The sequence below is a fragment of the Watersipora subatra genome, chromosome 1 (assembly GCF_963576615.1).
Source record: "Watersipora subatra chromosome 1, tzWatSuba1.1, whole genome shotgun sequence".
NCBI lineage: Eukaryota > Metazoa > Bryozoa > Gymnolaemata > Cheilostomatida > Watersiporidae > Watersipora > Watersipora subatra.
In genome coordinates this window covers 41,835,662-42,122,709 of record NC_088708.1, presented here as the reverse complement: position 1 = coordinate 42,122,709, position 287,048 = coordinate 41,835,662, and the positions used below count along the sequence as shown (strand labels likewise).

General features: G+C 36.3%; 17 protein-coding genes and 1 long non-coding RNA gene across 24 annotated transcripts; 8 read left to right on the top strand and 10 right to left on the bottom strand.

Annotated features, from left to right (window-relative positions):
* Positions 1-15,409: 15,409 nt before the first annotated feature.
* Positions 15,410-23,928, top strand: LOC137404900 (thiamine pyrophosphokinase 1-like). 3 transcript variants are annotated; one of them, XM_068091141.1, is made up of 7 exons: positions 15,410-15,516; positions 16,542-16,648; positions 16,814-16,953; positions 18,339-18,440; positions 18,694-18,834; positions 22,581-22,689; positions 23,111-23,928. In XM_068091141.1, the coding sequence occupies exons 2-7, from the start codon at positions 16,618-16,620 to the stop codon at positions 23,221-23,223; spliced, it is 636 nt and encodes a 211-aa protein (XP_067947242.1). In that variant the 5' UTR covers positions 15,410-15,516; positions 16,542-16,617; the 3' UTR covers positions 23,224-23,928. The 3 variants fall into 3 exon arrangements, with proteins under 3 accessions (XP_067947242.1, XP_067947229.1, XP_067947236.1); XM_068091128.1 differs by having other exon boundaries at positions 15,416-15,516; positions 16,571-16,648; XM_068091135.1 differs by lacking the exon at positions 16,542-16,648 and having other exon boundaries at positions 15,416-15,516.
* Positions 23,929-24,462: 534 nt separating this feature from the next.
* On the bottom strand, positions 24,463-47,858 carry LOC137385588 (V-type proton ATPase 116 kDa subunit a 1-like). The gene is made up of 18 exons (XM_068072078.1): positions 47,712-47,858; positions 47,419-47,595; positions 47,206-47,334; positions 46,938-47,035; positions 46,432-46,558; positions 45,080-45,256; positions 41,425-41,637; positions 39,934-40,084; positions 39,696-39,835; positions 38,577-38,876; positions 31,649-31,767; positions 30,330-30,499; positions 29,760-29,881; positions 28,268-28,366; positions 27,664-27,774; positions 27,427-27,544; positions 25,064-25,244; positions 24,463-24,846 (listed from the first exon to the last, which is right to left on the bottom strand). The coding sequence occupies exons 1-18, from the start codon at positions 47,826-47,828 to the stop codon at positions 24,750-24,752; spliced, it is 2,646 nt and encodes an 881-aa protein (XP_067928179.1). The 5' UTR covers positions 47,829-47,858; the 3' UTR covers positions 24,463-24,749.
* LOC137385314 (uncharacterized) lies at positions 25,891-27,198 on the bottom strand. The gene has a single exon (XM_068071753.1). It carries the CDS (start codon positions 27,196-27,198, stop codon positions 25,891-25,893), a length of 1,308 nt encoding a protein of 435 aa, XP_067927854.1.
* Positions 47,859-53,965: 6,107 nt separating the features above from the next.
* Positions 53,966-55,084, top strand: LOC137387749 (uncharacterized PPE family protein PPE62-like). Its single transcript, XM_068074254.1, has one exon. It carries the CDS (start codon positions 53,966-53,968, stop codon positions 55,082-55,084), a length of 1,119 nt encoding a protein of 372 aa, XP_067930355.1.
* Positions 55,085-56,629: 1,545 nt separating this feature from the next.
* LOC137385587 (V-type proton ATPase 116 kDa subunit a 1-like) lies at positions 56,630-83,196 on the bottom strand. 3 transcript variants are annotated; one of them, XM_068072076.1, is made up of 19 exons: positions 83,114-83,196; positions 82,672-82,803; positions 82,213-82,389; positions 80,738-80,866; positions 80,117-80,199; positions 77,744-77,870; positions 75,189-75,365; positions 73,416-73,628; positions 72,768-72,918; positions 72,543-72,682; positions 69,693-69,992; positions 68,163-68,281; positions 66,790-66,959; positions 64,816-64,934; positions 63,950-64,048; positions 60,954-61,067; positions 58,577-58,694; positions 57,947-58,136; positions 56,630-57,017 (listed from the first exon to the last, which is right to left on the bottom strand). In XM_068072076.1, the coding sequence occupies exons 2-19, from the start codon at positions 82,786-82,788 to the stop codon at positions 56,921-56,923; spliced, it is 2,640 nt and encodes an 879-aa protein (XP_067928177.1). In that variant the 5' UTR covers positions 82,789-82,803; positions 83,114-83,196; the 3' UTR covers positions 56,630-56,920. The 3 variants fall into 3 exon arrangements, with proteins under 3 accessions (XP_067928177.1, XP_067928178.1, XP_067928176.1); XM_068072077.1 differs by having other exon boundaries at positions 60,954-61,064; XM_068072075.1 differs by lacking the exon at positions 60,954-61,067 and adding an exon at positions 60,660-60,806.
* A 7,540-nt stretch (positions 83,197-90,736) lies between these two features.
* Positions 90,737-95,215, top strand: LOC137405687 (ATP synthase subunit s, mitochondrial-like). The gene is made up of 4 exons (XM_068092035.1): positions 90,737-90,852; positions 92,031-92,239; positions 92,859-93,021; positions 94,602-95,215. The coding sequence occupies exons 1-4, from the start codon at positions 90,749-90,751 to the stop codon at positions 94,747-94,749; spliced, it is 624 nt and encodes a 207-aa protein (XP_067948136.1). The 5' UTR covers positions 90,737-90,748; the 3' UTR covers positions 94,750-95,215.
* Positions 95,216-96,122: 907 nt separating this feature from the next.
* On the bottom strand, positions 96,123-113,823 carry LOC137385449 (cytohesin-1-like). Its single transcript, XM_068071911.1, has 12 exons — positions 113,779-113,823; positions 110,890-110,959; positions 110,682-110,755; positions 110,523-110,587; positions 109,844-109,910; positions 109,009-109,124; positions 108,112-108,305; positions 104,511-104,659; positions 101,793-101,904; positions 101,118-101,194; positions 99,817-100,043; positions 96,123-96,866 (listed from the first exon to the last, which is right to left on the bottom strand). The coding sequence occupies exons 2-12, from the start codon at positions 110,918-110,920 to the stop codon at positions 96,791-96,793; spliced, it is 1,188 nt and encodes a 395-aa protein (XP_067928012.1). The 5' UTR covers positions 110,921-110,959; positions 113,779-113,823; the 3' UTR covers positions 96,123-96,790.
* Positions 113,824-114,081: 258 nt separating this feature from the next.
* LOC137385525 (ubiquitin carboxyl-terminal hydrolase 36-like) lies at positions 114,082-141,020 on the top strand. Of its 2 annotated transcripts, XM_068072001.1 has the most exons (15): positions 114,082-114,123; positions 117,745-117,940; positions 119,317-119,565; positions 123,567-123,674; positions 123,820-123,922; positions 125,692-125,830; positions 126,985-127,067; positions 127,432-127,603; positions 127,756-127,881; positions 128,921-129,035; positions 133,704-133,999; positions 134,116-134,274; positions 136,529-138,239; positions 138,906-138,997; positions 140,866-141,016. In XM_068072001.1, exons 2-15 carry the CDS (start codon positions 117,811-117,813, stop codon positions 140,890-140,892), a joined length of 3,510 nt encoding a protein of 1,169 aa, XP_067928102.1. In that variant the 5' UTR covers positions 114,082-114,123; positions 117,745-117,810; the 3' UTR covers positions 140,893-141,016. The 2 variants fall into 2 exon arrangements, with proteins under 2 accessions (XP_067928102.1, XP_067928101.1); XM_068072000.1 differs by lacking the exon at positions 138,906-138,997 and having other exon boundaries at positions 140,866-141,020.
* A 64-nt stretch (positions 141,021-141,084) lies between these two features.
* On the bottom strand, positions 141,085-143,917 carry LOC137396968 (RNA demethylase ALKBH5-like). Its single transcript, XM_068083253.1, has 4 exons — positions 142,718-143,917; positions 142,334-142,414; positions 142,109-142,236; positions 141,085-141,362 (listed from the first exon to the last, which is right to left on the bottom strand). The coding sequence occupies exons 1-4, from the start codon at positions 143,815-143,817 to the stop codon at positions 141,202-141,204; spliced, it is 1,470 nt and encodes a 489-aa protein (XP_067939354.1). The 5' UTR covers positions 143,818-143,917; the 3' UTR covers positions 141,085-141,201.
* A 175-nt stretch (positions 143,918-144,092) lies between these two features.
* On the top strand, positions 144,093-154,388 carry LOC137407462 (uncharacterized). The gene is made up of 3 exons (XM_068094073.1): positions 144,093-144,410; positions 144,799-144,957; positions 153,866-154,388. The coding sequence occupies exons 1-3, from the start codon at positions 144,128-144,130 to the stop codon at positions 154,141-154,143; spliced, it is 720 nt and encodes a 239-aa protein (XP_067950174.1). The 5' UTR covers positions 144,093-144,127; the 3' UTR covers positions 154,144-154,388.
* Positions 154,389-155,953: 1,565 nt separating this feature from the next.
* Positions 155,954-173,309, top strand: LOC137398902 (28 kDa heat- and acid-stable phosphoprotein-like). Its single transcript, XM_068085072.1, has 7 exons — positions 155,954-155,984; positions 166,143-166,232; positions 166,327-166,418; positions 168,398-168,535; positions 168,625-168,740; positions 172,249-172,400; positions 173,153-173,309. The coding sequence occupies exons 1-7, from the start codon at positions 155,969-155,971 to the stop codon at positions 173,215-173,217; spliced, it is 669 nt and encodes a 222-aa protein (XP_067941173.1). The 5' UTR covers positions 155,954-155,968; the 3' UTR covers positions 173,218-173,309.
* Positions 173,310-173,440: 131 nt separating this feature from the next.
* On the bottom strand, positions 173,441-203,567 carry LOC137387737 (uncharacterized). Its single transcript, XM_068074244.1, has 21 exons — positions 203,528-203,567; positions 203,174-203,416; positions 202,016-202,257; positions 200,739-200,831; positions 198,305-198,524; positions 197,694-197,782; positions 197,308-197,477; positions 197,031-197,133; positions 194,398-194,635; positions 193,301-193,450; positions 188,196-188,347; positions 187,491-187,645; positions 187,034-187,206; positions 186,450-186,652; positions 184,423-184,575; positions 184,024-184,155; positions 183,653-183,829; positions 178,441-178,570; positions 178,060-178,157; positions 177,177-177,284; positions 173,441-173,674 (listed from the first exon to the last, which is right to left on the bottom strand). Exons 1-21 carry the CDS (start codon positions 203,565-203,567, stop codon positions 173,495-173,497), a joined length of 3,249 nt encoding a protein of 1,082 aa, XP_067930345.1. The 3' UTR covers positions 173,441-173,494.
* A 2,505-nt stretch (positions 203,568-206,072) lies between these two features.
* On the bottom strand, positions 206,073-223,400 carry LOC137387729 (fidgetin-like protein 1). Its single transcript, XM_068074232.1, has 11 exons — positions 223,361-223,400; positions 222,517-222,666; positions 221,817-221,971; positions 219,705-219,838; positions 219,336-219,468; positions 215,728-215,828; positions 214,830-214,980; positions 211,860-212,021; positions 210,396-210,451; positions 209,585-209,748; positions 206,073-206,480 (listed from the first exon to the last, which is right to left on the bottom strand). Exons 1-11 carry the CDS (start codon positions 223,398-223,400, stop codon positions 206,245-206,247), a joined length of 1,482 nt encoding a protein of 493 aa, XP_067930333.1. The 3' UTR covers positions 206,073-206,244.
* Positions 223,401-224,488: 1,088 nt separating this feature from the next.
* On the bottom strand, positions 224,489-225,012 carry LOC137385660 (uncharacterized). The gene is made up of 3 exons (XR_010977790.1): positions 224,917-225,012; positions 224,653-224,792; positions 224,489-224,557 (listed from the first exon to the last, which is right to left on the bottom strand). It is a non-coding gene; the product is annotated as an uncharacterized lncRNA (long non-coding RNA).
* Positions 225,013-230,442: 5,430 nt separating this feature from the next.
* LOC137399240 (bax inhibitor 1-like) lies at positions 230,443-260,277 on the bottom strand. 2 transcript variants are annotated; one of them, XM_068085269.1, is made up of 8 exons: positions 260,229-260,277; positions 248,259-248,321; positions 247,648-247,756; positions 247,427-247,550; positions 245,473-245,619; positions 243,136-243,215; positions 232,585-232,685; positions 230,443-230,860 (listed from the first exon to the last, which is right to left on the bottom strand). In XM_068085269.1, the coding sequence occupies exons 2-8, from the start codon at positions 248,309-248,311 to the stop codon at positions 230,761-230,763; spliced, it is 714 nt and encodes a 237-aa protein (XP_067941370.1). In that variant the 5' UTR covers positions 248,312-248,321; positions 260,229-260,277; the 3' UTR covers positions 230,443-230,760. The 2 variants fall into 2 exon arrangements, with proteins under 2 accessions (XP_067941370.1, XP_067941362.1); XM_068085261.1 differs by lacking the exon at positions 260,229-260,277 and adding an exon at positions 254,169-254,297.
* LOC137387718 (piggyBac transposable element-derived protein 4-like) lies at positions 249,904-252,811 on the top strand. Its single transcript, XM_068074221.1, has 4 exons — positions 249,904-250,015; positions 250,454-250,763; positions 250,971-251,162; positions 251,677-252,811. The coding sequence occupies exons 1-4, from the start codon at positions 249,904-249,906 to the stop codon at positions 252,809-252,811; spliced, it is 1,749 nt and encodes a 582-aa protein (XP_067930322.1).
* Positions 260,278-260,771: 494 nt separating the features above from the next.
* On the top strand, positions 260,772-272,695 carry LOC137409237 (elongation factor 2-like). The gene is made up of 13 exons (XM_068095549.1): positions 260,772-260,855; positions 261,190-261,404; positions 262,431-262,615; positions 267,167-267,375; positions 267,910-268,143; positions 268,233-268,443; positions 269,580-269,817; positions 270,199-270,337; positions 270,448-270,819; positions 270,912-271,106; positions 271,334-271,531; positions 271,706-271,838; positions 272,327-272,695. Exons 1-13 carry the CDS (start codon positions 260,853-260,855, stop codon positions 272,518-272,520), a joined length of 2,526 nt encoding a protein of 841 aa, XP_067951650.1. The 5' UTR covers positions 260,772-260,852; the 3' UTR covers positions 272,521-272,695.
* A 2,672-nt stretch (positions 272,696-275,367) lies between these two features.
* On the bottom strand, positions 275,368-286,764 carry LOC137395994 (transmembrane emp24 domain-containing protein eca-like). Its single transcript, XM_068082272.1, has 5 exons — positions 286,568-286,764; positions 284,307-284,422; positions 282,481-282,585; positions 282,251-282,397; positions 275,368-275,617 (listed from the first exon to the last, which is right to left on the bottom strand). Exons 1-5 carry the CDS (start codon positions 286,722-286,724, stop codon positions 275,468-275,470), a joined length of 675 nt encoding a protein of 224 aa, XP_067938373.1. The 5' UTR covers positions 286,725-286,764; the 3' UTR covers positions 275,368-275,467.
* Positions 286,765-287,048: the final 284 nt, after the last annotated feature.

Here is a 287,048-nt window from a genome sequence, read left to right as displayed (position 1 = left end):
GGGGGAAAAGACCGGTGGTATTGACTGTCCTGGGGAAAAAGAGTTTAGTAAGAACAAGTGGGATAAAATGAGAAAAAAGTATGAATATTTAGCTTGCAAAAAACTTGAGCTAAAGTTTACTAAATTGAATACATTAAAATTAATTAAGTTATAAAACAAATTTATAACCTTATTTCCAGTAATAGTATGCATATATGGTAACATATATAATGTACAATATATATACACGATTAAACATTAATTTTCAAATTACAGGTAGATATCGAAAGACACATGCAATATTGAACTAACTCAGATAAAAAATATAATTTAAGAAAATGATAATTGAAGCCAAGCGTATGATTACACAAATAGTATTCTATAGTCTCTCTCTTTTGCACTCTCTCTTGCTTTGCAATTCTTGCAGATCACACCAATTGTTTTTTGTTTCATTTTTTGAAAAAATGCCCAAATGATATTCATTGGCCTGCCTTGTACTGACATAGCTATAGCTGACAATACTCTGCTGACTCAATACTCAGCTATATTTAATAGGGTGAAAGTTGAGCTGCAACTGAGAAAGTTTTACCAGTGTTATAGGAGCTCAGTGACAGTAACTGAGTAAAGATTTCATTATATCTAAAATTACTTTGATCTATTGTGATGAGTAGACTAGCCTTTCTAGCTAGCTAAACTTAGAATTTCTCATCTTATTTGGCCCTAGATAAATGATATTTCATCTTCTCACAAATTAAGCTGGCCTATTGACTGAAACATATCAGTATTTCGAACTGGACAAAGACGATTATTACATTGTCTTTGAAATAGCTACATGTATTGAGCCGAGCTGCAATAGGTATGTTTGCAAATTAATAAGTCTCAGCCCAAGAAGAACTCAAAGTCTGGTTCAATCTATCTAACTTCTTAATAATCCACTCAGAATTTCGCTTAAAAACTTTTTCCAGGCAAGTATTTTTCAGCAACATCTCATTCCTGGCAGTGTCAAGGGAGAACTTTTATATTAGTAATTTTTTAATGTATGTAATAATATGAAATAATATACTTAACAATTTAATTTTTGTAATATTAAGATAAAATGTATTGTTTTTGTGCTTCCTTTTGAGTGAAATATTACAATGGTTCTATATATAATGGTTAGCCTCTGAACTTTGAATTCAATTTCTCCCAAGACAAATTTTGACCGTAGACAAAGTGGCACTTCTGCCCCAAAATTTGACAGTTGCTATACAGCAAAATGGAGCCAAAAAATCAATCAATGGAGATGGGCGCTAGTATAGGTTTTCTTGAAATTGTGTTTTGACAGTATCGTACTGTTGCAATAATGAGCCCAAGTATCAATGTTTACAACAAGTAGTATTAAGATTGCGAGACCTACAACTGTCTGAAGGTAATTATCCCATAATCAACAATAACACGCTAGTGGTTTGTTTCCAAGTGCCTGTGAACTCTATTTTTTTTAAAGTCAAAATAACAATTATTCTGTCAATACATTACCTACTAGTTCAAGCAGAAATAACAATATGCTTGTATACTTAGCCCTATTAGTTATGGCCTTTTTTGGTTTAATGAGTACGTGTCTATTAGGCGTGTAGTGATGGCTCTTTCTGTTGGCAGGGGGGCTGAATAACTCTCTTCTTTCAGGGCTTAATGGCTTCCTGGTTTGCCACCTCTTTGGATAAACTGTGTTTGCTGTGTGTTTCCTTCTAGATGAGTTGATCCTCTGCAGGATGTTTGCTGCAGGCTCCTTTGGCTATCTTCGGATTATATTAGCCTATCTCTATCTTGGCTCCCTCTTTCTGCGCCCATCATTGCTGTCTAGCTTGCTGCCAGTTTTTCCTCTCTGGTTCGCTGTCAGTTTCTCGCTGCTTGGCTTGCTGCCTGCTTCTTTTATATACTCATTCTCGGATTATTGCCCAGTATCATTGGTGGCCCGAGTTCATTCCTGTGATTCTTACAACATTGTTGTAATGCCTATTTTTTTAGTGTCGTTGATGTTAGCCAGCATTCTTTTCTGACATCTGATATCTGACGTCTGATGAGATTCCATGATGATGCTATGTGCATTAATTAAACTATGTCAATAATCTGTACGAGATTGGCCATCAATAGCTTATTGGTAAAATGAAGTTTGCCATAATCCTCATCCTGAGATAGTTCTAATTATCTTTCTTACATAAGGTAAAAGAGATATTCATATTTTATGCTATGCATTCTATAGCCATTACATAAATTTTTGTTTGTTTCTTAAAACATTATCAAAATTCATGAATAATTATCATATGATTTCACAAAGTCATATTACCTATAATGAATGATGTTATAGGCTATATCTAAAATAAGCTTAGAGGTAAGTTAGCAGATTTATTGCACCCAAAAGCTTTAATATCGCTACACCGGAAAAAGGGGGCCAAATATAGGCGACATTCGGTTCGCCCAGGTTATCTTTCCAAAATTCTGATGAGCCATTTGAAAAATACAATGCCAGCCTCTATTTGAACGTCACCTCCAGTTGACCGCCACTACAGACAAAGGGTTGAAAAATAGAGGACCGTGGCGTTCAATTAGAGGTTTTACGGTATTCCTGGATTTTCCTGCTGACCTGAAAAAGTGTTTTTCCCATACACATGCCAACATGCTTTCAAGCAGTTAACAACTGCTGGTGATACAAAGAAAATCAATGAATGAAAAAAGTACCACGATACAACAACCCACTTTTATGAATTAAAATAAGGAGTATCGACATGAGTGTAATTTTGCAGGCTGTTAAATATTCATCTACATGCATATCCACCAAAAGTAAGCTGCTTATAAGCTGATTAAAAATCAGCTTATAAAAATGGGAAGTAATGAGAGTTGCCTGCTACTTGCTATTAGCCTGGCACATTGCCAATGTATAATTTGAGTAAGCTTACTAATAAGAGCTACCCCTCTCTGTGAAGTTACGCCATCACTGCGTCAAGACCGAAAGCGGTAGTGTATAGCGACATATATCGCCTAGCAAATCTATCAAGCTCGTGTGGCTGAATTGGTAAGGCAGACAAACTGGTGAATGGAAGGGTCTGGGATCAAATTTTCTGCGGTACAGATCTTTTATTCCAAAATTTCAATAGTTATAGCTGAGCATATACAACGACAACAAACTTTGAGAAATATATATATATAGATTGCAACGTTTCTTGCACCACCTGAGGTCGCATATATGTTTTATTTTAATTTTAATATTATTAACATGTATGAATTAAATTCTGAATTTTAAAATGGTCCATTCTTATTTTTACACAAATATAATTATTATACAAATATATGTAAATAAATGAATATATATCCGGTTGCATGTCTAGAAGAAAGGCCTCAGAGATACAGAATCTTGAAAATTGACTATGAATTGTGAATTACATAAATTTTCTTGTAGTATAATAATTCCATCCTATAGAGGTGGAACGAGACACGAGACGTCTCGAGTATCGACCTGTCTCGTCTCGGTCTCGTCTCGACTTAACTATTGCCAAACTCGAGACAGGAAATAGAACTAAAGCGCCTGCGCATGGTTGTTAAAACATGGCTTCTTGCGGTAGCAACAACTCCATATATTGTAATGGATTGCGGGCAACTGCCTTTAAAGTTGTACCCGGTCCGTTACTACCTGTTGCTATTGATTATGTTGGCCACTGAGTCTAATCATGTAGTCCGAACAACGGCCCTGTTATATTTTAGTTCGGTTCTGTGTCCTTAAAACAGATACTGGGTCGTATCTAATTACTCTTCGGATGATCCAATTTAATAAATAACACTTTTGCGGGTAAAAAGTCTGTATTTTATTGTATCGTGTCTAAACACCAACTGCCCTTCACAAAAATCGGGCCTCTTTTACGTATATACTACCAATCGCGGGTAAAACTTGTCCGGACACGGAGAAACGAACGAAAGGCCGTGTCGACCATAGTCCGTGTTCGGTTAACAACGACGTTTTGTTAGCTCAATATAAGAATATACATGTGCATGTATACAGTAATTAATATAATTTCATGAGTACAATTTAAATATAATTCACATACTACAGTTAATACACAAACGAAACGATGAAACACAATGAAACGATAAGAATGAAAGTGTTATTGTGTGTTCTTTTAGTTGCGGTTTTTCTTTGTAGAGCGACGGCTATCGGTTTCATTACACATTACATTAAAAAGTAAGAACTATTCAATAGATGGTAAAAATATACATGTACAAAGCAATATGTTTATAATAATTATGATCAATCAAGCTCAAAATACTTAGAATATATAACTTCGGTATTTTAGAGCTGTTTGTGTCACTTTTGTTTACAAAAACTACATGCATATCACTATTAAAATGTTGTATTTAACTCCTTTACACCAGGTGAAAATTCAATTTAAAAATAGTTTTATTAGTTTTATATATACCAAGTAGCTAGTACTTGTGCAGTGAAATCATCACCAAATGCTCATTATTTTACTGTCTCGTGTCTCGAATTTTTACAAGACAGTGTCTCGAGTCTCGTCTCGAACTTAAAAAACCTGTCTCGTTCCACCTCTAGCTCTACCATCCTATTCAAAATAAATGCACTTAATCCCACACCCGTTGCTTGAACATATGTACAATAGTAACAAGACTCAATGTGCAAACAGACACTGTTGTAAATTCACCTATTGAATGAAATGCTAAATTCTTTTATGGCTTATGAGCAACAAATGAACTTATAATTAAAACTCTATAACTAAAACTTGAGACCATTGTTTTCAGGTCTGGCTGCTAAATTGTATTTGCAATTGAATAAAATGAGCATATTGTCGGCAGAAGAAAGAAATCACTGCTATAGCCTCTATAGATAATTGACAGTTACTGATTACTTCTTACACAACACGGTCATGTTTTACAGAACAGATTTGTTGGTAATGTACATGTATACTATTGCTATTTAAATAGGTTAGATTTAGCTCAACTTATGAATTAGACCAGTTGTCAAATTAATTTTCAAAACAATTGCATCAATAATTCAATTAACAAATTAATTCATATTTAAATCAAATTATGCCTTAAAATAATAAAATAATTTGTAAAATATTGCATCAATAGTTAATTTAATGAATTAAATAATGATTAAATTAAATTGTGCATTGAAAAAAAACAAATTTAGTTTGTAAAATAAGTGCATTAATTAAAATAGCGAATTGAGTTTTTAAAAGCCGAACTAACTAGTAAATTATCAAATAAGCATTTAAAAAATTGCACAAATAATTAAATTAATAAATTTGCAGACAAAACTGCATTAATCATTCAATTTCTAATTAACATACCTAAGACTTTTGCACTAAATTGAATAGCTAATTAATGATTTGAAGAGTAACTTGATGCATTTATTAATGCGCATTATCAACTGACCACAACCCCAGCCATATCTGCAAACAAAAATACTTTTATAATACAAAAATACAATTTTGCAACATTGTTGTATGGAAATACTGCGAAAACAAGATACCAACAGGGAATGTAGCCAGACCACAGGATAAGCATATAATTCGTACAAGCAGCAAGACACTCAAAGACATTAAAATATTCAATAATTAGAAAATGTCAAAAGCGAATTAGAAACTTCAAAATTGGAAGAAATCAATCATAGAAACTGCCACCAGAGAAACATTAAAGACGAGTCAAATGAGTCACATACAGATCTGCCACTCCTGTCAAACATGACCTAGATACCAGGAGTAAGTCACGAGCTCCACCCTACATGTCAACATCACGTGCACCAGCTGAAGACTTACGCAAACAAGATATCTTCACACGCCTGACAGAAAGCATCGAACCTTGACACTCAACCTACACCCACAGGCTAACCATCCCACATGCCAGACATCTATAAAAGAGAACAGCTTCAATGACTCAGCACCTCCATCCCCATCTCTATCTCCGGCTCTAGCTTGAGCTCTGGCTTTCTCTCTCTCTCTCTCTCTCTCTCTCTTCCCGAGGGCCTCCTTGGACGCTTTCCCATCTGCCTGCTGAGGAGCCTCTCTCTCTTCTCTACCAATGGAGCCTCCTTCTCCTCCACCAGCTGAGCCTCCTCTACCACTACCTCCGCCACTATCTCAACTGCCGACACTCTCTACCTATGACCTCTCACGACTCTCGTTTGACTATCGAAATCGCATGAACCAAGCCAAGCAAACGCAGACGACCGTTGGAGTAAGGATGTAACTTTCATTAGCTATTCTAATTGTTTTGTCATTAATATTATTGTTTTAGAATTTCGTTAGTTGTGTATTTTAATTGTTTGACTTATAGAATAAAGAAGTAACTTTTACTGGTAAATATCAGCATTGCTTACAATAGCTTAACACCTTCGCTATACCTGAACCAGTAATAATTAAATTAGTTCCCACGAGCTAAGTAAAAGTGCACAAACTAAACATAGTCAAAATAGAATAATATGACAAGCAAATCCAACACTGATGCTATGTGTGGATTTGGATTGGTGATGCATAATATAATTTCTCCACAACCACACATAACAACACTAAATATATATATTGTACTGCTACATTATTACACTATGTATTTTTGTCCCTATTTGGACTAAATAAGAATTTTGTGTTAGATATCGAAACTAGTGCTCAGTACAAGACAGGCAGGTGATCAACATTCTAAATCAGCATGGCCTGATGTTGGACATGAGCGCTGGGTCCGGATGTCATTCCAATAAAACCCATTCAGTTATAGCTTTCTTACGCCAGTAATTTTTGCTGCAGATTCCGAGCAACCATTTTTAGTGTAAAATCATGAGTACTACATGAGTTGCAACCGGTGTGGTGGAGTGATGCGTGCAAAATATACAGCGAGAACGTGAGGTTTTTTTTATTGATATTTTAACGTTTACGTAAACATTTGCAAATACACAGTATATACAGTTTGTATTTATATTGAGCTGAATGTCTAGGTTTATAAACAATGCTAGAGTAGCTTGGTTTTAACACATAAGTTGAGGATATAGATGATATCAGCAGAAATAACGGCTAACCTGTCGGCGTGGTGTATAAATCTCTACAACTTTGCAGTAAAACGTACCGCTATTTATACTCTATGGTCGGCTCATGAGTTAGCCTAGTTTTGCACTCACCAACCCCTCCCCCCCCCCCCCCCCACACACACACATATACACAAACCACACAAACAACGTTGTTGCGCGTTTTGGGGTGGTTGGTGTGGCGGAAATCATTGAGACTAGACTAGCCCGTGATCCAAACGGCTAAATACTTCCCACATTGAACTTAAAACCCCTTTTTTAGTTCAATGACTTCCCAGGCCTGCCAACCCAAGAGTGGGAAGTTTTGGTTTTGGGGCAATTGATGTATCAATAATAGTACCGTACCGTATATATAAAATTGGGGAAATTGGGGCAAAGATCTCACACATTTCTAACTCATTTTAATTTTTTCTTGAGTGTGATTGTGTGAGTCTCACGCCCAATGCGTGAGAGTTGGCAGGCCTGGTCCTTCCGGAGTTTTGTACTTCTCATACACGGCACTGAACAATTTTGTGTAAAACAAAATGCGTATTTATCAATAACTGCTCCTTCAGCTGTATGTGCAAACACCGGGTTTTATATGAATAGTTTTTTACCTAGAACATCGCGCAACTTGCGCGGCTTACCATAATTTTATGTTTTATTGACTATTTTTAAATAAAGTTCTCAACGGCCTTCTTTTGCCCGATTTCGGGATTTACGGGTTCTTAAAACACCTAGACCTAGACCTAAATAACTTGTAGCAGTATTTAAATCATATGATGCTACGGTTGATTTATTGATTTATAGTCAAATGCTTAACAAGAGAACTTGTAGCATATTACTGCAATATAAACCTTTTATGAAAACATTTTCCTCTTTTTAAAAACTATTTATTTCTTAACATTCATATTCTTTTTAGAGTTAAATGTATATGATATAATAAATTCGCTCTGAGCACGTTGAAATTTTTCAATTGTTAAATTTATCTATAATTGTTATTAGAATGACAAAATTCAGGTGGTCTTGATCTCGGCTAGTTTTGGTTTATTGATATCAAATAGTCTTCATTTTAGCAACAAACTTTTCATCCAGATTTTTGTTGCAAGGAATTCCTCAGCAAATTTTGGTATCTTTTGTTTACTATATGACGTCAGTTTTCAAAGATGTGCAGCATTAGAGTAAAACTTTAGAATGACAAATCAGATGTTATTGTTTAAGTCTTTAGCACAAAAGGTTGCAGTTATGTTGCACTTAATGCGGTTATCTATCAAGAGTATTCTATTTCATTTTAGGCTGATTGTTATGCCGTACCAATGATACTATGATCAAAGTCATGAAACCACTCTTCACTCGTGTTATAAGTTGTTGTTTAGTTTATCAATTGCGATTCTGTTTTCTGGCACGGTATTGTTAAGCAATTTTTACTTGTTCTGCTACACTCCAGAATACTACATCATGTAGAATGTCAATCACTCAGTGAACGACGAATTACCACACCTTTAGTATAATTTCACCATTGCAATGCCTTCTGTTTCATAAAAGTACATATTATTACACCAGAAGCCATTGTATCAACATTGTAGTAGACTAATTTACAAAACCGAGCAAACTGCATAATCTAAAATAAATGCTATACATGCAAATATATATTAAATGCATTCTAAATATCACAACACCAACCTTCTCAGTATTTATGTCTCTTCACATAGGTGTTTTATACAAAAAGTAATGTTGCTAATATGAGAGGTTATTCTAAAAATTAATTTGACAGCCGGAATTCTGACAGTTTGGACTAAATTTGAATTTGGCATAGGAGGGTATCCATTGAATATATTTATGCACTATGTCTCTGGATGCTGTACACCAGTTTAAAACTTTTAGACATCTAACACCAACATCTGTTACTATCATTCTTTCATTAAAGAGTTGCCATCTAGAAATTGAACATACTTGAGAGTAATCATGAAGTAAACAGAAACGGATATTGTAAAATAACATTAATTGTAAAATAACATTATAGTAATGTAATGTACATGTTATATCCACAAGTCAAGCTATTTAGGGAGTTTGCTGGCTGCTTCTGATTTAGTTCAATACGACAGCAGCTAACAGGAAGCTTGTATCATGGAAGGACAAGTAATCTGCGATAGCAGAGCATTGAAGGTTTTTGCTGTCAAAACAGCTAGCTGTCCCCAAGACTTTTTTGAATCAGTTGATTTAGTATGATCTTTTTACAATGTCATGAATGGTAATGTAGCAAGTGTCAACTGGTTGATTTTGTTTGTTATTATTTTCAGCAGGTTCTTTCTAAAATTATAGACTTAAGCTCGTTTGCAACATAAGATGATGTCATCCTTGTTGAAGTGTTTTAGGAATACTATCCATTTTGGCATATATTGTGCGAACAAAGTTGCATTAAGCCTCAATGATACATTTACTGCAGTTTACATACTTCCCTAACCCTGGAACAGTTGTGGATATTTTGCTATCCAAAAATTTGAGCTCAATCCATCTGTAAATTCTATCCATTGAAGCCTAGCTACCGCTGGCTTACCCAGAGGTGGTGTCAAAGACAAACACTTTCATCAACAACCTTACTTTTAAATAACATGGTCAGCTTTGCTATTTATCTTCAGCATTTGATTTTTGACTCATTAAAGTTTTTTCACTGCCTGGACTAACTGCACTTCTAGCTGTCACAGGAAGCCCTGTTACAGCTGTGTGTGTCTATTTTGAATTTCACGTCATCTAATTCACAATAATGTCACATAACTAAGCATAATCTGTCTCAGTGATGCTATTTATGTATTGCTCAGGCTGATCATGTGGATCAGAAATATGCAAAATGACTCAGATTCTTGGAACAGGCTTTCAGCAAACTACTTCAGGCTGCAAATTGAAAGCTTCCTACTCATTTCTGTTTTGCCCTTTTTTTGGATATTGCTCTCATATTGCTGATCTAGATCCACATATATCTTCACATGTTTTATATGATGATAACTTAGATGATCCCTTACTCAATGATGAAATGTCCTACCACTAGTTGGTTCCTGGTATGTCTGTCTTTTGTTGTGATCTTTCTAATGCCTACCTGAATGGAGACTCAAAGTTGTTAGAAAAAATCAGTGAATCTTCAAACATGGAGTTTGTTGATAGTTAGCAACCCTCGGTTAAGATTTTTTAACGCATTTATTCAAATGTAAATTGTCTATGAAGTATTCACAGAGCTTTGAATTCATTACACCCACAACAATTTATGTATGTAAATCTCGGTGTTTGTCATTTGTGTGTCCAGTTATAACGATTAAAATCTAAGAATGTTCAATTTGCTTTACACTGGTTTGAACTCAAAACCTCCAGGTTAGCAGATTGGCATGCCAAACCACTACACTACGTTGTCCTTGTCATACGATGTGTGGTAAGGATTGTGCACATACCTATGCATCGTTTGCCAAGATACTATTGACCAGTTTAACATGACGCGTAACATCATTACGCATAACATCAAGCTGGCTTTACGACTCTTATTATAGTAAAAACTAGATGAATGCCTGGCGTTGCCCGGGTGATATGTCTTTGCACAGAAAATGTATTTTTATTTAACATATAACAACAGTTACCATGCTAATTTTCAAACTTCATATCACGAGAAAAGTGTTTTATGCAGTTTAAATAAATTAATAAAAAATAAAACAGCCGTAAAGGTTTTCAAACATCGTTAAATAACTGTAACTAACTTTCAAGCTTCATATCATGAGGAAAATGTTTTGTGCAGGTCAAATAAATTAAGAAACAAAATAAAACATTTATAAAAGTGTTTAAATGTAATTGTGAAATAATTAGCAAGTAATAGCTAAATCAAGTCTATTTTGCTATACTACGTTTACAATCAAAGATGATTTGGTAATGATACAATACTAACTGAGAAAACAAAATAAAAATCCTTAATATGTTGAATTACTAATAACAATTCGTGCTTGGAAATGTGTGTATATAAAAAAGGTTACTGTTCCAGCAAAAGCTATCCATCAAAACTTTGAATACGACAATACTTGTGCTTCTCGATGCTGGTACAAATGTAAAAATGGCATATCGAACCGTCTTTGTCTGACCGAACGGAGAGAGAATGCGGAGGCTATTCCTACTCGAGATAATACAATCGTCCGTGTGAAAAGTATTGGCTTTCACCGATTTAGCAATTGAACCTTACGAAAAACCGGAAATAGAAGTTTACGAAAAAGCATCGTGTTTCCTAGAGTTAATAGTGTTTCAATTAATATGTCGTCTAGCGTGTGAAATAGGGAAAAGAGTGTATAAAGTATATAGTAAGAGCTATAAATCGTAAGAGCCCTCGTAGACTCGTATTTAGACAATTGGATTACAAACCTGCGCTGTTAATCTTCATGAGTTCAAACCCAGCACGATGCGAGACTTTAATTCTAATATTTTAATAGCTATAGCTGGATACACCGAAGGACATACTGAAGTACACACAGACAAACTGAGTATATACAGTGGAACCTCGGTTCTCGACCAACTCGGTTTTCAACCAGAAAATTTGAGATTTGTTCATCTCGAACATAAATTCGGTTCTCGACCAAACCAGCGCCTGCGCATTGGAATTAAATATGTAGTGCTGGGCACGGGTAATAAAACTCGTACTCGCAGGTTTATCTTCTCTTGAGTATCGGGTAATAAAGATTTTGTGCATTTTGGTCTTGTCGGTTCGGGTTTTGACTTGAGAGTTCGGGTTTCGTGGCACGGATACCTCGAGTAGGGTGGACAAAAACTCAGTCTATTGCGCCCTGCTCTCTAAACACTGTGTAATAACCCGCCTGTTAACCCTTTGAACACTGGCCTTGTTTGTCATTGTGTGACAGTAACCCTGGGCAATCTGTCCAACATCCGAATTTTTTAAACTTTTATATATATATCTCAATGTGCTCATAGTACAATGATATTTGGTAAAACACTAGTAAAAAGTCGGGCAACCCACAGCAAATGTCATCAAACAGAAAAAAAACAGTACTTTATCCTTATTCGGGTTAAAACTACAAAAAATTTGTAAAATTTCAAAAACCTGTAAAAACAGTTACAATAGCATCATATTCATTGAGCACATGTTTATCATCATTTTATGACTCAAAATATACTGGAAAATTGTAATTAGTATTATAAAGTTCTTTATTTGCATCACAATCTTTCATGACCTACCAACAAATGAGTTGTGTCAATTTTTTCGCGATATTGTTCAAATAAAGTTTGTTATTAAAACGAAGGAAATAGGTAAAGATATTTCAGAACTGTTACAAATGGGCGTAAAATTTCTGGTCTGATTTCTTGTGCAAAAATTAATTTGATTGATTTATGCTGTTACTTAGAAACGGCTTTTGTAAACAAAGCCATGTGAATGCCAGAATTCTGGCCGATTGAGATTCTGACACACCCTACATTGTGCCTGAAAACTGACAGTTGGGGTTCAAACTTCCAAGGATTGAGGCTGCGAGCATGAATATTGGTCATTAGAAAATATTGAAAACCAATAAATAAATTGAATAGTATTATAATTGCATTGTAAATTTTAGAATATGTCTGATGTTTGGAAATTTTAGACATAAAACCCGTATCAACAAACCCGATACTCGAAAAACTCGTTGGCCAAGGACTCGTGTCAAGCCCTACCATCTACCCGATACTCGAAAAGCTTGTTGGCCAAGGACTCGTGTCAAGCATTACCATCTACCCGATACTCGAAAAACTTGAAAAGAAGGGGCCAGAGTCTAAATTCGTTGGCCAAGAAGTACTCGTGCCCAACACTAGAATTAAACGTTTGGAACAGCTCCGGAAACAGCATGTTTATCTGTTTAATGATGTTGCTATGAGCCACTTTCGGAAGGTTCTCAAACAAAGGGAGAAGCAAGTTATGCTTCTTAAATTTTTTGCAAAAACGAAGGAACCATCTGGGATGACGTCTCCTTTACCGAAGAGATTTGCTAGGGAGACAACTCTTCCAGTTGAGTTACCCTAAATTGTTTTGGAAGAGGATTCTCCTTCAAAGAGTGCCATGGCTGTATATATTTTCTTTTTCACGCGATTTTTGGTGTAACTGATCTGTTGCATTTTTTGCTGTTTCTTTAGCAATTTTTGCAATTTTTAGTATTGTAACTTAACCTTTAATGCTTTAACAGCAAAACATACGAAATGTTTATTTTTTGTTTTCTTTTTCTATCATCATAGATAAAAAAATTTTTAATAAAAATAAACACGGTCTATATCTACCCGTTTTTATTCATAGTATACAGTACAGTTTAGGGTGTAAAATGTTAACAAAAATACTTTGCCGCTGTTGTTTTCTCGACTTGAAACGGATTAAAATTTACATACATTAGTTTTAATGGGAAAAAATTGTTTTGGATCTCGAACAACTCGGTTTTCAAACAACTTTCTGGAACGAATTATGTTCGAGAACCGAGGTTCCACTGTATATAAATCAGAGCATAAATAAGATAACTTTTCACTGTTTTGTAGTCAAGCTGATCTGTTTGGTTTTGAAGGTCCACATTATGCTAATGGACGGTAGTCTTTCCTGATTTCATCATATATTAAATTTTGCTCACTTACTGTTTTTCATTTTAACATGGCTCAAAATAATTGTCAAGCATATGGTTGGTGCCTTTTAAAGTTTTTTCCTATCCTTTCACCACTGCATCAAAATTGAGTTAATTGTAAAGTCTCAGCTCCCATTCGTTCAGCGTGTTAATTATTGTTGTACTTCAGACGCTATACTATAACTGTGTCTAGTCATGAGATTTTGAAATGCATTTAAATGTTATCCATTGAGTAGAGCCAAACTACTGTCGAAGAAGTCAATGAATGAAGAATCTTGAATGAACATATCATCCTTTAAGTTAGTTTGAGCTATGTCGGACATCTTGATAGGCGCTGTTAAAGTTCAGTACATCTACTAACCTTAAATGTTCAGCTAATTATTAAGAGTTTTCTTTTCTATGACATTTGCAAGCCACATTCGCTACTGTCATACTATTACTTCAGGAATAGATATTAGTATACAGATTCTGGCACCATGTGATAGCTCTGCTCAAATTCATGGAAAAACTCTTATATCTAGTTATAAGTTGTTGTCTAGTTCTTCGTCTGCTGTTCTACTCCCTTTTCGCTTTGCACAATGTTTTAAGCACCGCCCTCTTTAGTTGCACTCCAGGATTCTATGTTATTACACTGAAACCACAGTACCACTGAAACCAGTATTTTATCATTACAATGGCTTAAAAATGTAAAATGAAGTACTCATATATGATGATATTATTTTTACAACATACTGCATTGATTGTTGTAATATTGAAGATATTTTTTTAATAAAAACAGTATTTAAGGGTTTGCTTGCAACAAACTTCATATTCCAGTTATTTGGTATCAAAAGATTCACCATGTCTTACTCTGCTGTGTTGTGGTTGCAAAATATGTGGAAATGTGATTACAAGCTCTTAAAAGCTCAAAAACGAACAGTTAATCGCCGCCATCACAAAACCGCCGCTGATTGGAATCAGTTTATTTCTCTGACGTAGTTAATCCAATTGGTTAATATGTTGTCACGTGATGTTCTCACGTGAATTGAAATGCCAATAAAAGGTTCAATATAAAACTTATCGTAGCACTAGTTTATGACAAAGACTTCAGGTTTTACCGAAGAGCCTGTATCAAATATAGATGTTTGCTACTTTACAGTTCTGTTGCGGCTTGGTCTATCGTCTAATCATAATCCAATCATGTGACCCATACTTCCTACCAAACAACGCGAATATTTTCTGCAGCCTTTTTCGATTATTACAAGTGACCAACAGGCTCGTCATGTTTATCAGAGAATGATATGTACTCCTTCGAGCTAAGGTTAAACAATTAAACGATTTTTCACAGTAAGTTATAAGATATCAGTGCTGAAAGTGACAGCATTACAATGATGATGGAATAGACAAAATGACCATAGGCATGGTTTTATTGAATGCGTGAAGTATATTTGTGAAAATATTTCGACGAATGAGGTTGCATGAAAGTGTAAACGGAAGCCATCTCGTTAAATTTCGACCCATTTGAGCCGTTTTGGTAAGAGATTCTAATCTACGGCAGTTTCGTGAGGGCTGCGATGTACTGTTCGTTTTTGAGCTTTTAAGAGCTCGTAATCACATTTCCACATATTTTGCACCTACAACACAGCAGAATAAGAAATGGTGAATTTTTTGACACCAAATAACTGTAATGTGTATTTTGTTGCAAGTCAACCTTTAAGTTTTACCAGTTTTACCCACAAATGCTTTAGTTAAATTACATTAGTCGCCGCTTACTAGTGAAGCCTAGACATTTTTTCGCAGGTAGAGGAGCTTCTATACGGTGAAGAGAAATGGTCTGTCATTGGTATCCAAGGCTGTTTCGCCATGGTGGTCATACCACCAGTTTTCAAGACTTGACCAGCTCGGGTCAGTTTTCTTCCATTCTAAATATTAAAATTATTTGTTTGTGTTCTTTTTAGTTTCTTTTCTTGAGTTACCTGCTAATAATGTGCATTCTGTTCAACAACTCACTAACTTCTGGCATTGCTGCTTGTTTATTCTGCAAGCTATCTCTTCTACTAAAGTACCAGCTGTATATTTTGAGTTGTAAAAGAAAACTATATAATAAACAAACAGCATTATATTTTTGAGGAAATCCACTATGAAATTTTAATTATAAGTGTTATTTTGCATGTACATTGTTTCACACACTCACTTAATCTGATAGTCAACCCTTTCTTTTTTATTCCAAAATTTTACAAAAATGCAGACATTTGGCATAAGTTGTAATATTGCAACAAATATTTGGCTCTTGACACAAAATAATTTTTTAGTATATAACAATCAAATTTTTTCAAAACATGGCAGTTTCATTTGTAAAAGTCAAAATGAAAATGACCAAAAAATACAACCATATGAATTTAGTTCAAACTTCACCTAGTCTATTTTAAACTAGGTAACGATACGGTTACTATACGCATCCCTATTGCCACTTTTTCAGAACCTGTGCTTCATTGAGGTTACACTTCTGTTCATCTCTCTAAGTTTAAGCATTAATAAAGCCATTTTTATTGAACATTTTATTGATTAACTTCTCTTTCATAATTTAATTATTTACATTTAGTTTGTGCCATAGTTTTATATAATACATTTAACATTTTGTGAAGCTTTCGGTAATATTTATTATGGCGTTATCATAAGTTTGAGTACTGGGACGATTTCAATTGAACGTTTTGTGAATTGTTACATGAATGTATGCTGCAGCATAAGATGGTTTTAACATATGAAGTAGGTCCTAGAATGAACGAGCATTGTATGTCAAAGTATTTATTTAGAGCTTTGTTTAGATTACTCAGATAGCTACTATATAGTGTCATGTACAACAATAATACCATGTGATGAGGTAAGTTCAGCTGCCTTGGAGAGTCGTAGTTATCTTCTCTTTATTTTAGCTACACCTAAAAGATACTCTTTGCTTTAGAAGAAGGTGAGGCAATTATTTTGCTAAATGGCACGCACAATGACAACATGGAAACTTTTAAAACTCGCTGGTCTCAAGGTAAAGTCTTCTTTACGTTTAACGCTTCTACTTAGTGGTAGACGCTCGGTTTTTAATTATTAACATGGTAACAATAAACTATTTGATGGGTCTCATAATATTTTCATAGAGTAGAGATGACATGCAATAGATGGTAAATAAAGGCGTATGTGGAAAATCTTTTAGCCACACTCAAGGCTGCTGTGGATGGAGGTCTGAATTTTCTTTTTGACATGGTTGGTACTGAGGAATGCTATTGGCCAGATGTAATTACTGGAGATTTTGACTCGGCTCGTCCCGAGGTACTTGACTTCTACAGAAGAAAGGTAAATAAGACATTTAGAACTTCTCTCTTGATACAAGCAATCTCGTCAGAATGAGTAGTTTTCAAACTATACTTTGAGCATGTGGTTAAAAACCCATGAGTTAGTTGTTGGCAAATACTATGTTTTAGTACGGTTTAGTTATCACACAGATCTATGATCTGGCTACATGTTCTGTCATCCCATCAATATTTTCAAAATGAATAAACATTTAGCCTGTCGAGACATATTATTAAAGCGTTTCTTTGCTGCTAAACACTCGTTCTCATTATTTGAACGTGTTCAAGTGCTATAACGTATACCTCCTATAACGTATACCTCTTATAACGTATACCTCCTATAACGTATACCTCCTATAACGTATACTTCCTATAACGTATACCTCCTATAACGTATACCTCCTATAACGTATACCTCCTATAACGTATACCTCCTATAACGTATACCTCCTAAAACGTATACCTCCTATAACGTATACCTCCCATAACGTATACCTCCTATAACGTATACCTCCTATAACATATACCTCCTATTATGTAAATTCCAGATAACTTAAAGAATTTATCTGAAGTTTTTGCTTTGTACTACGTAAGGATTTCCATATAACGTAAAGTACCAAGTCGGTCTAAATTCTCAAATTTGATTTCGATAATGCGAATCTCGTGGATGGCTTTAAAAATATCGCTTTTCCTCTTGCCACACTTGAGAGAGAGAAAAAACGAGGTATAGGGATGGTTATTATACATACTGGTATCCTGTTAACTTAGTCCGCCAAAACAGATCGTCAGTTGTGTCCGCCATTACAGATCGTCAGGTGTGTCCACCATTACAGATCGTCAGGTGTGTCAACAAGGCACAGAAAATAAGTACCCATGCAATAATTAAGAAATACTTGAAGGTGATCTATTGGCGCAGGTGTTGGAGTGTCAACATACCAAGCTGGGTGTCGAAAGCTATATTTTATCCTAACCTCGCACCCTGGCAGCAAATAGACGGATGGTCAGACTGACGGGGCTCTTAATATGTATAGTAAAAATATATTTTGGTTTCACTTTATTTTAGATATAAAATGTTGTTACTATTTTTCTTTTTGATAGAAATAAATAAAAATTGCTGTTTAGAAGAAAAACGGTAAAAAATCGATGAAAAGTGTGCGCCTCCCCTTCACTTATTGTAATTTTACCGTAATAGTTATAATACTATAAAAGTACAAACCAAGGAAAAGTGATAAAAAAAATGAAATCAAAATTTTTTAAACCAAACAAAGTTGCCAATACCAACCGGTAACACTAAAGCTACTGTACTTTCATTAAATAAAAACATTATGTTTAGTTTTCTTTTTTGAAGGACCAAAAGGGTGAGTTGTCAGCAGATTGTATTGTTTACAGGGCGTATCCATTCGCGAGACAAAAGATCAAGATTATACAGACTTTTCCAAGTGTCTGACAATCGTGTCCAGCATGTGCTCGGAGAGCCCTAAGAATATTTTGGTATGTCCTATTGTTTTTTTTTTGTTTTCTTAGTCCAGGGTTTTTTCTTTTTGTGACTATGCAAGCCATTTCTGTCTTATCTGTATTCTGATCAACTGGTGATTATATTTGTATATAACGTGTGACTACTATATAGTAAGTAAAATGTTCTGTAACTTTTGTTTTTCCTAACATTGAAACTGAAACATGAATGAAACAAATGAAACTTTCCAATAATTAATTTTCAAGTGTTGATTTAAACTGCTCTTTTTAGAGGATTGTCGTATTTGGAGCCTACGGCAGCCGACTAGATCATCAGCTCTCTAACATCAGCTCATTAGTGAGAGCGCATGAATTTACCAATCTTCCTATTTGTCTTCTCGATGCCAATCAACTGGCATTTCTGCTGAGAGAGGTGAGTCAACTAAACAGATTGTATAACAAAAACAACAGCAAACCCGGTGATGCCTAATATTTTTAACACTCTCAATCAGGTAGCCTGCAGATGTGTCTTTAAGAGGTTGGTACTCAGGAACCGGGAAAAATTTTTAAACCAAATTTTTGTAGTGACCGGTCGAAGGCATTAATCATATGCGTTCGAAATTACGATGAAATCGGCCAAAAAATGTGAAAATGCGCAGTGTTTATGCAGGCTAATAGACACACGCGTAAAGACAAAGTCGAATTTATTAATATGGATAACAATATACCTGATACAATATATAACTTTATAACAAATGATATTAACAAGTGACATCCATAAATAGGTTAATTGATGAACTTACTGAGAGACAATTAATTGATAAAATTTACAGAGTGGCTACTAGTTGATGAACAAATACAGAGTAGCTACTAGTTGATGAACACTCACAGAGTAGTTACTAGTTGATGAACACTTACAGAGTGGCTACTAGTTGATGAACACTTACAGGGTAGCTACTAGTTGATGAACACTTACAGAGTGGCTACTAGTTGATGAACACTTACAGGGTAGCTACTAGTTGATGAACACTTACAGAGTGGCTACTAGTTGATGAACACTTACAGAGTAGCTACTAGTTGATGAACACTTACAAAGTGGCTACTAGTTGATGAACACTCACAGAGTGGCTACTAGTTGATGAACACTTACAGAGTGGCTATTAGTTGATGAACACTTACAGAGTAGCTACTAGTTGATGAACACTTACAGAGTAGTTACTAGTTGATGAACACTTACAGAGTAGCTACTAGTTGATGAACACTTACAGAGTACTTACTACCCTAGGACACTTATGTATTCGCGGCATCTAACTTTCGCGTTTTCGCGGTGTCATCCTCTTGCGAAAATTTAATGAGCGAAACTAAACTATCATAACGAACGAGCGAAACGCGAAGTTAAATAGCTTTGTTCATTGATATCCACAATAAAATCGTCATATTAGAAATGCAGGCAATTTTCGTCTGTGGTTGGGATCAATGGGAAATTTCTGGTAAACTCATTATAGCTAATACACCAACTGATCGAGCAGCATGGCAAAGCAAATTAAGATTATATCAGTTTGGTCACCGAATTTGTAACTGATGAGGATGAAAGTCTGGTAGGTGAAGTCATAAAATTGAAGAATAATTATTGTAGTGATGAATTTTATTACCAACCAAAAACAATATCAACCCTCATCAGGTCTAACCACATTATCTCTTCCACTGCCAACCATGTACAAATTAGCTACCGGCCTAGTGCCAGCCATTTTACCGAAATTGCCGATATTGCTTCATGATATGTATACAGTATTTTTTCAAGTTCTACTTTAATTATCTGTATAATCACAAAAATCTAAATTGGCTATTATGTCATCAACAACTAATTACCTGTTTTATGACTCGCGCGGGGTAGTTAATGAACTCACAGAAAAATGTTCGTTTTTAGATTAGCAATTCTCAAACAAAAGTTTAAAATTGCTTCGTTGTTTTAGGCTGATTTTATAGAGAAATCTTCGGACAACACAGTCAATTTCATAAAACACTTAAAGACCGTGGGTTATGTGGTCAACAAATAATAAAATCAGGTTACCAGACAATTGCTGAGAAAGTCCAAAAATGCGTTTATGGCAGTGGCCCCTAGAAAATGCATAAATGCGTTTATGGCAGCGTAAGGGTTATACAGTTTTGGTTGTGAAGTTGGTTGCTACCTATCTATTTTCTTTTTCTTGGGACTCGAGTGTGAAAGTCACAGCGGGAGGAACCTAGACGTCATTGATAGTCTAAAAAACAAATGGCAGCAAGTGATCAAATTGAATTGCCGATCTCACCCACACATTTCAACCTGTGGTTTACAAATACGAACTAGTCTCAAATTGAATTTTTTTCTTATTAGCAAACTGGACCTGAGGAATGTAATCTGTTTTTTCCACTGCATTTATTTTCACATCACTATATTTTCGCACTCATCAGAGCCGCGAAATTAAGTTGCAGCGAAATTTTATTCTGTGTGCTACTCACGAAACTAAATATTAGCGAAATATAAGTCTCCTAGGGTAGTTGATGAATACTTACAGAGTAATTACTAGTTGATGGACACTCACAGAGTAGCTACTAGTTGATGAACACTTACAGAGTAGCTACTAGTTGATGAACACTTACAGAGTAGCTACTAGTTGATGAACACATACAGAGTAGCTACTAGTTGATGAACACTCACAGAATAGCTACTAGTTGATGAACACTCACAGAGTAGCTGCTAGTTGATGAACACTCACAGAGTAGCTACTAGTTGATGAACACTTACACAGTAGTTACTAGTTGATGAACACTCACAGAGTAGCTACTAGTTGATGAACACATACAGAGTAGCTACTAGTTGATGAACACTCACAGAATAGCTACTAGTTGATGAACACTCACAGAGTAGCTGCTAGTTGATGAACACTCACAGAGTAGCTACTAGTTGATGAACACTTACACAGTAGTTACTAGTTGATGAACACTTACGGAGTAGTTACTAGTTGATGAACACTTACAGAGTAGCTACTAGTTGATGAACACTTACAGAGTAGTTACTAGTTGATGAACACATACATAGTAGCTACTAGTTGATGAACACTCACAGAGTAGTTACTAGTTGATGAACACTTACAGAGTAGTTACTAGTTGTTGAGCACTTACAGAGTGGCTACTAGTTGTTGAACACTCACGACAATCAGAGCGATTCTTGCTGCAGTGTAGCTGCATGGCAGCTGAACTTCAGCTTCCATTATTGAAAGCTTCAGTTGGGACAAGTAGCTCAAGTAGCTAAGTAGCCAAGGTGTTCAAGTTTGCACCTAAACGTGTTTGGCATGGTCAATTCAGATTAAACAAACTTATTAGTTGTGAACTTGTGAATGCAATATTCTCCTCACTTTGTGGTCCAATTCATTTAGGAAATATCTAAATCGTCGTAATTTTTCTGTGTTTGATCAAACCTTTGTGGCTGCTTCTTACAAGCATCATTTGCTTCGTTTGGGATAAACATACTTCTGGTGCTTCAATTCAGTTGTCGTATGGCCAATCTTCAGGAGATAAATGAATGCAACCAAGTCCTGACCTAGGATTGCATGATTCCCTGGTTTGGGTGGTTCACACAATATCGCCATATATCGCCGTTGATGCCACAATCCTTCGGTGATTGTCGATGATACCGATGTTCACACTATCACAAACCTATCTCGTTTGTATTAGGAAATATTCCGTGACGTTGTGTTCCCAGTTCTCTTTTTAAGTTTTCTAGAAGTCTTTTTGTTTTCGCATGCTGGAATTAAATACTAGTCATGCAGCGATGATCATAAACGAATATGAATAAATCACGCTGTCCGTGACCTCAAACTACTATCGCCAAAACTGTTCACATTTGAAAGGTAGTCGTCGATGCTCAACGCAATATTGAAAAAGTTTGCCAGCTGCAAACTTTCCTGATATTTCGTAATTTAATATTTCCCGACATGTCCGTGATGCTTCGTCAATGCCATCAGTTCACGGTTCACATAATCGACAATGAACGCCGAAAGGAAAACGCTGACAAACGGTGATATAGTGTGAACCAGCCTTAAGACTATCAAAGAGATATTTCTTGTGTAATCAGAGAAGTTTTTGGTCATGTTTATATATATTATTTATAAGATTAATCTCACGTTATTCTTTTGTCAGGGCGAGCATGAAATTCATGTGGACGACATTGATGAGGTTGAGTGGTGTGGCCTCGTGCCAGTCGTACAGCCAGTTCTTACCTCGACAAATGGTCTCAAGTGGAATCTTGGTAACTATTCGTTAGCTTTTGTGGACTCGAGCAATTTCATGCGTTTTCTGCAGCTGCCCTCCATCTACGGCTCTACACCTACTGGCAGCGCTACTCTAGACACTATTCCATTCAGACTATTCAATGTTGCATAATTGTTTCGTTTTTATTTTGTCTTAAGAAGGGGCAACATGGACATTTGGCTGCATATGTGCTGCCCACATAAACAAGTTTGGCCAAAACGTGAAGATCAAACAGTTATTTATCGTCAAGGAGTGAGGACCAGACGTGTTTTATTTAGCTTCAAAGTTCTCTGTTTGCCTACCAATACTGACAGCTCAATTCATATGCCTGCATTGTGCCTGCCATTCGTAGAGTAATGTATCAAGCTGGGATTCCAGGATTCATACGTTTTGCAATATATATTGTTACTTTATTGCAGACAATCACACTATGGCGTGTGATGGACTCATCAGCACATCTAATCAAATATCTGATCAACAGGTGAAGGTCAAATGTAATGGATGTCTTCTGTGGATGATGGGCTTTCTCTAGAAACTGACTGATTGCATCGCAGATAGTTTCTTGCATCTATATCTTACATTTTATTTTGGCATTTGCTGCTACTCAATTTTATATGCATAGTGACTGTGCTGTTTTTTATTAATGATTAATATTTTGGTGATAATGCATGAACACAGGTTTTACGTGATCAACTATTCTAATCTGTTTTTAAGTTTTGTAGAATGTATTCATTCTCTGTACAATACATTTGCATAGTATATTGCTTATGAATGGTAGGTGATATTTTGATGCTGAAGGTATTGTGGTGAATATTGTATGCGATGTGAATATTGTAGGCGATGTGAATATTGTACGCAATGTGAAAATTGTATACAACATGTATATATTGCACGCAATAGGTTTATCTTGACGGAGTGCATTTATGTCGTATGCAATATACATGTATGTACAAGTACAATATATGCATCATTTTTCCTTACCGACAACACAGGTTTGGTTCATATACCTTTTGCATGTTATATGCATATTTTTATCTTATCACCATTGTTTTACTTTTCTGTTGAGTTTGGCTGGGAGATATTTGGTGATTTCATTTGGGTATTATTCGACCTACGTTTGGTCTGTATAACAATTAATGTTACCATTCTCTTATATTTGTTCATGTTCATTACCTGTTAGCAGTCACTTGCTAAATATTTGATATATGAAGTATTGCTAAGTGAAGGTGCGAGCTTTCAAGACCATAAACTATCATAATAATAGCACCAGATGATGAAGTAGCGACAATGCGAGCTGATTGATATCTGTAGTTCAATATCACCTCCCCAAAGCTAACAAGTTTTTTTAGAGAAATCTTAGGATTCTATGTAAAAGGTCTGTTAATTACACAGGTGTCCTTTAGTGAGATATTGCCGAGCCGTAGGCTACACACATAAAAAAAACAAAGATCATGTTAAAATATTCCAAGTTTCAAGTCATGTTTTGTACAACTTACCTTATGGTTTCACAAAACTTGTCTCTAAGTCCCTATTAATAAGATTTCAGTAACTATCGGGGAAATGTTCGGGAGCACTCAGCGATGCCCCGATAGTTACTGAGGTGTTGAAGCAGGACGCTAGGCTAGGAGCGACCATTTAGAAAACAGCAATCAGACAGTCTTAAATCAATAGGGACTTAGAGACAAGTTTCGAGAATAATTTAGTTTTCGGTTAATTAGAGTGTTATTTAGTAGGAGTTTAAGTCAAAACTGAGTAGACATAGACATGCAATAGAAGTTAGCTTTATTATTAAATATCTTTCTGCCTCCCGGAGGCCGTGTGTTAGGGGGTGTAATATAAGACCAAGTCATGACAGCATGGATTAACATAAGATCCATATAGTATTTGCGTTGAGAATTTATAGTGGCAGTTGAATGTGGCGAAAGCTAACTTGGTGAAAGAGTTAAATACGATTTGACGGGACATACATGTATATAGCTGTCTAAACAAAGCTAGAGAAATGATGGAGTGCTGTCTAGGGAATGCTTCCATCTACATGTACAGTGTAAGACACTTGTCTTACTCTGCATCAGCCATATCATCGAGGAGATGGTCAAATGTGAACGGATCAAATCCATAGCCTTCTCCTTTATAGAACTTGCTGTTAAATTCAACCCTAACAACAAAAAGAGATCAGCTCTTTGAAATAAGAGTCGCAATCATGATTTGCCTGTCAAACATCATGTGGCTTCTTTTATCACTGCATATAAATAGTAAAATGAGTAGTAGTGCAGCTTATCACCCGCACTCCTTCATGAATGGTTTGTCATGAAAGATCTTTAAAAATTTCCAGCTACCGAACGCATTTAGTGCAGAAGAGACCAGGCACTTACCAGTGCAGACGGAGTGTATGCAAGAAAGCTGACAGACCTTCCATGGCCAGGAGAATGACTAAGGTTAGACACGCCCATGCCGGAAAGACCAGGACAATTAAAACTGAGCCGCCATAGCTGTGGTTTGAATTCGTCTGCAACCCAATTCTTAACACCATCTCCCAGAGCACCTCTGACAGCTCTATAATCATACATAAACAAAATGAATTTGCAATGCTCAATACCAACTTATTGTTCCGACTAGCATCATTCTAGGCCTTTTACATGTTATGAAGGTGAACTCAAGGTAATTAATAATGGCTATAAAAAAGCGGTGCAAAAGCCTTTTGCTGTGTGAAAGACTGCCCCGAAAACCTCTATTTTAATAGCAGAATTCACTAATACCTGTAAGTGATAAAATATCTCATTCCAGCTCTTGTCCTAAATGCTAATTGTTAATAGCTGAGAATGGCAATCAACAAATCCAAAACAGAAACCACAGAGAACAGTTCTTGATATCTAGTTAATAATTAGCTCTGACACAGATCAGCTCTATCTAATCTATTAACATATTATGACTAACAAGGTGTACTAAATACTCTCCTAAGTTACTTGAGTAACTAATGATACCCTTTACCATGGTTGGCTGCGATTTTTAAGTATTAATAATAGTTACTGCTGATCCTAGTTACTACTACCATGTAGTAACTATTACTGGTCACTATTACTAGTTACCACTACCATGCATTGCTACTAGTTGGTATTACTAGTTACTATTACCAACTACTACCACTATGTACTATATATTAATGAGTATTGTTATCGGCTACTGCTGATAAATACTACCACTAGTTCCTGCTACTAGATACATCCTTCCTGCTACTAGATACATCCTTCCTGCTACTAGATACATCCTTCCTGCTACTAGATACATCCTTTTTGCTACTAGATACATCCTTTCTGCTACTAGATACATCCTTCCTGCTACTAGATACATCCTTCCTGCTACTAGATACATCCTTCCTGCTACTAGATACATCCTTCCTGCTACTAAATACATCCTTCCCACTACTAAATACATCCTTCCTGCTCCTAAATACATCTTTCCTGCTACAAAATACATCCTTCCTGCTACTAGATACATCCTTCCTGCTACTAGATACATCCTTCCTGCTACTAAATACATCCTTCCTGCTACTAGATACATCTTTCCTGCTACTAAATACATCCTTCCTGCTTCTAGATACATCCTTCCTGCTACTAAATACATCCTTTCTGCTACTAGATACATCCTTCCTGCTTCTAGATACATCCTTCCTGCTACTAAATACATCCTTTCTGCTACTAGATACATCCTTCCTGCTACTAGATACATCCTTCCTGCTACTAGATACATCCTTTTTGCTACTAGATACATCCTTTCTGCTACTAGATACATCCTTCCTGCTACTAGATACATCCTTCCTGCTACTAGATACATCCTTCCTGCTTCTAGATACATCCTTCCTGCTACTAAATACATCCTTTCTGCTACTAGATACATCCTTCCTGCTTCTAGATACATCCTTCCTGCTACTAAATACATCCTTCCCACTACTAAATACATCCTTCCTGCTCCTAAATACATCTTTCCTGCTACTAAATACATCCTTCCTGCTACTAGATACATCTTTCCTGCTACTAAATACATCCTTCCTGCTTCTAGATACATCCTTCCTGCTACTAAATACATCCTTTCTGCTACTAGATACATCCTTCCTGCTTCTAGATACATCCTTCCTGCTACTAAATACATCCTTTCTGCTACTAGATACATCCTTCCTGCTTCTAGATACATCCTTCCTGCTACTAAATACATCCTTCCCACTACTAAATACATCCTTCCTGCTCCTAAATACATCTTTCCTGCTACAAAATACATCCTTCCTGCTACTAGATACATCCTTCCTGCTACTAGATACATCCTTCCTGCTACTAAATACATCCTTCCTGCTACTAGATACATCTTTCCTGCTACTAAATACATCCTTCCTGCTTCTAGATACATCCTTCCTGCTACTAAATACATCCTTACTGCTACTAGATACATCCTTACTGCTACTAGATACATCCTTCCTGCTTCTAGATACATCCTTCCTGCTACTAAATACATCCATCCTGCTACTAGATACAACCAAAAAACTTGCTGCTAAAATTTATCATCTTTCGTTTAAATCTGACTTATGTCACATGAACAGTCAAATATAACAGTGTCACAGCTAATGAGCACTACTTTAAATAACTTACTGTACGTACATGTAAACCTAGCTCAAGATACCTTTGATCTATTGAACTGATCAGGAACTATTTAACTATAACACAGAGAAGGCGGTAAGACTACTCACGGCCATGAGCCAAGCTAAGAGCCCAAAGTCGGAGATAAGACGCAGTGTGGGAGACACAACCTAAGCAGAACTCAATGGTATGAATGGCTTGGTGAACGACAATATCACCCATCGATTCCTGAAACATAAATAATGTGAATTTGAAAAAAAAATAAAGGAGCGGTACTTGCGGTAAAGCAGCACTATGATCACTATTTCGCATAAACACTATTCAAAAGGCAATGTCCTTGACCATACTTCCTCATCCTTGGAGTCGTCCTCTCCAGTATCTATGAGCAACTGATCATGGTAAACTACCTCCTCCTCATTATCACCCATGCCAAGCTGCATATACCTTTTGGATGGTCTCTATGAACATTAAACAGAGCATTAATGTCCCATTTGAGGCTAGGAGCACACGCTTGCACAACAATTATTCGCATGATGCGTGTAAATACCTTAGTGAATAGAAATAGTTATCAAGAGTGGAAGTCAAAAAGGGATAGGAATAAGCAAATTCCACAGATCAGCCACAAGAAGCATATGTTGGTGTTTGCTAATAAATTGTAGCTACGTCTTTAAATAATTTTTTAAAAGGATTTGAGCAATGTAAGGCACTAACTGACATATAAGTTAAAGATTTATTCAACTTAAATTGACACTAAAACTGAGTAAAGAGGAGAATGAATTAGAGATCCATGCTATTTTATCACTGATTCTGTGTTTTCAAAAAGGAAACTCACTTCAGCAAAAATAAAACTGCAGCAATAATGCATTTGTAAAACATACAGGAATTACTTGAGTTGTGACTTCTGCGTGAACTATTATCAGAATAAGATAAATCATGTGAAAATTGCCTTACCTTTTCCTGTCTTTTTTTCCACAGGAACACTGGCTTAGGCACAAGCAGCCATGGAATGCACACAACGACCACAGCCAACAAAATTTTCTGAAACGTTTCCTAAAAAAGTGAATACAATGTAAATAGCTAAAAGAATATGCACAATTAGTAACCAAAGTTTGCATGAGTTCTTTTCAGCAAACTCAATAACTAGTAACTTAGGCTAATATTTCAGCTACCTATCATATGCAGGCATGAACAGCTTCCTAAAAAGCTGTTGTACGAGTTGCTTTGTGAACAATTTCAAATTTGCAAACCACAATTAAATTTTCACGAAGAAGCGCTAAGCCCGAATTGTACCAATTGCTTGACATCGATCACGCATACTCCATCAGTTTCACTATATGATCGTTTTTAATCATAGGCAAGTGAGATGGACTATAACACATTTTTAACAAAAAATGGATAAAGAGTCTATTAAACCTTTATTGTCATAGGGCATAGACTGTCCTGCATTAAATTTCATTGATCAAGGCCAACAGTAGACAGAGGACTCATTACTAACAACAGTAGACAGAGGACTCATTACTAACAACAGTAGACAGAGGACTCATTACTAACAACAGTAGACAGAGGACTCATTACTAACAACAGTAGACAGAGGACTCATTACTAACAACAGTAGACAGAGGACTCATTACTAACAACAGTAGACAGAGGACTCATTACTAACAACAGTAGACAGAGGACTCATTACTAACAACAGTAGACAGAGGACTCATTACTAACAACAGTAGACAGAGGACTCATTACTAACAACAGTAGACAGAGGACTCATTACTAACAACAGTAGACAGAGGACTCATTACTAACAACAGTAGACAGAGGACTCATTACTAACAACAGTAGACAGAGGACTCATTACTAACAACAGTAGACAGAGGACTCATTACTAACAACAGTAGACAGAGGACTCATTACTAACAACAGTAGACAGAGGACTCATTACTAACAACAGTAGACAGAGGACTCATTATTAACAACAGTAGACAGAGGACTCATTACTAACAACAGTAGACAGAGGACTCATTACTAACAACAGTAGACAGAGGACTCATTACTAACAACAGTAGACAGAGGACTCATTACTAACAACAGTAGACAGAGGACTCATTACTAACAACAGTAGACAGAGGACTCATTACTAACAACAGTAGACAGAGGACTCATTACTAACAACAGTAGACAGAGGACTCATTACTAACAACAGTAGACAGAGGACTCATTACTAACAACTAGTGTAAACTTACATAAATCACATGCTAACATTCATTGTGACATTCTCACTAGACTTGCCTAGAGACCGCCTAGTCTCAAAGGAAGTGGGATAAACAAGAGGGACGTGAGAGTGACACGAGAGAAATGGATGACAAGAAGTTGAAAAAAACAGGAAAAGCGAAGGAAGATGAAAAACGAATGAGAGGGAAGTGGAAGAGATAACATGATAGCTTACTGCAGGTTCACCAAAGGCTGGGTTAGTAGAAGAGCAGGTAATGTTGAAAGTCGCAGTTGCGTTATAAGCAACAGGCACGTTGTCGTACTGTCCTGACTGCAGAAGGAACATGTTTATCATACCTACAAGAAATGTATGCCAGTCTCATGGAACTGTATTATACGGGGTGAAGCTCATGCAACTTTTACTATAATAAGAGCCATGTCCGTCTGAAATTTGAGATTGTGAAAAAACCACGCCAAGAGTGCAAAAACATTGCGCCGCAGGAGAATCGAACCCAGATGTTCATCTTCACAATCAAGCGCACTACCACTGTGCCACTCGACCACCTTTCCAGATCACAGAATAATTGTGCACATACTTGTTACACATGATGATTTCTCATGGTGCACGGGACAGCCAGCGTACTAGTGCCTATGGTAGTCTGATATAGTAATCAAGAATATGCATCAGATCCAATGTCTTTCATCTTAAGCTCAATATAGGCAGCAGACAAAGTAGGAGTCAGCTAAGGGATCCTCAGGCACTTTGCTTGTTACTGTAATACTCCATGGAGAAAATTTAACTCACCAATTAGGAGGTTAGGGGCGCATCCTACGAGAGTCTCGTATTTAGGTCTTCGTGCATCCCACGCAATCCATTTATAGACGATTTCAATAACAAGGTAAAAGAAGGTGCAACCAAGGAACAAGACTTGTGGTATAAACTCGCAGACTATGTTAACTGTTTGCTTGAAAAACCTACAAAACAATTGTCAATAGTTATTCAATAATTGGCAAAGGCTGCAAAGTGTCTATTAAGATGATAAGATCGATCACCTCAACATGACGAACATCGCCAACACGTACGTGTATAAGAGCCTCATATAACATGCCGGAAATGTTAGACTTTACAGAGAATATATGTTGTGATCAGACAATCAGTAAAAGGGCCAACATTTTTTCAACTTCACTGACTAGCCAAAAAATAAAGAGTTAAAATTATATACCTTTGAGAGAAACTATTGACCAAGTATAACAAATAAGATTGCAACTAACTAATGAATAACTAACAAGACACGAATGACAAAGAAGGCATAAAAAACCTATAAAATGTGTGACAAACTCGGGCAGACACACAGAAGACAATTTATCTATATTAATACATCACACTTGGTCACTGAGTGTGTTTGTCTGTTAGTCTCCGTAAACGCAATGCACTTCCGCAATTTTGTGGCTGATTTCATTCAAACTTTATACGTATATGCTCCGTGCCTTCTGTCATGTCACTAAAAATATTTAGTCTCAAACTCCATCTGGTTCTTGAGAATCAGCCTCTTAAGCATTTACCGCAGATTATCAGATAGCAAGCTAAAGAAATCCATGGCATCACCGGGCTCATCGTTAGATCAGAAGTAAGCCGGAAGGCAGTCAGTCAGCGCATGTAATAGTGTGTTAGTGTAGTGAGCTTAATGTTATAAATTCCATTCCTGTACAAAGCAATATTATGTGAAGCTCTTTAATTGCAGCCTATATTATTTCTCCAGCGCAAAAGTTTGAAACAAAATAATAAGAAGGTCAGGGTGTTATAAGTATAAACAATAAGTACATGTAATGATTATTCTGCATGAAATTCCAGCTTTGCAGAATAATCAATACTATAATTCGAGCGGTATGCTATGGCATTACAGAATTCTTGCGTGAAGGATGAGTTATAAGAACAGACTGGCAGAGCTCCAAGCCTTTACTGAAACCATCTTGGTAAACAAGGTGAAAATACTACGAAGAAGAAGTGCAATTTTGTGTCAAAAGTTAGACTTGACTAGCCGCTGCACGAGCGACTCATGCTTACTGTGCTTATGCTTACTGTGCTTATGCTTACCTTATGCTCAATGTGATCGGAAAGCTTACCTATGGTTGAGGAGGCCAACCCAGATACCAAACATCATGTGAAGGACTCCTATTATGACGGAAAGTTTCATCTTGAAGCTATTGATGAAGGTCAGCTTGTTTGTAGCAATCGCCCAGATCTAGAAACAATGGTCATATGTTCCTGTTTATTAATTTAGCAGTTTACATTTTAATGTTTGAGATAAAGTGCAGTACATTTAATGTCCAAATATAGAATCAATAATCAAATGTTCCTGGCCATTAACTCAGCTGTTTACATTTTAGTGTTTGAGATAATGTACATTTAATGCCAGAGGTAATAATCTGCAATATTTATTAAGGAGCTACCATATATATAATTATGTATGCTTACCGGTAGTTTGAATAATAGTGTATACTTAGATCTCAGCTACTGTCAGTTTCAAGGATGCAGTCTATCCTCCGTTCGGGCTGTACTCTCTGATGAGAAGATAGACTGCATCCTCAAAAGTGGTAAAAAAACCTAGATGCAAACTATGCTTAGCTAACAACAAATGTCTATATATGAAGCTCAAAGTTTGTCATCTATCGTCATCATCTGTCGTCGTCATCGTCTGCCATTTCCTGTCTGTTCAGCTATAGTTTTTAAAATCTTGAAATGAAAAATCCACTTCATGCTGGAGTTGAACTCACAAAAATTGCAACCAAAAGATTGTAAGCCCACACATCTAACCACAAGGCTACGCTGTTCTGACCATTCTCTCGCTCTTATCATATACTTTATACCCTTTTCACGATTGCATACACTAAATTACATATTAATTATTATCACAGGTCACACTGCCCCTGTGATATAACTTTTTTGTTTTAATCTATGAAACACGATGCTTTTCCGTCCTCGCCCTACCAGTGTCAATATTTCTGCGTCATACGATATCACCAAAAAAAATTTTCAAAAGCAAAATATGGCAGATGGTGTACTGATCAGGATGAAATAACAAAAAAGTCGATATGCTATTTGCCGAGATACCTCCTAGAATGCCTGAAAGAGACGTTCGTTGCTCGCTATCTCAGTTCAGCGTAATTTGTTATAGTAAAAATGGATTTGTAAACGGATAAGTAATAAAATTTTAGTTTGCAGTTCAGTAAAATACATACCAAAACTTCCTTCAAGTATGTGTTTAGTAAGCTAAATTCATTTAAGTTAGATTTAGCATTTACATTAAACGTCTGTCTCGGACGTAAGAACTCTCACGGTACATACTGCACGTAGCACATTGAAACGTTACAGTTTCTTGCAGATCTTAACCAATAATTACACTAAAATTGCTGTAGGTAACTATAGTTACTAAGGTTAACATATTCTTTTTTAATAATATTTAATATGCACAGTAAACATATAAAATTTTGATGATTTTTATTAGGTTTTTGCATTAGATGATTACTATGGGTGTTTATACCACTTAATACGATATTTTTGCTGTATGATGCCAACACTGAAACGAATCAAAATAATATACCGTAATTTTATACCCAATAGATTTTCATTGCTTTGTATCAAAACACACTTTATTTAGCCATTACTTGCTAAAAAGTTAGTTTGAAAACCTTTACAGTTGTTTTATTTTTTCTCTTAATTCATTTGAACTGCACAAAAAACACTTTTTTGTGAACGAGTGTTTTAAAGTTAGAATGGTAAATGTTGTATATGTTAAATAAAAATTAATTTTTTGTCCAAAGATTTTTTTATTACCCGGGCAATGCCAAGCATTCATCTAGTATATATATATAAGCTGGTAGTAGACAAACTGGACGGGTACATGAGACAGCAGATGACCAGTTCTCAGAAAGGAATTGGATGCAACACCAGATGCTGGTGAATTGGACGGTCTGTGAAGACAGTAGGAAAATGTCTACCAATCTTGCTATGGTTTGGATTGACTCCAAAAAAGTCTCTGATTCGATTCCCCATAGTTAGACTTTTGAGTACCTAAGGCTGTACAATATCCACCCTTTTTTTGCGGCGGTCATCAAGATGTCGATGACTCACTAATACCAAAAAGCAGAGAAGTGTCAAAATCAAGCGTGGTATCTATCAAGGTGACTCCTTATCACCGCTGCTACTATCCTAATCCTTTAAGTAATATGCTGGAGTGAACTCAATATGGGTATCGGTTTACAAGCTGCACCCAAATAAATTACCTCTTGTACATGGTCGACATCAAGCTGTATGCAAAGAAAGAAAAGGATATTGATTTGCTAATACTTCTTACTCAAGTCTACAGCAAGGACATTGGAATGACCTTTGGTATTGAATGTCTTTGAATTGAAATGTCTAAAGCTAACCCTCTAGAAAGGTCGCATTGTGCCCACAGACTGCCTAGAAGTGCCAACGGGCATCATCAAGAATATAGAAGGGTACGAACACTTGGGAATTTCGCAAAGCAACATCAACCCTCAAGCTGAAGCGTGTCACAAAGATATTACCAGATACAAAAATGCGTTCAGCAGGTCATAGGAAGCCAGATCAATGCCAGGAACCAAGTCACGGCAATAAATACATGCACACTGTCGGGAATAAGTATAAAAAGGTGGACTAGGGAAGTCATAAAAAACAGATATGCCAACTCGCAAGCTGTTAGACCATACATGAAAAAATCTACTTGAAGTCTGATACTGCTTGGTTATACCTTAGTGGAAAAAATTGGGGTAGGGAGTTCAAGTGTAGAGCAGACAGTAAAAGAAGAACTGGCACGAAAGCCTATGCAATCTTTATAGCCACCATAGACAAGTTGCTAGGTGCATTTCACTCAATTGCTGTGCCATTGGAACCACACACTGACGATGAGGAATATGACTGGGGCACCAAACCTCTCCATGGTGCCCACCACCGACAAGTATCTGAGGTTGGCGACCTCCACCGAGCATGCGTACATGTGGCTGAACAAAGGTGACCTAATGGCCAATACAGAGTCGCTAATCATGGAAGCACAGAAGCAAGTTTTCCCAAAGAGGCGACGCCAAACACAGATCTATCACACTAAAATAATTCTTAAAGGTTGACTTGCAACAAAATTCACATTACAGTTATTTGGTATCAAAAGGATCCTCGTGTTTTACTCTGTTGTGTTGTAGGTGCAAAATATGTGGAAATGTGATTACAAGCTCTTAAAAGCTCAAAAACGAACAGTTAATCGCAGCCATCCCGAAAACGCCATAGGTTGGAATCCCTTTATTTTGAAGACGTACTCAACTCGACGTGGTTATTGTTTTGACAGGTGATGTTATCACGTGAAATGAAAGGCTAACAAAAGGCTCAATATAAAACGTCTCGTAGCACTAGTTTAAGAGTAACACTTCGGATTTTACTGAAAAGCTCGTATCAAATATAGACGCCCGCTTCTTTACAGTTTCGTTTTAGCTTGGTCTAATCATTTAGTCGTAATCTGACCATGCGACCCACACTTTCGGCCAAATGTCGCGAACAATTTCTGCAGAATTTTTCGATATCACAGGTGACCAACAGGCTCCTCATGTTTATCAGAGGATAATATGCATTCCTTCGAGCTAAGGTTAGAAAATTTAACTAATTTTTAGGCTAGGTTTTGAGATATCAGTGCTCAAAGTGACAGCAATATGATGATGATGAAATAGATGCGTAATGGCAATAGACATGGTTTTATTGAATGCGCAAAGTACGGTATATTTGTAAAAATATTTTGACGAATGAAGTTGCATGAAAGTGTAAGCAGAAGCCATCGTGTTAAACTACTTCACATTTGAGCTGTTTTGAAGAGGGATTCCAACCTACGAAGTTGTCGTAATGACTGCGATTAACTGTTCGTTTTTGAGCTTATAGCTTGTAATCACATTTCCACATATTTTGCACCCACAACACAGCAAAGTAAGACATAGTGAGCCTTTTGTTACCAAACAACTGTAATGTGAATCTTTTTGCAAGTCAATCTTTAAGACAGACTGTGGAAGGATGCAACAGAGACCATCCGGCAAATAATGCAGACACTGAGCATAACCATGTCACAGGTATATATAATTCTATGCAATGAGTATGCCTCAATAAACCACAACACTAGTGGGAAGCTACAGATTAATGTCAATGAAAACGACCACGCTAAGCTCCTCTGAAACCTTTACATCAAAACTGGCAAGCATGTCTTGGCAAACTAACCTGATATTGTAGTAGTGGGCAAAGAGAGCAAGAGGGCTACTATAATAGATACAGCGGTACCCAATGACTACAACATAGGCAGCAAAGAAAAAGTGGAAAAATATCTCCAACACGAAAAGGAGATTAATAAGTGCTAAAGTGTAAAAGCAACTGTAATTTTGCTAATCATTGGAGCATTGGGTACAATAACGCATGCACATCAAATGCGGCTTGCCCAAATACCAGCAACAATCAACAGAAGTGAGTTGCAGAAGTGTATTAGTCGGAATGGCTAAGATCTTGAGGCGAGTGCTCAAACTCCTAGGTCTCTGGTAGAAGTCGCAAGTCTGAGTAGACATTAATACTTAGGAGTAACCAGGGTGAGGAAACAAGTTTTATATACGTATATATACACACATGTATAAGTAGATGCTCCTACAATGTAAATAATTCCTTCCGGAAATGTTTACGTTATACGAACAGTAAAATACATGTAAAGTGCCTAATCCGCTCTGAGATCTTCCCAAACTCACGCCTTTCATCCTTTCAAAAGTGAAAACTAAACTCAACTTTTTTAATTTAATGGCTGTACAGCAAATCTAGTAGTAATGGTTTGTATCGACAAGTTTTTAACTTTTTATTATCAATCGCACTCAGTTTATAGTTTATGATTACGGTAATTTCGCAATAAGCTATGGGGAGTAGACAGCTTCAATGCCAATTCACATCATTTTTTTCTTTTTTTCTAGAAAGCAATGTCTATTCTGCTACGAAAAAATATTGCAAAGTATCTTGTCTAAAATAAAGTAAAACAAAAATATATCCTCGCTATACATATTACGAGCTGTGTCAGTCGGTATCCGTCGCCAGTGTTCGAGGATAAAAGATTGCTTTTGATGAGACTAAAACTCGTGACACTCAGCTTGGTATATCGACACTCCATCTCCTGCACCGATAGATCACCCAAGTATATCTTAATTATTGTGCTGGGGCTTTTTTTCTGTGCTTTGCCGACACACCTGATGATCTTTAATGGTGAATTAGATTGCCAGGGTACTAATATATACAATAGAGAGCCCAATACATCATTTTCTCATGGAAGTATGGCAAGAGAGAAAACAATATTTCTAAGAATAAACACAAGATTCTGATTATTGAAATCAAATTTGAGGATTTGCACCAGCTTGATACTTTACGTTATATGGAATTCTTTACGTTGTACAAAGCAAAAACTTGACATAAATTTATTACATTATGTGGAATTTACGTTATAGGAGCGACCACTGCATATGGATATATATACTTATATTGATTAACCCTGCTTAATGTGAGAACAGTATTAGCCAATGATTGGACAGCTCCACTATATCAATATGCAGATTATTTCACTAATCGAAAGCAGTCATTTGTTTCTATCGTATCTCAAATTTATTTGAACATTTTCTCTAAAAAACATCTATATATACTTCATATCTCAAATTTCTCATTTATTGGGACACTGGTACATCGAGGTATGACTGTATAGGTATATATGTACTAGGTAAATGTCCCGCGTTGCACGGCTGATAAAAAAGATTTTTGCACAGAAAATTTAGTTTTAATCAACATATACAAAATTTACCTTTCTAACTTAAATGAAGGTATTTGTTTATTTCTGTGTGCGTCCAGCCAATGCATAATTCAAATATTTGAAAGCCCTAGGCATAGCTAAAAATAAAATGTTGAAAAACATTTTTTACTTCTTATGCTACACACTCGTTCAAAATTTAAAACATCTTATAAACAGTAGCAGGTAATGTAGCTGCCACTTAGTTGTAGTTAGTTAAACTTCTTTACCCAATGAACTTGAATAACTTGAGCTAGTAACTTGAGCTAATAACTTGAGCTAATAACTTAAGCTAATAACTTGAGCTAGTAACTTGAGCTAATAACTTGAGCTAATAACTTAAGCTAATAACTTGAGCTAATAACTTGAGCTAATAACTTGAGCTAATAACTTGAGCTAATAACTTAAGCTAATAACTTGAGCTAATAACTTGAGCTAATAACTTGAGCTAATAACTTAAGCTAGTAACTTGAGCTAGTAACTTGAGCTAATAACTTGAGCTAATAACTTGAGCTAATAACTTAAGCTAATAACTTGAGCTAATAACTTGAGCTAGTAACTTGAGCTAGTCTAAATCTTTACTATAAAAACAAAAAGAGCCGTGTTTATAATTGGACTTACAAACGTTACGCGTCATGATCTCTCATGCAATCATGATCTTCAAGCGTACTAGTAGTAACCAATAGTACTTTTGCAAGCACTTTAAGTAAGCGTATTTTAATCGGTGTAATAAGTATGTGCACAATTATTCCATAATATTGTAAGTAGGCCGTTTGGTGTAGTGGATAGCACCCCTGTCTGCAGAACCGGAGTTTTCGAGTTCAATTAAAGTACAAAGCGGCTTTGTTGTTCCTAAAACTTTATCGCTATAACTGGATATACAAATGACAGACAGGCACTCGCACTTATGTATATAGATATATACAACAAGTCATAACCCATTGCTTCCTTTTTACAACAGCTTATTACAAGTCTTGACACACGAGTCGTTTTCTACAGATACTTATCATGACATATTGCTTAGCTCACGCAGATATAACTTTACAAATAGGAAAACAACATGCCCAATATAGGAAATCCCTGGATCATGGCTCATTGAATGATATGGCCATATATTAGGCTTTTGACTAAATGCTTTATGACTGACTCTTGGGTGCCAAAGGCAATAAAATGCTACAACTTGCTCATATTCTCACCGGGTCGATGCCGAAGGGATACGGAGAACCGAGATATGAGGCAGTTGAGTAGTTGAGCACATACATGCGGTTATCAACATTCTGCTTAACACAATGGAACGGACTCGGCTCCAGGGTTGTACTGTCTAGCCAGTCGTCCACCTCACCATCAAAGCTGTAGATTCCTTCAGGAACTCTCCAACTCGAACCAAAGATGTTGATGGAGAGAGAATAGATGTCATTGTAAATTAATCCAGCATAGACGGAAAAGGCTCCCATCATGAGAATGAGGTAACGACCACCGAAGAACATGTTCCATATCTATAACATAAAACATAAGGTGGACGACGTTTTTTCATTGCTGGAAACACCAACTCACTAATCAAACCGATACAATTACATTCCGCTCAACTTGCATATTTAGATACCACCAGGCCACCATTTTTTTTAATCCATTGAGGAATAGATTTTCACACAAGAAAGTTAAAATAGGTAAGAGCTCAGGCTATAGTCTTAATTATTTAAACTCATTTATTTGAAACTTTCCGCATCCGACTAGAAAGTTTTATTGCAAAGGTTTTTATAATTCCCGTATGTCAAGCATCACAACTTTGAGCTGAGGTGAAATAAATAAAAACAAACCAATGTGCCATATGAAAGATGGGATTTTTGAAAATTGAAGCATCAGCTTTTTCATATTTTAATTTAAACCAAACAAACCTTAGATTTGACAAACTAGCCTTAAATATGGTTCCGCGTAAACATGGGAGCAGTAGTAATACAGAGTTTTCAGTTATCCTAGATTATAGTCTGTTTACATAGCAATAAGAATCATTTCATTGAACTGGATTACTGCATACTAAACAACTACAAATCCTTCTACAATGATCTGACAGAGGATTAAAATTTAAGTGTCTGCCCAAGAGCCATTTATGTAAAACTTTCTAAGGCCCTTTCTAAGGCCCTTGACAAGAAATAAGAGCTCAAAGTAATTTGTTCATCATGGAAATTTTGTCTTCGTAAACTTTATCAATTCAAAAAGAACATTTTTATTATCCAGAATGATACCCAATGAAATCAAGCTAGAATAAATTCCAAACAGCATACTAGAAGAATAATGGGTAACAACCACCTCCTTACTTCATTGTTAGATTTCTTTGCTTGCAGCGGCTTCTCCCACATGACCATCCACAAGCCAAGAAGAAACATAATGAAGCCATGGCCGATATCTCCAAACATCACCGAGAACAAGAATGGAAACGTGACGATGCTGAGAGACGCTAAAAAGTAAAGATTGCTCCAAGTAGCTGAGTGCATCCTACTAAACAACAGAAACAGCTGCTAAACAGTAGTACAACAGAATACAGCTGATACCTACCTGGATTCACCTCTTGGTAGCTGGAAACTCCATACGCGTCAATCAATGACTGAAACACTGCAGTAAACTTGTTGGTTCTGTGGTAAGTTGGGGGTTTCCTAGATGTAGCCATCCGATTGAGAATAGATGGAACATCACTACCGCTCTTCTCCTGTGCAATAAGTGACAATAGACAATGAAATGCAGATGAAAGAACCAGAAGTGTGAAGCAAAATAGAAATACTGGTTTCTCAATAACTGGCTTCTAAAAGCCATGACAGCAAGCCAATCTGTGATCGCTGGAGACAAAGCAATATTGAAGAAAAAGCGACAAAACACCCTATATAATCTTTGAAATGATATGTAAGAATGAACATTTGGTATTGTTAAATGTACATAAAAAATACTACAAAGTTCTGGTTATTTTGCATGTGAAGTCCTGGCTTAATATGCAAAAACTTTCACCGAAAAGAATAAAAATACATTTTTATCTGCATTAACATTTGCTAAGCGATAATTGCTTGAGCTAATATTTCATGACCAGACCTCTGTTGTTCAGCTAGTGATTCCGTATAGTTAGTTAATGAACGGGTGCAGCTGCCACGAACTAGTGCATTGTTAAGCCAGAGGTTTCATAGCCCATGCTTCCTTTTTACTAGCCTGTCTTGACAAGCTGTTGTTTTTGCGTAGTTGTCCCCCCGTCGAGCGGCGAGCAACAACAGCTTGTCACAAGACGTACTGCACCTGATGCATCAGCTGCACTTATAAGGAGTTATTCTCTTTCGTCTATGCGGCTTGGTTGCGATGTTATGTCGGTCGCTCCATTGGTAATCATAACGAATTTTGCACAAAAATTTATGTAGAAAAAATAATATTATAACGTTTAACCAGCGACCAGTCTCTGCGGTAAACTTTAGTAGAACTTGAGAACTTAGGTAACAACAGCGACTAAACATGTCGTTATTTGTGCGCTCAGTCAGTTTTATTTCTATTTTTGTATCAGTCAGTTTTATTTGTTCTAATGGATTTTATTTTAAGTTAATTTTATTCTTAAGTTCTACTAAAGTTTATCACAAAAACTGGTCTTTGGTTAAACGTTAAAATCTTGTTTTTTTTCTACATAAATTTTTGCGTGAAATCCGTTATGATTACCAACGGAGCGACCGACATAACATCGCGGCCAAGCCGCGTAGACGGAAGAGAACAACTCCCTATAAGTGCAGCTGATGCATCAGGTGCAGTACGTCTTGTGACAAGCTGTTGTTGCTTGCCGCTCGACGGGGGACAACTACGCAAAAACAACAGCTTGTCAAGACAGGCTACCTTTTTACATGTACCACTTGAATAATAGACTACCAACCACTTTTCATCAAGGCTACGCAGTTTTCGCCTTGGGCCACAAGTTAACTCTTAAGAAGTTAACTCTAAAAATCAACTTACCATACCTTACTTCATGTTTCAGTGTAAATTTCAGTAAATCTGGCTGAGGCTTTAGAGCACGGATGAACTCACCTGGCCCCGTCTGATAGCGTTCTGTACTTTATCAAGGTCAGAGGTCGCGCACCAGCACTCAGCTATCAGACACTTCTGTGTCACGTCCAGATTGAACATGTTTAGAGTGTGGTAAATAGCTTTAATCTTTTTTACCTTGATGAACCAGTTCTGGATGTTTTTAGCGGCGAGAACAAGAACTCTATGGCGATGGTCATTCGTCTGGCCCAGTATCTGAATGAATAAAACGTAATCAATTGTGTTAACTATAACTAACACAACTGTGAATTACTATGATGAAACTAAACTGATCAGTTGATGACCAATTTATGTCTTTTACTATATGGCAAAGATGGTGAATACACTGGCAACATCAAGACCTATCTACAAGAGATCACACAAAGATTTATCATTTTTTGCAAAAAAAAAAGGACAGGGAAAAGAAAAGATTGTGTTTATTCACTCAATAAGCAACAGTCAGTTATCATTAATTACCATATACCGTAAAACCTCTATTTGAACGCCTCCTCGATTTGACTGCCACTAGTTGACATTCTTAATCTATATGAACCTATAATAGCGAGTGATCAGTAGAAAAATGTCCAGAAAACTGCAAATAATGACTTGATTACATCAATAACGATTAATTCGTTTGTTGTGTCTGTTCGCATAGAGCTTCGTTTTCTAACTCCCAAGTCTTTACAGTTTTTTCACTAAAACTTTGAATGCAACATCATAAAATAATTATTAACCGTATAAGGCTAATTAATAGTAGTTCCTTTTTTTTAACGCTGTCTTGATACTTCAATGTGAAAAAGTTTTCACGTTTACAATGGAATCTGAACTACTACATATTTTGAGGCTAAAATTTTGAGGCTATTTTGATAATAAGCAGTTTCTTTTTATTTGTGCGAGAAGTGTATATATGTATTTAAAGTGCATCACATGAAAGTTTTGCTCTGATAAAATTATTTAGACGCTAATACTGACTAGCTCAGCTGTGCAAAAGAGAAGTTGAGATTAGAAGACACTGTGGAAGGTATTAAACAGGCAAAAAAATGAAACGGTTCCAAACGGAAACCACAATCAGAACGCAACTGGCCGAGCAAACGATGCTAATATTTTTGTTTTTAAATATTAATTTTTGTTTCTGAATGTATTATAAATATGGTTTGTTGTGTCACTTGTTCTTGAATATATATTTGTAGCATTTGGTAGATTATTATTACTGTATACAACTTTAAAAGGTTCAGATTTATAGCATATTATTTTATAGCATCATGGCGATAATCTTAAAATGGATCGACGCTCACAACTTCTCTTTTATTGCAAGTAAAAAGCTATTTTTGGATACAAACTATAGCAAATACCAATGAGTGCAACAAACCTTTATGCAACATTGTTAAATGCAGTTATAAAATATAAACATGCCTTCAAATTTAGAATGAAATAAAAACTTGAAAGCTCAAACAAATTTCAATGCAAGCTATAAGATCACCAAAGGTTAATTGCAAGCAATAGATATCAACTGGTAGAGATACAGTGGTGATACAAATTATGGAACCACCTCTAATTTTCGTTACATAGCAATGAATTCTGAGTTGTGTTTGTTTTTTCTACAATCAAAATTTTACATAACTATAAAATATTATATATCATTTGCATTGTCACAATGTTGGCTTTTTGATAAACTTAAATTAAAACCACATCGTATTTTTTATAACAATATTATTAGAGGTTTACTGAAAGCTGTCAGAGAGTTACTGTACAGTTGTCATTTTTATTAAATAATGTCTGACCAAAAGTCATAAAATAACATATTTATTTTCTTTGAAAAGGCTTTTATTGTGAATTATCTTAAAGACAAGGTATAGTAGCTTTGAAAAGAGCTGTTTTTGGTCCTTAAGATGACCAATACTTGGTTGGCCAGCCTTTGTTGTCAATCACTGCTCGGCAGCGCCTGGGCAAACTATCTGTCAGCGTTTGAAGCTCTTCAGGTGTAACTATTCGATGCCAGGATTGCAAAATAAGCTCCATCACTCTTCTTTTATTTGTTGGTTTGTCTTTAGTTACGATTATGTCTATTCTGCTCCACAAATTTTTAATCGGGTTAAGGTCCGAGTGACTGAAGGCCAAGTCAGAGTGTTAACGTTATTGTCAGCAAACCACTTCTTTACTCTTCTGGCTGTGGCATGGAGCATTATCTTGCTGAAACAGCCACTCTCTATCAAACAGACTTCTAGCAGATGGTATCATCACACTTTGTAGCACTCCACAATGTTTTTCTGCATTCATCATACCATCAACAAAATCTAATCTACCAGGACTAGCAGTCTCGAAACAACCCCACACCATTACTGAGGTGGGATGCTTTATTGTAGGTAAAATACATTCTGGTTTAAACTCTTCACCAGGTCTCCTTCTTACATAATTGTTGCCAGAGTGATTTTGAACAGTAAATATGCTCTCATCGCTGAATAATACTGCTCTCCAGTCTTCTGGTGACCAATTCACATGATCTTTTGCCCATTGTAGACGAGCCTTTTTTTGCCGAGACGATAACAAAAGGTTTTCTACGAGCTTTACAGCCTCGTAAGCCATTATCTATCAATGATTTGCAAACAGTTGACGGTGCTAGCTCTGTACCTGTTGATTCTTTTAACTCACTGGCTAGCAGAGGATTGGTTGGATGTCTATCAACCAAGGCAAGTTTTACTAGGCGTCTGGTCACTCGATCTGTTGCTAGCTTTTTCCTTCCCCTACCAGCCCTTTCTTCAACTTGACCAGTTTCCTTCCATCTGCAGATTGTTGTAAATACACCTTTCTTAGAGCAATCTACCTCCTTTGCAATTTCACTTTGCGATTTCCCTTGCTGATGAAGGTGAATTATCACAGCACGCTTTTCTTTTGTGAGATGTTGAGGCATGATGATGAAGTTATTAGAATGACTTTTACTGAGAGCAAAAGGACTTTTCAATACTACTTGGGTTACATTGCGTAATGCACAATGTCTCACTCAATGTAATTGTTGTCTTAGATGATTGTTGAACTGAGCAGATCAAAGAATTTGGAAATTCTAGACATCATTCACCAGACTACTATTTTTGAAAAAAATGACTTGTTATGAGACACCCTGACTAGTTGCACTTTTAACAGCGCTAGGGATGGAATTATTTTTGGATGCAGAAAAAAATTAAACAATGCGACAGCTGATAAAATTTCCTTTCTAATGATATATAACTTTGCATATCTGGACTGAATACAACTAATATGAGAGCCATTATAGCGCATTGTTTACTAAAACTCTAAGGCGGTTCCATAATTTGTATCACCACTGTATGTATCAGCTTCCTTGTGTATATTTATTTAGTGATCCATGACAAGTTGGAGGTAAGTTACTAAATTGTTGCATCCAAAAGGATTAATGTCACTCCGATCAAAAGAAAGTGCAAAATATAGGCAACATTCGATTCGCCTGGGAAAGGATTAAATTTATCTTCCCAATATTCTGGCGAGATGTTTGAAAAATACAACGCTGGTCTTTATTTAAATGTCACATATAATAAAATGCCACTCTAAGGAAAGGGTTGTAAAATGGAGTGTCATGGCATTCAAATAAGGGTTTTACGGTATATGACAACTGAATGACAACCTAAATGACAGAAGGAAAGTTTACCGTGTTCAGATCTTCAATGCGGGTCATAACACCGAGAGACATATCCCTTCTTTCCGTAGGCGATTCAGGACATGGATAAAGAGTCGCGCGGAAACCTTCACAAATTTTTTTAACTCTTACTTTAAGCTGCTCCCCTTGAAAGAAGACTATGAAGACTGACTTGAACACTTCATCTCCCTAACATAAAAACACAGGTATGTCAAGTGACATCTAGCCTGTGAATATCACACATAAGAACACAGGCTAGAACACAGGTATGTCAAGTGGCATCTAGCCTGTGAATATCACACATAAGAACACAAGTATGTCAAGTGACATCTAGCCTGTGAATATCACACATAAGAATACAGGTATGTCAAGTAACATCTAGCCTGTGAATACAGCCTGCTATTACTGACTTAATAGAGCAATACTGTTAGCAGATCAGTGATATGACAAACCCAATATAGCTTGCTTTATCACAATGGCGCTCATGTAACCGTTACCAGGATAAAAACTAATAAGCCATAATTCAGTAAAATAAGACACAGCTTGGTAGCCAACCAAAAACAAAAAAGTTACAAAACAATTTCGATAAAACCCTCTAACAAGCCTTAATTCAGTGTGATATAACTAACCTTATATAGTCATTTTGTTGTTATAGCTAATCTGATAAAGGTAAGGATGTGTATATAAGCTGGTGTACATAATTTGTGTGATCTACTTGTAGCTCGTTCGTCACAGTTAATGTCATATAGCCATTCTGATACAGATTGTATCTAGCTATTCGGATAGAGCCCACAACTGTACTCATACATATATTCCTTAGCAAAGGGCTATCCAACTTAGCATACCATCATGGCATACACTAAACTAAGCTTACAAAAAAACACCACAGTTGAAACTAAAAACAAATTTACAGTTTTAGAATCGACTTCGAGGAAAATCCTAAACTACTGAAATACTGACACAATGAATATGCAATACAACCTTATAAAGTGAATAATTGTAATGAATGTTTGAGATCATAGCCTAACAACAACCTAACAACAATCACACAATACGTCAATAAAGCATTAATCCACAAACACCAACCATGTATTTACAGGCTATAATTAGCAGGAAGTGCTGAACTATTGTAGTACAGCTAACTCCTGACTAGCAAGTAATGAGTGATGTGTACAGTGAATTCATGCTAAGGGGAGGCCCAGTATATGTAATTACCAGCCAAACAAGGTTTGTACTTGTTCATCTTTTTTTATTAACACAACTATAAACAGCATTAGTCCTGCAGAATAAAGTTAATTTCGCATCTGCCAGTCCTATCGACAAATGAGTGGAAAATGTTAGCAAGAAAGAATTAGTGAGCTTACAGAAACTGGGTCCTCCAATGGTACATCAATCTCTGTTTGCTTCAAAAATACATTCCCTCTGCAGACTCTCCACAGCATCCTCTCAAAAGAAGGGAGCTTTTCTCTCAGTATGACACCAGCCACAAATCTGCAACAAATTATAAAACTTAAACATGGGGTTTAAAGATTACTGCAACAACTTATGCTTTGGGTAAACAGACAGACAACTTTCAATATCCAAGGATAACTCTATTAAAGGTACCAGTATAAATCTTGCCAAGTATTATCAGCTGCAACGTGCCTTATGTAACTGACGCTCTATTGTAGATGCCTTTGCACCCAGAACAAAAAGTTTCAAGGTATTTGCTGATGCAAGCGATGGACGACCACTAAATATTTTTTTATAAAATAAATGAAAAGTATTGAGTATGTTTTAAATATATACATGTATATGAATATCGGCCAATGAATGAAGGCTTTGACATAAGACGAAGGAAATATATTTAAAAAGACAAATAAGAACTCACCCTAACTTCTCATCACCAGTTGCATAAGACAGGTCAGCCAGAAGGCTTTGTGTATCCTCATGAGCTGAAGTCCTACTGGAGTGAGTTGACACATCAACCTGTGCATATTAATATGTACAGAGAAAAAATACGTAGTTAGAGACACATTTTTTTCCTAAAACAGGAATGCAAATGGTAGCTCCAAATAAAATACTAAACAAAGTCACTACTCAATTGTGTACAAAAATAGTTTTTTTAGACGAATATTGAAGCATTAGACTAAACTCACCTCATCAAAAAATTGTTGCGTTTTTCTCAAAATGTGTTTCAGTTCTGTCAGCTCTAAATAATTTCTTTTCAGTGCCACTGAGTTGGAATTGACCTCACATAGTTCATTCTCCAGCTTTTCAAAGTTTGCCTACAGTGTTTATAAGCAGCATAATGATTTGTTCTTCCAGTTAAAAACACACATGCTATATGGAATTAAAGGTTATATGAGTACCTCCAGGTCAGTCATCGCTTTAGGCTCAGGAGCATCTGGAGTATTTTCGAGATCCAACACCGCAATCTGGTCCTTTTTTATTTCCTTCTCAATGTACCTCAGCTTTCTTTCCATTTCATCACAACGCCTTACTTCGTTGACAAATTTCCTTTGAAATGAACTTACTTCTTCATTCAGCTAAAACAATCTGTTAATGTCATGAGCCACCCAATATGTCTGCAATGATTTAAAAGGCATATTCATAGCTAAGTTTATTTATTTTTGCATATAACAATGTGGTAAGGTTTACTTACATCTGTAAACTGCACGACACCTAGCTCGCCAAGCTCAGAAACGCAAGCATAAGCAGATTCTGACTGGAGAAAAAGTTGACTCAATGCCATGTCTTCACTTCGCAATAGCGAGCCCATATTGGCCGTGGGTAGATACACTCTTCTACAAGTTAACAGAAATTGCAGTCGTTGCTTACAGACAAGACAGAAAGACAAAATGCCACGTAGATCAAACGCATACATGCACGCATCAAAATGCACTCATGATTGTCAAAAGGTGTAAGTGTAAAAGGTTGCAGCTTATGTCACAGTAACATGATGTATTACACAACTAGTACGTTACAGTTTTATCCCTTAGGATACATGTGCGCGTCAAATAATATGAATAAAAATTTCTGAGACAATACTTGCCACGTGCACAAATATATATAAATTTGGTTTTTAATTGATGCATAGTATGTAAAACAATTTACAAGGATTAGCTTTGTAAGCTTAATAAAATAAATCACAACAAAAAAGGGTGGTCCGTGAATAAAAAATATATATCGGCGTTATAAATGTAATGAAAAAGTAAACTCAATATAAAAGTTTGTAAAACAAAAAATAAATACAGACGTCTTATAACAGGTTAAGTAATTAAGTTTCCCGAATATGGCTATAAATTTGACGATCAACTCGGTAAACTAATCACTGAAAGCTAATTGCACACACAACATCTGTTTGTGAACAAACCGCTCCCACACAACATTTCCTACAATTCACTCATAGTGATACGAAAGCTTGAGTCGCCGAAATAGTTATGATCCAAGTTTTATGTTGTGCATTGGCTAGAGTTAAACGCGCCGCAATAAAAAAAGTATTTTGCCACAAATGTACTCTACATTTCTAAAGGCGTCTCGTGACTAGTCTTACAAAACCATTGTTCCATTTATCAACCCTATGAAACACGTAGTGTTCTTGTGGCCTGTGTGAGATCTTTACGTAGCAAAATCGATTCAACACCAGTTTCCAATGTTTTATGATCAACTCATCCAGGATCCTGTATTTGGTTGTTCACCATCGTTTTTGTCAGAGCCATACCTGCCAACTCTCACGCATTGGGCGTGAGACTCACGCAATCACCCCAAAGAAAAAATGAAAATGCGTGAGAAATGCGTGAGATTTGTGCCCCATTTTCCAATTTGATATACTATCATTAATACGTCAATTGCCCCAAAACAAAATCTCACACATTGCCCCACTCTTGGGTTAGCAGGTCTGGTCAGAGCCTACATATAATAATAATTCACAGGTTCTAATAGTAACAGCAGCACGAGACCAAACTCTTGACTATCGCGATTTTAGGTCACTATTATTAGGCCATGCCCCAAAATTATGCAATAATTAAATACCGTGAGCCAAATAGCTGCTAACACAAAGTATAACCTGCTAGCTCCCAATGGAGTGTATCGCAAAACGAATTACAAGTTTGCATAAAACCATCTTCAAAGCTGTATTTATAGAAGAGTTCCCCTTCAAGATTTTCTTTTCATGCATTGCAAAAAAAGCTATAACAAAGGACAGATGACTGAATGGCTTATATGTTAATGTAAAGCATGCTGCAATTTTATAAATCTATTTAGTTTTATGGGTTTGACATAATCATATATGTTGGAAAATATGTGTGATTAATGATGGGTGCAATAATATAAGACGGAGCATTGGTTGGTTCAGTGATTACGGCGCTGGCTTATGATCAATAAGTCAATTGTTTGAGTCACACAAGGATCATTAGAGGTGTTAGGAAGGGCATATAACCCATAGAGTTATCTCCCCCTAAAGTGATAACTACACGAGTGTTTCCGGTGCCAACAAGGAGCGTTTAGACCACGCCCCTTTTTTATGCTAGTCAGTCGTAGTGATTGACTAGATCAATAACATCAGCCATGAGAAGGGTTAAACAAGGATCATGAATTTCCAGTTAAGATAGTAATTAATGCTCATATTAAAGAAATGATGATTATAGTTTATTACTCTAATATATGCTTATTATTTAAAGCAATTCAATACCTACCAGGGATCACTAAACATATTATGGAAATGTTTACTTTTTCATATCTATTTCCATCAATGATATGCAGCCTTCCACAGCCCCATACAGCAATGATATACAGCCCCCTGTATATCATTGTTTCCATAAACATAAATATTTCCATAATTTTAGGGAGATGGATATGGAAATTTTATTTTAGAAGTATGGAAATGTTATGGAAATAGAAATAATATGGAAATGAATTATGGAAATGTTATGGAAATGGAATTAATATGGAAATGAATTATGGAAATTTTGTGGAAATGGAAATAATATGAAAATGAATTATGGAAATGTTATGAAAATGGAAATAATATGTAATTGAAGTAGGGAAATGTTATGGAAATGGAAATAATATGGAAATGAATTATGGAAATGTTATGGAAATAATATGGAAATAAATTATGGAAATGTTATGAAAATGGAAATAATATAGAAATGAAGTAGGGGAATGTTATGGAAATGGAATGATATGGAAATGATTTATGGAAATGTTATGGAAATGGAAATAATTTGGAAATAAATTATGGAAATGAAAATAATATGGAAATGAATTATGGAAATGTTATGGAAATGGAATTAATATGGAAATAAATTATGGAAATGATATGGAAATGAATTATGGAAATGGAAATTGTGACATACACGTAATCCCTGATACCTACTTGACTTGCAAAGGCACTGAATAGATAGTGTTATGTAAGTGAGTTAATGCAATCAGTTACTCATAGATAAGATAGATAGTCATACTGGGGTTGTATTGCATTGGTGTGATGGGAAGCTAATCGACTGCCATCGTTGAAATATTTTCCCAAATATACTTCACACATTCAATAAAACCAAGTCTATTGTTTTTACATGTCTGTTTTATCGTCATTGTAATGCTGTCACTTTTAGCACTGATATCTTATAACTTACCGTAAAAAATTGTTTAACTTTTTAACCTTAGCTCGAAGGAGTACATATCATTGTCTAATAATTATGACGAGCCTGTTGGTCACCTGTGATAATCAAAAAGTGCTGCAAAAATTATTTTTGAAGTATTGGGTCACGTGATCAGATTACGACTTGACGATTGAATAATGCCAAAACAAAATTGTAAAGTAGCAAACATCTATATTTGATACGGGGTATTCGGTGAATCCCGAAGTGTTTGTCATAAACTAGTGCTACGATAAGTTTCATATTGAGCTTTTTATTGGCTTTTAAATTCACGTGAGAACATCACGTGACAAGACGATAACCAAACTGTAATGACTACGTCAGATAAATAAACAGATTCCAATCTACGGCGGCTTTTCGTTTTTGAGCTTTTAAAAGCTTGTAATCACATTTCCACGTATTTGACACCTACAACACAACATGGTAAATCTTATGATACCAAATAACTGTAATGTGAATTTTGTTGCAAGTCAACCTTTAACTTGCTTTTGCATATTATACAAACAACTTGGTATTTTCCTTCCGTGACTGGCTTCTTCATGAACTCCCAGACTACCGACATGTTGATTATTTCTTGCTGAAAAACGTTGTGAAACCTATAGTCCAAAGACTATTGTCGCAGACGTAAAAATATAGTCTTGACTCACCTTATTTTATTTCGCCTGGTCCTTCCGCTCTAGGACTATATGCGACTCAATTTCAATCGCACTTAAAAAGCGATATACAACCACTGTTGTTCAGCCATAAACCTACCTGTGTCTTTGTATAGGAAGACTCGAGAGTCAGGTGGCCCGACCCGGGCACCTCTGACCCGGTGGGTCAAGACCAGACGAGTTACCCGTGCCAGCTCTATTCTTAGCTTCATAATGCGCCCTAATCAAAATATATCTCTTTGCTATCTCACGAGCTAGGCTACTAGCTTGATGATTACACATAAACAATAGCATGATGTTGAATCTCAGCAACTTTTCCATGGTGGCAATTAGTGCTTGCCTTGGAAAGTTTTTCACCAATCCAGCACTACTAAGCAACACTCTCAGTCGCTTTCTCACTGGTTGCAAACCTCAATCACCGCAGGCGAAGACAAAGTCAAGCCACCACGATTCTTAACTGTGATTAGTAAATTCGTTGCTTGGTTTACATCATAGTTAGTAACATCCACGATGCTAGTAAAACAATCATTACACTTCAGCTTTGGTGACCTAGCCAGCTACATAGCCAGCTGTAAAATAATAATTCTGTCTCATTTTTGACTTAAGACATACTTGCATACTCATCATATTTAGTCATGTTTAGTTCAGCAATATTTTAGTCTATTTACCTAGCCAGGGTCTGACTCTTTGAGTGAGTGGGCTATTTGCCCCGCCTCTCCTTTCCCCCTTCTCTCTTTTCCCTTTCTCACTTCCTCTTTGGAGAAGGGGAAAAGGGAGAATAGGGATAGGAGAGGGTGGCAAATAAAGCCCTGATGGCTCACGATTTGTGTGCAACAATTCATAGCTTTTTTAGTTTTAATTTATGGTGGTTATCAGATATTATCACATAATTGATTTAGTTTAATGGATTATGTATCCAAGAAGGTTTTTATGTGAAAATCAATAGGATTTTGTCAACTTCTCCTGATGAGCTCCATTGTTAATAGCAGTGCAGTCAAGCATGAGGTACAATACAATGACGTTACGTCGTGCTATTTAAGTCTGACAAGGCAACAGATGGGAATAGATATTATTGGCCAATCTAGGTATATATATTTATGGCATTAACTCACTTACTTAACACTATCTATTCAGTGCCTTTGCAATGCATGTAGGTATTGAATTGCTTTAAATAATAAGCATATATTAGAGTAATAAACTATAATCATCATTTCTTTAATATGAGCAATAATTACTATCTTAACTGTAGAAATTCATGATCATTCTCATGGCTGATGTTATCATTCTGTCAATCACTGCGATTAACTAGCACAAAAAAGGGGCGTGGCCTAAACGCTCCTTGTTGGCACCGGAAACGCTCGTGTTGTTGAGGGCACAGTTATCACTCTAGGGGAGAGATAACTCTATGATCTAACCACAATTGCTCCTGCGCTATATCTGGTTGGGTCGTCGGCGACTAAACCGGCTTTTTCATACAAGTTCCAGCGTGGATAGCGTGGATAAGGAGGGTGGCTAGTAGCCCCGTAGGGCTAAAAACAAAGCCTGACAAAGAGTTCGAGGAGCTCCTCAGCGAGCCAACGGCTAGCTAAAGGTGGCGTTTCAACAAGATGGTGTCTCAATAAGATGGTGTCTCAACAGAAGGTATTGGCCAATCACTGTTGACACCTGTCATGGTTACACCTGACAAAGTCATGGTTATAGCAATGATATACAGGGGGCTGTATATCATTGGTTATAGGAAGTGGGGGAACCATGGTCGCCTACATCCTTACAGGCTATGGTACTTAGAGAGGGAATAATATAATAACAAGAAAATATTTCTGAGAAGTTGTTGATCGCACAAAAGTCTATCAGCTATTACTGATTCCAACAGTCAAATGAAAGATATTAGCACAACATAGAATTCAAATGAACATATATAAAAAAGCTGGTATTGTGTAAAATATACAGTGCAACAAATGCATTTGCTCACAAATTATGAGCAACTGCTAGTTTATGGCTGGTTTGACAGAGATCATATACCGATATTGTACGTTTCATAATGTACTTAGTTTTTAAGAGCAACACATCCAACAGAGCTACTAGAGGCATCATCAGAGGCATCACCAGAATCTCGTTTAATGAGTCGTATTTTCTTTATTTTGAGTCATTGCAAAGAATCCGAACATGGGCAGTTCTGATGTCACAGCCAGTCTTTCAAATAATATGTGAACTGACTATAAACTTATACGAATATAAATCATAATCTGATATATCCAGCTGAATATAAACATACTTGATGGGGTGCATATACCAAATATATAATGAATTATTATTGTTACTCTTATTACCAGTTTATTGTATAAGATATACAATAAACTGGTAATAAACCACCTAAAACTAACGCGAAGCAGCTTTGATATGCTGTATAATGGTGCATAAAACAATTTATCATGTACAGATGTTTGAGACGTTCACAAAGTACAAATAACGACTTTTAAACAGTAGTGATGATAGAAGTAAATTCTGCTTGAAAATGTTTTGAAAACATTGAGTAAAATAAATCAAGTTACGGGGAGCGGCGTGACAGTTGGGGAGTGATTAGAAGTAGATTGATAAGGACTGGAGTGATGAAGAGTGGAGTGATGAGGAGTGGAGTGATGAGGAGTGGAGTGATGAGGAATGGAGCGATGAGGAGTGATGTGATGAGGAGTGGAGTGATGAGGATTGGAGTGATGAGGATTGGAGCGATGAGGAGTGGAGTGATGAGGAGTGGAGTGATGAGGAGTGGAGTGATGAGGAGTGGAGTTACAAGGAGTGAAGTGATGAGGAGTGGAGTAATGAAGAGTGGAGTGATGAGGAGTGGATTGATGAGGAGTGGAATGATGAGGAGTGGAGTGATGAGGATTGAAGTGATGAGGATTGGAGTGATGAGGAGTGGAGTAATGAGGAGTGGAGCGATGAGGAGTGAAGTGATGAAGAGTGGAGTTACAAGGAGTGAAGTGATGAGGAGTGGAGCGATGAGGAGTGAAGTGATGAAGAGTGGAGTTACAAGGAGTGAAGTGATGAGGAGTGGAGTGATGAGGAGTGGAGTGATGAGGAGTGGAGCGATGAGGAGTGGAGTTACAAGGAGTGAAGTGATGAGGAGTGGAGTAATGAAGAGTGGAGTGATGAGGAGTGGAGCGATGAGGAATGAAGCGATGAAGAGTGGAGTTTTAAGGAGTGAAGTGATGAGGAGTGGTGCGATGAGGAGTGAAGTGATGAAGAGTGGAGTTGCAAGGAGTGAAGTGATGAGGAGTGGAGTGATGAAGAGTGGAGTGATGAGGAGTGGAGTTACAAGGAGTGAAGTGATGAGGAGTGGAGTAATGAAGAGTGGAGTGATGAGGAGTGGATTGATGAGGAGTGGAATGATGAGGAGTGGAGTGATGAGGATTGGAGTGATGAGGATTGGAGCGATGAGGAGTGGAGTAATGAGGAGTGGAGCGATGAGGAGTGAAGTGATGAAGAGTGGAGTTACAAGGAGTGAAGTGATGAGGAGTGGAGCGATGAGGAGTGAAGTGATGAAGAGTGGAGTTACAAGGAGTGAAGTGATGAGGAGTGGAGTGATGAGGAGTGGAGTGATGAGGAGTGGAGTGATGAGGAGTGGAGCGATGAGGAGTGATGTGATGAGGAGTGGAGTGATGAGGAGTGGAGCGATGAGGAGTGGAGTGATAAGGAGTGGAGTGATGAGCGAGATCGTGGAGAGGTAGGTAAAGAAGTAATGAGGAGTGGAGTGATAAGGAGTGGAGTGATGAGCGAGATCGTGGAGAGGTAGGTAAAGAAGTAATGAGGAGTGATAAAGAGTGAAATGACGGGGTTTTGATTGCGGAATGTGAAGCAGGGGTGGTGATAAACCCCAGTGTGATAGAGTGTTGAGTGTAGAATAAAAACCTATTACTAAAGGTTGTAACAATTCAAATGTAACATTTACAAATGTATTAGAATTAAGCCCTGTTCCATTACGATGTTTATTTTGCATTACAAAGACATGTCAGATTAGTTATATCTAACGTCTTATGCAGACATATAGCGCGTTAGCTTTGTGTAAACTATCAATAATAACCTAGACAGTACCCAGATTAGCAACACCCAAGTGACCTAGAGAGCCTAGCCGAGCAAAAACAGGCTGGGGTACGGTTCCTGAAAAGCCCATTGGTGTTATTAGGAAAAACATTTGACTTCAAATTGCTCCTTCTGCCAGTAAATGGTGTTGGGACCCAATTAAGGACACTTGAATTGATCGCTGATTATTCATTTGGCTGACCCTCCACTACTGTCTGCTCTCAGACGCATTGGCATTGCCGTTCTTTTGGTGCGAAAGGAAAGAGATCACCAGCAAAAGACAGTAGACTGTTTGATGCCCAGGCAGAATTCTAAATTATTGTAGGTTTTGAAAAATTCCAAAATTTGCCTCAACAATTATTTTCCAAATGGTACAATTTGAAAGAATTTTAATTTTCCAAACATTAGTATTTCCGCCTAGTATGTTAAATCCAGATAATACATTTTCTTTCTTATTAATGTACATCATTGTACATCATCATGTCAGAATACATGGAGTTTACCTAAAACGCGAAGCATGCTTCAAAATATTCACACAAGTGACTTTTAGAGTTTGTACGTAAGTTCAAACACGGCTTGCTGCTACGATGTATCAATTCAATATATATTTTTCTAATAGCGACCGTCCTTATCTTACGTGAACCAGGAAGTTGAAGTTTTGTTCCTTATGAACAGGAACTTTCAATAGTTGTCCTTTACCACTGACAATCAGCTTATCGTGTGAGTCAGTGAATACTAGAGTTGTCCTCTACCAATGTCAATCATACTGTGCTAGTCATTTAATACTAGAGTTGTCCTCTACCAATAGCAATCATACTGTGCGCGGCTCAGTGAATACTAGAGTTGTCCTCTACCAATGGCAATCATACTATGCTAGTCATTGAATACTAGAGTTGTCCTCTACCAATGGCAATCATACTGCGCGAGTCATTGAATACTAAAGAGTTGTCCTTCACCCATAGCAATCATACTGTGTGTGAGTTAATGAACTGCAAGGATTTTTGAAGTTTTACATCAAATGTGTGTAACAAATAAAATAACTTGAAAATAAGCTGTTAAAGATGGTTATATTTTTGTAACAGCCACAATATTATGCTAACGCAATCATAGCTGTTCTTTTTCGTATACATGTATTTCCATATATCAGCTATTTGCAGAATGCTACCATGATGCATCATCATATATTTAATGTCTGCGGAATGCTATCACAATTTATTGTCATATATCTTATGTCAGAGAGAAATATTAGAGTACATTATCATATATCTAAGTGAGAAAAACTATTGCGGCCTGATTTCGGATAGTGAAAGTCTTTGGGATGTCATTACAGGATACTCTCATATTTAATGTCTGTACGATGAAATTAAAATCATTGGAAACTAATACAACATAATTCTGTTGCAACAGCAGATACGAATAGAAACAGTTTCAAACACAATGGTAATAAAACTAATTAATCTCTAGGCAGGTACAATGAGACAAAACTATTCTGGAGCTGACGTGTCATCCATAAGATGTTCAAACGTGAATGGCTCAAAACCGTATCCTTCTCCTTTGTAAAACTTGCTGTTGAACTCAACCCTGACAAACAGAAAAACTCATATTAGGTCATAGCTGCCAGACATTCATGTGGGTAACACAATGCCAGGCTGAACTAATTCATGTGTCTCTTTAGAACTATTGAAATAGACTAAGAGTTAGCTTAGAGATTAAGGGCTAATGACATTTTGCAACCCTTCCTTTCCTCTAATAACATTAGAAACTCCACAACTTGTTCATCGGTCTCCAGCCAACCAATCTGTAGAATTATGGTCTAACGCAGGTGTTCACGTCGAGTTGATGAAAGGAACTAAATTGTGACAGCATTATATAAAAAATCGTTTTTCACAAATTGTGAGAAGCAGTTGAGACATTTTCGCAACTCATTTGCTAAAGTGCTACATAGATTTGCTAAAATCGCATGTGCAGGGCACTCGGTGAAGAAGTAATATAATGTCATGCTGTTACCACCAAACTGTAAGAAACAGATATAATCAATACCAATATATATATATATATATATATATATATATATATATATATATATATATATATATATATATATACTCATGCTACAGACAGTACTGTTTCGGCTATTGAAGCCTCATCAGTGCAGCTCAGAGCAGCTCAGTGCAGCTCACATATACTATATATATATATATATATATATATATATATAGTATATGTGGTTTACACTGTAAAGTAAAGTGCTCAATAATCAAGTCAATTAGAGCTGTGTATGAAGTTTATTAAAAACTACAGGTTAAAATCATTACTACTATTACTATATATATATATATATATATATATATATATATATATATATATATATATATATATACATGGCCTTACCACTAATTGCCTTTAATAGTTCCCTGATACTTTGCATAAGAAAACCGCAGCATAAAAGAATAAAAGACAATGTATTTGATTGGCTAGCGATAAACAAGAAAGATAAGAGATGGCCATACCAGTGGAGACGGAGGGTGTGAAGGAATGCTGAGAGACCTTCCATAGCCAGTAGAATAGCTATTGTCAGGACTGCCCAGAAAGGGAAAACGACAACAAGAACAGCTGCCCCTATGTAACCCCTTCCTCCACCATGACCATTTGTAGATAAGCCAATCCTAAGGACCATAGACCAGAGCACTTCGGACAATTCTATAAAATACACCAGCAGCACATTTCACATAATATCACATATCAGTATCACAGTGCCTATGTCATATATATATATATATATATATATATATATATATATATATATATCATCGTATCACAGTGCATATACCATAAATACATATCATCATATCACAGTCTTGCCAAAAACTCCTTGAATAGCATAGTTTTTACTTTGTGTTTAAAAAAAGTGTGGCTTTTCATTTAACATACATGAGTATCACTGCTGCTAAAGTTTGTTATTTTCTGCTCAATCTGACAAACGTTACATAAGCAGCCAAGTACAACAGTGTCATAGCTAAGGAGCACTACCCTAAATAACTTAGTGTATGGACATGTACACCTAGAATAAGATACCTTTGATCTTTTGAACTGATCAAGAACTATTTAACTATAACACAGAAAAGACTAAGAATACTCACGGCCATGAGCCAAGCTAAGAGCCCAAAGTCGGAGATAAGATGCGGTGTGGGAGACACAACCTAAGCAGAACTCAATGGTATGAATGGCTTGGTGAACGACGATATCGCCTATCGATTCCTGAAACAGATCAGTGCATGCACAGCCCAGTGAGATCACGTATTATAATACAAGTGCAATGTCAATAGAAAGCAATTTTAGTCAACAAAGGCTGGGGTTTTAAACAAAATCACACGGAATGAATACAAAAACAACAAATACTTACAATTATGGTTGCCATACACATGTAGTTGTGAAAGTGGCAGTCTAACATTGTGAAAAATTTGTATTTTTAAAACTTAAAAGCAGCATGAGTTCATGGAATATCAACATAAAACTCTTGATTAAATAACATACTTCAAAATATATTTTGGTCATGATGTGAAGGCAGACTTCCAAAGCATCGCTTGATCAGCTGCAGTCGATACATGCCATAAAATTTGAATACTTCAATTGAGCCTATCTGTGTACCTTAGATGGAGCTAGATCCTGTATTACTATTTTCTGTTAACTACACGTATGTCACAATTAATGGAAATAGGTCTGGCAAGTATGATTCATACTTCCTTCTGCTCACCTTTAGTTGTTAGATAAGAAAACAACGAAGGTTTTAAGAGTGTACTGTATATTGGTTTAGTTGCAAGGAAAGAAATATTGGTAGTCATATGAACCATGTTAAACAATTAAATAAAAACAAATTTACCCCAAAAAGTGTCTACTGATTTCAATTCAACTTTTAAACCAAATGCAGTAGCTTTTAAAGGTTGTACTATAGCAATTGACTGGCCTACGAGAATGTCTAAAAAATCTTTTGCGTCAAAGGTGACTGACAAAAAACACTAGCAGACAACTAAGAGTTGTCTTCCTTGAGACGGGATTGAGTAAAGACATTATTCCTTACTAACCCTGAATATTAGCAAACAAAAACCAATTTAACGTTGCAAGATGAGCATGATAATGGCAAAAACCAGCAAATAGCAAATATTTAGTCTCCAGTTGATGGGTTCGAATGCGGCCGTATAAAATTTGTGGCTGTACATAGAATGTCAGGTCTGAATGTTTTTGGTGAATAAAAATGATTTTAAGGCAGCAAAATCAAACTGCATTAGAAGTATATTTCATTAAGCTTAAAAGTAATAAATGATCTCCAGGGCTATGTCTGCAATATTGATTAATATTGATTAAAAATACAACTTACGATAAACTACCAGAAATTTTGAACTTGAAATTTGATATTTTTAGCAAATACCTAGCTAGTTTCGAAGTCGGAGTGAACTTTAATATTACCATTCCGAGATCTCGTTATTGACGGCATTAAATCTATTCTTGCTCTACAGCTCAATAAAACTGACATGAGTTCAATTTTGCAGTCATACAAATCGAGATACGAAACAATTGGTTCAAAATTGATCTCTCTCTGCTTCCAGCAAACAGGGTGAAAGCAGACAAACCCAAACAAGTAATTAGAATGCCAGTAAACCTTGATTGATGGCGCACAACTGTTAGTTTAGAAACCCGATCATCAGCCACTGCAAGCAACGATAGCAATAAGTGTGAAACTCATGCAACAAAAACCTTTCATAAAACAACCGACACGTTTGCCATTAACAAAATCAGAACTTATCGCCCAATATCCATACAATATGAGGGTTATGCTTCCCCATTGTCCTCTAATAACAGCATACAGACATCGCGACTGCAACCGTCTTATATGAATACAGGCATCTGCATTTGCCGGTTGTTAGATTCTGGCACCAGCAAATTGTTTGTGGAGACCCAGCATAAGAATGGCGTGCAACTAATATATGACAAACTTGTTTACTAATAACAAATCGTGAGTGTACACGAAACTTAGGAGCGAGTGCACTACATTTAGAGATTAGGGGAAGCGAGAGAGAGAGCACGAATATACTAGTTGCTGTGTCAAACATTAAAAGCGGAAATAAATTTGTAGCTGAGACAGAAAATAAAAGATGTTTGATGGAATGATGATAAATGGAAGAACAATGGAGTTACGACAACTAGGCCCTCTCGCTCTCACTTCACCTCTTCCTCCTTCTCTAGCACATCAGCGCTGACGCCTTCTTGCCTCAGCAGCTCTGCCGCCGCCTCATTAATGGCTGAACCATTGTTAATAGGTTCATCAGCGAGCTCCATCTCAGCCTGATGCTGCGTCGTCGGCTTGAACGACCTCTACACAATGACAAGAGTCCAACTCGTATAAATAAAAAAGCAGAAATAAGGAGAGCAGTGAACCAGAGACAGCCCGGTCTTGTATAAAATGAACCCGTGCCTCTGATTAGTTGCGACTCCTATCAAGGTAACAAAAGCATAAACTACCTCTTCCTCATGAGTTTCACCCCCGGACTCGTCATTTATTTGCAGCTGATCGTGATGTATTATCTCCTCCTCATCCTCCGGCTGACCAGTTTGTATGTTTCTAGGTGTTGGCTTCTTAACACCAAACGTTAAACAGTAACATAATTGACAAGAACTAATGCGTATAACCATGTACACTTGCGTTGATAACAAATAGCTATCTAAACAACCAACCCTCATAGAATATGTATTTCACCATTAAATGTATCTGGCCACAGTTAGATTTTCGTGTCTGTGAAAAACTCTAACAAACCTACTGATCAATGGAACCAATGCACGTTCAGAAGTTATTTGTATGAATAAATGATTAAATTTTAGACGGCTTTATTTTCTGTTAACAGCTTAGCTTGTCTCAAATTCATGAAAGAATTCTGCCAGGACTAAGGGAGAACTCAGCTCTCCTCTAGTGACTTCAACCATTACAGTCAACAGGAACTGTCTTTTCTGCAAGTTTTAAACAAACAGAACCGTCTACTACAGTCTACCAAGCCAGCCGACAAGTAAGCATGACTAATACCTTGGCTAAGTATTTAACTTCCATACTATTAAATTTAGCATAGTTGAATACTACATAGTTTAGCTACATGGGTAGTTGAACGCTACATAGTTTAGCTACATGGGTAGTTGAATACTACATAGTTTAGCTACATGGGTAGTTGAATACTACATAGTTTACCTACATGGGCAGTTGAATGCTACATAGTTTAGCTACATGGATAGTTGAATGCTATATAGTTTAGCTACATGGGCAGTTGAATGCTATATAGTTTAGCTACATGGGCAGTTGAATGCTACATAGTTTAGCTACATGGGTAGTTGAATGCTACATAGTTTAGCTACATGGGTAGTTGAATGCTACATAGTTCAGCTACATGGATAGTTTAATGCTATATAGTTTAGCTACATGGGTAGTTGAATGCTATATAGTTTAGCTACATGGGTAGTTTAATGCTACATAGTTTAGCTACATGGATAGTTGAATGTTACATAGTTTAGCTACATGGGTAGTTTAATGCTATATAGTTTAGCTACATGGATAGTTGAATGCTACATAGTTTAGCTACATGGGCAGTTGAATGCTATATAGTTTAGCTACATGGGCAGTTGAATGCTACATAGTTCAGCTACATGGATAGTTGAATACTACATAGTTTAGCTACATGGGTAGTTGAATGCTATATAGTTTAGCTACATGGGTAGTTTAATGCTATATAGTTTAGCTACATGGATAGTTGAATGCTACATAGTTTAGCCACATGGGCAGTTGAATGCTATATAGTTTAGCTACATGGGTTGTTGAATGTTATATAGTTTAGCTACATGGATAGTTGAATGCTATATAGTTTAGCTACATGGATAGTTGAATGCTACATAGTTTAGCTACATGGGTAGTTGAACGCTACATAGTTTAGCTACATGGATAGTTGAATGCTACATAGTTTAGCTACATGGATAGTTGAATGCTACATAGTTTAGCTACATGGATAGTTGAATGCTACATAGTTTAGCTACATGGGTAGTTGAACGCTACATAGTTTAGCTACATGGATAGTTGAACGCTACATAGTTTAGCTACATGGGTAGTTGAACGCTACATAGTTTAGCTACATGGATAATTGAATGCTATATAGTTTAGCTACATGGGTAGTTGAGTGCTACATAGTTTAGCTACATGGATAGTTGAACGCTACATAGTTTAGCTACATGGGTAGTTGAACGCTACATAGTTTAGCTACATGGATAGTTGAATGCTATATAGTTTAGCTACATGGGTAGTTGAGTGCTACATAGTTTAGCTACATGGGTAGTTGAACGCTACATAGTTTAGCTACATGGATAGTTGAATGCTACATAGTTTAGCTACATGGGTAGTTGAATGCTATATAGTTTAGCTACATGGGTAGTGGAATACTACATAGTTTAGCTACATGGATAGTTGAATGCTATATAGTTTAGCTACATGGGTTGTTGAATGCTACATAGTTTAGCTACATGGATAGTTGAATGTTATATAGTTTAGCTACATGGATAGTTGAATGCTACATAGTTTAGCTACATGGATAGTTGAATGCTACACAGTTTAGCTACATGGGCAGTTGAATGCTATATAGTTTAGCTACATGGGTAGTTTAATGCTACACAGTTTAGCTACATGGATAGTTGAATGCTATATAGTTTAGCTACATGGATAGTTGAATGCTACATAGTTTAGCTACATGGGTAGTTGAATGCTACATAGTTTAGCTACATGGATAGTTGAATGTTATATAGTTTAGCTACATGGATAGTTGAATGCTACATAGTTTAGCTACATGGGTAGTTGAATACTAGATAGTTTAGCTACATGGGTAGTTGAATGCTACATAGTTTAGCTACATGGATAGTTGAATGCTATATAGTTTAGCTACATGGATAGTTGAATGCTACACAGTTTAGCTACATGGGCAGTTGAATGCTATATAGTTTAGCTACATGGGTTGTTGAATGCTATATAGTTTAGCTACATGGGTTGTTGAATGCTACATAGTTTAGCTACATGGGCAGCTGAATGCTATATAGTTTAGCTACATGGGTTGTTGAATGCTACATAGTTTAGCTACATGGATAGTTGAATGCTACATAGTTTAGCTACATGGGCAGTTGAATGCTATATAGTTTAGCTACATGGGCAGTTGAATGCTACATAGTTTAGCTACATGGACAGTTGAATGTTATATAGTTTAGCTACATGGGCAGTTGAATGCTACATAGTTTAGCTACATGGACAGTTGAATGTTACATAGTTTAGCTACATGGGCAGTTGAATGCTATATAGTTTAGCTACATGGGCAGTTGAATGCTACATAGTTTAGCTACATGGATAATTGAATACTACATAGTTTAGCTACATGGGTAGTTGAATACTAGATAGTTTAGCTACATGGGTAGTTGAACTAAAAATATTCTAAAAGGTTTACCTTGGTATAGCCACGTCTCCAGAGAAGAAACGGTTTAGGAACTAGCAACCATGGAATGCATACTACCGTGACTACTACCAAAAACGTCTGAACTAATTCCTGCAAAGAAAGAACACCGGTTGAAAACATTGCACAGAATTTGAGCAATGAAACAAAACATTCTATGAGTGAACGAGTCATCTAACATCTCAGTATGAAGAAATCATTCGTAGAAGGCAAGAACATTACGGGCGATAGAGTGAAGGTATTTGGCCCGAGAGGAGATATTTGTTCATTAAGGATCAAAGGTTAACAAACAAGAAAATATAAGCCTTGAAGCTAAGACATGCAAGTTGAAGAAAAACAAATGTTTTCTAGAACAAATTATAGTCGACTATTTAAATGATTGAACGCCGAGATGGTAATGGATTGTGTCACCTTGAACAGAGCAGTTATGAGAAAATCGACTTGGTAGACAGATGTAATAACGATAATGAAAAAAGTGATCACAAAGTTAATGTTTATTATGTTTATTAACTTATGAAAGGTTTATCACTCACGATTCAAAGCAGTAATATGAAGAATAATAAAATTCAACCTTAATCTAAGGCTTGGTCTAGCGGTGAAGCTGTGATGTAGGCTTAAACGGCTATATTAGTCAACCTAACTCCTTGCCACAATAGATAACTAGTAATAAATGAGCTGGAACACTGCAGATAACCAGTAGTAGACCTTGCAGTCAGCAAGCTAGACTACAAAGGATGGGTTTAGATTGACCGATTTCTCTATGTGGTCCTGCAAAGGCATCTATCATTTATCACGTTCCAAAGTAAAAGGGCAACTGAAGATACAGTTGACAATGGATGTGTGATGACCTGGATGCTTACCCCAGTCTCCCCGAACACAGGGTTGCCAGATGAGCAAGTGTACGAGGTGGTTTGGCCATCAATGGTGACATTCACATTGTTGTACTCACCCTTGGTAAACAGGTACATGTTGATCATGCCTGCCAATGTATAATTATATATGTATTAGAATAACTGAATGCTTGGCGTTGCCCGAGTAATAAAAGTCTATCGATAGAAAATTTATTCTTATTTAACATATACAACATTTACCATTCTAACTTTTAAACTTCATATCACGGGAATTATTTTTTTAGCAGTTCAAATGAATTAAGAGAAAAAAGAAAACAACTGTAAAGGTTTTCAGACTTTTTCAAACAACTAACTTTTAAATTTCATATCACGAAAGAAGTGTTTCATTGAAATAAATTAGAAGGAAAAATAAAACTATAAAGGTACTTGAATGTAAATGTGAAATCATTAGCAAGTAATGGCTAAATATAGTATGTTTTGCTAGGATTACGATGAAAAATTATTTGGTATACGATTATATGATTTTAGCTTGGTTCGGTGTTGGCATCATAAGACGAAAATATCGTAGACATATAGAGTAGTATAGAAACCCACAGTATTCTAATGCAATCACTGCCTGCTAAAAATCTATCAATAAAAAACGGTAACAAAAACAATATGTTAACTTTAGTAACTATAGTTACCTACAATAACTTCAGTGCATTTTCTAGTTATGATCTGCAAGAAAATGTAACATTACAATGTACTACGTGCAGAGTTCTTACCTTCAAGACAGACGTGTAGCATAAAGGCTGAGTCTAACTTAGCTTACTAGTTAGACTATAAATTTAGCTTACTAAAAACATATTTGAAAGAAGTTTTAGTATGCATTTTAGGAAACTTTTAACCTAAATTTTATTACTTATTCATTTGCCGTAAAAACTCTACGAAACTCTATCATGTTTCATTGAGTTTTAAATTCCAAGATTTTAATAGCTATAGCCGAACAGAAAAACATTCAAACAGATGACAGACGGACAAACATTAAGATTTATAGATTAATAGTAAACATCTAGCAAAATCTCAAGTTACATTACAAAGTGGGAGAGCAAATCTATTACTAGGTACGTATAAGATAAGACTCCAGATAAAACTAATACAAATCTATTTCCGTACTTTACGGACTATAAACCGCATCCCTATATAATCCGCATCTGCTTTATTTCCCAAAAAAAGATAATAAAACAATACATAGGCCGCACTTTTGTATAGGCCGCACTTTTGTATAGACCGCAGAACTCAAGGCGGTGCTTTTTAACACGGCAGCAACTTTGCTGTTTAAAACGGAGCAGTGTCTAACGGCACTGTTTCGTATTAACCGACGCTTTTTAACGTAGTTCCTAACGGAACAGTACCGTTAGGCATTGTTTCGTATTTTCTTTCACCGCTAGAGGCGCACTAACTGAAGATTCTGGTTAATGCGCCTTAGCAATCAAAGAAAAAGCCACAAAATAGCTGCACCCTCATATAAGCCGCATGGCTAAAATCACCAGAAAAAAGTAGCGGCTAATGTCCAAATAGTACGGTACTAGGTATAAGATAAGACTTCAGATAAAACTAATACGAATCTATTACTAGGTATAAGACAATACTTCAGATAAAACTAATACTAATCTATTACTAGGTATAAGATAATACTTCAGATAAAACTAATACAAATCTATTACTAGGTATAAGATAATACCTCAGATAAAACTAATACAAATCTATTACTAGGTATAAGATAATACCTCAGATAAAACTAATACGAATCTATTACTAGGTATAAGATAATACCTCAGATAAAACTAATACGAATCTATTACTAGGTATAAGATAATACTTCAGATAAAACTAATACGAATCTATTACTAGGTATAAGATAATAGGTTATGATGGAAAATCAGATTTTGCTTACGTGGATGCAAATTAGCCCCAAGTGAGGAAGGGTAAGAAGCAACTAACCGATGAGAAGGTTTGGAGAGCAACCGGTAAGTGTTTCAAACTCTGGTTTCCTGTCACTCCAGGTGATCCACTTGTAGAAGATCTCAACAACAAGGTAAAGAAAGGTGCACGTGAGGAATAGAACTTGTGGTATAAACTCACAGAGTATGTTGATAGTGTTCTGAAAGAATCTAAAAAAAGAGTTTGTAAAGGCGCAAATGTGACTAAATGTCTGCTCTAAATAAGCTTATCTTTGTACGGCATGTTTTCAGGAATCACAAATCCACAAAAGAAATTGCATAAGATAGAAGTAAAATTCAAATCCTAAGGCCACGGCACAAAAAACAGCGCAATACTAACTTTACACCAGATTACTGATAGCAAGATAGTGTAGCGGATGCATGCATACAGATTATATGCAGTGCAATATGTAACCTACCAAGAATACACAATATAAACCAGTATGATGAATAAGTTGGTGTAGTATACATGTAAGTGGTAATAAGTTGATGCCGTGTAAAAATTTGTGTAATGTAAAAGTTAGTGCAGTGTAAAAGTTAATGCAATGTGTAAGTTAATGCAATGTGTAAGTTAATGCAATGTGTAAGTTAATTCAATGTGTAAGTTGATGCAATGTGTAAGTTGATGCAATGTGTAAGTTGATGCAATGTGTAAGTTGATGCAATGTGTAAGTTAATGCAATGTGTAAGTTAAGGCAATGTGTAAATTGATGCAGTGTGTAAGTTGATGCAATGTGTAAGTTGATGCAATGTGTAAGTTAATGCAATGTATAAGTTAATGCAATGTGTAAGTTGATGCAATGTGTAAGTTAATGCAATGTACAAGTTAATGCAATGTACAAGTTGATGCGATGTGTAAGTGGATGCAATGTGTAAGTGGATGCAATGTGTACGTTGATGCAATGTGTAAGTTGATGCAATGTGTAAGTTAATGCAATGTGTAAGTTAATGCAATGTGTAAGTTAGTGCAATTTGTAAGTTGATGCAATGTGTAAGTTAATGCAATGTGTAAATTAATGCAATGTTTAAGTTAATGCAATGTGTAAGTTAATGCAATGTGTAAGTTAATGCAATGTGTAAGTTAATGCAATGTGTCAGTTAATGTAAAGTTAAGAAAATGCCTCGCAAAAAATACACACCCTGAACACTACGAAAGAAAAATATAATCTTGCAAATGTATGATATATGAAGTATGTATATAACAAGAGTGCAGCACCATCCCAAGATCTTTCTTGGGCCACAGTAAGCAATAACTATTTGGACAATTACCACTCCCTGATACTGCTGGCTTCTACAAGCATTAGTGTTTTAATTATCTCAACTCCAGCACATTGCAATACATCCAGCCTAGATCAAACCAATCGAGGAACTCACGTATGGTTGAGGAGGCCGACCCAGATACCAAACATCATGTGAAGGACTCCGAGAATGACAGAGAGTTTCATCTTGAAGCTGTTGATAAAGGTCAGCTTGTTGGTAGCAATCGCCCAGATCTAGAAACAATGGTCGAATGTTGCAAACTATAATAATGGCTGCTTAGTTTTACAGTTCAATTCCACAAGTGCTAGTCTAGGTGAGTAGCTTACAAAAAATTCAACTACCGTACTTTTCGGACCATCAGCCGCTACTTTTTTCTGATGATTTGAGCTATGCGGCTTATAAGGGTGAGGCTAATCTGTGGCTTTTTCTTTCACCGCTAGGGCGCATTAACCAGAATCTCCGGTTAATGCACCTCTAGTGGTGAAAGAAAATGCGATACTGCCTAACGATACTGTTCCGTTAGGCACTAGGTTAACAAGCGTCAGTTAATACGAAACAGTGCCGTTAGGCACTTTTCCGTTTTAAACAGCAAAGTAGCTGTTTCGCACTGTCTTGAGTTCTGCGGCCTATACAAAGGTGCGGCCTACGTATTATCGTTTTTTTGAAAATAAAGCAGATGCAGCTAATTTAAGGGTGCGGTTTATAGTCCAAAAAGTACGGTATGTTAATTGACCAAATGGTGAATTCCAGTGTGAGCTTGGCCACCATTACAACCTTGGTTAATCTACTACATTACAAAACCAATCAAGTAATCTCGAAACCGTCGCACTAAAGAACAAATTACCACTCATATTTTCGGTTTCTTTAGTGCGACATGTGCCGCAAGAGCTGTTGAGGTGATGTTTTATAAAGGACTTAAATTACCACTCATATTTAAGTCCTTTATAAAACATTACCTAGCATGAGTTTCAAACTCATGACCTTCAATGTAGTTGACTCCAACTCTACCAACTGCCCCAATCTACCAACTGCCCCAATCTACCAACTGCCCCACTCTACCAACTGCCCCACTCTACCAACTGCCCTACTCTACCAACTGCCCCACTCTACCAACTGCCCCACTCTACCAACCGCCACACTCCACCAACCGCCCCACTCCACCAACCGCCCCACTCCACCAACCGCCCCACTCCACCAACCGCCCCATTCTACCAACCGCCCCACTCTATCAACCGCCCCACTCTACCAACCGCCCCACTCTACCAACTGCCCCACTCTACCAACTGCCCCACTCTACCAACTGCCCCACTCTACCAACTGCCCCACTCTACCAACTGCCCCACTCTACTGAAGACGAATCATCTTCAGTATGACAGGATGTTTAGGAATGCTGACAAGTTCTCACGTGACAGAAGAGTTATAAGGGCAGACTCACCACGCCACGATCAAGATCAGTAGTTCAAGAATCCGTTCATTAATTTTAGTAGCGGAACAATTTGCATTGAAAATGAAAAAAATCCTGAGCATTGTCGAAATTAGTGCTGGTTAATAATAAAAATAGGTCAATAAGACAGAATAAATAATAAGACGAGGCAATCAATACGAGCTCATGCAAAGCATCACCATAGTCAGAATATCACATACCGGGTCGATGCCGAAGGGGTATGGAGAACCCAGATACGAGGCAGTTGAGTAGTTGAGCACATACGTGCGGTTATCAACATTCTGATCAACACAATGGTATGGACTCGGCTCCAAGGTTGCTCTGTCTAGCCAGTCTTTCACCTCACCATCAAAGCTGTAGATTCCTTCAGGAACTCTCCAACTTGAACCAAAGATGTTGATGGAAAGAGAATAGATGTCGTTGTAAACGAATCCAGCATAGACGGAAAAGGCTCCCATCATGAGAATGAGGTAACGGCCACCGAAGAACATGTTCCATATCTATAACATAAAGCATAGTGTGGACTTCAATGGAGAATTGAGATGTCTCTTCATTGCTGGAAACACCAACTCACTAATTGAACAAATCCAGCTATAGTTCCATATCTACAGAAAAGAATGGGGTAGGGACTACACGTGGCTAAAACCTATTTGAATGCCCCAATTGAAAAAAGACATAAAATCTACTACAAGAAAGACAAGTTTGTCCAAACTGAGAGAAAGTTACTCGCCAAATAACTGTTTAATCACTGAACAGATGTTTGCTGACCATTCAGCCTTTTTTTGTATCTGCTGTCTTTATCAACTATTAAAACTAATACCCTGGCAGTCCCATGTGCCGCAAGAGATCATCAGTCTAGTCTAGTGTGCCGCAAGAGATCATCAGGTGTAATAAGTATACATACAATTATTTTAGTATGTTAGACGGTAGTAGTTTGGAGCAGGTGTCAGAATGTTGGTCCACAAAGCTGAAAATTACGAGTTTGCATTCGATGCAACATTTTTTTCTGAACCTTTCCCTGATGCTTTGGCCCAATGAATGACTCTTATTGTAGTAAAGGTTAATATTGGTGAGGTGATGAGCTGTTAAAACAGCAGCGGGTTGCTATGAAAGGAATCTTTGTTTTGTATTGCCTTAAAGGTTGACTGGCAACAAAATTCACATTATAGTTATTTGGTATCAAAAGGTTCACCATGTCTTAGTCTACTGTGTTGTAGGTGCAAAATATGTAGAAATGGGATTAAAAGATCTTGAAAGCTAAAAAACAAACAGTTAATCGCAGCCATCACAAAAACGCCGTAGGTTGAAATCTCTTTCCAAAACGGCTCAAATGGGACGTAGTCGAACAGGATGACTTTTGTTTACACTTTCATGCAACCTCAATTGTCGAAATATTTTCACAAATGTACTTCACGCATTCAATAAAACCATGTTTACTGTCCTTACGCGTCTATTTCATCATCGCTGTAATGCTGTCACTTTGAGCACTGGTATCTCAAAACCTACCGTAAAAATTCATTTAAATTTTTAACCTTAGCTCGAAGGAGTGCATATCATACTCTGATAAACAGGATGAGCCTGTCGGTCACCTGTGATAGTCAAAAAATACTGCAGAAATTGTCCGTGCCATTTGGCAGGATGTATGGGTCACATGATCAGATTACGACTAAATGATTAGACCAAGCTGAGATGAAACTGTAAAGTAGAGAGCATCTATACTTGATATGGGCTTTCCGGTAGAACCCGAAATGTTTGTCATAAACTAGTGCTACGAGACGTTATATTTTGAGCCTTTTATTGGCCTTTAATTTCATGTGATAACATCACGTGTCAAAACAATAACGACAATGTTCGAGTATGTCATCGAAATAAAGAGATTCCAAACTACGACGTTTTCATGATGGATGCAATCAACTGTTAGGTTTTAGCTTTTAAGAGCTTTTAATCACATTTCCACATATCTTGCACTCACAAAACAGCAGAGTAAGACATGGTGAACCTTTTGATACCTAATAACCGTAACGTGAATTTTGTTGCAAGTAAAACTTTAAGGCCACACGTCAACTGTGCCTAGCACAATCACTATGTTTCCATGGTGCGCAGTACTGCGAAGCAGCCCCCTCCGAAGTCGAGGGGATTGTACGTTTCCATGCTGCGCAGTGGTTTTCAGCAAATTAGCCAGAGAAGAGAAATTGTATAAATAGAATCGCTTGATGGAGAAATAGAATCGATCACGGATACCGAACGTCATAAACGGTCTTTTTATGATTCTGTCGTCATTATACTTTTATTTACAATACACATTCACAAGGTTTTACAAACCTTAACACACTTTTTACTAAGTAATATATTTTTAATAAGTATTTTTAAGTAATATATTATTTATACGTTAATTTAGGACTTGCCACCTATTTTTCGAAAAGTGTTGGCATCGATAACAAAGTCCAGAAAAGTAATCACCTCATCATCCTCGTGAACGCAGACCATAATTAAATTTAGGTGAAAGAAGATCGGAAGAATAGAAAAAAACAAGATTAGCAGGACAACCTTTGTACTAGTTAATGGCCCTCGAAGAATCCGTCTCCACGGCATGAGAGCTATGCGCAGCCACTGCGCATTCGCTGTTTCCTTGCTGCGAATCTGCACTGGCTTCGCACTGATCAGTGCACAGTGATTTCAGTGCGAAGACGCCGTTTCCATGATTCGGAGATAGCGCAACTCCGAAGCACTGCGCATCATGGAAACATAGTGATTGAGGAGGATACAAATCCCACTATGTCACTATTAAAACATTTTAAAACTCATTAATGTAAACAGCTGCTAATTTCGTCTAAATCTTTAGTTACATAAGTTTGACTATTGCGCAAATAAACAATTTGTGAATTCTTAGAAATATGTGATATTTAATCATATTTTCCATTCTGTTTTAATTAGGCACATTGATGAACTATTGCATAAGCTGCTGTAAAAATGTATGGTGAGCAGTGATAGAATGCGCCATAATGCTGACCAAAACAGGACGGACAATTCTGTAGTCATTAGTGTCTTACCTCGTTATCAGACTTATTAGCCTGAAGTTGTCTCTCTCGTAAAACCATCCACAATCCAGCAAGAAACATGATGAAACCATGCCCAAAGTCACCAAACATCACAGAGAAAAGGAATGGAAATGTTATGATGCTGAATGAGGCTAAAAAATAAAAACATATTATGGTAGAAGTGCGACGACGAGTAAAAATGAACTTAGATTCGACTAGAATACATCGACAACCCACCAGGATTTACTTCTTGGTAGCTCGATATTCCATACGCATCGATCAAAGACTGAAATACAGTAGTAAACTTGTTGGTTCTGTGATAAGTGGGGGGTTTCCGAGATGTAGCCATCCGATTAAGAATAGATGGAATGGTGCTGCCACTGTTCTCCTGTTATAAACATGAACATGTCATGTGAACATGTCACTGCTATATGATATGATGTATACACCATGTTGCACCCTGAAAGATAGCTAGAAGGACAGGAAGAGTTTTGAGATTCTTCCCTACCTTTGACGAGTAGCATCTTATATTCATCTAAGCAGTTCATAATAAGGTTTATAGGTTTAAACGTCATTTTTACATTAAGGAAGTGAACCTAAAAACATCCACTACAGAAATAAAGCGAATAACTCCATAGAAAAAGATGAGACAAAACAACCAATTTAGAATTGTTTGATAGCCCAGAATACCATCAACTGATACTAGCAAATGCTAACAACAGGTCAAAAGTCTGTGAAAAACTTCTGCAGACTTGGTTTAGACAGTTTCTGTTTATATATTTGTCTTTATGGCGTATAATAAAAGTTGTAATTCCAAAGTTCATTTCAATGACTTTAAATGAATTTTCGATGCCTTAGCTAGCAGCTGTTAAGCGGGTCACCTACCTGCCCTCGTTGTATAGCGAGATGGACTTTATCAAGGTCAGAGGTCGCGCACCAGCACTCAGCTATCAGACATTTCTGTGTCACGTCCAGATTGAACATGTTTAGAGTGTGGTAAATAGCTTTAATCTTTTTTACCTTGATGAACCAGTTCTGGATGTTTTTAGCGGCGAGAACAAGGACTCTATGGCGATGGTCATTCGTCTGACCCAGTACCTGGACATGGCAAACCAAAGATACATGAGGTGTTCAAGAGAGTGAAATGTTTACATATACGACCATCAGATATTTGAGAATTGAGAAGACAATTACTTGTTGTGAGCCTTCTACATATGATGAGGTGTTACTATTTCAAAAGAGTTTCTTAGGATCGGCGTGTATGCAGTATGGTTCGTATTAAAACTTCAAAAATAAGCTTGTGATATACAAAAACATCTTGCAAGGATACCTTCATATTTAAAAATATGGCCGATCTGAGTTTACAGCCACGCTTCGGTACAGCCAAAACTCAACTTTAACTTTATTTGATTTCAACATTTATTTCATAGAACGAAATTGTTTTATGTTGAAACAAATGGCCATGCGCTGGTTCACACACAGAGTCATAGATGTCAAGGTAAATTCATTCCAACTACGTTAGATATAGTTTAAAGTAACTTGATTTATTTATTTATATATTTATTTTATTTATTATTATATTATAAATATTTAATATATTTATATATTTATTTATTTTATTTATTTATATGCATATTTATATTCATTTACTGACTTAAGATTTTTATAACTTCTGCAAGTTATTTTCTATTTTACTTATAAAACTGTTGTTTTGAGAAATTTAAAATATCATATGTCATATGATAAAATAACCTCCAACATTGAAACAAATATTTGCCCAACCTTTATGGCGGGAGTTGAAACATGCATATGTAGAGGTTGTTGTAGGCCAAAAATAATACACGTATTCTACAATCATTGATACACCTCTACAAAAACTTGAATTAAATATTTTGTTAAAGGTTGACTTGCAACCAAATTCACATTACAGTTATTTGGTATCAAAAGATTCACCATGTCTTACTCTGTTGTGTTGTAGGTTCAAAATATGTGGAAATGTGATAACAAGCTCTTAAAAGCTAAAAAACGAACAGTTAATCGCAGCCACACGAGACCGCCGAAGTTTGGATTCTCTTTATTTCGATGACGTACTCAAACACTGTGATTATTGTTTTGACACGTGATGTTATCATGTGAAATGAAAGGCCAATAAAAGGCTCAATATAAAACATCTCGTAGCGCTAGTTTATGACAAACACTTCGGATTTTACCGGAAAGCCCTTATCAAATATAGATGCTCGCTACTTTACAGTTTCGTTTCAGTTTGGTCTAATCATCTAGTCGTAATCCGATCATGTGACCCATACTTCCTGCCAGATAACGCGAACAATTTATGCAGAATTTTTCGACTATTACAGGTGACCAACAGGCCCGTCATGTTTATCAGAGGATGAAATGCACTCCTTCGAGCTAAGATTGAAAATTTAAATGAATTTTTACGGTATTGATAATTTTCAATATATCAAAATCTAGTTTTTTCAAATTGCTGAATTTCGATCAACTGTATTCATCTATAAGGCAAACAAAAGCAGAAATAAATAGACATACAAACAACACATTCTACATGAATATGTATATAAATACATATTCATGTATATGTACATGTATAAACTCTACTCGATATGTGTATAACAAGAAACCATCGGAAAGTTTACTTACAGTATTGAGATCTTCAATGCGTGTCATAACACCGAGTGACATTTCATTTCGTTCCGCTGGAGACTCGGGGCATGGATAAAGAGTCGCTCGAAAACCTTCACAGATTTTCCGAACTCGAGTTTTGAGCTGATCTCCTTGGAAGAATACGATGAAGACGCATTTATTCACAGCATCTCCCTGAATATCAAAATAGCGTTAAGCTTTCAGCAAACTTTGGGTCTTGAGGGACTGCATCATGAGCAAACGTAGACTGGGAAGGCTGAACTGTATTAAATTGGCCGAGCTCCGAAAGGCGTTTCCATTCAGCAAACAAATTTGGCAGATGGTATTATGACTGATACACATTATTCTCTTTACTTAACCAATCTCATGTCGTGAGAGATGAGGGACTTCGGTAAAGCAATTGACCCGAGTCGAGATTGGGAAGCATTATGATGAAAGTGATTAAACCAGTTTTTCCACTTCCGACTGGTAATCCTTCTAAGAGTTGTGGATGACATGCTCACTATGCTGGTAACAAAGCGAGTTACTTACGTATGTAACACTACGACGTGTAAGATTATTTGCCACTCTTAACACTGCCAGTGACCTTGTCAGATGATTTCAAGCAGAGTGCACTCAACTCCAAGTGACGCCGATTATGTATATGTTAGCAATGAAAAGCCTTTCAGTACAATGCTAATCTCAATTAGTGGAAGTCCTTGGAGGTTTTTTCAATACTCAAAATGTCAACTAATGTATGTCTCATCATAATGCAGTTGAGTGGCATTTTAGTGGCTTTTAGTAGATAATACCTAATAGTATTATAAGATACCTTAAAATAGATACATATTATCTATAAAGAGCTATTACTTCAAAAAACATTAATCTATGGAAAGAAATTCATATAAAAGGTCTCATAACTGGCGTCATTGAAAGCTTTGCATAAGGCTGATTCACACTACCGTATGTTTCGGACTATTACCCGCACCCCTATATAAGCCACATCTGCTTTATTTTCAAAAAACGATAATAAAACAATACATCGGCCGCAGGACTCAGGACGGTGATTTTTAATACGGCAGCAACTTTGCTAGTTAAAACAGAACAGTGCCGTTAGGCACTGTTCCGTATTAACTGACGCTTTTTAACCCAGTGCCTAACAGAACAGTACCGGTAGGCATTGTTTCATTTTTTCTTTCACTGCTAGAGGCGCACTAACCGGAGATTCCGGTCGATGCGTCCTAGCGGTGAAAGAAAAAACCACAGAATAGCCACACCCTTACCTAAGCCGCATGGCTCAAAATATCAGAAAAAAGTAGCGGCTAATAGTCCGAAAAGTACGCTATGTCGACGTTGATACGACAATACTTTGGTGATCGTCGATGATAACAATGTTCACATTATCCCAAACTTATAAATTTACGCTTGCATCATCAAATACTCTGTAACTTAGTGCTATAGTTTTTCTTTTTCAATTTTCGAGAAAAAACTTCTTTATTTTCGTGTGCTTGAATCAAATACTAAAACTGCAGCAACTATTGTGAACAAAAATAAATCACGCTATCCGCAACCACGAATTATTATTGCCGAAATGGTTCCGATTAGACAGACTGTCGTCGATGCTCGAAGAAATATGTGGTAAGTTTGACAGCTACAAACTTTCCCAACCTATCCGCGTTGCTTCATTGATGCTAGTGGTCGAGGTTCACATAGTTGACTATAAACACCGAAAGGGAAATGCCGACATATGGTGATGTGGTGTGAACCAGCCTCAAGGCTAAAAAAGGATGCTAGTCAATAAAGCATAGCTTCAAACAAATGCAAGTGCCAATTTTAGATTAGCTCCAGTCCAAGCCTTAGTCTCGGAGACAAGCAGCAGCAATGGCAGAGGCAGCAATCAAATTGCAACTGAAGATCAACACAACCGCGAAATAGATGTGACTAAAAATGGGTGCATCCTGGTGCATCCTACAGTCTTATCACTTGCACTAAACAAATTGTATTGCAACACTTGCATAACAGACAACGTGACTATCTAAAAATTATTGGGAGCGAAGTGTAAAGGTCAACAGGTCAACTACAGAACACTCCCATACCGAAGGAATGCAGAGCAAACTAGATAATAGCTGTTTGTTCAACCAAAGAGATAAAAATTTGAATTCTTACTGTTTAATTGCTGATTAACCAGAGTGAGCCAAGAAAAACATTTATTAAAGCTTTATAAAGATATTACATGAGCATAGCAATAGGAAACTAGCAATAGGAAACTAGCAACTAGAAACTGACAACCAGCGATTGCTAAGTAGCAAAGAGCCAGCAATATAACAAACATGCAACTTGTTGAAAAAATAAGGGAACAGGAGTGATGATATGAGTTGAACAAGTCGCAGATATCACAAGTAATAGGAACTGATAGGAAGATATGTACACATGACTAACGGAACGAGATAAAGCATCACTACATGGTTAGAGAAAGAGATAACATCGTGATAAACTGATAGGACATGGCCTAATACCAAAGACAAAAAATACTGCAAAGCTAACAGACAAACAAAGCGGCGTAATCAACCTACGGATACAGGGTCTTCGAGAGCCTCATCTATAACAGACTGCTTCAGAAAAACATTTCCCCTGCAGGCTCTCCAGAGCATCCTCTCAAAAGCGGGAAGTTTTTCCCAGAGTATTACTCCAGCAACAAATCTACAACAAATATACGGTAAAGTAAAAACTCCAAATGCTTGAATTGACGAGGTTTCAAAATCTATATTAATAAAACATATTTTGTCACTGCGGGGTATTTGTTTGCGTAAACGTTAGGCATTTCCATATTTTTGGTCTGATTTCATATGAATTTCAAGCCCTGTGACTTCCACCAAATAGTTAAAAATATTTGGTTTCAAAACTCCATCTGGTTCCTAAAAACCAGCCTCTGAAACACCCACCTGATCAGAAACTCAAAAATGCACCATCGCGTGCAATCGGACAATTGGCCTCGTTGAATGCATTCATGGACTGTCGACATGAAAGCGGTGTAGCAATTGAAAATCTATCTGATTGAAATTGGGCTATCTGATTAAAATTGAAAGAGTCCTGTGCAACGTAAAGATAAATGCCAGTAGCTAACAAAATGCAAGCCAATTACAGGCTTCAACAACTCTAATCCAGTGTTACAGGGTCACATTCCCAAATGGTTGTTACATACATCAGCATTGTTACATACATCACACATTGTTAACTACATCAACTGACATTGTTAACTACAACAGCTGACATTGTTAACTACAACAGCTGACATTATTAACTACAACAGCTGACATTGTCAACTACAACACCTGACATTGTCAACTACAACAGCTGACATTGTCAACTACAACAGCTGACATTGTCAACTACAACAGCTGACATTGTCAACTACAACAGCTGACATTGTCAACTACAACAGCTGACATTGTCAACTACAACAGCTGACATTGTCAACTACAACACCTGACATTGTCAACTACAACAGCTGACATTGTCAACTACAACAGCTGACATTGTCAACTACAACAGCTGACATTGTCAACTACAACAGCTGACATTGTCAACTACAACAGCTGACATTGTCAACTACAACACCTGACATTGTCAACTACAACAGCTGACATTGTCAACTACAACAGCTGACATTGTCAACTACAACAGCTGACATTGTCAACTACAACACCTGACATTGTCAACTACAACAGCTGACATTGTCAACTACAACAGCTGATATTGTCAACTGCATCCACTGATAACCTAGAAATGTTACCAATGAAAAGTATCAATAAACTCATTTGGCAGCCACCCTCAAACTAGTCGACCTCCTAATAAACTTTGTTATGACAGCCATATGCTAATGTAAAGTAAAAATTACTGGTTCAACTATAAGATAAATGCTTTCAAGCATCGCCTCTTTCAACACAAAAACACAACTCTGCGTTATATCCAACGCCCATACACTTCTTGCGAATATAAAATGGTTGTTTTCATGAGCACCACTCAGATGATTGAGTAAAGGAATAAGTGCGCAAGCATCCCAGCTGTAAATCGATACAGAGAGGTGTGATCGCATAGCCCGAGGTCTGGCTAAGCACCGATACAGAGAGGTGTGATCGCATAGCCCGAGGTCTGGCTAAGCACCGATACAGAGAGGTGTGATCGCATAGCCCGAGGTCTGACTAAGCACCGATACAGAGAGGTGTGATCGCATAGCCCGAGGTCTGGCTAAGCACAAAGTCCAAGATCAATGGGAATCTAAAGTTTGGGGCCAGAGTAAACATATTATCTGAAGCAAGGCTAACCCATGGCCTAAGTTACCGACTGAGTAAATTAATCAATATCTTGGTGTCATACTGATGTTAAAGGATTTTACTTTCTAATACCTTGACTGGACTACACACAAAGTAATATAAGGATAAACGTAAAAGCAGAAAAGCCTTTTTTGAAATTAAGAATGAAATGAACAAATCTGGACAAGTTTCTTAAAAGACTACAAGATTATGATACATATCTATACACAAACACGTGAGCAAATACATAAATTCATGCATGATTCATGCGTTTTGCTAGCGAAATAGCTGGGTCAAGCATGTGTTTACAACAATACTTAGTGATAAGGAAGTAGGCGGTGAATCGTAGTGAGTAGAAGGACACTTGCATTTGTGACTCAATCATGATGTTACCAGGCGCGGTGTGCTATATACCAAAATCTGTGAGCCAGGGTTTTCAAAATACATAAACTTATAAGCATTCAAATCAATGTAAATCAGTCAATGCTCAACACTAGTAAATAAGTTAGTCTATAAAAAAGTTACTGTCTATAAATAAGTTATTGTCTTATAAAAGCAAAAATCCCAGAAGCACCATAAACTGTAATATTCTTGAGTAGGATAAGATGAAGCCTGCAACTTGGTTGTACCCACCCTAAGTGCAGCGCCTGAGGCTGCAAGATCTGTTCCGCCTGCATGAGGGCCTCGTGTGCATCTGCTTGCAGGCTGTGCTCATGCTACAGATAAGCCAATTACACTATCATCAACAATCAATTGTTTCACCACTAGCTTTATAATACTCAACAAACACCTAATTTGCATCCATCCGGACATAACAGTCAGCAACATTACGATTAAAAGCTTCTAACAAAACCACCCGAATGATTGAACTCAAAAAAGATCTTTGGAGATTTACTGAAGGCGCAATGTTTTAGTCGACTTTTTTCCATTCAAATTAGTCAGGATAACTTTAAACCTTGAGCATTGAATAAAAATACTCTCAAGCTTCCGTTACTTTTGGGTGATGATTAATTTAAGAAAAAATGCTTTTGGTATGTCAACTAGTGTAATAAGATGGTACTGACGCCATCAAAGCTGGCTAGTATTAATTCCTTGATTTTACTCTATCCAATGAGAAACTAAAGTGTTGTAATACCAAAAGCAGATTTTACAAGACGTGAAGTACAGTATGATGTTAATCATATCAAACGATTTAAACCAGTACGAAGGTCATAGAGTAGGGTGAGGGTCAGACAAACGGACGTCATCGCTCACCTCGTCAAAGAACTGTTGAGTTTTCTTTAGGATATACTTGAGTTCAGTCAGCTCTAAATAATTCCTTTTTAAAGCCTCAGCATTACAATTCACTTCTCTCAGCTCATTTTCCAGCTTTTCAAAGCTTGCCTGCAATTGTTGTAATCAGCGTTTTCGTCAATTCTATTATACCTTATGACAAATGCACCATTTGGAAAGATTAACTAAAAAGTACTTGAGTATCAACACCTCCGTTTTTTTAGGATAGAGCCGTTTGGTCAAATGTAATCACAAAAAAATCTAAACACACCAACCACAGACAAACTATCCCCAGCATTATTGTAAGCAAACAATTGTGGACAAAAAGAACTCTATAATAGTAAGACACGTTTATCTGATATTTTTAGATGACTTATTGAAGGGTAGTTTGTGAAAATATGGCTAGGTTAAAAGTTTGTTGCAGCAAAAACTTCCAGTCCAGAGTTCCAATAAAACCTTTATTTGAACGCCACCTTTATTTCAACGCCGCCTGTAATAGAATGCCACTCTAGAGAAAGGGTTGGAAAATACAGTGCCACCCTTCAATTGACGCCACCTCTATTTGACAGCAATTTTGACATTTTTGGATCTTTACAAATCTATAATAGAAAGCGATCGGTAGAAAAGTGTTCACAAAATGGTACTAATAATGACTCGATTACATCAAAACAATTAATTCTTTTGATGTTGCTGTAGTGGTTGCCATGGTTTTAGTGACAGTGTACCTGAGAATATTGATCGTCACGATCATCAGAAGTCAATAAGGTCTAAAACCAACCCATTGTTTTCAGATTCGTCCATAATGCGGTTTACAATCTTACTTAAAAACTTTATTTAGCATTTTGATGAAAAATGAAAATACTCGGCAGAAACACCGTACGAGGTAGTAGCAGCCATTATTATGGTGTAACTCGGCAGAAACACCGTACGACGTAGCAGCCATTATTATGGTGTAACTCGGCAGAAACACCGTACGAGGTAGTAGCAGCCATTATTATGGTGTACCAAAATCTGATTTCTAACTCCAAAGCTTTATGGTTTTTTTCTTTAAACTTTAAAAGCGACACCATTAAAATAATTAAAAACTGTATCTGGCTAATATTTTTCACTCACAGTAGTTCCTATTTAACTTTGTCTGATACTTTGATATATATAAAAAGACTGTTTAGCAAAAATGCTGAGACCAATGACATTAATGTCGCTCGGCATTGCTTCGATGGTAAAAGGGTTAAATTCATCTTCCCAAAAAAGATCTTCTTTGCAGCACCACCCTCTATTTGAACATCTCCTTTAACAAAACGCCACTATAAAACGAACTGAAAAACATAGCGCCATGGCATTCAAATAGAGGTTTTACAGTAACCTACTTAATATGCTGGATGATAATCTCAAGTAATAAACATTGTACGATCCCGTTGTACTATTGTTGTTGGTGCCATTATAATATTCAATGTTACCTCAAGATCTATCATCTCCCGCGGAGCTGGTGCATCAGGGTTATCTCCTACGTCCAGTACTGGAATCTTATCTTTTTTAATTTCTTTCTCAATATATCTCAGCTTCCTCTCCATTTCATCACAACGCCTCACTTCACTAACAAACTTCCGAAGGAAGGAGCTAACATCAGGATTCAGCTATAAGCACAAATAAAATTGTTAAAAGGAAATAAATTTAGTTACTTAAATTCAGTTGTATTCAAATTTAATAAAATGGCAATGTAAAACCAATGACATACAGCCCCTCCCCCCCCCAGGGGGGCTGTATGTCATTGGTAAATGACATACCAATAATATACAGCCCCCCCAATATTATTGGGGGGGGGGCCAACCAATATTATTGGTTTTACCAATAATATACAGCCCCCCCCCAGGGGGCTGTATATTATTGGTAAAACAGAGATAGTCGTGAATACTCACATCTCTAAACTGCACAACACCGAGTTCACCCAGCTCAGATATGCAAGAATAGGCTGATTCTGATTGAAGAAACAGCTGACAAAGTGCCATCTCCTCACTTCTCATCAAAGAGCCCATCCTGGCAGCTTTAAACTACAAAACGAACTTTTTAAACACATATAACAAACTTAGTTTTTCTACTTGAATGGATAGCTAAACTCTATATTTAAAAATTAATACAAAAACTAGCCTTTTAGGTTTTAAAAGTGTCAATTGACACGTAAACTGTTTGAATTAGTTGAAATACAAAAAACCTTTTCGCACCAAAAGGGCCAGGATGGAGTTCGTCACACAAAAAAATACAAAACAAAAAACTACATGTATATCTCACATTTCTTAAAAAACTTTAACCAATGTAAATGATGGTAAAAACACATTTCGAACAGCCACAAAAGTATATCACCTCTTACAAATTGCTGTTTTATCTGTCTAGGACGTCCTAAATTATGAAGCGAATCAATAAGACTTACGACCTGGGTGCATTGATCAACACTGTCATATGATTGGTTGCCTATGTTCATAAGCAAAACAATTACGTCTGATATAAAGTCAAAAGAAAGATTCTGAAACTGAAGTTCAGAGGCTAAAGGTGTCAGCAATTCCGCTATCTAGAATTTGTTTTGGGAATTAGTAATAAGAATATCGTTTCAGGGGAGATAAATCTTTTGAGTGACAGAAATTTATTGAAAGTTTATTGCGTTTTCACACTTTGTCTATATGCTACAAATCGTAGTAGTTCATTTTGTTCATATGAGCATTTATAAAAGCTAGCTTAGCAAATAATTTGATTTTCTGAAAGAGGTTGCTACCTTCATTGCAAACAGACCAAATATAATTTTTGTAGACAATTTTTAGGTCGGTGAATAAACATAGGGTATTGGCCAAAATGCCATTTTGGCAGTGTCACGGAACCAGTGATTCGTAATAGCGGCACTTACGGAAATAGTAGCTAGCCCAGTTTAAACGTTTCATCAATATAATCAGCTTGAAACCGTTCGAATTTTATTATAGTCAGTGATCATTTTATCGAAAATTTAAATGACTTGTTTAATTTAAATGACGAGTTTAATTTAAATCAGTGTTCTATTGTAACTAGTGGGTTACAACAGAATACGGATTAGCTAAAAATAGGTTTGGAAAACTTTCTTACTAATCTAGCCTCCAATCAATGGCACAAAATAATTTCGCTGAGGCGCACGCAGAGAATTCCTTCCTGCTACAGAAGACGCGTGCGTTCACCCAACTTCAAATACGTGACTACATTTGGTACCATGCTGAACGATCATGTACTTTGTTGCTGTTCATAACTCTGACCATTGTGTATTGTTTTGTCAAATCAATAGTCACTCAACAACAACAACATTGGTTCTGAATGTTAATGGCAATGTTTAGTGTAGTGTTCAGTAAAGTAACTCTAATATGATTTATGTATATACCGTACTTAGAGGTTGGAGTTATTTCTTTGTTATGGTCATATGACCGAGATTATTCACCTCCGATTGCAGAGTTTTATCGTATGCTTAGCTGAAGAATTATTAAATAAATCTGTTATTGATTAAACTTAAATCTGAAGTTATCTATTATTAAGAACAACTAGGTACTACAATTAGCGTGTCCTTAAATATTATTTTTACACTTCTACTAGCTGTTGTATCTGATGATCTCACATAAGTATATCGAAAAGGAGCAATGTTTAAATAATCGAAGGCATTAACTTTATTAACATCATATCACTCATTGCCTCACCAATATTTCAGTATTGATTTCGAGATTTTCCCAGTGGAAGCCGTTTGTGTCCAAGTAGAACTGGACTCACATAATAATTCTAGATTAATTATACTTTGCGTATATATTCCACCTATCATGGTAAAAGACTCGATCGTTCCTTTGAGTGATTTGTTAGATTTTATATTCAAGAGGTTTGCTGGTGACTTTGTGATGATAGTTGGAGATTTTAATTTTCCAGATGTAGATTGGGAGCATATGGCCGTTAGGCCCGGTTCAAATCAAAGAGAAGTACACAAATGTTTTTTAAACTTAGTTTTGTTTTATGGGCTCCACCAATTGGTGACACAGCCGACTCACGTTAGAGGGAATATCTTGGACCTTGTTCTTACTAATAATGAGAAGCTGGTTGACAATCTGAATATTGTTGAGCCTGGCCTGAGTGACCATTTCATGGTGGAGTTACAGCTCCAGTCAGTCCAAAGCCATCTTACTACCTCAAAAAAGTTTTTAAATTTGTACAAAAAGGCTAATACCCCAGCTGTCATAAAACATCTGGATAATACACTGGTGAAAGTAAAAGATCTAATTAGGGATAATGCAAATATAAATGTGATTTGGAACTGTTTTCAGAGTGATTTACAGATGGCAATTGAAAGGTTTGTTCCCAAATACCAGATCAAAAATTCGAAACCAAATGAGCCTATGTGGTTTAATAAAGAGGCCAAAACAGCTGTTACGCAACAAAAAAAGATGTATAACAAAGCTAAAAGATCGGGCTTGCCAGAGGACCTTGAAGAGTACAAGATACTCAGACGAACAAACAAAAAGGTTTTCAGAAAAATGGAACATGAGCATTATATTAGAACTCTTTTTGAACCGCTAAGCAAGGGGGACAGTAAGCCTTTTTATTCTTTTTACCGAAGAAAGTGTGGCCGGAGTGGTGGTAGCGGTATGTCAGCTTTTAAGGACAAGTCTTGCTCAGAGACAGCTGAGATTTTTAACACATTTTTCCAAAGCGTATTTTCAAAAACAGACCACAGGCCTACTTTTTATTGTGATGGGGTAGCAAAAAGTCAGATAGTTGTTTCTAAAGATGGTGTCATAGTAATGTTGAAAGGTCTTAAAGATGGCGAAGCTCCGGGCCCAGATGGCTTGACAAAAAACGATCTTAGTATTGATATAAATAATACCGCTGAAATTTTAACACTAATTTTTCAATACTCTTTGGATACTGGAGTTTTGCCAGACATCTGGAAAACTGCAAATATTGTACCAATTTTTAAAAAAGGGAACAAAGAGCTCCCTGGAAATTTTAGACCGGTGTCTTTAACATGTATATCATGCAAACTTTTAGAGCATATTATTCTTAGCAATATAAGCCCAATACTTGAGGAGTTTTTAAGCCCTGACCAACATGGGTTCAGGAGAAGACTCTCCTGTGCTACTCAGCTTGTTTCTACATCAAATGAAATAATGGCGGCTGTTGATAATGAAACATCAGTACATGCAGCAGTCTTGGATTTTTCCAAGGCTTTTGATAAAGTCTCCCATGGTCTGTTAATTGACAAATTGCTTCGTACTACAATTGACAAGTCAATAATCAAATGGATAGAAAATTTTTTGTTTGATCGATTTCAGAGAGTGGTTATCCAAGGAAGTAACTCAAGCTTTTTGGCAGTTACATCCGGAGTCCCCCAGGGTTCTGTTTTGGGCCCTTCACTGTTTTTAGTTTATGTTAATGATATTGGAAGTTCTCTTCAACATTCTTCTATAAGCCTTTTTGCTGATGATGCTCTCTTATACTGTCCAATTACAACGCCTAGTGATACGCTTTTATTTCAGCAAGATCTTTTATCTCTTGAGCGATGGGCTAACACATGGAAAATGGAGTTTAATGTTAAAAAATGCCAGGTAGTTTTGTTTGGCTGGAAGCCACCAATCAACCAAGTTAATTTATCGTATACCCTTTATGGCGTACACTTGGAGATTGTGGAATCTTTTAAATACTTGGGAGTGAATGTCTCTAATGACTTTAAATGGGACATACACATAGATGACATTACCTCTAGAGCATATCAAAGGTTAGGGATGTTGAGGAGAGTATTACACGGAGCACCCAGAAACGTCAAAAAAATTGCATATCTTAGTCTGTGCAGGCCCGTTTTAGAATTCGCTTGTGAGGTATGGGATCCATACTTCATAAAACATGAAACACAACTGGAAAATGTCCAGAGGCGCGCTGTGCGTTTTATTGCGGATCTTAAAGGGGTGGAAAGCGTAACTATGGCCAGAGACAAATTAGGGTTGGAATTGCTTAAGAACAGACGGAAGTCGGCTCGAATGGTTTTACTTATAAAAATTCTCTCCAGCGGTGTGCATGAGTCTTTAATCAATAATTTTAACAATATACACAATGACACACACTCACATCATACCAGATCGGTATCCAATGACGTACCTAGGGCTGTTCCAGCCAGCAAAACATTTTATCATAACAGTTTTTTACCGAGAACTTCTCGCGACCTACGAGGAAATTTTTAACGCACTTTTTATAGTCATGATTTTACTTACTTCGAATATTACTTGACTTTTATTGAAAACATTTGAACTAGATCTAGATACGTACATGATGGCCCTTTTTTCCTCGGGGATCGAGGTCTTAGGGTTCGATTGACCAAGACCAAGATATCAACGATCATAACGTGGAGATGTATGCACTCACAAGGCTGAAACTGGCATATTTGCTGCACCTTCTGTACCAACTACCAAAGACTAAAAAAAAGAGATTAGAGGTTACCATGTCTTTATTCTTTGTGTCCCTATCAAGCAGAAGGTAGGCCTATATGTCAGACAGCTGGACAGGAAAAATACACAGAATTTTCATCTCCTTTCTGGTCAATGGGGTATTCACATTGTAAGCCCTAGCTAATAAACATGTTCTGTAACATTAAATATATTATAGCCTAAGTATTTGAACATGCCAAAGGCTACATCAAAGATCTAGAAAAGATAATAATTTCCAGTTACTCATACTCATCTTTAGATGATCCGATGCTGGCTGATATAGAAACAACTAAACAAAAAGCATAGGCAGGTGTTTGCATAAGGGTATAACTTTCATTGGCTTTGTTTAAACCTAGTTCAATATTAATATTGCTTTAGGATTTTGCTATTTTACATATTTAATTTGTAGGACTGGTAGAAACAAAGATACATGTATCTTTTACTAGTAAATATTGGTTTTAATTATAGCTTAGCACTTTTGTTAGTGTCTGAGCCAAACAAATCAAATTTAACACCATGTGTGGATGCAAAATAATTGTGTATAACAAGATTCTAAAGACACACATAACCAGTTTAGCTTTAAAGTGCGAAATTGAAGCTATGATGTTAGATGAACATCAAACTGAATCTGTTCAACATGCTGTAAGTAATACCAAACCTCAATAAGCAGGAGAAATGGTGCCTCAAATGAGAACTACAGCCCAATAATTGTCAATATGAGAATAACTACGAAAGATTTATTACTAATGGTCTACAGCATGGTCGAGTCAAAAGACAGCTTGAGTCAACATGACATATAGGTGCCTATAACATGGCTCAGTGGAGCGGAGCTCTTAGCACAATGAGGTCATTTTAAAGAAGAATTCGGCAACTCTCTTACTGCATCGTAAAAGTCTGGAAAAGAGGACAAAGTTAAGTTAAATATTTTTCGAAGTTGCTTTAGGCTCATCAGAATACACATTTTCTAAATTTTTGAATGTGAAACAGAAACCTAAATATGTATGTGATGGTGTCATTAAGAAGTTTGACTAAACATGGAATCAAATAGCAAACAAGGTAATGACAAAAAACAGTTATTATTGGCAACAAATACATCAATCCATCGACAAGTGCATTACAGCATTACATAAAACATCCAGATTACATAATTTTGGAAACAAGTGTGATATGGTCTTGATGCAAGAGCATAATGCTAAAATAAGTATTTGTCATTACGGATGAAAGCTGTTTATAGAATCATGTTAAAATCTTTTTGAAGAAGGCAGTAAGGAAAAGTGAAATTCCGGAGACCTTTCAAGCAGACCTTCAAGTAATAACAGTTTTAATAATCCATTCACAGCCACGCTAGTAAATCAAATAAGAGTAACATGAAGAAAACTTATGATGGGGAGAATGAAATAAAAGACAAAACTACCCATTCATATTGTGACGAATGTAAGGGTTTGTATGCCCATTGTGAATTCCATGCAGGTGCTAAGATATGTGATTGATGTAAAGCATATAATTTCAAAGCCATTTGTGAAACAAACAAAAATAACACATCATTGCTTTAACCCATCAGATGAGTTAAGCGAGTTTCTCATGTGCTTACGAAAGATTGGAACAAACAACAGGCTTTTATACGTCATCGAAACAAATACAGTCTCTGGCTCAAAACCAATTGAAGACCAATTTGATACAGGTGTTTCCTGTGAGGTCGAACATCAAATGTTATGAGTCATTAGGAAAATCCCTTATAAAAACCGGAAGCTTGTCCATTTCGCAACTATAGGAAGACTAAAAAAACAAAGGTTTTGGCTAAATGTGAAATTGCCATGCAAGTCCAACATTTTAAGTTCTCTGGAGTTATTTTAGTTATATTATTACCATTGGTTACATGTTTGGACCTAGGCTAACTGTCAGTTAACAAAAAAGTGAGTTAATGTCATCAACCATGATTATTATACAGAGATAAACAGCATAGTAAGAAAAAGGGGCTGTATTCTGAGGGGCTGTATCGCATAAATTTATACAAACTATAAGCTCACCCAAAGTCAAAACAGAAAAATCGCACTTCCCTTGAAAGATATTTGCAAGGGCAAGTTTCAGTAGTTCTCAAATGCAGGAATCATAGCAAAAGTAGAACACCAAATGGTTAAATTAGATTCTGCCTAGATCTTGCAAATCCCCACAAAGCTATAAAAAGAAATCATTTTCCAATGCCCATGCTAACCAATGTGTTACCAGAACTGATTGGAGCTGAAGTCTTTTGTGTGCTGCCAAAAACAAGCTTTTCAAGTAATGCTAAACAGAAAAACGGGTGACATGGCAGCACTCTGGACATCAATTGGGAAATATAGATGACTTTTTGGGTTATCAGCAAGTCTAAACAATGCCCTTGATGATTCTTCTGATTTAGAGAAAGTAATGATAGTTGCTGATGATATAGTGGGTAGTGTAAAAGAGATACGATAGAAAAACCAACTGCAAATCACAATGTACATATAGAAAAGTTACTCGAGACAGTTCAGAAGATAACGCTCACATTGAAAATTTTTTAGCAAGCTCACTAGCATTGGCCATATAATCTCCTGGGACGGTGTAAAGAAAGAATTCTCACAAAATCAAAGCAATACATGCTATGGCTACACCCAAAGATGGGGATGGATTGAAAAGTCATCTAGGATACATCAGCTTGGTATCAAATTTTATCCCTAATTGTTCTGCATCGACACACTAACTAAGAAAACTATTTGTGCCAACAAGAAGAGTTTTATTGGAAACAAGATTCAGAAGTGGCATTTGAAGCGTTCAAATAACTGGCTATCACTGAGAAAACTACAATATTTCAAAGCGAACCACATTGTCATGGTACAATGTAATGATAGCACTGATAGACTTGAAGCCACACTCATACAATCTGATAAACCAGTGGCGTATTTTTTCGGCAGTTCGTCAAACAGAAAAATTGGCACCGCTAAATTTGAACTGTTGGGATTGTTTGGTGCTATGCAACATTTGGCTGAGTATGCTTTAAAAACCTAGCAGTCAGGGTTTGGTTTTTCCATCAACCCCAATTGTTTGTTTCCATCCTACATCGTTTTTTATATTTGAGGCTAAGGTTTTCAACTATTTTTCTTAAAACATGTTTAATTGTATGCAGTTCATTGCTAGTTCGTTAAAGGCAAACCTTCTCTAACATTTCTAAAATGTCTTAGTTGTGTATAGTAGCTCAATTACGTTAATATACTTGTACAATGTATTGTATTTTTACGAGTTAATAATGGGCACAATTTGAAACAAGTTAATTGGCTTATGGTGCCTTTCGCTAAGTGAAGATTCCAACTAACCCATAACAAAAATACATACTCTTATCTGTCAAGTGATGGCTGAGTAAAGGAATTGCTATACCTCATAGTAGCTCTAGGTTGGCATAATTTATAATTACCAACTCATTGATAAGCTCAATTTGAAATGTTAAAAAATCTTTGAAATGACGAGTCTGAGCCTACTAATCACACCAAATGAATTGCAGACAACTGGCGTAATGGCGTTCTTAATGACGGTCAAAGAAGCCGTTCTTAGACCCATTTCTCTTTCTACTATTCCAAGGAGAAATTTGCAATGGATTTTGTATTCCGCAGTCAATAAGTGAGCATTACAAGCCCTTCTTTATAACTGTGCTCACTATCACTATGAGAATGGTGGTTAGGTCTAGAACAATACACTATTTAAGTAGCGATGCCATTGTTTGATAATTGCTAACCCCAGTATGCCATTCAGTGGTAGCGGTCATTATCTTAGATATTTTTTTATTGTACAGTCGAACTTCAATTCTCAAATGCTTCATTCTCGGCCAACTTGGTTTTCGACCAAAAATTTTGAGATTTGTTCATCTCAGATCTCTAACATAAATTCGGTTCTCGACCAACCCGGATCATGTGCGTTAGAATTGGAACAGCTCCGGAAACAGTATGAAAACATTCGTTAACAAACGGAGAAGCAATTTATGTTTCATAAGTTCTTTACAAAAAGAGAGAAACCATCTGCGACGAGGTTTCCTCTACCGAAAAAATTTGCTAGGGAAATAACCCCTTCAGTCGAGTTACCCTAAATTGTTTTGGAGGAGGATTCTCCTTCAAAGGTGTGAAGTAAACGTGCCATTGCTGTTTATATTTTCTTTTTCTTACGGTTTTTTTGTAACCGATCTGTTGCATTTTTTGCTGTTTCATTATCAATTTCTGCAATTTTTGGTATTGTATCCTAACTTTTAATGTTTTTGATGTTTTAAGAGCAAAACATATGAAATGTTTACTTTTGTTTTCTTTTTCCATCATCATAAATAGAAAACCTTTCATTAAAGTTAAACACAATCTATATCTACCTGTTTTTATTTTTAGTATGTAGTATGCAGTACAGTTTATGGTGTGAAATGTTGAAAAAATTAACGGATTAAACGTTTAATTAAACGGAACGGATTAAAATTTACTTACATTTATTCTAATGGGAAAAATGGTTTTGGATCTCGAACAACTCGGCTTTCAAACAACCTTCTGGAACGGATTATGTGCGAGATCCAAGGTTCCACTGTAGTTTCATTGTAGTAGAGAAAACTGTGCGTAAAACAACCATCTTATTACATAGGTACTATGAAAATTTTATTGAATTTTTGACCGACATTCCAATAATCGTCTTAAAAACGCTGGCAAGTGAGTTTGCGGGAATTTTAATTAGAAATTACTCTAGGCGTTTGAGAATGCTTGTTTATATATTGGTTGTGTTATTCATCAGTTGCTATTATAATATAGAGACTGACTCATCTCTTGCAGGATAGACAAGGAACGAATTAAAATCATTGGCCCAGATTTAGCATGTGCAGAGTGGTTAGTGAAATGTGGCGCTTCTGTTAAATTTCACGGAAAATCAAAGACCATAGAAGATTACAATCTGATAGGGGCAACTGTTGGGCCAGAGGCTAAGCTTGCTGAGGTCTATGCCGAAGAAGCAACCATCATGAGCACTGGTTTTCTTCATTTTGGTAAGTCTCCAGGCAGATATAGAAAAATTGTTGCGGACAAGTCATACTATTATTTCTTTTTGAAATGGGTTGATGTGAAGGTGGCCTACCGGGCATTAACAAGAATTTTATTATGAAAGTTCTGTTCATAACTGTAGATGGTATTCTTTGGCTTCCTGATATTTTCATTATTTTTGTACTGAGCAGTATGAGTCTGAACACTTGTAGTTGTACCCTTTTAGTTTAATATTTACATTATCTGAAACACACTTGGACCATTGGGACTAGTCAAAGAATTCTTTCTTTCTCTTAATATGTTATTTGGTTATACTGATATCGTTAATCATGTTACGTTGCTAACAACGCATTCATCAAATTGTTAATTTTCTTAGAAAGCAAGTATATAGCTGTCTTTTCATTTGTAATGACCAAAACATGAAACAACTGGTAAACTTTCGCCTCGCACATAGGCATCACTAAAGGCATATTCAAAACCTAGTAACAGGTTAGTGTCAAATTTGTTTGAAGGCTTGTTATTATTATTATTGTTATTATTGTGATTATTGTTATTATTCATTTGTGAATAGATTAGATGCATTGATTTGTGGTATTTGATAAAATAACCTATTTTTGTTGGTAGAAAATGTGAAGGAAGTGCAAAAGCTAAGATTTAAGAGTTGTGGTCTGTTTGATGATGGGTGTATCAGTGAATTGGTCAGACACTGCAACAAATCTATTAAAGATATAGCGATAGAGAACTGTGATGTGACCAACCGAGGTCTGCAGCTGATACCGTCCTTCGAGTAAGACTTATCCTGATAAGATTGTTCATATTTTTGCCTTTCATTTTAGTTTCATGTCTTTTTGGCAGGATTAATATCTTGATTATATGCTGTGACCTTTGAACTTTCATTAACCTAAATTTACAATCTTGTGGATTTAACAAGACAGATTAGTTAAGTAAAAGATTCTATCCATGTAAAGATTTGACAACTTTTATAGTACTGTTTTAAAGTATTTTAGAATAATAATTATTATTAAACATTTATCGGAAAATAATTGATTCAAATGACATATGCTAATTTAATATATTAATGTAATAATACGAAGGTTTATCCCAGTTTCAACATTAATCAAAGTTGTCTTGTATAGTAATACTAGATGAATATATTGTATATAGTTATGACTATGTTGTATTATAGTTATACACAAGGTAAATGCCCGGCCATGCCCTGGTAAGAAAAAAGTCTTTGCACAGAAAACTTATTTTAATTTAACATATAGGCTACAACATTTACCATTCTACCTTTTAACTTTCATGTCATGAGAAAAGTGTTTTTGTGCAATTCAAAAGAATTAAGAGTAAAAATAACAATGAGTACACGGAAGTGTGTGTGTAAAAAAGGTTACTGTTGCAGCAGAAGCTCGTTGTATTGATAGTTTTGATGGACGATACTGGTACCTTTCGATCCTGGTACAAATTTCAAAATGACATGTCGGCCTGTCTTTGTCTGATACTTTGTCTGACCAAACGGAGAGAGAATGGAGAGGCAACTCCTACTCTAAATATGTCCACGTGCGAAGCATTTAGCTTTTACTGATGAATCGAAACCAGAAATATGAATGTAACGGCACATTTGAAATTGAAACAGCTCATTTGAAATTGAAACAGCTTATTTTAAAATTACAAAGTAGCCTTGTGGTCACGCCGTGCTTGTTAGTAGACTTGATTTTCGAATGTCGTGTGTTCCAATCCAGTGCAAAAGTGATTTTTCGTTGCTAAAATTTTATCGCTATAGCTTCACAGAGGAAATATAGACAAACAGACAGACATTGAGATTAAAATATAGATGCAGTGGTCAGCAACTAATCTTTACTGTCTGTAACTGTATTAATTATATCAGTATAGCCCATAAGTTTAAATTGCATCTTTAGAATTTCATAACCTATTTTTAGCAGTTTTTAGGTTTGATCCAAAAACTAAAATTTGCTTGTCTTTGCAAAATGTCTTTAAAGTGTAGATTTCTGTTTAAACTTTTGACTTCAAACTGTCTTTGAATGAACTCCTCGGGCTGAGAATATAAGTATTTCTCCTGCTAGTTAGTTATCTAACATCTTCGGCAAGGTAGATGCCAAAAGGCATCTTTTGGCGTATGCAGGTAGGAGCTATCACTTCACAATCAATCAAGGGAGTTGAAGGCATAAAGAATTTTGTAGTGCAGTCCTTATCTGCTGCTAGGGACTCAGCTGTTAAAGTAAATCTTTTGCAGGAATCATTAATTTGACACTCTATAGCTTAACCTAGTTTTTAGCAATTTGCTGTGAAAATAAAAAACGTTCCAAGCAACGCCAGACTTACTGCGAGTATTGCATATAATTGCAGATGCCTGCAAAGATTGACCCTCATTGATCTTCCATCTGTTAAAAATGTTGATACAGTCTATGAAGACTTGTGTAAAGCGCTGCCTGGCTGCAACATCTGCTTGACTTCTGGTGGCATCTCTCGGCGTAGTTTTCCTGATGACGCATGAATGTTCAAACTTACCTTTGTCTTTCATCTGTCACGATTTGCCTTTTTGACTTCTCACGACAAGCTGAGACAGGTTGGGAAAATGTGGTATTTTGAATGCACGTTTGATGGAGTGAATCACGCACCATAGTTCTTTTGCACCTCATTTACTGGTCAGTGCTTCTTGTTTTGTTTCCTACTTTCAGAATGATTCAGGGTTTTAAAGAATATAAGGGGCTGGCAAATATTAGACCCAAATCCTTGTGTTGCGCAATATTGGTTTAAAGGCAATTGATACAGATGCAGGGAGTGTCATCTTTGTTACTTTGATAGACATCATTTTATGCCAACTTTGGCCTTGAACTCTTAAAGGTGCTCAAGATGATAATCATCAATATGGATAAATAAATTCTGTGAGCAGATGTTGTTAAATATTACGGTATAATTTTGTTTTGATACAAAGTTTATTTAAATAAATCATGTGCAAATCAAAACATTCAAATGTTTTCTCTGTTTTATAGCTGTTTCTAATACAATGTATTATAAGATTCGACAATATTTCAGGAAATATTCAGGTAGATAACTACCTATTTTGCCCGAAGCAATTTTTCTTGTAGTCTACTCGATGACAGAAATTATATTAAGAGCTATTTTCTATCATTTTTATTATAAAACTTATTTTTATCAGTATTTTGCAAACCCACAACTGTCAGGATATAACTACAATGCCCCTGCCTGAACCCAAGCTGGATGAGTTTGAGCTTATCACTCTGTTGTGAGAGTAAGTCATACAACGGCAGTTTTAGCATAAGATGAGCCCAAAGCGGAAAATTGAGGTACAAAGTTTTCAGTATCGACTCAGATATTTGAGGTTCACAAGCCATTGATGCATCATGCCTAACTATTTTTTGCTTGTTTTTAGTCATATACTTTTTATGAAGCTTTCAATTATGTCAGCAGCTGCAATCGTTTCATGCTACCTATCATTACATTTTTTGGTTGCAACCTCTTGGTTTGTCTTCACAAACAATATTTTACTGACAATTTCGATTATCAGAAATAGGTGAAGACCGCAGTAAAAATGACAGATATTTCAGTCTTCCGTAGCAGAAAAATCTGTGTATAACTAAGCCGCAAAAGTGTAACATTTCTAGGTGTCTTTAATAGGCATCGAACTAAGTTGGCCATCTGTTCATTCACACAAATTGTTCAATGTGACTTCTATGTAATTTCACAATTGCTAGTGAAATATTTTACTCTTAAGAAAAAATAAAATAAACTAAAAGTTGATTGTCAATCATGAAATCAAATGCAAAAATTTTTAAAGACGAGTTAATGTGCTATTCATGTGAATGTTGTTAGAAAGATTACAGTAAGAAATTATAACTTGACAAAGAATATGTTCTTTTATTAGTTTTATTTTCATCTAGAACTGCAGATCACAGAACACATAGTGCTACTGAATAAACGTTAGTTCTATCATGTGAATGAACGAACTCTAATGATAACATGCCAATACCATGACATGTAGCAAAACAACCATTTTGGTGCAAAATTCAATCTCTTTGCATATCTTTCAAAGGTCAAGGAAATCAAAATTTAAAATTAGTATATATGTTAAAAGCATTAAAGATAAGAAATTCTAGTCATTCCCACTTGCGCAATGGTAACTAGAGAAATCAACTATATCAAGGTATCAACTATATGTAAATCAAATGATTGTTCAAATCCGATGATACCAGAGGAACACATTTCAGCACCAAAAAATCAACCCAGAACAATACTGCAGAAGCAAATCTACTTTGTCATCAAATAGTCAGTATTTAATATTGCGTCGGCTCGCCTTTAGACGAGTTCTTACTAATGAACTATAACTGATACAAAATCACCTACAATGACCTAGAAAAAGCAGTTGCATATTAGATATAATAAAAATCAATGCATCGATTTGAGGACAGGAAACGCTATTGATAAAATCAAAGCAAGTATAATAAGCTTAAGCACAAGATGATAGAACCTAATGAAACTGTGCCAAAACATCGAGAAGAGAGTATGATGGGGGCTCAGTAACCTGTGTGCTTTATTTTCTGTCTCTTAACGTGCACCATATCGTACACAGGGTTATGGCTGATGTACGAGCTACAAACAAAAAAGAGGAAAGTAAGGCAACAACGAACAGACCAACAATCTCAGAATGAACATGTTCTAGCTGCCTAAAGATAACAGACCTACGCATGCATTGCTCAAGAAAGTGCAAGCTTGAAGGGCCACACCAGTGAAGCTTATTTCACAAGCGGTCAAATGGTATCACACACACCAAATCTAGGAGTGATACGACAACAAATATTAAGTTGCTAGCCATTGACTATAATATAACTACATCATGACTAAGTTGTAGGCAAAATGTTGTTTGCACTACAATAAATGATTGTCATGCTGTGTTTCTAAACGTCTTATATTAAAGCAAAATTTTCTTCCACACTCAGTGACATTATTTAATCTGTTTTAATAATAAAGCAAATAAGAAATGCAGTAGTTTGGGAACTTTGTAGTTCCCTGAAAATGAAATGACTTAAGAATACTCTTTAATCGCTACTTACTATAAAAAATGGAAAAAATTAATGGATTCATTGATGACCGGAATAATAAAATAACTTTGAATGTTTAATTTTCTAATCACTCTTGCTTGTATTTTTGTTGAGCCACTTCTGTTATTCCTATATCTCTAGTAGATATGAAACTTCTGTTATTCCTATATCTCTAGTAGATATGAAACTTCTGTTATTCCTATATCTCTAGTAGATATGAAACTTCTGTTATTCCTATATCTCTAGTAGATATGAAACTTCTGTTATTCCTATATCTCTAGTAGATATGAAACTTCTGTTATTCCTATATCTCTAGTAGATATGAAACTTCTGTTATTCCTATATCTCTAGTAGATATGAAACTTCTGTTATTCCTATATCTCTAGTAGATATGAAACTTCTGTTATTCCTATATCTCTAGTAGATATGAAACTTCTGTTATTCCTATATCTCTAGTAGATATGAAACTTCTGTTATTCCTATATCTCTAGTAGATATGAAACTTCTGTTATTCCTATATCTCTAGTAGATATGAAACTTCTGTTATTCCTATATTTCTAGTAGATATGAAACTTCTGTTATTCCTATATCTCTAGTAGATATGAAAACATAGAAAAGATGAAATGCTGTAAGATAAAAGGATCAATACTACAAATGCCAAAATCGATTCATCCAGTACAGACAGGCTGATTTATAAAGCAGAGGTAAACGGATTGTAAGTGTCAGAAAATGCTACCCCTACACTGGAAGCAAACAACCATTTCCCACTGTTGGTTAGTAAACGCAACAGCAAGCATACGGTAACCCCTGAGCTACATACAACAACACGGTGCCATCTAGAATAAACAAGGGGGTGCAACAGAATTAATTTGCTACCATCACCAAACCAAAAGACATATATACAGTATATAACACAAGGAAATTACAGACTACATTTAATTATTAATGTATTAAAAAGAAAGCACAATGATAAAAAGTGAAATACTTGGATTTTAATAAGTTTATTCAGAATATACAACCAAGTTTGTGACACTTTTTAGTAATTGAGCTCTAAGCACTGATACAAGCCTTCTAGCTGTTGGTTACAAATTATCCAACCAACTATGTGCTTCTCTGCCAAGCAATGATTAAAGAATGCCGGGTTAATGATGCCCATAACATGTAATGTTAGGAACCTGAATAGTTACCGTCAGGCTCTCTAGGTGCCAGTCAGCCTCCTGCAGAAATATAAACTGTCGGTAAGAAACACCCATATAGCCTAGTAGGCTCTACACTACTGGCGACTCTACAAGCACCTGATCTTGTCTATTCAAGTTAACTCCGTATCACCTTGATGATTCTGAATGCTTGACTGATAGTATTTTAAAATTACATCTATTTATACCAATATAATGATATTTGATTTTTCAGCAATGATTTTGATAAAACAAAAAAAGACCAGTGGATTATTTTGCATGTTTCTATCGCCCTCTAGGACGACACCTACGCACTACTGAACCTACAGCTCTTTATGAGTTTCTTTAGCAAATCTATGAAAGTGTAGAATGAATTAATAAACATACAATGCAGTTTGATAAGAATAGTTACTCCAACATATGGCAGTTTGACATCAGAAGCAAATATTAGAATGAATTGACTTCGCATATTGAGGCTTGACCCTAGTTTTTAGCATACGAGCACAACAATGCACATGAAAAAACCAAGTGAGGTAAAACTAACTAGCAAGTAAAAATTATCGCACTAACAACTTCAAAAATTTAATAACCACAGTAAACTGTACATCTATAAAATAATACAACCAAACATGGCTATATTACACACCGGTATTCTATCTAAGGCATAATTTGAACAGCGTCCAGTTTGAAGGATAACAGTGGGCACGCTTGAATACACTAGATGTATGTAAATATTTCATTTTCATAGGTAACCCGTTTGTATGACACAAAAAGTTGCACATTTTCACAGTTCCATGTTGCAGCTCTGACCATTGACTCTTGCCAGCCTAGTCCAATATGAATTAAAGTGACCCATTGCTGACAGCCGGTGGTACCACAAGTTATTAGCGCTGATAAAAATCGATGTTTATGTTTTACATGCCATGCGGATTATGTAATGAGTACCTTTATGATTTTAAAGACCAATCTTGGCTCTAGGAAACTCTGTTAATGATTAGAATTGGGCAGCTATTTCCCAGGACTTTCTAGTTATCACCCACAGCTAATACAAGATGCTACATGTTGGAAGAAATCTTAGCAATCAGATGTGTAGAAATTTTGAATGATATAGATATAACTAGTCAACTTCAGCTTGACCTTCCGCACTTGCGACAACATACAAGATAATTCTATCGCTCTTCAATCGTTGTTTAAGACCTTAATAACATCTAGTCGGTCTAAACATGTCTAGTATATTTAAAGACAATATTGTCTACTTGTAGAAAGCAAAGTAGAATATAACGCTAGCAAATCACTTCCAAAAAAATTTCATGTAGTTGTGCTCACTTTATGCTTCGCATCCAATCATCCATTTCCTTTCCAGTGGCGGCTGACATCTTGTAGACATTGTGTCGGCCTTCGATGACTTTACCAGTCTTTTTATCTGTCTTACAGGCTTTGATAACTTCAGCATTTAAACCAAAGAGCTCGAAGCAGTGAGGTCGGGACTGTACCTCCGCACACTCCCTCACACTCAGGCTCTCTAAAGGAATGATGCCCCTAGGCTCCTTGTCCTGTACAATAAGAAAATATCTTAGATAACATATTGCAAGTTTGCAACATACCTTATGTAATATGTTCTGTTGTCTAAATATTGATTACCATTATTATATATATATTAAATTTTTTGAAACACGCGTTTAACGAATGAAACATTCGGCTGTTGAGGAAAAGAAATAGCGCTTGTTAATATACTATATCGCTATTAAAATAAATGATAAATAACAAAATAAAGAATATTCATACAAACCAAGATGTTTTAATTTTAACTAAAAGAAAGGTAAAAGATTTTTTAATCGAACAAGGAGTTCGTTCGTATTTAACGATTGTGGAACACAAGGTACCAAATCAGAATCCAAAAAAACATAATGTAGCTGGGAAAAAGTCTTCTGAGCAGCTGGAATAAATTAGTAACGAACTGAATGTAGATGTAAAATAAATAGCAAGTATGTAAACTACGAAATGTTGATTCAGCGTATGTATTTTGGTTACATATATAATCAGTACAAAAATCACCAAATTTCAAGTTCGAGATAAATTATTAGCTTTAATAAAAAAAGGCGAATAAGCATAGCGTTGCATATACTTAGGTCCAAAATATTTCTGAACAGGAGCATCGTAACTCGTGGACGCAAGACTAAAATAATTAGCACGCGCATGGTGTATACGTTATATGAAAAGATATTTGATCACTATGGCGTTCTAGCTCAGTGGTAGACCGTCCGGGTAAGAAACTTGTCGATGTATTCGTGGTATTAGTACGCGAGTTCAAAACTATCAGAACACGGAATTTTCAAGATTTTAAGATCTATAGCCATAAGACGACATACGGACTTTGAGAAATACATATATATAGATGAATATAACGCGTAACAAGATGAATGTAGTCAGCGGTGACACAGTGTAAGTTCTGTTGATACTGAAGATCATGCTGTTATCTTAAAGATGTATTAAAGGACAAAATTTAACTCGTAAAAGAGAATTCCATTAAAAAAAACAAACCATCATGATTTTTAACGATCAATTTAATGAAAACAACCTTTCCTGACATTCCATGAAATACAGAATTGAATGCAATGAATACAAACCGTCGTGTACTCAAAGTAATAGAGGCACTTGTCAGCCAGTATGAACCATCTGCGCTTCCAATTGCGGTACCTGCCACCTGCAAATCATACCATCTAATTTAAAAACTCAGACTCCCTGTCAAAAACCTGGTGGCATGAGCACTTGCCTGACGACGAAGGACTTATTTATTTTAGTGACTGCATAGTCGGTAAATTGATAGGTAACGTAACTTGAGGAAACTGTTGTAAAATTAAATTGCTGACATTGCGTTGGAGAATTAACATTGAGCCTAAACTGTTATGATACACTCGCATAATTACAGCTAATCTCTAACTTAAAATCAAAGTAAATGGTTTCCATAACTATTTCCTGCTTGCCCTTTTTGCCTGTTGCTCGATTATTAGCAAGCGGTGATAAACAAATAAATTAACATACTCTAATAACAAAGATTGTAATTCTCTATAGTTACGGGTATGCAGTCATCTCTAGGCCGCTCGCGAATGGCCTGGAACCGAGTAATAGTAAAATGTTCTCCATTATTATACATGACAAATGCTTGTAGTTCAGTTTCTATAAATAATTTAATGTTTCATCAAATTTGAACTACAAGAAATGTACCAAAATCCAAGCTCACACATTCACCATTGCCCATGAAGAATTTACAATGCATGAAATGACTGTGAGATAAGTCCCACCTTGCTTCCAAAGCCAGCCTTCCTTGTCCGGGTTGAAGAATGTATTGTTGAGGTCATTGCCATCGTCTTCTGGAATCTTGAATGGCTCCTTCTTGATTGAATCAAAAATCTCCTGACAAAGGAAGTTAGAGAGACATTACTTTCCTCATGATTACATGCTTTGTTGTGCGTTGAGCCTTTTTAGTTTTTACACATGTATAGCAAAACCTATTGTCCAGCAAAAAAGTTGTCCAGCTACAGCTATTAAAACCTTAGAATAAAGAAACCACATCGCAGAAGATTTGATCTCGGACCCTCCTATTCACCAGTCCGACACTTTACTAATTAAGCCACATGAGTTTGATAGATTCACTAGGCAATATATGTCGCTATATAGGAGCAAATACGCTAGCACTTTCTGTCACAACGCAAAGTGATGGTGTAACGTCATGATAAGCGGTAGCTCTTATTAATAAGCTTACTCAAATTATTCATTGGAGATGTGCCAGGCTGATAGCGAGTGGCAGGCAACTCTCATTACCTCTCATTATTTATAAGCTGATTTTTAATACCCGGACAACCAGCGAGTATTGAATAATTAGACAGTTTTTCATTAGTAAAACTGCTGAAAATAAAACAATGCATACATTGTTCAATACTGAAATGTACACAAAGATAATAAAACAATATGTCACCGGCATAAGCTTTTCAGAGCTCTGTTATATACTATTATACATAAAATGATTTGCAATGACCAACTGCAATCCTAATGGACACAAAGTCTTTCACATCGATTGTTAGCAATACGAGGCAAAACAGAATTGGTTCAGTACTATGACACCTGCAAGTTGACAGCATTAGAAAAACACCTTGACCAAGAAAAATATTCCGTAAAAATCAGAGAAGGGCACTCGAGTTGACATGCTTGCTCGAGTAAGCCTCAAGGTTAATCTCACAAATGTATTTAATTGGCTCGATTCTCTGGTATCTTTTACTTACTGTAGAATTGTATTGACTCGGAGCATCTTACCAATAAGAATTGAATCTTTACTGTCACCCTAGAGGAATTGACTTGATTCTCTATTTTCAATAAGCAAAACGACTCGAGTCAAAATGCCCAATTCATCTCCTGATTCTTATGGCGTTGATAAAAAATCCGTCATGAACACTGATATCCTATGTAACCGAATCTGTTACTTGATGTGCCCCCAAAGCAAAGATACTAGTGTAGTCCCGTGTTTCCAGCCGCACACATTTTTACAAGACCTCGATATCACTACGTATGTTTTATTGGTCAATAATAATATCTACTATGCACTGATATAGCCTAGCTCTATGGTTTGCCTGCGTACTGACAAAAATGTTATTTATAAGCTTTATAACTGCTCGCAAATATTGTTCATTCTGCCTACAAGCCTTTACAAGCCTTTACAATGATTCACCTTTGTATCTATACAAAAACAATGATCAAGGATCGCAGTGGTAACAGATCCACCAAAAACTTTGCTTCAATAAACTTACCAAGTTAGGTTATCAACTTGCCAAAAACGAACCAATTACATAGTTTTTTCTTTACTCACAAAGCGTAGCATAATTTTATGGTTTCAATTTTTCATTTCCAATTTAGGCTGAATGAAAAAGAATATTGTAAACAGCGACCTAATGGTATTTCTGCTAGTGAAATTCTTCAACACTGGACCAAAAGATATTTTGACTACTACATTTCTACTGTTCTATATTTCTACATTAATACACTTGACTATACGATTTCTATATTAGATGATGTGTGTCTGCGCTTGAGTCGAACTGCAGAAACGATAGCGTTTCTCTTTTGCAGCCGGTTTCACTAAACTACAAAAATATTAAACATTCATTTTGTTTTTCGATATCATTGATTCTTGTGCAAAAATTTCAAAAAAATCTGATTCTAAAAAGCTTTCAGTTGAAATTATATGACGGAAACCCTGCTTTTACAACAAAAATACCGAGTGTATGCCAGTAAAAAATGGTAGGCATGGACTTTATTTCATCCAAAAAAGTTATGAAATCCGTAGTGAAATAAGCATGTAGCTAAATTAGCGATTTCGGGTTATTGTTATTTTGATATATTGCCATGAGCTAAGTTTTGTTAAGAATTTATAGAAAATTGATTTTGTGTATTTGAGAGAAATAAATCATTAAAGTTAGGATAGCTGAAGAATTGAATTGTGATGTTTTGCAATGAATTGTAAATTGAAGCGATTTTTGCACGACATGTGATGCAAAAGAATCGGGAATTGAATTGCTAATTTATTCATGAGAATAGAATGGTATCGAGCCATTTTTTAAAGCCTTACAAACATCTCTGGTAAAAATAGACTAAGGCAGCAACACTTGCAACTACAAAATCTGAAAATATTCTAGAGTGTCAAACTATGGTGTTTCTCAAGGCTCAGTGACGTTTCAAAGTGCAAAGAATGATTGCGTTTGAAAGATCTTGAACTAATTTTATCTCTCCTAAAAACCTAATAAAAAATGTTCCAATTTAGGTAGATCATTGCGATGAGCTGATCACTCCTGAAGTGTAAATGGTACCATGTTTGTTTAGGGACAGCCTTGAGCTTTCCGATAAAATGCAAATTTTAAAACTTGGTAGAAAGATGAGTTGTTCAATTGCTACGGAGAAACTTTCAAAAACCCTGAGCCAGGATTAATGTTATCAATACAATTAAACAGCTGGTCCTAAAGGTCTTAACAAACCTCCAGTAAATCTCTGGGCAGGTCCCCTCCATTATTGATTCCCCTGTTCATGCTGACGAATTGATCAATTCCAGTCTTCATCTTTACATTTGCATTATGCAGGGTGGTGTTGAGCATGATAATCGCGTAGGAAAGAATGTAGCATGTATCTACATTAGTAAACATTTATGTATTTACTACCTTTCTATTCACTGCACCTACAGATTGCAGAAGTGGTCTGCTATGGTTGTGAGATGGACAACACTTTAACATGTGCTGTCCATCTGCCAACAAACACTAACATTATCTAAGCGCTGTTTGGCTTCAAGAATTTTCAATCAATTTTTAAACGTCTTTTCAAATTATTGTTAAAGGTTGACTTTTCAACAAAATTCACATTACAGTTATTTGATATGAAAAGATTCACCATGTCTTACTACCGTACAGGATGAATTTATTCACGGAGTTATATTTCGCGAAAATTGTCTTTTCATGCATATTCGCGGATGAATTTGTTCGCGGCTGAAAACTGCCGCTCTCTAGGACAAGTTAACTCTATTGCGGCTAGTAATAGTTATTACTACGCATGCGCATACCGTGTGTTCCGGTTTATATTTAGCTTACAACCGCGAAGCTACCTTGCTATTCTACGTTAAACAATTTTTGCTGCGTCCAGAGGTTTTCACGAATATTCATCGCTTTAGAGGCCTTTGATAAGCCAACAACTTGTGGTAAGTAATGAGTTTTTACATTCACTAAATTAGTTGAATTTTACTTTGGTTTTTCGGTTAAACGCAATACTACAGTATTTTTTTCCATCCCTACTGCTTCATTATTTGTTTTAGTGTGAGAGAGAGAGATTTTTCATCATACACCGAAGAACAATGATTGCACGGTTGGTAGATGTCATTCTTAGAAGATCACCAATCATTCAGGGAGGTCTGGAAATTGAGGTTGAAGTGACCGCAGCTACTTACGAGAAGAATATATCTGTTGTTTAAAAAGGAACAAAAACGCCTTTACGTGCACAAATCTTTGGCCAACCGGCAGAACTTTGCAATAGTAAGTCACGAGGAGAGTTCTGGTGATAACTTCCTTACCAGCCATGTAGTAGCGAGAGAATCGCCTTCAACACCTACTCAAGACAGTGACAGATCTGCTATTAGTAAAATAACTAGTCGGAAAGCACCATTACACGCTAGTGTTCACATATCAAGAGTACCAGTTTAATTTTATTGCTAGACAACCGCCATATGGACTAAACTGTTTATATTTACTCCATTCATCGTTTGTAAAATTTTATTTGTATTCGAAATATTTTATTTGTACACTAAAGTTTGTAATAAATTATAATATATCTATACATGAAATAAAATATATAATTTTATCATGTTTGCTACAGCGATATCAAGGAGTTGTTGTCGATGAAGGGGTCTAGGTTGACTGGTTGCCTCTCTGCCAATATTCCTGTCTTGATGAATATTACTACTTGTCTCTAGTTTTCGTAATCGGAGTAGGTTGTTTCATTCTCAATCTGCAGTAAACACAAAAAAGAAAAAATATTAACGAGTGTTGAAGAAGTACAAAAACATTAGCTGAAGTATTTGATGAAAGCGATCAGTTTTTAAACAAAAGAATTAACTAATGCAGTTGATTATGGAAAAACGTATCTGCACTACAAATCAAATACATACCATAATGTCCAGATCAGAATCATGATCGTCCTCGACTTCGGTATTGGAGATTGATGAAGTTGATTCTAATGTAGACAGACTAGGCGAGCTTTTTTGCTATGCTGAAGCCATGCCAAATAACTTGTAAAAACTTTGAATAATTTTGTAAAGTTTGACGCAATGGCAATAAAGCTCGAAGCCTGGCGATGATTTTAAAGAAGTTTTGGAACTCGGCTACGTTTAGTACTTCTGCCTCGCGGCTATTTTCGCGATGACGCCATTCTGCATATCTTGTGACAACCTCGAATAATTTTGTAAATAAATGTGATGCATTGCCAATGGTGATAGCTCAAAGCTCAGGCAATGATTTTAAAAATGTTTTGGAACTCAATTACGTTTAGTATTTACATTAAAAACTAGGCTAGCGACTAGTTTTCAATTTGATGCAGTAGTTATTCTCTCTTGTAATTAAAAATAGAACTAATTATTCACTGAATTTAATAATTCGCGGATTGACTGTTCGGGAAATCGCGAATTTTTATGACCAACGAATATTTTCATTCTGTAGGGTATGTTGTGTTGTAGGTGCAAAATATGTGGAAAGGTGATTACAAGCTCTTAAAAGCTCAAAAACGAACAGAAAATCGCAGCCACACGAGACCGCCGTAGTTTGGATTCGTTTTCCAAAACGGCTAAAATGTAACTCAGTTGTGCGAGATGGTTTCTGTTTACACTTTCATGCATCCTTATTCGTCGAAATATTTTCACAAATATACTTCATGCTTGCAATAAAAACCATGTCTACTGTTCTTACGCGTCTATTTCATCGGCATCGTAATGCTGAAACTTTGAGCACTTATATCTCAAAACCTACCATCAAAACCTACCATAAAAATATGTTTAATTTTTTAATCTTAGCTTGAAGGACTACATAGCATTGTCTGATAATCATGACGAGCCTGTTGGCCACTTGTGATAATCGAAAAGTGCTGCAGAAATTATTTGCGAAGTATTGGGTCACATGATCAGTTAACGACTTGCCGATTAGACCAAACCGAAACAAAACTGTAAAGTAGCGAGCATCTATATTTGATACGGGGTCTTTGGTAAAACCCGAAGTGTTTGTCATAAACTAGTGCTACGATAAGTTTTATATTGAGCTTTTTATTGGCCTTTCAATTCCCGTGAGAACATCACGTGACAAGACAATAACCAAATTTCATGACTACGTCATCGAAATAAAGAGATTCCAATCTACGGCGGCTTTTTGTTTCTGAGCTTTTAAGAGCTTTTAATCACATATCCACATATTTGGCACCTACAACACAACAGAGTAAGACATGGTGAATCTTTTCATACCAAATAACTGTAATGTGAATTTTATTGCAAGTCAACCTTTAACGCACTTCACATTCCTTTGCAGTCGTACTGAAAATTAAACGTTCGTGACCATGTTACAATAGACTAGCATTAGCACAAAGTATTAGCGTAAAGGATGATCTATATGACGGATTTTTTAAAAATGTTTTTTAGTCAAAGAAGACCATTACAATTTTTATAAAACCAAGACAGCCAAAAATGCATACACAAAGAAATTCAGTATGTGCAATATTTGTGTCACATTATAAAAATTGCTCACACTTGACTCGTTTAATGTAATGGTACAGCAAATATAATGCATATTCGACCCTCGGAGTCAGCGAAAAAATTTTTATGATTTCATCGAAAGCTCTGAAAATATTCATCTTGTTTTACAGACTGCAATAAATCACACTGCAAATTACTTCATATAGAAGTGACTGCTAGACAATAAGCCATCACACAACAGAGCAAGTCAAGCGCAGACGGGATTATGACAGCTGTTTCTAGAATTATGCCGACTCTCTTGATTTTAGTCTGATCTCATTGTTTTTATAGCTCACCATCTTTGACCTAAAGGTGTAACTGACCAGTAGTAGTAAAAATGCCAGGATTGAGCTCGCAATATCTCTCCGCAAACTTCTCCATCATCCTGTCGATCTTCTGTCCCTCACCAGGCAACCGGAAGCTCCAGAGAAATTGTCGGAGGGCTGATACAATGAGCATTCCTCGTAGCTCCTGCATACCCACAAACGCATTCAGCACGTCTAGGTTGAATGGCTCTCTGCAAAATGTTTATAGAAAGACTTTGGTGTGAGAATGAAAGAGGCGCTATTACATATAACCCTAGCTACACAAGCTGACGTTTCAAGCTCATGTGTTTAGTATACGTTTTCGATGACAGCAGCGCAAGGTTCAGCATGCTGCCACTAGCCTGAAATGCCTTTTTACTGTTTTTGTCTTATAGGCTAGTTCAGTTAATGACAAACACATTTTTACATATTAAAAATTTTCAAAATAATAATTACAATAAAAATATATAAAGATAATTAAGACCTACCCATACACGCTCAATTTTACTCCTTGATATACAATCAATTATTTCATACAATAGATCATGACAAAACATTGATAACATTGGTCGCTTAGCGCGACTGGTCGCAATGCTACCTTTGACTTCGGTGTCAGCATCAATACAATGAAACCAGCCTGCAAGACCAAAATTGGTGAATGTTGTTAACACAATATAGTAAAACTGCTGAAACTAGACTATCATCATTAGGGGTTTACGCAGTAGCAGGAACCATTGATCAGTAACGACTTGAGTCGCTTTCATAAACCTCAATAAATTTGCAAGAGGTATATATAATTAATAAAAGAGCTGCGCTTTTTAAATTGTGCTGTGGTGATACAGCAAAATTTAAAACAGGTTGGACAACCGAATGCCATCTGCACAGATAAAAAGTTAGCATTATGTATAATGTTACCTTTCTCCTAAATAATCGCCGATAGCGGTCTTGTTCAGGCCATCGCTGTAAAGGAACTTGGCGACCTCTTCACAGTTTCGCTCAAGAAGTCCTTGGTCAATGAGGTAGGTAATACCCTGTACATGAAAATCATGATTATAGCTTACTGAAATATAATAAGACTGTCTATCCATAGAATCAAGGCAACCCAACAAATTAGCCGCTGTTAGACAGAGCAGTGTTGCTACAGAAAACGATAAATCAGTATGCGACTCAACCATACGCTTTAACCATACGCTTTAACCATACGCTTTAACCATACGCTTTAACCATAAGCTTTAACCATACGCTTTAACCATACGCTTTAACCATACGCTTTAACCATACGCTTTAACCATACGCTTTAACCATACGCTTTAACCATACGCTTTAACCATACGCTTTAACCATACGCTTTAACCATACGCTTTAACCATACGCTTTAACCATACGCTTTAACCATACGCTTTAACCATACGCTTTAACCATACGCTTTAACCATAAGCTTTAACCATACGCTTTGGTGAAATGTTTTACTGATTCTGATCTCTCTGCTAATGAATAGATGTTGAAAATCATAGGCTTCAAAGAAATAAGAACAGAAAAAAACCTAATTACTAGCCACTAATAGTACTTAGTACTGCCTATATAACTAAACGGAAGCCTAAACTAGGGATCTATAGACATAGCGATAGATGATAACAACGTTAAGTGCTCAGTCAAGAATAAATAAACAACTTATGAGAAACTAATGAACTCTAATTAAGAGTTCATGCTTCACAACTCAATATATTTCTTTGACTAGAAATTAGTTTACCTCATCAGGATTCACATTAAACTTTTTCTTTCCATCGACCAATTTCTTTTCTCTTGAGCTCTCCTTTCTGCAAGGTCAAAAACTTGCTGGTTGGTAATCAGAACTTGAAAAAATATCACTAGAAAAATTCCGCTTAAACCTGCCAACCGCTAGATACAAGTGAAATATAAAGGAATAATGTGCCAAATTAAGGCAATCCCCGACCTTTTCAACTGATCTCTTGCAAATTAGAACCCTGCAAGCGTTAAAATGAACAAAAATATTCAGTACCAACTCAAGTGCTTCAACGAACACATTCTCTTGTAGTAATACGATCCACTTCATTGCACTCACGTCAAATACCAATGGACAACAAAATGAACTATAAAAACAAAAAAGTCATTTGATCATTTCCGATCGTAACTCGACAGATGTCTCACAACGTTTAGTAGGCTTTGATCATCGATTGCCGACGATTACCAATTTCTCAAGTTTGAAGTTTTATGGAGATCAAATAAAAACCCATTCATGATATCTGGCATACGATGAGAAACCGTTTTCTACAAACATTAAGAAGCTTAAGTAGTAAAGGACGATGTGCACTAAAACAACACTTGCCACCTTATATTGTGAAAACTAGTCTACTGCCTACAGCAATCTACAGTAAATATTATATTGTACAGTTTTACTCGCAACTAACCTGTCCTCGGCCACATCCATTCCATCCATCTCTTCTGATATTCCAGATATTTCTGATTGTAATAACTTTAAAACAAAGAATAAATGTGGTAAGTTCTTATATACATGTACCTTAAATAAACAGGTTATACATTTAGAGAATTCATTGAGAAACTTATACCTGGATTTCCTCTATCAACTTTTCCTTCCTGCGACGAATTTTATCCAACAACATTCTTTCATCATCAGTGAGATCTAAAGTCAGAATACAAAATGATAAGTACACATAATAGTGTGGCTACTATTACTCATAATGATGCTTTAAAATGCAATTATGCGCGAACATGCTTATAACATAAACAACAGTTAGGTAATGTTGCCATACTCACCATTTATGTCAAACCCTTTGTCCATTTTCATATTGCGGGTGGAAAGCCAAAAAGCCTGTAGTTGAAGCTGCTGCAATGCATAGACAATTGAAATAAAGCGATCAGAAAGCAGTGTGTAAAGTGCTTCTACATATGGCTAACCAAAAAATGGTTTATTTTATTGCATGGCCCAATCCACAATATTTTTCGTGTTAGAGCAAATGCAAATACGAGTTTAGTACCTGATAACTAATCCAATAGACCCATTAATCGTTTTCAAAAATAGTAATGATCAATGATGACAAGGAATCTGTTATTCACTTTTATTGTCAAACAAAGGATGCATATCGCGTAGGGCTTTACTACTGCTTTACAAACTGTTTAGACAAAGCATCTTCACAACGTATCAAATTTCAGACAGCCTACCTCCAAAAATAATTCGACTGTTTCTCACCTTTGTTCCGATACAATCAAGCAAAAAAATTCATTTAGTATGCACAGGGTATGCAATTTATGAATTCCAGGGTTTCACAAATTTTAATTCATTAATGTTTAAAATGCAAGTATAAACACACCATGCAGCAATTAAGGCTTGTCAAAGAAGCCAAATACAACTCGACAGAGCATGAGCAGATGTAGCTATCTCAAACAGTGACATCAAAGAATCTCATTACATTCTGACTTCACCAATTAGTGTTCTACTATTTGTAAAACATTCAAAAGCAAAAACACAACATTTAAGTTTGCTATTATGTGTATTGTTGCAGACTTACGCACACCCAATTTTTGTAAACTTCTAAACAGATTATAATTAATTGAGCAGAGAATAGTTCTACATTTGTCAACAAGCTCCTCCTGATTTATTATTTATGATCATACAAAAAACTTGCATTTCAAATATACTAACACAATAATATATTATTTGAAACTTTTGCAGTCATTAAAATTTATTTATTGATCATTGACACATTAAAAAGTTATACAACTTTTGAAGTACATACATAAAATAAAAAATGGAACTCCTACTCGACTACAAAACCAATTGCATCCCCTAATTGAATCTGCAAATGTTACACTGAAAAAAATGGCTGACATTGAACTGCATTAACCCGATATTTGACTATCTGTTCTCTTGATTAAATATAATTTTAACGAACTAAACATACTACTTTCGTTTAGTTACAGTGCTTTTGTTAATATTTTGTTATAAAAAACCAAATTCTTATGAAATGACACGCTCAAGTTAAGCTAAGATAAGCTACCTGAATAAGTTAAAATGAAGCATGTTAATAATTTCCACGTGATTTGTCGAATAATGGGACCACGTAGTCTTTAAAATATTTCCTATTAATTAATGCGAACACATTTTGATAGCTCATCAGCAAATCAGTGAGCATCTTTGAGATACTTTATGATAAAAGTTTAACGCAACAGAAAGTTACGACATGGGAAGCAATTAGACTATTGACTGAGACCCAGGAGACAATTCACCTGAAGTCATGGTAGCTAGCTTTGAGGTGTATTTGGTGTTGTGCTACTTGAACTAACAAAACCACTCAGGTTAGTAACAGTAACACATGCTTTTTTGAAACTTTTTGTTTTAATAATAGCTAGCGTAGTCGTCGATGAGAATTTTTATTCAACACAAAGCGTAAATAATATTAATTGTGTATTTTATGCTGTAATTGAAGTTGTTGTTCTTGTAAAATAACATGTAAGTTTGTGAAACGCTTCATGCTCACCTGCACATACTCAATATTTGTTTGCAATATTCTTTTTGACAACCTGATCAGGTGGTTTGCATCTAAATACATCATATTTACTCCGCATAATTCGATATCAGCATTCAAACATCCAATAAGTCAGTGACTGTAGATATTTGTTAGCTGATAGTCGCCTCAAATCTTAAAATATCTACATTAAGAAGTGAATTAGAGATTTGGAACATTCAATAGTTATGATTAATTTTTTATTATTGTATAAAAACCCTAAATGTGTACATGGAAACAGAGACTTAGTAAATTTTTTGCAGCAACTGAAGGAGACGCCTGCCATCACAGCCCTTTTTAATAGTTTTGAAAATATTTTTATGCCTTTCAGTAGGCTAGCAAGAAATGCCTGTAAGTGAACAAGTGCAGAAGAATGTTTGAAAGCAGAAAATTAGTTGAAAATGAAGGCACTTAGACGGGCAATTACTGAACACAGTGATTTAAAAAATAATTCATAAACTCGGTCTTCGAATTCACTTTAATGCTACCATAATTATTGTCGAGATTACTGTGGTGGTTACATAAATTTGGAGTACTCTTCCTCAATATTTTTATGTAATCAAACTGACAAATTAAAAAGAGTGATGGGAAACGAAAAAATTGCAAAAACAATATAAAGACCAGATGTAATCAAAATTATATGTATGTGATGTTAGTTTTGTATAAGAAATGATAAAAGAAAGTAAGACAGTAGTCTCACTATTATACAACGAGACTTTCTATGATGAAAACAAACAAAAAACTACAAGCTCCATGTTCGATGATACTGCTAAATGCAGATCACAAGCAACTATGATAAAAACGGAAGCAAAAATATATTTACGCTCAATTCAAGCAGAATACACAGTCATGCGGCAATGCAGTTGTTCATATTGAATATTGACGAACATCAGACAATACGTCAAATCGCTAAAAATAATTGCTGAGCAAACTCATCAGTACCTACTAAAACGAGGTATTATACCAGTGCGTTAGATGAATTAAGGTATAAATTGAGCAAAGATTGGTTTTAATAACGGCTTGCAGTAAAGGTAAACCACAAGCTTGTGTAGGTAAACCAGCAACAAAGTACGTAAAAATTAAATACAACAAATTATGGTGATATGTTGTTTATCCAAACGATAAAAACATAGTATCATACATGTTTGTAATTTACTGGCGACCTTTGCTCTCTTTCCTTCTCAAAATTTTTAGACGTATAGACTAGGATCCTAAATACAAACATTGATGGTTCTAAGGCCCTCGGATACAATTTAAACAGTAAGTTCATAGTCTCAGAAACCACAACTCACGCTCAATGCGAGAATTATTAAAATAAGTACCCGGATGCATACGTAAATAAGCTATTATCCAATAGAAACAAAGCGTGCATGTGATAAAAGAAAGAAGTTGGAGCTGATAAAGCGAAACTTTCACCAATTAGCGCTATTATTTCTTGAATGGATTTATATACAACTTATGCTGTAAAGTGATTGCTTATATCAAGGTATTGTTCAATAGATCAAATAAATGGTAGTGACACGTTTAGTTTTAATAGGGCTAGCCATCTTAACTAATTGATATAATGCAGTTGATACTGTAAATGTGTTTTCAGCGCCGTATGTGCAACTTATGTACAGCCTACAACCGAACTCTTGTTTTATTCATCAATAGATTGATTGTCGACGTGTGTGTCGTTGACATGTACGAATACTACTTAAAATCACTTAGTTCGCTTAATATTCGTAGTATGCATATTTGACAGTCAACGAAGCAGCGTTAAGGAAGCAGTCAAATATTATTTTTACTAAAACGAGGATATACGAATGAAACTAGCGTGTGAGTGTTAGCACCTGTATGCGGCGTGATTTATTTTAGTTGTAGCTTATTGCAGTCGGTTGTCGTATTAAGATAGTTGAAATCTAGAAAGTGTAAAACTTCTCTTAAATATATACGATTATAAAATAGCAGTAGCACTTTTATATATGGAACAAGCTCAATGGCAGATTTTGTTTGTTTGTTTGTTTGTTTGTGAATATTATTTATTGAGGTTTTCATGAGAAAATAATGTTCTGTTGACCTCATAATTAAAAATTAAAGCTAATATAATGTGATATAATATGATAATTGAGAATAAAATTGATAGTGGCTACAATAATATGATTTCTATAAGAGGATAATAAGATCGTTGATTGAGCTGAGTATATATATACATATACATACATACACATATATATACATATATATATATACACATATATATACACACACACACACATATAGTGCATATACATATGCAAGCTGAGTTGATTGAGTATTTAGATTCCAAGTTAGTAATTATTAGTATGGTCATTTTTTTTTTAAATTTTAACGCGGGTGACACAATACTCTACTATTCTTATGTCAGCTATGGTTGTAAAGTGACAACCGATGGTTTTTAATAATTTTAATTCAATGTTGTTAGTATACCAGTGTTAGTAAATAAAATATAGAATGGTCAGTAGTCACAGTATGGCCAGTTAATCAATATCAAATGACAGCTCATTTACAGGATCTAATACCTCTTCTTTCATAATCTTGATAGCGTTATATTTAAAAGATTGTCTGCCATAGTTCTTATTAATAGATGGTGTTATTAATGAGCATTGCGATCTTAGGCTTATTTGGTGTCTCTCACTATCCTCTTGAATATATTTTATTTAACTCTCGATTTTATAAGAATATCTGATCTCTTTTATCGTTATAGTCGCATCTTATCTCTAAAGGCTTATCGGGCCACAAGAGATATTTTATCGAGATAGATAGATAGATATATGGCAACATTTGTTTGGCGAAGAGCATGCATTCACTGATTTTTTGCGCTCGTTAAAATCTACGTTTAAATGCTACGGCGAGTTTGGTGTCGTATTTCGGTTGGTTTATGTGTAATGGCTCTATTGAAAGGATCTTAGTTGAAATCACAGCCTTGGTATGGATTCTTGCCAGGGTTGAAAAAACCACGGTTTTCTTTATGAAAAACCCGAAAAAAACAGGTTTTTATGGTTTAAACCGGTTTTTATAATTTTACTAAAGTTTGTGCAATTTTAAATCTAATTAACATCACTTACTTTAGCTACATGATGGAGTATTGAACATGTATACATGTATGTGGAATTATCTGTTAAAGATGGTACTGTGGGAGTTGTTAATGGGAATAAGAGAGAAAACATGGAAATTTCGAAATGAGTCTTTAATCAAACATGATTGATGAAATACAGAGCAGAAATCTTATGACATGAAGTGAATATTTTACATACAGCTCTATGTATAAGCAGGAATTATAATCCAAATGATTAGTTGTGTGGTAGTGTAGAGCAGAGCGTAATGAAGATGCATTGCTAGTGTTTGAAGCAGTGACAGATGACTCAACTTCTATCACCTGAATACTAGCATCACTGTCTAAGTTGGTGTTTTCATCTTGACATTTTGCTACGTGGGCTTTAAGCCTATCTGCGTGACCTCGTGTTACGACAGCACACCTGTTACATTTTGCCTTAAAACCTTTGCCTTTTGCAGTTCGAGTGAAAAACTGCCAAATGAGATCCTGTTTGCGAGACAAGTTGGAAATTTGAGACACAACTTTTAACTTTTCAAAAACAAAAAACTTGATAAACTGAATTCTAACAATCTAACTACTTTGGCTTATGCCCAATAAATGAAATATTAGTTTGCAAACTTGAAGCTTTTGCCCAAAATGATTTTATTGTTTTTATTTCTAATTATAAGTAATCCTTTCTCACTGGCCAGACTTGAGAAAGTATTCAGTCATTATTAGAGACGACTATTGGATTGGTATATTCCACATGGTTTTTATATTTCATCATTAAATATATCATTATATCACTTGATAAAAGTAATTGAAAATGAAATTCACTAATTCATTGTTGTGCTAGGACTTCATGTAGTTTCAACTTGAGCTCTGCCATCAGTTTGCTACTATGTTCTAAATAAACTTCCACAACTGATAATTACAGATAATTGCATTTCTATCACACATGACCCACTAGGAGCTTAAAATATTGTTTTTCACAAAAAATAATGAAAAAACTGAAAAAACCACAAAAACTGTTTTTTTCGGCTGGTTTAAACCATAACTGTCACGTACAACTTTTATTGTACTTACTAGGTAAATCAGACACGCTGATTCCGATTTTGTACTCAAAATAAAGATTAGTCCACTAACTTTCAGAGTAATGAAGGCTTTTTTACAGCGTTTTAATATCGGTCTCGAAAACAACACGATCGGCGCAACAAGCTCCGCCCATAAATATGTGACGTAGCCTAGCTTTTTAGGAACAGAAGTTACGTAGGGATGTTTAGACCGATTTAGAATAATAGAGATGGGTGTTTTAAAATCCATTAATATCCAAATTCAGCCTTAAAAATAACCTCAGCTTTTTCTGAAAGGTAGATAAGCTATTTAACATTGCATATTTAAAAAAAGCGCGATAACAGCGCTAGCTTGTGATAAAACCGAGCTTTTTGAGCTCATTTTTCTCGGCTTTCAGCCTATTTAAACATCATGTAACTAGCTACGAGCAATTTTAAATAGTTTGTATACCTTTCATAAAAGACTGGGATTATTTTACAGGCTGGATTTAGATAATAATGGGTTTTAAGACACCCATCTCTATTATTCTAAATCGGACTAAACATTCCTAACTTCCGTTCCTGAAAAAGCGAGGTTTCGTCACATATTTATGGGCGGAGCTTGTAATGCCGATTGTGTTGTTTTTGAAACGGATATTGAGACTCTTTAAAAAAGCCTAAATGACTTTGAAGGTTAGTGGACCAATCTTTATTTTGAGTACAAAATCGGAATCAGCGTGTCTGATTTACCTAGCAAATACGATAAAAGTTGTTCGTGACAGTTATGGTTTAAATGGTTGTTTATGGTTAAGTTATGGTTTAAACCATTTAAACCATTGGTTTAAGCCAACCCGGATTCTTGCTGGGAATATTCTACTCCGATTGTTATATAGCAATTTGCTATTGCTATATTGCTATTTATTACGTTTATTAGCACTCAATTGCTCAGGCTACACCTTGTTATTTTATATATCGTAGTTGATATCTTACTTGGTTTTAGGAGTGAGCCTTGAAAAAGAGATATATGTGCTAAATATGCATTGAAAGGAGTGATATTAGTTAGACAATGCCTGCTCTGGCAGCTGATTGGTGCTGTGGAGATGGAACTAATAAGGCCAATACTCTCACTGAATCAAAAATGACAAAGAACCATAATTATAAATCAGATCGCTCTGCAACGGAAATGTCGCAGCAAAGTAAGTCAGTTATATATTAAAAGCTATCTGTAACAGTATAACTATTTCTCCTAACACTATTCAATTTTTTGCACGTAATTTGTGTCTGTGTTGTGTACTTGCAATAACCAGTAGGGGATACCATGCTAATTTACGCTTGAACTATTTATTGCAAACAAAACATGTCATTGATCGTTTTATGCACAAAGTTTATATTGAAAGCATTTTTTCTTCCTTTTTGTCATATTTTGTACACTGATGAAAGTCTTTGTTTTTATATTTTGTTGCATGCAATTTTATTTTATTATTGAAATTGAAAGGAATGATATTAGTTAGACAATACCTGCTCTGGCAGCTGATTGGTGCTAGAGCAGTCATTGTCTGGCACATATGTTTGTATTATGTAATTTTTGGTATCTGGCTGGTCTATTATAAATCATAGACCAGCCAGATAATTCCTGTATGAATAAGGCAATTTTTATTGTTACTTTATATTTGTATAATAGGTGCTTTTTACCCCATCCATGCAGTTATACTTGGAGATTAAATAGTAAATTCGTAATTTATTATATGTCAGATCAATTTGCTTTTAAAAACAACTTAGCAGTTTACCTTGAGCATAATTAGTGCTGCTAGCATTGTATAATTTTAAAGAAATGGTTTGCAAATTTATTTCAAAATGTGTTCAAAATTGGGAGTTAAAATTTAGTTAGAGTTAGAATTCAAGTGGAGTTAGAACCTTCATCAGCGTAGAGCTGTGTTAGTTATGGAAATGTCTGTACTAAAAAGTGAGCTTGCACTTAGTTTCTCGCGCTACATTTTTCAATCTTGATGCTAAATAAAAATCACGAGCTCAAGAGGAGATAATTGACATAATTGTTGCTGTGCAGGTGTCGTATTCAGGAAAAATGATGAAATTTTGAGTTGCCTCTTCTTTTTAACAAATATCTGCAACTCCACCCCTAACAAAGCCTTTTGTTCAACAACAGGCAATTTGTGTATTTTAATGTTGCAGCCTCTTTAAAAAATAATGGTATGATAGTTTAAATGTCTGCATTGTGTCCGTTGCATTGGTGCTAGAGTGTGGAATTGCAATATGAGGCTTGATTTTCTTCAACTTACAATAGGTAACTTAATGTATTTGCTGTTGTTACTTGTATTTTTAATTTATATCAATTGTTTACATTTACCTACAAATGCGTAGTTTCAAAAATTTTTAAAAATCGTTCAAATATGCGTCGCATATCAATACAAGTACAATCAAATATTTGCTCGAATTTTACATTGTATGTCAAAAGCTCATAATGGTAAATCGAGGTTTTACCGTTAAAGCATATCAATGTATTTATAGCTTTGTTAGTATTAAATTGATTGATTGATTGATCCTTTGTACATAGATGAGAATGGGATCCGATACCTCAATGGGAACATTCCACATCAAAATGGCCTCGATGATGACATACCTACGCCAAAGGTATCCTTGTTCGACCCAAGCAAGCTGCGTCTACACTGGACGCAACGCATACCTGTAGGTGCTGGTCTTTCTAACCTCGGCAACACCTGTTTCTTGAACAGTGTTCTCCAGTGCCTAGTTTACACTCCACCTCTGGCCCACCACCTTTCCGTGGGCGAGCACAAGCAAATCTGTGAGTCCCACCTCATTCATTATATGTGTGATCAATATTTCACGTATACTGTATTTTGTATAGTAGCTTCCTCTCCTGTGTTGGGGTATCCAGTTCTGACCCGCTTTGCAATCTTTATATATGTGTATTTGCTATTTATGAGACGTATCACTGTAACTTAGTGAAGCTCTTGACACTGGATCAGTCATAAGTGTTTGCTAATTTTGTTGTACTGAGCAGTTAGCAAATGATATGTAAAAATGTGTTTTATGAAACTGGGATGAGTAATTTTTATTATTTAACAAACTTTTACAAATCATGGTGATGGAACCTTGGCTCAGACCAAGCCAACCAGAATATTTCGCCAACAATAACACTATGACTGTCAATATTACTTTTTTCACAAGGGACAATATGACAGCATGGTACAAACTATAATTATATACAAGGGACAATATGACAGCATGATACAAACTATAATTATATACAAGGGACAATATGACAGCATGGTACAAACTATAATTATATACAAGGGACAATATGACAGCATGGTACAAACTATAATTATATACAAGAGACAATATGACAGCATGGTACAAACTATAATTATATACAAGGGACAATATGACAGCATGGTACAAACTATAATTATATACAAGGGACAATATGACAGCATGGTACAAACTATAATTATATGAACTGTTATTGCAAATAGTTAATAAAAGAAAATCAAAACATTTTCAATAGCCAATATTGCTGTACGACGTTGTAACAGGATTTAAATAAATATAAAAAGCTGCATTCGTCATCTGTTCCTGTGTTACATATGCCATGTGCAAACCTGTCCGTGGAAAAAAAGCGTAATAATTTGTTAACATTAGTAATAATGAAAGCATAATAAAATTAAGATTTTCATAACATTTTAACAATTTTGTTATGAAAATGACAAAATTGTAAAAATGTGTATAGCAATTCATAACAATTTTGTTATAAAAATTGTATAAAATTAATAAAAAGTAATTTCTTTTCAAACTACCTTAATAATCGGTCAGATGAGTGCCAAAACACTGAGTGTTTTGAACCCTTTATCGTCTATAATTCACCGAATTTTTGGGTTAAAAGTAGATCATTTACCAGTTTTTGAAGTTTTTTGACGTAAGATAAAAGCATTACTAAAAACTTAACTGCAAAATTTCTTGTGATCAGAGCGTTTGATGTTAGAATGCAATTGTGTTTAAGATGTCTTTAAATTGCTCGGAATGATTTACAACTTACAGGATTATTTTACTGCGGTTTTTCATAGATTAAATTTTTTGTGTTGGAGCCGGGTAAGGATTTCTTGCTCTAGTGAAATAGGCATTATATGTATAATATATGTATTGAATCCTGATTGTTTTCCATGACCGTAATTAAAGATTGATGTTCAATTTTTTATTGTTTTAGGATTTTGTAATATTTAATTTTAAGCTCATAACATCAGTACCTTATGTCTGCATTACTGACATTAACTATGTGATGCATTCTTGACTGATTTTGCTGAAGAGATTTCAGTAATGCGGTGATCTGGTCTGTGTTGTATTTAGCATGCACTGTATTAACTTGTTAGTGTAAACATCCTATGTCACTACAATCAGTGCTCCTCTGTGTTTGATGCCTTTGAGCGCCTGCAAATTGTTCACTTTCACACACTAACCTTTTTATCTATCATTCAATACAACCAATTATTTTTTGCATTGTTATGTTTCTTGGAATGGGAAAGTACCTTTGTGTTGTTTCATCTAGTCAGTTTGGACAATGTTCTTATGCAAATATTATCAAAAAATTTTTTTATGCACAGGCGCGAGTCAGTCGCAATAAATAAATTCATAAATGTGGCTTGCATCTATTTTAAACTCTTACGGTCATCAGATGTTAATATTTCGATAGAGGCTACAGCAAATTAAAATCCATTGAAATAATGATCTCAGTGTAGGAGTTGTCTGCTCACTGGATGGTCTGTGTGGGTCTTCTGCTCGTAGTCAGGTTTTTAGCAGCTTGTCATTGTAGCCTCATGCTATATAATAAATGCTGCCATTACTTTACCATTTCTAATACATGTAGTCGTTGTTACTCGAGTATTATTATTTGACTTTGTAATAATCAATACCATTTGGTATTTTCTTGGTAGTGTCAAAAATTTCGAAATACATGAGTTCTACAGAAGAATGTACATGTATTTATGTTCTGATCATGTAAACCCTTATTAAACCATACAACATCACAATTCACTAAAAATATATTGAATGTCATCTAAAGTCATTGATCTATGAATATACAGCAAACATTTTCTCACTGTTGCCACAATGGAGGTTGTCAAGTTTTCTATAATTTAACTCATTTACATTCAAAGTAAGTTTTAGCATGTTCAGTGTTTTCTGAAGCATCGCAATTTGATTAGCAAAAGTGGAGCACATGTTGGTGAAATTTAAAAATGAAATTAAAATATAAGAAAATAATGAATGACTAAGGGCATTTTCAGATTCCAGATTCAGGTCTTGTCATCAGGAAAAATGCATTGACCCTACCGGTGGTTGGATGTTTGCATTGTGTGGGTGATCGTGTTCTATAATGCTCATTGTGTTTACATTATTTTGGACTAGTGGATTTTCCAAGCACTGACAAAGATAAGTGGCTAACAATAACAATGCAAAGACTTATGAATGACAGCATATATATATAATAGAGATGCGTGCTTATGATATCAGCTGCTCTTCTTGCCGAACAAGATTTCTAAATGGATGAAGCGCCATCAAATTTGTTAACAACAAGGTAATTGACGAGTATCACTTGCAATGATTAATAACGAACCACCAGTCAGTTGATGTTGATTTTATCGCTTGATGAGCCTAAGTGACTGTGACCATGCTCATTGACTAGATTCACCCAACTTTGCAGAATTATTAAATTCTTGGAAATCAGTAGCTATTAAAGCTATATTGCAAATCTATCATGTCGTGAAAGATCTAATAGTATAAAGAAATTGTTCACGATGGTCATGGGAGAGTTTATGAACATTTGTAGGGAAACTGAAACTATATACAACACAGTTGGCAATATAAACACTTACTGGGTTCAAGAAGGGATAAATCTCTTGACAACATTTTGTTCGCTTTTTCTTGTAGCAATTGGTGAAACTGAACAGTTAGTAGCTGCGGCAGCAGTAATAAATTTTTGATGTTCTGGAATGTTCTTTTGGCTAATATTATTTGAACAAGGATTAGCCGTAACAATTGCTTGTGTACCCATTTTTGAATAAATAAATGATCTTGATATTTTTGTCAATTATGCATAATCTGAACGAATTCAATAATAATTTTTCAGTGATTGTTAAGGGTGTGTGTATGAATCCAAAAGCAGCATAAATTAGTCTTAACTGTGCATGGTATAGTTGTAGTAAACTATGTAGAGTAGCTCTATCACCACCTATAGTTTTGCACCCTCTGTCATGTTTGCATTTCCATTTGCCTATCTCTATAGTAAAATGACAGTCAAAGCCTTTTTTGTTGATCACATTTTCGAAAATTTATTTGTTATGTATTTTATATGGTGAGCTTTTTTGTGGTTACATGGAATTAGCTAATTATCATCAGCATTTATTAAAAGCTATTTTTAGTCCTTAGATTTTGGAATGGTTTAAACAAATTACAATTTATTCCTTACGAGATCATAAAATTTTAGTATCCGAAGCGATTCCCGAAATTATTCAAATTCGTGTATTAAAGTTTGACTGTATAGTTTGGTTTTTTGCAATTGACATGTTTTAATAACACTGTTTTTTTGTCAATTTGATTTTGTACTTTTCCAGATCAAACTACACAAGGATACAAAACATATATTTCCTTGACATTCCTTGAAATATCTTTAATATTTGAGAACACCCACTCTTCATAATATGTAGAAACTACAATTCTGCTTAGTGTTTGAAGTCATGGCATTTATGTCTTTATAAAACATCCGCTTATAGCGTCTTATTTATTTTGCAGGCAAAGTGAAAGACTTTTGCATGCTCTGCATCCTGCAGGATCATCTATCACGCAGTCTGTGCGGCGGAAAAGCATTCAAACCTCTTCGGGTTTTACAGAATCTTCGCAGTTAGTTGACTAACATGCTTTCTAAAGTAGCACTTGTTATGAAGTTGTCTTCTCAATATTATTGACAAGTATTCGGCAAAATGTCTAAGCATATCATTTGTGTCTGCTGCGTACGTAACGATGTCATTGCATGTTGTTATTATAGATATAGCCAAGAATCTGACTTGGGGCCAGCAAGAGGATGCTCATGAGTTCCTTCGCTATGTTGTTGACTCAATGCAGAAATCCTGTCTGTTTGGCACCAATGGGTCAGTGTTGCTAATTACCCTATATTCTGTTTGTCGATAGCTTTATTAAACATTACCGAATGCCCGGCATTGCTCGGATAATAAAATTCTTTGCACAGTAAATTTATTTTTATTTAACATATTAAAACAGTTACCATTCTCACTTTTAAACTTCATATCAGGAGAAAAGTGTTTTGTGAAGTTGAAATAAATTAAGTGAAAAAAAACATATGCGAAGGTGTTCAAATGTAAAAGTGTTACTATAGTTACCTACAGTAACTTTAGTGTATTTAGTGGTGATGATCTGCAATAAAATGTAACATTACAATGTACTATGTGCAATATGTACCGTGGGTAGTTCTGACCTTCAAGACATACGTATAACATACGCTTTGAATTTTACATAAATATATTTAGCTTACTAAACACACACATAAAGATAAGTTTTAATTTGTACGTCTTTTTTATTAAACTTTATAATTTTGTCATAGGCTAAAGTTTTATGACTTATCTGTTTCGAATTTATTTGTACTTTAACTTATGACAAATAATGCTGAACTGAGATAGCTAGCATCACATCTCTTTCAAACGGTTTTTAGGGATTTCGGCGAATAGCATATCGACATTTTTGTTATTTTGTCATAATCAGTACACCAACTGCCAAAATTTAATTTCAAGAGAAATTTTTGTTGGTATCGTATGGCGGAAAACAAATTCGTCTTAGTACAACGAGGACGAAAAAGCATCGTGTTTCATGAGGCAACAAAAATCTCATCGCATGGGCATCGTAACCTGTGGGTGCACTGTATCAATTCATAATTTAGCGTGTGCATGCGCAAAAAGGGTATACAGTCTATGGTAAGAACGTTAGGAATGATAAGAACGGCGTAGCTTTGTAGTTAGAGGCGCGTTAAGAATCTTGCGGATGCAATCTTTGTGAGTTCAAATCCAGCACGAAGCAAGCTTTTCATTCCAAAGTTGAATAGCTATAGTGGGACAGACAAGTAACGAAAGATAACGATAGATGACAAACATTGAGATTTGTAATACATGTATATACAGATTATCATCGTCCCAAAACCATTCTATGTAAGAGAATGGGTAACAGACAGACTCGAGGAATGTACCAGCGGATCATTCTACATGTACATGTAATTAAGTTTTGACATATCTCATGGACATACTTTTTACCTGTAATATAAATTAGTAAAGGTTTTAGTTAGTAATGGGACTGCACCATTGCCATTATCCATCCCTACATTTGATCCTACATAGGTGTCTTGTTTTGCTGTAAATGAATTTATAATTTTACCCATTACGTTGGTATTTGCTGCCATGCAACCTTAATTTCAACACGTTGGTTGTATTACGCACAATAGCACCTGTAATATGTGTTTGTATGGTTCCTATTCACTCCTTGTACATGTTTGTGTACATGTATATACATAATGAATACAATTTTGATGAAACATGTTTGTGTACATGTATATACATAATGAATACAATTTTGATGAAACATGTTTGTGTACATGTATATACATAATGGATACAGCTGTGATGAAACATGTTTGTGTACATGCATATACATAATGAATACAGCTGTGATGAAACATGTTTGTGTACATGCATATACATAATGAATACAGCTGGGATGAAACATGGTTGGGTACATGTATATACATAATGGATACAGCTGTGATGATTCGATGAAACATGGTTGTGTCAAATGCGTTTGACATTTTGATGGTGGTTGACTCATGTTTCACTGTATTGATTTTACCTGTTGACAGGCTGGACACGTACAGTAAGGAAACTACCCTCGTATACCAGGTCTTTAGTGGTTACTTACGCAGCCAAGTTAAGTGTCTCCGGTGTATGCACGCCTCAAATACGTACGACCCCTTTCTCGACATCAGCGTTGACATAAAGGTCGGTGTGCTAACCACGCAGACATAAATGGCGCCTTAAAGGGCTATTTCTGAATGTTTAAAAAATTCATAAGCTGTGACAAGAATTAATTTATATCCTTTGTTTTCGTTCTAGGATGTGTTTGTTCCATTATTTAAAAAAAACTAATTATTCAACAAATTATACTGATCAGGTTTTATTTATGAGAGTAACTACAATTAAATCGTCACAGAGTTGTCAATCAATACATGAAATGCCTCTTGGAAACATAAGCTTCAGTTGCCTTATATTTTACAGCATACATGCATTTATATGCTGTGAATATATGTATGTATTTATGTATATATATACATAAAATGCAACTAGGGTTTTACTATATTATAAGTTAATAATGTAAAGGAACACTAAAATAAAAGAGCTCTACAAGAAATTGGAGCAAATAGTACTAGTTATAGTAGCACTTATCTTTGCAGCTACTGGCAGTTTCATGACTTCTCCTGTCAATCATCAGGTTGCTACTAAAATGATATCACTATAAATTATATATCATCAGGTTGCTACTAAAATGATATCACTATAAATTATATATCATCAGGCTGCTACTAAAATTGTAGTCATGGTTCATCATTATCAAGCATATATGACCTATACTTGCACACATATACAATATTATATACAGCACATACTTGCATGTGTATAGCTGGTGTTGGTTTATAATTGTTTAGAAAGTATTATAACTTTATCATATAGGTCGGTACATCATAGGACTTGATGCAATAATAGTGCCATCCTTATAACTTTATCATATAGGTCGGTACATCATAGGACTTGATGCAATAATAGTGCCATCCTAATTTTGCTCAAGTATATTAGTGTACTAGGTGAATGCCTGGTGTTGCCTGGGTAATAAAAAAGTCTCTGGACAGAAAATTTATTTGTATTTAACATATAACGACATTTGCCATTCTAACTTTTAAAATACATATCATGAGAAAAATGTTTTGTGTAGTTAAAATAAATTAGGAGAGAAAATAAAAACAACTGTACACAAGGGTGTCAAACTTTGTCAAACAACAATATATACGTGTGTATACTTTACTTGAAACAACTGTATGTGTTCATGCACTTCAACTAGCTGAACATTCTGATGGTGTATTGTTAATGGCTTTTGTCAGGATGTCCATAGTTTGGAACAAGCACTTGTGAAGTTTGTCACGCCAGAAAAACTTGATGTGGAGAATGCATATAAATGTGAGAGGTATGTATTTATTCTTTTTTCATCCTGTTTTTATGTCCTTTCTGACAATTTTTTATCGAAAGTTTGGAGGCGGATAGTCGCTCTCCTTTCTTCCTTTCTTTCATTCAAGTATAAAAGGCTTGCATAGCCTCTTATTTTTCATCTATTTTCATGCAATCACTTCAGAAGAAAATCCCCTGTCCTTCCCAACCATCTATTATACAAATGGAAGGGGTTGGTAGCCTTCCCTATTGTCTTAAAGTTCCAGCAGGATATTAGATGGCTACAAGGAAATTATTATCAGCAATGAGGCATCTCTGTAACACTATCTTGTCGGATGCTGACAAATAGTTAACTTATATCGGACTAAGTCGTATCTTTGCAGATGCAAGGTCAGGGTGCCAGCACACAAGCGATTCACCGTGCACAGAAATCCAAATGTTCTCACTATACACATGAAAAGATTTGACATGAGTCGTGCTCTCGGTTCCAAGATTTCTCGGCACATTCGCTTTCCTCTTGAGATAAACATTCGCCCATACATGAGTTCTGCTCAGGTGAGGCTTGACTGGATAGGGTGGAGTCACCGTAGATAGTGTCTAACAGTTATTTGTCACTGTTACACCCTTGAGTTTACCTACCTAAAATAGCTTTTTTATACAGCCTTCATTCCTAGCTGTTTGATTCACATAAAGTAATGTCTGTTTAGGGAGGGCCCCTCTACTATGTGCTCTATGGAGTGCTAGTTCACTCAGGCTTTAGCTGCAACTCCGGCCACTACTACTCATATGTGAAGGCTCCCAATGGACAGTGGCACTGTATGAATGACTCGATGGTATGTGTTCACCAGTTACTCCTTTTCCATACATTCTAATACCCTCATTTATTGAAATTTTTTCGCAAGGAACTAGCGAGATCGGTTTCACATCGGAAAGCTGTATTTAGCATTTTTTTTTTTAGTTATATTTGATTTTGTAAGGCGCAGTGGTGTACATCAAATACACAGTATGTATGCCACCTTATGATACACCTTCTCTTGTGGTATACCGAATGCACAAGTTTGTAATATACATGCTTGCTGTACACAGTGTTTCTATGACACTCCTTTAGGCATTAGTCCAACGATAGTTACCATGGAAGCTTGGAAAGTGAACCATGTTACTTTTAAAAAGGGCTGATGTGTTCGTTTGTTTAATATTCTATTTATTAGAAGTAATAGGAATGAGTTTACTTTGTCCCAAATAAATTTAATTGTGATGAACAATTTAACAATGTAAAATAGTTGTGTGAGCATGTACTACTAGTATGTGTTAAAATAGTTGTATGAGCATGTATTGTATATGTATTGTCTTGCATGAACTTTACTCTGTCCCTCAGTGTGTAGTTTGAACTAAAACTCACTATGATGACAAAAATCATGGAACTGAGCCGCTTATAAGTTTTGTTCTTCCTTTCAAATAGTCTTCTAAATTTTTTACATAATATTAATAGGTAATCTTAATAAATGCAAACGTGCAAGTTGTAGTTGGATTAGTACATCTCTGAGTAGCTTGCGATAAAAATGAAAGCTTGCTCAATAAAATAGGGTTTAATCAAGATCCATTTTTTACCATTTATGATATACTTGTTCTTAGTAAACAAGTATTTTTATAATTCCTTGCAATTGTTAACATTTGTTTGTAATTAGCATATGTATTACTTAGATAGCAAATAGTTTAGATAAGTAGGCGTTTTTCAGTTTGTAGTTTATATGACATTTGAATTTGGCTTCATTAGAGAACTACCCCATTCTGACGAGAGGCTTGTATTTATTGGTTCTATAAACCCGCTAGCTGGTTAACTGTTTTGTACATAATTTACCTTGACCATTTCAGGTAACTGTGTCTTCTCTTACCACTGTGCTGGATTCAGAGGCTTATATACTCTTCTATGTACGATCTACCAAGGCTGCAGCAAAAGTGACAAAACCTCACACAATCACTCGTCCAGGTGAGATAACTTTTTTGTTAACCTGATAGTTTTTATCACTTTTAGGAACCTTTTTACAGGAAATGTTTTTTAGGCTACCAACCCTTGTTTTCTTTTGGCTGTCTGCATCCCCAAAAGTCGAAAGCAATCTTGTCTTATTAAAGTACACTCAGATAGCTGACACTTCTATTATGGGTTTGATTAATCACATGCAGGGCAGGTAATTTGTTGATCTATTACAGACAGGTTCCAACTGGTCTTATCTTGTGTGGCGTCATTTTTCCAATCATTATTTCCTGTTCACTTCAAATGCTTCTATATACATGTACAGTTAGTTGTCAAATTACGACCTGTGCGACATACGGCCACTCGACTTTATGACCACATCTGTGGGAAGGTCAGGCAGCTCAGTGCGAGGCGTAGCAAAAGCTGTTCTGCATTATTTCCGTTAAGCTTTCTCGTTATGTTTTCGTTAGGGTGAATTTTTTATGCCACACAATAACAATAATTTCTCTCGAACTTAAAATTTGTCGATTTGTGTACTGTTCATATACGTTATTAAGAGATATCCGTTGCTCGCCTTGGCAAGCTCAGCGTTATCCGTTATGGTAAAAACGGATTCGCAAACCGATGAATGATAGATAAATCTTCGTTAAAAGTTTGAAGTTTACTAAAATGCATACTAAAACTTCCTTCAAGTATGTGTTTAGTAAGCTAAATTCATCTAAGTTAGATCAGAATATACAGAATCGATTTACGTCCAAAACGTCTTACGGCCGGCACCAAACGCGGTCGTAAGTCGACGACTTACTGTAATTGTGTATTGCGTATATCCCTGATTTTGTATCTATTGCTTGATTGCTCCCCGTCTTAGCACTGATGAAGTGTCGCTTTCAGCCATTGCAAAATTTTTCATGGTTTTTTTCTTTAACATGTTAGCTACCAATGCAGAATATATACTCTGTTTAGGTGGACATTTGTCAAGCATATGAATTGTTGCGCACTGGGTCGTAAGTGATTACGTTAATCTCCTTAGATATTATTGATTACAGGATGTGTTCTTTTTGAAGGCAACCATAACCATCAAGACTGAAATTGCAAAACACTAATTCAACAGTTACACAGCAAAACAAAAACATAGTTGTGGCAATAGACATGACAATGTTCATATAGTGAATGATAAACAAAGAGACTGATAATAAATTTACCGTAAAACATCAAATTGAACGCCGCTTCTATTTGACCGCCCCTATAGGAAAGGTTTAGAAATAGAGCGTCACCCTTTAACTGAACGCCACCTCTATTTAATTGCCACTTTGACATTCTTTGATGTTTACAAACCCTTAATAGTAAGTGATCAATAGAAGTGTCCACAAAATGGTACTAATAATGACCCAGTTACATTATTAACAATTAATTCTTTTGTGCTTGCTGTTTGTATCGAAGTCTGTTTTCTAACTCTAAAGCTTATGACTTTTTTTTAAAACTTTGAAAGCAAAGCCATAGAAATAATTAATAACTGTATCAGGTTAATAGTAGTTCCTTGTTTAACACGGTTTTGCTACATAAAACTGTAGGAAAAAAATTTACAATTACGATGGAATCTGTACTACTATTTTCAGGCTACAGGTTGTGCTTGACGCTCATGCGGCTAAAAGTTTAGCATTATACTTGTTAAACGTTTTCCAAATAGCAGTGCATAAAAGTTTTGCTCTCCGAAACAAAATTGTTTGAACCCTTATATTGACTAGTTCAGGAGTGCAGAAAAAGAGTTGAGGTTAACAGACACTGGACGATATTGAAAAGCCAGCAGAAGGTGAAATGATTCCAAACGAACACAACTGGTTGAGCAAATGATGCAAACATTTCTGTTTTTAAAATGTTAATTTTGGTTTTTGTGTCTATAATAAATATGGTTTGTTTATGTTGCTTGTTTTTTAATATATTTTGTAGCATTTGATAGATTATTATTATATAACTTATAAATTTGCAGATTTATATTATATTATAGCATCACTGCGGTTATTTAAATTCTGCTTACAATGGATCAACGCTCGTAACTCCTGTTCTATTGCGCATAGCAAGCCAGTTTTGGCTGCAAACTAGCAAACATTTCAATGAGTGCAATGAGCTTTAGTGCAGCTCTGTTAAATATAGTTATACATGAAAAATATGCCTTCAAGTTTAGAATGAAATAAAAGATTCAAAGCTCCAACAAATTGCAACGTAAGCTGTAAGATCATCAGTGGTCAAGTGCTATCAATTGGTTAATAGATATCAACTAGTAGAGATTTTTCTCAGCTTCCCCATGCATATTTATTTAGAAGTCTACAGCAAGTTGGAGGTAAGTTATCAGATTTCTTGCATCCAAAAGAGTTAATACCGCTTTACCCGAAGGAATGAAAAATATAAGTGACATTTGTCTCACCCGTAAAAAGGTTAAATTTAGCCTCTCAAAAATCTGACGAGCTATTTGAAAAATACAATGCCACCCTCAATTTGAACGTCGCCTCTAATAAAATGCAACTACTGGGAAGGGCTAAAAATGAAGCACCACGACGTTCAAATAGAGTTTTTATGGTACTGACTAGCTACCAGTTTAATAATTCCATTCTGTGTTTACTTTAGCTTGACAAAACAATATTAAGATATAAATAGTTTGGAGGAAATAGATTAATTTTTATACACCAACCTAAGAACTGCAGCCCTATTTGCAGCAGGCGATCAGGTTTCAAAACATATTATGCCAAGTGCATGGGTAGGCTCTAGTGATTGGCCAGCACACTATCGAAAGCAAAGCACCCATGGTGATGCCTCTCAAACTTTTGTTACATGCTTAAAAATAGTTATAATTAGGTATTGTTTCACTTTGCCATGTTCATCAAAGTATATTTAGCCACAATCATGTAACTGGCCTTTATTTTTGCATTTTACTGGCTGAACGCTAGGTCTCGCAGCTGTCATATTTTATTACTAGGTGAATACCCGGCATCGCTTGAGTAATAAAAAAGTTTTTGCACAGAAAATTTATTTTTATTCAACATATACAACATTTACCTTTCTAACTTTTAAATGAAAATATTTTGTTTATTTCTGTGTAATTCATACTGTACAGGCTGCAGTGCCTACTACAGATCTATACTGATTGCAAGTCTTGTTGGCCATGTGAGTTTAAGCATTTTCCTTCACGTATGGGCTCACATTTTTCTTCTGGTATGGCTTGGCACATAACGCTAGCTGCAGTGTTAAAGGTTGACTTGCAACAAAATTCACATTACAGTTATTTGGTATCAAAATATTCACCATGTCTTACTCTGCTGTGTTGTAGGTGCAAACTATGTGGAAATGTGATTACTGATTACAAGACCTTAAAAGCTCAAAAACGATCAGTCAATCGCAGCCATCACAAAAATGCCGTGAATTGGAATCCCTTTCCAAAAAGGCTTAAATGGGACAAAGCTGAATACGATGGCTTCTGTTTATACTTTAATGTAACCTCATTCGTCGAAGTATTTTCACAAATATACTTGACGCATTCAATAAATCCATGTCTATTGCCCTTACGCGTCTGTTTCATCATCATTGTAATGCTGTCACTTTGAGCACTGATATCTCAAAACCTACCATAAAAAATCGTTCAATTTTTTAACCTTAGCTCGTAGGAGTGCATATAATTCTCTGATAAACAGAACAGGCCTGTTGGTCACCCGTGATAGTCGAAAAATGCTGCATAAATTGTTCACGTTATCTGACAGGAAGCATGGGTCACATGATCAGATTACGGCTAGATGATTAGACCAAGCCGAAACAAAGCTGTAAAGTAGCGAGCATGTATATTTGATAAGGGCTTTTCGGTAGAACCCCAAGTGTTTGTCATAAACTAGTGCTACGAGACGTTTTATGTTGAGCATATTATCGGTTATTTCATGTGATCAAAAACTAACCACAATGTTTGAGTAAGTCGTCGAAATAAAGAGATTCCAATCTACGGCGTTTTTGTCATGGCTGCGATTAATTGTTCGTTTTTGAGCTTTTAAGGGCTTGTAATCACATTTCCACATATTTTGCACCTACAACACAGCAGAGTAAGACATGGTGAATCTTTTGATACCAAATAACTGTAATGTGAATTTGTTGCAAGTCAACCTTTAACATGTGGGCACCGCAGTGCATTGAATAAATGCCAGTTTGCAGAACTGGAGGTTCTGAATTCAAATCCAGTGTGCAGCAGATTTGTCATTCCTAAAACTTCATCGCGATCGCTATAACTGAATACACAGACAGACAAATATTGAGATTTATATAGATATGGTTTTCCCAGTTATTCTAAAATCCGCGAAAGGCAAAGGAACTTTCATTTACAATTGTTTTTGGTTGAGAGCTCATAGAAGTGCTTTCCTCATTTCCACTTTGTTGGTTCTGTTACTAAAATGTCTGCCTTTTGCAAATGGTGTGATCCTGGTATAGGATGGATCATGCAGGTTTGGCGTGCTGACAAAAATTTTTGCTGTAATAACTGGCAGCTAGGGTTTTAACTCTCTCACCTTCTTACCCAACAATTGCTGAACTCTGTAGCCCTTCTATTTACTTATTGTTTAACTGTGCGGTGCCCCATTTTTTAATATTTTGCTTTCATGATTTATATTCTCTGACATATTTATTGGCAGTTATTGACATATTTATTGGCAGTTACACAGAATGGTTCAGGAGACCACCAAACAGTAAGAATTATTGGACCACAGCGCCCTAAAGTCGATGGCACATTTGCAGCAACTAAACATCCGAATGGAGTGAGCGACTCGACTGCTGCTGTTTATGACAGCCCTACAGCTTCATCCGACAAGGTCAACGGAGTGAAAGAAAAGCAGACAACTTCCATTGCTAGTTTGAAAGGCAAGAATATAACAAAAGTGGGTGTGCCAAGCCTTGTGCCTGCATACATGGAGCCCGGAGACTCGGATGAGGATTGTAGTCCAACCCTTCAGGTCAGCTATCTCATTTTTATTGTTTTAGTACCCTTTATCATATTAGCACTATATCTACGCTGTGGATTGAAATGTACAATTTGTGCGGTACAAGAGTAAATTTTTTGCGCTTGCAGATTTGTGAGGATAGTGCAGAGGTAGCGACAGCGGAGTCTAAAGAAAGTTCTGGATCAATGAGTAATGTTCAAGAAGCTGATAGTAGGGTTGTTTCACACAGATTTAAACCCCGCTCTGTGCTTAAAACTGCGCCTGGTTTGTTTGGCAGTACTGAAAAGGTAATTGTCATCACATATTGTTTATACAATTCTTTGTAATGGGTTCCTTAGTAAGGACTTTTTGACTTGTTTGAAACCCATGTTTATATATCAAGATAGTCAAACCTCAACAGTTGCCTTGTTTAGAGCAACATCGTATGTCGTAAATTGAGACATCGAGACAAATCTTTGCTCAGATTTTGTGTCTTTTCAAAGATTTCTCATGTTGAGAAGATTGTAAGTGGGTCTTACTTTACTTCTAGTAACCATATATTTTATATTGATGTCACTATTATGTTAACCTTGTACATTGTTTCAATATTAATCATTGGAGGTCCTAATGAGCTCTGATCACGTAAAGCAGTTTGTTACATAGACATTTAATCACCATTTGAAGCCTTTGTTTTGTAACTTGCTGAAATGTACATACTTGTTTGGCCACAACTTGACAGATATCTACCAGCCATTTAATGATATACCGTAAAACCACCATTTGAACGCCACCTTTATTCGACTGCCACTGAGAGAAGGGTTGAAAAATAGAGCGCCACCCTCTATTTGAATGCCACCTCCATTTGACCGCCACTTTTACTATCTTTGATCTTTAACAACCCATAATATCAAGTGGTCAAAAGAAAAAGTGTCCACAAAATCGTATTAATAATGAATTGTTTACATTAATAATCATCAATTCTCTTGTTGTCCATCTCCAAAAACTTTTCCCTTTTTTTCGTTAAAACTTTGAAAGCTCAAGTCTCAGGTTGGTAATAGCTTCTTGTTCAATGCGATCTTGATACTTTGAAGTACATATATATAAAAACAGTTTAAAATTACAATGGTAGATGAACTTTGAAAGCAACGAGAAAACATAATTAATAACTGTCTCAAACTAATAGTACTTCCTTCTTTAACGTGGTCTTGATACTTCGAAGTACATGTACACGTATATAGAAAACTGTTTGCAAGTATTGGGCCCAAGGTTACGTTTAGCGAGCAAAACTTTTACGCGTTGCATTTGAGCTAAATGCTACGCGTAAAAGTTTTGCTCTGTTAAAAATTGTTTGGCGCTAATATCGACTAGTTCAGCAGTGCAGAAGAAGAGTGGAGGTCAGATGACACTGTGGAAGGTATTGGACAAGTAGAAGATCTTCGTTCCATTGAAAACAACAATCAGAACACAACTATCCTAGCAAGTGATGCAAATATTTTTGTTTTAAATACGATAATTTTTGTTCCTGCATGTAATATAAGCATGGTTCGTTTATGCCACTTGTTCATGAATATATATTTTTGGCACTTGATAGAGTATCATTATATAACTTATAAATTTGCAGATTTATATCATATTATTTGATAGCATCATTGCGGTAATCTGATCTTACAATTTCATCGGCGCCCATAACTCCTCTTCTATTGCACATAAAAAGCTAGTTTTGGCTGCAAATTGTAGCAAACATATCAATGAGTGTATTAAGCTTTTATGCAACATTGTTAAATATAGATATAAAATGAAAATGTCTTCAAAATTAGAATAGAATACAAATTGCAAGCTCTAACAAATTGCAAAGCAGGACACCGGCTATAATATCATCGCAGGTTAATTGCAAGCAATAGATATCAACTGGTAGAGATATTGCTCGGTTTCTCAATGCATAGTTGTTAAGAGATCTTTGACAAGATACATGTTGAAGTAAGTTAGCAGATTTATCGCATCCAAAAGTTTTAATATCACTCCACCGGAAAAAGAGGGCAAAATATAGATTACATTCGCTTCGCCTGTAGAAGGGCTAAATTTATCTTCCCGAAATTCTGACGAGCCGTTTGAAAAATGGATCGCCAGACTCTATTTGAATGCCGCCACTAATTGACCGCCACTACAGAAGAAAAGTTGAAAAATAGAGCGCCATGGCGTTCAATTAAAGGTTTTACGGTACATGTATGCGTAATCTCTATTGTGGTTGTATACAAAATGTTTATCTGTGTACATAAATTTTTCAATTAGCCATGATCTATAATTGTTTTTACTAGCTTCGTGTTATAAGTTAATAACAGCAGCAACATGGAATGATGCAGTGCTGCAAGCGTGATGTTTGACAAACTTTCCCCATACATGGCAAACATTTCTTACTTTTTGAATTGTGAAAGTATACAAACTCTGTGAGCGTGTGATATTGTGAGTAATTAGTAATGATTTAGCTTCGTTCAACAGCATGACTGAGAAGTTCATTGATCGGTGTTCGCCTTATTCTATACATAATGTTGGCCTATTATTTAGATGCCCAAGCTCAAAGATCCTGCTGCCAGTCACAGACTCAGACAGACAGTTTCGCCAGCGCCAGATGGAGGTGAAAATGTATGCGACAAATTATTAGACTCATCGGAAGTGTTTGTGGGTGATGCAGATGTTGGTGAGGTACCTGATCAGCATCCACGCTCAAACATAAAAAAGAATACTGACTCTGCTACTTCTACCTCACTTTCCCATTTCAAATCGAGTCCAGATGTTTGTGATTCAAACAAAATATCAACATTGCAAAATGGAAATCTCAGCCAGTTGTCAGATAATAAACCTAGTCATAGCAGGAGTACTACGAGCACGTCAAAGAATAGTTTATCAACTAATAATTGTTCCTCGGAGAGAATTAGCAATAAGTCACAATGTTTTCAGTCACCTCAACAAGACTTGAAAACTGACAATTCGAAATGTTACACTGTATATGACTCACCTCATTCACCAAGGGCAAATGAGAGGCGCAGACTCTTACATAAAGATAGATATTCTACGTCAACATCCCCTAAACGACGCAAACACAGATCAAGGTCACCGCACAAATCTAAAAGATCTCATTCACCACATCGATATAGACAGTCTTCAAATAACTATAGACGGTCATCAGATAGAGATAAACAAAGGTTATCAGATGGAGATAAACAAAGGTCATCAAATCGAGATAAACAAAGGTCATCAAATCGAGATAAACAAAGGTCATCAAATCGAGATAAACAAAGGTCATCGGATAAATACCACAGGTCATCGGATAGATACCACAGGTCGTCGGATAGATACCGACAGTCATCGAATAGCTATCGACGATCATCAGATAGATCTCGACGATCATCAGATAGATCTCGACGGTCGTCAGATAGATCTCGACGGTCGGCAGATAGATCTCGAAGGTCGTCAGATAGACACCGGCGATCATCATATGGATATCGAAGGTCATCAGATATATACAGACAGTCATCAGTAAGTGACAGACCGTCATCAGAAAGTGACAGACGGTCACTGGAAAGGGAAAAACCATCGAGCCACAAATATCATCGATCATCAAGAAATTCTGGGCAGCCACAAGAAAAGTATAACGAATCAATGGAAAGACATGGGCGATCACCAATAAAGTATAAAGAAAGACAGTCAAGATCTCCCTTAAACTTCAGCCATTCACGAAGGTCAAGACATACTGAGAAACGATCATATTCTCGCTCTAGATCCCGTCACAAGACATATCCTTCAAGAAAGACTTATACTTCTCACCATCATTTGTCATCACTCAGAAATGGCCACTCGTTTTCAAGTCCATGCGACAAACAAAGCTACAGGAGTGGATGCTCCAGGTCAACGCACCGACACTCTTTGTCTATATCACCCTCATTTGACCGGTCTTCTAAGTGCTCCACCCAGTCACCATTGCAAAATGAAGGATCTCATCTTGAACCTACAATCTCTCCAACTGCTCAAAAGTCACATTTGTTTACCAAGGCAGAAACTTTAAAACTAGAGCAGAGGTGCATAGAAGGTGAAGAAAGGCAGCATTTTAGTAATGGTGAGCATTCGTACTCGTCTTTGAAATTTGAGTCGTTAACCAAGCAAAAGAAATCTAAGGCAGCTGTGCATGACTGTGACATGGGAAGCAACACTGCGCTTCATAACAAACTGAGGCAGCCTTCGTTTGGGGATGCTAACCAAGCTACTTGCAGTTCAAAAGGTAGGGTTGTTATTCACAGAGGCATGACACATTATGTTAGATTTGTTACGGTGGTTACTCTGCTTCAAGTGGCATAGCATCACACGAAAATGGAACAATGACAGAGTTAAACTGAGACTATGTTGAGATTGTATGCTATTGCTAGACTTAATTTGTGGCATTGCTTTTGTTTGCATGAAAGGAAAAACCTCTTGCTCTTTTTGCTTATGGAGGAGAGAATTTGTGTTGGCTGTACACCATTTTGCTACTAGGCATATATGTCAATAGATTTTATTTCGGTCATGTTTTGATCTTGATTAAATTTAATTGAAATCTGTTAAATCAAATTTATGTAAGATTTGACTTTTTTTTTAAATGTTTGGATTCTTTATTGTACTAAATTTGCTAATTAAAAAGTAGTTTTCCATTAAGTTTTGCCTAATTTACATCACATAATTGCACAGTTATGCAATTGGTTTAGCTATTGAGGAGAGATAAGTATTCTAGTACTGAGCCTAATTAATAATGTTATTTCTATAGAATGTGGTTAATTCTTTTCAGTCGTTTTCTGGGCATGAATTGCTTTACGATAACTGTTTCCTTGATTGACTGTTTTTAGCTTATCGCATGACTACTGAATTCATCTTGGTAGCTAATTTTACAACTTTGTCTTCTACTACTTTGAAGCTCTCACCTCATCGTCAGAAATGAACCAGCAACTAACAAATAGAGAAAAATCATTTGAGAAAACGGATTCAAATCTTACTAATGGTTTAACGGTGGGTATTGAGCAGCATTACTAAGAGATTCCATCGTTTCAAGTATTATTAATTAGTGGGCAAACTCATCTATTTTCCACATTCTGTGGTAGTATTAATTTTACTAGAAAAACAGGCGCAATGCAGTTTTAATCAGCTCATCCGCTTAAAAATAATGTTGCTCTGGGTGTAATAAGACAGTCAGGGAGAACGATTCCTATCACCGCAGTGAATGTTTTCCTGAATATTTATCCAAGGAAACTTCTCTCAAAAATATTTGAACAAAGACTGAGATCAAACGTTTGAAGTGAATACAGCTGCTAATTTTAATCAAGTTTGATACAGTTGCCTATCTCAAATCTCCTAACTCGTACAACCAATGCAAAAATTAGCAATAATATGCTGATATTGCTTGTTTTATTCCTAATTGAGGTTTCACTCATTAGCAGTTGCTTTCACATCGCCCCAATCAACTGGGGTAACTTCAAATCATGCTTGTGAAGTTAGTTAGTTTTTGTAGGTCTGTTCTTTCAGGCATCCTTGTGATATGTATATGGCCGAGCACGTTAAAATTGCTTTTTTTTGTTTTCACTTTATTATCTTCTCTAGTCGGGTGTCAGTAATTTCAAGTCGCCGCTTTCCTCGTGTTTTCCAAAGACTATCAAATTGCTATGACTTTTATTTACAACGGTATATGTAGTTCTTTTGAGATATTTTAGCAAAAAATTGTACCTGTAATATCGGGGTTTATCTCCAGTTTTTTCAGGCAGTCATGACCATCTTTTTTTAATTTTACTCATTTATTAGTTGGCCAAATTAACAATAAAATCTTTAAAAAAACTACCAGTGCTGGTGAAAATTTGGTTGATCATTTTGATAACATTTTTAAAGAAATATAATTTTATGTGATACAATCTAAGCTGTCCACAAACTAAATATCTTATATTGAATTTGTGCCTATAAAAATAATAGCATATTGCGATGGATAATGCTTGTTTGGGCTGTTGCGTATTATATAGAAACATGTGAGATATTTTTGGTTACTTTTTTGCACATCTCATATGGTCTGGAATAAACCATTCAAGTTATTGCAGCAGTGAACTTTGACGAAGCCATGGTTATTTTGTTTTATCATCATTTGGTAGAGTTGCAAAATCAACTTAGCTTGTACACTAAGTTGCGCTTGTTTTACGTGGCACTTTGATGCTGCCAGAATTACGGGTTTAGGCCCTATTCAGGATATTATGATTTTCGTTTTTATGCTTCTGGCAATTTACCTTCAACATGGTTCAGTTGGAAAAAATGCCTTCTGTTTGATACATTAACATAGCTGCATGACAAGAGTTCATGGAGTGGTCATCATGGCTGCAAAAGCTAGATACTATCGATTTTGCAGAATATGAAGAAAGTATTTAGAATAAATCGTCTTTTGCGCAAGTAGCTCATAAAAGCAGTAAGTGCATCAGACAAATCAATCACCAGCACTGATATCTTCATACAAATTTGAAAGCCTTAGTCATTACATTGCTAGTTTCATGTCTAAACTACCTGCTAACTTCTTGTGCTGTGCTTATCAGCCATTAACAGCCTAAAGTAAAACACATCAACTGGATTTCATATCATGAAAGCCGCTATAGATTAATTTTGTGGGATTTAATTCAACTAAATTTGGAGACAATTAACTAACCAAGTGTCATAAAATTAGGATTTTTGACATTTATTTTTCAAATGGTTCGTTGAATTTTTGTCAAAAAAATACAATTCGTCATCACAAGAATGCTGCTAGTTTGCTGGAATTTTATTTCTAAATTTTATAAGCATTTAGCGTCATGGTGAACTTGATTTAGCATTTCATATCTTAATGCAACTTACTTATATATTGCTTGTAGTGTTCGATGGACCTACAGCAGCCGTAACTATGAGACAGATGATGACTTGTAGCGATGCTTCACTCTCAAACCATTACTTAGTGCACTTATTGTTCTTACAGATAAATATTCCTATATTTATTGAATCGACTATTTTTATACAAAGGAGTGTTTGACCTCTTTGATGCGCATTTAGCTTAGTTTTTATCTCTACTCGTCTGTAGCTGTTCAAGCAAAGAATAAGTAAAATATCTATTTTATTTGGAAATAACTAAACATTGTGTAAATATATAAAGTGATGTATTAGTTTGTAACAACTGCCTTGAGATTGTCTCCAAATATCTTCTCAATGTCATTTTACTGACGGATGGATCTACGATGATGCTTTTTTGTGTCTCCTCGCTGTGATATTCCAGGATCATTGCGTCTTGACCTTTTACTGGAGTAGGAGTCTTCGGCTGGAGCGCTACGTCTTGATCGCTTTTCATAGCGTGAATCATGCTTGATGATGTCATCATCTGTGGATTGAAAATGTAGTTATCAGATCACCAGCGATTGGGCCTCGACTATCTTCATAACCGAAGCCAGAATTTCCAATACCCATACATATCATTTGATACTGAAAATTTTACTTGAGTGAACTTAACTTTCACTTCTAGTATTACTATTTGCTGTATATAGCTGTAATATATGCACAATAGTAATATGATAGTGGATAAGTTGGTGTAGCCATCATAAGAAATGCCTTTATTCAAATTTTTCAACCAAAGCCAAGTTCATGTATTCCTCCATGCCACAAACCAGTTTAAAATTGTGATATCTAATGCATAAGGTTGAAGTCAAATATGTAGATACGTCTTCAAATGTATATAGCACAGGGTCGTTTCCTGCAATACACAATATATGACTACTAAAACTTCATAAATTTGTGAGACTTTAATTTTGCTGAAGGTGAGCATGTTTCCAAAGCTTGCCTTTACCAATAGTTGCCTTTTATATGGTCATAGTTTTGTTTCCAAATTATGTTGCACTTAAATTCATCAAAATCGAGTCTGCTAAAAACTTACGGTAGGCTTGACAAAACAGTTTACCATAAGCACAGAGCAGGCTTCGAATAGCTTAAAAATCTCACTTGGTCATTCGTTGCTTTTTTGTTTATTTACAACTGTGATGTTTAAAATGAGTGAGGTTGACTGGCTAATTCATTATGTTGATACAATAACAAATAATGTCATTAATTATATTATTAATACTCGTGTAATACCTTGCTGCCGATATCTTTGCGAAAAGTGATAGTAGCCATGAACTGGTGCACTCCGCCTATGCCGATCAGGCTCTTGTTTCCAAGGCAGCTGGTGGTCAGGAGGGAGTCGTGGTGCATCATCAAATACTCTAAACACAAACTATATAGTGTGAGTAATTACAACAATGGTCAAAAGTATACCATTTGTATATTTACACCCATAATACTTAAAATTGATGTACACACCGCCTGAGAATGATGACCGCTCGCCTGTGTTTTGTATCTTGAGGCCTGACACAGTGGGTGATATTGTCAGCTGCGTACCCACTAAAATATCACAATAATGGCAGTTTTTATGATGTATAAAATGCTGATGGCCTAGCGCAAAAAACTAAAAGGAAGTTCCCATCATGTCTACGTTCAAAACTTGAAACACGATCGCATATGAACAGCTCAAGTACGTATTGCTAACAGCTGATTTATGCATTAAATCAGACGCACAATTCCTCTGAAGATGCACAAAGATTTCAATCAACATTATCAATAGCTAACTTTTTGAGACATCACAATGATGGTAGCTAAGAATGCCTTGATAACGTGAGATGTTCCATATCTAATACAGTACTATACCTGATAGAGGTAATGCAACCTCTCTTCAATGGCACTCTGTAGACTGGCTCACTGCACCTGATAGGCTTAAACGAAAACTTAACACCAAACGACAAGGCAGCATCACTCATTAGTGATATGGTGAATATTGGGCGATCAAATAATTGTTTGGGATCTATATGAGAGATTATACAACCTCCTGATAAGTAATCATTGATAACACAACTGTTCACCCAATCTTTTGGTAAAATATCGGCTTTTTCCAAGGGCTGTATAACAAATTTCTTAATCCACTCAGGAATATCATCAACAAACCCTTTTGGATACAGTTCTTCCATTCCAGGCCCTTTCCGCTTCATTTGACTTCCATAGGTGTAACCTTCTCCAAAAAAATACTTGTTACGTAATGGTGCACGGTCAACAGTACAGGGTTTAAAAGTATCAATCTTGTCAACAATTTGATCATCAATCATCTGTTCAAGAATAGAGCAATCGTTGTTACTAAAAAATCTGTATTGCTTGATTCCAGATTTCACCAGGTCAACCTCCTCTCCTTCACATTCATCAAAGCTGTCATACGTTTCATAGTGGTGACTGGTAGGCTTTTTCGTTATTTGTTTCCCATTGTCTTGTTCTGTTCTAAAAATTTTACTTCGGCGATGTTGAGTTAGTCCGCTAGTACCACAAGCAGAAAAATCAATAGCAGAATTGGCATGTTCAGCACATCCATTCAGCTTGTCCGACTTTAAATTAGAAACCAACTTGCGTTTCTGCAATCGAGTAGGAATTCTAGGCGACTTTGAAGCACTTGGGGTAAAGTTAATACCACGATCAACATTTACTACTTTTCTAGAAACGGACGATGTATCAGAAACAAGTAATATTTCTTTGTCATTACCGTTTTGCGTACGCCTCGTGTTTATAATTGGTTTCGTAAACCTGTTGAATCTCATTACTATACTGCAAACATCTTCCTCTTCACTTTCGACAGAGCTTTTATCAGAATCAGATATAACAATGACTGGGACATTGAAGTCCTTAGAAGCATCAGCTTTACATCGACTGATAGCCCTTTTAAAATCACTTGTTGTCGTTAAAGTATCAGAACAAAGAGTGTCCATCTTAGCAGAACAAAATTTCGCAGAGTTTTCAAGCTTAAATATATCTCAGTTGATGAAGAGGTTCATGATATAATTCCACCTAGATATCGTCGTCTCGCAAGTGAGGCGATCTATAAAACTAATATGAAGGGAGTTTATATTCGTACCTTTTATGCGCAAAAGCACACCACAGTGAAAGTATACGTAATAAGTAGGTGGAACCATTAACTAGGTCAAACAACTCAGAACTCAGATATTCCTTTATTCGTTGTTTATAACTAACGACTTTGAAGTCGTGTTACACCTTGAGATCGTAACCTACTTTGTGAAGATGGCGTTTGGCAAAAGCAAGCCACAGGAATGGAGGAGTAAAAATTTTAAAATTGCATTTGTTTGTACTGCTATAGCGTTGATCATATACCTCATTGCGTTTGCTAGTCCTTATTGGTTACAAACGTATCATTCGGTGCCTTTTGATTTCAAAAATATGGGATTATGGGAGATTTGTTTGAACAACTATTTCTTCAGAGATGATGCTTATATCACTGAGTTCGACGGTTGTTATTGGAGCTTCGCGGTAGATCTTGAAGTTCGGAGAGGTATATTTAATCCAGGTATGTTTGAGGTATATTTAATCCATGTATGTTTGTTTTGATATAGTTATAACCATAACTGCTTATTTTGGTTATTTGTATGTTTTGGTTGTTTTAATCCAGGTACGTTTGTTTTGGTATAGTTATAATAATAACTGCTTATATTGGTTTGTACTGTTATGGTTCTTATATGTAACAGCCAACCAAAAACTATGCCATACATATCTAAATTATGTTTTATCTGGTCTTATCTATACTTAATAGTTTTTATGAGTAAGCTTTAATTTTTAGGCTTGTAAAAGTTGTTAACTACATCCAGGATGAAAAGTTTCCTTTTGTATTCAGCCAGCAGATGCTTAATCTGTTAACCTATTCAACAATGTAATACTGAGCATGAATTTTTTTGCAGGATTCTTTGTGATGTGTCAAATATTTAGTGTCGTAGCCCTGCTAGCGATGGTGGGCACTACAATGCTCATGTCAGGGGTGTTTACACGTTGCACAGGAGAAGAGAATTGGACCTACTGGGTTCTGAGTATAACAATGAGTGGATTGATGTCCATCACCAGTAAGTTATATTGTACATGTCAACATAATAGAAGCATTTTGAGATTCGAAACACTAAATTGAGAAGGTTTTTATCGCCAAGTTACCAAATTCCAATGATGAGAGTTTATAGAAAACAATGAAAAGTTGATTTTAATTGTGTTTCAATCGCACTTATTTTGAAGAGCTGTTACATGAGAATTTTACTATCTTTATACAATACTAATTTTTTTACATTTTAATTTATGGTAAAAGCCATTTCACATTTGTCTCCCTCAGTCCCCCTTTTATGCAATGCCATGTTGAAATGCTACTGAATAGTTGAATTTACTGCTCCCTGTGCAATATTTTTTAGCACAAAATATTTTTTAATCTGTTTTATATTTCCACAGCAGTTAAAATAGGAACATTTGATTTTGAGTAGGTATTTGTAATACTCAAATCACTATAATTAAAATAAATAATAGATGAACCAATAGATAGACAGAGGCATGCAACATACCTAAACTCCTTAGCAATACACTCTAAAAAAATTATCTGTAATAACAAAGCACTCAACAATTTTTTTGCATGATTTGTTTTAGTAATGAGTATTAGGATATCTTAAAGGCTGACTTGCAACAAAATTTACATTACAATTATTTGGTATCAAAAGGTTCACCATGTCTTACTCTGCTGTGTAGTAGGTGCAAAATATGTGGAAATGTGATTACAAGTTCTTAAAGATGTGGTGGCGTCAAATTCGAGTTAATTTCAAGTTTTTTTTGTCTATCAGGTGATATGTTGGTTGATGTGTTAGGCAATCTCATTGTCAAAATATTTGAAGATTAAAATCGAAAAAAATTGATCGCGGTGAAAACCCTTACGCCAAAAAACATGCCCACACTTGCCCAAAATGATGTAACGCGTGATACAACCTGTCTCTATCTCTCGTATTCACATCGGCTAATGCGATAAAAGTCCTATCCTACACGGCTCTATTGGCATATATTTTATTTTGTATTTGCTCATGTTGGCTGGAAGAAAATTTTAAATCCAGCTACAGATACATTATTATGAATGTTTCAAACGCCTCATATAAGGGAAATTATAAACTTGTCACATTAACTTCCTCTAAATGCTGTGTAAACACTTGAGTACCGACTACCAATTCTAACGGTCTACATTAATTAGGTCGTCGAGTTAGCTTATTTCATCACGGCCTTTGTATCAGCTAAGTTCTCAGTTGCTACACGCACATCGGAAACTAGCTACTAAATAAAATAGGCTCGTCGTCATCTTTGGAAATAATGTTGGAATATATGGCGAAATCAACTGCATCCCAAAAAGTCATGCATTGTCTACGTTATTTAGTCATTATTAGTACCAATTTGTAGAAAATTTTACTGGTCTATTCGATTAGTTAATTCAAGGACAAAACGAATGGTTTTATGAGTTGACTGAAATAGTGAAGCAAAACAACGTCAAGTTCGTTAAATCAATTAACCCACCGGTTCTGCCAAAGGATTACTAAAGCCATTCTTGCACCTGATTGGCAGTTTGTGGACTCACCTGTTTTCACTTAGTATGGGGGAGCATAATATTTTTTGAACTGAATATTTGGTCCGTTGGAATTGAGTCGAGCTATTCTAAAGTACCTGTCAATACAGCTCTGACAACACTTCATAAATCCATCTATCAGAGAAGATTTCAGCACAGATGATAACAGGGCTATAATATATTCAATATGTTCTGCAAATCATGTTTTGCGTTATCTTCAACAATATTATTTTATTATATATAATTTTTACAAGCAACAAAATTTTCATCTTTGCATAAAGCTTTTATTCAAAATATCCATCCAAGTCGTGGCCACTCACATAGTTTCAGCTCCTACAATAGGACAAATTCATTAACTGAAGCAAACTCAAACAAAACATCATGGTTTATGCAGCACACATTCAAGTCTCTCTTTACCGTTTATGGCAGTTTCCACATTGACAAAGCTGCTTCACCGGTTGGACCACATAAATATCCTGTAATCAATAAAAAAATGCAATAAATATGTCATTCATAGATACGTCATTCAAACGCGTATCTACTGAAAGCGTTCGAATTGGGAGTTAGATAAATTGCGAGTGTAATTTTAAAAATGAATAAATGTTTAACAAAAGCATAAGTACGCCAAGCCAATGATTTGAAGCTTTGATTCTGGAAGTTAAACATGTGCATTGATCAATCGATTTTGCTCACTTTTTACAAGTGAGAAGTGAACATCTAAAGTCTAATCATAAATCTACTTTACTAGCTAAAACCACCAAAGAAATTTGAAGCAAATATAGCTGGGTGAAACGGTAAAAAACTATAAAACAATGATTGGTCATAGCAAAAAGCTATAATTCTATTAATTAGTACATGTATTAATGAGTACTAAAATTATTACCTTTAGTATATTCATCAATCTAAGCCATTGTATTGCTAGATGCTATGGTTTAAAAAGAGCTGTCGAGAACTCACCGTGCATACGTATCTCGCATTCGCGCACAGGAAATTACGTTATAACCTCATATGGAAATATAATCTGAATGTAAACACAACAGTATATCTATAGGAGACTCAAATTAAAAGATAAATTTACCTCAATTCTTCCATCCTCCTCTGTAGCATAACGCTGCTGATGCCCGTTAGCTCTAACTATAAGCTGTCTGCCACAAACGTTGACCACTTGATGCTCACAAAACTCAGTCGCCTTCGCAGTAACTGGAAGCATTTTTACAATCCTGTTCATCAATAAAATGTGTCGATCGAGTAATTCATTAAAGTAACGATGTTAATTAATTTAGCAAATATCGATGTCGATGCGATCTAATAATATACTAAAATCCCTAAATTTGAGATCACAGACAACCCGTTTTACGAGTGATAACATTTATTATGACATATATAAAAACTTCGTGCTGATGATTGGCTAATAAAGCGATTTTATGTTTATCGCTCGTGGACTCTTTTCAGATGTATCACTCGTTACGTCATGAATGAAGCACCTGCTCGAATCTGAGCTTTTTAAAATATGGCCTCATTCAAACGTATATATCTCTGGACAGGGTTAGTCTACAAAGACAAAAATGACATCAAATTGTAGCTGATGTTTTAGCCTGTTATTGGTCAAATTTCATTAAATTGACCTTTTTGACGCAACCATATCTTTAAAAGCTAAAAAATGAAAGTTACTCGCAGCCATCACAAAAACACCGTAGGTTGGATTCCCTCTCCAAAACGGTACAAATGGTATGTAGTTGAACATGACGTGCTTCTGTTTACACTGTCATGCAACCTCATTCGTCAAAATATTTTAACAAATATACTTCGCGCATTTAATACAACCATGTCTATTGTCCTTACGCATCTGTTTCATTATCATTATAATGCTGTCATTTTGAGCACTGGTATCTCAAAACCTAGCCTAAAAATCAGTTGAATTTTTTAATCTTAGCTCAGATGTGCATATCATCCTCTGATAAACATGAGGAGCCTGTTGGTCACCTGTGATGGTCGAAAAATGTTGCAGAAATCGTTCACGCCATTTGGCAGAAAATATGGGTCACACGATCAGATTACGACTAGACGATTAGACCAAGCTGAAACAAAACTGTAAAGTAGCGAGCGTCTATATTTGATAGGGGCTTTTTGATAGATCTCGAAGTGTTTGTCATAAACTAGCGCTACGAGAAGTTTTATAATCCAGAGTCTGAGTGTTATAATATTGAGCATTTTATTGGCCTTTCATTTCACGTGATACCGTCATGTGTCAAACCAATAACCATGTCGAGTTGAGTACGTCTTTGAAATAAAGGGATTCCAACCTACGGCGTTTTCATGATGGCTGCGATTAACTGTTCATTTTTTAGCTTTCAAAAGCTTGTAATCATGTTTCCACATATTTTGCACCTATAACACAAGAGTAAGACATGGTCAACTTTTTCATACCAAATAATTGTAATGTGAATTTTGTTGCAAGTCAACCTTGAAACAAGTTTTACAAAATCTTTGAACAAAAGAAAATTATGTGGCAATATCACGTTGCCCATAGCATTATATTTTTAGTTAAACGAGTAGATAGTCAGCTATGTAACTATAATCTTAATATATAAATCTCAATGTTTGTCTGTCAATCATCTGGCAGTCATGGCGATAATGTTTTAGCAATGAAAAATCACTTTCGTTGTGGATTTGAACTCGCGACATTCAAATTGCAAGTATACAAACAAGTACCACAAGGCTACGCCATTTTTACCATTTCCATCGCTCTTACCATATACTTACTGTATATCCTTTTCGCCATTGCATGCGCCAAATTTGCACTTTGTATTACACGGTGCGCCCTCAGGTTATGATAACCATGTTATACGATTTTTTCGTTTTGCGATCCGGAACACGATGGTTCTTCGCCTTTGCCATATGTCATTTTTCGCCATACCACATCAACAAAAATTGATGATTGTAAACGCCGTAGTTTCAAATCTCTTTATTTCGATGACGTACTCAAACATTGTGGTTATTGTTTTGACACAGGATGTTATTACGTGGAATGAAAGGCCAATAAAAGGCTCAATATAAAACGTCTCGTATCACTAGTTTATGACAAATCACTTCGGGTTCTACCGAAGGGCCCATATCAAATATAGATGCTCGATACTTTACAGTTTCATTTCAGCCTGGTCTAATCACCTAGTCGTAATTTGATCATGTGACTCATACTTCCTGCCAAATGGCGCGAACAATTTCTGCAGTATTTTTTGACTATCACAGGTGACCAACGGGTTCGTCATGTTTATCTGAGGATGATATGCACTCCTTCGAGCTAAGGTTAAAAAATTAAACGAATTTTTACATTAACTTTTGAGATATCAGTGCTCAAAGTAACAGCATTACAATGATGAAATAGACACATAAGGACAATAGACATGGTTTTATTGAATGCGTTAAGTATATTTGTGAAGATATTTCGACAAATGAGGTTGCATGACAGTGTAAACAGAAGTCATCTTGTTCAACTAAGTCCCATTTGAGCCGTTTTGGAAAGGGATTCCAATCCACGGCGTTTTCATGATGGCTGCGGTGAACTGTTCGTTTTTGGGCTTTAAAGAGCTTGTAATTACATTTCCACATATTTTGCACCTAAAACACAGCAGAGTAAAACATGGCGAATCTTTTGATATTAAATAATTGTAATGTGAATTTTGTTGCAAGTAAATCGTTAAAGTCGTATGGCAAGGGTCCACACCTGTATTAAATGATATTAACCTTTGCGTTTTTTTTTTAATATATCAAGCTTTTTACCATTACATCCAGTTATTTAAATTTGTAATTTTCGAATGTGCCGTTTTAATTTCTAATGTGCTGTTATGCTCGCTCATATTTCCAGTTTCGGTGAATCTGCACTCTTTAATCTGTACTCATAGTTTACTTTTTCTCTTAATTTATTTGAACTGCCCACAAACACTTTTCTCATCATATGAAGTTTAAAAGTTAGAATAGTTTATGCTGTATATGTTAAATAAAAATAAGTTTTCCGAGCAAAGACTTTTTATTACCCGGGTAATGCCAGGCATTCATATTATTCAATAATTAGTGAATAGGTTATGAATTAACCTGTCGTATTTATACTTATAGGAAAGAAAAACAATCATCCGCATGCAATGAGCCAATAAAATTATGTTAACAACACATTCTGAGGGTAATTTCATTTTGCAAAGACTACTATTTTTATCGCTATTGTTAGCAATGACCAGTTGTGCTAGACGCATTAGAACTTTAAATTTTTAGTAATTTTGATCTATGGACTTGGAGTGATTTTCTTTGAACAATAGTACTACTGAGAGTTATTATTCGTACTTCATCAGTAATAATAACGTCGTAAACTGTAATATTGATAAATCGTTCGAGTCTGACACGCTCACTGTCTCTTCGAAAATGGCCAAAAAGTTTTTGTCTTGATTCTGCAACGCATTTGTGATAATTTTCATGGCATCAGCTGATGTAACATTTTATGGTTAATTTGATATCAAAATATTTTTATAGATGGTGTGGTTCACGATTTATACGAACCTCTGTCAAATATTAGGTTTTACTGAATACGTAATTATGTCCAGGTAAAGAAATTAATTTGGTAGTGGAAGAGTTAATTATGGACATACTGTTTACTCATGGTGACCTTTCATAGTGCATTGCCATAGTGCAGTTTTCATGAGCATGCTAGTGACAATAATACGCGTATCTGTGCTACTTCTAGCGTGCAAGCATAATGAGCCATTAGAAATGGTTCTATGAGATGGTTCTTGATTAAAATACTAAGCTGCCTGTTCTGCCGTGAGTTCCTGTAACTGCGTAGACCGTGCTGCTGCTGTCACACCATTACACATCATGTAATTATAAAATATGGAATTCTTCATTTCTGGCTGCACTGTAAATATGACAATGCTTTATGTGATTTTATCTGTGGAAATTGTGTGGTTGGCAGTAATTGAATGAATTATCATACAAAATAAAGACCTAAGGAGTCAGATTCAAGTTGAGTTTTAAGAACTGAAGTTAGGCTAGGCATAAGTTGACAAATGCAAATTTCTGAAATTCTTGCTTTACCCATCAACATTCCTCGTGGGCAATAAACTACGCTAAGCATTGATGTTATTAGGATTTAAAGATTGGTGCATTTAAGTTAAATTTTTGAACTTCTACAACAATATTAATGTCTAAAATCATTTATTACTGTTTACTTTCACACAAACTCTGACACCAGTATTGAAAGTAAATCAGCTATATGAAATGCCTGAAGTCAATTTCTCATCTTGTTTTAGTGTAAATTGTAGCACTTCTGTAATAGTCTATGAGTTGCTTGATTTTTTGGGGGAAAAAATCAAATTATTTAAATCATGATTTTTTTCCCAAAATCACCATTTTTTATTTTTCCATAATTCTACAAAACTCAGTGTTTCTTGACAAACAAACTTGTTTTGATATGTGTGTAACAAATGTTTAACCATTTCTCTGTCCTGAATTAACAAGTTTGGTGGAGATGCATGTAATAATACATGTATTATTCGTATTATACGTGTTTAAAGATACTTCTAAAACATTGTACTACACATGCAGTCAATTACATGTACAGTCAAACATGGATAACTCGAACTTCAAGGGACCGAGCAAAAGTGTTCGAATTATCAGAGCGTTCAAGTTATCAGAGCACTGTCACAAGTCCATATATTTACTTATTTATTAGTAGATACATGTACATATACAAACTATAATATAAATCAAAAGCACAAATGGCTTGTTTCAAATTAAATGCTTCTAATGTAAAGTTTAAAACGTTTTCATGAAAAAGTATAGAGATTTTTCTATCACTTGAGATTGGTTTGTTGTTTGAGGTGATGTTATTGCCAGGACGTTTTTCAGATTGACATTGGCAAAACTTGATCGTTGTTGAAATGCTCAAAAGAAAAGACATTTTATTCTTTTGGGGTTTTACCCACGATCAATTTTGCCGTTTTTTCTTGAAGTTTATGCAGATTACCTTACTTTACCTGGGATTCGTTAAGAGCAACACTCCGAGGCAGTTCAATTAGAAGTTTTACGAGGTTTTACGGTACATTCTATATCACTCACGCTTTTTGAATGGATACTTATTGAATGTACACACGTATTCTGTGTTTAGGTCAAACGATGAATAGTTTTTTGTAGCTCAGACAACGTATACGTTTAATTACACCAATTTTAAGACGTTTTAAACATTCAACATTCCGACGTTGATTCAACACGGAATCAACGTCGGAAAACTATTGATCACGGGCTAGCCGGGTCACGCACTCAAGGATTTTCGCCACGCACATACAAAACAACATGCGATTTTTGTTTTGTATGTGCGTGGCGAAAATCCTTGCGCGCGTGACCCGGCTAGCCCGTGCTATTCATCGTATCGCAGTATAAATCAATTTTCACCAAACTTTTAGAAAAGTCGTTGACAAAAATATTTTGCCGATGGTGGTAATAACGACGCTTATGAATTACGAAAAGATGAAGTTTACCTCTATGGCTTTGAATAAAGTGATTTTCTAAAGCGATAACAACCGTTTCGGTAGCCGTTGGGCAAAAAAACAGTTCGAATTAACAGTGTTGATTTCGAGTTATCTATAGCAATTTATCATTACGTGGGAACGGACCAAAGGAAATGTTCGAATTAACCATGTGTTCGAGCTATCCGTGGACGAGTTATCCATGTTTGACTGTATGTAATTGACTGCATGTGTAGTACAATGTTTTAGAAGTATCTTTGACGTTAGGCCTGATGAGTTTATTTACTAGACTTGAAAGCATGATTAATTGTGAGGTAGTAACTGAACTGTAACCGGTACAGTTTTCCCTCATTAGTACAGTTTTCCCTCATCGCTCCGTTTAATAAATGACAGGACATTAAATTCTTCACTGCAATCACCTCAAGTGCAAGTATTGAAGAGTATTCTCCACCTTTATTTTTGTTTGTTCAAAAGTAAAAAACTGGCTAGGTGCTAAAAACTGGCAAGCCGGTATTTATATTTTGCATGATCAGCCGGCATCGATCACACCAAGGAAGAATGCATAATGAATATTTCATAGTGCCTTTTTATGCCTTTGGCCTTCGTTCCTACTATGTTTGAAACTGCTAGTAGCGCTACACATTATAATTTGATATGGCTGTTTAACGTGAGAAATATAAGAATTTTTGTAATTAAATCATGTAAGTCACTAATACTGAAAAGTGGGTTTACTAGATGTCTAATGAGCGATGCAATACACAGACAATTTGAATAAGCAGAAATGTATGAAAAAAATTATGATTTTTTTCTAAATGTGATCTTGTGTATCAGCCAATGTAAAATTGCACTGATGCTGTCACAAAAAGGTGTTTGTTTTAGGTATCCTGTTGTTTGTCATCATTGTAACCATCGGTGCCAAGTCAAGGGACAGACTTTGGATGGTTCGCGCTGACCTGGTTTGGCTCTCATGGGGATATGCCGCAGCGTGTCTTGCTAATATTTTTGCCATTGTTGCTGCTGTTTACTTTGGTAAAGAGGCAAAGCAATTTTGGGGTTCTAAGGCGCTGTTGAAACAGCCATTTGGTTTTCCTTTATTCCGACAAGGAGATGCAGCTGTTGAACCCCCAGCAGAATCAGGCTCTGTGTTTGGCTATTAAGTGTCTGACATTTTCATAACCTGTAAGCTTTGTATTCATTGCTTTTTCTCTCTAAACACATTCCATCTTATTGTTTGACAGATAATAGCTGCTGCAATGTATATACACACATTTACATCTATTTTATACTATCAGGTTAAAAATATACACATTCCATTTACAATAGTTTATATGCATATTTTTTTTATAAAGTCTACTGTATTCTATATTTTGTCTTTACTGTCAATAAAAGAACTCCGCAGGAATAGTAATTTTGACTATTATTGTAACACTTGGTACAATACTAGCATTATTTTACTACCTTGTATGTAATGGCATTTACTGAACTATTTTATATGTATATCAAGAAAGATTTAATGTTGAAGAGGACAAGTTTCAAAATGTTTCTGTATCTATGCTGATCGGCTCAAGCGACTGGTCTCATACAAACCAAACAAAGTACCTCCAAAAACATCTACGTTTATAGAATTTAAATGATTAGTCTTACTTCTGACAAAAGTACACTCAGTGAACAAAGATTTGTTGATATCTGCCGATACCTTTTGTGTACATTGGCTAGTTATTTTTTCTAAATATGTTTCGCAAACATTGTATCACAAGGAAGCATTATGCAAACTCTTGGATTAAATTAAAACCTAATAAAATAATAGATAATGCTCACCATCGAGTAAAGTGCGGCTACGCTTTGATTGTCATAGCTGCTATATGTAGAGAATTTGGGTGAAACAATATTCCGACCATCATTTTAGCCAGTATAAAAAAGGGGGTTATATTATGTATACAACAATTTTTTGAATATGCTCTAGTATTTTTAAATACCATTTTTGGGTTTCACTCTCACTTCTTGTTTTCTTCTTTACACTGTTCTCTAAATGATATTTGCTGCAACTACCCACTTCCCTACCTAAAGTAACCCAAAATCACCAAAAGTAAATTCAAGTGTGAAAGCGTATGAACACTAATAAAATGTATTTAGTTACAGCCCAAATAACTTTTCTCTATAAACATTGTGTCTAATCCTTTTGCATTGAGAACTATGTAAAAGATGTTTACATGTATTTAATTGTGAAGAAAAAAAATAATTTGCTTGTTTTTACTAAAACAGCCTTGCTCCTTTCTGTCTCCAACAGATGTGTCTCAGGCAAGCCTGGCTGGATTCAGACTGAACACTGATTGGACTTTAGCACTGACTTAGCTGAGTTGAACTACACACTGCCTGAGGCAACTCTGGTCCCTATGAATAAGATGGGACCTCGGCCAAACCAAACAAGTGCTAGCTAACTTAAAACAAATATCAAGAGCTCCTAGAGCACTAGGAACTCACCAAATGAAACAATTGTTTTGAAAAGCGAACGTACAATACTACCCTCAAATGACCAAAAGTTGTCAATTTGGTGCAGAACATTAGCTGAGCTTTGTTCAGTCTATGAATGAGGTGGATGCAGCTTTGCTTGCTTTCTTATCTTAACTGACAGCTGCAGCTCACTAATTGTAAGCTCTTTGAAGTTTCATGGTATTGTTTTGAAACAAACAGTTTTCATGACATGAAGAAATGTGAACTCCTTTATCAGTGATTGTCAAAGTGAGCTCTGTATGAGGCACTCGCTTTCCTACGATAGGGATGAAGAACGCAGGATACGATCAACAACACTGAAGTTATTTTGCCTGTCAGATTGAGTTTTTCCGAGTGTGTCGACAAGGTTTTGCAGCAGTCCCATCAGCAGTTTTAACCCCGTAACCTCTTTGAAAGGCGATCTGCTCAACAATAGATTGCGAGACACCAAGCGGGCAATTGAGATATCTGCAGCAATCTCACAGACATCCTATGAGCGGCCTAAAAGGTGAAAATTTCAAAGCTGGACAGACCATGAACATACGGACAGTCCTTGACGCAGTCTGACCCGCAAAACCTTGCAACTCTTTTACGTAATTGACGTGCACAAAACTGTTATGAAGAATTCATTGTTAAGGGTAAAAAACAACTTTCCATAGTGTTAGGACTTTGAAAATTGCCAAAAGGTTTTGGGCTGTTGTCTAAAGAACCAAGCAAATGAGTAAATTAAACAGACCTAAAGAGTCAGTGACAAACATATTGACTATGCAAATGAATAAAAAATCGGAGTAATATTTGTGAAACCAATGATATACAGCCCCCAATGGGGGCTGTATATCATTGGTGAACATGACACGCTTAGTTTCTTTTACAATTTGTGCACAATCAGTTTGTTCTACTAGATGAAGAGCCAAATGATTGTCAGTAAAGAAATCAGAGTGAATGCTTTTGCAGCAAAGATGGTTAATTAAATGGTTTATTTTATGGTTTTAAATCTTTTTAGCAAAGATGGTTGATTTCTACAGTGAAGCATTCGGTTATAATGGCTACCGTGTGTAAGCAACAATGGAAGTGTAAAATATTGTATTCGCTACACGGAGAGCTTTTCCTGCGAATTAAGAGCAAGAGTTTTACGCGACACCCGCCGTAGTAAATGCTCACAACTTGTTCCAAGGTTATTAAAGTTTTGTTAGACAAAAACCTACTAGCCTTCAATCATAAACACGTTGTTCCAGTTTGTTGTTCCCTTTCCGGATAATTTTTTTAAAAAGTATTACGTAATTTAGAACCAAGGTAAATCAAATTGTTTGCAGCTTTTTGATTTCAACAAACAATGTTGGTTTCCATCGGAGTAGAAATAAAATAAGGCCATCGTAGAAAACCATGGTAGAGTCGAAATATAGTTGAATCTGAAAGCAAATACTCGATGCATGCTAATAAGGATTTGGCCACCAAGGAGATGAGAATTGTAACTGTTTTTCTTTTTGAATTTCATTAATAATTTGGAAAACGTAAACTATCGTCAGATTTTGCAAAACCTTCTGATATAGCTCTACCTTTTACTAATAAACTAGTTTTAAAACTTGAAGTTCATAATTCCACTATTGCTTATAGAATAGATATCTAAGCAATTGACACGGTCAGTTAATTTTGTAAAGACTTTGGGTTTTTTCCACGACCTTATGTTTGTTTTAAGAACGAAAACAGATACAATAGTTATACATATAGTGGTACATGTATCTAGACTATAAGTATAAAGATAGAAAAGTAAGTATCAGAGACTTCAAATATAGTCACCCTTTTGTTCTTTAAGTAGGCTATTAGGCTTGTTTGGCTGACACGTCAGTCTGCCATGGTGAAACTGTGTTGAAAGAGTAAGAAATATGAGTAAACATTCCTCCTATACTGACAAAGCGGTAGCCTTAGTGTCCAGGAGTAAAACTAATGTCTCAGGTCTTTGATTGTGAATCTTGTAGTTTTAGGAGTTTTTTGGCTACTTCCTGATGTTTTACGTCAGTAGAGATTTCATCATAGAATCCTTAATTTTAAATCATTGTCTGATGTCTTCTAGTACCAAATACGGATTTTGTAAGCCGGTTAGACCGCATGACGCAAGTCGTTATCGTGCTGTTAGGTGTTGCTGATGGGTGTCCAGTTAGGCATGCTTTTAAATTGCACTCTTTGAGATTTAATACATGGTTTTGATCTGGGATTTAGTTACAAGTTTTAGAGATCATCTAACATTTACTCAGGCTAAGCACTCGATGCTGTAGTCACAGACCGGGTGAATTAAGATCTGGGAATTGACTTGTAATGGTAATTATCCCATATGCGGAATTTGCGGTTGTTTTAAGCGTGGGAATGTTTTTCTACTAAATCTGCTATGAAAGTTGCAATGATGGTAGAAATTGTATGTGTATCATCTTGTTCTTCCCGTTACATTTACCTAGGGATGGTCGATATCAGATGTAACAGTGGTTTTTCAATTTGATGGAAGCTACAGAAGCCATTCTATTATTCAAATTTTTTTAACCAATAACATGATAACTAGTACAAATTACATTGTTTCATAAATCTTAAAAATGGAAGATGATTCAGAAACTATCAAAAATGCAACATCTCTTTCTCAGCTCAAAACATAGCTACTTTCAGTAAACACACATGAATAACTAAAACATTTATCAACAGTATTCTTGCAAATGTTTTGGAGTATATATGGTTTGCTCCACTCGAGTGATACTTTTATTACTTGTAGATGAATTGGGAACTAAGACAGCCCTATGTCGACAAATGTACTGTCCATTGTCAACCTTCATATCTATTGTCCTACTAAATTCATTAGCTGGTTTTGTTACATTGCCTTCCCTTTTACGGTCTCTTATGTAGACTCAAGTTTTTAGCTTAACAGAGTCATAACTGGGACATATCGCATACTTTTGGATTACTGTTCTGGTTCGTCTTCAAATTATCTTTATATAGGTCAATTTTTGCTTTGAAGCTTACGTGGTTACACAATTTGTGTAACAGATTGTCTGGGTGGGTAACAACAATAGTTCGATTCAATTCCTTCCTCTTTGGACAACACCCTAAATTTTTGTATTTTACTATTTCATGCCATGAAACCATGCTCTTCAAGTGTGTAATGATTTTGCTGGATGGTATGTCATTCCCCAACAATGCAATTTTGGGAAACATGGAGTAATAATCTATGACCAAAAAGTGAACCTGACTTCGGAAATAAAGTAATTCTGAGCCGAGAATTTGCCAAGACCTTTGGACGGTTGCTTTGGGTCATAGGGCTTTGCTGTTTTATTTTATTTTCTCTTCACAATGACTCACCACTTCCTCTATAGCTTTCCCAAAGCAAGCCACCAAATGCTATTTCATGCTTTTGTGTGGCACTATGTGATTCCTGTATGATCACAATGTACATCCTCTAAGACCTTCATTCTTTGATTTAGATGTCTAGGTGGCTCCCCAACATAAGGAAACCTTTGTTAATGACAGGAAGGTTTTCCTCTCATTGTATGGTTGTAACAACTTCTTTGATGCAGCTGTACCAAAGAACTTTTTTCTCATGTACTTCATTATGCTGCTGTTCCAACTTTGGCTTTTCTAATTTACTGTCTAGTCCTTGAATTCGTAAGACTACCAGAATAGTGTCCTACCTTGACGTTCGTGGTTTAGCTCGTGATTGCCACTTTACATGCAAGAGTGGCAGCTGTAAGCAAAGTTACGTTGATGAAATGATACGTGACATGATAATCAAAGAAACCGTGCATCCAGATGTTCAACGACAATGTCTTCTTGAACCTGACCCTACGCTAAAAGATGTTCTTAAGAAAGCCTCAATGTATGTGAAAACCACAGAAACTGAGAAAATAATTTCAGGTGAGCCTAATGAGGTTTCTCTAGCTTCTGTAAACAAGATGACAGGCAAGTATCAACAGAAGCGAATCTAACACAAAGGTCAAGGACAACCGATTCAAAACAAACACAACAAGTCATGTCCTGACTGCTATGTAAAACATGATAGAAAACAATGTTCTAAAAGACACCTTGTTTGCAGAAACTGCCAACATTTTGGGCACATAAGTTCCGTCTGCTATTCTGAAAAACAAGTGGATCTCCCCGCAGAACAACTATCGACTAATGCTGTGAATGAGTTTGTGTTTAGTGTATTCGAGCGAGTTGTTAAGCATATTTGGATAGACAAAGAAGTCAATGGCCGGACAGCTAGATTTCATTGAGACACTGGTACTACATGCTCCATGGTTGGCCTGGAAGGTTACAGACAACTTGGTTCACCTCCACTCACTGCTGTGCCTAAACACTTGACAGGCTATGAAAACCGCCAACTTCCAGTTAAAGGTGTCTGCACCGTTAATGTGAAGGTAGGGCAACAACATAAGACTGATCTTCGGTTACTTGTTGTTGACACCAATGATGGCACCAATCTTTTTGAACTAGATTGGAGTGACACATTTGGCTTATTTGAACAGGGTTTAGCAGCTCTAAATCAACATCATCACACGCAAGCTATTATCGACCAATCGCTAGGACACAGAAGAGTTTCTGAGCTTTCTGCTAAATATCCTGATGATTTCAAGGATGGATTAGGCTTGTGCACTGAAACCAAAATACCTATTCACCTAAAGCCTGATGCAAAACCTGCATTCTTCAAACCTAGAAGTATACCTTTTTCTCGTCAAGAAGCTGTAAAGCAAGAATTATAACGCTTAGTTAAGAATGATGTCTTGAATTATATCGACTACAGTGACTATGCAGCGCCTATAGTTGTGGTATTTAAGCCCAACGGCAAAGTACGCTTATGTGGCGACTTCAAAGCCCTAAACCAACAGATATCAGTGGACCACCATCCTCTGCTGAAGCTGGACGAACTTCTTGAAAAACTCACTGGAGGTAAACATTTCTCAAAAATCGACTTGGCAGATGCATACCATCAGCTTGAACTTGACAATAGTGCGAATAAGTTGTGTGTCATAAATACACCCCTAAGTCTATTTCAATACAATAGAATGTGTTTTCGTGTTGCTTCTAATCCGGCACAGTTTCAGTGCTGCATGGATGCTATGATTGCTAACCTACCAGGCGTCGCAGCATATCTTGATGATCTAATTGTAACAGGCAAAAATGAGGTACCCTAGGACACTTATGTATTCGCGGCATCTAACTTTCGCGTTTTCGCGGTGTAATCCTCTCGCGAAAATTTAATGAGCGAAACTAAACTATCATAACGAACGAGCGAAAACGCGAAGTTAAATAGCTTTGTTCATTGATATCCACAATAAAATCGTAATATTAGAAATGCAAGCAACTTTCGTCTGTGGTTAGGATAAATGGGAAATTTCTGGTAAACTCATTATAGCTAATACACCAACTGAGCAGCATGGCAAAGCAATATCAGTTTAGTCACCGAATTTGTAACTGATGAGGATGAAAGTCTGGTAGGTGAAGTCGTAAAATTGAAGAATAATTATTGCAGTGATGAATTTTATTACCATCCAAAAACAATATCAACCCTCATCAGGTCCAACCACATTATCTCTTTCATTGCCAATCATGTACAAATTCGTTACCGGCCTAGTTCCAGCCATTTTACCGAAATTGCCGATATTGCTTCATGATATGTATACAGTATTTTTCAAGTTCTACTTTAATTATCTGTATAATCACGAAAATCTAAACTGGCTATTATGTCATCAACAACTAATTACCTGTTTTATGACTCGCGCGGGGTAGTTAATGAACTCACAGAACAATGTTCGTTTTTAGATTAGAAATTCTCAAACAAAAGTTTAAAATTGCTTCGTTGTTTTAGGCTGATTTTATAGAGAAATCTTCGGACAACACAGTCAATTTCATAAAACACTTAAAGACCGTGGGTTATGTGGTCAACAAATAATAAAATCAGGTTACCAGACAATTGCTGAGAAAGTCAGAAAATGCGTTTATGTCAGTGGCCCCTAGAAAACGCATAAATGCGTTTATGGCAGCGTAAGGGTTATACAGTTTTGGTTGTGAAGTTGGTTGTTACCTATCTATTTTCTTCTTCTTGGGATTCGAGTGTGAAAGTCACGGCGGGAGGGACCTAGACGTCATTGATAGTCTAAGAAACAAATGGCAGCAAGTGATCAAATTGAATTGTCGATCTCACCCACACATTTCAACCTGTGGTTTACAAATACGAACTATTCCCAAATTGAATTTTTTTCTTATTAGTGAACTGGACCTGAGGAATGTAATGTTTTTTCCACTGCATTTATTTTCACACCACTATATTTTCGCACTCATCAGAGCTGCGAAATTAAGTTGCAGCGAAATTTTACTCTGTGTGCTACTCACGAAACTAAATACTAGCGAAATATAAGTGTCCTAGGGTAGCTCATTTAGCTAATCTTGAGAAGCTGCTTACACGCCTTCAGGAGTATAGCTTCCGCATTAGACACGATAAGTGTGATTTTTTTAAAGATTCTGTGGAGTATTTGGGTTATGTCATTGACAAAAATGGAATGCGCCCCTCGGAATCTGCAGTCAATGCAGTCAAACAATTGCCTTGCCCTACTAATCTACAAGAACTGCAGGCATTTCTTGGTAAAATAAACTACTATGGTAGGTTCATACCTAACCTACCTGAAAAGGCTGCTCCACTCTATGAGTGGCTACACAAAGACACTAAGTTTATGTGGGGGCCTGAACATGACAAAGCGTTTCACACACTAAAGCAAGACATTGTCGATGCTACACAGATTAATCATTACGATGACAGCAGACCTCTGATTCTTGCCACCGATGCCTCTCAATATGGAATCGGTGCTGTACTTCTGCAAGTAAAAGATGGAGTAGAGAGGGCTTTGTGCCATGCCTCTAAAACCCTAAGCGTTCATCAAAAGAAAAACTCACAGATTGAAAAAGATGCTTTATCTATATTATATGGGGTAATAAAGTACTGCCAATTTATCTATGGACGCAAGTTCTCACTAGTGACCGATCATCAGCCACTTTTAGCCATTTTCTCTCTGGGCAAGAATATCCCAGTGCTGACAGCACAATGTCTACAACGTTGGACGCTTACTCTCATGGCATACCAGTATAACATTCGCTATAAGCCAACAAAACAACATAGTAATGCTGAGGGGTTGTCACGGCTTCCTTTTGGTCCAGATCACGCTTTTGACAAGATAGAGCTACAGGATAGTGTGGAGGTATCTCATGTTGTCAGACAAAAATTAGAATCTTGCCTGCTGGATATTGAAAGAATTCAAGCAGAAACCGCTACAGATGCCAAGCTGCAGGAGATCATTCAATTGGTGACCACCAGCACCTGGCCTTGTAAACTCCATAAAAGTTAGGAGTGGATGCGCCCATTCTGGAGTGTACGTGATTCATTGTTTGTTGACAATGACATCTTACTACTACAACGTGACGAGGTAACCAGAGTGGTAGTTCCTAGTAAATCAGTCAGCAGGACACTAGACTTGCTACATACCTGTCATTAGGGAGTAGTACGAATGAAGCAGCTGTCTCATCGTTATGTCTGGTGGCCAACAGTCAATGTGGATATTGAAACAACAGTACAGGCATGTGCGCCCTGCCAAATGTCTGCTAATGATCCAGCTCGTCAATACAGCATGTGGCCAGAAACAGAGAAAACCATGGCAGCGCATCCACCTAGACTATGCTGGCCCATTCAAAGGAAAAATGTGGCTGGTATGCGTTGACTCACATTCACGATATCCATATGTCGCTATGCTTGAGGTCGGCAAGACAACTTCTCTAGATACAATTGCAGTTTTACGCCACATCATCACTAACGGAGGCCTACCAGAGACTATTTGTAACGGATAATAGACCTCAATTCATTGCCCAAAAGTTCCAGGGCTTCTGTACAGCACATGGCATCAAGCATATGACTTCTCCACCATTTCATCCAGCATCTAATGGTGAAACAGAACGGTTTGTTCAGTCTCTCAAAAGAAGCTTAGACAAAAATTGCACTGAAGGAGAGGAAATAAAGACTGCACTACAGTTGTTATTTGCTACCTATCGCTGCTTACCTCACTCAAGTTTAATTTGGAAGTCTCCAGCTGAAATCTTACACGGAAGACTGCCTCGTAATCTGCTTTCTCTACTCCAGCCCAAAAATGAGCAGTCGTTTACTTCAACCCCAGACAAATCGTGCAGATATTTCACTCAAGGAACATTGGTTTATGCTAGAGATTACAGTGGACAACCGAAATGGTTAGCAGGGACCATTCTTGGGAAATTAGGTGCTATGCTATACGCAGTAAAAACTGACCGAGGTATCTGGAAGTGCCACGCTAACCAATTACAAATGAGAACAACTACACTTGATGTTGTATCTCCACCAACTCCGATTCAATCAGACATTCTATTAAATACGCTCGCTAAATCGCTTACAGTTCGTAGATACCCACAACGTGTTAGACGCAGACCTGAGTTCTATACAAGCTCATAACTAACAGATGCTAAGCAGGTAGTACGTTAAAACTATTGAGGGAGAAGTTGATATGTACGCATTATCACTAGAGTTCAGTATTGTTCATGCCCGGACAGATGCAGCTAATGTTTTATTAATAGCTTAGCATGAGTCATCCCTATATTTTGGCTTACTTACTAGCTGGTTGGCTGACCTTGTTCAGTGTTGAGTTGGTTAGTGTTAACTCAGTTCTAATTCAGTTGCTAATAAAGCTGTCTAATTATAATGTTACATTGCATATTGCTTCTTACTACAAGATGCAACACTAAGCCTTTCTATATTAGCATGCTTCACATCTTAAATAGGCACATTAAATAGGTACATTAGTATTTGAAAATGCTCATAAATAGTGCTGGAACATTGGCATTGTTTGAACAGCGCTTTGAACTTACCGTAAGTTTTTAGCTGTTCGAAAATTATAGCATACTAAGGTCACTACATAAGGTCATATTCTGGTTGATCCAGTGGTAAAAAATATTAAGAGGTTACCCGAAGAGAATGTTAACTGGATACTTTCAAAGTTGGCGCATTGTTTGGCTGCTGATATAAAGTCAGCAGTATTTCTTCTCATTTCACCAGTATGACTTCTCCAATTAAATTTTACACACTCATATGTATTGGCCATACTAAGTTTACAGTCTAGGCAGTATATGCATAGTATTGTTATATTTCCTCATGACGCATCAACTGGTTTTTTTTTTACAGATAAAGATAAAATTATAATGGTGTGGAGCAATTAAGGGAAACCTTCAATTAGGTTTGCCGAAACCATTGAACATAAACCAGGAAACCCCTTATCCACCAATATCATAACACTTTTCTGCAATGCTTATTAAAAACAAATGATAGAAAATAGTGTTCACAAAGATAAAAAATATTTGCTTTGTAAATGATGGCTCTTGTTACCTTTTGTAAACTTTTATGTGCTATCTTATACATTGTTGTGTAAAATGATTCACTCATGTCGTCTGATCTATATCATCGTTGGGTTGTTCTCTCAATAACTGCCATATACCATTCCGAATTATCCTTGATGTTTTACTCATGGATCAAGGCGTTTCTTGACACTAAATTAGATGAATGCACATAATACATTATCATTTCCTCAACGAGCAAGAATTTTTGGAAATTTGGCATAAATTGAAAATCAACATAAACATTGCAACTTTAAGTCCTTAGGTGAGTGGAGTTGTTTAAAGTTAACTCTGTTTTTACCAATAGAAAATTGGTTATTAGATTTATTTTAGTCGATGATTTTATGCCCTGGTATAGCGACCCATTGCTTAGCATGTTTTCATTGCTTCTTTTATGTGAAATATAAAATATAGTTTGCCAGACCTCATAGTTTTCTGATGATCATCTTCTCTTTGCTGCACAATTTAATGTTGTTGCATGCTTTCTCTGTATCATAGTGTAAAAGAATATTACCATGACAATAGCCATGATTTGACAGTCTATTTTTGGAGAACATTTTAAGGCGAAAGGTTATGAAGTTTGAGATCCTAAAATTATAATTTAAACAAAGCTGTCTTATCTTCACTGTACCATAGCCAGTCATCGTTATGACTACACAGAAGGGCTGCACTTGAGTTTTCACTAAAATTTAGTTTGTTTGTCTGAAACCAGATTATTCACTTTTAAATTATAGCCGAATCTGTTTCAGTCATTATTCTTAGTAAAGATTAGGACTGTTCTGAAACTGTTAATAGGTATTCTAATAAAAGTAGAAAATATATCACAGCTGAAAATGCAAAAAGAAATTATAACACACATGTGAGATCTATTTTTATTCACGTGTTTGCTGCCCTACTAGCTATGTTCCACAAATGCATGTGTCCATTTATGCATTTGAATGTGTGTGCATATGATCTCATGTAAAACTACATGGTAATTAGTCTATTGTGATAAACCTGAATGTTCGATATCTTCTTTTCAGCCAACTAAGTTAACGGTACTTGCAGTTTTACACTTTTTGCCATGTAATTGTGATTTTGTTTACATATGCTTTAGGATCTACTGTGATTTGGTTTCGTTATCATTTTTGTAATGTTACAATAATTGGAAGAGTAAAGGGGAAACTGGATTATGAGTGAAACGTTTTTAAGAATTTAACACACTGAAACTATCTGTTATGCGTTCTTTTAGCAGACGAGCTTCTTAAGACTTGCACCGTTCTACCGGTTCCTGCTTTCTTCATTCTCTTCACTATTATCCAGTATTTAATCATGGGTAGAGGTAAGCAGGTATTTTCAATTATTTATTTTTAAATATGTTGACAGCCTTGTGGGATTGATGAAACTGAAGAATAACAATTTTTTGTGTACTTCAGGGAGAAAGCCTTCTCGAGGTGGTACAAGACGGTTCACTGACATTGAAACTTTGAAGCAGCAGTCTCGAGAAATTGACAGAAGAGGAGTACAGGTAGAGTAAGGTTGGGTTGAGTAGGATACAGTGTAGTGGGTTGGAATGTAATACAGTACCTCAGCAATAGTGTAGATGGCGAATGGAGTTAGTTATTGCTCAATAGTTTTATGGAGCCCTCCAAACTGGACTTTGTGAGGGAGATGTCAACAAACATACGTACATGTGAAGCTCACATGTCAAACTCACAGAATCTGCTAATTGTGAGTATATTATACTTATATATTCATATATAAGTATAAATACTTATATATAAGTATATATATATAAGTAATAAATAAGTATATTATACTTATATATTCATATATAAGTATAATATACTTTATATATATTATAAACATGTGTATATTTAAATATATAAATTTATATACATGTATATATTTATTTATATATATATATATACCGGTATGTATATATATATATATATATACCGGTATATATATATATATATATACCGGTATATATATATATATATATATACCGGTATATATATATATATATATACCGGTATATATATATATATATTAATCATTCCTTCAAGCATCAATGTCTCCTAGCTGTGAGGCATGCATCATGTAGCAACAGTGAAATGTAAAAGCACAATACTTTTCTTCATCTCAAATTGCTTGAAGAAAAGTGTTTGTAAACGTTTACCTAGTAAAAATGTGAAATATGAGCTATGAGCTACTTGATGAACCAACAGATGAGTTTTTTCTATTAAGTCAAAGCAGCTGTTTGAGATTACCTGACACTGCTAAAAACTAGCGGAAGATTATTTCCATTAAAGAAACTTCAGTGGCATTTATGGCCATTCTCAGTGCCAATAGTAAACAATTCTAGAATAAAAAGTGATAAAAATTTCTGAAAATATTGATTTTCAGAAACAAATTATTTAAAATATCTTTAGTTATTGTGAGTATTGTAATCACCAAACTGATAAGGTAAGCATGTTTAGAACACTGCAAGGCAATAACAAATTTTATTAAATACATCAATTTTTTGCCTTGCCGTTTGCATTTTATAACATAACTGACAACTAATAATTGATAACTACAATCTGTTGTTTTTAATCAGTAATTATGTTAGCATATTCAAGTCATTACATATTTTTATTGTTATAGGATCGCAGCTGTTAACATTTTTTCTAGTTCTACACAAGACAGTAGATTATAGCTTTTTTATTCTAAGTAGGCCTTTTTTATGCCTTAGACTAGGTTAAATCTTAGTCATAACTTGTATCCTGTTGTGTAGCACTTTATGACTAATTTTAGAAAGACAAAAGGGCATCAAAGCAAACAATTTTAAAATTCGGTGGACAAGCCCGGTGCTCCCATCTCTTGAGACGGTATTGGCAATGTTATTGCTATTGACATTATCAATCACGCTTTTCAGTATCCATCGTTTGAAATTTTGCGCTACAATTCAATATTCATATTGAAATATTCTATCATGTATAGAAGAGGCGTCCTTGCCTGCGCATTGGCACTTGGCCAATCACTAAAGATTGTCAGTAGCTCAGTGGTACGACTAAGGACACGTAGTCTCAACGTTGTCTCAAACCCGTCTCGTCGTAGCTGAGTTAGAAAGGTACAAAACAAGTTGACCGCCAATCAGATGAATAAACGCTTGTAGGTGAATATTAATTTACACGTATTAAATATAATTTTTAGTGGCTAGTTGCTTGTGTTTATATAATTCAAAATTATTTTTGATATAGCCTTCTTTGCCATCTAGCTTCTCCCACTGCTAAAAGAACGTCCATTTCAAGCAAAAACGTCTTTGCAGCTTTGCCAATATAGCCTCTTTTGGTTATAACGAATGTTTATCGTAAAGTGGAACTGTGATGTAACACCTAGAATAAAATGGTCCTATCTGGCAGTGGCTGATCTTTCCCTATTTCTTGCTCAGACCTTTTGTATTCAATTCGTCACTTTTATTAAGATATAAGGTCAACTCATAAGTCTCGATGTATTCCCTAGAAAAATGATGATGAAGAGGAGTCAGAAGAAGAAGAGGAGAGAACAAGCAGAAGAGAAATAAACAAAAGAGGGGCTGTCGGTGATCTTCCACCTTCAGAGTCCGAGAGTGAATCTGAGGATGAGTCACCTTCCAAAGGGGTTTGTTTTTGTCTTTTTGCATCAATTGTCTTAAGACTAGCCGTCACATGTTTTATATCAGCTTACTAGCAGGTGTTGCTTTGTTTTAGCAAAATTTAGCTGCGGCCACAAATTCTTTACAACAGCGAAACAAAAAGCTGAACAACCTCACACTAGACTCACTAGAGATCAATGATGAGAAGCGTGGGTTGAATAGAAAAGAAAGGTAAGTTATTTTGCTGTTTCATATAGATTAACATGACCTAAACATGACACAAGCAGTAATAGTCCTGTATTAGTATATTCTATGGAATGAATAGCAGTTGTTTTGAATTGGTATATTCTATGGAATTAATAGTGATGGTCCTGAATTGGTATATTCTATGGATGAATAGTGGTGGTCCTGAGTTAGTATATTCTAGGAATGAATGGTGGTGGTCCTGTATTGGTATATTCTATGAATGAATAGTGGTGGTCCTGTATTGGTATATTCTATGAATGAATAGTGGTGGTCCTGTATTGGTATATTCTATGGATGAATAGCGGTGGTCCTGAGTTAGTATATTCTAGGAATGAATGGTGGTGGTCCTGTATTGGTATATTCTATGAATGAATAGTGGTGGTCCTGTATTGGTATATTCTATGAATGAATAGTGGTGGTCCTGAATTGGTATATTCTAGGGATGAATAGCGGTTGTCTTGAATTGGTATATTTTAGGAATGAATGGTGATGGTTTTGATTTGGTATACGGGTCATGATTTCATAAAGTGGGGGTCAAGTCATAAGTAATAAAAATTTAGATAGTGGCTCAGCTAAATAGGAAATTTTACAGCAAAAAATTTGGTTTCTATGGTGGTTAGAACTGGTTTTATAGTCAAAAGTCTATTCATATCTTTTAAAACCGGTTGAAATGCGAAACCAAAAAAATTGCACTGAAATTTTTGAGTGACATAATTATCTGTTACATTTAGAATTACCATAACAACCACCCACTAAATTTAGCACCCATAATAGGATTATATAGGGTATAAGACAAAATTTAATGCTGAATCTAAGTATTTAAATTAAAACGTTCTTATTCTTATATGTTTAAATATAATATCAGCTAAAATTTCATAACCAAATTTCTTAATAGCTAAAATTTTAAATTATTATTGCTATATTCTTCATGAATGTTTAAATTCATATGAACTGTTCGTTTGTTATATTCTTTTAACTATGTGAACTCTAATGGCTACCTGCTCTTCTAGACTTGCATTTCTTCATAGTCATCTTCGGCATCAATTAACCAAATCAAGGTGAAGATTGTCTTTATCCAAACTTTCTTTTTCATCAGATGACTCTGCATCTGTTAGGGTGCCAAATTATTCTTCCATAGTATTGTTTATATCCTTATTATCAATCGAGCCATTAAAAAGCAAACATTCATTTGAGTCATGCGACGCTATTTTTCTTAAATTCTAGTTTTCATAGCAACGGCTTTGTGAGGCATATTCATAATGTTGTAAGCTTCTATTGGCTAAACCAAGTTCAAATTTTCAAAAAGCATACTTGATTGGCCTAGAAAAGTGTAACTTGTCAAATGCCTGTGGCATCGAGTTCACTGACATCCTATCGCTATTACGCTATTATAGTATAGGCGACTTAACTCCACTTTCAGAGATCGTGACCCTTATTCTAGGAATGGATAGTGGTGGTGCTGAATTGGTATATTCTATGGATGAATAGCGGTGGTCCTGAATTGGTATATTCTATGGATGAATAGTGGTGGTCCTGAATTGGTATATTCTAGGGATGAATAGTGGTGGACCTGAATTGGTATATTCTAGGGATGAATAGCGGTGGTCCTGAATTGGTATATTCTATGGATGAATAGTGGTGGTCCTGAATTGGTATATTCTATGGAATGAATAGTGGTTTGTCCTGAATTGGTATATTCTAGGGATGAATAGTGGTGGACCTGTTTTTCACATTTACATCTGTATGCTGCAAAAGCAAGTGTGGAACACTTTTTCTTACCTTATATCTCGGCTATTTCTAAGTTTTCCTGAGAAACAATAATGAAGAATCTTCATCATATGCTGCCCATATTTACAAATTTTCAAGCGACAGTTGTATTTTTGTATTTTGCTCTGATCAACCGGACATATACTCTCTACCACTTGTTTGGTGACCGTACCCGTCAGTTTGGTATGATTAGCATCACTTGCTCTTAGGATCGTAATCATTAAATCCTGGCTGAGATACAGTCATAGTCATTTGGGCTCAGCGCCTGTCCTTGCAAAACATTGTGTCTGGCATTTGCAAGTCATGTCACTGATGTAATTTATCCCTTTCCTAATCATTATCTAATCGAGGGTGCGTGCTATCCAGTATACCCAAATGTTCTGTACATGGATTTGCAAGGTTATGTTTGTGAGAAATCTAAGTGTTGCAGATATAAGGATATGCAGATATATTTTGAAGCCGGTCGATGAGTCTTTACTATGATTTACAGTGAGTTTATAAGAGTAGATAACTCCGAGATTTGATTTTCTGTGTAAATATTGAGAATCTATATACATGTACATGTATTCTACAACAAATGAAACAATTAGTTTTGAACGGTGTGTATAAAAGAGTCAACCGGTTGGTTGTTTCAAGCAATCAAGAGTTGTGTGTATTTGCTGTGCAGCAACCCTATGAATTGTAGTTCTTGAAATATCTTATCATGCAACAAGTTTAGATCCTTTTCAACAAGGTTTGCCACGTTTTATTTTAGACTATCCTGATATTCATTCTAATGTTGACAACAATTTGTTTAGGAATTCATGTAATGTTGGTCCATTATAAAGAGTATTCACCAGTGTGATGTACGTGATTTGCTTTATAAATTAGATTAGCAAGCTGAGAGTTGTGTGCCCAGTTGTTCAGCATATTGCTTCCAAGTGCATTGGCCGTTATAATTTATATTTGGTATCTGCAAAAACAGCAGTTTTTGGTGTCAATTTGGTACTCTAAGGTGTCAAGGTGTCAATTGAAGGTACTGTAATTTGTATCTGAGGTACCAATTAAAGTACTTTAAATGGTACTGAGCTACTTAAGTGCTGCGGCTTTGCATTTACTATGAACTTGAGTGATAACAAATGGACTGATACTGGTACTTCATGTCAAGTGGCAGTCAATGAGAGCACCTGCATGATACTCCATGTCAAGTGGCAGTCAATGAGAGCACCTGCATGATATATCATGTCAAGTGGCAGTCAATGAGAGCACCTGCATCTTGGATTATCTCTATGAAATGTTGCTGGTTATAATTCTGATCAGTTAGTCACATTGATAGTTAATTCTGTTGTAGTATGTATAGTTTAGGGCAAATGAATAGAGCTATTGTATTTTAACACTACTCTTGCCATTGTCAGCTCTGGGGAGTCACAGCACCAAATATTAATATCGGTAAAACACGTCATAACTGCTTCCAGCCTTAGTTGATAACATTGAAAGCTTACGTATATTGATGCTTGCAGTGAGTTGCACATTTTGTGTGTTTTAGCATGCATTAAAAAAAAATTGCGTGCAAAGATTTATGCGTATATTTAATATTTGAGTTGCCGTTAATTCCTCACTATGGCAGGTAAATTGGGCGTGAAATAAGCTTGTATTTTCTGGGCTGTGTTTCTGTTATCAAGCTGTGTATAACTCTTCGCTATTAGCTAGACATTGGACAGAGCAATAACTTTTTTGCATGTTTGAGGGAGGAATTGGCAAGACAGGAAGCAAAAAAGAAGTACCAAGCCATGACAGCTGCTGGTAAAACAGATGAGGCCAAAGCAGACTTGGCACGTTTGGCTCTCATTCGCGCACAACGGGAAGAGGCCGCCAAAAAACGAGAGCTGGAGCAGAAGGGTCAGTATCAGTTGGAATGGCTACACATTATTCTGGCCTAGTCAGCATTTTTATTATTACCTTCATCTCTTTCATTAGTGTAAGTTATTTCGCTTGAATGGCTAGTAGATGCCTATAGTTATAGTAGTTTTACAAGCCTGACTATGACATGTACACATTGCTCTGTCACTACACTATGACATGTACACAGTGCTCTGTCACTACACTATGACATGTACACATTGCTCTGTTACTATACTATGACATGTACACATTGCTCTGTTACTATACTATGACATGTACACATTGCTCTATCACTATATTATGACATGTATACAATGCGCTGTTACTATACTATGACATGTATACAGTGCGCTGTTACTATACTATGACACGTATACAGTGCGCTGTTACTATACTATGACATGTAAACAGTGCGCTGTCACTATACTATGACATGTACACAGTAATCTGTCATTATATTATGACATGTATACAGTGCGCTGTTACTATACTATGACATGTACACAGTAATCTGTCATTATACTATGACATGTATACAGTGCGCTGTCACTATACTTTGACATGTAATACAGTGCTCTGTTACTATACCTACTATGACATGTACACATTTGCTCTGTCACTATACTATGCCCTGAGCATGTTAAAGCCGCTCTATTAGAAATTGGCTCCTTCACCAACGAGAAACTCGTGAACAAAGTTTTTGTTATGCAACTAGGATTGTTGCTAGCAGCATGTGACTTGTTTTTTAGCAAAGGAAGCTGCTGCGAAGGCTAAAGCTGATGCTAGGAAACAAGCACAAAGCAACAAAATCTGACCACTCCATCAATGTTGTCTTTTATGTATTATTGCGAAAACCTGCTGCTTTTCTCACGTTATTGTATAATATAAGTGAGTGCTGACTTTGTATATGTATGTACGTACTTGAAAGAATGCACAAACTGAGTAATATCGCACGATGCTATGAACTGATTCATTGGTATAGTTGTAAGAAATATCAAATAAATAAATATAACAAAAGTGAAGAGAGAAAACAGTCGCAGAAGAGCAATACTAATAAATTAACAAAAGAGTTATTATACAGAGTGGAGTCACTAGAGAGTAAGATGATGGTGTAACTTGGCACCAGCTGGATTGAGAATGGTGGGTGCCTGTGCAGCAACCCTGTTTTGCATGTCACAAGGCAATTGCTTGTTGTGAGTCTTTGCATGCTGCGTCAAGTGATCAGATCTGGCAAATGTTGAATCACACTCCCCACAGACATACGGTCTTTCCTGTAAGACAAATGGTCTGCAATGTGCTGTTGAACAAACAAACATAGCCTGTAAAATATGCTTGGCAATTACTAACAATATGTTTGCTATTTTCCCAACTGAATTGAATGGTTGGCGCTGGCATTGAGTAAAAGGTAAAATTGTCTAAGGCTTACAACAATAATGCACAACGGTTGCATACGTAGTCATTGTAGTAACTCATCAGGTGCACAGTTATTGCCATGTGAGACATCTACTGTTAGCAATATACAATTGCTGTATTTTCACGACTGAAACGGTCTGTCATTTATGGGAAGCAGTGCTAAGATAAGGGCCAAAACAAGTTAATTGTCTCCACAAAAAGACAACATCATACACGAGTAGGACAACATACACGAGTAGGACAACATACACGAGTAGGACAACATACACGAGTGAGACAACATACACGAGTAGGACAACATACACGAGTAGGACATCATACACGAGTAGGACATCATAGTTGAGGAGGACAACATACACGAGTAGGACAACATACACGAGTAGGACAACATACACGAGTAGGACAACATACACGAGTAGGACAACATACACGAGTAGGACATCAAACACGAGTAGGACAACATACACGAGTAGGACAACATACACGAGTAGGACAACATACACGAGTAGGACAAATTTCCTTTCCAATAACTGAAACAATAATGCCAGCAACAGAGATGGTGTCATTTTCAAGTCGTGCTTAGTCCAGCATGGGCTTGGCAGTTGTGTAGAGAATGAGAAATGGTTTCCCTATACAACTTCTTATTCACCAAGTCACATCGGCAGAACCCCAACTGGTCAAACCCTAGTAGCTTTTGCTCACTCCTTAAGCTCTAATGTTGCATTGTTTCAACCACCAGGAGCTCTAATGAAAGAATTATCCAATTACATAGACTTCAATAACAAATATAAAGATTGTTGTCACACCTTCCGACAGGTCAGTTTTGCTTTTGAGAGAATATGACATATTTTATGTTTTAATTCCCAGCCACTTGGGCTTACATCAGGTGACTTGTTTTCTCCGTCATTAGTCACCAAATGGGACCTAAACCTAGCCGCTCTAAAGCACATCTTGATCTTATTTCGTTGAACAGAAAGAGGAAGTGAGCTTCACTCTGCATGGCTGTCTGGCTACTTCTGGCAGACAATCAATCTTTAATATTAGATCTTTAATATAGATTAAACAGCAATCCATCTTTCATATATGAAAAAGGTTGTTCGTCATGCAGCTGGTAGGTTTTCTATTGTCATAGTTCCGCCAGTTTCCTATTGTAGCAAACCTCAGTATAGCATACTGACACAGCACTTCATAAGGCCATACCAATAGTGGCCAGAAGAGATAATCTGTATCAGATATTTCTGGCTCCTAGAGATCAACACAAGGCAGTTAAATTGGTTATCTAAAATCTCTATTAGAAAGAGCTAATTCTGGAGGCATCCCTGTTGAGCCACCAAATACCCCTGCAGATGCGCAATATGTGAATGTGTAAGCTCTTCAGGACTAACTTAAGAGAGGCCCCATCACTGTCATTCTTGAATAATATTAATACGGAGTACGACCGACTGCACACTCAAAAGCTATTAAGAGCTTCGGAATATAGTAGCATTCCAGCTGGCAGCTAATGATGCGCCTCAGCACGACTTTGCAGGCCTTCTGAAGGTATAAACACACTAGGCGATATTTAGAGCGATATCGCGCTGCGTGGCGCTAATCTGCGCTAGAATTCACCCAGCGCGCTCATCCAGAGCGATAACGTTAGACTTTCTCTGCACAACTTTATCGCTAGCGAGATGCATTTCGATTGGTTGGATTTTACCAGAATGCAATTTTACGGCGGGTAATTATTTCTTATCGATGTTCACCAACGTACAGCAGCGACAATTTGCTATTTTGTTAATATTGAAACATCTTCAGAACGAGCACTGAATTGTTCATAAATTTAATAATAGAACTCCCAGTCATGTGCACCATAACAAACAAAAATTACAAAAAATCCAAGTTTAAAACCAACATTTGGAGTCAATCGTTGCGCAGGTTGACCATCTTGAGAACGGTAAATATTTAATACATTAGGCCTAAATATAAAAAACCACTACAAAATAAAATATGTATAAAAAAAATAAAAAATATTACAGTTAAAAATGCAATAATCGTTTTTGGTATGTCTCCTTGTAATGTAGGCAGTGTACAATCCGTGAAAGTGAGATAGGTTTAATAACAAATGCGTAAGTTGTTTACGTTGTCGCCTAGACGGCGCCATATTGACTGACCTAAATTTATTAACAACTCCGAAGAAACTAATGATACGGAATTTTATTGGCAGTTTGTGGGCGTGCCCATTATATAGCTTGCTAGTGAATCGCTCAAGTGCGTTTATGCACGCGCTAGCGATATCTACGCCCTCCTCATGACGCTCGCGATAAAATCGCCTAGTGTGTTTACACCTTTAGGCAAGTTCCTTTATATAAGATGTGGGTGTGAAATTGTAATTGTTCATGAAGCAGTTCACAGAGGTGGCAAAACCCTCTAAGGCCATGGTTATTCTATATAACAGTTTTGCGTTGTTCCAGCTTCATCGGCCTGCATCAGCTCCCAACCGATTGAGCACATGTTCTTTTGGCAGCCACTTGTCAGACCCTAAATAGCACCCTCCTTGTCTTTTGGCAGCCACTTGTCAGACCCCAAATAGCACCCTCCTTGTTTTTTGGCAGCCACTTGTCAGACCCCAAATAGCGCCCTCCTTGTCTTTTGGCAGCCACTTGTCAGACCCTAAATAGCGCCCTCCTTGTCTTTTGGCAGCCACTTGTCAGACCCCAAATAGCACCCTCCTTGTCTTTTGGCAGCCACTTGTCAGACCCCAAATAGCGCCCTCCTTGTCTTTTGGCAGCCACTTGTCAGACCCCAAATAGCGCCCTCCTTGTCTTTTGGCAGCCACTTTTCAGACCTCAAATAGTGCCCTCCTTGTCTTTTGGCAGCCACTTGTCAGACCCCAAATAGCGCCCGCCTTGTCTTTTGGCAGCCACTTGTCAGACCCCAAATAGCGCCCTCCTTGTCTTTTGGCAGCCACTTGTCAGACCCCAAATAGCACCCTCCTTAGAAATCCTATCATGCGAGCATTATGGGCATGGTTATTGTAGCATGGGCTATCATTTTGCTTGGCAACCAGATGGTAGTTCACAAACCGGAAAGATTTCCTCACCAGAGATATATCCATACGCGTACTACATCTAGTACAAATCACAACTGCACAGCATTTGTGCATAATCTCAACCGCATTTTGTGAAAGAGTTGGTCTGCTTCATAGTGCCGGTTCATTTCAAATTTGATGAGCATACCATACCCAAAACTCTCTACTCGAATGATGATAAAAATGAGGGTAATGTGCATTGCATTCTAAAAGCACTATATTATTCTACTCATAGAAAGTAATCCCATGGACAGTAGTGACTAATGTAAATTAAAGAAAAGATGTAACATTACCTGGGTGTGTGTTTTGAGATGATTCTTTAAAAACTGTGATGTGGTAAATCCAGCATCGCAATATTCGCAGATGTGGGGCCGAGCGTCTGAATGGTGTTGTAAGTGTTGCTAAAATCAAAAACACTATGTACATATCGTGCAACTATAGTATAGTAACAGAGCACTGTATACACGTCATAGTATAGTAACAGAGCACTGTGTACATGTCATAGTATAGTAACAGAGCACTGTATACATGTCATAGTATAGTGACAGAGTAATGTGTACATGTCATAGTATAGTAACAGAGCCCTGTATACATGTCATAGGTTAGTAACAGAGAACTGTGTACATGTAAGAGTATAGTGACAGAGTAATGTGTACATGTCATAGTATAGTAACAGAGCCTGTATACATGTCATAGTATAGTAACAGAGCACTGTGTACATGTCATAGTATAGTGACAGAGTAATGTGTACATGTCATAGTATAGTAACAGAGCCCTGTATACATGTCATAGTATAGTAACAGAGCACTGTGTACATGCCATAGTGTATAGCCTATGTACTGAGCCAGAAAAAGGGTGTCTTTAAGAGACGCTGAGTTGATGATGATTCAGGGGATGACTCATAGAGTTTAGAGATGTCAAAGTTGGGATACAGCATTACATACCATTACAACCACTGGCATTAGGTACACTGGTGAGTGTAATGGTATAGCACTTTTACTGGACAGTGATTCTATTTATGTGTCATAAAACAGTCATACAGTGTCATGTACACATCAAAGGGCGAGGGATATAGCGTTACATGCAATGATGAGTGTAATGACACAGAGTGTAATGATAGAGTGCTTCTAACAAACGAATTTGGTCTCATTGACAGAGAGTGCTAAACAAACTTACCTTGAGGCTGTTCATGGACTTGAAAGTTTTCTCACAGATGCCACACTTGGGAATGCTTATGGGTTGATATTTCTCATTATCATCAAGTGCATGACTACCTAAAGGAGCAAACATCGTGTTCATATCAAGTGCATGACTACCTAAAGGAGCAAACATCGTGTTCATATCAAGTGCATGACTACCTAAAGGAGCAAACATAGTGTTCATATCGAGTGTCAGGCTACTTGATACACGATGTAAATGACAAAAAAAAAATAGGCTTCTCTCTGCTGTTTGACACGATTAGCTATTACCCATAATTGTGACTAAGAATGCTTAACAAATTACCAGATCTCTGGTAATTTGTTAAGCATTCTTACCTACCGAAGACTAGCGACCTACCGAGATGATATGTGAGGTCTTGTTTGTTGGAAAACTTCACTCCGCAATCTTTATATGTGCAGACATACTCCTGCGTGATGACATGGTGAGACTTTATGTGCAGTGGCACTGAATCTTCACTGTGAAATACCTGCAAGGAGACGTCAATAATTATGTAGAAGAGTTATGAATTCTCTTCATCTGCTCATTGACAAGCACAGCAGTGATATTTAAATTGATTATAATTACTGATTCAACTGACACTTGATCAAATTTGTTTGATAGCTTTAAATTTAGGCACCAGTAGGACAACTGTCAACACGTTCACCTGTAGAGCTTTTTATGAATATAGCTAGTTGAATGCCTGGTTTTGCACGGGTAATAAAACAGCTTATAAACAGTGGCAGGTAATGTATTTGCTATATATTTGTAATATATGTTAAATTAACTAATTATCCAATTGAAAAAATTAGCAAATTGGCTAATTTGAGTAACGTAAGCTAGTACCTTAAGCTTGCTTATATTGCTAAATTTAACATCATAAGAGTTGTGAGCTGTGAAGGCCGTGAGCCATGACGTCAGCTCAGTGAGCTGTGATGTTACGCGTCACAATACGTCGCTATGCGTATTTTAACTGATGTAATAAGTATGTGTACAATTAATTCATTGTATCGCGAGTAGGTCGTGTGGCTTAGGCTTAATGGGTTATCTCGCCTGTCTCTAAAACTGGAGGCGCCGGTTCAAATCCTCTGCGAAGCATAGTTTTCATTCCTAAAACTTTATCGCTATAACTGGACACACAAATGACAAATACTGAGATTTATATAGATACTAGCTGCATTACCCGCCTACAGAAACAGATTCGCGTGCAGCATAAAGTTTATTAAGAGTTGTCTTTCATACTGTAAAACAACTCCAATTATGCAGTCTACTGAAATTGTTGTTCTGATCAGAGTATGCATGCACATGTACATGTCAATGTTGGGGAGAACAATGGAAATCTGCAATGTGTTTTACAGTAAGATGCGTGTAAAATCTAGTAAATATTCTAGATTCATGTGTCTAGATTCATGCATCCGTTCATACCGGTCTATATTTGCAGTTGACGATCGCGCACTTCTGCCGCTGAGCCCTCGCCTCGGCTGACCAGTCTTTACCCGCCGAGCTGTTGACAATCGCACTCTTGCACTCGCCTCGCAATCAATCGCTTCGCACTCGCAATCAATCGCCTTGCCTCGCAATCAATCGCCTTGCCAGGTAGTAAAAGAAATCTTTGCGCAGAAAATTGATTTGTATTTAACATATAACAACATTTGCCATTCTACCTAAAACAACTGTAAAGGTTTTCAAACTTACTCTGTCAAACAACTTTTAAACTTCATATCATGAGAAAAATGTTTCGTGCAGGTCAAATAAATTTTAGAAATAAAACGACTATAGAAGGGTTTAGATGTAACAGTGAAATAATTACCATGTAATAGCTAAATTGAGTCTGTTTTGCTACGAATACAATATGAGATGATTCGGTAATGATACAATTAAACGAACTGGGAAAACAAAATAAAATTTGTGAATATGTTGAATTAATAATAACAATTCTTGCATAGAAGTGTGTGTATAAAAAAGTTACTGTTCCACCAACAGCTATCCGTCAAAACTCTGAATACGACGATACTGGTACGACGATATGTTATGTAAAAATAAAATCATGTAGTGTCTTTGTCTGATCGAAGGTGAGAGAATCTAGATGCTATTCCTACTCGAGATAGTACAATTGTCCGCGTGAAAAGTAGTGACCTTAACAGCGATTTAGCAATTGAACCTTAAGAAAAGCCAGAAATAGAGGTTCACAAAAACGGCATCGTGTTTCATAAAGTTAATAAAATTTAATCGCCAAATTCTAATATCGAGAGAGTCGGTTGTCGATATCGTTTTGCCAAAAACAAATTAGCCTAAATACGTCAAGGACAAAAAAGCATCGCGTGTCATGAAGCTAAAAGAAAGCCATAGAGTTGTAATTATTACGTCAATTTTGTGTGAAAACGGCAAACGATGACTAGGTTGTGTATAGAGGCGCACTAACCGGATACTCCCGTTAATGCGCCCTGGATACCTAGTAGCGGCTAATAGTCTGAAAAGTACGGTACTCTATAAGGCGGACACATACACAGACAGACAACGATTGCCGTTTATATAGTAGATATAGATTACGTCATAAAGATGCTGCAGGATAAAATGGGCTATACCAAATATGCCTAGTTAGAAATCAATTTTATTTCGATTTAAATCGATTTATTTCTGTATTCTGAGAATTTAATCTGCGTGCAGCCAGTTTAACATCTCGATTAGGGTAGAAAATGAATGAACACTAGAAGTTGATGAGGCAACAGAAGCCAGTGGTACTTTCAATTCAGTTATTACACAGTTGAATTATGTCTACTCTAAATTATGTAGAGCTGCACTCTTCAAGTGTTAGTCAATATACAGGAGACAGTTTCTATCATAGAGTTATCTTCCCCCTAGAGTGATAACTGTGCCTTGACAACAACACGAGCGTTTCCGGTGCCAACAAGAAGCGTTTAGGCCGCGTCCCTTTTTTGTGCTAGTCAATCGTAGTGATTGACTAGATTAATAAGAATGTTTAAACAGGGATCATGAATTTCCACATTAAAATAGTAATTAATGCTTATATTAAAGAAATGATGATTATAGTTTATTACTCTAATATATGCTTATTATTTAAAGCAATTCCATACCTACATGCCTTGCAAAGGCACTGAATAGATAGTGTTATGTAAGTGAGTTAATGCAATCAGTTACTCCAATGATATACAGCCCCCACACATGGGGGGGCTGTATATCATTGGTTACTCATAGATAAGATAGATAGTCATACTGGGGATGTATTACATTGGTGTGATGGGAAGCTAATCGACTGCCATCAACTGAAAGTATTGACATTGTATGGTCATAGAGTGATTCATTGACACCACAGTCAACAAACAGCCCTTGCATGTAATATTAGATTTCAATACATATCAATCAAATACAGTCAAACATGGATAACTCGAACTTCACGGGACCGAGCGAAAGTGTTCGAATTATCAGAGCGTTCAAGTTATCAGAGCACTGTCACAAGTCCATGTATTTACTTATTTATTAGTAGATACATGTACATATACAAACTATAATATAAATCAAAAGCACAAATGGCTTGTTTCAAATTAAATGCTTCTAATGTAAAGTTTAAAACGTTTTTATCAAAAAGTATAGAGAGTTTTTTATCACTTGAGATTGGTTTGTTGTTTGAGGTGATGTTATTGCCAGGATGTTTTTTAGATTGATATTGGCAAAACTTGATCGTTGTTGAAACGCTCAAAAGAAAAGACATCAGTACATATACAAACTATAATATAAATCAAAAGCACAAATGGCTTGTTTCAAATTAAATGCTTCTAATGTAAAGTTTAAAACGTTTTTATCAAAAAGTATAGAGTTTTTTATCACTTGAGATTGGTTTGTTGTTGGAGGTGATGTTATTGCCAGGACGTTTTTTAGATTGACATTGGCAAAACTTGATCGTTGTTGAAATGCTCAAAAGAAAAGACATCTTTTTCTTTTGAGCATTTTACCCACGATCAATTTTGCCGATTTTTCTTGAAGTTTATGCAAAGATTACCTCACTTTACCTTGCATCCGAAGGGCGATCGCTAAGCGAATGTTTGGTATAAATCAAACTTCACCAAACCTTTAGAAAAGTCGTTGACAAAAATATTTTGCCGATGGTGGTAATAACGACGCTTATGAATTACGAAAAGTTGAGGTTTACCTCTATGGCTTGGAATAAAGTGATTTTCTAAAGCGATAACAACCGTTTCGGTAGCCGTTGGGGAAAAAACAGTTCGAGTTAACAGTGTTGAGTTCGAGTTATCTATAGCAATTTATCATTACGTAGGAACGGACCAAAGAAACCGTTCGAATTAACCATGTGTTCGAGCTATCCGTGGGAGAGTTATCCATGTTTCACTGTACATAGACTAGCTTGAAGCAAAGATGTCCACTAGTTAGTGGACATCTTTGCTTGATGTAAGCAAGCAAAAAGTTTGAAAGTTAGAGTGGCAAATATTGTTATATGTTAAATAAAAATAAATTATATTTAATTATACTAAATTATAATTATATAAAAATAAAATAGACTTTTTATTACCTTATTTATTAAACAATTTTTCATTGTAATCATAGCTAAACAGACTATATTTAGCCATTACTTGCTAATTATTTTACATTTAAACACATCTACAGTTTTATTTTTCTTCCTAATTTCTTTCAACAAAACACTTCTTTCATGATATAAAATTTAAAAGTTGTAGTTGTTTGAAAAAGCTTGAAAGCCTTTACAGTTGTTTTCTTTTTCCTCTTAACTCATTTGAATTGCTTAAAAATATTTTCTCGTGACATGAAGTTAAAAGTTAGAATGGTAAATGTTATATGAAAATTAATTTTCTGTCCAAAGACTTTTTTATTACTCGGGTAACTCGATTAGTACAGCTCATAGTTGATGGTAGTCGATTAGCTTCCCATCCCACTAATGTAATACAATCCCAGTATGACTATCTATCTTATCTATGAGTAACTGATAGCATTAACTCACTTACTTAACACTATCTATTCAGCGCCTTTGCAAGTCATGTAGACAATAGGTATTGAATTGCTTTAAATAATAAGCATATATTAGAGTAATAAACTATAATCATCATTTCGTTAATATGAGCATTAATTACTATCTTAACTGGAAATTCAAGATCCTTGTTTAACCATTCTCATGGCTGATGTTATTGATCTAGTCAATCACTACGATTGACTAGCACAAAAAAAAGGGCGTGGCCTAAACGCTCCTTGTTGGCACCGGAAATGCTCGTGTTGTTATCACTCTAGGGGGAGATAAATCTTATGGTTTCTATTCTCACTTTTGTGAACTCAAATGAAGCTTTTGTGAACTCAAATGAAGTTGTTGGGCTACTTAAGCCAGGGTAACTTTTAAAAATCTCAGGCTTGAGACTTGATTGAGAAAAGATGAGACACCAAGGGATTTCAATTTTATTTTCAACAACATAATTTTCTGCAACTGGCTTACACCAGTTTCACAATGGCACGCAAAAGCAAACAGTATTACTAGCACTGCACCTACAGTATGGCTACTGATATGACTCTCACTCAGAATGGAGTGGCTAACCTTTGGACAATAAGGGCACTTGTGTCTTAGCACCTCCTCGCTTAACATTTCCCCAGGTTCAACCTTGGTTGTGTGGTCAACATCATCTTCAGCATCACTGTCAAATATATTAATGGCCTGCTGCCGACGAAGCGGTCCCGGAGTCTGGGGTGTCAGAGGCTGCCCAATTTGAGTTTGCTACAGATACATGGTTAGTGTTAAAGGTCAATGTCTTTGTCGAAGCTATAGTACATGTAGGTTATATCATACATACATACATCTTGTCAATGGCATCTTGTTAAAGATGCCATTGACAAGATGTTTAGTCATACGATTACGTAAGCATCATGTCAATGGTATGACAAGATGCTTATTCGCAATTGCCTGCTTACCGACTTGGGTCTGCTGTCAGCATCAAAACTGTTACCAAGAGAATGAGATGAAGACATGAGTCTCTTGTTTGATTTGTTAGAAACCTCAATAACTGGCCCATCGTGCAGCTTCATGTGTTTTTCTAAGCTCTCCTGTAAAGTCACTCAAAGCTATTTCATGTGAAACAGAAGGATGACCAGACCCTACTGCGAAGTTACCACTCGTTTTACGTCAAAATAATTCATAGAATTGCAGGTGAGTGCTACAGGTTAGATCTTAAAGCCTTGAAACATAAAAATACAGACCAAACCATTACAGAATGTCATCAGACAAGATTTTACAAAACATTTGACAAAATACTGTCTTTTAAACTGATGCAAATATAAAGCAACAGTCAACAAGAATAAGCTATCTCTCACCTGGCTGTTACAGATGGCCCGACACAAAGGGCAGATAAACCGAAGTTGAGGAGCCTTTGAGTGTATTCGCAGGTCGATTGGCTCATTGTAGTCTTGTTCGACTGGATAGTCATCAGCCGATGCCTTAGTTGACCTCACAACTGACACCCTTTGCTATGAAAATACAGAATATTTTGTGTGACACTCATAGACATGTGGTCAACCAGTTGTTGTTACCATAGCATATCTGTGACACAAAATTTAGATACAAGATCAGCACTGCTTATTATGTTTTTGAAAATTTTCGATTAACAATCTTGGGAGAACTAAATGCTTGCAATAGAAATTTACATAAAGTTACCGTATATATAAATTTAATTTTTTCACACCATTCTAAGGTATAAGTTACTTATCAATATTTGGTAATAATATGGACATTTCAACTAGTCATGCAGAGCTGTATCGATACTGGAAACCATTAAGTAATTACATGTACTATCAAATGGTTTAAAATCTTTGTTAGTTTATTGTAGGCTGATCTGTGTAATAACTAGTTATAAATTGGTTAGCTGCTTTTATAATGTCTTTTGCAGGTGCTTTTGTTAATAGTAATAAAAATTTCTTTACTCGGAGTTATCAAAACGCCAAGTAGACAATTCTTGATAATACAACAATTAGATGATCGACAATAAGATATATGACATTAAATTAAGACCTCTGACGCATGTGTTGATAAAAACTGTCACAGTTTTTTTGGCTGCCATATCACATAGTTTTTACTAAAACATTTGACAAACTTCTATATATTTGAAAATACTCATCAACAATTTATGAAGAATTAGTCCAATATTTATTTGAAAAAATTTAAATTGAAAAACAAATAGTGAGTTTAATAAATATTTATTTCACAGAAATGATATCCTAAAGAAATGATGTCCTAAAGAAATGTCCTAAAGAAATGATGTCCTAAAGAAATAGAAATGATGCTACTCCTATGCAAATGCATAAAGTTTGGATGCCATAAATAGATGGGTTGCTTACCATTATACTGTAAGAGCGCAAGGACTTTCCAAAATGAAGCAAATATTACCAGACAAACAATGCATGACCAACTTTGATAACCCTGTTTTGTTAGCTTTGAATATGGTGTACTTACAGATCTTTAAATATGATCAATTTATAAATACAATGAGTAGCCAAATGTAGCTTCTAACAGGATGCTGCTTTTGCTAGTAGATCAATGTGACGCCATTCAGACTTGAAAACAATGAGCAACAATTCAAAGAGCATTTAGCAATCTCTATGGGATCACAATTTAAAAGATATCAGTGGATATGATTGTAAAACATCTGACGCATCCTAGATTGGACAAGACTGCCAAATAACCTCACCAGTATATAATAAAATATCTAGCAAGTGGCTAAAGAATAATTTCAACAGCATGCAGCATGAAGAGTCATTAGTTAGATCCACACCTACAGGTAAGTATACTTATACGTTAGGAGTTGTGAGAATGCATAGGTAGATTGATGCCATATACGAATGTACAATATAGGCCAGCTTCCATTGTTCATAGTTGTGATGTTTAAATACGAAAAATGTATAAAATAAATCAGTTGATAAACAAGTAAAGTTGATGTTCACCCATGTTGACCTGGAAAAACTCTTTCTAAATTCACAAAACATTCACAGGAAACTAACAGCCAGCCAAACAAATTCACAAAACATACCACAGGAAACTAACAGCCAGCCAAACAAATTCACAAAACATACCAAGAGAAACTAACAGCCAGCCAAACAAATTCACAAAACATACCACAGGAAACTAACAGTCAGCCAAACAAATTCACAAAACATACCACAAGAAACTAACAGCCAGCCAAACAAATTCACAAAACATACCACAGGAAACTAACAGATAGCCCAACAAATTCACAAAACATACCACAAGAAACTAACAGCCAGCCAAACAAATTCACAAAACATACCACAGGAAACTAACAGCCAGCCAAACAAATTTTCACCCTCAATTAGTACAAGTAACTCACAACATCGGCAGGAAGTGGTGACTTGGTAGATCCAGTGTGCAAGAGAGGCTTGCTGAGAGAATTCTGTTTAATAAAAGTAGGTGTTCCATGAACTGGTGTCTTGGAAAGGTCGAGAAGACTCATGGCGACATCATCTTCTGTGCATCTCCCCAAATTGGTTTCCTTGCCTTGGAGCTCACCCGCATTGAGTGTCAGGTTCAAGTCTACAAAAAGATAAAAGTGAGTGTAGAGATCAAGTAGAATTGACAAGCGTCTCTCATCCATACATTCTGTCATGTTTGATTGGCAATGATTAACCAGCTAGATAGCAATATTAACCCTGTCAGACCGCTCCTATTGCCAAAAGTCTCAAAACATGGGAAGCCCAAAAAGACTTAATGATTTTACAAGAGAAAATACACTGTTTATCTAGTTAACACCAGTCAAGTTGATTACAGACTGTTAAACAAACCCAATGGAGAGAGTCAACATGGATTAGCAACCTCTCTGTTCATCACGCCCTAAAGTTTTTCGTGCTATTTTTCCCCTTTTATAAGAGCGAAGTACGATACAAGTTAAAACACATTTAATGTTTTTCAACTTACGGTTCCTTTTTCGTTTCTTTGGAGGTGGCTGTGAGGGCATCGCCTGTGTCTCAGATTCTGTCTGCATAATCTCAGCGAGAGAGGAGGCATCAAAGCTATTAGCTTGGTGATGAGCGGGCATACTTTGCACCCGACGTAACGATGCCATATTCAGTCTTGGAGCAGCACTATCACTAAAAATTACACTGAAAGTATGGAGAACAACAAAATAAGAAACATATAAAAATAATCCCTTGTAGCGTTGACCATACCAGTGTGCTAGGAAATATAGAAGCTATTCCGAAACATGATAAAAACATGCACAGAACCAGTAAAAGCTGAGCAGTTCCAGCGACATTATTCACATAAGACTGTATTCAGTTAGGCGATCGAGTTATCAATAATAGACCTAGAGAAATGCGGATGAGCTAGACTGCTAGAGACATGACTATAAGTTGTCAGCATAACTCCCACATACGTTGATTTATCTGCATCATCTGAGCTCTCATCAATGTGCAGGGCATCATCCTCGGAACTTTCCTCACTCGCTTCCTCTTCTTCGCTCTGCTCATCATCTTCGCTGCTGTCGCTGTCTTCCTGCAAAGCCTTCTCTTGCTCCGACAACTTTGCACCCTGTCAGGCGCAACAAGTAACAACGAATTAGCTGAACAACAGTTTTTATACAATATAAGACCAAGGCTTGAGTAATAAGTCTAAATTCTAGATAAACACTTAAAACACTTCCAAAAAAATACGTGATGTGAGAAAAGCTTAATTGTTTTCACTTGACAAAGAATGACGTGACTACTCGTCGATGTAACTCCACTCACCGGTGTAACTTTACTCACTGATGTAACTCTACTCACCGGTGTGACTTTACTCACCGATGTTACTCTACTCGCTGATGTAACTCTACTCGCTGATGTAACTCTACTCGCTGATGTTACTCTACTCACCGATATTACTCTACTCGCTGATGCAACTCTACTCACTGATGTTACTATACTCGTCGATGTTACTCTACTCGCCAATGTTCCTCTACTCCCCGATGTTCCTCTACTCCCCGATGTTCCTCTACTCCCCGATGTTCCTCTACTCGCTGATAAAACTATACTCGTGGTTGCAACAAGAGAAATACAAGGTGCAAAAGAATGTTGACAAGACAAATGTGCACTCCGCTGACCTGAATTTTACTTTGTCGGGATAGTCTATGCTGGCTGGCGAGAATGTCTCTGTCAATCTGATTGTCTTCGACCGTAAGTGGAACTGGTATGATATGGAGTTCGAGACAACGCCGATGGTGGGCCTTTGATCGCATATGTTTAGTTAAATTGCCTACAATAATAAAATAACCTTTTCTGGCCCAAATTGAGACAGACTTGCTAAGCATCATCAAACAAACATGCAAAACTATAGATTTTGATAAATTATGCCTTGAAAAAATAAATATCTATTTATACATTTACAGTTTTCAGAGTACGGACTCTAAATTATAAATAATGGATCAATAAATCAATATCACAGAATAGCTTACTTTGAGGATCAAATATCAAATATAATCTGACCAAGCACCTATTCCAAAACTAGCAATTTAATTCACTACTAATCTACTTGTGACTAGCTATTGACCAACTATCCAACACATGATTAATTTTGTAGTCATAGGTAGGTGCTCGAGGGATGAATAAAAATTTAGTTTGCAAAATAAAAAAACATATAAATAGGACAAGATTAAAGAGACTAAACTTCACTCTAACAAACACACAAACGGATATGTAAGAATAATCAAAACAATTAGTCAAAAGAGAATTGATAACCCAATTAGCTGAGTAAGCGATCCCTCGAAGATCTAATGACTGCATAGCTTGCTGCAAGCAAAGGCTGTGCGTGTTTTTAAGAGCATCGCTGAACAAACAATGACTCCGTGATCTTGGCTGGACATGTGTGAGTCCAGTGGCAAAAAAACTTTGGTAACTGGAGACATACCCGGTTGCAGAGAGAAATTCAAGGTTAGATGTCATTCCTATCACCACCAGTGGCCTTTTGGAAATTGAATCCCGACCTTTCGTTGGCAGATCAGGCATTCTAGAACACTGCTCTCACTCGAATATCTAGGTAAATGTACACTCACACTCCAACTCATTTATGTGTTTAAATTATTAAAACTAAGAGAGTCACTCTCTATGACTAGCATCTGCTGATAAGCTGTAGATAAGGTCTGAAGAACTGCTCTGCAAGGACGCTCACCTTTCGTTTTGAAGGAGAATGTGCAGTGCCTGCAACTGTACGGTCTCAGATCTGTGTGAGTCCGAATGTGCTTCTTCAACATACTTGGCTTGCGGCAGCGAATTCCGCATTGTTGACAGACAAATTTACCTTTGCCCTTTCCGCGAATATACACATAATCCTCATCAGACTTGAAGCCTCCAGCAATGAGCTGTAACAACACCAGTGCACCTTAGCTTAGTCATCTAGAGGTTCTACGAAAATTTGATTATTATACAACTCAACAAGCTTAACTAAGGTAAAACACTACCTTTGATTGGCTTTCCTCTCCAGCATTCGGAGTTGACTGCGACCTATGAAAAGGCTTCTTCAGGCTTGGAACTTGAAGAGTGGTAACTGCTGGCAGTGAACTAGCCGTGCTCGCGCAACTGGCAACAGGCTGTTCTAATTTGGTGACAGGAGGAATGACAGGAGGGGTTACCGAAATCGATGCGATGGATTGAGACGACGAGAGTGCAGAGGTGGAAATGCTAGAAGTCATCTCTACACTGTCTGATGACTGACTAGTCGAGAGTTGAACTGGCATCGACTGCATGACTCTCATCTTCTCCTTGTACTGCCAGTAGCTCGAGTGTGTGAATATGCTTCGCGTATCCATTTTGCTGTTTTTGTAGCCAGAGGCTGTCAAGCGAGCTGATGAGTTGTAGCAAGAGAGTGGCAGGGATAGGTCAGCTAATTGGCTGGCAGGAGGGTGACTCTTACGTGTCCATTTTGAATAGTGAGAAGAACCGCAAACACTCTCGGCATCAAACGTTATGGCCCGCCGATTGATAGTGCAGTAAACTGATGTGAGTTCGACGTCGAAACTCGCAAGCTGAATCCTGTGACTTTCAAAACAATCTTGAAAGTCTTGGACTTTAGACGAATTTATGGATGTGATAGAGATTACAGTGGTAGAGACTATATGGCTTGTAACAACACCAGAACTAAAAGCTTCCTTTGAAATAGAAGATGCTGCCGACAGACTTTCAACACCTTTCGTAAGAGATCGAGAAGGTTCAGGCCAAGCAAGAATTGGGACTGAAAGGTGGGTGGGCTGTTTCACTGGTGGATCGTCGAAACTAACCGACGATTTTGATCGTGCCTGTGAAAAGCGCCGACGTAATGAGCTCACTCGCTCAGCATCTTTACGAGCTAGAACAATCGGTGTTGTGCGCAGACTGACGCTGCGAGGAGAAAGAGTAGAGCTCTAAAATATTTCAATAGATAAAAATTAGACAATCTTTCATACATGATAAAACGGCATGCAAGCAAAGTGTTTGTCAGACTAAGGGGATTTCTGGGTTCATTAGTAAAGGAATGAACATTTATCGACTTTCAGAGAGCTTTTAATGATACAGCAGTTAAAGAGAAAGGATAGAATGTAACTCTTATTTGAAATAAATCATTTCACTAACATAAACAGAGCTGAATAAACTCAAGAAGGAGAAATTGCAGGTTTAAAAGGAAAAGTGATGTCTGTAAAAGAGAAGCTCGACTTACGGCATCAGTAGTCAGCACTTTCACATAAACAGGTTCTGACAGCGATTTTGCTAACATGATATTGTCAGCAGAAAGTTGCATGGCATTAGTTGTGGGAACAATGGCCATTCCGGGTCCAACCTACAAGCACGCAAAGTGTATAACTGACACAATATAAATGTACAATGTAAACGAATCAGCCCAAAATCATATTGTGAATAAAGTTAAGATACAATTATGGTACACAAGCACCAATATTTAAAAAAGAAGTATGAACAGAGTAAATGTTCAAAATGAGGATCTGAGCCTAGATGTGACTGCACTGCTACTGACTAATTAATCATATAACTGCGCAATTCGTTGTGTTATGGTTAGATATCATACCAAGGGAACTGGGAGAGTTGTCGAAGAAAGGACAATCGTAGCAACCTTGGGTGTCGGGTGAGTGTCACTTTCGCCTGTTCTGTTATTGAGCTCTAAAACCGCAATAATATATGAGTGGGTATTCCAGGAGGCCAACATGACATATTCCACTAGCTAGAGAAAAGCAGTAACAAACTCGAGAAAGATTGATTAAAAAACAATAGAACATAAGGCGCATACCTTGATGGGTAGAGGAAGCAGAAAGTTGGAGATTCTGGCTAATTGGAACAGAGAACTTGGCAGTTGAATCTATATATTTAGCTGCATCATATCTTAGAACAGTATTTGGAGCAAGTTTGTTGTCCAAATGAACAACATTGGATGGCCTGTCAATCGCAGAAGCTGCTTTGGTTAGCCTGTTCTCAACTCCAACAACTGTGACTGTTACGTTCGAAGCTGTACTGCATACAGGTGATCCGCTGCTGGCACTAGTATACATTGGCAGCATGTAAGCTGCTGAAGAGTTTGTAAGTGGTCCGCTGACTTGAAAAGCAACAGTAACTGGTAGAGAGCTAAATGTATTTACAGGAACATTAGCGTTACACGGTTTGCTGACTGGTAGAGTGAGAGCGGTGGCACTAGAGTGTGCCACTGACTCAACAGGAACTCTGGTCTCTGAGGAAGCAACAATAGATGGTCTGACACTTGCACTGACTAACGGAGAAGGCGTATGTTCTAGAATTGTTACTGTAGACGCGCTGCTTGTTAGACTAGAAGGAAGACGAGGTGAGCTGGCAGAACTTGTTAAGCCATATGATTTGCTGTCGCGAATAGTCACGACTGGGGAGAACTTGACTGGACTAGCAATGAAAAAGGCTTTACTGTCCAGCACTGTAATAGCAGGTGGTTTGTTGTTTAAAGTAGGCGCCTCGGGCGACACCCGCATTTTCCCTCTTATTTCAGGTAGTTTCTTTTCCACCTCTTCAATAGGAGAGCCGCAATCGAACATGGTTACGGTAGATGGTATGATATCAGCCAGGTTCTCCTCTGGAAGCTTTTTGTCAGCAGTAGGCGTATTTAACACGCTATCACTGGAAGCGCAAGAAAACGAACTTTTTGTCCCAACACAGGGCTGGTTTCCATCGCTTATACACACAGCAGTTAAGTGAGATTGCTGAGGGGCAGGACCATTTCGGCATTGTGACTTGGTAACGCAAACATGACTTTCGGCGGATGCCGCTGTAGAGAGAGTGAGAGTTCCAGAGGTAGAAGTTAGAGTATGAGGTGAAGCAGAGGTTACAGTTGAGATTGCTGGCAGTACCGAGATGACGAGAGGCGCTTGAGAAGAACTGGTTTGATGTGTGCTCACCAGAATGCTTGGAGGCACAGTTATAGATTGGCCGAGAGTTGTGCGAGCAATGTCTTCTGGCACTCGAGCTCTAGGGCTGCCTTGCGTCATGCCACCACCAGCTTCCCCAGACACCATCATAGCAGGAACAATGCTCGCCGCTGGCATGTCTTGTATACCTAGGGCTTTCTCATCGAAGCTTTTATTGAAACCAGGCAATGCATTGCTGCTGGTGAGCGGAGTTGTTTCGCTGTTAAAACTGCCCTGACTCATATGCTTCAGCACATGCATTTTCAGCTGCTGCTTCATCGTACCACCTTCAGAACTCGCCTCTAAAACCCACACAACTCACTCACAGCCATTCCTACATTTGATCAATCTACATGTAACTAATCAGCAAAATTTTTGACACGCAAGCCTGAACCCGGTAAGGCACATACTTGAGTTCAATTTAAAAATGTGATATAGCTTGCAGGACTATGATCAAGGTTTACTGTTGCTTGATATGAGTTTGAGAACTACAGGTGTGTCAATCAACATGGCTTACGCAAAAACTTTCAAATATTGTAGAATAACAATTTGCTGTTATCGGATTACGCGAGAGAAAAACCTCGAGATAGCAAAAAATCCTTTAAGCCCAACAAGGAAGATTTATGTGTCCTGTTTACATACTCCGTGATCAGCAAGGCAAATGTATCAATATTCAAATAAGATATAAATCTTTTTAAGATAAACCAATTAATACATAAAACATCATTCATACAAGACAAGCAAATAAAACCCATTTTGCAGATGTGGCATCACATTAAAAACAAGAAACAATATCATACCAACTGATGATTGCTGAAGAACAGCCGATTGAAGAGAAACCTCAGGGGCAACTTTAACATACTTTGAAGGGCTATAGCCATCGTCTGCTATCACATATACATATGAGTCCTCTGAACCAGTCTTTAATAGTTTCATTTTCTTTCTGTTTTCTGTTGGGAAAAGAAACGCGTGTTTATGCTCACATGAAGATAGCATCAACAGCCCTTATATCATTGATATATACATGTAATACATGCAAGCGATCAACTTGACCAATAAATGTTTTTGTATCACAAGTGACTTACAGCAACTGACTTAAGTGAGACTTACAGCTGTGACACCAACTTTTAAAGCACGGCAAGAAAGCACACTTAGCAAGAGACTACAGAAAAAAGTTGACATAGCTAAAGGTGGGTTCACACTAATTCATCTTCAGCTTCCATTTCTTGGTTTATGGCTTTTTTGAAAACGAAACAGCTTGGGTCTTACAGAAGGGAGCAAGAAGCTTAAACATAGAGGACAAAATACAAAAGCTCTAAGCATGAGCTATTTTGGAAGTTACGATGAAACCTTGACACAGACCAAGATCTTGATTACAGCAAGAGTCGTAGTGTGAGACCGATTAGGTGCCTAAAGGGTTCCATAAGGGGTAATCGTATTGAGTCATACCTTAAGGTGAAACCATAATGAGTCATACCTTAAGGTATAACCCTAAAGAGTCATACCTTAAGGTGTAACCGTGATGAGTCATACCTTAAGGTATAACCGTAATGAGTCATACCTTAAGGTGTAACCGTATTGAGTCATACCTTAAGGCGTAACCGTAATGAATCATACCTTAAGAGGTAACTGTATTGAGTCATACCTTGAGATGTAACCGTAATGAGTTATACCTCAAGGTGTAACCGTAATGATTCATACCTTAAGGTGTAACCGTAATGAGTCATACTTTAAGGTGTAACCGTAATGAGTTATACCTCAAGGTGTAACCGTAATGAGTCATACCATAAGGTGTAACCGTAATGAGTCATACCTTAAGGTGTCACTGTAATGAGTCATACCTTAAGGTGTAACCATAATGAGTCATATTTTAAGGTCTAACCATAGCGAATCCTACCTGGCAAAAGACCATAACAGAAAAAGGATGAATGGATTTCTAAAATGTGCTCTCGAGAGAAGCTCTGATTGCAGCCTTCGCAAGGGAAACGTCTTTCTTTCACTAGACCCCTGCCCGTGCCATGCTGATTGTCAATAGAACTGTCAACAGACAGGCCTTGTATGCACTTCCTCCTAGCTGCTGCATCCGGTATGAAGAGTTTAAGCTTGACTTCCATCACGTGCTCGTGCATCAGCAGCTGTACAGATATAGATACTAGCTGCATGGAAGTAACCTAATTAGACAGTATGTAGAAAGAACCTTATTCTGAGACTTGTACATACGAGGCATAGAGAAATTTATGTTGTAAAAAATTACAAATATACTGTATTGAGTAAGCAAAGCGTTGCAGTTGAATACATATATTCGCAATTAGTTTGTTCTGAGATTTGATTCGTACGTCTAAGCAATGACATATCGGAGAAAATATCGTGACCTGTTTACATTTTATTGTATTTATTTCACTCTTGAAGACCAAAACAACCTAAAAACTTAATGATAAATACTCAGAACAATAAAACAAATGCATTTTCTAAAAATTCCACTGTCATACAGGCCACGACCAAAGTGATATTGGAAAAAAGAAAGGGTACTGATGGTTGAGAAATGCAATATTAGCCGTCAAATGGCACTGCAGTGCAATAGGATAACTGCAATGGTAGCTGTAATGTACTGGGTGTGGGTGTTATTATATACAACAAACAGCAATAATGAAAGGAAAAGATTATATGTTTATATCTCTCCCCCTGCAATAGGAGAAATGCAATATTGGCCAATATTAGAAGTAAAATGCACTGATATTATTAGAATAACCAATATTATTAATATAGTAATAATAGAAAGCCAATGCACAATTTTGTTTACAATTCCAAACGTCATGGCTAACAATATCAAGAAGTTGTGATATTTATATAGATTTTTAGAAAATCTATTTAAAAAAGTGTTTGGTCATGACAAACAGCAATAATGAAAGGAAAAGATTATATGTTTATATCTCCCCCCTGTAATAGGAGAAATGCAATATTAGAAGTAAAATGCACTGATATTATTAGAACAACCAATGTTATTAATATAGTAATACAGTAATAATAGAAAATCAATGCACAATTTTGTTTACATTTCAAAACGTCATAGCTAACAATATCAAGAAGTTGTGATATTTATACAGATTTTTAGAAAATCTATTTAACAAAACTATTTAGAAAAAATAATAACAGTAACATACTGCCCATCATCGATGTTGTTAGTGTGACTATAAGACTTCAATAGTCATCTAAACTTACAATTAAATATTGTAATAATTTCATAAGAATCATTAGAAAAAAATATCATCGTCATTTTCTTTACTTTCACTGCTTTGGACATCAGTTAGAATACCAAAGTACTAAAAAGTTTCCAAAATGTCAGTTACTTTGAAATCGGCAAAAAAGAAACAATTTCTGTACTTCTACGTTAATTACAGAAACCGTCGCCAATTCGACAATGCCATAGACTGGTGAAATGTGCACGTTATTTTTTCGTGAAATGCGCACGACTTAATTGTTCTCTTTTCTGTTGCTTGGCGTTTCGTTTGCCGGTCTTAATGTTGATAAAAGTAAGGCTAAGGCAGTTTTAATAACGATTTTCGGCCAAATTAATCTGTCTATTTATATATAATCCGATCAGATGGGTTAGTTTTAAATATTGCGTCAACCTTTCAAAGACTTGGTAACATTTTTAAATAGGTTTGTATGTGTTTTGTATCGTTATTATACTTTAACGAATCTACAAACAAATGGTTAAATTTGTTGATGAGATTTCGATGCAAGGGTTTGCGACGTTGTTGATGAATAATTTTCGTAAGTTGTGTGCACATGCATTTATCATAAAAACTCTCCAACATTCGCTCCGCTCGTTTGTTCGCGGGATTATGTAAAGAACTAAAATTCCATGTTAGAATCTTAATTACTAAGATATAAAGCAATAAAGAGGTTTCTATTGTCACTTTGTCCTTACATTAATATCAAGTGAAGAGAGGTGTAACCTTTACAAGACAGGAGACGGACAATTTGTAGGTCGATATATATGCATAGTGTATTAGCAAGCTTTAATTAATTTTGCACCACTAATAGCACACACACTGATCTTTTGGAGATCCAATGTTTTAAAACTAAAACAGTAAGATAAAAAACACAGCTATATAACGTTTATATATCATAGAATCAAATTGTGTGTATGGGAAGGAAAACTATGTACCTATGTTACGATTTACAAAACTGCAATTGGTCCAAGAAACTACAAATATCGTATACTAGAAATTACCATTATTGTAAAGTCATACATTCGCACGTTTGTTTGTTGAGGTTTAACTATAGTGTGTCAAAATAATGTGGTGCGCAGTGTGCACCACATTATTTTGATAGTGTGCACTGCACACTATCAAAATTGTAATAGACCAGCTTAAATGGTGCATTCGAGCAACTCTACATGGCACGAACATCTCAGGAATTCAAGGAGCGTACAATTTTAACTATAGGACCCGCATAGCATTAGATGTACATCTTGATTGCATGTCATACTGTACTGCATCAGATAAAGGTGGTACATATATTAACCTTGATATTGGAATCAAAACTTGGGTTGAGCTGAATGATCTCTCGTATGTGTTTAAGGAGTTCCTCCCCATCAGGCAGCCTGCTTTTCGTGTCCAGATATGATCTAAACAATCACAAGCTTAACATTTCAGCAAAAGTAACTGCAACCTTTAAACTAGGTTCATATTACTATCAGTGAGGTAGCGACTACAAACATGCACACAAAAAACCTATACTAGAGTAGGAGCAGTAGGTACAACAAACCTATACTAGAGTAGGAGCAGTAGGTACAACAAACCTAGCACTGATTTGATGCATGACTACGGACATATCAGGGGTAGCTTGAGGTCCTAACTGTCCCTGACTAGCACCCGGCTCAGAATTGAGCATTTGATTACTCGGGCTGCTGACACTCTGTTGACGAGACAGCCGTCTTTTACCAGGGCTGTTTATGATCTCATCATTTACCTGCAAAAGAATGAAACACCATTGCATATGATTGCATATGAAATATTTATTATAAGGACTCATTACACAAACCTTTTTAGTACGCCACCTCCTTGAAGAAAGCACCGAGAAAACCATAGAAACGCATGTAATAAAAGCAAATTCAAAGCCTATGAATTTTTAAAACTGAAAAATGGCTGATGTTAAAGAGGAGAAAACTACAAATGCTGAGCAAACCTTGAGAAGGTTGGTGATTCTAGCCTGAACATCAATCGCTTTATCCGATTTGCTGCCGACATCAACTGCACCATTGTTGCCGGCCAGAACTGTAACGTTTCAACATTACATTAATAAAAAAGGTAAGATAAAGTTTATAAATTGAACCCTTATCTGTAAATAAGTGTACCGTAGCAACAATTGCCACAGTGGAGGTCATCTTTATGGTGCTAGCAATGCAGGTAGGTCTAAAGTGCATGAAATAAAGCATGAAGTTTAACTGATATAAGATGTTATTATGTAAATCTTACCTACTGATCAGGTGTCACTATGCAAATTTTACCTACTGATAGGATGTCACTATGCAAATTTTACCTACTGATAGGATGTCACTATGCAAATTTTACCTACTGATAGGATGTCACTATACAAAACTTACCTGCTGATAGGATGTCACTATATAAATCTTACCTCTTGATAGGATGTCACTATACAAATCTTACCTGCTGATAAGGATGTCACTATACAAATCTTACCTATTGATAAGATATCACTATACAAATCTTACCTATTGATAGGATATCAATATACAAATTTTACCTGCTGATAGGATGTCGCTATGTAAATCTTACCTGCTGGTGGGTGCTGAAGATGGACAGAGATTATGCAATCCTTGTCAAGAAGCCAGTGACTGTGTTTGCACACAACTGTGCCCATCATCCTTGCATAAGCATCTATTGCATCGTACACCTTCTCCAAGTCTCGCAATGTTTCTAGGTAGCTAGGCTGCTTAGGTGGGTAGGGCTTCCTGTCAGTGAAACCACCCACAGAGCTTGCTCTCTTGTGTAGTTGCTGCTCAAATATTGCATGCAAGTTTACATCAGGGTTATTCATGGCCTACTCATAGAACATGAGTTGATTACATGTGTTCTTGACATGTTGATAGACTAAAGTTAGGGCCTTCATCTTAGCCGCTGAGCAGTTTGCAAAAGTTGGTGCGAATCTTTGCTAAAGTAATATCTTGGCAGTGCGACCGCCTAAAACCAGACTACACATGGCAGTCTCCGTTCGTACACAGCATTTCATCGGTCCTATTGAACTATGGTCATGTGAAACAACCTGCTAACACCACGTTATGCAGCAGATTATTATACTTGCGCGATCACCAAATTTCAGGCCATACAAATAATTAGTCATTTTGTAATGTTTTTACTAAATGTACAAGCATGTTTTCTCATGTCTTGAGAAGCGTCTATAGTCTCAAGAAAAGCCATATAGTGTCACAGAGTCCCACGATCAACAGAAGTGTATATGGGAGCTCGCTCAATTCCAAACAAACAGGCCACGCCTACTATTTTTTATAAAACTTATAATGGAGAGGCTGCAACATCAATCAACAAAAATTACTCCCATTAGCAGTCACTTTAAAATTGATTGTTGTATCATACACCATTTGAAAGAAGACAAAATTTCCTACAAGAAACTACTAATAACGTTTTTGTAAAAACGTAAAGTAAATGCAAAAGAGAGCGGTTTGAGAGCGAGGTATGAATATTCCATTAGAGATCAGTATGTCGATCGGGTTTGTTTGGAAAACATGGCTTTTGTTTCCGTTTTGGGTTGCGAGACTTTGTAGAGCTATACGACTTTGACAGTACGACTTTGACAGTACAGAGCTGTATAACTTCAGAGTTTCACGCATAACGGAAGGGTATATCGGAGCTCGCACGGCTCCAAACAAACAGGCCGCGCCCACTATTGTTTCATATAAGTTATAATGGAGAGGCCGCAACACTAACCAACAAAAACTACTCTCATTGGCAGTCGCTCTGAAATTGATTGTTGTATTATACACCATTTGAAAAGGACAAAAATCCCCTACAAGAAACTACAATTCTTTTTTTGCAATAAAGTAAATACAAAAAGTGAGATGTTGAGAGCGAGGTATGAATATTCCATTAGAGATCAGTATGTCAATAGGGTTTGTTTGGAATCAAACGCTTTTGTTTCTGGTTTTTGTCGCGGGACTCTGTGAAACTATACGGCTCTGGTCTCAACAATCACACCGTGCGGCAGTATGCCTGGCAGGGTGCCAAACTGTATATTACTTGCATTTTTGCATGTAATATTATGAGCTATTGTTTACAAAATACCAAACTGATTTTCTAATTGCTTCAAGAGGTCTCAAGAATTATATTTAAAACAAATTCTGCATCTCCTAGTAATGCGGTTATAAGTAAATAACTACAACATAAGAGTAGCGCGGTATGGTGTAGCGGAACAAATGTAAATTTTGACCTTGAATGATGAACTCCACCCCATATATCAGCAGTTCATCTCACTTTTTAAAAGTCTAACAACTTATTGAAGAGGTGATATTATTATACAACAATTATACAACATCAGAGGGTATGGTGTGGTCGCATATATGCTTAGGTGATAATTTAGCTTTATTTGACAGTATTGCTGAGAAATTTAGCGATACATTCGACATGGCTGTGCTATATATAAAACAGGTTTATGTACTGCCAATTCATTGGTCGACTGCCACAATCAATGGCACATGAGATCACTAATATGTCACGAAATCACTGGTTGAAACCGTGGGTGGTTTTCACATTATCACAAAAACGCACATACCTTTAGCAAGCCAAAAATTTAGTGATTAGGTGCAGACGACATAACAAGGTAGTAATAAATTGCCTCACAAGAACATGGCATATGGCACTATAGGATTTTTAAATAAGCCATAGCTATATAAGCCATAAGCCCACGCCTCATTAATCTTGAATATGAATTACAAACACAAAACCATTAATTGGATATGGTCATAAGTTCCAGCAGAAACTCCATTTTTGCATACAAGTGAAGGAATGTCAAATAAAGTTGATAGGAGACAATGCACTGCGTGGACAATGTTAATAGGAGACGAATCCACTGCGTGGACAATGCTAACACAAAACTCTCTTAACCAATCTGAGAAGCATCAAAGATTGCTCAAGTTGAAGTGAAATTTATGTCAGCAGCACCAGTTTGCGTCGTAGATACGTTTGAGCATGTACTTACGAGAGCAGGTGTTTCCTCCTCCCCATCCATGTCCAAACTCTCATCTCTCGAGCTTCCAAAGCTCTCTCCGTACAAAGACTCCATTGAAATACCCTGACCAATAAAATACTTGTACATTAACATCTTTTGTAAGATTGGCGATGTGAGAAGGCGATGTGAGAAGGCGATGTGAGAAGGCGATGTGAGAAGGCGATGTGAGAAGGCGATGTGAGAAGGCGATGTGAGAAGGCGATGTGAGAAGGCGATGTGAGAAGGCGATGTGAGAAGGCGATGTGAGAAGGCGATGTGAGAAGGCGATGTGAGAAGGCGATGTGAGAAGGCGATGTGAGAAGGCGATGTGAGAAGGCGATGTGAGAAGGCGATGTGAGAAGGCGATGTGAGAAGGAGATGTGAGAAATCATCGCATCAAGGTCTGTCAGGGTAGCCACAGCGGCTCAGCTCGCTAAAGTTACCGTAAATGTAAAAGTTAGACCCCGCCTATCAGACTACATGTGATTACATCCTTTGATTCTGATGTCATAGAAAAAATGGTATTTCTGAAAGTTCACAGGTCTACAGTTTCATCTTTAGAACTTCCTGAAGAATGTACCTATCTAGCGCAATCATGGCTCCTCTTGCTGATGGCGGTGAACAGCCGATGCAGCCAGAATGACTCTAGTATAGTTACCAAAAACTGTAGCTCACACAACATGGCTCGGTGTATATTCCAGTGATTAATCACAGCTCATTTGACAACTGCACTTGTTGTGATACAAAAAAAACTTCACGTACTAATAATATGTCCTTTACAGTCCCTGCCAGCCAGCCTACATATCACCTTGGTATTTCTAAATAGATCATGAAGGTAATTTATTTACTTTTTACACGCGGAAAATCCCCTAGATAGAAATAATGGAAGTTTATAGCGAGCATTGAAGGAAATTCCGTGATCATTTAAATGTTCATGTAGGGCTAACAAGGAATTTTCAATGAGGAACCATTGAGTCATCAATGGCTGTTCCATCAACTAGACCGAGCTCGCTTGCCAATGATGTTAGAGTGAATAAATAAAATCAACGAGGATACATTTCAAAGGAGATTACAAATGCGCTAGGCTACTGATTACAGTCAGGTAGGATGCGCGAGATGCCTATAGATGAGCGAATACACCGAATTTGATGTTAGCAATGCACTAACAACTGCATACACAACTATACGCAGCTAACAGTATGTAGTTTAAAATGTCTCACACTATTAGTGTTAAACACCCGCACAAGTTAAAAGTAAACCAAACGCACCTTCTCTTTGCATTTTTGCAAGTGTGTGGAAGACTTGAGATGCTTGTACAAGTTGCTCCTGGTTTTAAAGGAATGATCGCAAGCATCGCATGGAAAAGGCCGCTCCCCTGTATGCTTTCGAAGATGTTTCTCGAGGACGCTCGGCTTGGCGCATGGCTTTGAACAGTACTTGCATATGTACTTGCCTGGTTTCATCGGATGCTTCCTTTTGCGCCCAGCCTTACTCATTTGGATAGTGCTGGCTGAAAAGGAAAATCTTACAATCAGTCTAAGGGTTCCACTTTCCACTTATTTATGAGTTGACATATGAACTTTAAAAAGTATAGATGTTTATGTATGGTGTATGTTAATGTATAACTATGAGTTTCCTGGCAGCGGAGGTTTTGCTTTCAACAGTGGTTTGCCATTGCCATCTGATTGAGACGATATCTCTAGCTAGCTGGCCGTTGGCTCGCAGAGGAGCTCTTCCAACTCTTTATCAGGCTTTGTTATTAGTCCTGTAGGGTTGCTAGCCACCCTCCTCATTCATGTTGGAGCGCAGATGGGGCCGGTTTAGTCAACGACGGCCCAACCGTGTAGCAGATTGTACAATATTACATGTTACCTGTAGCGAGTGGTTTCACCTGACCTGACAACAATGCTCGAAGCTAGCATTGTTGAAAAGAACAAGAGATAGGCAATGGTGGAGAACCATGATCGCCCAAATCCTCACAGGACACGGTACTTATGAAGAGAGAGCGAGACCCATGATGGTTCACAGAGCAATTAGGCATTTAACACCTTATATTACAACTGCTGGAATAAAAGTTGTCTCTGCTATACACATGAGGCAAAACATTATGGATACAACAAAAGATTTGTAAACGGTGAGATCAATGCTGAAAGGCGTGTTACCATTTATGATAATTTGGTTTCATACTTCTAAAACATGCCACTTCTAAACCGACTGCAAGAAAGATAAACCTCTAAAACAGGTTGGTATAGATGATAACTACCAATTCTCAAGACCTTGCTGCTGGAGAAACTTGGGTGTTCGTTGGATTCAGAACAAATATCATGCTACATTATTTATAGCCAGTTCATAACTTTTATTAAACAAATCAAATTACAAAACCGGTCTCAGATTGACTGCAATTGGAACACAACAAACTAATTTACCTGAATTTGATTTGTCATTTGAGGAAGATGTGCTGGTTTTAGTCTCCAGTGTATCAGGTACACCAAAGACCTCATCTACTGATTGTCCTGTACTTAAACTATGTGAAGAGGAGAAACTCGCACGACTCAGAGATAGAGTAGATAAAGAACTTGGATCGGGGGTGACATCCTTGAGTGTCGCAGGATTAGAATGGGTCCCAATAGAACATTGTCTTTCTAGTGTACCACGGCGAGAAGTTATTTCTGTGTAAATCAAGGAAACAGTATTAAATAAGTTCATAACCGAGTTAGTCAGAAAGACAAAAAAACACAACTAGCTAAAGCTAATTGCCAAAGGTATATAGCCATACTCACGAGCAGGACGTGTTTCTTGGCTAACTGAAAGAGTATTCATTGGTGTCAGTGACTACACCGATCGTTTTGTTACATAGTCAATGTAATTGTTTTCATTTCCGCCCTAAAACAAAACCAGTTTTGTATTAGATTTGGCAACATTATATTTTGATATAGGTACAATTCGTCAACTTCCTATAACGTCAGCCAGCTTTTTACGATACTGATATTAAAAAACTCTCTGTAAAAAGTACAGAACCAATTGTTACAATTGTGATTAAAAGGAACATAAAAACTAAAAAAAATTGAACATTGTTTAAAATGTGCACCAATAAAGACTAGCGCTAGAGAAGCTACCGTCAGACAGAAGCCTTTATCTCGTTTTCGACGACGTGCAAAAAACATAATAAGAATACTACATAATGAGACAACCACCTGCTAATACGTTGTCGGTTTTTTTAGAACTGGTGAAAATTAAAAAATATCCGGGTTGCTAAATGCATGAAATCAATATTGGTTAAAAATACGACAAATGTGGCAGCTTTGTACGTACTTTAGCAGAGCGTGGCAGCAGATTGAGACATTCTAGTCATGAACAAATGTACTATGATACAAACTAGATATAAGACTTTTTAAGCAGTCCTAACCGATGCCAAATATAAAAAAGCTGTCCAGTATTCTGTAAATCCTGTAACGAGAACGGGATCTTCCGAAGGGATTTTCTCGTTTAGCTGTAGGTGTTTTCCATGCAGCATACGAAAAAATTGACGTCACATATTATATTATTGCGCTTTACAATAAGTTTTGTTACCAACCGCATACAAACTTTATTTGCAAGTCTAGTAAAATATTTAACAAAAAAAATGTTATTTTATTTTTGTTTAAAATGAAAAATGTATATTAATAGTTTCTATAATGTTGAGTGAACTTTTCAATTTTTGAGGTTGCGAAGTGATCTTTAGGGGCATTCCCATAAGCGTTATTATCAAGCTGGCTTCCACTAACGCGATCTAAATAAAAAACGAAAAAGCAATAAGCCGACGTAAGTTGTTTCTGCCAAGTTACGATACTATCCGATACTTTAAAAGTAAGTGCAAACTACTAGTGGTTTGGCTGACAACTCTCAATGAAATAGTTGATGCTCATCCGTGTGTTGCTCGCTTGAGTGAACAGTGAATTGAACGCAGCCTTTTTCGAAAGGTAATCCGTCATCAATACGACGCTAAAGCGTTTCGAGAAGCGATTAATGTGGATGCGCACTCTGAAAGCTTCACTTAAAATAAGGAGTTTTCTATCTTGAGATTGTTTGAATATGTATAGTACATAAAAAGAATGCCTGCTTACAGCATGCAATGCTCTACACTAACGTACATAAAATACGATATATAAGGCCATATTGTGAAAGTGAAGCAAATGGCAAAATACATTTTCTGTTCATACACGTATACCTGTATATGGTATACAGGTATATATAGGTGTATGTATACTGTATATATAGGTATATGTCTTACATCTTCTTCATAGAACGTACTAGAGCCGGTTGCGGCAAGCGGCACGCCTCATATGTTGAGCAGTTGTTAACACTAGATAATATTGTAATTTATTGCCATATTAGCAAATAATTGTTTATTGTTGATGTGATGTATAGTTTTTAAATTCACGAACAGTCTTTGGTAAAAAGCTGTTGTGATAAACAGACGTTCTTGCATATATAGTAGGAGGATCGCCTCTTCCAGCAGCTCGTGTGACAGTCGTACTAACTCGGTCCTGCATTAATTCATCATAGGTGGTAATTAATGAGTTGCGATTCTGGTCAGAGGAGAGGGGGAGGAGAGGAGTCGCATTAGCAGATTTTGTCTACTGACCTTCCGTCTTTCACATAGTGTTTGCATATTTAAAGTATCTAAAGCTTTGATGATGCTATCTCTTCCTTTCAGTTTACATATAAAACGTAGTGCGTTGTTTTGCACCATTTCAAGTTGTAGTAGCTTAGTAGAAGGGTCCCCACACAGTGGAGGCATACTCAATATGTGGCCTGCAAAGACTAGTATATGCTAAGAGTTTGGCCTTTTCAGGAGCTTCATATAGCACATGCCTAACTGCTGTCTCGCCCTTCTGGCTTTGGAGTCTATATGTTTGTCAAACTTCAGGTTAGATTGTAGAATAACACATAGGTATTTGGTTTCTTCAACTATTTCTAATTGTTCAGTATCTAGGAAGTATTCAGCTGAGGGAGAGTTATTTTTGTCATTAAAAACCATGACAGAGCACTTAGATACATTAAATAGCATTTTCCATTTGTTAGCCCATGATTCCAGGGCATTAATGTTTACCTGAAATCGTTGTTTATCAGCATGGCAGTTTACGGGTTGTATTATACATTTACATGTAATTATATTATCCCTTGCTTGGCCTTTAAAAAGGCGTGTATGGCAAGTTGTACATTGCCTTAATGGCAAAAATATAGCGGTTGTTTTTCACATAAAAACTCAAGCTTATTGGTTACCTATATTGGCTTAATGCGATTTGTCATGTAGGGCCTACATAAACAGAGAAGTACGGCATCTCCCACGAACTTTAATCTTTAGTGACTTCCAAGAGTAAAAAACTCAGAACATGAACAATAAAATAAAAAGTTGCGAATGTTACAATATGATATACAGCACACAAAAATAAAGAAGCTGTCATAATACAAGCTGCACAATAAAGAAACAAATAAGAGCTTTGTATGAAATCCATCAACGTTCAGGCTGTATTTCCCAGCTTCCAAACTTGGAGTTCCAACTAAGGTATGAATCAAGGTCACCACAGTCAACGCTGGCTCGAACCTGCTTTAGTGCCTTTGTGAAATCTCCTATCTGAATAGGTCGCACTTGCTCAACAGCTATAGTCTCGATTTCTTCAAACTGAATATCACGAACTGGACCTAATGCTGCCTCTTTGCATAGATTTGTCATATCAGACCCTGAGTAGCCTAAAAAGCATATTGGGATAGGTTGCTTATGGGTTAGAGATCATTGCAAAGCTTGTGCTGGTCATGTGAGCAATACTTTCGGAGGTTGACCTGTACAATTGATAACCTGTATACCATATATAAAATGCTGAGTATTTGGACAACTTGAAACATCATATTGTGCTTTACATACTACCTTTGTATAAAACAGGATAAAAGCTAATGTTCACTTTTGGAAACCAAAAAGTAACAAACACCTAATCTTACAAAGTCTTCAGCTATATTCAGCCGATAATAACTCTAGCAGTATATTTCTTCATATTTTTGTGTGTTAAAATGACTTTATATTATGTCAAAGGCATCATCAACATCTGGAGTTTATAAAATAGTCTTCAATGTTCATAAAAGGTATGCATATAAATGACCGTGTTTATGTAAACTGAATAAATTGTAAAATCTGCCTTTCACACAATCGCCCAACAATTTACATTGTCTGCAGATGTATTGGAATGATATTGTATTATGTCAAAATGATCCCTCTCATTGTTCACCATAAGTTTATTTCCTCACGAGGCGACGGGTGTGACTGTAACAATGATCAATGTTATTGCCAACTAATGTCATATCAAATGCATGATCTTAGTTGAAGCTAATGGGGCTGGGCAGTACAGAATGATTTGACAATACATTACAAATGTCTTAAATAATACATTAATAGATTATTATTATGTATTTTTACTATTGTACTCGTTTATTTTGTATCACTACACTACCATCTACAATTAACTGGTGTGAACTATGCTATTTCAACGTTTTTACTAAAATTGAGATGACGCTGAATAACGGCCAAAAGTGTTGACAAAGAAAATGAGTTTTGAGATTAGGTCAGCTAACCCTATGGACAGAGGGCAATGGAGTTCAGACTTCCAAAAGAGTGGGGTGAGAACAAGGATACATCGGGAGTGAACGCCTGTCATTGCAAATATTAGACTTTCTTTAAATTAGCGCTTGGTCTGGTTAGCTTTTTACTCAATTTGTGTAGGAATGATTGCGGACTTGAGGTAAATGTAAAAACGATGGTGCCAAGCAATTGTTATTTTTGTTTCCTTGATGAATAATTAATAAGCACACCCAAATGAGCAAAGGTCTAGGATGAATAAATTTTGTATAGAAGCACTACCCTAGGACACTTATGTATTCGCGGCATCTAACTTTCGCGTTTTCGCGGTGTAATCCTCTCGCGAAAATTTAATGAGCGAAACTAAACTATCATAACGAACGAGCGAAAACGCGAAGTTAAATAGCTTTGTTCATTGATATCCACAATAAAATCGTAATATTAGAAATGCAGGCAACTTTAGTCTGTGGTTAGGATAAATGGGAAATTTCTGGTAAACTCATTATAGCTAATACACCAACTGAGCAGCATGGCAAAGCAATATCAGTTTAGTCACCGAATTTGTAACTGATGAGGATGAAAGTCTGGTAGGTGAAGTCGTAAAATTGAAGAATAATTATTGCAGTGATGAATTTTATTACCATCCAAAAACAATATCAACCCTCATCAGGTCCAACCACATTATCTCTTTCACTGCCAATCATGTACAAATTCGTTACCGGCCTAGTGTCAGCCATTTTACCGAAATTGCCGATATTGCTTCATGATATGTATACAGTATTTTTCAAGTTCTACTTTAATTATCTGTATAATCACGAAAATCTAAACTGGCTATTATGTCATCAACAACTAATTACCTGTTTTATGACTCGCGTGAGGTAGTTAATGAACTCGCAGAAAAATGTTCGTTTTTAGATTAGAAATTATCAAACAAAAGTTTAAAATTGCTTCGTTGTTTTAGGCTGATTTTATAGAGAAACCTTCGGACAACACAGTCAATTTCATAAAACACTTAAAGACCGTGGGTTATGTGGTCAACAAATAATAAAATCAGGTTACCAGACAATTGCTGAGAAAGCCAGAAAATGCGTTTATGTCAGTAGCCCCTAGAAAACGCATAAATGCGTTTATGGCAGCGTAAGGGTTATACAGTTTTGGTTGTGAAGTTGGTTGTTACCTATCTATTTTCTTCTTCTTGGGATTCGAGTGTGAAAGTCACGGCGGGAGGGACCTAGACGTCATTGATAGTCTAAGAAACAAATGGCAGCAAATGATCAAATTGAATTGTCGATCTCACCCACACATTTCAACCTGTGGTTTACAAATACGAACTATTCCCAAATTGAATTTTTTTCTTATTAGTGAACTGGACCTGAGGAATGTAATGTTTTTTCCACTGCATTTATTTTCACACCACTATATTTTCGCACTCATCAGAGCCACGAAATTAAGTTGCAGCGAAATTTTACTCTGTGTGCTACTCACGAAACTAAATACTAGCGAAATATAAGTGTCCTAGGGTATTATGTATCTAAGAAGAGAGAAGACAATTCTGATGCTATGGTAGTTACACATTTTTTACGCTAGTTCATAAATGTGCATACATGGTTTACATTCACATCGAGAACTGATTACTTGAACATTATTATAATGCACGTATTCTACTACTAAAAAAGTATCTATGTTATATTACCGTAAAAAGCAAACAATAAAGAGAGTGTTTCTTAATTCATTATTGCATTTACTATACCTTCTGAATAATTACAGTTAACCAAAATACTATTTCTTACTTTACATTCATTCAGGGATTCTTCAAATTTTGCATCTTCATGATTAAAATGCTACGGTTCACTGTTACAAACACCACATCAGATAAGCGCAACTACAGATCTCACTAATTACAAGCAAGGTTTTGCGCAGTTTTGTGATGTAAAATTTACCGCAGTTGTAGGTTCATCGACTAATCACAAAGCTGCATTTTAAAAAAGCCAGTTTGCCAACAAGTAAGTCACAACTTTGTAGACTTGGTTTTATTCAGATTATTGACTTACTATGACAAATCACGGGCTAATCACGGGCCATGCAAATTATATCAAAGTGGTTAGTAAAACAATATATTGGTCTTAACAGGTCTGATTCTAATACCTTATAAGTTAGAAGGAATGTAATGCCCCGCAAAGTTGGATAGTCCAATAACATTAACAGTGAATATAACCCATGAATTTACCTTCAGTTTTAGCAACCACACATTCTAAGTCATCCTCGCTCATTTCCACACGCTGCTTCCGCATAAGATTCTCAATAATCCCACGTCTACCAGTACCCACTGGCAGCGGAATGTACAACCTCTTTACAAACCGCCTTCTGGCTGCTTCATCCAGTTCCTGTGGTCTAAACGTATGAAAGAAAGTAGGCCTAACATAGTTAGGAATCTAGTCCAAAAGATGTTCTAAGTCGTAGAAGAGCAAATGTAAGGGATTTTAGTTCACTAAGCATTAAAAAAGAGAAATTTTGCAGTGAAATCACAACTTATTAGTTAAATGCTCAGTAGTTAGTAGTTGGATTTACCCTGTAAACTGGTAAATTTTCTTCCCATTTCAGGTTAATTTCAGGCATCATTGAAACAACCTGATTTGCCTTACGCCTGCTTTATCACAATTTTAGACGAATTTTGCATGTTTTTCAATTAAATCTTGGTTTTTAAAATGACTGTAACATCGCGTGTATAAAAATTATTTAGCTTATATAAACTACTTGATTTGCGGTTTATTTAACCTGACTGACCTAATACGATTTTGAAATCAAGTGGTAAACACGATTTGTCTAAAATTGCAACTAGCGCATGATCCGTTGAGACAAATAAATGAAGCAATGTAAAACCCAAACTCTATAACTGTAAGCATCATACATGTCATGTCAGGGCAGGCCTTGGAGCAATTTGCTGACTGTTATTGATGAGCAAGTTGGCAGATCAAAACAGAAGTTGGAAGATAACAATTGTATCGTTTGACAGTAAATATATATAAATATAGATTTACCTGTTTGTTGCGCCAATGATTAGAATTCTGTCATCACCACCACAGCCAACACCGTCCTGTGCAAAATAAGTTCTCACATAATTGCAGCAGGTTGTGCTCATTGCATATGATTTTAATCGTCACTAGAAGCAAACTTCACAACAAAATACAATAAAGTGTTTTCGCTTTCAAAAAGTAGCCTATTTGTTATATAGAGACTCTTAATAGAGACAATTAAAAAACAGCACATATCAGTTAAATGATAATAACAACTATCTATCATATAAACACTACAGTTAAGAGACAGCTGGTATCAGTTGTATGACTGCTATCTATCATATAAACACTACAGTTAAGAGACAGCTGGTATCAGTTGTATGACCGCTATCTATCGTATAAACACTACAGTTAAGAGACAGCTGGTATCAGTTGTATGACCGCTATCTATCGTATAAACACTACAGTTAAGAGACAGCTGGTATCAGTTGTATGACCGCTATCTATCATATAAACACTACAGTTAAGAGACAGCTGGTATCAGTTGTATGACCGCTATCTATCATATAAACACTACAGTTAAGAGACAGCTGGTATCAGTTGTATGACCGCTATCTATCATATAAACACTACAGTTAAGAGACAGCTGGTATCAGTTGTACGACTGCTATCTATCATATAAACACTACAGTTAAGAGACAGCTGGTATCAGTTGTATGACCGCTACTTGTCATATAAACACTACAGTTAAGAGACAGCTGGTATCAGTTGTATGACCGCTATTTGTCATATAAACACTACAGTTAAGAGACAGCTGGTATCAGTTGTATGACCGCTATCTATCATATAAACACTACAGTTAAGAGACAGCTGGTATCAGTTGTATGACCGCTATCTATCATATAAACACTACAGTTAAGAGACAGCTGGTATCAGTTGTATGACCGCTATTTGTCATATAAACACTACAGTTAAGAGACAGCTGGTATCAGTTGTATGACCGCTATCTATCATATAAACACTACAGTTAAGAGACAGCTGGTACCAGTTGTATGACCGCTATCTATCATAGAAAGATTACAGTCAAAAGATAGCAAGCACTAATTTGTAACAATTTTTAATATATTACTTAAAATTTTACAACCTAAGACTCAAAACCGACATCACATACATAGATTAAGGCAGTATATGTTGTCTATAATTCGTATTCTAGCTCGTACCACATCGAATAGCTCACTGGACTGGGAAGAAACAACTAGACTTTCGAGTGCATGAAAAATTTCATAGTCCTCTGACTTACATAGCTCTAGAACCAATAAATCGCATTCAAAGATTTATATAGAGTTGTTCAAACCATCTTCAATTTTTTAAGGATTTGATGCTGAAATGGATGAACCTATTCTAACTCAATACCTTCCATCATTTTAATGTGTCAAGATTTGGCTAGCAAGCAAAATGACAAGCATGTTCCTAGTTGTCAACACTGACCATCTGAACTAAGAACTCTGTCTTTATACGTCTGCTGGATTCATGCTCACTTTCTGACCTCTGAGTGAGCAAAGAGTCAATTTCGTCTATGAAGACAACAGATGGCTGTTTGTATCTTGCCACGGCGAACAGAGCCCTCACCAGCTTCTCTCCTTCCCCAATCTGAATATGACCAAAATCATCCAGGCTAGGAGCCATTAAAACATCGACTTATTTGCATTAGATTAAATGTTTAATAAAGTTTAATGATCGTTTTTACTGAAAACTCTCACTAAACCTGAATGCTTGTCGGAAAATTTTTGTAAATATTGATAAACCAAAGCAAAAATTTAATTGAATTTAAAGCATTAGATTAACTCATGAATGTTAAACTAACGCATGTAAGCCTGGCACCATCAGACAAAAAGCCGAAGACAAATAAATGTAGAGGCCACTTTTTAACATTATAGTCCTACATAATGTTCATGGCCCAAGCATGTCTCAATCCATTTTAAGTTGGACCCCGACCTAGTAGTTCTTACAATCTGATTATTTACTAGACTTGTTTTCAAGTACTTCACTACAAGGAGATTTGCTACTTGTCCATGAAATACTGTTCTATCACATAGAGGTAATCACTCAGTAATTAGCTATGATATTCTATCACATAGAGGTAGTCACTCAGTAATTAGCTATGATATTCTATCACATAGAGGTAGTCACTCAGTAATTAGCTATGATATTCTATCACATAGAGGTAGTCACTCAGTAATTGGTTATTACATTCTATCACATAGAGGTAGTCACTCAGTAATTGGCTATTACATTCTATCACATAGAGGTAGTCACTCAGTAATTGGCTATTACATTCTATCACATAGAGGTAGTCACTCAGTAATTGGTTATTACATTCTATCACATAGAGGTAGTCACTCAGTAATTGGCTATTACATTCTATCACATAGAGGTAGTCGCTCAGTAATTGGCTATTACATTCTATCACATAAAGGTAGTCACTCAGTAATTGGCTATTACATTCTATCACATAGAGGTAGTCACTCAGTAATTGGTTATTACATTCTATCACATAGAGGTAGTCACTCAGTAATTGGCTATTATATTCTATCACATAGAGGTAGTCACTCAGTAATTGGCTATTACATTCTATCACATAGAGGTAGTCACTCAGTAATTGGCTATTACATTCTATCACATAGAGGTAGTCACTCAGTAATTGGTTATTACATTCTATCACATAGAGGTAATCACTCAGTAATTGGTTATTACATTCTATCACATAGAGGTAGTCACTCAGTAATTGGCTATTACATTCTATCACATAGAGGTAGTCACTCAGTAATTGGTTATTACATTCTATCACATAGAGGTAGTCACTCAGTAATTGGTTACTACATTCTATCACATAGAGGTAGTCACTCAGTAATTGGTTTGTAAAGATCTCATAAAAAATCTAAATATTGCTTCCTGTTTTATTTCAATACCAGAAAAAGGGTGAATAACTCTTCATATCGCATGGTTGCATTTAATCACTGTTGATCGAATTCAGGGAATACTTGATTAAGCTTGCATTTCTGGAATTTGTTTGGCTCGTATGTATAGTGAAGAGATTATATGTTCCCTACAATACAATTGCCATTAGATGCTCAAACACTAAAAAGATTGTTCATATCTAAAGAACACACAAACAAGTTTAATTCAGAGTGAAATAACTTAGCAAAGACAGACTCCGACTCATTGATGCTATCGTCAATTCAACTACACTTGACTGTTACCGTTATGCATGTACTTGTGGATGACTCATAAATGAGACTCTAATGCAAATATGGAGAGCAAAATCAGAATTGTAATTCCCAGAACAAAAAATAACATTTCACAAATCACACTAAAAGCACAATTAAGTAGTGTGTTACATTTTCGGTGGCAAGTCCTGTCTCTGTGACTTACCAATACTTAACATGACATTGATATCTCCTAACTACTCTAGAGATTCACCCAACTCTATGTGATTATTGTAGATTAGATCAATTTAGTATTATGTATTGCGTTTAGTCGGTGTCCTTGTGAATATTCAACAACCATAAAATAATTGTCATAATTTGGTTTTCTTGTATTTAGTTTACTATTATTGTTTATTTCAATTGTTACCATCTATAGGTTATTGTAAAAATTATATATGAATGTATGAATAAAAATTATATATGAATGTATGAAACGAATGCTGTATGATATCTAGAACAAACTCAAATGAATGCATTTGAATTTGGCATAACTTATTGTAGCAAACATTTTTAATTTAATTTTTGACATCTTTGTTTTAAGTAGGTTTTCTTCAATTAACATGTTTAGAATTGTTTTATGCGTCAGAATCACAACAAATAACAGTCACACGAAGATAAGTCTCCCCAGAGCCACTCAGTACTGAAATGAGTTATCTATGAGTTATCTGTGAGTTATCTGAGTTACCTATGAGTTATCTATGAGTTATCTTGAGTTATCTTGAGTTATCTGTGAGTTATCTGAGTTTTCTTTGAGTTACCTATGAGTTTTCTTTGAGTTATTTGAGTTATCTTGAGTTACCTATGAGTTATCTGTGAGTTATCTGAGTTATCTATAAGTTATCTTGAGTTGTCTATGAATTATCTTGAGTTGTCTATGAGTTATCTGTGAGTTATCAATGAGTTATCAACAAATGGATCCGAGTTCTCATGAGCTGTCTGAACAAAATTCGTCAAGATGCATCTGCCAGTCAGTGCGGCATAATCAGCTATCACATAATAATGTTTTAAGAATATTACTGTACATTGAATACATTGAACATTAGCTGACGTTTAAACCAGGGTTATTCAAGTTACTAAACTGAGGGTGCAAAATGATCTAATAATTTAAGAATTGACAAAATCCTAACACAAACAAAACGAGATGAAGAGGAAGCAGAGACTCAAGATAAAGCAGAAACAGGTAAGTACAAACCCATTTGGATGTGAGTGATGAAGCACTTATACTAAAGAAGGTGCATTTACTCTGGCTGGCAACACATTTTCCTATTAGAGTCTTCCCTGTGCCAGGTGGGCCAAAGAGAAGGAGGCCTTTAGGAGGGCCTCGCAGCCCACTGAATATGTCACTATAACAGAATGCAAGTATGCAGTAAAATATTATTCAAGAAAAGTGCAGCCTCGGGAGCACAGGCATTTATGGCTAGTCAATAGTGCCAGTCAAGTGTTGTCAAGCTGGAGCACGGCAGCCTTTCAAAACTGACAGAGACTATAATGTAAACTCTGCTCAGCCATAAGCAATCTGAGTCGCTGCATACTGCGAGCAGCTGCTCCTACTTGATAATAGTCAGGATAATACCTGATGACAAGGATAATACCTGACCGTTTTAACCGTGATCAAGTTTTGTCAATTTGCCAGTTTTGTCAATCCTGGCAGCCAAATTACCTCAAACATACAAAACAATCGCAAATTAAATAAAAACACTGATACTTTCTGATAAAATCTACGAAAATTTTGTGTAAGTTTATTTTTAAACCGACAGACAAACATGATTTTCTTTAAATATGTCAAATGAAATTATTTGACATTGACTTACAGCAATATTTCTTGGCAATTAATGTAACATGATTGACCTAAATGTTTTAGGGGTTGATTATAAACATCAAGCAGTCAAGCTGTAAGCTATGTTAACTTTTTAATGTTGACAGGCAAATAAACAGTAACGTTCTAACAAAATTCATTTCCTTGCAATTAGGTTCCCACCATGCAAGAGTAGCACCTCCCAACTGAGCTGGTCTGGCAGCTGCAGAATAAATTATACTATAAAGCTATTTGGCACAGAAGCAGCATGAGCAAGGTTTTAAGGGCAACTCACGGTCGGAGCATCGGCAGTATAATAATCTCTCTCAGCGTCTTCTTTGCAAACTCAAGGCCAGAAATATCGCTCCAGGAAACTTGGTCAATCGTGTCTATTATCTGCATCACACGATCTCCATATTTTAATTTTTCATGCTTTTATTCTACATTGTATCAGCCTCATCACTGTCTTTTACAAAACTGTAATATTTGAAGAAATTTTGAACATTGTACAAGTATGTTGGAAATTACTTGTACATTGTTCATACAATGCCAACTCCTTGAGAACTCCACATAAAAGTTTATGTCGTTGAAGCAGATGTTTGTTACTTTTATTCCTGGTCGACACATTGTCATTTCGTTATTTATACAGGAGGAGATAATGTGAAATCAAATGTGTAGATTAGATATATAAGTACCAATAAATACAATATAGAGCAACCTTGAGTGACTAGATGACAAATGACTAAGTCAGCTCCATGAAGTCGTCATACCACATGTTACATGTACGATAACAATGTTAATTGTTAAATACAAGCTTTGGCTTAAAAGAAAAACTTATACCCTGTTCATTGAACTTTTTAATCAAGATATTATTAAAATATTAGTTTGGATAAGCCTTTACTCGAGTTCAATGATCTAGAAGTCTACATTAATACAAAGGCATGAGTTGTCTCCTTTTTCTCACCGAAAGCCAAGATAAAAAGAAAATAACTAACTAGTAACATAACTGTTAACTTGCTTACGATAATATCTTTAGCGAACTTAATATGACTAGTTAAAAATAGAGAAATGACTTTTTGTTGGCATCATTAGAGAAAGAGAAAACACCTTGTCTCATTATAGAGCATTTCATAAATAGGTCGTGACTATATCACACAACCTCTACATAGACTTGTTGATCATATCTGTTCGCCACACGTTTGCCAACCATGTCACAAATCTCCTAATAATTAATTCATCAGCTATCCATAAAATTACCTCCTAGCAGTTCAGAGTAGCTATGATCACGGCTTAGGAAACAACAAAGCAAACAATAGAGGCTTTAACTGTAACACTATCATACTACACTATATTTATCAGTAAAATTTAGAATAAACATTCAAATTTTAAAGGTTCCCTACACAAAAAAGATTAGTAATCCAAATTTGATAATATTAAAAAATAGCTATACCGAAATGCAAAAAACATTACACTGATTCACCGTATATGAGTTCATCATGTATCATAGCATGTTATATTTTGAGCCTATTAAGGTTTTACGCGCCTCAGATAAAATTGATACATTCGCATGCACCATATACAACAGAAAATACGGATAAAAAATACAAAATAAATTACAAAATACAAATAAAATCAATTTATCTTAATTAATCTTATTCAATATGAATAAAATCTTCAAGGACTCAATAATTAACATGCTATTAAAGTACGATGAACTTATTGAACAGATATGATGACAGACATGATATGATGTAAATGACTGAATCAGTCTGTTCTCAGTCATTTCAATGAAAGAATGTAAACTCTACAAACATGTGTGTGCTCAAAACTCTAGCAAGACACTCTTTGCACGTTTCCACTAGCTTCTTGCTCCTGTCCAATGAAGTAAATATCACTTTATTATATTCCACTGCCATTAGCCTGCCTAGCTGATATTTGTATTGCCGGTGGCTGTTTAAAATTGAATTTCTTAGCAATATTGGTTCATAAAACACTATTGTAGAGAGATGATTTATTCTAGCTTTTCCATGTTCATTCATTGCTTATAGCTCATGACTCTGAGGTCATAACCTTGCAGACTGTGATACTATGACAGGAATTGCCTACATAAATCTAACAAAAGTGGCTGTTTAACTGGGTTTAATTTGGATTACCAGTTCTAGTTGGCAGCACTCCAGAAATAAACACTGAGTAAACAGCAGCAGTAACTACTTATCAACTTACTAACCTAGAACAGCAAGATGAAAGTTAAAAATTGTTCATCTGGTTCAGTTCTAAAGGTGTTAATAACAGGTTGATATTGTCAATACGTAGTGTCAATAGCAGTTTGACATAGCCAGGCCGAGTTGAGACAACACAACTGAAGCTTACAATTACAGCTTTACTCTTGAAGAGTAAAGCTGTAATAAGGCCTGCGTCCAAAGGTACCCGGGCTGGTAGTATAATAAAGACCAGTACGTTGGCAGTCCGTTGTGGTGTGAGAGATCATTATGTAATAAGTATGCGCACAATTATTCCACGCTGCAGCAAGGTGGTTGAGTGGAGCAGTTAGTAGGGTGCCTAGCAGCTAAGCTGAATACCCGAGTTTGACTCGTCTGACTGCAATAAACTTTTTCCCACACCTCTAAGAGTGGCTTCGGACAGACAGATTATACAGCTCTTAATATAGTGAAGATTGATCAAATCGATACATGCACGCTTATGTGACATGATAATAGACAATAGTTGTTGTGGTTCAATTTGAGGTTCTTTGTGTTTGTTTTCAATTCATTTATGCAACAATCAATTCATCTTGAAACGCTGTTGGGTTTTTCGGAAGTAGTTGACTGGAGATTTAAAAGCTTCCGTTAATAGCAAACGCAACCTTAACTTTATTAGAACTTCTGTTGGAGAATTGAGAAACGAACAGATATAAATAATTAAACAGATCTGCAAATGAAAACTACACACTAGAACTTAAACATAACAGGAATCAGCAGCCGGTCTCGTTAGAAACTTGTTCTAATGATTGGATTAACATATCTTATGCTACCATTAAAAGGTTTAAATCATGCATCACCGTAATAGCTAAAGGATACTCTGAGATTAGGCAGCAATGCTAGTTGAAGTTCAATAAATCAAATATACTCTTATACTGACTATTTACAATTGCTGCAAATGATGACTTTTATTACAAATGATGACATACAATGACTACGACTGTGAAAACGGTTCAAAGTAGACTACGTAAGTGATAACAATCTTTACATTAACCTTTACTATAATAAGATTCGTGCCCATCTGAAGCCACTGGTGAAAGATTGCTTCACACGGGATTCAAACTCATGACATTCATCTTAGTAGCCCAACACTCTAATACGTGCACCAATCAGCCGCCTCAAGGTATTTCTGAATATTTGTGCGTATAGTCATGCTCTGCATTTTATCAGCACATCTGATGATCCCCCACAGCATACTTGACTGTCAGGGTAAAAGTCTTTACTACAGATCCAAAGTCAAGCTAAGAACGTCAGGAAAAAACATAACACCGCTCCAGGATCGAACCTAAATATTCCAACTCCCAGACAAGCATGCTACAATTTGCACCACTCGACCACCTTCCTTTAACCAAGAATAATTGTGCACATAATTATTACATATGACAATCATTAACATATGGATTGCCAACATACTGGTAATAATAATACCAGAATAATATATTCCTAATTATTTTTTAGAATTTAAATATGTTAATATGTGCACCCCAAATAGTGCCTACAGTTATACTAGTCAATCGTTTAACAAAAAATAAAGTCCAAGCCAATACCTGTTCTCTACCAGACAAGATGTTACCAAAGCATTCCACTCAAAACAGTATGATAATCAACCACCTTAATGATGATATTCAACCACCAATCAAATCACCTCATTCATGATAACCTTGACAATATTGGCATCGAGATGAGCCAGTTGTTTGGGAACAGCAAAGTCTTCATCAAAGGTGGACGACTCAGAGTGACTTTTGGATGAACCAGTAATGCTGTGAAGGGCTGCAGTCCTGTCAATTGATAAACAAACACACTGTACACACTTCCATCACAGAAATGATATAAAAGTAAATACATGTGTTGCTACTTTGATGCATTACATTCACTGTGTATTCTATTGTACAAACTTCAATAAAATCACTAAGGATAGCTCAGACCTGCTTTAGAGCCTGGCTATAAGTGTTAGATGAAGTTCTAAAAACAAATGCAGAAAAGCATGCCTTACGATAGCCTGTGGCACCCTCACCCTTGAGTAGACGACTCCTGAAAGACAGGAGCAACAAACTTCCCTGTCACTTTCCTTGGTCCTAAGGACTTTTTGGCCTGCCCAGAAGAGGCAGCCGCGAAGGAGCCTCGGTTGTTATGCGCATTGTTGATAGCCTGTTGGCATTAGAGAAGAACCAAATCATGGAATATCTGATAAGATGAAGTGCTACATAACACGTAATAAAACATCCACCAAATTAGGCACCAAAGCATAGTTCTGCAAGTTTCCATGCAAATAATTACCTTAAAGGTTGACTTGCAACAAAATTCACCTTACAGGTATTTGGTATCATAAGATTCACCATATCTTACTCTGTTGTGTCGTAGGTGCAAAATATATGGGAATGTGATTACAAGCTCTTAAAAGCTAAAAGACGAACAGTTAATCGCAGCCACACGAGACCGCCGTAGTTTGGATTCGCTTTCCAAAACGTCTCAAATGGGACGTAGTTGTTACAGGATGGTTTTTGTTTACACTTTTATGCAACCTCATTCGTCAAAATATTTTCACAAATATACTTCACGCATTCAATAAAACCATTTCTATTATTCTTACGCGTCTGTTTTATCATCATTGTAATGCTGTCACTTTTAGCACTGATATCTTATAACTTACCGTAAAAAATCATTAAACTTTTTAACCTTACCTCGAATGAGTACATATCATTGTCTGATAATCATGATGAGCCTGTTGGTCACCTGTGATAATCGAAAAGTGCTGCAAAAATTATTTACGAAGTATTGGGTCACATGATCAGATTGTAAAGTAGCGAGCATCTATATTTGATACGGGGTCTTCAGTAAAACCCGAAGTGTTTGTCATAAACTAGTGCTACGATAAGTTTGATATTGAGCTTTTTATTGGCCTTTCAATTCACGTGAGAACATACGTGACAAGACAATAACCACACTGTAATGACTACGTCAGAGAAATAAACAGATTACAATCTACGGCGGCTTTTTGTTTTTGAGCTTTTAAAAGTTTGTAATCACATTCCTACGTATTTGGCACCTACAACACAACAGAGTGAAACATGGTGAATCTTTGGATACCAAATAACCGTAATGTGAATTTTGTTGCAAGTCAACCTTAAAATTAATATACAAACATATCATTTCCTTTAAATATGCAAAATAAAATTATTTGATATTGACTTCAAGTCAATTGGCGTAATTTAGAGCATTCACCAAGTTGGTGAGAAAAGACTGACTCCTATCATTGCAAATACTGAGGATATTATCCACCTTCTAACCCGCTCAACCCTAGTCAGCGCTTGTGGATAATCACAGAGCAGGATTTCTTTGCTTACTAGTAGAACAGTGAGACTGAGCAATGTTTTACTTATACAATACCTTCTCTTACATAACTATATATAAAAAAAACTTCTATGAAGAAAAAATAAAATTGGTGAGAATAAATCAGCATTTTTATAAATGTGCTTTTTTGTATGCTCTCCATATGAGCAACACATCATCTAAATATCCTTTCACACCAAAACTGAGCAAGAGCAGCGTAGCTATATTATATGCAAAACTACAACACTACACTAGCTCAGCAACACTACACTAGCTCCACAATACTCACCAGCACAACAACACTACACTAACACAACAACACTACAATAGCTCAACCACACTACACTAGCTCAGCAACACTACACTAGCTCAACAATATTCACCAGCACAACAACACTACACTAACACAACAACACTACACTAGCTCAGCAACACTACACTAGTTCAACAATACTCACCAGCACAACAACACTACACTAGCTCAGCAACACTACACTAGCTCAACAATACTCACCAGCACAACAACACTACACTAGCTCAACCACACTACACTAGCTCAGCAACACTACACTAGCTCAACAACACTACACTAGCTCAACCACACTACACTAGCTCAGCAACACTACACTAGCTCAACAACACTACACTAAAACTACAGCACTACATTAGCGCTACAACACTATGCTAACAGTACGACACTAACACAACAACACCACACCGACACTGAAGGACTACTTTGCTATTACAACCCCACACTATGCTATGCTTGCAACCCAAAAAGAGCAAAAAGACATACAAACTGTTCCGTAGCTGTTCGAAAAGAAGTATGAAAAGGATCAGGCCTCTTAGGCTCGTCTTCTCTGGATGGACAAGTTTCAGTAATGTCCCGATGAAAGGAAACTGTGCGGCTAGTAGGTAGAGCCTTACTGTTAACCTGAGCCAGCTGGTAGCCTAGCAACAACAATAATAACTGACATAATATAAATGACAAGACATTCACATTTAAATAATTCACATTTAAGATATGAATACCGTAAAGGACTAGAAAAATGAGGTATAGCAAGGTTTCTGTTCAGAAGCACACGAATAAGAACAAACATTCTGAACAATGTTAAGGCGTGCAGTACAGCGTAGACATAGCTAATGACCCAGGTCTATATAAGAGTTTACCAGTAAGGAAACTGGTCAAATACATCAAAATGTGTAAACAACATCTGTACCTGGCTTCACAGATAAAAATTTGTTAGAAAAGAGCTGAAGATAATTCACAGAGATGTTGCGAGTCCATATCACCTTCAGTTCTGCGTCACTAACAATATCAAAACCTGCATATTTGAACTTTTTATTAATACAAGTGTTGAACTTAAGAATAAGAGCCAACCCTTCAAGCTTTGACCATCATTCCCTCACTCACAGATCATCTGATGCTAGATAATTCCAAGATGTAATTTCATTATCAGACAGTAGAAACATCAACTACTCAAGATAGAACATACCTGCTTGAGAGAGCCGGTTTAGACCTTCTTTCACAGCTGGTGGTACTTTGATTGGTTGAGGTGTCGTTAAGTCATGGTTGTTAGATAGTTGAGAGGCTAGCGGAGGGATGAAGGATAGAAAGTCTAGAGTAGACTCCCCGCCATCACTCTCTTACAATCAAATTGAGACATAAGCATCGATATTCTCTTGTCTTAGAGTTTGTACAAATTCAAAGAATGTTAGAAATGGAAATCTTGATTTTTCTAAAAATAGCAAAATTTATAAATATTTGATTTATTATAAAACAAACTTGGTTTGTTTGTCTTGACTCACTAGCATGTTGAAGCGCTGCTAAGTAAAAGTTTGGACAATACAATACTGCCACAATACTTTCTTTAGCAAAAAGTTGAGACACTTTGACAATACTAAGTCAGCCAAAATGAGAGAGAAACTCCAATTGTTTTCATAATATCTCAATTAAGTTTGTAATAGTTGTAATAGTTAAACGGATGGCAAGAGAAAATTACCTTGTGTAGCGACTGGGTTTGATAGTGCCAAAAACTTGAACACTAGAAAAAGGCTGGTTTTCTGACTAAAATATAACATTTATAAAAAAATCTAATTAAGACAATCGTTACGGGGACCTCGAAAGTAGCCATAGCTATGTAATTGGTGGCTAATCGGCTAAAAATTGGTGTAGCAGCAATTTACCCACTAACAAAACACTTTGATTTACTATACAATCGCATGTTCAATCACCAAGTTCAACAATGAGCAAACTGCCCCGATTTGAGGAGTTGTTATGAAACATCTCTGCCTCTTTTTAAGCTCAACGTTACCATCACCACTCTGTATATGACTTACCATTTCTTTTGCTGTCAATCGGTGGAACCCCTAAAAACATTCATAAAATTTACTGTTTAGTAAAAGTAAAATCTGCAAAATCTACAAAACAAAATCTATGAAGCTATGGTTTCTTAGCCGTACGCACTACTAAATCATTATAACTGAACTATTGAAAAGCATTAAAACCAGAGATTCTAAGATATAAGAAAACTTGTTCAACTGACCAAAAAAATTGTACCATATTATTACATTATATAATCATATCATAATTATATAATGTAATAATATTATATAATTATAATATAATTATATAATTACATTACTACACTAATACATAATATTTATTGCACTCAAGGTTAAACCTAAGACTGTCAATATTCAAACAAAAGAGTGAGTTAAAACCTTGGAAGTTATGGGAATGATTATAACATTAACTGGACCTTAGCTGATCCACGAAAACTGATTAGCATGAAGACAACTATCCAAATTATATATAAGTTTGTTTTACGAACAGCCAACAATCTGATCAGTTATAGAGACGCATAAAAACAAAGAAGTGCATGACTACAGGCCACTGAAACTTACAACTAAGTCTCATGAAGTCTATTGCATAAAATATAGACCAGAAAAACCAATGTGGTCATCAAAAACACCAAAAACCAGCCTTTGAATCCAACCAATAGCTAAAGGAAACAGTTTTTTGTACAGAAAGCAATGCCAAACAAACTGCCACAACAAAAAGTTTATAGTGCAGCGCGCATAAAAAAATGTTCATCATACAAATGTATGACTACTTAAATCCTATACATGTATCTATGCAATGGTTTACCGTTTTTTTTCTTTTTCGAAGCTATAAGTTTCTGCACACATATTCAGCAGCACATTTGTAGGTTAGCAGGAGAAGTTTTGTAAGCAAAAGCAATGATATACAGCCCCCATGGGGGGCTGTATATAACTTGAAATTTCTCAAGTGTCGCAACTAATTTTGATCCATGTTGGAAACACACAAAAAATCTTCAAAATGCTGCCATATCCAATAAGTCATGACGCATGGCGATTGTTATCGCCAATTATGCTTTATCAATTGTATGCTACAACCAATGATATACAGCCCCCATGTGGGCTGTATATCATTGCTACAACTGACCTGATTCCACAATAGATTGCATCAATGTGTTGTAGCGGCTTTCTAACTCTGTGTTTTTGACTTCATTGCTATAAAAAAGTACTCAGTACACCAATACAATATCTGCAAATATCACAGCAAGCTAGCCGGAATGTTAGTACATACAGTTGAAACTTTTAACAACCTCGCCTTATTGGAGTGATAAAAAGAATCGCATAGAAGATATCGAATGACCTCAGCAGTCGCTTTGTCATCTTCCGAAGAGTCTACATTGCAATGAATTTCAGACCATAGAGTTTCAGTCATCTCTCATTTGCAGTGTGTCTACAACGTGACATCAGCAATAAAATCAATTTTGGCATACATACATTCACAGCCAGATTTTACAAACATTTCCATCTACTAACAAATGTAATCATTCAGTCACAATAATATAAAAGATTCTAACTTATCTAATCCCAAATAATTTAAGGTGACTTAAGATTTCTAATATGCTTAGGAGACACAAATTAAGGTGTGCAGAATCTGTATTTTGCCGCATTACGTTACAGTAAAGGTATTGTAACGACTCGCTAAATCGTAAGCACTGGAATACGATCAGGGCAACGCTCACGGTACTCGGAGTCTCAGAGCCGTATAGTTTCAGATAGTATGGAAAGCTATACGACCATTGAACTTAAAACCCCTGGGGTTTTTAGTTCAATGTATACGACACTGCGGGTACTAAGCCTTTAAACCCCACGGAGTACCCGTGACATTAAAATATTTTGGGTTTGCATCGATCTCTTGCTCATAGACCACTTGATCAGTGTCGTATAGGGTCGTAGAGTGTCCTATACGACACTGATTTACATCGCGTCGCTTTATCATTATGACCTTGACATTATAGTATATTTAATAAGTCGCGCTTCGCCTAAACCACTATGAAAATAAGAAGTTTTCGATGTGCAAAAAATGAGCCCAATAATTACTAAACTGCAGTTATTTATTTGTCTGTATCATTCAGATGTTTGTTAATTTCATACAACAGATGCATTGCCGTAATAGCTTTTTTAGATTCTAATTGCAAAGTTAGTCGACCAAATAGTACAATGCAGCTTTTTTCACAATGCAATTAAGAATCTAACTTTAATTCTGTTGAAGCAATGAAGGGGCAATGAAGTTGGTGCTGTTGCTGCAAAACTTTCCACACTTGTGAAAATAGTTAAATATTAATGCTAATTAATTGCATCACTAATATTGTCTCATGAAGCTTGTTGTTAGAAGACAGCAATTACACCTTAAATATCTAATTGAGTTAAGCTGTAGTGCTAAACAAATTACCAAAATGTATCACGTAAAATAAATTGCATTAATTTTGTTATAAATACATCATGCACTATTGGACTAGCAGTTACAAAGTAATCACACTTTTTATACATAACCTATGGCTGTAAACTGTAGGCATGGATTCAACTTCACCTTTTATCTTGTAAACTGTTAAATTGTCCACGATTTGACAAAAAATTAATTTTTAACATGTGTTATATATTAATCAGCTAAATCATGCTAAATAAAAAACATAACTTTATTTCTCATTCACCAATTGTATGCAAATAAATATTTTTATGTCAAGCGCTAGATGGAATACTAGCACCAATGCATCAAAGAAATTTGCTGTTGCATAAATTATTGTGCTGATAGGCAAGCAGAAGTTTCGTCATAACATGTTCAAATCCCTTATGATGTAATTTTTTTTCTCCAACATTCAACTGTGGCTTGAGAGAGATGGACAAACATGCCTCTTATTATAGTGAAGATTTTTGACCATTGAATTATGAAATGTTACTAAATTTTGGAAAACATAATGTTCAAAAGTAATGTAGTCTATTGAGAGTTAACTGTAAGGCAACCTAAGATTCTTTGCATCTCTCAAAACAGTTGCTTGTGTGGAAGATGGGGTAGTGTGAGTTGCCTCTGCAACTAATGTTTAGCATGTATTGCATTAAGTATAGTTACAGTAATTGGCAATGAGTCAAATAACCTACACAATATCATCGTGACATTCAGACTCATACACGCACCAAACTAAATACATTAAATCAAAGTTTCTTCATGTTTATTCTTGTTGGTTCCTTTAATAGCTGGAATCTTGTAGCTTATATACTTTAGCGACTGTCCACACGAAATAGCAAATAATAAAAAAGATAAAAACAACTATTATAGCAAATCCTGTCATAGAAAATTTAATTTTTTCGTTTTATCTCAATTTATAAGTTCTATTTCACTTAATGTTATTTCATATTTTAATGTTTTATCATTTTGTTTGTATATCTGCAAAAGATTGACATAGAATTTAGCGCTTATAAAAATTCAGAACTGCTTTCCTTTTTAACCTATGCTCATTATCTGTACTGTAAATTTTAAATCTCCTGTTTTCAATAAAAACAAAGCAGTTTCTATTTAATTTAATGGTATTAGTCAAAATTATGCAAAGATATATTATTAATATTGCTTCACATGATAATGCAATAAAAATACCATAAAATATGATAATACATTTAAAGAACACTTTATTCCAAATAACAACTATGGCAACAATACAATATTTAATTGCTTGAGTGACAAATGGTAGTCAAAAATATGAGCTCAGCAATTTTATTGCTAATTCTCTTAAATTTTTGTCAAAAAAAGATAAGATGCATACCTAAACTTACTAATCGCAAGTCTTCCTTGCATACATTTTTGTTAAAAGGTTTTATGACACAACACGACATTACATTTTTATTTATCATTATTTGTAGCACTCTATATAAAACCTATTTTTCTATAAAAATGATCATCACCTATCATCATCAGTGGGTGTCAGGGTGGCCTAGTGGTAGTGCTTTTGACTGTCAACCATGGGGTTGGTAGTTTGAGTCCTGTTTAATGCCGATCTGACAAGAAGCTCTCAAAAAGCTTTCAACCCAAATTGCTGGATCTTTTGGATCTAGACCATAACTTTGAGGCCCCCTGTACCACACTGACAACGTGGGCACGTTTGAGATCTTCCTCTGTCCTTCGCAAACTGGGCAAATGAAATGGCTACCTGGATCTGTCAGACTGGACGTGTTGCACTGGCATCCCTTCAGGTCAATCTGACAGTTCCGGAAGTGGTAGATACTGATAACTGGGTCCCCATACTCTACTCTACCATATTGCTCGATCCAAGCATGCATCGCTAAGATGCAAGTCATTGTCAATTTCCGACAGACAGCCATATTATTATTATTATTATTAATTACTGCATACTATGCGTTTCAATCCTTCCACATTTATTTACCTATGTGTAATGCTTGCAAGCATAGCCAGAATATAGAAGCTAGTGGTTGGGTACCATTTTAACGGCTGCGCAATGTCAGCCCAAAGCCTGAAATTCATCATTATAGACAAGGCGAAAGCACTTAGGCTGGATGTCATAACAACCACCTTAGACATAGGTCCTAGTACCTGGAGTAGGTAGTGACAGCTTTGACTCACCAGCAGGATGGACAGTCTAATTACATCAACAGGTGATTGACAGCTGATGTGTCTCAAGTCACCAAAAAACCTTGCCAATGCTTTCCTCAATCGCATGACAATACCACCATCTGCTATCACAATCAACAAACATCAGTTGCCTGCAATAATGGGGAGGGGGGAGATAGGTAATGCCTTGTTAAATTCCAGGCAGATAAAGATCTTAAGCTGCCACCTAACCTGAAGATTAGAGATCTGACTAACAGTGCTAGCTTTACAAAGATGAATGTTGGCACAGCATATATTTAGTGACTCTGTTGGTGCATACCTACGGTATCTCGTCGAAAAAGGAGAAAGACGGTGGTCAGTTATGACAAAGGTCTTTTGAAGATCTTTATCATACCTGACCATAGCCTAGTTTGTCAAAACCGTTGACAAGTGGTTTGACTTGATGAGCAGCGGCCATCCTGTAATGGGTCTGTTTACGAACAAACCTGTGATGCACGTTTCTGCGCTTGAATTTCTTAACGATTTTCTCCTGAATGTGCAAGTCGGCCAGAAAGTGACATGGAAGCCAGTGCAGGCGGGTGTGCAAGGTAGTTACGGGCGAGTAATCGCAGCTCACAAAAGACTGCATAGAGATATTTTTTTATGTTATTTCCAGCAAAACTCTGTACAGTCACCCTCCCCTCGACTTTAAATGTACTTTGAAAAACAGTTGCGTCACTAGTATTTAAAAGAAGTCAAAATTTCAAAATTGGAGACTATTCAACCGACGAGCGTCAGTATTTAGCAGAGTTTCCACCAGCTAACTTAATGCATTTGGCCGATGAAGACTTTACTGCTAAAATTCCATCACCTAAAGCTGTCTTATGTGAAGCCGAGCAGCAGTCTCCTATTACCTCTGCAGATAATGCGTTCAATCATTGATGATGTCTATGAAATAGGAGGTCGGTGTATGTGCCTACAAGGCACAGATGCACATGCTAAAATAGCTGGAGCATTTACCATTCTAGAGTTGCTTAGAACTCAGAGCAAGGTGCCATCCACTGACATCGGCATACTGCCATCATCAGCTAAGGCATCGGTTGGCAAAGAAGTTTGTCACAGTATGCCTGCTCTTCATGCGTGGAACAACTATGGAGGCACCGAAGAATGATTTTTTGTTAGCTTTGGTAGCGCTTCAATAGCGATGCGAGATGTTGTGCAAAGAGTTAGTGTCACCAGTTAATTCCTAAAATAAAGCTTATGTTGAAGAGCCGAACTGAAGAGCCTGTTCTAAGCAGAAATTTCTTTTTAGTATTCACCCAGTGCTTAAACTTTCTTTTGTTTAATATTTTTCATCTTAATATATTGTTGAAATATTATTAGTATCCGACTGCTGACTTGAACCCAGTATTGCAAATGCAGCATTAACCTATTTCCAACTTTCCTAGAATTCCAACTTTCACTGCCCTCTTCTTTTGTTGATTTTTACTGTTACTTAAATTATATTTTTATCACATGCAGGCGTTTTCAATATCTGTAACTGCTGACCTGAGTTTGGTATTGCATATGTAATATGCTTGATGGACCTTCAGCTGGCAAGACCTGATAAGATTGACAGCTTAAAAAAGGCATCCATAAACAGCATGCCGTCAGCCACTGTTGTTACACGGATACCTGTTGACTGCTAAGCAGCAGTACCTAGGGTTTTTCAGTTGTCAAAACACATAATTCCTCTAAAGACCTAAATCAGAAACTGGTTGCAGATGCAAAACCTATTAGAATTTAAGCTACCTATATGCCAATTTAGGCAAGTTTTGTGCTTTGATTTGAGCTTTTGAAGTTTCTGATCTTAAACTTTATAACATTATTGGCACCATCTTGTAGAGAATTTTATCCTCTTTCAAATGGTATATATACAATTATTTTCCAATTGCGAATGGGGAATTATTTTTGTTTATTGATGTGGTCTCTTCATTATAGATTACAAGTATATAAAAATACTGGGTGTGACCCATTTGGAAACTAGCGAGCTCCTACATAAACGCTTCCATTGGTCGCGCAGCTCTTCTCTACACAGCACTGGCCGTGCACAACGCTGTGTAGGTCCAGAATTCAAAAGCAGCAAACAAGTAAGCCTCATGCTCTCAACTCATGAACTGATGCTAATTGCACCCATCAGGGAAAGTATTACTAATATGTAAGACCTTGATGATGAGCTCATGATGTAATGCAAAACCTTTTACGTACATCTAGCCCTTGCTTGCTGAGCAAGCATTGCACATAATTCTGCGAATGAATTCGTTTGAAAAGTTACTTTTGATTCACTTATCTATCTTCGTATTGGTTATAGTGGGTCGTGTTGTTATGCTGCAGAAATGGCTTTTCGATTTGATATAACAAGAAGTTGTGTGCCAATTTCTCACCATACTAATTGAGGTGGAGGTACAAGTTTTTAGGACACTGGGAGAATTCAGAGAGCGACTTGCATCCAAAAGCTATCAGTATATGTGCTTGCTTAAATTTTTAGTAACCGGTACACTTTTGGAAATCAGGTGAACTCAAAAGCAGTAAGTAAATGAGAATACAATACAGTTCTATAGTTGAGCACGCATACACAAAACGTATTTCAATCACGTTTCAAAAAATTTCTGTTGATATCAGACATCTCTGTTGTGCTTAAAATATATGGAAACAAAGCGTGACACGAGTGTATTTGCAAACTATAGATACTATAAGCAAGTACTGAATGGAGTGTAATTTTAGAGTTAAATATACTGCGCTGTATCTATTGCAAAGAAAGGGCAATTTCTCTCAGCAGAGCTGGTTAGTTTCGTCTCTTCTTTTTGCCCTCTTCCTTCTGAGACAAGATGATGAGAATGTAACGGAAGATGTGGGCAAAGTCCAGGAACAAATCGATAGAATGCCTAAAAAGCATGAGAAATCATTCACCCTAACATATGACTCGACAACACATTAACAATTGTAATATTTATGGTATTTTATAACAAATGATCGCTATAAATCGAATCACAGAACCAAAAAACAAGAACACCCAAAATGATATTGATTTTTTTCATTCAGTTCTCGCCCGTGTGACACTCTATACAAACTTCAGTTGTTTTTGCTGGAATATGTCTACAGGTGGCCAGAGCTTTATAAGCCAGGACAGTATTAAATATTCAGCGGAAAAAATCATTTGACTTATCTTCACACGCTATTCTCACCTATCTATCACCTATCTATTTTATGGTCTCTAATAGAGACCATAAAACATACAACTACAGGGAGATTTGAAGTTGGCCATTAATTTAAAAAAAATTAAAATAGACATACACAGCCCTTGTATTCGCTATGTTTCCATGGTGCGCAGTACTGCGATGCAGCCCCCTCCGAAGTCGAGGGGGTTGTACGTTTCCATGCTGCGCAGTGGTTTTCAGCAAATTAGCCAGAGAAGAGATATTGTATAAATCGAATCGCCTGATGGAGAAATTGAATCGATCATGGATACCGAAAATCAGAAACGGTGTTTTTATGCTTCTGTCATCATTATACTTTTATTTACCATACACATTCACAAGGTTTTACAAACCTTGTTTTACAAAGTATTTTTTAAGTAATATATTATTTAAACATTAATTTAGGACTTGCCACCTATTTTTTGAAAAGTGCTGGCATCGATAACAAAGTCTAGAAAAGTAATCACCTCATCATCCTCGTGGGTGCAGACCATAATTAAATTTAGGTGAAAGAAGATCGGAAGAATAGAAAAAAAACAAGATTAGCGGGATAACATTTGTACTAGTCTATGGCCCTCGAAGAATCCGTCTCCGCGGCATAAGAGCTATGCGCAGCCACTGCGCAATTGCTGTTTCCTTGCTGCGAATTTGCACTGGCTTCGCACTGATCAGTGCGCAGTGATTTCAATGCGAAGACGCCGTTTCCACGATTCGGAGAGGGCGCAACTCCGAAGCACTGCGCATCATGGAAACATAGTGATTGATGAATCAGTTATAACCTACCATTACTCCTGAGGGTTGAAATAAATGAATTTAAGAGTTACCATCAGTTATAACCTACCATTACTCCTGAGGGTTGAAATAAATGAATTTAAGAGTTACCATCAGTTATAACCTACCATTACTCCTGAGGGTTGAAATAAATGAATTTAAGAGTTACCATCAGTTATAACCTACCATTACTCCTGAGAGTTGAAATAGCTGAATTTAAGTTACCAAATATTGCCTAGCAATAGCTGCGATATTAGATATTTGCAATTATTTATTTGTTTACAACAGCCGGGCAGTATAGCATCAAAACCACATGACATAATCGCACAGCACGTTTGAAATAATAAAATATTGTAAAATTTTGGGTGATCCATCACTTTACATCACCAATATCAACTGGCAATATCAACCACCACTTTATCGTCTATTGAAATAATAATTATTAGGTTTTGTAAATAGTTGTTTTTGAACAGGGACTTCATCATATACGGAATAGCATTTTCTAAGGTAAAGAATGTCAGGGTTGCATGGTGGCAGCTTTGCATATAAGATAAGTACTGGAGAACTGCAAAAAACTGAAAAGCTACCAAATCACAAAGGACAGAGTGATGATAACAACCAGAGACATATGAAAATCTTACCAGATGTAGTCGTCATCTCCTCTCAGCCTCTTTTCAATGATCATCTGCGTGTCGTAGAGCACAAATAGACAGAAGAGTACGAGGCCAATGTAAATCTGGGCCTGAAGAAAACATAAGCTCTTTTTGTGGAAACCTGTTTGAGAAGTATCAATGCATCATGGAATTGAGTAAGCTGCGCGATGAAATGGTATATTCATGTGCAGTGGCTTCTTTTTAGCAAGATAAACAAATGAGATAAGCGATCGCACTCAACACCTCGGCTAGCTTGTTAACAATTAATTACGAAATAAGAATTTTTTTATGTTTTATGGACGATATGTTATGTTTTATAAACTACAAGAATGTTGAAGAACAGTGAGGCGCCCATAGATGAAGCTCATCTAGTTGAAATAAGAAGCTATGCATTAAAGAGCCGATGTGTAGATTCAACAGTATCAGAAATCGACTACCTTGAAGCCATTCAAAAGATCTAGATACTAAATTCATTCAAATTGTTTTATCCCTACCTTCTCAACACAACTCTTTCAACCTTACCAACTCAACACGACTCTTTCATCCTTACCAACTCAACACAACTCTTTCAACCTTACCAACTCAACATAACTCTTTTATCCTTACCAACTCAACACAACTCTTTCACCCTTACCAACTCAACACAACTCTTTCAACCTTACCAACTCAACACAACACTTTCAACCTTACCAACTCAACATAACTCTTTCATCCTTACCAACTCAACATAACTCTTTCAACCTTACCAACTCAACACAACTCTTTCACCCTTACCAACTCAACATAACTCTTTCACCCTTACCAACTCAACACAACTCTTTCATCCTTACCAACTCAACATAACTCTTTCATCCTTACCAACTCAACACAACTCTTTCATCCTTACCAACTCAACACAACTCTTTCATCCTTACCAACTCAACACAACTCTTTCAACCTTACCAACTCAACACAACACTTTCATCCTTACCAACTCAACACAACTCTTTCATCCTTACCAACTCAACACAACTCTTTCAACCTTACCAACTCAACACAACACTTTCATCCTTACCAACTCAACACAACTCTTTCATCCTTACCAACTCAACACAACACTTTCACCCTTACCAACTCAACACAACTCTTTCATCCTTACCAACTCAACACAACTCTTTCATCCTTACCAACTCAACACAACTCTTTCACCCTTACCAACTCAACACAACTCTTTCATCCTTACCAACTCAACACAACTCTTTCATCCTTACCAACTCAACACAACTCTTTTATCCTTACCAACTCAACACAACTCTTTCACCCTTACCAACTCAACACAACACTTTCATCCTTACCAACTCAACACAACTCTTTCATCCTTACCAACTCAACACAACTCTTTTATCCTTACCAACTCAACACAACTCTTTCACCCTTACCAACTCAACACTTTCATCCTTACCAACTCAACACAACTCTTTCATCCTTACCAACTCAACACAACTCTTTTATCCTTACCAACTCAACACAACTTTTTCATCCTTACCAACTCAACACAACTCTTTCATCCTTACCAACTCAACACAACTCTTTCACCCTTACCAACTCAACACAACTCTTTCACCCTTACCAACTCAACATAACTCTTTCATCCTTACCAACTCAACACTTTTATCCTTACCAACTCAACACAACTCTTTCACCCTTACCAACTCAACACAACTCTTTCATCCTTACCAACTCAACACAACTCTTTCATCCTTACCAACTCAACACAACTCTTTTATCCTTACCAACTCAACACAACTCTTTCACCCTTACCAACTCAACACAACACTTTCATCCTTACCAACTCAACACAACTCTTTCATCCTTACCAACTCAACACAACTCTTTTATCCTTACCAACTCAACACAACTCTTTCATCCTTACCAACTCAACACAACTCTTTCATCCTTACCAACTCAACACAACTCTTTCACCCTTACCAACTCAACACAACTCTTTCACCCTTACCAACTCAACACAACTCTTTCACCCTTACCAACTCAACACAACTCTTTCACCCTTACCAACTCAACACAACTCTTTCATCCTTACCAACTCAACATAACTCTTTCATCCTTACCAACTCAACACAACACTTTCATCCTTACCAACTCAACACAACTCTTTTATCCTTACCAACTCAACACAACTCTTTCACCCTTACCAACTCAACACAACTCTTTCATCCTTACCAACTCAACACAACTCTTTTATCCTTACCAACTCAACACAACTCTTTCATCCTTACCAACTCAACACAACTCTTTCATCCTTACCAACTCAACACAACTCTTTCACCCTTACCAACTCAACACAACTCTTTCACCCTTACCAACTCAACACAACTCTTTCACCCTTACCAACTCAACACAACTCTTTCATCCTTACCAACTCAACATAACTCTTTCATCCTTACCAACTCAACACAACACTTTCATCCTTACCAACTCAACACAACTCTTTTATCCTTACCAACTCAACACAACTCTTTCACCTTACCAACTCAACTTCATCTTCACTCAACAACTCTTTCATCCTTACCAACTCAACACAACTCTTTCATCCTTACCAACTCAACACAACTCTTTCATCCTTACCAACTCAACACAACTCTTTCATCCTTACCAACTCAACACAACTCTTTATCCTTACCAACTCAACACAACTCTTTCACCCTTACCAACTCAACACAACTCTTTCATCCTTACCAACTCAACACAACTCTTTCACCTTACCAACTCAACACAACTCTTTCATCCTTACCAACTCAACACAACTCTTTCACCTTACCAACTCAACACAACTCTTTCATCCTTACCAACTCAACATAACTCTTTCATCCTTACCAACTCAACACAACTCTTTCATCCTTACCAACTCAACACAACTCTTTCATCCTTACCAACTCAACACAACTCTTTCATCCTTACCAACTCAACACAACTCTTTCATCCTTACCAACTCAACACAACTCTTTCATCCTTACCAACTCAACACAACTCTTTCATCCTTACCAACTCAACACAACTCTTTCATCCTTACCAACTCAACACAACTCTTTCATCCTTACCAACTCAACACAACTCTTTCATCCTTACCAACTCAACACAACTCTTTCATCCTTACCAACTCAACACAACTCTTTCATCCTTACCAACTCAACACAACTCTTTCATCCTTACCAACTCAACACAACTCTTTCATCCTTACCAACTCAACACAACTCTTTCATCCTTACCAACTCAACACAACTCTTTCATCCTTACCAACTCAACACAACTCTTTCACCCTTACCAACTCAACACAACTCTTTCATCCTTACCAACTCAACACAACTCTTTCATCCTTACCAACTCAACACAACTCTTTCATCCTTACCAACTCAACACAACTCTTTCATCCTTACCAACTCAACACAACTCTTTCACCCTTACCAACTCAACACAACTCTTTCATCCTTACCAACTCAACACAACTCTTTCATCCTTACCAACTCAACACAACTCTTTCATCCTTACCAACTCAACACAACTCTTTCACCCTTACCAACTCAACACAACTCTTTCATCCTTACCAACTCAACACAACTCTTTCATCCTTACCAACTCAACACAACTCTTTCATCCTTACCAACTCAACACAACTCTTTCATCCTTACCAACTCAACACAACTCTTTCATCCTTACCAACTCAACACAACTCTTTCATCCTTACCAACTCAACACAACTCTTTCATCCTTACCAACTCAACACAACTCTTTCAACCTTACCAACTCAACACAACTCTTTCACCCTTACCAACTCAACACAACTCTTTCATCCTTACCAACTCAACACAACTCTTTCATCCTTACCAACTCAACACAACTCTTTCATCCTTACCAACTCAACACAACTCTTTCATCCTTACCAACTCAACACAACTCTTTCATCCTTACCAACTCAACACAACTCTTTCATCCTTACCAACTCAACACAACTCTTTCATCCTTACCAACTCAACACAACTCTTTCATCCTTACCAACTCAACACAACTCTTTCATCCTTACCAACTCAACACAACTCTTTCATCCTTACCAACTCAACACAACTCTTTCATCCTTACCAACTCAACACAACTCTTTCATCCTTACCAACTCAACACTTCACCTACCACTCAACACTTTCATCCTTACCAACTCAACACAACTCTTTCATCCTTACCAACTCAACACAACTCTTTCATCCTTACCAACTCAACACAACTCTTTCATCCTTACCAACTCAACACAACTCTTTCATCCTTACCAACTCAACACAACTCTTTCATCCTTACCAACTCAACACAACTCTTTCATCCTTACCAACTCAACACAACTCTTTCATCCTTACCAACTCAACACAACTCTTTCATCCTTACCAACTCAACACTTTCATCCTTACCAACTCAACACAACTCTTTCATCCTTACCAACTCAACACAACTCTTTCATCCTTACCAACTCAACACAACTCTTTCATCCTTACCAACTCAACACAACTCTTTCATCCTTACCAACTCAACACAACTCTTTCATCCTTACCAACTCAACACAACTCTTTCATCCTTACCAACTCAACACAACTCTTTCATCCTTACCAACTCAACACAACTCTTTCATCCTTACCAACTCAACACAACTCTTTCATCCTTACCAACTCAACACAACTCTTTCATCCTTACCAACTCAACACAACTCTTTCATCCTTACCAACTCAACACAACTCTTTCATCCTTACCAACTCAACACAACTCTTTCATCCTTACCAACTCAACACAACTCTTTCACCCTTACCAACTCAACACAACTCTTTCATCCTTACCAACTCAACACAACTCTTTCATCCTTACCAACTCAACACAACTCTTTCATCCTTACCAACTCAACACAACTCTTTCATCCTTACCAACTCAACACAACTCTTTCATCCTTACCAACTCAACACAACTCTTTCATCCTTACCAACTCAACACAACTCTTTCATCCTTACCAACTCAACACAACTCTTTCATCCTTACCAACTCAACACAACTCTTTCACCCTTACCAACTCAACACAACTCTTTCATCCTTACCAACTCAACATAACTCTTTCACCCTTACCAACTCAACACAACTCTTTCACCCTTACCAACTCAACACAACTCTTTCATCCTTACCAACTCAACACAACTCTTTCATCCTTACCAACTCAACACAACTCTTTCATCCTTACCAACTCAACACAACTCTTTCACCCTTACCAACTCAACACAACTCTTTCATCCTTACCAACTCAACACAACTCTTTCATCCTTACCAACTCAACACAACTCTTTCATCCTTACCAACTCAACACAACTCTTTCATCCTTACCAACTCAACACTTTCATCCTTACCAACTCAACACAACTCTTTCAACCTTACCAACTCAACACAACTCTTTCACCCTTACCAACTCAACACAACTCTTTCACCCTTACCAACTCAACACAACTCTTTCATCCTTACCAACTCAACACAACTCTTTCATCCTTACCAACTCAACACAACTCTTTCATCCTTACCAACTCAACACAACTCTTTCATCCTTACCAACTCAACACAACTCTTTCACCCTTACCAACTCAACATAACTCTTTCATCCTTACCAACTCAACACAACTCTTTCACCTTTACCAACTCAACATAACTCTTTCACCCTTACCAACTCAACATAACTCTTTCAACCTTACCAACTCAACACAACTCTTTTATCCTTACCAACTCAACATAACTCTTTCATCCTTACCAACTCAACACAACTCTTTCAACCTTACCAACTCAACATAACTCTTTCACCCTTAACAACTCAACACAATTTACCCTTACCTCATTGTTAAGTCTTCAAGTGGCCGCTCATTGTTAAAGCACATAAATTACACAATTTTTTTATTGTATATTTCAATACATCAGAGTCTTGGCTTTCGAATGAGCTATTGTTTGCCATGGTGAGACAGACATTGGTTGGTGTTTATAGGATTTCCCCAGAGCTCTACCGCAGAAATGTTTACTGGCAGAGGCTCGGAAATTGTGACGTCACAATTTTCATATGCGGTGTTGTGTGCCCTTACCGCCTATTTTATTGCTTACCCCTTATACTTATTAACTACGATAATGACGCTAGTGTCAGGCGAAGATAGGACAACTCCAGAGAACCAATGAAGATGACAAAGGAATCAGTGTCATTATTTCTCCATTTGCAGATTATTTCTATGATAAATAACTCAGATTCCAAGCACCATACTATTGTTTTCCCCGATGATATTATGCACTAGCCCTCTCATTTTATTGTGATGTTGAGGGTCGCGACTGACACTAATTAGTTTCAAGCATTGCGTGATCTCAGTGCAAGTGCGATTGACATATAGTCTTAGGGCCACCCAACCGCAGGTCACAATTTAATCGATGTGATTTCATTACCTTTATCAACGACAGCACATTTATTGAAGCATAATTGACTAACCAAAACATGTGTTAGTATTGGTCAGGCGTTAGCACGATCCAGGGCTTGTTGATTATCTAGAATCCTAGTATATTATTAGCGCTCTCCAGGTTTAACAGCACCGATTGTCATTGAAACGCGCAGCCTCAATGGCAGCGAAAGGGGATCGACTACCTAAGGCTAAATAATAATTGTGACGTCACATTTTGAGAACCTGAACCAAGTGTTTTTTTGCAGGACATACTTTTGACACCGTTTTTCATAGTTCTATTATTCCTTGTGTATTGAATAAAGGCTCATTCGAAAGCCAAGACTCTGATGCATTGAAATATATAATAAAAAAATTATGTAATTTATGTGCTTTAAGATAGCTGAAGTCATTAAAAACACCTATTTTAATAGTTGTGAATAGAAGAACTTTGACCTGGTTGAAGACGAACTGGCATAAAATTTCAGTAGATTTTATTAAAAAGTACAGTAATACTTCAACTTACGAGTGCTCTAACGTACGAGAAACTTGAGATACGAGCCAGTAATACTTCAACTTACGAGTGCTCTAACGTACGAGAAACTTGAGATACGAGCCAGTAATACTTCAACTTACGAGTGCTCTAACGTACGAGAAACTTGAGATACGAGCCAGTAATACTTCAACTTACGAGTGCTCTAACGTACGAGAAACTTGAGATACGAGCCAGCTTTTAAACAAGTTTTAGCACTAACATACGAGCAATGTTTGAGATACGAGCACGTGAGCCAGTTGCGAAGTATGCCGGATGTGTTTTATGAGAACAGCATCACTGTATTTTTCAACTAATCAGGTTATACTTTTGTACCGTGTTTTTGTGCGCAATTTTCAGTGCAGAATTATGTGAATTAAAAGTACGGTGCGTAGACCGAAAGTTTGCCAGAAAAATGAAAGATAATGGAAAGAAAAAGTAAATGATAACAATTGATATTAAACAGAAAATTATTGTAAAATATGCGAAATGTGTATGCATGATTGAGCTAGCTCAGCAATATGACAGAAATACATCCACAATCATCAAACCGAAGGGTTATATTCAGGGCATTTAGTTTGCACAAGGACTAGCCATAGTTTCTAAATGACGCAGCGATCTTCACGACCGCTGATGGAGAGACTGCTCAGGCATTGGATAAAAGATAAACAATTGGCCGGTGACAGCGTAACTAAAATGATGTTTCAATAAAGGCGAAGAAAAGGCCGGTGTTTAAAAGGCGAAAAGGCCTATGTGAAAAGGCCGGTGATATCTATAAAAATTATAAAAATAGACTTTCGGACAAGTTGGCTAGTGGTCGTGAATTAACCCTTTGCGACGACACCAGTGTTCGTCCTAATCGCAACATGTTGAAAGGGCGACAAAGGCAAATGTCCTTAGATAGGTTTATCTTAAAACGGCCGGCTAGTCGTGAAAGCGAAACAAAGGAAAAAATTAGCTAACCAGCGAGAAACTTCCAACTATGAACGCCGAAGAAATTTTAATTACGTTAAGTTAAAAATGAAAGCTTGCTTTTAGGTTTGCTTTTAAGTTTGTTTTTTCAGACTTTGATAAAATCCAAATTTATCAAATTCAACTGTTGTAATGAAGGATAACACTTATATCTCCCTCTCTGGCAAATGCTAGCGTTAGCTGCTACTTTATGTATTTAATTTTACATTTTAATTAATCACATGTCCTTGCATTCTTTTTTATTTGTTGCTTTTTGAAAGCATGTGGTAAGTTAGGACAATAGCCAACATGTTTTTTTCTGTTATAATATCTTGTTTTGAGTGTTTTATTGGCATTTTTTAAAGTATAGAAACCAATCAATATACAGTGAAACATGGATAACTCGCCCTCGGATATAGCGAACACATGGTTAACTCGAATGGATTTGCTTGGTCCGTTCCCACGCAATGATAAATGGCTCTATATAACTCGAACTCAACACTGTTAGTTCGAACTGTTTATTGCCCAACGACTACCGAAACGGTTGCTATCGCTTTAGAAAATCACTTTATTCCAAGCCATAGAGGTAAACCTCAACTTTTCGTAATTCATAAGCGTCGTTATTACCACCATCGGCAAAATATTTTTGTCAACGACTTTTCTAAAGGTTTGGTGAAATTTGATTTATACCAAACATCCGCGTAGCGATCGCTCTTCGAAAGCGAGGTAATCTTTGCATAAACTTCAAGAAAAATCGGCAAAATTGATCGTGGGTAAAACGCTCAAAAGAAAAAGATGTCTTTTCTTTTGAGCATTTCAACAACAATCAAGTTTTGCCAATGTCAATCAATCTAAAAAACGTCCTGACAATAACATCACCTCAAACAACGAACCAATCTCAAGTGATAGAAAAATCTCTATACTTTTTGATAAAAACGTTTTAAACTTTACATTATAAGCATTTAATTTGAAACAAGCCATTTGTGCTTTTGCTTTATATTATAGTTTGTATATGTACTGATGTCTTTTCTTTTGAGCATTTCAACAACGATCAAGTTTTGCCAATGTCAATCTAAAAAACGTCCTGGCAATAACATCACCTCAAACAACAAACCAATCTCAAGTGATAGAAAAATCTCTATACTTTTTGATAAAAACGTTTTAAACTTTACATTAGAAGCATTTAATTTGAAACAAGCCATTTGTGCTTTTGATTTATATTATAGATTGTATATGTACATGTATCTACTAATAAATAAGTAAATACATGGACTTGTGACAGTGCTCTGATAACTTGAACGCTCTGATAATTCGAACACTTTTGCTCGGTCCCTTGAAGTTTGAGTTATCCGAGTTTCACTGTATATTTAATTGTTCTATATATAAATAAATTGCACCAACATGCGAGTAAATTGAGATACGAGCTCAGTCTCGAAACGCATTAAGCTCGTAAGTCGAAGTATGACTGTATTGGTGTTTTTCTATTGTTTGCAATTGGTTTTCATGTTAGAGAAGATTAAAATCGACAAAACTTAATCGTGGTTAAAACTTTCATATCAAGCGAAAGTGCGATTATGACATCTATAGTTGCACATAGACCGACCGACAGAATAGAGACACGTAACGCAGCAACTTGAACGCAATAACCGATATCAATTCTAACAACGATATCAACTAGTCACGTCATTTGGCACATATCTTTCTTCTGATTGTTTTAACCACGATCAATCATCACAAACAATCGCAAATGATAGAAAAATATTGATACTTTCTAATAAAATCTACTAAACTTTTATTCAAGTTTCACTTTAAATGGTATAAACTAGCTAAACTCAACAGGAAATTAGTTCGCAATTCAAAGTAAAGTAAATCTCCAGCAACCATCATCAGTTTGAAATAAGTCCAAAATTATTTAACCGATGGATTACAAACTTTATGATTGGCAACAACATGGTATAGCATGACAAGACATGATATAGCATGACAAGACATGGTATAGCATGACAAGACATGATATAGCATGACAAGACATGGTATAGCATGACAAGACATGGTATAGCATGACAAGACATGGTATAGCATGACAAGACATGGTATAGCATGACAAGACATGGTATAGCATGACAAGACATGGTATAGCATGACAAGACATGATATAGCATGACAAGACATGGTATAGCATGACAAGACATGGTATAGCATGACAAGACATGGTATAGCATGACAAGACATGGTATAGCATGACAAGACATGGTATAGCATGATAAGACATGGTATAGCATGATAAGACATGGTATAGCATGACAAGACATGGTATAGCATGACAAGACATGGTATAGCATGACAAGATAAAATATAACTTGTCAGTCTTGATCTCCGAATTGAACTAAAAGCATCCCTTCGTGTTGCATGCGCTTACAACCAATAATAAAATAACCAATCACGCTGGTTTGTACAGATATTAGCCACAGGTTCATGGTACATGACTGGCTAGTTTACGCACTTACACATATTTACTTAATTGTATGCTTAGTAAGTAATATGTATCAGCTTTTATCTCCTCAACTCTGCACTAACCTGGAAAAGAAGCTGGCTTCTGAAGAAGATGTTGAGAAAGGATGCAATCGTCATATACATCAGCACAGACATGAGGGTTCCTGGCAAAAATGACCAACTGTTTGATGTATGACAAATTGATGACTATTCCTATCTGATAACAGTAAGCTGATTAGTCTTCAAAAATTGCCTATTAAACTTCTATAGAGAAGCCGAGAAAATATGAAACAAGAGAGTGAATGTAATTCATCAGTACTATGGACTTCCACCATAAAAATCTTTCAAGAGAAAGACATTGAGCGGAGAGAAGGTGATGAAAAGAATATAAATAAACTATGGAGCTAAAATGAAAATCCTGAACCAATTCTGCTCCATCATCGTGCTACAGCACGAGTAGGGTTCACCACACAGCTGAAACGCTGCAAAAAAACACATAGACCAGCGAACAGCAATCCAAGCAAGTTAGTTCATCACGAGTGATCTTTTAATTTGAGCAAGCCGAAGAGAAATGCTCTGTACTTCAAGCTGTCTTTCAACTTTATCCATCAAACTACAGCAGGCCTTACCACCCTCCTCCTACACTTACAGTAGACCTTAACACCGTCCTCATACACTTACAGTAGACCTTAACACCGTACTCCTACACTTACAGTAGACCTTAACACCCTCCTCCTACACTTACAGTAGGCCTTAACACCGTCCTCCTACACTGGCAGTAGACCTTAACACCCTCCTCCTACACTTACAGCAGACTTTAACACCGTCCTCCTACACTTACAGTAGACCTTAAAACCCTCCTCCTACACTTACAGCAGTCTTATAGCGGTTATGTTTATGGCTGGTTTAGTAAGTTTCAGACTTAACATTGTAACTAAAAGATGAAAAAAGTAATAGGTCAAACAGGCTAACAGTGAATCGATATTAAAGAATAGAGAAAGCATAATATTATTATGCTTTATTATTTATCTTGAGGTGTGGAATGGTGTTTTAAAAAAAGAATCAAGGAGATTGACCAACCAGAAGCTGAGATATAGCCAGCCAAACATAGGTCTACCAAAAAACATAAGTGTTTTGGTAATCCTCATATTAGCATAAAAATATGACGTATGAAATCGACTTGTGTGCCATTGGTCAATCAAGCCAACTAATGCGCGCTCCTATAACAATCACGACGGTTTAATTGGTTTAATCGTAGAAAGAATAGACTAATCAAATTGGGCCTAACAATCATTGCTCCAAAAATTCCGAACCAGTCCCTCTGACGTGTAGATTAGTTTTAGCATGAAATAATTACACGCATCTATGATCAGTTCAGTAAGTAATATATTAAATGATAAGATATGAACTTCAGCATAAGTATCTGCATAGTATTTTCTTCAATCAATCATCAATCGCGATTATCATTTGGAATTTTCTACAAATTATATTAATTACATCGTTAATTCTATACAAAGGTATATTATTATTTTGTATAATATGCATTATGATTATATTAATTAATCATAAAAAACAATTATAGATAACATAGACAGAAGAATCAAATCAAAAGTTGTTTTCTTTTCTTACGACAAGAGCAGCACGGTCAAGTTATTCTTTTCAAAAATATGGCTGTAGTGAACTTACAGTTTAATTAACAGTGACAATAATCCTAAAAATCAACTAAATGCTGCAGTAGGTACAAAGATGAAGAAGGAACAAAGATTTACACCCGCGTGTCTTATTCGACTGGTAAACAAACTGCGAATAGCGGATATTGTAAATTATAGACCGGCATAGGCTATACACGCGCCGTTTGTTCAACAGACGATCTTCGGTGCATATAGAGTTGAAGTTTGAGGCACAATAATCAAAATATCCTCTTCTGTTTTGACAAATCATGGCAGGGGGTTGTGGGCAGTTGCCTTAACCACACAATGTTTGCTTGATTTTTTTGAGAAACCAAAGCTTGTCTGTAAATTATTTACTACCGCGAGAAGCGTTTCGCATCTCACAGCCTAAAACAATCAGTATACGCAATGGAGGTAAGGGTGCGCAACTCCGGCACATATCCAATAAGTCGATTTTATACGTCACAACTTTTGGGGTTTTCGAGGGGTTTTTCCTCCGATTCGTTTTTAGGTAGACCTATGTTTGGCTGGCTATATCTCAGCTTCTGGTTGGTCAATCTCCTTGATTCTTTTTTTAAAACACCAGTCAACACCTCAAGATAAATAATAAAGCATAATAATATTATGCTTTCTCTATTCTTTAACAGAGTGCTTGAGCATTAAACAACATCAGTGACTAAACAACGGTATTAGCAGTAGAGCGTATCCTTGATAAAATCAACCATGACATAATTTATGTTTGCACAATTACCTCCGAGATAGAGCCACTTTCTATCACTGCTGTAAAGAGCTGTGAGAGAGAAGCAACCAAAGATGATGGAAGCTCCTAGGAAAGCTGTCATGATAATGCTAGGATCAAGATAGGCGGCATACCGGATAAGGGGCCCAAATGAAACACCTACAATAAGTACGGTCTACACATATGTATAGAGAAACAACGGAGGCGACCCGTCCAAGTGGCAATATTCAATGTTTGACTATGTAACAACGCGCGATGCTACGACATATGGTTGCATGCTGGAGAGTTAGTAATCATTATTTTAGAATATTTTCTTAAACTGTTACAGTTTATTTTGTCACAAAATAAATAGTTCTACAAATTGCGGGCAAAGATATACATAGTTCATGGCATTTACTGTTTTTCTTAAAATACAAGGTTAGTAAAAATATACACGCGAACCTCAACAAACATAGACAGCTTAAGCTTCGTGTAAACATTCAAATAAACAGAAGTAAGACTCAATTTGGTATTGTGTTAAACTAAAAGATAAAAACCGATGTTCGCCTACTGAGAAATAATATCCTACTAATTGAAGCAAATCCAAATGTTAAATCGTTAATAGTTCGTCAGTAGACATTTTCATAGCCATCTATCTGAGAACTGAGGGTATAAGGTGCGCAACGACTGAACTCACTAACAACATTTAACAAATCTTATAATTGAGATTAAGTTGCAATTTTTGACTTACGATGACTCTGACGGATAGAATTGTGAGCATTATAAAAATAAGCAATGCAACCAATTCTTGTGTACTTATGATATTCAGAAAAGAAATTACATTCAGACAAGAAACAGACTTTAGCCATTATCATTAATATTGAAAAGAATATAACCAAAGACATTACAATCTTTAAAAGAATATAACCAAAGACATTACAATCTTTAAAAGAATATAACCAAATACATTACAATCTTTAAAGGAATATAACCAAAGACATTACAATCTTTAAAGGAATATAACCAAAGACATTACAATCTTGAAAAGTCAAATTTATAAACAGTTTACATTTTCTTTAAAGCTCTATCACTACACATCTTATACAAACACATTTTATTTACATATACAATATGGATATTTAAAAAAAATACAATGCTAGAAAGTGCACTGATTCATTGACTATCTTCTGAGGCCTTGTGTAAATTTTCTTTTAATCCATCTTATATGCAATTGAGAAAAGCTATGAAAACAAGTCTGTGGCATGCGATGGGTTTCCAATACATATGGTCTATACATATATTTATAATACATGCAGATGAAAAACAAGAACATACACAAGCATGATACATCAATAATAAAAACAATATATACAGTGGACATCCTATAGCAAAATAGGCGATGTTTATCAATAACTAATTGTGTCTGTCACATTTCTCACAGTAGCACCTGAACGTATAGACCAGGGGTTCTCAACCAGGACGGGATTCCCCCTAGGGGGAATTTTGAATATACAAGGGGAAACAGAGCGGTGTCTTATTTGTTAAATTTTTAATTTACGTCCTGCAGTGCCGCATGAGTTTAGGTTTCATCATTTAACATTTTGGTTCTATTTACAACACTAGTTGATAATAATGAGCTACTAGTCAGAACCCAGATATATGTGAACACATTCATCCTGATTTTGATTGGATAGTAAGTTAACCTAGTCATAAACTAATTCACCGTCATGCCGGAGGTCATGTATTGTGTGTTGTATGGGTGCTGTATAAAAATTAATACTATGTTGTTATATGTTTAGATATGTACAATAAAATGGGATTATAACTTGTATCGGTCGCTTTTAGTCATGTGAGTTGAAAAGGCGTGAGGAATCAATTTTATGAAAAGGCATGAGGGGAGAATTGAATGAAAAAGGTTGTGAACCCCGGGTATAAACCATCGTGAAATATTAGTGCAACTACTGCTACTAAATATAGACTGGAATACCTGTGAGAAAACCGATTCCAGTGAGCATTGCAATCCTTTTGCCGACTGTCTTTGATTCATGAGGAGTTGCCCTTAACCAAACACACAAACCAACAGATATAAGGCCTGTTAGAAATCCCACCTCCTACAAGAAAAATAAAAACATTAGACAAGGCAACTAAACTGAATTGTGATGGTTCTCAAATAAGCGAACTCGTGTCGAGAGAAGAAGAGATGCTAACCTGCATGACGCCAAAGAAGACATTGAGATAGGCACCAGCAGTGGCACCTAGAAGGGCTATGAAGAGACAGCTGTAGACATTCTTCAAATGGGTTCGCACTCTTGGCTCCCTGCCAAAGGAATTATTGTCACCAGGTTTGCATAGGAGGCATGGCATAGTTTAATATGGTACACTTGGTAATACTGTATATACAAGACAACCATGCATCGGCATGGTTGTCTCGCCAAGAAGCATTGCATCACTTTTAGCAATTCATGATTGTTAAGCAGGCAGGCATGAAGTAGGATAATCTGATAAGCCAGCAAATGAGAGTTTACGAAAATGATGAAATCTATCTAGTGTACATACATAGCCGAGCTAAAATGTGCTCACTCAATGCTTCTCAATGGTCTTTAAAAAGACAATTTGCAAATTACTTTGAAACATTTGATATTGTCTTAAAATAAGATCAAGGGCAAACGCGTTTATCTAATGCAAAGTACAACAAGAATCAAAATATAGCAGCACAATAAAGCAAGATACAAAGACAAATTTAAACAAGACACAAAAAGCTGCCACCAATAGAGACATGACCGGTTGATAAGTATCCTCTCAAAACATGATTGACTCACAAGTGGTCAAACTTGCCCAATGCCTCGAAACGATCAAATCCCACACTCGCCATCTTCAGGTTTCTGCAAATAATGTACAAATATATCAAAATCAGCAATAATCTAAGAGCAAACAATGTGCATATGACTTATTCTGATTTAGCGTAGACTTATGAATAGTATTATCTTTACACACGGAAAATGTTTGGGTCGTTTGTAAAAAAATAGTCATAAGTTTTGTCGATTTGGATTATACTGTATGTTGTTTGAATTTCGTCATTTGTACTTTTCCTATAGTAATCAAAAGGAATCAATCAATTTTCTGGCTCCATATACTATTTTTCAATACTAATTGCATTTGTTAATCCATCAACTGCATTTGTCAGTTTATCAAGCATCTGCATTAGTAGTCTAATTCAATTTCACAGAATATGCTGTATTACAATGTGACCGGAAATGGTTATGGTGAGAACTGTTACATGTCTCTCATAAAAAGCCAAAGCTCACTTCATTTGGGATCACTAAGTGATGAAACAAAAAAGTAAATATAAGAGTTTATACTTTTATCGTCAATACAATATTTGGGTCATCTACATGTAACTCACATATAAAGTTTATTACAAATTGATGTATAACCACTATTTTCTTGTAAGTTTGACAGCTGGGACGACCTCATAACCGCCTTCTGTTTTTGCAGAAGTGCAATTATCGGCTGCATTCTTGGTTACTCCAAGAACCATTGTCAGATCTAGCATTACTACTGCTTATAGCAAAGTAGCTAATATAAACTGAGTCCTGAGGTATGCTTTCACTTCGAAACAATTTGCAAAATCCAATGCGTCTGAAACTCAAAGCTGAAGGGTAGCCATGTGAGAGGTAAATAAAACGAGCTTCTTCACTGCTACCCTGAGATATTCAACAAATTGTCTGTAACTCTAGGCTTGGCTACTGTCCACCATGGCTCTCAGCTCTAAATTGAGCTTCAATTCCTAGTTGTGAGACAGGGAAAAGACGCGTCAATGTGCCACTATAGCCGAGGTCTCGAAGTTATTCAATAAGACTGCCCACTAAGCCAGCAATACAGCCTTGGCTCAACATCATACGACCCAAACCTAATTTGATTGTGACACGGCTTTTAGCGAACTGGCAAACCAAACTTAATTTATTATTTAAACCAAATAAAACAAATAATAACCATGATGCAGCCCCTTCATGTTCGCAAATGCGGTGTAATATCATTATACAGATAGCAAAAAACGGTTTATAGTCCGAACCTCGACGAGTTTGTATATCGACAACAGTTGGTCCAATCTCGACAGCGGTTTTACTATTTTATCATTTACTATTTTCATAGTAGATGAGCGATTTTTATGTAAAAGATTTATTTACGCAAAAAATATCTTGTGATCCATTTAACCCAAGTTCTGACCAAGCCGATCTAATCGGCTTTTCAGCCTGATTCTATTTTGACCGGGCCGATCAAATCGGCTGTTACAATATTGCTCTATAATTTTTCTGATTAGCTCATTATTATTTCACCCAATAATATTGAAGGAAACAAAACGTAAATACGTTTTCAACTGTAGTCGTTGTGATAATTTCCGTTTTATTCGTTTTGCACTTGAAAAATATTTTCTTGACAACGATCGTTACTGCTACTCGGAATATGGATGAGGAAGACGTTTTAGGCCATTTAGATTCTGATGGCAGTGATTTTGAAGCCGATCAGAGTGATGATGCTTACTCAGAAAGCTCTGCTGAATCAGACGATCAAGAATGTAAGTTAAATAGTTAAGCTTTTTATTTGTTTGTGTTCGTATTTCATTAGCGTGTTAGTCGCTGTCACATTCGAAATTAGATATCAAACTGAAGTTTCAACCTGTAGTCAGTCACACGAAAGTTGATATAGAGTTGATATTTCTGAGCAGAACATTTTTTTGTTACTGTGATAGGGTTAGATTAAATCACGTTGATGTGTCAGCCTGTAAAAATAAATTTATTGTTTTATTATATTTATATTATTTTTTTATATTTATACATGTCTTTGTCACAACTAGTAATAATAGTGCTTGTATCCAGTATGGATGAATGAACAAATATTGAAGCAGTTGGTATATAGCCTCAATATTGTATTGTTCTCGTGATTGTTTTATCAACAAATTCATAGTCTACTGGTTGTTTCAATCAATGTTGAAATGCTGTTCTTCTTTTTTCAGCTGTATCTCCGGTTGTTGGTGCTCTACAAAGTGCCAGGGAAGGAGCTCGAGGCCAGAGATCCGGCAGAGGGAGAAGAGCTGTACGTTGCCGGCGGGCAGCTGTACAATCTGACCCTGATGCTGACTGGAGTGAAGTTATTGCTGACGTGGTTGAGGGTGAGGGCTATGAGCTTGCTGATGGTGTGCCAGATTTTACAGTGCGGCAGCCTGGTTTTTCAAACATACCTGATGATCGTGTTACCCCTCTCCAGTTCTTCGAACTATTTATCACAACCCCGTTGATTTCAACAATGGTTAGAGAGACGAACAGGTACTGAACTATAATAAAATTGTTACAAATTTTATGCATCTTCAATTACAAAATTTTTAGTCAATTTATTGATAATGACATGAATAGCATAAGTTTTTGGAGTTGTGATTCAGTAAATTTCACTTCTGGCTCAATCATGACATGAATCGAATTTACCTTTTTTTTTTAGTTAGCATATACTTGAGCTACATATTTTTTATCCTGTAGGTATGCAGCAGAGTATATAGCTTCACTAGGCTCACTGAAACCTGATTCTCGGTTTCGTCGCTGGAAAGACTGCACTGCTGAGGAGATGAGAAGATACATTGCTCTCAGAATAAACATGGGAATAGTGAAAAAGAAAAACACCTATGACTACTGGAGAAAAAAGTTCCCTAACATGGACACACCATTCTTTCGGTATGCAACCTAACATCAAATTTACATTTGTACTTTAGTTACGCTATGAAATTATGCAGATATTTATAAAAGTAGCTATTTATAACACATGTCATGAATTGAATGTGACTAGGAGACTACAGGTAGTTGTGGTATTTACATGTATACTTGCACAGTGCTGTTCTTTTTAAATACATGATCAATTTTGTGTAAAAGCTGAGTGAAACTTGACACAAAATTGCAAAAAGTAAACCTGTAAAATTTAGAAAAACAGTGTGCTATCTGAATTGATATTAGACACATGGAGAGTTTTCAATAAAAATAAAATCATTATTGGTGTAGGTTAGAAAATTGCTTAGGTGCTCGTGTGAACATGGATTTAGTCCTTTTAGCATGTGCATGTAATATTTCAAATTTTGAACGTCAACCTTGCACGCAGTTTACTGTCAACTTTGAACTAGAATTTCAAGTTTTATCTATAGCTGCATGCAAACATACGCATCATGGTCCTGTATGCTTATGGTATGTCTTGCAGGGATACGATGAGCTATGGCCGGTTTGTCCTAATTCATAGATTCTTTCATCTATGCAACAACGAACGACAACCTCGGCGAGGAGAGCAAGGCTTCGATCCCTGGTACAAGGTGCGAAATCTACTCGACCCACTAAATCGCTGCTTCAAGCAATATTTCCGTCCCTATCAGCTTGTTTCTATTGATGAGAGTATGGTGGGCATGCGCAACAGAAACATTTATATCCAGTATTTGCCAAACAAGCGCCACTCAAGATTCGGCATAAAGAAATTCCAGCTGTGCGATAGTAAGACAGGCTATGTGATGCACGTAGAGCTTTATTCCGGCCGGGACTTTGACATTCGATCTGAAGAGGGGCAAGCAATCACAGTTGTCAAACACCTAATGTCTAGTTGTAACATGTATAATAAAGGCTATCATCTGGTGACCGATAATTATTACACAAAGCCTTCACTCGCAGAAGATCTGTTTGCCCAAGGTACTATGCTTACTGGCACTGTTCGACTAAACTCTCGAGGCTACCCAAAATCATTAGGTAATGCCTGCCTACAAGTCCAAGACTCAAAGTATATGAAGAGTAACTCAGGCATTATCTTAGCTTGTGCTTATCGTGATAAGCCATCCCAGCGCAAGCCTGTGTTGCTGCTTTCTACTGGCACAAAACCCGTCACCCATCGTACTTCTCGCAGGGCTCGTGAGCAGAGCAAACCTGCCATGGTTTTGCTTTACAATAAAGGTATGGGTGGGGTAGACCTGAGTGATAAGAAGGTTTATCATATAGCAGCTGAGCGTGCAACACACAGATATTGGGTGAAGGTTGCCTGGAACTTAATAGATATAACGCTTCGTAACTGCCATGAACTTTTTAAGCTAAAAAATCCTGACACTAAGATGGACATCACCGACTTTGTGTCCAAAATAGTCATGCAGTTAGTGGGCCCAATAGTTGATAATGAGGAAGAACAGGCAACTGCTGATGGCCATCAACTAACTCAGGTTCCTGGAAAACGAGAACGTGATTGCGTTGTGTGTTCTGACCGGTCTGCCAAAATTCGCAAGCGTTCCCGGACCTGGTGTGCAGCATGCAAAATGGGCTGCCATTTAGGCTGCTATGAGAACTTCAATCATAAGCTCTAATTACTTTAATTATTATTAATTATATTAATATTGTATTAATTAATAGTAATATCAATTTACTGTAATTCTCTGTTTGCGTTCATCTAGTTCAGTCTGTATACTCAAATATTACTACCTAGTTTATTTTCTCTCCTTATTTTTACCTTCATCGGTTTAGAATAAAATTGCAATAAAATGAAAAATAATGAAGATCATCCTTAGAAATTTTGTGCAGATGTTCTTCACACTTAGTCTCACATGATTCTGCAAAAGGACTTGCAACAGAATGGCACTGCCTTTGCCTACAACTCCTGAAACACATGACAAATTTTACGAGATTGTCTCCCCATGATGTATGGTCAAAGATAATATATCTAATGAGCATTTACAACCCAGATTGTGGTCTAGTTGGATTCTTCACTTTGTTAGCTTTCGGAAAATGTATTCATTGTCCAAGTTAAGTTGACAACTTTTAGAATTATTGGGATTACCCACATGCCTTAATTATCGGTGAAATAGACGGTCATTTGAGAAATTTTTATGGTCGGTACTTGGGTTAATGCAGTACTCCCCCGCTTATGTATGCCTATAAATATTTTGCCCAATCTAAACACCGAACGAATGCTAAAATAAGTAACAATAATAAATATGGTTTACTGTTATGCTAGCAGTATGCTTTATTTGAAATGAAATTTTTTGAAGTGAAGGCAGAACTGCAAAAGGCATTTATTATTTGTTGAAGATTAGTGCGGGAGAGCACCAGAATAAAGGATGAAATTAATGTAAAACTGCACCAGCCTTTTTCGATATTCAGACCAACCTTTGCCTAGATTCGAACCAACCTCTGTCGAGATTCAGACTTGTCTAGACTCGGACTTGTCGATGTTGGGACCGTTTCCCCAAAAAACTGCATCTTGCTTACAAAGATTATGTCATTCAACACAAAAGAAAAAAATGAAATCTGAACAACATTACAAAATACAGACGCCGCTATTTATCACATTTTTCTGTTTAATATACATATTTTATGCTAGCTTTGTTGTATGAAGCTCTTATACGTGTCAGTACTTCTAGATATATCGAGAATCGTCCAGGAACACCTTTGCGACATCCATAGTTATGCTAAGGCCGTCTTACCTAACACAGCTTATTAATGAAAACCATAGATCGACTAACCTGAAAGCATTTTTACTTCATAATCACGTATTTACAAAAAATATCATACAAAAAAAACATTACAAAAAATATCATCATCGTCTACAGTTTTTGCATTGCTGTTGTTGTATTGTGTCTACTATTGGTGGCTCAACGCCAGTAATGAAACCAATCTGGTAAATAGCATAAAGAATAGCGCAGACTTAAACAACTTCACACCTACCGAATAACAAAACTTTTAAATTACGTTAGTACGAGTTAAACTTTCAAAAGTCGCAATGGTAGCTGACGGAAAATGAACTGTATACAGCTCCTAGAGCTGACGTGCACTTTGAGATCGATATAACGCGAGATAAGCCTGCTGTGCCTGACATATTTGTAGTCATAAAGGTAATACGTATTTTATGTACAAGCGGCGGCGTGAGAAAGGCTAGCGCAACGAATAATTACTTCTATGAAAGTTTTGCCATGTGATTACGCTCTAAACTACCGAATTTCATTACCATTTCGTCATGTTAAGCAGTAGAGGCCATATTGATTTGGGTAGCAACGATATAAAGATCATAAACAATCCACCTGCTACCGTACTGTACGTACTTTTTATGGAGTTGTAGCAGCTTTATTAAAAAATAAACAAATTAACATCACTGCCCAAACGAATGAACTGATTTGCAAGTTCTATAAAACAAATGCTATGACTATACTAATTACGGCTTCATTTACAGTTGCAGTAATTTGTCTACTCAATGCAACACTCTTCTGATACCAAATAACTGTAATGTGAATTTTGTTGCAAGTCAACCTTTAACATGCATACGTGTTCAGATGGGTGGTCATAGTAGCAGCCTCACTTTTACTTAGTTTTATAGCGAATTAAAAAGCATTTTTGAAAACAGTGAAGTCAAATAATGGTTTGATTACTTTTCAGTAAAGTAGCTCTATGAGCTGTAAAGTCAGTTGAATCAAGAAATGATCTTATAATAGCCCAACTATGTGTTCACTATTGTAGCATTATTATATTGCGTATTTCGCTATAATATCTGTGACCGATTAGAAGGTCGTGACATGTATATATTGAGTCTACGCAGCAGATTGAGGACTATGTTTTTGTATACATGATAGGCCGCCCCATTCGCTCGGATGATTAAGCAACGCACAACAGATTGCCTATTGCCTATCAAGCATCAATCCCTAAATGTATTAAACAGCATAACTGACTAAGTTTGATGTTGAACAACACTTATTCACAGATTATTAGAAGCTACGCTTTCGACAGGACATGAGTAGACAACTTCCATTTCTATTAACAGTAGCACAATTTAGATGGCGTTTTCATTACAGGAGCTAGCTGATCAAAAAGATAGCGCTTAACTGCTTAAAGATTTACTTCAAATGTTGGTGGATAGTTCAACAGAATAGTCATAGATAAAAAAAGAAGAAGCAAACTATTCTGAGTGTCTTATTACAGAAAAAGATGGAAAGTTATGTGAAGTTGTATTTCACTTATGGGTGTTTTTCAAACTTAAATTAAATTAATATTAAAGGTTGACTTGCAACAAAATTCACATTACAGTTATTTGATACCAAAAGATTCACCATGTCTTACTCTGCTGTGTTGCAGGTGCAAAATATGTGGAAAGGTGATTACAAGCTCTTAAAAGCTCAAAAACGAAAAGCTGCCATAGATTGGAATCTTTTTATTTCTCTGACGTATTCATTACAGTTTGGTTATCGTCTTGTCATGTGATGTTTTCACGTGAAATGAAAGGCCAATAAAAAGCTCAATATAAAACTTATCGTAGCACTAGTTTATGACAAACACTTCGAGTTTTACCAAATACCCCGTATCAAATATAGATGCTCGCTACTTTACAGTTTTGTTTCGGCATCATCTAATCGTCAAGTCGTAATCTGATCATGTGACCCAATACTTCAAAAATAATTTTTGCAGCACTTTTTGATTATCACACGTCACCAACAAGTTCGTCATGATTATCAGACAATGACATGTACTCCTTCGAGCTAAGATTAAAAAGTTTAACGATTTTATACGGTAAATTATAAGATATCAGTGCTAAAAGTGACAGCATTACAATGACGATAAAATAGACACGTAAGAACAATAAACATAGTTTTATTGAATGCATAAAGTATGATTGTGAAAATAGTTCGACGAATGAGGTTGCATGAAAGTGTAAACAGAAACTATCCTGTAACAACTACGTCCCATTTGAGCCGTTTTGGAAAGCGAATCCAAACTACGGCGGTCTCGTGTGGCTGCGATTAAATGTTCGTTTTTTGCTTTTAAGAGCTTGTAATCACATTCCCATATATTTTGCACCTACAACACAACAAAGTAAGACATGGTGAATCTTTTCATATCAAATAACTGTAATGTGAATTTTGTTGCAAGTCCGCCTTTAAAGAAATACCATATGCAGATCATTTCACTGTTAAGTTGTCGATCACTGAGGTTATTTAGTATATTCTAAACTTGTACTTTTCTGAGCGTTGGGTACGTCTGCTAACCTTTGATTTGCCTAGCTCCTTATTTTAGCCTAGACCTACACCTAGGCTTTATCCAACAATTCCTTACTTTTTGTAGGCGATTGATGAAGATACTGATGTAAACAGGCTGCATAACTGTTTATGGATTAGTTGATTTATTAACTTCTAGATTTATGTCCTATTCAAAATAACTATATGCGGTTAGACTATGTGAACCGTTAAGATGGAGCCAGTAAAAATAAGGACAGAGATGGGAGGAAAACTGACCAGTTTTAGATTTTCTGTGTTCAAGTACTTCAGGATCTCAGAAATATGCTAGCAAAACTGGCGAGGTAAAACCAGGTTAGGAGCAAATAACTGATTAGCGAATTAGCAAACCCAGAAACCTCTGTCATATATTTTCATCACTTTTGTAGTACTGAAACCGTTGCCATTTAGCACTTTTGTAATAAGTTCAAATTCATTGCTTGTTTTTATATAAACTATAATTGCCCTATGTTCCTCTTGATTACCATCAAACTATGAAGCTGACTCGCCCAAAAAATAGTCAAAGAATAGCTTGGCATGATAAGACTTTCCTAGAGTCTCGTCAGTCTCATCAGTGTTCTGGCTGTTCGTCATCATACCTTTTACATCACACCAAGGACCTAATTTTGTTGTTTGTTGTGCTGAGTGTTTGCTGTCTGCTTTTTTCCTTTGATGACCTATTAATTTTTAGCACTCGCTGCTCATACCTTGAATTGGGTGTTTGCGCAACTAAAGCTTGGGATTTATACCACAGATTTGGAAGCCGAAGCACTCATCTAAGATTTGTGATGTTTTTGTTCAGTAAATTTTAACATGGACCATCAGAGATCTGTGGAAGTCAATTAGCTGTCGAGACGTTGCGGCATTTAGTGCTCCTAGGATTACTGTAATTAATTAATGTGGACTAGTATAAACAATACACTATATACGGTAGTTTTAGTTATGTATGTCTTTAGTTATTCTTGTGCGTGCGTATACCTTTCGTGTGTTAAGAGTAAGGCCTGCTTTCTGCTAACTACAGATCATCGTAACTCCTATTTGACTAGCCACCTAAGATAGCTGATACATCCACTTTACTCTCTTAGACATGCTAAGGCCCCCACTTTAGGGTATAAATACTTCTGTATGTATTGTTGTATTTATTGAGCAAAATTCGAGACAAACTACAACCTTCTCTGGATCTTTCGACAAGCATCAACTAGTTAGCGATCATCTGCATTGCACCAGCATTCACGGTGCGCCAGCAAGAATCATCGTCAATAAGTGACTAGGTTGGCAATCTCTTTAACATGCACCAGCATCACAGCGTACCAGCAAATATCATCTTTAATCAGCAACTAGGTAAGCAATCTCCTTAATTGCACCAGCATCCCAATGCACTAGCTGGACAGTTGTATCTTTCTTGCCATTTTCACTTGTGAGGACTTAAGAGGAAGTTAAACATTTCCTTTAAAGCAGCGGAAAGTTTAGAGTTGCAATCACTACGAACAAAAGGTCAGGGATCGGACAACCTCCCTTAGCCTGCTAACCAATATCCATTTCATAATACCCTTTCACTTACTAGCGTACTGGTAGAACTTCATTGAGTAATATGTACATACATATATACATATATATTTCTCAAGGTTTGTCGCCGTATGTCATATATTTGTCTGCATTCCGGCTATAGCTAATATTAAATTAGCTGTAGCTGGACAACAATGCAGAGGCAAAAGCATGACTTACCGTCATTAGAAGCCTAACTTACTGGAATTTTCCATTGGCAATGTGCCAGGCTAATAGCTCGAAAGTTACAGGTGTTTGACAAAGTTTGAAAACCTTAACAGTTGTTTTTATTTTTCTCTTAATTTATTCCAATGACACAACACACTTCTCTCATGATATGTAGTTTGAAAGATGGAATTGCAAATATTGCTATATGTTAAATACAAATCAATTTTCTGTTCCGACTTTTTTATTATCTGGGCAATGCCGGGTAGCACAGCTGGTCTCTCTATATAGCTAAACAAAAATAGGTCAGTCTTAAAATATATACACAGCATGCCAAATTGTCATAAAATAGCTGCACTTGCTTGTCCCAAAATTGAAACGATTACTTTTATTATTAAAGGGAAAGTTTTAACAACAGCTTCATTTCACTTTACATGTATACATTATCACATGCTAAAATTTAATACGGTAAAAATGAATCGTATATGTGTAAACCGGGGTTACTTTGAACGCAGGGGTAACTTTGAACGATTTTTGAAGTTATGTTGGATTTATGTAATACAGTAGAATTACATCATGTCACAACATAAACATTGAATTCAAATATCATATTTTGATCTATGGATTTTCTGCATAATAATTAAAGAAAAAAATATATTGGTGCTCAATTTTGAAAACCTATTTGAAAGACTCTTTGGCAGCCATATTGGAGCATACAAAATTCACACATCACAAAGGTAAGCTAAATTTAATTACAAATCTAAAACCTAAATGAGCTAAAACATTTTCACAGCTGATAATATATTCTATTTCATGTTCTTCCCCATATTTGCCTTTAAAAGCAGCAATTATAATGATTATGCTTTGGACCAGACCAAAATTGATCAAGAACCCCAATACAGAGCCTACACGGGGTTACTTTGAACGCTGTTCAAAGTACCCCCATGTGTGTATTTGAAGCCCAGAAATGCTAGTATTTTATTTGTTGATAGCTGAACATTGTATAAACTTATTAAAATCTACCCTAGATTGATGTCAAGAACTTATTTGGTCATTTGCTTCTCATTTACAGTGTTCCGAAAGATCATTACCATGGTGCGAACTTACAAGAGAGCGCCAGATGCTCGGTAATACAGACAGTTTGATGCCGAAACTCTCAAGAAAGCTTTAGATTCCATGAAAAGCGGATCAATGTCTTTAAGAGCTGCAAGCAAGCATTATGGGGATATCACTAGGGACTTTGTCTCATAAATCACGCCAAAAACACCAAAAATCTCCAGAGGCTCAACTCGTTTTTACCATCGAGGAGGAGCAAGTATTCACCAATCATATCATTAAAGTGTCAGAATGGGATTTCCCATTTGATATGATGGGCATCAGAGTACTTGTGAGTAAATATCTCACTGTTACCGGAAGGGTCGTCAAATGATTCCAGGGCAACCTTCTGTCAACTGACTGGGTAAAGTCATTCATCACAAGGCACGAAGACAAACTTTGCACAAGAACATGCCAAAACATCAAACATTCTAAAGCTAGAGTGAGTGCAGAAGAAGTCAGGCAATGTTTCGACAACTTGGAGAGTACTCTCAGAGAAGCTGGATTCCTACCCCTTCCAACATCTTCAACTATGACGAAACCAATTTGAGCGATGATCCAGGGGTAAAAAATGTGTCTTTAAGAGGGGTGTGAAACATGCTGAGAGAGTGAAAGACAGCTCCAAAACGGGCATTTCTCTTATGTACTGTGGAAATGCTAATGGGAATCTCCTGCCACCCTATGTAGTCTACAAGGCCAAAGTGTTGTGGACAACTTATTATTTAGGACGATGTGGCCCATAAACAACGGGCCATAAACCTACTCGCCATTGATTGAATGAATTGCATTACACATTGTGTTTGTTTCCAGGTAATAATAATAATAATGAAATAAATGTTTTAATAACGTTTTAATCTAGTGTTTTGCATTAATTTGAACAATTTTTACACCTATTCAAAGTAGCCAGTGCCAGGGGCTGCTTTGAACACAAGATTTATCTCACCTTGCTTAACAAGCAAAGATTGTTGAATGTTGCTGATCAACTTAATGGCTTCTACCAACCACAGCCCCAATACTGAGCACAAATGATTGTGTGGGTCTTGCAGTACTTGCATGGTAGCTGCGGTTGGAGTGCAAAATTAGCCCCAGTTGAAGTTCAAAGTAGCCCCAGTTTACGGTACGCAATGCATTCAAAACCATTGAACTAAAAACCCCCGGGGTTTTTAGTTCAATTTTCAAAACAGTGTACTTAATTTTATTTCGTTTGTTATGGCTAACATCATGCAGGTCTCATTACATAAACGGCCCGTTCTAAACTCGAAATTCTACGATATGGCTAGCGAGTAGTCTTTTGCGTTGCGCTGGGATTATCGTGCGCTGCGTTATAATAATTTTATGAAATTAGTTTATAAAACTCTCACTATTTTTAAATTGTAATAATTTACATTAAAATATTTTTTCAAAAATGTTTTTTTAGCAAAAATTTAGTATACATAAAAAAATTTATTAATGAGATTATTTCACGTGTACTGGCCACGTGATATTTTCATTATCCTTTTCATTGAACCAGCTGTAGTCGAGCGGCTGGAAACCCGTGTTCTGGAATTTGAATCTATCAGAATTCAAAATGGTAAGATACATCGAGCTTTTTTAAATAATTTATTAATTACCTTTATCTGTTTTGATTGTGCCAAAATGGTTTGTATGATATGTTATGGTCTCTCTAGATCAGTCTTTTGATTTCAATGTTATCGTAATGACTATTCTTCTGAAGATTGATGTTCGGGTAAACGATGCGGTACGGTGTAAACCCTGATTGTTGATGCGTTTGATTACCAGTTTACCATCACATTGAACATTTGTGGTGTTGATGTTTCATGTTAATATGTATTTTGTTCATAGTGTCATGGTATTAGGTTATAGAGCAATAGATGGTGATATATTATTTAATACTTTTTCCGCAGGTTAACTTTACCATAGACCAGATTCGTGAAATCATGGATATAAAGACGAATATCCGAAACATGTCTGTCATCGCTCATGTTGATCACGGGAAGTCGACACTCACCGATTCTCTTGTGAGTAAAGCTGGAATTATCTCATCAGCAAAGGCTGGTGAGCAAAGATTTACGGACACTCGTCAAGATGAGCAAGACCGATGTATTACTATCAAATCGACGTAAGTTTTGCTAATCGTGACAGATTTCCCCTCCATCGCTGATGAGGGTAAATACACCTGCTCAAAAAAGTGTTACATCATGTGAAATTTATTGATCCAGCTTTGATGCATAAAACTTAGCATCTACTGCAAAATTTTCACGATATGTTACCAATAACTGTGTTGTTAATAGAGACATGTACACAAAAATTCGGTTTTAAATTGATGAACTGTTTGTAAAGATGGTAGTGGTTGCTAGAGAAGTGAGCAAATATACTTGACGATTCATAGAGCTTCTCTACATACATACCAAAAATAACTGGTAAGAAAACCGTGGACATTTCAATCAAATGGTATTTTGGGAAAACGAAAGCTATTCTATTTGCTTAGATTCTTAATCTGTTTAAAGTAGAACGCTAGGGTTTTTACTTGATCAGCTGTGTTTAGCACAATGTTTAGCACAACAAATGGTCAGTGATTATTTTTAACGGTGATCTAATGGGTTATTATCTTATCTAGTGAGTTAGTATATTACTGTTGGTACACCTAGTCTTTTCATTATTTTTCTAGTGAGAATTTTAATTGTTGTTTAGCCAACCTCTGGTGGGACAAATGTCACTAGTATATTAATAAGAACCGTCTACCACATTTTTCAGTATTTCCCGTTGATCAATTTTGAGCTGCTATCATGCTTTGGGTATTGTTTTGAGTACTGTCTAGTCAATACCTATGTAGTTGTTTGCATTCTTGTGAGATTTCACTAGTCACTTGTCGCTCTCTTTTTTGTTGAGATTCTCTGTGGACATGTTATTAAAGGATTGAGTTATTTGCCCTATTTTCATTAAAAAAAATATTTAAAACATTTTTATGTTGAGTGATATCAAGTCAATTGTTTCACTGGTATTTTTGGCTGTTGCCAAGGTTCTTTAAAAGTGTATTTGAACATAGTCTGGCTGTTTGTAATTTTGAAAGGTTAAAATTTATTCTTTTGATACATCACTCTGCAAAAGGAAGTTTGTTAAAATGGTTATTCGGTTTCTCTTACAGGGCCATATCATTGTATTACGAGCTCAGAAAGAAGGATATGGATGCCATCAAACAAGAAACTGACAAAGAGCACGGTTTTCTTATCAACTTGATTGACTCTCCTGGACACGTCGATTTCTCTAGTGAAGTAACTGCCGCACTGAGAGTCACAGATGGAGCCTTGGTGGTGGTTGACTGCGTTTCAGGTATAATACTTGGGTTATTACAAGGCAAGCTTTGAGGCAAATAAATCTCTCGCCAGCCAGTAGTTTAGCCCGGTTCTCGCCCCACCATAAAGAGTGGTAGTGGTGCAACCAGCGGTGCTCGTCGAGAAAGCTCAGCAAGTTGAACTTTTCTACTGTCCCCGATGTGTGTTGCAGGCTGTCGTCGGTAGTGAGAATCGTACATCGGCAAACTGCGCACCCATAATGCCTTGTGTGTACAATTTCCATGAGGTGGTGGAAAAATTATGCAAAACTACAACCTTGACCCAGAAACATAAATTAATGTTACATCTTACCTCTGTGCGTAAAATATACCGTTGTTTGGGAGCAGACATTCCCTTCATTGCATGATAACCACTGGTACTGTAGCCATTAAGAACATACAGCCTTCCCAGGTACCGCCTTTGACTGCAGGCACGCCGCCGACTGTTTATGGTGGAGTGATAACCAGGCTTTGGTTACAACTTTTGAGTGATTCTGTATTTTGGATAATATCTCTGAAAAAAGTAATGCTATATCTGTCATTCTAGAATTATAAAGTATGTTGATGTGTAGATAATAGTGTCGTCTTGCTTTATTCTTCTATCCGTTTTAGGGAGTTATTTGATTGTAGTTGCCATTGTTGACTGTATGGCAGCAGTTTTCTTTTCAGTTCCATATGATTAAGCGATTTCCAGTTTTGTGTTTAGAAAAAATGCCAAAATTATTGTTTCCCAGCTCATGCATCAATCTATACATTAAGCAAAACTTTGTTCATCTAACTCTACATTCAGGATTCCCTTTTTTAATAGTCTATCAACAAATAGCATTATTTTCGTTGTCAAATTAAGACCATGCTTTTACAAATCCTTATAATGAATCTAAGCGCTGCATGTAGCGATTTGTATGTAACACCGAAGAATGTCGAAGTCTCATAAAAGCAGACCCGAACATTTAGCATTAGTCTTGACAGATGTCAGTTGACAATAAGTAAATAACAATCATTTAAAGGTTGACCTGCAACAAAATTCACATTACAGTTATTTGGTATCAAAAGATTCACCGTGTATTTGGTATCAAAAGATTCACCGTGGCATACTCTGCTGTGTTGTAGGTAGAGTTGCCCCGATTTTGGTATCGGTGCCGATATGAGTGTCAAGTATCTGAATCGGTATCGGCCGATCTTTTCTTAAAAAATCTGAACCTTCCGATACTTTTTACAGATCAACCATTTAGCAGAAAACTGTATTTTAGCCTGCTATACTAATAAAAAATCATCAGCTGTAAGCTTCTTGCTTTTACTTAATGAATTTCAGGCCTGCCACACAATTTATTTCATGTCTATAGCCTGATCAACACAGCGAAGAATACTTTTTAGCCAGAACGTAAACAAAAAGTGTGGTATCTCTTAATTACACCGATAGGTTTTATTGCAAGCAATCACGAACAAGATAACAAAAGTGGGAAACAAGAACGCAGTGTAATATTTCTATTTACTAGCATTACGAAAGTAATTTAAACAGTCGACGCATAAAGTTATCCATCACTCTCTTGATCCTGACGATACAATGGATCGTTTGTATTGTACAAAAAACGGTAACCCCAGTGGCGTATCGGTATGTAGCCTGTCCTCCAATATCTGTTGCAAGGGAATCCCCCTTCAGTACGCTCGGCTACATTGATAATGATGGAAGAAAAGAGACGTCTTACTGAGATAATTGAATCACTAACGGTTTTTAAAAGAAACATTGATTTGCTCTAAACTTGTACAGGCACAGCAGTTCATCCAACAATAGAAGAGGGACTTCGTTATCACAGATAGAGCTGTACCACTAACAGTAATTACCTTTATTTACAAATTACAAGAAACATGGACTGTTTTGTTACTACATGCACGGTATGGCAGTATGTGAATATGTATATATTTTTTCCCATGAATGCAAACAAATAAATACAATAATATTCCTGTTTTTTTTGCATTATGTTTGTATTTGCATAATAAAATGAGCTACTATCTATGCAACACAAAAGATCTGAATCGGATTATTTTTCAGTTAGGATTGGTATATCGGATCGGTATCTGAATTAGCTGGTGAATTTAGAATCGGGGCATCTCTAGTTGTAGGTGCAAATTATGTGGAAAATGTGATCACAAGCCCTTGAAAGCTCAAAAACGAACAGTTAATCGCCACTATTACCAAACCGCCGTAGATCGAAATCAGTTTATTTCTCTGACGTGGTAAATCCATTTGGTTATCGTTTTGACACGTGATGTTATCACATGAATTCAAAGGCCAATAAAAGGCTCGATATAAAACTTCTCGTAGCACTAGTTTATGACAAACACTTCGGGTTTTACCGAAGAGCCCTTGCCAAATATAGATGCTCGCTACTTTACAGATTCGTTTCGGCTTGGTCTAATCGTCTAGTCGTAATCTGATCATGTGACCCATACTTCCTACCAATTGGCGTAAACAATTTCTGCAGCATTTTTCGACTATCACAGGTGACCGACCAACAGGCTCATCATGTTTATCAGACAATGATATGTATTCCTTCGGGCTAAGGTTAAAAAATTAAACGAATTTTCATGGTAGGTTATAAGATATCCGTACTGAAAGTGAAAGCATTACAATGACAATGAAATAGACGCGTAAGAACAATAGACATGGTTTTATTGAATGCGTTATGAAGTATATTTGTGAAAATATTTCGACGAATGAGGTTGCATGAAAGTGTAAACTGAAACCATCTCTCACAACTACATCCCATTTGAGTCATTTTGGAAAGAGATTCTAATCTACGGCAGTTTCATGATGGCTGCGATTAACTGTTCGTTTTTGAGCTTTTAAGAGCTTGTAATCACATTTCCACATATTTTGAACCTACCACACGGCAGAGCAAGACAGTGAATCTTTTGATACCAAATAACTGTAATGTGAATTTTGTTGCAAGTACACCGTCTCTAGATCAAATCCAGTCCTAGGCGGATTTTTTAATGCTACCCTAGGACACTTATATTTCGCTAGTATTTAGTTTTATGAGTAGCTCGCTGAGTAAAATTTCGGAGCAACTTAATTTCGCAGCTCTGATGAGTGCGAAAATATAGTGATGGGAAAATAAATGCAGTGGAACAAACATAATTATATTCCTCAGGTTCAGTTCACCGATAAAAAAAAATTTCAATTTGCTACTAGTTTGTAATTGTGAACCGCGGATAGAATGGTGTGGGCAAGGTCGATAATGCAATTCGATCGCTTGCTGCCATTTGTTTCTTGGACTATCAACAGGCCCGTTTTCACTGGGGCAGCTAGCTGGCCGGCTGAGCCGCCCCAACTTTTTGGGAATTTTTTACGGTAAGTGCAGTCCAACTCGGATAACTCGCCCTCAGATAAAATGTAACATTTCATCTCAAACACAAGGTCAACTCAAACGGATTTGTATGGTCAGTTCCAACGCAATGATAAATTCCTTCAGATAACTCGACCTCAACATCATTTATTCGAAAAGTTATTTGCCCAACGGCCATGGACGCGGTTTTTATCGCTGTGGAATATCACTTCATTCCAAGCCATAAAGACTAACATCAACTTCTAGTAGTTCCTAGGCATCATAATTATCATCATCAGAGGCAAAATATTTTTGTTAACGACTTTTATAAAGGTTTGCAGAAGATTAAGTTTTATCAAACACCCGCTTGGCCATGTCCCATCGAAAACGTAAAAGCCTCCGAATGAACTTAAAATAAAATCCGCAAAATTGACCTTTGTTAAAACGCTCAAAAAAAAGATGTCTTTTTCTGAGCGTTTTAACTGCGGTCATGTTTTGCCTATTTTAATTTAAAAACGTCTCGTCAGTCACATCACTTAAAACAAAACAAATCTCAAAAAATTACAAGTTATTGAAGAGGTGTCAGTGGTGAATCCACACCTTTCCAGAGCCATGCTGCTTGCGTAGTACTGCGAGTGTCAGTGCATGTGTCTTATTTTCTTTCAACACATGGTGCTCACTGCATTGATTGATGTCCCCAGCGAACGATAATCTACTAATTCGTGTGCATTGACATCAAATTCCTATCATTATAAATCATTCTTAATGGGAAAATAATCATAATTAATTGCAAAATAGTAACGTAATAAATTTTGAGTCAAATTGTTTTGTTGGTTTATATTTTAACGATGCTATAGTGGTCGTTAAAAACGTTAAAATAAATGTCGTTATAAAATTCCATTCTACAGTATCAATGAACAAAGCTATTTAGTTTCGCTTTTTCGCTCGTTTGTTATGATAGTTTAGTTTCGCACATGAAACTTTCGCAAGAGGATGAGAACGCGAAAGTTAGATGCCGCGAATACATAGTGTCCTAGGGTAGATTATAATTGCTATAACGGGACACAGCGTTTATCAAAAAGACAAACACTTAATGTGTATATATAAATTGTGGCATGAGCGGAAACTCTTGCTCCATTTAAATTCGGAGGGAAGGTAAGTCTATCTGGCGTATTCGCCGTAGCTAAAAAAAAATTTGTTTCAGCCGCATTTGCAATTTTTCAGGTGTGTGTGTCCAGACGGAGACTGTCTTGAGGCAGGCTATTGCTGAGAGAATTAAGCCGGTGCTGTTTATGAACAAACTGGATCTTGCCATCTTGACTCTGCAGATGGCTGCCGAAGACATGTACCAAACGTTTCAGAGAATTATTGAAAACGTCAATGTTATTGTTTGCACATATGCAGAAGAGGATGGTCCCATGGGAAATATTCAGGTAGAATCATTGGTGCCGTTACTGCATGTTTAGTTAGGCATTTTATTGGTCACATAGGCGGTTTTTCAAATCTTGGCTGATGTGTATTTCTGTCTCGATAGGTTCATCTGCTCATAAAGTGCACCAATATTATTGAACATCCATTAGGTGATATCATATTTATTGCTTAATTTATAATAGTACGCCATCGTGGAGTAAGTATAGTGCACAAGGTTTTATCTGCTATTATGTTTATCTGTTGATCGGAACTGTTTTGATGTTTATACATATCAATTTCAACAGTGGTTAGCGTAGATTCTGTGTTTCATCGTAGATTCTGTGTTTCATCGCTGCCAAAGGTGTCAATAAGCTGATGAGTGTTCAGTTTTGTTGTATTTTAGCTATGGCTGACAGGAAGTAAGACCCAGTGATGTTGTTAAGCATATGTAAGACTAACAATGATTATACCGAATGCTGAGGGTCTATAAAGTTAGTTTAGTTTTACTATTTATTATCAAACGTTAAATTTGTAACATGTATTTATAAATTTTTCAGGTCAGCCCTGCAACTGGCACTGTAGGTTTTGGCTCTGGTCTTCATGGTTGGGCTTTCACTTTGAAGCAGTTTGCCGAGTTGTATAGTGCCAAGTTCGGAATTGATGAGCAAAAACTGATGAGAAAGCTATGGGGAGATAGTTTCTACAATGGCAAGACCAAGAAGTGGGAGAAAGATGGTAACAATGGTGGAAACCGTGCCTTCTGCCAATTTATCCTGGACACCATCTTGAAGGTATATTCTTCATTTTACCTCGGAGTGTTTCATTCTAATAGTCAACAACCGAACTTGTGTTTAAAATAATGATTCAAACTTTTTATTAGGTGTTCAAAACGACTATGGAGGGAACTAAGGAGGAGGCTCATGCTCTGTTGGGAAAGATGGGGATTAAGCTCACAGGAGATGACAAAGACCTTATAGGCAAGCCACTGATGAAAGTAGTTATGAAGAAATGGCTACCTGCTGGAGACGCCCTACTTCAGATGATAACCATGTACTTGCCTTCACCCGTCACCTCTCAGAAGTATCGTGTTGGTAGGTTTACTCGGCCATGTGACACCCGTATATAAAATAAAGTTGTACTACCCATGATCATTTAAACTGGCTAGTTTTATATTTTAATTTACTTGATATTTTCATATTCACTAGCGTTCCAGTATAGTTTTATTTTTTTAGAGTATGGTCTGCGAAATGTGTATAGGCAGGCAATATCTAAATATGCCTATGTATTTGAACATCATTTTGACCATGATACATTTCAGGCCATTTGAAAAGTAGTACAGCTAATGATTATACACCCCTGGTCTTATGTGTTCAAATGCGCGTAGGGGAAGTCAAGTAAGAAACTAGTTTATTCCGTATAAAAGATCAACGATAGTGTGAAAGAAGCCACCAAAGACATTTTTAATTTTTACCAATAGCAGTAATGTCAGAGAGCATATTTGAAATAGCAATATTTTGTATTGCAAAAATCTTTTACATAGGATCAAATTCGTAAATTATATGGCCAAAAAAGGTGCAACTCGCTTAAAAAACAAACTGCATGTTTTCTTGTACAACATCACGCAAACAGTTTTTCTGAGCAGATGACTGGCATATGTACCAAAAAACGATAACCTTTGCATTCTTATTTCCTCTGATAAAACTACATTTCACCACACGAATCAGAAATTGCTCTGCTTGTATACCTTGACTGAAAATGTCTAGCAAATGTAGGCATTCACAGATTTCTTAGTACTTTTCGTCTTATTTTCCGTGTTTAGGCTAACAAAGTTTTTAAAAGGTGGCAGAAATTTTAATAAACGTTATCTTGGTTAAGATTATGTTGCGGGCAATGATCGAATAATATTCCGAGTCATGGGCTCTGGTATTAATTTCAAGTTGTGCCTTAGGTATTCTTGCCATACATCAAGGCTGGTAGAGTTCAGGTTTTTATTCGGTGTCTGAAACAATTCTTCGAATTTGTTTGTTCAAGCTTTATTTTCTTTAAGCTCTGAAAAGGTAGAAATCATTTTAGATTGTACTCGCTTTCAGTTTAAGGTTTTAATCCTCTCATTCTCTTTATAGTGAAGAATTTGCTTATATGTTTATGGTTCATTTTTGCATGCATTATCTGGTCCAAGTACTTCCGCGTATTTAGTTATGATGTTAAATACCATTAAATTTTTCAGAGTTGTTGTACGAAGGTCCACATGATGATGAGGTTGCTCTTTCTATGAAATCGTGTAACCAAAAAGGACCTGTCATGATGTATGTGAGCAAGATGGTGCCCACATCAGACAAAGGGAGATTTTACGCTTTTGGTCGTGTGTTCTCTGGCACCATAGCTACTGGACAAAAGTGTCGTATCATGGGGCCAAACTTCGTTCCTGGCAAGAAGGACGATTTGTATGAGAAGAGTATTCAAAGGTCAGTTGTTATGATGACTGATATGCTTCATATCTGCACAAATGTAGTGTATAGCTTAATGCTCATGTTTCATAAATTGGTTCAATTGAGTTGTCAAATGTTTTAATTTTTCTCTAGTGATGGTCAGATGAAATCAATTACGTTGAGCAATTTTATGTGCTATTTTTGCAATGAGCATGATGTAGAGTAAATGTCTAGGAAGGTAGAAATTTGTAGGCGTTTAATGATCCATTATCGATTGCTTGTGGGCATGTTACTAGTCATTTGGTGTTTGACACTCAAAAAGTGCTAATTGTGTAATGACACTTTTGGATTTACAGTTAGAGTGGGATATCAATATCTTTAGTGAGTAAAATTGTTTTCAAAATACCTTTTTTCTAGGACTATATTGATGATGGGAAGATACATCGAGCCGATTGAGGATGTACCATGTGGCAACATCGTTGGCTTGGTTGGAGTTGATCAGTATTTGGTTAAAACCGGAACCATTACCACATTCAAGGATGCTCACAATATGAAGGTTCGTTTTGATTTTAAAGATCAGTCCAGTTTCTTTTATACATTTGCTGTGTCACTTCACATGCCAATAATTGCTTCAGGTGTTTTGTATACAGACTGATTCATTAACAGGTGATGAAGTTTAGTGTGAGTCCTGTTGTGAGGGTAGCCGTTGAGTGCAAAAACCCATCCGAGCTGCCAAAGCTGGTTGAGGGTCTGAAGCGATTGGCAAAGTCAGACCCTATGGTGCAGTGTGGTATTGAGGAGTCTGGAGAGCACATCATAGCTGGAGCTGGAGAGTTGCATCTTGAAATCTGTCTCAAGGATCTCGAGGAAGACCACGCAGGTATTCCTCTGAAGAAGTCTGACCCGGTGGTTTCCTACAGAGAAACTGTGACTGAAGAATCTAAAGTCACCTGCTTGTCGAAGTCTCCTAATAAGCATAACCGACTTTTCATGAAGGCTGCTCCTATGCCTGATGACCTGCCAGCTGCCATAGAAAATGTATGTCATTTTCATCTTGTTAGTCTCAGGTAGTCTCCATGTTTCAACAACTATTTGAGACACTTGATAGCACATTTTCGTATCATTCACAGGGTGAGATCACGCCAAGACAAGACCCTAAGGAGCGTGCGAAGATGCTCTCAGAGAAGTTTGAGATGGATCCCAACGAAGTTAGAAAAATTTGGTGCTTCGGACCTGATGGTACTGGCGCTAACTTGGTTGTGGATGTTACACGAGCTGTTCAATATTTGAATGAGATTAAAGATAGCGTGGTCGCTGGTTTCCAGGTTTGTCTGTTTCTGTCGTTGTAAAAATTATAGCCAAGGATTAGATCTGCTACAGAAGATATCGAACTATTAGGTGACATCGTCAAATCATGCATTAAGTGTGTTGTGTGATGCTCAAGTGTCCACTGTACTGTGATCAATGTCACGATTTATTTCCGCAGCAACGTGTCTCGTTGCGTTAGAGATTTGCAAGAATTCTACAATCATAAAAACTATTTCTTTGTCAGTGGGCTACTAAAGAAGGAGTCTTGTGTGAGGAGAACATGAGAGGTGTTCGCTTTAACATCCATGATGTAACCTTGCATGCTGATGCTATCCACAGAGGAGGTGGCCAGATTATCCCAACCACGAGAAGATGTCTCTATGCCTGTCAGTTGACTGCTGAGCCACGTCTGATGGAGCCCGTGTACTTAGTTGAGATCCAAGTGCGTCCCTTTTCTACAACTTGTTTATGCATTTCATTTACAAGCTGTGATGTTTTCATGTTTCAAGACGAGTCGGATATCTGAAGATAATTTTATGCTGAGCTTCATCTCTATCATTCAACTTTTTTCCATCATGAAATCACTTGGCCGTTATTGTTACAATTTTCTGTTTAGGTGCCATCTGCTGCAGCTGGAGGAATTTTCGGTGTTCTAAATAAACGACGTGGTGTACCTATTGGGTCTGAAGCGACTCCTGGTACTCCAATGGAAGTTGTCAAGGCTTACCTGCCCGTCAATGAATCATTTGGTATGTATATTTGAAGGCCATGTCAGTTATTATACAATGTGTATAACGTGTTTCTTCCTCAATTCGCATGCTATCGTATGTGATATTTCACCATTTTTGCTGCGTGAGGGTTAGGAAAACAATTGACAACATTCAACCAATTAAAATTCAAGCTGTTGGCGGATTAAAAACATGATAAGGCACAAAGTTTGCCAAGCTAAAGCTAGCTTGTGTCTCCGAGGCCACAAGGGTGTGGGTCGTTTGCCAAAACCTTCAGCATTTCTACTTTCCTTAATGATGACAAAAATAGCCAGTTTGTATTTGTGTAAAATGTAAATCAATACACCAAATACTATATCGAAATCGTGTAGCATTATTTTTGTTCGAGCATTTGGTTTATAATTAATGCTGATTTAATCGATGTATGCAAAAATGTCATTGCGATGTCGCTTCGTTAGGTAACAACATATGTGACTATATAACAACCCAGTCAACTTTTCAAATTTCAGGTTTCACATCAGCATTAAGAGCTGCCACAGGTGGCCAAGCCTTCCCTCAATGCGTGTTTGATCATTGGCAAGTAATGCCTGGAGACCCATTTATTGCTGACACCATACCCGGACAAGTTGTCACTGCCACGAGAAAGCGAAAGGGACTCAAAGAAGGCATACCTGAGTTAGATAATTATCTCGACAAGATGTAATGAGTTTTACTAATGGACTGGAGTTGAAAGTTTTATACAAGTATAGCGAGGTGCCGCTATTCACACTATATTGTTGTCAGCTATTTATTTATTAGCATGCTACAGAGTGCCTGCTTATTGCGTGCAGACAAACTGTCCACAACAGCTGGCAGTGTAATAAATTGACAAATATTGATGCTGTGTTTTATAATGTGTAAAAACCATTTTGTACCACAAATCTTGTCTCTTCAGTTGTGCCTCCGGCAGTACTTTATCTACATATTTTTGTGTACTTGAATCAGTGATAAATTTTCAAGTGCCAGATGCAAGTTGCGCATCATTGGTTGTGTGTGTTTGCAAATTGACTAGCGGTGGTGGAAGTCCTTCGTTTTGTGGCACTGTTCAGCCATCTTCGGTTTCATCTTGTGCGACTGACAAAAGGCTTGCACGATTCCGAGGTCACCTTATTTACAAAGATTTCGCATTAGTGGTGTTACAGTTGCATTTTTTTCAAACGTCAACAAATATTTCCCTCGTGTAGGTACTGGGTTATCTTGAGCGCTCGTTGTCCTTGCCATAGAGTTATCTCCCCCTAAAGTGATGACGTCTTCAACAATACGAACGTTTCCTGTGCCAACGAGGAGCGTTTATGCCACGCCCCTTTTTGTGCTAGTCAATCGTAGTGATTGACTAGATCAATAACATCAGCCATGGGGATGGTTAAACAATGATCATGAATTTTCAGTTAAGATAGTAATTACTGCTCATATTAAAGAAATGATTGTTATAGTTTATTACTCTATTATATGCTTATTAGTTAAAGCAATTCAATACCTACCATGACTTGCAAAGGCACTGAATAGATAGTGTTAAGTGAGTGAGTTAATGCAATCAGTTACTCATCGATAAGGTAGATAATCATACTGGGGTTGTACTACATTGGTGTGATGGGAAGCTAATCCACTGCCCCCCCCCCATAGGGGGGCTGTATATTATTGGGGACACACACACTTTCAGAAAGAGCTTTGTGATTTACATGCGTTGTCTAGCTGCGTCCAGGGAGAATTGAGGCCCTTTGGTCTCCAGCTCACAAATATTTCTACATATCAATCCAATACACTACTTGCTTTTGCTAGTATAAGTATTTTCTTAATCACTGCAAAGCCAAGTCATCAACTAGTGGGATTATACATGTACGTGTAATGCGATCACATGCTTCTTCGCTTTGCTACGCCGTTGCCCAGGCATTGCATATATAAACTTTGATAGCCAAAAGGTTACAAAATCAGTTGTTTCGCGGCTATAGCTATTCCGCTAGATTCAAATGCTCTCACGTAGTCATATACCTGCCAACTCTCACCGGTAGATACGAAAAGCCGAACGCACTGAATGACCGAACAGACCGAATATTTTGGGAGTTGCCCTCTCGTGTGACTATTTAAGGATAAGGGTGCGTAACTCAAACTTCTATAAATAAAGAGCTCAATGAATTCCGTAGAAACATTTTAGAGGCTGTTGTTTATTTTCGCGCCAGTGAAGCACGCTGTGAATAAAAATATGACATATTCAATTGAAGTATTTTTGCTGTCACTATTGTCCAATCAGTACTTGCCTTACCTTTGACAGATAAAAGGGAAATGCCTAGTAGAAGCAAAAGGTTTTATTTGTTCAGTAGTATCGTTAACCATTGGTGAACCAGTAGCTAAATAACTAGCCAAAATTGTTTCTTTATTCAATTGGAAATAAATATATTTTTTTCTATATATAGTAATATTTATTATAATTATATAAAACATGCAATCAATATTATTTATAATAAATAATAATTGATTTATAGATAATAGTTGAGGGAGGGCAACTCCCAAAAAGATGTTCGGTCTGTTCAGTCATTCAGCGCGTTCGGCTTTTCGTATCTACCGCAACTCTCACGCATTGGGCGTGAGACTCACGCAATCACCCCAAAGAAAACATGGAAATGCGTGAGATTTTTGCCCCAATTTCCACAATTTTATATATACTATCATTGATACATCAATTGCCCCAAAACCAAATCTCACGCATTGCCCCACTCTTAAGTTGGCAGGTCTGCGTAGTCATCAAGAACTGAAGTATGTATTTAGTTCAGATTTATGTCAAGTCTTATTTGAGATCTTTTTGTTTCAATATTTTCATCTTTTATCATTTTCTGCTTTTACAATTAGTGTAGTACAACATCACAAGGGACTAGACCTGGTACTCTAATAGCGATGATCGGCCAACTTAAAAAATAGATAAATAGATTACATCTTGATGTTCTTGCGTACACAGATGCACGCATGCAGATTCAGTTCAATCCATAGATATATATACCTATATTCAATCTATATATATATATATATAGGTATATATATCTATGGTTCAATCAGACAATACATTCCGCTCACTAACTGAAATGCTCATGTATGCTTGGAATGCGACAGTAAGGGGTTATAGAGATAGTTTCTGCTCTTCTGTAATAACAATAATACTTCTTTCAACACCTATCTTACGCCATTCATCTCCATGATTTAATTATGTCCAATGATTACATGGCATATTATAAAAAAAGTGCATTAAATGGCAACCATAATTGAACTTTTCTCAAGTCGACTTAGCAATTGAGTATGATCACTATTGAAAAATTTAATGATCAATGCTCATACTTGCTACAGTTGACATGTGGTTTTATTCAAGTTTGTGATTGTGGTATATACAGATCATTGGAGCAAATCTCTTTTTATCGCATCAATCAAACACTCTGGGACAAGGTGTTGGAATTACACTCACTTCTATCAGCGTAACATTAACAGAATCGATACAACTTGATGAGACTTTTTAATAAGAACAATAATTAGTTAGTTAAAATAATTTATTTAAACAGAGAAAAATGGAAAGATGTTGCTAAGAGACATGTTGCTAGTGTATGACACAAATTTAAGGAGATTTGAAGTTACACTAGCTTCTTTGCCTCAAAGAATCCCTTGAGATGTCTCATCTGCCAGAAGCCCGTAAGGAGAAGGACACAGGTCTGTGCCAGAGCCCAGTAGAGCACTCGTTGGTTGGTGCTCTCACTTGTCTGTCTGAATCGCTCCTCACGAAGCTGCAATTAGAGTCATCCATCTATCATGATTTTAACATAATATTTCGTGAGATGACTACAAACGTCTATCAACTAATAGATAGATCTTAAAAATCAAAGTCATTAGCTTGCTAGAAAACCAAGCACATTCCGGATTGCTTCATAATGATACTATCGCTGATATGATCTGAATATGATGTTTTTGCAGGCAATATAACGATAGGATTAGACAAATGATTGAACATGACCAAAGTTCACACTATATACATTGAACATGTAACTGTACTACACACTATATAGCTGTACTACACACTATATAGCTGTACTACACACTATATAGCTGTACTACACACTATATAGCTGTACTACACACTAAATAGCTGTACTACACACTATATAGCTGTACTACACACTATATAGCTGTACTACACACTATATAGCTGTACTACACACTATATAACTGTACTACACACTTTATACCCTACAGGATGAATTTATTCGCGGAGTTATAATTCGCGAAAATTGTCTTTTCATGCATATTCGCGAATGAATTTATTCGCGGCTGAAAACTGCCACTCTCTAGGAAAAGTTAACTATATTGCGGCTAGTAATAGAGTTATTCCTACGCATGCGCACACCGCGTGTTCCGGATTATATTTAGCATACAACTGCAAGGCAATCATGCTAAGCTACAGTAAACAATTTTTGCTGCGTCCAGAGGTTATCACGAATATTCATCGCTTTGGAGGCCTTTGATAAGCCAACAACTTGTGGTAAGTGATGAGTTTTTCACATTTACTAAATTAGTTGAATTTTACTTTGGTTCTTCGGTAAAACGCAGTACTTATTTTTTCCATCCTTACCGCTTCATTATTTGTTTTAGTGTGAGAGAGAGATTTTTCATCATACACCGAAGAACAATGATTGCAAGGGTGGTAGATGCCATTTTTAGAAGATCACCAATCATTCAGGGAGGTCTGGAAATTGAGGTTGAAGTGACCGCAGCTACTTACGAGAAGAATATATCTGTTTTTAGAAAAGGAACAAAAACGCCTTTACGAGCACAAATCTTTGGCCAACCGGCAGAACTTTGCAATAGTAAGCCACGAGGAGAGTTCTGATGATATCTTCCTTACCAGCCATGTAGTAGCGAGAGAATAGCCTTCAACATCTACCCAAGACAGTGACAGCGACAGAGCTGCTATTACCCAAATAACTAGTCAGAAAGCACCATTACACGCTAGTATTCACATATCAAGAGTACCAGTTTAATTTTATTGCTAGACAACGGCCATATGGACTAAACTGTTTATATTTACTCCATTCATCATTTGTAAAATTTTATTTGTATTTGAAATATTTTATTTGTACACTAAAGTTTGTAATAAATTATAATATCTATACATGAAATAAAATATATAATTTAATCATGTTTGCTGCAGCGATATCAAGGAGTTGTAGTCGATGAAGGGGTCTAGGTTGACTGGTTGCTTCTCTGCCAATATTCCTGCCTCGATGAATATTACTACTGGTCTCTAGTTTTCGTAATCGGAGTAGGTTGTTTCATTCTCAATCTGCAGTAAACACAAAAAAGAAAAAATATTAACGAGTGTTAAGGAAGTACAAAAGCAATAGCTGAAGTATTTAATGAAAGCGATCAGTTTTTAAACAAAAGAATTAACTAATGCAGTTGATTATGAAAAAACGTATCTGCACTGCAAATCAAAATACATACCATAATGTCCAGATCAGAATCACAATCGTCCTCGACTTCGGTATTAGAAATTGATGGAGTTGATTTTAATGTAAAAAGACTAGGAGAGCTTTTTTGCGATGCTGAAGCCATGCCGAATAACTTGTGAAAACCTTGAATAATTTTATAAAGTTAGACGCAATGGCAATAAAGCTCGAAGCCTGGCAATGATTTTAAAGAAGTTTTGGAACTCGGCTACGTTTAGTACTTCTGCCTAGCGGCTATTCTCGCGATGACGCCATTCTGCATATCTTGTGGCAACCTAGAATAATTTTGTAAATAAATGTGACGCATTGGCAATGATGTTAGTTCAAAGCTCAGGCAATGACTTTAAAAATGTTTTGGAACTCAATTACGTTTAGTATTTATATTAAAAACTAGGCTAGCGACTAGTTTTCAATTTGATGCAGTAGTTATTTTTTCTTGTGATTAAAAATAGAACTAATTATTCACGGAATTTAATAATTCGTGGGATTGACTGTTCGCGAAATCGCGAATTTTTATGAACAACGAATATTTTCATCCTGTAGGGTATATACAGTGCACCCTCAAGATATGATTACCCTGATATACGAATTTTTCACCTTACGAAGTCAAACATTGTGATATCTTCACCTCGCTATACGAATTTTATTTCACCATACGATTTTGAGAAAGGTTTCGCCCGAGTTAAAATTTGGCGGTCGGTGTGCTCATAACGCACGTCGAAATAAAAAAGAACGAAATATAGTTTGCCGAAAACATTTTCAGAACGTTTAAAAGAGACACGATGATCGACTTCTCTCATGTCAGCATGGAAAATTTCGTGTAAAATACACAAGCGAGAGCAAATACAGTGAAACATGGATAACTCGCCCTCGGATATAGCGAACACATGGTTAACTCGACTGGATTTGCTTGGTCCGTTCCCAAGCAATGATAAATGGCTCTATATAACTCGAACTCAACACTGTTATAACGAACTGTTTTTTGCCCAACGGCTACCGAAACGGTTGCTATCGCTTTAGAAAATCACTTTATTCCAAGCTATAGAGGTAAACCTCAACTTTTCGTAATTCATAAACGTCGTTATTACCTCCATCGGCAAAATATTTTTGTCAACGACTTTTCTAAAGGTTTGGTGAAATTTGATTTATTCTGCTATATGATGAATAGCACGGGCTAGCCGGGTCACGCGCGCAAGGATTTTCGCCACGCACATACAAAACAAAAACAGCATGTTGTTTTTGTTTTGTATTTGCGTGGCGAAAATCCTTGAGTGCGTGACCCGGCTAGCCCGTGATCAATAGTTTTCCGACGTTGATTCCGTGTTGAATCAACGTCGGAATGTTGAATGTTTAAAACGTCTTAAAAATTGTAAGTAATTAAACGTATACGTTGTCTTAGCTAAAAAAAACTATTCATCGTTTGACCTAAACACAGAATACGTGTGTACATTCAATAAGTATCCATTCAAAAAGCGTGAGTGATATACAATGTACCGTAAAACCTCGTAAAACTTTTAATTGAACTGCCTCGGAGTGTTGCTCTTAACGAATCCCAGGTAAAGTGGGGGTAAAGTAGGGTAATCTTTGCATAAACTTCAAAGAAAAACAGCAAAATTGATCGCGGGTAAAACGCTCAAAAGAAAAAGATATCTTTTCTTTTGAGCATTTCAGCAACGATCAAGTTTTGCCAATGTCGATCTAAAAAACGTCCTGGCAATAATATCACCTCAAACAACAAACCAATCTCAAGTGATAGAAAAATCTCTATACTTTTTGATAAAAACGTTTTAAGCTTTACATTAGAAGCATTAAATTTGAAACAAGTCATTTGTGCTTTTGATTTATATTATAGTTTGTATATGTACATGTATCTACTAATAAATAAGTAAATACATGGACTTGTGACAGTGCTCTGATAACTTGAACGCTCTGATAATTCGAACACTTTTGCTCGGTCCCTTGAAGTTTGAGTTATCCGAGTTTCACTGTATTCATTTGTAGCGTTATTATCATATCTTTTACTATAAACTTTTAAGTCAGCATACGTATATAACTATAAATATCTACATTTAATTCGTTAGCTATGGAATCTGAGACCGATACAAACGTTACAAAACGAAGGAAAAATGATTTCTATGTCAACAAAGTTGGATGTCGTAAATAAGAAAGCACCCGTATTATTAACATTGTCAAGGAATATGATCGCAACCAATTAGCATTTGCAATTATTATTAAAACAAGAACTCCATTAAAGCAAGCACAAGAAAGAGCTTCCGACTGAAGATTTGAAGGAGCTAGGTCATGCACACGATCAGCATTCAAAAGGAGCAACCATTTAGTAAAGGCGAGGAAGTAGAAGATACAGAAAACCCCACATTGGGCAGAAATATTTCAAGTGTTTAATTTGCTGATGTGGACTGGTACATTAAAACAATGCATGTATAATATATATTATTTATCTCTTGTGTAGATTGTTTTTCATATTTGATTTGTTTCCTTTTGATTTTGTTTTATTTTCTTGTTTAACCATGTCTTTGCAGGCGGGCTTGTTATCTCCTACGTGAATACAATTCACCGTATGTATGTAACTCATATAACTAGCTACTCAAAATAGTTGACGCATTTACATTACTTCCTGAAACTTGTTAAAGCCCTTTCCTCTAGGGTATAAATATGTACAAACTTTTTACGTATGGTTACATTGATTCTTGTGCACATTCCATACAAGAAAAACTACTGTAGCACCTTCTCTGTATCCTTCTACAAGTTTTAGCTAGCTAACAGTTTTCTTCATTGCACCAGCAATTTCTTTCTTTTAACCCAGAAGAAAAATTGGACAGGACTAAACAACCTTCTTTAGCCTGCTAAAAATTCCATTTTATTACGTATTAAATTAATCTTCAAGTGTACAGCAACATAATTAGCATTGATACCCATTTGCCTCCTCTCTGCTTTATTCGCTACAATATACCAGCTAAAGTCACGTTACTCCAAAGGTATGTACATCCTGTATAGTAAATAAAATTTCATTTTTCTTTTCGGTAGCCATTAAATGGTCAGGTGTGTGAGAGGTCGCTTTCGATAACTGCATCGCTCGGTCTTATTGAATTCTGGTTGAAAAAGGTTTCAACCAGACACGCTAAATTTTATAATGAAAGTGAAGACAGAAACTTATGAAGGATAAAATTTCGTGATAACTGTTGAAATTCATTAAAATAGTTCAAAATACATACTAAAACTGGGTTTTAAGGGTGAGTTGGGCAAGCTAAACTGATTTGAAGTGAATTCAACGTTTATGTTATGCGTACCTTTTGAAGGTAAGAACTTGTTACCGTACAATCTGCATTTGGTACACAGATTACAATTTTACAGTATTGCAGATTATAATCACTAGGTGCACTTAACACAATGCAGCAACTGTAGAGAACTATAGTTACTAAAATTAACATACTATTTTGTTACTAATATTCAATATGTACAGCATTTTTATAAAATTTTGGACGATTTTTACCTTCTTTTTCTGTCATTGTTTAATTACAATGGTTTCTATATCCCGACATACGATTTTTCCGCTATACGATGCCAGCCTTGGAACGGATTAACATCGTATCTCGAGGGTGCACTGTACAGTCAAACATGGATAAATCAAACTTCACGGGACCGAGCAAAAGTGTTCGAGTTATCAGAGCATTCAAGTCATCAGAGCACTGTCACAAGTCCATGTATTTATTAGTAGATATATGTACATATACAAACTATAATAGAAATTAAAAGCATAAATGGCTTGTTTTAAATTAAATGCTTCCAATGTAAAGTTTAAAGAATATTTATCAAAAAGTATAGATTTTTTTATCACTTGAGATTGGTTTGTTGTTTGAGGTGATATTATTGCCGGGACGTTTTTATATTAAAATCGGCAAAACTTGATCGCTGTTGAAATGCTCAGAAGAAAAGAGATATTTTTTCTCTGAGTTTTTTAACCAAGATCAATTTTGCCAATTTTTCTTGAAATTTATGCGAAGGTTACCTCACTTGTCCTTGCTTCCAAGGGGCCATCGCTAAGCAAATGTTTGGTAAAAATCAAATTTCACCAAACCTTTAGAAAAGTCGTTGACAAAAATATTTTGCCGATGATGGTAATAACGAAGCCTATGAACTACGAAAAATTGAGGTTTACCTCTATGGCTTGGAATAAAGCGATTTTCTAAAGCGATAACAACCGTTTCGGTAGCCTTTGGGCAGAAAACTGTTCGAGTTAACAGAGTTGAGGTCGAGTTATCTAAAGCAATTTATCATTACGTGAGAGCAGACCAAAAAACCATTTGAGTTAACCATGTGTTCGAGCTATCCGAGGGCGAGTTATCCATGTTTGACTGTATATTGAACTGGTAACTGTACTAACAGCTAATGACGCACAAAGAGCACCATAAAAAGGAAAGCCAAGTCAAATATTTTTTACCGAAATACTGGCAATCCACTTGAATACGACAGAACAACTTTTTAGAATGAACTTATTAGGATATAACCAAATCGAAGTTATCAAACTCAACCTAAACTGCAACACTGAGTGGTGAATTGTACTGATATTTTTTTTAATATTTTGCACAAATTAGCAATTTTAAAGATACCTGCATGTGTTGTAAAATGGTCCAATAAGGTGCAAGCTCAAAGACAATTGTAACAAATTTTGGTCTCTCCGTGCCACATGCAAATAACATTGCCTCAATGACAATCTCATCAATTCTAGTAAGGTTAAAACATGAGCAATGCAAGAAGAGTAGAAAGAATTGGTGGCCATTGAAAGCAGGCGGTAAACAGATGAGTGTCTGCATCAGACCTGTTGCTATGTGTAGCCAAAGCTGGAAAGCAAAGAGAAACGCAGAGTGAGTGGGAACAGTATAATCACAAACATACCCGCTGGTAATTCTGCTCTTTTTGTATTTGGTCAACCTGATCGAGGAGCTGCCTTACTCGAAGTTGAAGCTCTGTCAGCTTTTCTTTATTAGCAATATCCTGATAATCAATGGCATGGTCTCCGACCTGTATGTCTAAGTGCACCCTCTGCAAATCATATGAAGGGTTTCACAGAGTGCCTCTGTCACCAGCTGCAAACGTTCTATAAATCATGCATAATCGACACTCACCAGCTTTCCACCACCAAACCAAGCTGTAGAGTTTGAATGCAGACAGATCTGATGTTCACCGGGAGTGTGTGATGTGAATGTGAACCTACCCTCAGCGGCGTACATCTACAAGTTTATCTCAGGCTATAGACTATATGCTCTCAGGCTATAGACAATATAATTTATACTTTCAAAAGCCTAAATCTCGCTCTCAGCTAGAGAACGGTTTTCAGCCTAAACGGTTTTCTCAAAAGTGCAAGCAAAGCGCATGATTAAGTAAGTACATGGTTGAATCTGTGCCTCTCTCGCTAGTTGTTGTGCAGCCTTTATCCAGTCATGGAAAAATCGACTCACCAGCTGGCGACTGAGATTAGGACATAACCAAACAATTTAAGTTTATTGTCGATGAGGCTTTCGGTGGCCGAGCTTACTTAATAACAAACTAATATTGGAGTCAGATATATAATACATGTGTATTGTTTGGCCTAACAAAATAATACGTATGTAAAATTGCTATGGACAAGTACGGATCGTATGGAGCTCTTACCTTCGAGATGGACATATAACATAAACTCTGAATTCAACTTAAATGAAGTTAGCTTACTAAACACACACTTGAAGCTAAGTTTTTGTATGTATTTTACTTAACTAAACTTTAATTTTGTCATCATCTTAATCTTTATTACCTGCTTCCGGTTTTGTTTTTACTATAACTTATAATGAATAATGCTGAACTAAGAGAGAGCGAGCATTGTATCTCTTTCAGGTGTTGCCGAAGAGACTCCAGCAAATAACATATCAGCATATTCATTATTCCGACATATTCAGCGCACGGACCGCCAAATTGGCAATTCAGAAGACATTTTGGTTGATGTCGTATGACGAAAGAAATGCTGCATGAAGGGGATGGAAAAACCATAAAACAGGGAAGTCATAGGGAAATAAAACAGTAGCACCTAATATTTTTTGCAAGTAATGGCATTCTTCAAACAGTAACCGCAAAATAGTTTACCGAAAGTTTACCGAAAATAGTTACCGAAAGTTTCTCTAGTAACTTTAATAGGGCTACTATAACTACTAGTTATAATATTAATGATGCCAGTGAGTTTAATACTCCTACCAGTTTTGTGGTTGGGACAGTGAGGAGAAATGAGACTTTGCACATCTAGAAACTGACATAAGGTCTAATGCTATTGTTAGATCTACAACCACAGTATAAATCTATTAGGATAATACCTGTGTATATACATGTATAAATGGTTTTTATTAAGAGCAAGCCCAACAAAAACCGCTTCTAAAGCACTTTCAACAGATTCTCATATTTTCCGTGCATTTTAGTTTTGGACACATTTTTGAAGCTCTTCCGCAGAACTTCAAGTCTACTCAAAATCCTAACTTGGAAGATTGAAAAAGCTTACCAGCTTATCATAGAATGAAAATTTGTTGAATGGAAAAATGGTCGATGAAGTTTTCTTTATTTAATGCTATGTCCGCCAATATATAAATAGAACTTTGAAAAAATAAACTCTGTTTCCAGCAATCTAACATGTAGACGACGAAGCATAGAATCTGCTTAGACAACACTCACAAAGAGCAGACAGACATTTTTTGTTGAATTTTTAAGACGAGTGTCATCAAATCAAGACACAGCTGCCAACAAGTTTGCTGATACCCTAGATAGCTGTATCTTTCCAAGAGGGTCATTAACTTGCACATGCATGCCGAAACTCCAAGCAGGCTGGTCATAGAATGCATTCTTTTCCTCCTGCCACTCCTGGATTTTATACCTTGCTACAGAGAAGACACAGAAATATTGTACACCGGGAGAGACCAGTCTAGTACATTACCCTTGATAGAAGTTCTTGGTCATCAGGGTCTTGCACCTGCACTAACATTCCGAGTCCAACCAAAGTAGGCACAAATGCATTTTTTTGTTCATCAAACATCTCCACCTTGTAATTACCTAAAAAAATTGTTAGACATGTATAAAGGCTGAGAGTTAATTGTAAGCCATTCTCAACCATTGATAATATACTAGCCACTTGGACATGCGGTAAAAACAAAGTAAGTGCCGTAACAACTAAAAACCTAATTGATCATAACAATACAATGGTAACTTTTGAGCTATATAGTGTTCAAGTTCAGCATGTACAAATGCTAAAGCAAACTGTAACGTCATCACTTGAAGCAAAAGACATGTATGTATGCGCAGACCTAACCCATGGTGTATTGAAACAATCTACAAATAGGTCCAGTTAAGTACTCATTGTCAGTAAAATCCAACTAGATATTTGTTTGTTGTAAAAATAAGCTACATCCATCAAACTATCTGCTACTGCTGGGAAGACCTGACCAGATGCATATTTACAAGTATTTGTCATGGCAAAATTTAAAATAGGAATACTGCGTAATCATAATTGCAGTTGACATTGCTGTGTTTAACAACTCGATCAAAATAATAAAACACTTGCTTGAAGTTCAATGTACTAGTAGGCACATATTCTTTTCAAAGCTAAGCAGGCCTAACTTCCCGATATGTATTTCTTTATGGCACTGCGAAAGCTGCAAAACACTGTAGTATTGCATCACTATTTACACGCTTTCTATTGAACAGAGACGCCATTGATTTGGAGTGCTTCGGCAAATGGCAATGTAATGAATGACAACAGAGCCTTTAAAATAGCACTCCTCTCAAGCATTTGATCTTGCTCATTAACAATACCTATCGTAAAAAACTGTGAATTTCGTTCTGGGAAAAAAGTTTACTGTGTCCCAAGCAATTTGATCCATCCATTATACTTCAACACATAAATAAACAAAAAGCTTCACAATATTTTGTTTTCTTAAATGGATAAAAAAGTTCAAAGATCCATTTGCTAATTGGCCACAAAAGTTATAATGGCATTTTAGTTTTGGCTGATTATAACATCTAATGAGCATCAAAGTGAGGTAACCTAAACAAATTTATGTATAATAAACTTATTATATAGCCTATATGATGTAGCCATAGCCATAACAAATTTATCATGAATTCAAACTTCTATAACACATTTGAAATAAGTCTGGTACAAAGGTTACACACACTAGAAGAATTTTTACATCTTCCCTAGCCAATGAGCCAATTTAACTACATGAAGTGATATAGGAGAGTCATTGCTATGAAGCGAAACATGTACATGTTAAGTAAGAGAAATGCATATCAATCAACAGTGCGAACTTTCAATTCATATTGCTCAAAATGTAATTTTGATCTTAACCGTAATATATTCCTTTTTGATTTGTTTTTAAGCTAAAAAGCAAACGAAGACATCAAATTATCAGTGAAACCTTCTGCCCCTAACAGGCACAAAATTTCAAAATATTTAATTACAAGTCTTGATACAGTTGATTCAGTCGAGACAGGTCAAATGTTATTCTTGCCAATATTCTGGTATGAAGCATTTATAAAAAAAATTATGTTCCTTGTATACATCAGTTTTATGTTATGCATGCGCCTAAACTCAACAATTAATGCTACCAACAATTTTGAATAATTAAAAAGATCATTCAACAACTTTGAACATGTAACTTCATTGGTCGATATATAACCAGCACGTGCATAATTGAAAAATATCCATTTTTAAAGAAAAAAGGATGGACGGGCACGTTTGGCCCATGAAGTCACATCCACACGCTGTCTTCCTAAACGCTGAGGACCTAAAACCTTCGACCTTGATAACTGCCACTTCGGCAGTTGACTCGTTGCAGAGATTAACAATTAAAAGCTAAAGCAAACATTGAGTCTATTTTTAAATATTTAATTTCCAAAAAAAAGTCTTTTAATAATACCTCTAAATCGACCAAGCTAACCATATTTTCAAGGGTGTCGAATGGTCCTTTTCTATTTTTGTCAATAAAAAGAATTCGTGCAATTGCAGGCTTATCGTTAGTCATTAAAGAGCCGTGTGATGGAATGCACATTACAGGTAATTGGCATAATGATCCAGACTCCTTCAGATCATTTTGAACTTGTTGATTTAGGCAAAATCTGAAGTTTTACGCAGCAATACTATTATTTACTAAGCGTGATTCTTACGTTAGCGTGAGTGAACAAGTAAGAGTTAATCACCTGTAACCATTGTTTGTTCAGGAATCTCCTCAATAAAACATTTCTTTTCCGTTTCTTGTATGTGAAAATACAGAGATGAAACACTAGACAAGCTACATAACAAAAAAATAAGTTTCGATAACATTATAGAATTTGACATTTTAGAAGCGTGCCACATCACCGTCGCCGTTAACAGTGTTCGAACGGCTGGTATTTTACTCTCCTCAAGTCCGCCAGTATCTCCTCAATATTACAATTGAAAGTACTATTTTTAGTTACATGTTAACTTCAAATATCGTTAAATAATAAAGCGTTTAATTAATTTTGTGTGCAGTTATATTTTTGGACTATGCAATTATTGTGAGAGGATATTAAATGTTGACTTTCACGTACAATGTTTATAGCCTTCGATCCAAGTTTTACGTTGCTCTACAAAACTTGGCCAGGGTTCTGAGATAGCCTAAAAAACTTCCAAGTTATAACCGCGATAAATGTTTTTGCA

Excerpts from the sequence above, each read along its gene's own strand:
- LOC137404900 (XM_068091128.1), top strand. The coding sequence starts at position 15,441 with ATGGTCTGTCATTGGTATCCAAGGCTGTTTCGCCATGGTGGTCATACC. Across the intron at positions 18,835-22,580 it reads TGGCATTTCTGCTGAGAGAG|GGCGAGCATGAAATTCATGT; the intron begins GTGAGTCAACTA and ends TTCTTTTGTCAG. Across the intron at positions 22,690-23,110 it reads TGGTCTCAAGTGGAATCTTG|ACAATCACACTATGGCGTGT; the intron begins GTAACTATTCGT and ends ACTTTATTGCAG.
- LOC137385314 (XM_068071753.1), bottom strand. The coding sequence starts at position 27,198 with ATGGATGTATTTAGTAGCAGGAAGGATGTATCTAGAAGCAGGAAGGAT.
- LOC137385588 (XM_068072078.1), bottom strand. The coding sequence starts at position 47,828 with ATGGGCTCGCTATTGCGAAGTGAAGACATGGCATTGAGTCAACTTTTT. Across the intron at positions 39,836-39,933 it reads CTACCAAGAGGTGAATCCAG|CGTCTCTCAGCATCGTCACG; the intron begins GTAGGTATCAGC and ends TTTACTTTTTAG. Across the intron at positions 30,500-31,648 it reads GTTGGCCTCCTCAACCATAG|GTTTTTCAAGCAAACAGTTA; the intron begins GTAAGCTTTCCG and ends ATTGTTTTGTAG.
- LOC137387749 (XM_068074254.1), top strand. The coding sequence starts at position 53,966 with ATGAAGAGTGGAGTGATGAGGAGTGGAGTGATGAGGAGTGGAGTGATG.
- LOC137385587 (XM_068072075.1), bottom strand. The coding sequence starts at position 82,788 with ATGGGCTCTTTGATGAGAAGTGAGGAGATGGCACTTTGTCAGCTGTTT. Across the intron at positions 75,366-77,743 it reads CTCTCGAAGACCCTGTATCC|GGAGATGCTGTGAATAAATG; the intron begins GTAGGTTGATTA and ends TTTGATATTCAG. Across the intron at positions 68,282-69,692 it reads ACCCCTTCGGCATCGACCCG|ATCTGGGCGATTGCTACCAA; the intron begins GTATGTGATATT and ends CATTGTTTCTAG.
- LOC137405687 (XM_068092035.1), top strand. The coding sequence starts at position 90,749 with ATGGCGTTCTTAATGACGGTCAAAGAAGCCGTTCTTAGACCCATTTCT. Across the intron at positions 90,853-92,030 it reads TTGTATTCCGCAGTCAATAA|GATAGACAAGGAACGAATTA; the intron begins GTGAGCATTACA and ends CATCTCTTGCAG. Across the intron at positions 92,240-92,858 it reads CACTGGTTTTCTTCATTTTG|AAAATGTGAAGGAAGTGCAA; the intron begins GTAAGTCTCCAG and ends TTTTGTTGGTAG.
- LOC137385449 (XM_068071911.1), bottom strand. The coding sequence starts at position 110,920 with ATGAAAATGGACAAAGGGTTTGACATAAATG. Across the intron at positions 110,756-110,889 it reads CAAAGGGTTTGACATAAATG|ATCTCACTGATGATGAAAGA; the intron begins GTGAGTATGGCA and ends TTCTGACTTTAG. Across the intron at positions 110,588-110,681 it reads AGTTGATAGAGGAAATCCAG|TTATTACAATCAGAAATATC; the intron begins GTATAAGTTTCT and ends TTTGTTTTAAAG.
- LOC137385525 (XM_068072000.1), top strand. The coding sequence starts at position 117,811 with ATGCCTGCTCTGGCAGCTGATTGGTGCTGTGGAGATGGAACTAATAAG. Across the intron at positions 123,675-123,819 it reads GGTTTTACAGAATCTTCGCA|ATATAGCCAAGAATCTGACT; the intron begins GTTAGTTGACTA and ends TTGTTATTATAG. Across the intron at positions 125,831-126,984 it reads ACATCAGCGTTGACATAAAG|GATGTCCATAGTTTGGAACA; the intron begins GTCGGTGTGCTA and ends GGCTTTTGTCAG.
- LOC137396968 (XM_068083253.1), bottom strand. The coding sequence starts at position 143,817 with ATGGACACTCTTTGTTCTGATACTTTAACGACAACAAGTGATTTTAAA. Across the intron at positions 142,415-142,717 it reads GGTTGCATTACCTCTATCAG|TGGGTACGCAGCTGACAATA; the intron begins GTATAGTACTGT and ends GTGATATTTTAG. Across the intron at positions 141,363-142,108 it reads GCAAAGATATCGGCAGCAAG|ATGATGACATCATCAAGCAT; the intron begins GTATTACACGAG and ends TTCAATCCACAG.
- LOC137407462 (XM_068094073.1), top strand. The coding sequence starts at position 144,128 with ATGGCGTTTGGCAAAAGCAAGCCACAGGAATGGAGGAGTAAAAATTTT. Across the intron at positions 144,411-144,798 it reads GAGAGGTATATTTAATCCAG|GATTCTTTGTGATGTGTCAA; the intron begins GTATGTTTGAGG and ends ATTTTTTTGCAG. Across the intron at positions 144,958-153,865 it reads TGGATTGATGTCCATCACCA|GTATCCTGTTGTTTGTCATC; the intron begins GTAAGTTATATT and ends TGTTTGTTTTAG.
- LOC137398902 (XM_068085072.1), top strand. Across the intron at positions 168,741-172,248 it reads GGGTTGAATAGAAAAGAAAG|GGAGGAATTGGCAAGACAGG; the intron begins GTAAGTTATTTT and ends TGCATGTTTGAG. Across the intron at positions 172,401-173,152 it reads ACGAGAGCTGGAGCAGAAGG|CAAAGGAAGCTGCTGCGAAG; the intron begins GTCAGTATCAGT and ends CTTGTTTTTTAG.
- LOC137387737 (XM_068074244.1), bottom strand. The coding sequence starts at position 203,567 with ATGAATACTCTTTCAGTTAGCCAAGAAACACGTCCTGCTC. Across the intron at positions 188,348-193,300 it reads TCTTCAGCAATCATCAGTTG|GCAATTTAACTAAACATATG; the intron begins GTATGATATTGT and ends TTATTATTGTAG. Across the intron at positions 184,576-186,449 it reads CACCACTTCCTGCCGATGTT|CAAAGGGTGTCAGTTGTGAG; the intron begins GTGAGTTACTTG and ends GTATTTTCATAG.
- LOC137387729 (XM_068074232.1), bottom strand. The coding sequence starts at position 223,400 with ATGTTTTTAGGGGTTCCACCGATTGACAGCAAAAGAAATG. Across the intron at positions 210,452-211,859 it reads CAGAGTTCTTAGTTCAGATG|GACGGTGTTGGCTGTGGTGG; the intron begins GTCAGTGTTGAC and ends TATTTTGCACAG. Across the intron at positions 209,749-210,395 it reads ATCATTGGCGCAACAAACAG|ACCACAGGAACTGGATGAAG; the intron begins GTAAATCTATAT and ends TCATACGTTTAG.
- LOC137399240 (XM_068085269.1), bottom strand. The coding sequence starts at position 248,311 with ATGGCGAGTGTGGGATTTGATCGTTTCGAGGCATTGGGCAAGTTTGAC. Across the intron at positions 232,686-243,135 it reads GAAGCCAGCTTCTTTTCCAG|GCCCAGATTTACATTGGCCT; the intron begins GTTAGTGCAGAG and ends TGTTTTCTTCAG. Across the intron at positions 230,861-232,584 it reads GGAGATGACGACTACATCTG|GCATTCTATCGATTTGTTCC; the intron begins GTAAGATTTTCA and ends CATGCTTTTTAG.
- LOC137387718 (XM_068074221.1), top strand. The coding sequence starts at position 249,904 with ATGGATGAGGAAGACGTTTTAGGCCATTTAGATTCTGATGGCAGTGAT. Across the intron at positions 250,016-250,453 it reads TGAATCAGACGATCAAGAAT|CTGTATCTCCGGTTGTTGGT; the intron begins GTAAGTTAAATA and ends TTCTTTTTTCAG. Across the intron at positions 250,764-250,970 it reads ATGGTTAGAGAGACGAACAG|GTATGCAGCAGAGTATATAG; the intron begins GTACTGAACTAT and ends TTTATCCTGTAG.
- LOC137409237 (XM_068095549.1), top strand. Across the intron at positions 261,405-262,430 it reads TGTATTACTATCAAATCGAC|GGCCATATCATTGTATTACG; the intron begins GTAAGTTTTGCT and ends TTTCTCTTACAG. Across the intron at positions 271,839-272,326 it reads GCCCGTCAATGAATCATTTG|GTTTCACATCAGCATTAAGA; the intron begins GTATGTATATTT and ends TTCAAATTTCAG.
- LOC137395994 (XM_068082272.1), bottom strand. The coding sequence starts at position 286,724 with ATGTGGCACGCTTCTAAAATGTCAAATTCTATAATGTTATCGAAACTT. Across the intron at positions 284,423-286,567 it reads TGAACAAACAATGGTTACAG|GTAATTACAAGGTGGAGATG; the intron begins GTGATTAACTCT and ends CAATTTTTTTAG. Across the intron at positions 282,398-282,480 it reads GGTTTGGTGGTGGAAAGCTG|AGGGTGCACTTAGACATACA; the intron begins GTGAGTGTCGAT and ends TATGATTTGCAG.